This window comes from Rana temporaria, chromosome 12, assembly GCF_905171775.1.
Source record: "Rana temporaria chromosome 12, aRanTem1.1, whole genome shotgun sequence".
Classification (NCBI taxonomy): Eukaryota; Metazoa; Chordata; class Amphibia; order Anura; family Ranidae; genus Rana; species Rana temporaria.
In genome coordinates, this window is record NC_053500.1 from 52631105 (window position 1) to 52875142 (window position 244038).

General features: G+C 44.5%; 2 protein-coding genes across 2 annotated transcripts; one reads left to right on the plus strand and one right to left on the minus strand.

The window, feature by feature from the left end:
• The first annotated feature begins 28560 nt into the window (after positions 1 to 28560).
• Positions 28561 to 212334, plus strand: ERBB2 (erb-b2 receptor tyrosine kinase 2). The gene is made up of 27 exons (XM_040330030.1): positions 28561 to 28790; positions 113603 to 113754; positions 117599 to 117785; positions 123319 to 123453; positions 124790 to 124876; positions 134291 to 134406; positions 141399 to 141540; positions 141629 to 141745; positions 147006 to 147132; positions 150392 to 150465; positions 153779 to 153869; positions 156027 to 156226; positions 156319 to 156451; positions 160350 to 160440; positions 160534 to 160691; positions 181961 to 182008; positions 182624 to 182759; positions 185794 to 185916; positions 187923 to 188021; positions 188501 to 188686; positions 190577 to 190732; positions 192925 to 193000; positions 195392 to 195538; positions 199058 to 199155; positions 202131 to 202307; positions 203975 to 204239; positions 211635 to 212334. The coding sequence occupies exons 1-27, from the start codon at positions 28724 to 28726 to the stop codon at positions 212000 to 212002; spliced, it is 3756 nt and encodes a 1251-aa protein (XP_040185964.1). The 5' UTR covers positions 28561 to 28723; the 3' UTR covers positions 212003 to 212334.
• A 5731-nt stretch (positions 212335 to 218065) lies between these two features.
• On the minus strand, positions 218066 to 238342 carry MIEN1 (migration and invasion enhancer 1). Its single transcript, XM_040331431.1, has 4 exons — positions 238202 to 238342; positions 232390 to 232487; positions 232225 to 232301; positions 218066 to 218386 (listed from the first exon to the last, which is right to left on the minus strand). The coding sequence occupies exons 1-4, from the start codon at positions 238231 to 238233 to the stop codon at positions 218303 to 218305; spliced, it is 291 nt and encodes a 96-aa protein (XP_040187365.1). The 5' UTR covers positions 238234 to 238342; the 3' UTR covers positions 218066 to 218302.
• Positions 238343 to 244038: the final 5696 nt, after the last annotated feature.

A 244038-nucleotide genomic window follows, 5' to 3' on the forward strand; every position in this document is an offset into this window, starting at 1 on the left:
AGCCTGGGCAGGATTGGTGCCCTGATAGGTACATTCGGCAAGGCTCGGCTTCGCTCGCGCTCTGTGACGTTTATGCGTGAGCACGAGCGAAGCCGAGCCTAGCCGAATGTACCCGAGTGTACTGCACTCGGTATATGTCGGCGCAGGATTTCAAACTGAGCGCGGGAAGCAGCTATCGGCGTATATCGCGCACCCACTCTGTACATGGCTGCATAAACCTTTGCTGGACAGCTTGTCTTTTTAACCACTTCACGCAAATTGCAGTACCCGTACGTCAGTACTTTGACGCTAAATACCAGGGTTATGACAGCAGCTAGCTGCCATAACCCCGGTATTTCCCTTTTAACCACCTCAATACCGAGCAGGGGAGGGCTGGCAGGGGGGGCAGGGTAGAAATCTCCCCCTGGGCTGGTGACACTATGCACAGCCACCGGCCGCCACTACCAAATGCTGTTTTTGCAGAGCAGGAATATGCCTGCTGGAGCTCTGATAACACAGGTCACAGCCGCTGCTCATCTCCCGCTGTGCAGCGTGTCTGAAAAATATATATAATGTTTGGGGGTTATAAGTAATTTTCTAGCAAAAATAAATAGTTTTAACTTGTAAACACCAAGTCATAAAAATAAACCCGGTCCTTAAGTGGTTAAAAAACATTTAGAAAAGAAAAAAGAAAGCTGCGGACTTAACTGTGTGGCAAAATGAAAAAGAGACTCCCAGCTGGTAGACACGTGTATGAAGTCAGAATATATCACTTAAAAAATACAAACTTTTTACTAGGTCTATATGTGAAAGCAAGGAGGGGTTACTTAGGAGTGGCAGTTCGGTCAGTTATAGAGTAACCATCACACATAGTTGGATAGTTACACATTAGCCATTTATGACGTCTGGCTGCAAGACTTACTCTGTGTTTATGCCTAGTTGTAAACCCAACCAGTGTTTTTCCTAAAAGTTGTTATGGTCCTCTGGCGACAAAAAACGTATTGTACAAATTGAGATTGACGCATAGTATAAATCAGGGCTTAAAATTTCAAGTCCTGAGCTACTAGTCAGGCCTTAAGGGTTACTCGCCACCAGTTGCCCCACCCAACCCCTACCATGCCCTGCCCCCTAATCCCACCCCTAAACATACCCTCATAAATCAAAATTAAATGTTTTATGCAGAATTAAAGTTGTTGTTAATATTTATTTTCATAACTTATCAGTGTAGCCCCACCTGTACCCATCAGTGCAGCCCCACCTGTGCCCAATGCAGCCTCACCTGTGCCCAATGCAGCATGACCTGTGCCCAATGCAGCCCCGCCTGTGACCAATGCAGCCCCACCTGTGACCAATGCAGCCCCACCTGTGACCAATGCAGCCCCACCTGTGCACAATACAGCATGACCTGTGCACAATACAGCATGACCTGTGCCCAATGTAGCCTCACCTGTGACCAATGCAGCCTCACCTGTGACCAATGCAGCCTCACCTGTGACCAAAGCAGCATGACCTGTGCACAATACAGCATGACCTGTGCCCAACACAGCATGACCTGTGCCCAATACAGCCTCACCTGTGCTCAATGTAGCCTCACCTGTGCTCAATGTAGCCTCACCTGTGCACAATGCAGCCTCACCTGTGCACAATGCAGCCTCACCTGTGCCCAATGCAGCCTGACCTGTGACCAATGCAGCCTGACCTGTGACCAATGCTGCATCACCTGTGACCAATGCAGCATCACCTGTGCAGAGGAAGAGGCAAGCCGTCCGAATCAGCAGAGAGCGGAATTGCCCGCTGTAATAGCTTTCATTTGAATTTCCTGTGTTCCCAGGGCTCACTGTCACATAGCCCCACCTCTTGGCCCGACACCTTTGATGACGTCACATGTCCCGCATTGGACCCACGTTCTGTCTATCAAAGGCGCCGGGCCAAGAGGTGGAGCTATGTGATGTGAGCCCCGGGAACACGGGAAGTTCTAATGAAAGCTATTACAGCGGGCAATTCCGCTCTCTGCTGATACGGACAGCTCGCCTCTTCCTCTCCTCCCCTGGCTGGGAGACAGTGTCGGCAGTGCTCACCCCCCCCCCACTCTAAGGCAGCCCCACGCTCGCCAACAGCCATTTTCCACTCGCAAAATGCGAGTGTGCGAGTGGAAAATATGAGGGCTGAAATAAGGGGTCCTCTACTATTCAGCCAGTCTATGCCCTCTGTTGGAGTGGATCAAAACAAAAGTTTCTTATCTTGTGTGATTTTGAGTTTGGCAGGGTAGAGCATGGCATATGTTCTCCTTATCTTACAGACATTTTCATCTTCTAGCAAAAAGGTGCTGTGATGTGGTATTTGGAAAGAGAAGTCTGCAAAACTGCAATTTTTTTTAAATAACAGCAAAAAAAACATAAAAATGGAAAATTGTATCAAATACTTACCGTAATTTTCCTTTCCTGACGCCAAGACATGGCAGCATTACATATGATATAGCCCCGCCCCTATATCCACCCACAGGACACGTTTAACTCTCTTATAAATGTCTGACTGAGAGCAACCTCCCCATTCTCTGTATAAAGTACAAAGATCAGAGGGAGGGTTCGTATGCTGCCATGTCTTGGCGTCAGGAAAGGAAAATTACGGTAAGTATTTGATACAATTTTCTATTTTCCTGACGCCAGACATGGCAGCATTACATATGATAAATGATGAGCTTTTTAGAGGGAGGGTATAATGCTGTAAACTTAATCTTTATTCAACGAAAAGACATAGAAGCTTGGATAGACTTCCTCCCAAACTCTACTGCAGTAGGAGCTGCTAGATCCACCCTGTAGTGTTAACATATAATGTGATGACGAGCTAGCCTCTTTGCAGACTGCCTCCAGAGACAACCCTGCCTGTGCAATCCAAGAAGATGACATCACCATGGTTGAGTGATGAGCTCTAACCAGTTCTGGAGGATCCTTCCCGGCTCTACAAGCCCCGTGAATATGTTCACTATCCTGGCCGAAGCCCCTTACTCTTTAAATCTTCATGATTCTGAATGTAGAAGTAGCCCGAGATAGGCTTTGAGGACTTTTGGAATGTCCAACTTGTGCAGATCAGCATCTGATTCCGCTGGGAAGGCTGGAAGCACCCATTCACTGGAAAGATGAAATATGGATGCCACTCTTTGGAAAAATGATCCAATGGTCTCAGCACAACCCTGTCTGGGAAGAACATTTTGGAGTCGACACACTTTCCCCTGAAATTATGGCTAATAGAAAAGCCGATTTTAAGGAGATCTCCCATAAAGAACAGTCTTCTGTCAGAATACGATGATGAAGCTTGTGAACCTTGTAGATGGCATTGATTGACCCCTTCATAGAACTCTGTAAAGTTCTAATCCCCTCTGGAAAACATCCTCACTCTTGTAACCTCTGCCTTACAATTTCCAGGCTGCTAAAGTTAGTCGTGATGGTACCGATGTAGTGCATCTCCCTCAGATATGAGGAGTCACTGACAGAGTGATCGGTGTGCACACGCTGATACCCATTGCCAGAGAGACCCAAGGTCTGTGAGGCCAGTAAGGAAAACCTGTGATGACTGTCAAATCTCATCAGGAATTTCAGGATTAAAGAAATTGGAGGGAAGGTATAGGCCAGTTGCCCAACCCAAGGATTGGTAAAGGCATCTGTCCCCTCCACTAATGGATGAGGGTAGCATGAGAGGAACCAGTTCCCCTTGTAGTAGGCCGATGAGGCAAAACAGATTCAGTTGTGGGAACCCCCACTCGTGGATGAGCCTTTGGAACACTTCGGGGGGAAAGGGACTATTCGTTGGGATCCTTGAATTGTCCGGATAGACAATCCGCTTCCAAATTCTGATAGGCTGGGAGATATATTGCCCTCAAATCTGGGAGATATTGCTGGGCCAAAGTCATGATTGGTTCCACCTCTCTCAGGAGGGATTGGCTGTGCATGTCACCTTGTCGCTGTATATAGGACTGCTGCCGTGTGGTCCAGACGGAGTAGGACTGGCAGACCCTATATGTGTGGCAGTAAAGTGTTCAATCTCAATGCTGGTAGGAGTTCCAGAATATTGGAAACTAGACCCTGAGTGGGAAATTCCCACCTGCCCTGGATCCTGAGATGCTCCCAGGTGGTGCCCCACCCTGCTGTGCTGGCATCTGTGGCAACAATGATCCATGGCTGCAGCCCTAATAGACCAAGCCATTTAGCAGTTTTTTTGTTTTTTTTTAAATCACCAGAACTCTGGAGCCTCCGGCTGGAGATCCTGATTGGCTGGGCTATACAAACTCTTCCATTGCATCAGGAAGCCTTGTTGGAAAACTGAGTTTCCAGTGAACCCAGAGGATCATCGGAATATAAGAAGCCATTGTCCCGAGAGGGCTCATGCACTAGGATGCTGACATCACTGGTGCAGCCAATGCCTGTTGGAACATCTCCCTAACTTCAGGGAGTTTGAGGTGGCAAAGAACTGAGGCCGCCTGAGTATTGAATCGGGCCCCATTGGTAGAGCACATTCTGCATAGGCGCCAACTGGTTTTGGCAATGCTTGCCCCTCAACTCGAAACTGCTGGTATGACTAAAGGATCGGGACATGCTTATGGGTATATTGCAGGTATATTGCAGGTCCACTGAAATCCTCCAGTAACCTGGTTGAATGACCTGGATTTATGGTATGGAGAGACTCCATCTTGAGTCTATCCATATAAATTGATTCAGCCTCTTGAGGTAGTTTTGGAGGCTGCCGTTTGAGCAACCAATAACGGCCTTGCCATTGGTAATGATTAAGCACAAAATGAATGTGTGAAATGCGTCTATGTGACCTTGTGTCATCACTTTGAACAATAAAAGGCAAACAGGATGCCTGGATGTGCAGCCATTTATTTTCTTACATGGCCTTGCGCCACTGTGGACTGAAACCACCATTTTTCGGCAGTGGTCTAACCAGAACTGGGTCACTTTGAGCCACTTGACTCCAACTGCCTTCTGGGCAGGCCTGGCGTTAAAAGGGCTTCTGGGTATCTTGGGAAGTCGCAAGGATCTTGGCTCCCTGCAATCTTACGATGGTTGACTCTGTACCCTTCCAACGCCTTCTGAAGCCCTTGGATGGGCGAAAGCCTCCGAAATCCCAGTACCTGTTTGGCGCTCCTCTGTATGGTTGCCCCTCTGGCTCTTCATCTTAGGACAGAAGATCTGATTTTCCTCCTATAACCCTGGAGATGATATTTTCCATTTTTTTTTTGTGGTAAAACAGCGCCTTCCCATCAAAAGGCAGTTTACAGCAATTCTGCTTTGAGGATGGGCCAGCCGCCCAGGATTTTAGTCGCAGTGCTATTTTGGCTGTGACTGAGCCGAGCATGGCTCTGTATGACCATCGAATGATGTCTATAGCTGCCTCACCTGTAAAGTCCGCTGAGAGTTTTCTCTCATCAAGAGCCTTGATGACTCTTCTCTTTGGCAGCTGGTTTTAATTGCATACTCCAAGTTCTGCACCCACACTCACATAGCACTTGCTACGGATGTTAAAGCAATGCGTCAATCAAGGATATTGTGAAAAGAGGAAGAGTCTTCCATCGGAAGTGTCACATTCTTGGCCAGTCTGGTGACTGCCGCATCCACCGTAGGTGGGTTAGATAAAGGAGTTGCATGCTTCTCCGTTAGTGGATACAACTTCTGCAACCTATTGGTTGAGGAGGATTTTCTCTCTCTCTCTCTCTTTTCTCATTCCTCCTGAAACAGGCTTCTTATTTATGTCATTAGAGAAAAGGTAGCTTACCTGCTTCTTTAGATTCCTCTTATGGAACCCAATGGCTTGTTCACACTTGCAGCAGGATCTGCTATTGCACCGAAAAGCAATCTGTGCTTAGGTTACTTTTCAGAGGCATTTGATATTGTCACTTAGAGGGGACCAGTGTTTCTGCAATGCGATTTTCAAAGAGCGATTTGTACACAACGTTGCAACTCGCATGGGTGCGGCCCATTCATTTGGTTACCCTCCGTGTGCAAAAAAGCCCCTGCTCCTATTTAAGGATGACCAGTTTTACACAATTTTTTAAAAGGCACGTTCTCCCACGTGACCTATCACAGCAGAATCGCATTCCATTTGGGGTGCCCTGAAAGGATAACGGCACCTAATGCATATTGTACAGTGATTGTTACAATGTTACAATTTTAAAATCAGATTGTATGGTGTGCAATAACAGGTTTTCTCCTTCTTTGGAGGAGGTTCCGGATCCTCCCATTCCAGTGCAGCTTTACTGCCATAACGAATGGTGATATTAGCGTAAAACAAAGCCTCAACCTTCAGGATTCTATGTTGAGGAGGAGGCAATATCATCTCCCTCTGCCTGAAAGGTTGGCTGTAATACTGGGTCTGGGGAACCAGCCTGCCTAATCTGCTGGGCTGGAGTCACCCCTGAAGTGCCTGGTACCCCTCTAGTTAGAGAGGGTTAAATGGCTTGGTTTAGACCTGGTGTAGTGCCCACACTGTCCGTCCACTTCTGTCCCTGGCTGCCCGAGATGATTGGAAAATTCAGCCAGGGGGTTGGGGACTATTTTGCTGAGCAAGGTTGACACCTGCTGACTCTCAAACTCCTGGTCTCTGGCAAGCTGCCTGAAGCAGTTGCTGCAAAGTAGCTTTCCAGGCATAGGGTCGCCTCCACATGACCAACATTTGCCTTTCGGGCGCTGAGCCCTAATAGGAGAAGCTGTGTGCATTCTCTGAAGCGTACATTTGCGCCCTTAGTACTGAGGTCTGCCAGGACTGGAGGAGACACATTCCGCCCTGAAAATCCTGATGATCCAGAGGGCCTCTGAACCTCCTTGAGCGGGTGTAAGCGGCTGGGGTTGCAATAGATAAGAAGGCACGCTCGTCAGGGCTCAATGCACTCTTTTCTCCCGCGTCTTCTTACTTACCAAAAGTTGGCCCTTTACCTGATGGCGCGGTGGTCTTTATTATGTGGCGGTGAGCTCATGCTAATGGAAGTTACTGAAAGATGCAAGGGGGACTGCATGACAACAGAGAAATCAGGGAAGCGAGAGAGAAAAATATATATACATCTCTTTTTTTTTTGGGCAAATAGTGAATGAATGAATGAATGAAAGACTTATATAGCGCGGCACATGCGAACTGAATCGCCTCTGGGCGCTTGTTGTTCCTGTCTCTTGACATCAGAAGAGCAGAGTTTTGATCTGTCTTCTGAAGGCCAGGTGGTTTTCCTCCAACCGAATGCTGGCTGGTAAAGCATTCCATAGTCTAGGACCCTGGAAAGCAAACCTTCTTTCTCCTTTGGACTTGTATCTTGCTTTGGGTACCTTGACCAGATTTTGGTCGGTAGATCGCAGAATGCGATTGGAATTATAGGGTTCTATCTTGTCGCAAAGATATTGCGGAGCCTTCGCATGGATGCACTTATGCGTCAGACAGAGTGCTTTAAATGCAATTCTGTCCTTTACTGGCAACCAGTGAAGGTTTCTCAACGAAGGTGAGATTGATTCCCATGTTTTTTTCCCAGTCACAAGTCTGGCAGCCGCATTTTGAACGACTTGCAGACGAGAGATTTGGTACTTTGGGAGTCCGAGGTAAAGGGCGTTTGCATAGTCCAGTCTGGAGTTCACAATTGTTCCCACCACAACTGCTACGTCTTCTTTGGGAATAAATGGAATAAGTCTGCGTAGTAGATGCAACAGATGGTGAGATCCGCTGACTACTGACCCTATTTGTGCGTCCATTGTCATGTAGGTGTCGAAGATGACCCCGAGACTTTTGACTTTGGAGCTAGGGGTGATGATTTGGCCCAGAATGGGCGGGGGTGTCCAGGTTGGTGCCGGTTGACTCTTGCGGCTGGCGTGAAACATGAGAAGTTCTGTTTTAGAGCTACTGAATTTAAGATAACTCTTAGTCATCCAGTTTTCTATTAAAGAGAGACATTTCTCTAAACTGAGATGATGATCCTTTTTGTTGCAGATGCAAAAATACAATTGCGTATCGTCTGCATATGAGTGATAAAGTAGTTCTTGGCTACTGATGATTTTAAAGAGAGGCCGAAGATAGATGTTGAAAAGCACCGGCGACAGGGGGGAACCTTGGGGGACTCCACATGACACCGTGCGCTTCTCCGACGTGAAAGATCCCAGTTTCACTGTTTGTGATCGGTTTTCAAGAAAATAGGAAAACCATGGTAGATCACCTTCTGCGACTCTGGCTACTTCAGCCAGTCGCGTCAGTAACAGTTTATGGTCTACCGTGTCAAAGGCGGCACTTAGGTCCAGTAAAACCAGGAGACAGGATTCTCCTTCGTCTGCTGCTTCAAGAACGTCGTCCCATATTTTCAGTAATGCTGTTTCCGTCCCGTGTCCGGGACGGAAGCCTGATTGAAATGGATCGAGTAGATTATGGGTATCCAGATGCTGTTGCAGCTGTTGTACCACTACTTTCTCCATTACCTTGGAGAGAACGTTTAGTAATAATTTAAACAAAATAAATCTGGGAAAACCCCCATCCCCTAGTAATACATTGCTCCTTCCTCCTCCCCCCATATATCCCCATTACTAGGATAGATAAAAACTTACCTGTCATTGACTGTTCCTCAGACAGAGATGCTGCTTCTCTGGATTTTGAATAGCAAAGACATTCATTACCTGTCCATTTGTTCCCTGGAATTAGATCACCTGAGACTCAGTCCTCTCTCACCTCTACTCTGATACAATTAGGAGGGCAAATGCCCATCCACACAAAAGGACACCTTTAAGCTGGCTACACACCATACAATCTTCTGCAGATTTTTTCCCTCAGATCTATCAAAACCACACAACATGAGGCCAAACCCTAAAGCCTATACCTGTATGCAATCAGGCAGGCACCACATGGTCCCGGCAAATCTAAAGGAAATCAAACAACAAAAGTTGCAGTGTGTATGGGGACTTTAAAGACATGAGAGCAAGAAAAAAGTTTTATAGAAATTGACAGACCTGGAAAGAGTTCCATAGGAGAGAAGGAATCATGCAGTCCCAGCTTGCTTAAATCAGACTCCATCGCAGGCAATGCCAAAGGAGGACTGTCGTCTCTGATTAGAGAACACCTCGACTCCAGAAGACCACCAGAAGGGGTTCCCCACCTTGTTGGTGCATTTAGCGTGCCTAAGATGTGGGACCTCGCACTGGGAGAGGCTGAACCCAGCCGGAACTTCGACATAGTCGGTAGTTAAGGGCTTATCCTGAATGTAACGGTCTGTAGGTTGATCTTTGAGGACAAAAAGGAGAATGGGGAGGTTGCTCTCAGTCAGACATTTATAAGAGAGTTAAACGTGTCCTGTGGGTGAATATAGGGGCGGGGCTATATCATATGTAATGCTGCCATGTCTGGCGTCAGGAAAATAACAATAAAATAAGAAACAATACCAGTAAAAAATAAGAAAACCGTTAGTTTTTCTTAATTTTATTTATTTAAAAAACAAAACAAAAAAACAGTAAATAAAGTAATAAAAACCAGTAAAAAAAAATACTAAAACCAGTAAAAAAACAGGATTTTATTAAACAGTAAAATAATAATAAAACCAGTAAAAGAATAAAAAATTTTAATACAGTAAAATAGTAAAACCAGTAGTTTATTTATTTATTTTTGTTTCAATATTTTATTGAAATTTAAAAAATTGTAACAAGCCATGGTTTGCCCACGCAAGGGCGACATTGAACAGATAAATAAGGAAGTAACGCATGAACGCATAATGAATAACAAAACAAACTATAACCCAGGCCATAGAATTTTTTTTTTTTTTAAAACAAAAAAAGTTAAATAATAAAAACCAGTAAAAAAGTAATAAGAACCAGAAAAAAAGTAATACAAACCAGTAAAAAATATTTTTTTTAAATACCAGTAAAAAAAATACATAACCATTATTTTTTTATTTTTTTAAAAACATAACATAAACAGTAAAATAATAATACAACTAGTAAAAAAAGTAATAAAACCAGTAAAAAAAGGTAATAAAACCAGTAAAAAAATTTTTTTATTTTTTTAAAACATAAAAAATCTGTAAAATGATAATAACACATAAAGTAATAAAAAACAGTAAAAAAGTTATATAAACCAGTAATGTTTTAAAAAAAACATATAAAAACTGGAAAATAATAAAACCAGTAATAAAATAAAACCATTAAAAAAATACAGTATTTTATTTGTTTTTTATAAAAAAAATGTAGAATAATAAAACCAGTAGAAAACAAATAGCACTAGTAAAATAATAATGACCAGTAAAAAAAAAAAACAGTAAAAAAAACATTGTTTTTTATTTTTAAAAACATTAAAAGCAGTAAATAAATAATAAAACCAGTAAAAAAAAACATAAAATATAGTAAAACATATAATAAAGCCAGTAAAAAAACAATATTTTTGTTAAACAGTAAAAAATAAAACCAGTAAAATAATAATAAAACCAGTAAAAAAATTATAAAACCATTAAAAAACGTATTCTTTTCAATTTAAAAAAAGAATAAAAACAGTAAATATATAAAACCCAGTAAAACATTTATAAAACCAGTAAGTATTTTTTTTTCTTTTAAAAAAAACAGTAAAAAATAATAAATGTATATAAAACGGAAAATTTATTACCAAATACTTACCGTAATTTTCCTTTCCTGATAGACTCCATGGCAGACTACGTGTGGGTTAACCCCGCCTCCTCTCCTACTATAGGACCCCCTACCCATAAATTTGAGCTCACCTCCATGGACGGTGTTCCGTAACTAGCCGACTCTTAGTCCAATCTCATATTATAGCTCATGGGTGGGAACTCCGTCTGCCATGGAGTCTATCAGGAAAGGAAAATTACGGTAAGTATTTGGTAATAAATTTTCCGTTTTCCTGACAGACTCCATGGCAGACTACGTGTGGGAAATAACTAGTCAATCCACACGGGAGGGTATGCTGAACAAAAATATTTTAATCTCTCCGGTCAACTGACAGGATTCTTAGACCAAAATTAACAGAAGAAAGGGAAGCAGGCTCTACACAATAGTGAGACATGAAAGTGTTGATCGAAGACCACGAGGCTGCCTTGCATATCACATCAGGAGCCACATGTCGAGCCGCTGCCCATGAGGTTGCCATGCCTCTGGTGGAATGAGCCGTCACCGCCTCTGGAGGAGCCAAGCCCCTTTCCCTGTAAGCTTGCTGAATAGCTTGAACAATCCAGGCCGCTATTGTTCTTGAAGAAGCACGTTTTCCTCTATTGCTGCCGGAGTGTAATAAGAACAGATGATTGGAACATCTGAAAGATGAAGTGACTCTTAGGTATTCTCTCAGAGTTTCACCCACATCCAAAGGATGTACTTCCGTGGATTCTGGAGACTTGAAAGTAGGAAGCACTATCTCCTGGTTCTCGTGAAACACAGAGGTAACTTTTGGCTTGGACCCAAGCATGGGAATAAGGACCACCCGGTCTGGAAAGAAAGTCAGAAAGGGTTCCTGACACCCCAAAAAGCTTATCTCTGATACCCTTTTAGCCGAAGTGATGGCCACTAGGAAGGCCAGTTTAATTGACAAGTCCTTAACTGAAAGCTCTTTGTTGTTGAGAGTTGACAAAGCATCAAGGACGAGTGGAAGATCCCATTTGGGGAATCTAGGTTTCCTTTGGGGCCTGAGTCTTGAACCCCCGCGAAAGAACTGTCGTATCAGTGGGTGAGTTGCCCATGATGTTCCTGAGAATGCTGACAAAGCTGAAACTTGCACCCTGAGAGAACTAACAGATAACGGAAGGTCCAGGCCAGACTGGAGAAAACTGAGGATGTCTTGGACCCCCGGATCTCTGCATGATCTTCCTGCAGAAGTTGAGAAGTTAACGAACTTTGTCCATATTCTACTATAGACTCTGTTGGTATTAGGCTTTCTGGAACTCATGAGGGTAGAAATAACTCTCGAAGCACACCCGAGAGACTCTAGCCTCTCCCTTTCAAGAACCAGACCATCAGTCTCAGTATCGCTGGACAGGGGTGCAGGGTCGCCCCCTGAGAAAGAAGGTCCGGTCTGAGAGGGAGAGGCAACGGGTCCCTGACGCTCATCTGGATCAGGAGGGGAAACCACGGCCTGCTCGGCCAGTAGGGTGCTATTGTCACCACTTCGATCGTCTCCAATTGAAGCCTCTGAAGGAATTTCAGGATGATCGGAGGTGGAGGAAAGGCATACGCCCTGCTGAAGTTCCACTGGCTCGTTAAGGCATCTATTCCGAAGGCCTGACTGCAACGGACTCAAGTGTAATACTTGTTGAGTTTGTGGTTGCAGGGAGATGCAAACAGATCCACCTCGAGATCGATTCCCAATGACAGGATCCACTTGAAGGTCTGTGGATGCAGTGACCACTCGTTGTTGTCTAGGCTGTTGCGAGACAAAAAGTCCGCTTGAGTGTTCTGCTCTCCTGGAATAAAGACCGCTGACAGATTGAGCAGGTTCTTTTGAGCCCAGGTCAAGATGGGCTCGACCTCTTGGAGAAGAGCGGAACTCCGAGTGCCCCCTTGTCTCTTCACATACGCCACAGCCGTGGTGTTGTCCATCTTGAGTAGAACGGAACATTTGACCCTGGAATGTGGAGCCGAGCATCCCATTTCCCTTGCGCCAGTTCTTGACCACAATGGGCCCCCCAGCCCGCATTGCTGGCATCTGAAGTGACAGGCACCCATTGGATGGGGACAAGTGAGTGGCATGTCCGTAGGTTTTTGCGTTGGAGCCACCAAAGAAGACTGTTCTTCATCAATAGGGTAATCCGAATCCATTGATTCATGTCTTCCGACTTCCATTGTTGAAGGAAGCCCGCCTGGAAGGGAGGAAGCCTCCACAGTGCCCATTTGACCATAGGGGCTGTGGCCACCATTGTGCCGATTATCTTCAGACACTGCGAAGCTCTCAGGTGTGAAGAATCTAGGGCTAGGGAGATTCTTTCCCGAATGACCGGAATCTTTTCCTCTGGAAGAGAGATCGTATTCTCTATGGTGTCGAACTGAGCTCCGAGGTAAATTAGGCACTGGGTTGGTTCTAATTGGCTCTTCTCTAGGTTTAGGAGCCATCCGAATTCCAAAAGTGTGGAGATTACTTGTTCCTTGTGGACTAGAAGTAATTGCTTGTCTTGAGATAGAACTAGCAGGTCGTCTAGGTAGTGGTACAGTCGCACCCCTTTCGTTCTGATAAGGGACACTACCGCCAATAGGACTTTGGAAAAAACTCTTGGAGAGGTTGTCAGACCGAATGGAAGGCATACAAACTGTAGGTGCTCTTGACCAACCTGAAACCGAAGGAACTTGTGGAAAGTTTCCGCCACTGGAACATGGAAGTAAGCGTCCTTCAAGTCTATGGAGATTAACCAATCGCCTGGTTGGACTATCTTCTGGATGGTCGAAAGTGACTCCATTTTGAATTTTTCGTGCCTTATGAACTTGTTGAGGAACGTAAGGTCTATCACCGGGCGCCAAGAGCCGTTCTTTTTTTGAACCAGAAAAAGAGGAGAGTATACTCCCTGGAATTCCTCTTCCTTCGGAACGGGCACTACTGCTCCTTGATTTTTCAACGTATCTACGTAGGACAGTAGAACTTGTCGTTTTTCTTCCGACCTTGATAGTGTCGTGGACATTGGTCTGTGAGGAGGAATTTTAATGAAGGACCAAGTGTGGCCTGTGGAGACCGTTTTGATGGTCCAATAGTCCGAGATTGAGGCCACCCAGACGTGCCGGAACTGATGTAAGCGAGCCCCTACCCGACCCGCCTGGGCGGGCCCAATCTCAAAAAGACTTTGTTGGCTCGCGCCCACCAGATGTTTGCTTGTTGGCGGACTTCTGAAAGGAAGATTGTCCTCGATTCCAGTTCCAGTTTCTCCTGAAATTTTGGCCTGGTCTATAGGAGCGAGCTTCCCTCGAGCGCTCTGTACTGCGCCTACGTCGAGGTCGTCTTTGGTTAAATGGGCGCCTGTCCTGGGGAAGGAAACCCGACTTCCCACCTGTGGCCTTAGAAATGGCATTATCCAATTTGTTACTGAACAATGATGCCCCTTCAAAGGGAATTTTACACCATGCCTGTTTAGAGGCTGGGTCAGCAAGCAAGGGGCGCAACCACAAGGCCCGCTTGGCCGTGACTGACGACAACATAGTTCTGGCCAACAGGCGCATAAGGTCAATCGATGCCTCCCCCAAAAAGGCAACTGCCATTTTAAGCTCTTGAACTGCCGATCCTTGAGCTAGATCTTCTGATACTCACTCCTTTCAGGACTGAGTCCACATTTTCAACCCAAGCTTCCATAGCTTTGGACGTGACTGTTAGTGCTAAGGCTGGTTTACAGGCCATTCCGGCCAAGTTATAGATCCTTTTAAGATCTTGATCTATTTTGCGCTCCAGGCCATCCTTAAAGGACACTGAATCTTCTAGTGGAAGCGTGACATGTTTCGCTAGGCGCATTACTGCTGCATCCACAAGGGGAGCATTTTCCAGGTGTTTAACATCCTCAGCTTTGAAAGGATAAAGTTTTGAAGTTTTATTTGACATTGAAACTTTTTTATCCCCTTTGCTCCATTCTTCCTCAAACACATCTTTCAGTTCGGAGGGAAGTGGAAAATTGGAACGTTCTTTTCCCAATTGTTTGAACAGTTTCCTGTGTTTCTCTGGGGGAGCAGCAGTGTCTTCCAGTTTTAGGGTCTCCTTGACCGCCTTAATTAATGGGGAGACTAAAGCATAGTCAAAACCAACAGAGTAATCATCTCCCTCCGTCTCGCTATGCGAGGAATCATGGGAGGCATCATGAGGCTGGAATTGGCCGGTATCCTCCTGGGCCTCGTCAGCCAGGGAGCCAGAAAAGGTGGTGGACTGGCTCCTCGTGTGGGGGGTGTCTAAATCTTTCATGGATTGTTGCACCACACGTTTGACAAGAGACTCAAGATTTTGTTTTTCCGTCTCTTTCTCACCGACCGCTCGGGCATAACATGGATCACATAGCGACTTGCCCTCTGGGATTCTGATTTTACATCCCCAGCATGCTCTATGATCAGAGCGACTATCGCGGTGGTGGTAGCGGTGACTAGAGGAGGAATGGGAATGTCTCCTATATTTAGAGGGGGAATGTGAGCGTCCCCTGTGATGGTAAGACCCAGACGGTGTGTCCCGTCTGGACCTGGAAGCTGATTGATGATAGTCCCGTGGCCTGGCAAGGTCTCTATCTTGTGGCCGATGAACGGATTCAGCCGGACTGTAGTAAAATAAACAGTACAGACAGAGGGAGGGGAAGGAAAAAAAACAGTAAACACCTTTAGCAACCAATATTGAAAAATACAATATCATCCATCCCCCTCCCCCCTCCGCACATACCTTGTGCGGGAGGGCTGGCCACACGGCGGTGAAGGATCCATAATGAGGAGAAGAAGAGTGACGCAGTGACAGGAAAAACCGAATATCACTTTAGGCTAAGGAAGTATAAATAATAAATAAATAAATTACATTTTTTTTTTTTTTTAAATAAATAAAAAACAGATATAATGTCCCCTTTAAGGGACTTGAATGCCATAGTCCCCCCAAGACAGGGCTTACCTTGCCCAAGTGATATAGGTGCTCCGGGATGCCGCCACTATTGCCCACAGGTAATCCCACCTGTATAGGGCACTTCAGCGGTTTAAATCCCCCGCCGGAATGACGTCACGGCCGATCTCCGTGACGCGCATGCGCCGAGAAGACCGGCCCGACTGCGCCTGTGTGGCCTCTGACCCCTCCGCCGCACCGCGCATGCGCGGAAACTAAGCCTCGGTTTCACCGCGGTTTCGCGCATGCGCGGACGTACGGCGACCCGGGGACCAGGAAGAGGGAGACATCCTGGAACGCAGAAGCGTTCCAAACACACCAGGGACATAATAAGCAATGTGGGGCAAACATTTTAAGCCAGCTGCACGTCCATCCTGGTACACTGGGCCACATCCCTTCCACCATAGGGGTAACAATCAGCCCGAATCCACTCGCCCGCTCTTAGCTGGGCCCTGGGCGCACCGCAGTAAATGGTACCGACTGGACAGAAATCCTGAAGTGCACAGAATCGCATGATGAAGGTCCACGTGAGGAGGACAAAAAAGGAACACCGTCCATGGAGGTGAGCTCAAATTTATGGGTAGGGGGTCCTATAGTAGGAGAGGAGGCGGGGTTAACCCACACGTAGTCTGCCATGGAGTCTGTCAGGAAATGTGTTTTATTTGGTTTGTTTTTTACTGTTTTTTAATAAAAAAAATAAGACACATGGAATGTTGTGCAACTATAGAAAGAGGGGGAATTGGGCTTTGGGTAGGGATCTCTGAAGAACCCCCTACAAGAAATAAAGATCCATGAACAGCTATCAATAAGCAAGAGTCAGACAAACCATAATCACATGGGTGTTATCTAAGCCCAGGGAAATCTTGAGGAGCAATCCAGTGCAAAGCATGGAAGATATATGTGAGGAAAACCAGAAAATCAACCTCTCTAAGTATGGGATCGTTGAAAAGGATAGGCCCCTGGCACAACTCCAGGGCATAACCATTCTGCCTCTGATTCAAATTCATAATACACAAGGGAAGTTAGTCTACATCCTTCTCCATTCCCAGCATGAAAGAGAGAGGGAGCTTAAGACCCCTTTCATTTAATTAAAAAAAAACAGAAAAAAATTATAAAAGTATAATGCCGTGTACACACGATAATTTTTCGGGTTCTAAAAAACGACGTTTTTTAAAATGTAATTTAAAACGATCGTGTGTGGGCTTCAGAGCATTTTTCGGGTTCTGAAAAACGTAAAAAAATAAATTTACGACATGAAAAAAACGAGCATGCTAAGAAGCAAGTTATGAGACGGGAGCACTCGTTCTGGTAAAACTACCGTTCGTAATGGAGTAAGCACATTCATCACGCTGTAACAGACAGAAAAGCGTGAATCGTCTTTTACTAACACAAAATCAGCTAAAGCAGCCCAAAGGGTGGCGCCATCCGAATGGAACTTCCCCTTTATCGTGCCGTCGTACGTGTTGTACGTCACCGCGCTTTGCTAGAGCATTTTTTTTTCACAATCGTGTGTAGGCAAGGCCGTTTTAATGATCGGGTTGAAAAAAACTTTGTTTTTTCTAGAGGCTAAAAATCGTCGTTTTTTACAACCCGAAAAATGATCGTGTGTACTCGGCATAAGTGTTTTTTTAATTAAAAAATAAATAAAAAAACTGTAAAAAATAAAACCAGTAAACAGTATTTAAAAAAAAATATAACAGTAAAAAAAAATTGTTTTATTATTTATTTTTTTAAACGGTAAAATAATAAAACCAGTAAAAAAAAAAAAAAAACAGTAAAAAAAAATAAATAAAAAAACAGTAAAAAAAATGTATTTTTTCGTTTTCTTTTAAAAAACAATAAAAAAAATTATAAAAGAATACAAGTGTTTTTTTTTATTTAGAAATAAAAAAACAGCAAAAAATATATAAAACCAGTAAAAGAAACAGTATTTTAAAAAAAATAACAGTAAAGAAAAAGAAATGTTATTAATTTTTATTTTTTTAAAACAGTAAAATAATAAAACCAGTATAAAACTGTATTTTTTTTCATTCTCTTTTTAAAGTATACAAGTGTTTTTTTTTTTAAATAAAAAAAAACTCAAAAAATAATAAAACCAGTAAAAAATAAAACCAGTAAAAGAAACAGTATTTTTTTTAAAAAATAACAGTAAAACATTTTTTTTGTTATTTTTAAAAACAGTAAAATAATAAAACCAGTAAAAAACTGTATTTTTTTCATTTTCTTTTTAAAATTATAGTGTATTTTTAGTGTTTTTTTTATAAAGAAAACCTGTAAAAAAATAATAAAACCAGCATCCCCATTAAGAGCATCGGGTGGAAGTGATGTTTGACATCACTTCCGTCATCCAATGGTATGGAGTCAAGTGGGGGCTATCATTCCCTCACTCGACTCCATGTCTCAGAGGGGAAAAGATCAGATTGTCTCTGCGGCTTACCGGAGTCGTCGGCAGGCGCGGCGGGAGGGGGGGTGGACTTCTCCCGCCGCTGATAAAAGTAAGACCACTTTTATCTGAAAGTGGACCGCCCACCATTTTTAAAAATACCAGGGTTATGGTAGCTATCTGCGGCCTTAACAATGGTATTCAACGTCAAAGTGCCGACATATAACGACGACGGGCGGTCCGAAAGTGGTTGACTTGTAAGCAACAAGTGTCAGAAATAGGTCTGGTCGTGGTTAATGAAGGTTAAAACTACTTAGAAGACGGTAGAAGTAAAATCGCATATAAAACAATCAATCACATGCAGACACTCCATTGGGTGTAATAAAGTCACCGGCTGTAGGTCCTCCTGACTAGTTGTGTTCAAAAGAACACTATGAAGGGATAAAGGAGTCTAGAGGGATAAATTGCTTTACTTGATTGATTGATTAAGGCTGCATTCACACCTGAGCGTCGGTCGTTCGGTCGTTTTTTTGGGCGTTTTTTACTGGCGTTTTGTCGCGCGTATTTGCGCGTTTGCATACAGCGTCGTGCGACGTTTTTGTACTTCGGCGTTTTTTATTTTAGCCAATAGGAAAAATGATCATCTTTTCATCACTTGTTGCTATGTTGGTAGATTTTTTTAATCTTCTGCATGGGCGACAAGTTCTATTTATTAAAGCGACGAAACGCCCGTAGCAAACGCCCGTTGTCGCGCGATACGCTCAATTCGCGCGTTTCCCATTACTTTCTATGGGGAAAAAAAAACGCTCAAATACGCCCAAACCGCACGATACGCGCGACAAAAAAAGGTCCGGGACTTGTTTGAGCTTCACGCGACAGGCGTTTGGGCGTTCAGGCGTTCAGGTGTGAACAGTCACCATAGGGAATAATGTTAATTCTCCCCTCTGGCGTTTGTGAGCAGTGCGCTTCAGGCGTAAAAACGCCTAGGTGTGAATGGGGCCTAATTGTTCTGAATGTATGCACTTTACATTGATCGCGCAACGCAGTTTTCAGTAATAGTAATTTGTAACATGTTTATGTGGACATTTCGAGAGTGCAGCTGTCACTGAGAAATTATTATTTTTTTACTTTTTGCACAATTCATTTTTTTGGCTACGTTTTTAAATAACCATTAGGCCTCGTACAGACGGGCAAACATGTACGATGAAAACGGTCCGCCGGACCGTTTTCAGCGTACATGCCCGCCCGGAGATTTCTGTATGATGGCTGTACACACCATCATACAGAAATCCGCGTGTACACGATACGCGGCAACGAGGCTGCGCCGTCGCCGCGACGATGACGCGGCGACGTGCGCGGCCCTGGCAGTTCAATGCTTCCACGCATGCGTCGAAGTCATTCGACGCATGCGAGGGATGGCGGCCGCTCGGACATGTACAGACGACCGAACATGTCCGACGGACAGGATTCCAGCGGTCACGTTTTTTATCTTCCCCCACCATCCGACTCTTGTGAGCTGGCGAGGCAAGAGGAGACACACACCGCATGCAAATTGAGGTTCCACCTCCCCATTTAAAGGCCCGCAGACCCAGTGCCGGGATGGGCACCTTTTAATGTAAGTGGCCATTTGGCCCATGTTTTCTTTTATCATTTTATATTAAAAAACGGTTGCACTATGGAGTTTTTCTGTTTTTCATTTCATTTCTGAGAATATTGGGAGAAGATTTGCCTGTGTCAACTACTGGAGAACGCATTATATGTTTGCAGACATTCAGAACTGCACAAGCGTTTTTTGACTTTCTTTTTAGTTAAAGGAGTCAAAGCGCTGTGGTAAGCGCATATATTTATTCACTTTTGGGTGTCGTTTCTGCGGAATTGGTGGAAGGATTTCTAAGCACTGCAGTATATGAGAGGATTGCACGTTTTTTCTTCTGGTCCACTACAAGATTCACTCCATTGTTATCAAAGTGGCTCACTACCACTATATATATGGACATTATTATTATCACTTAAAGCGGATCTCCACTCTAAAGTGGAGTCCCGCTGATCGGAACCCTCCCCCCCTCCGGTGTCACATTTGACACCTTTCAGGGGGGAGGGGGGTGCAGATACCTGTCTACAGACAGGTGTCTGAACCCACTTCCGGCCCTACGATACGGGCAAAGGACGGGTTTTTTCCTTCCTTCCCGTCCGTCCCCCCGTTGTATGCTGGGAACACTCGGCTCCCAGCACACAGCGGGAGCCAATCAGCGGGCGCAGCGCGACTCGCGCATGCGCCGTAGGGAACCGGGCAGTGAAGCCGGAGCGCTTCACTTCCTGGTTCCCTCACCGAGGATGGAGGGGGGAGCAGCAGGGTGACGAGCGATCGGCTCGTCATCTGCTGCGATCACCGCTGGACTCCAGGACAGGTAAGTGTCCTTATATTAAAAGTCAGCAGCTGCAGTATTTGTAGCTGCTGGCTTTTAATATATTTTTCCCATGGCACATCCGCTTTAAGAATTATTTCTTGTTTTTAAGGTGTTGGGAGCACATCTCTTTCCAATTAGAGGTTTCCTTGTGAATCTTATATTTTCAATTATCGAATCAACTGTGTCTTTGCTAATTAGCTCTGATCAATTAGTTGGTGTTTATTTTTAATTGTTATCACATTTATTTGTAATTGCTACCACTTTAAAGGAATTTTTTGTGCTATTAGCGCCCCCTACCTATCACACATTTAGAAACATTTGCCCGCTCGAAAACGGTCTGGTGGGCAAGTGTACGCTGGAATTCTGTCCGCTCGGCTGTACAGACGACCGAACATGTCTGCTGAAGCTGGTCTGCGGACCAGTTTCAGCAAACATGTTCGGTCGTGTGTACGGGGCCTTAGGAGTTGATTATTTTAGTCTTCCACAGGTCCCATGGATTCTAGTTTAGCGGTTCCTACAACATAGTGCCTAGCGGCCTTGGTTAGTAACCCGTTGCCATAACATTTACTGTTATAAATAGCTGCATCCTTCTTATCTGACTACTCCAGATATCCAGAGGCTCCTTCTGACATTCTTCAGAATATTTAACCTCACACTTGTAGATAAAAGAAAGATAAAAAAATTTATTCTCAACATATTCTTTTTTTAATTCTTGGTCCAAAAAGTTTACCAATAGAACAAAATAGTACCAAATTTGACAGGCGTCATCTAATATTACACGTACTGGGGCAGATCCACAGAGAGAGTACACCGGCGTATCTACTGACACACCGGCGTACTTTCAAATTTCCCACAGCGTATCTTTGTTTTGAATCCTCAAAACAAGATACGACGGCATCTGGGTTAGATCCGACAGGCGTACGTCTTCGGATCTAAGATGCAATTCTTCGGCGTCCGCTGGGTGGCGTTCCCTTAGTTTTCCGCGTTGAGTATGCAAATTAGCTATTTCCGACGATCCACGAACGTACGAGTGGCCGTCGCTTTTTTTTACTTCGTCTCTAGACGGCTTTTTTCGGCGTATAGTTAAACCTGCTATTTGGTGGCGTACTCAATGTTAAGTATGGCCGTCGTTCCCGCGTATAATTTGAATTTATTTTTTTTGTTTGTGTAAGTCGTCCGTGAATCGGGATGGACGTAATTCACGTCCATGTTAAAAAAAAAATGACGTCCTTGCGACGTCATTTAACGCAATGCACGGCGGGAAATTTAGGGACGACGCATGCGCAGTTCGTTCGGCGAATGAAACACGCCCCCTACTCGCCGATTTGAATTACGCGCCGTTACGCCGCGAGAGATAGACTACGCCGCCGTAACTTACGGCGCAAAATCTTTATGGATTCGAACCAAAGCCGGGTAAGTTACGGCGGCGTAGCGTATCTCTGATACGCTGCACGGGTGCAGATCTCTGTGGATCTGCCCCACTATGTCTAAAGCTGGCCATACATGGGTCCAATTCCAACAGAACTTGCTTACAGAAAATTGTAACTACTGCAACAATGGCCAATTCTCGTGCGGCCATCGAATTTAAGGGATCGGTCATGTTGAATTTTTTTAAAAAATGTACAAATTTCTAATCAATGATTGGAGAATCTGGCAAGAAATATAATCGAAAAAAAGGGGGCATGGGCTTTGACCTGGAAAGAAAAAAAAATTCCCGGCAATGAAAATTCTTTTCTGTAGCAACATTAGGTGACATTGAAGGCTTGGTGGTCAAATTTCAAAATCAATCGTGGTACCAGCAGATCACAAAATGCACACAATTTCTGATTTTCAAAAGAACATTTGTTCCGAGTTTAACCCATATATGGCTTGCAAAAGACCTGGACTGGGACAAATAATAGCCCTGGACATTTTAGATTGAGCAGCCCATACCAGGCATGGACTGACAACTCATGGGGCCCCGGGGCAATAGGAGATCACAGGGCCCCGTGTCCCTGCCTACACTCAAGCCACAGCAACACAAGGATGCCTCCCTTGTGCTGCTAGCTACAGTTAGTAGGATGCCTCCCTTGTGCTGCTATCTACAGTCAGCAGGTTTTGTCCCTTGTGCTGCTATGTACAGACAGCAGGTTGTGTCCCTTGTGCCCCTATCTACAGTCAGTAGGATGCCTCCCCTGTGCTGCTATATACAGTCACTAGGATGTGTCCCTTGTGCTGCTATCTACAGTCAGTAAGATGTGTCCCTTGTGCTGCTATGTACAGTCAGTAGGATGTGTCCCTTGTGCTGCTATGTACAGTCAAATGGATGTGTCCCTTGTGCTGCTATCTACAGTCAAATGGATGTGTCCCTTGTGCTGCTATCTACAGTCAAATGGATGTGTCCCTTGTGCTGCTATCTACAGTCAGCAGGATGTGTCCCTTGTGCTGCTATCTACAGTCAGTAGGATGTGTCCTTTGTGCTGTTATCTACAGTCAGCAGGATTTATCCCTTGTGCTGTTATCTACAATCAGCAGGATGTGTCCCTTGTGTTGTTTTATAGTCAGTAGGATGCCTCCCTTGTGCTACTATCACGTCTATTAGTCGAAATCCTCAACAAATTCCCCCCCTATCGACGTCCCTATAATGAAGTACTTTTTTTCAACACAGGGTGGTGCAAGTACACCCCACAGAACTTAATGAAATGTCACCTTTTGACAGTTCAATAAAGTTTGTGCAAACAAAAGTAAATGTGCAGGGATCAGAAGTGTTCCTCCCAGGGCACACAAGGGACCGTGTGTCCAGTTCGGCCGCCCATGTAAACAAGTTTTAATGGTGGTCGCATGCGCTTTGAATTTATTGATCAACATGATCAAATCCACAAACAATCAAATAGCCATAACTTCTAGGGTTGTACAGATACCGTTTCTTATATGCGAGCACGAGTACCGATACATTCGGTCAAGTACTCGCTGATACAGAGTATCGATACTTTCAGGTTAACTACTCGCCAATACCGAGTACCAATACTTTTGGTTAAGTGCTCTCCGATACGTTCAGTCAAGTACTCTCCGAAAATGTGGAAAAAAGGGGAAAAAACTGTGCTAAACCAAAAAAATGTGTAAGAAAGCAGCCAGCACTCAAACAAACAAAGTAAATGAGAAATAGGGAACAATAGTGCAGCGCTAAATGTGTTGTGCACAATACTTATAGTGACATGATCGGAAATCAATAAATTACAACTTAATATATGTGAAAAGGTCCATTTAAAGACCATACACCACAAACAATGCGATGCTGGATCAGTGAAATTATCACACAACCTGATGTGTAAAATAATAATCCATAAAAAGAAGTGACTTTTCAATAGTTGACATATGATGTTGAATGTCTAGTTGCCTGAAGGGATCACCAAAGCATCACAATGTAGATATAAATATGATGAGGTACTCTTACCATGGGGTGTGGACTTACTGCAAAGAATCGCGTGCTATTTCCCCCACCGCTCCTGTGTGTGTATATAGAAAGGGAAGTGCACATTTTTCACTCCTCACCATGCAGCACAAATGTGCATCCTTAAAATGAATTGGCAATTTATTTATTTTTCTTTATGTTCACTTACCTGATTTAAGCCTATATCTAATTTCACTTCCTCCTCTAGTGGACGTCATTTCCGGTTTTGCATTGGCTACTGGGAGATCTTGGTCAGCTTAGCATGGCACGGCTCCCGTAACATTTAACATTGGTGTCTATGGAAATTCTTGGTCAGCTTAGCATGGCACCACTCCCATAACATTTAACATTGGCGTCTATGGAAATGCTTGGTCAGCTTAGCATGGCACTGCTCCAGTAACATTTAACATTGGCGTCTATGGAAATTCTTGGTAAGCTTGGCATGGCACCGCTCCAGTAACATTTAACATTGGTGTCTATGGAAATTCTTGGTCAGCTTAGCATGGCATGGCATGGCTCCAGTAACATTTAACATAGGCGCCTATGGAAAATCTTGGTCAGCTTGGCACTGCACATGCGCGAGGACGGCAGGTGCATGCTGGGAGGAAGGACACTGTGGCTTCAGATGCCCACACTTGAGATGGGCCCGCTGTGCAGAAACTTCACAAAGTAAGAAAACGATGCAGCACAGTTAGAAAACTGGGCATAGTTTACAGCATACCTTTGTTACATTGCAGGAGGCATGAGTATTATAGGGGTATTATTATCTTAAAAGTCATATTTTGGCCGGAACTCCGCATTGAGTACATATCTGGTTAAAATGCAAAATCTGCATAGCTGTCCCGGTCCTGATGATGATAGCAAATAATGGGCTCTGGAGGTGCTCGCAGGGCTGGAGGAGTTGTGGGTCCCCTGTGGGTACAGAGTGGAATTGAAGTCACCTTGGGGGGTGGACCGCCTCTACATCTCCTCCAGCCCTGTTAGCACTTCCAGCGGCCGTGATTTACTATCATCGGTGGGTCCGGGAACTATTACGATTTGGCATTTGACCAGATATTTACTTAATGTGAGTTAAAATATTTTTTAATAAACTGCCCACTAGATGGCGCTTCCATTTTTGATACACAATCACATAGAAGTTACGGTGGAAATCGTGTGCAAATCAGACAGGAATCGTACCACATACCTGTTCAAATTGCATGTGATTCTTTGCAGTGCGATTTGCGCTCATTATGTATTGACGCAAATCGCAGCGCAAAGTATCAGTTTAATTTTCACGATACTCGTTAAAATGCTCGTTATTGGCACCAATTTTGGTGCATCCTAAATAACTTCCCTTCCAATCAATTCTGATTTGATTTAGACCAGATTTGATCAAACTGGGATGATTGACTAGGGTGGAAATTGATTGATCCTTTTGCATTGATCGGCAGCACTGAGAAAAGTTGCTCATGAATACGATCAATTTCGATCAATAAGATTATGAGATTGCAGGAACAAAGATTGTCTCTGGACAGCCGCACTCTGAACAAATTGTAGCCTTTTATTAACCCCTTAACGCCCGCCGCACGACTATTTACGTCCGCACAATGGCACGGACAGGCAGAAGGACGTATATATACGTCCTTGCCTTTCCGCGGGTCGGGGGCGGGTGGATTCCCTCGGGAGCGATCCGGGACGACGGCGCGGCTTTTCGTTTATAGCCGCTCCGTCGCGATCGCTCCCTGGAGCTGAAGAACGGCGAGAGCTGTATGTAAACACGGCTTCCCCGTGCTTCACTGTGGCGGCTGCATCGATCGTGTCATCCCCTTTATAGGGGAGACACAATCGATGATGTCAGACCTACAGCCACACCCCCTACTGTTGTAAACACACACTAGGTGAAGCCTAACACGTTCAGTGCCCCCTGTGGTTAACTCCCAAACTGCAACTGTCATTTTCACAATAAAGAATGCAATTTAAATGCATTTTTTGCTGTGAAAATGACAATGGTCCCAAAAATGTGTCAAAATTGTCCGAAGTGTCCGCCATAATGTCGCAGTCACAAAAAAAATCGCTGATCGCCGCCATTAGTAGTAAAAAAAAAAAATTAATAAAAATGCAATAAAAATATCCCCTATTTTGTAAACGCTATAAATTTTGCGCAAACCAATCAATAAACGCCTATTGCGATTTTTTTTACCAAAAATAGGTAGAAGAATACGTATCGGCCTAAACTGAGGAAATTTTTTTTATATATGTTTTTGGGGGATATTTATTACAGCAAAAAGTAAAAAATATTGCATTTTTTTCAAAATTGACGCTCTATTTTTGTTTATAGCGCAAAAAATAAAAACCGCAGAGGTGATCAAATACCACCAAAAGAAAGCTCTATTTGTGGGGAAAAAAGGACATCAATTTTGTTTGGGAGCCTTGTCGCACGAGCGCGCAATTGTCTGTTAAAGCAACGCAGTGCCGAATTGTAAAAACGCCTTTGGGCATTTAGCAGCATATTGGTCTGGGGCTTAAGTGGTTAAAAGAAGGACAGCACTACAAGTCACAGCAAAATAAAACAAAACCTGACTGCTGAAGCGTTTCGCACTGAAACTAGTGCTTAGTCACCAGCTATGGCTAAGCACTCGTTTCAGTGCGAAACGCGTCAGCAGTCAGGTTTTATTTTATTTTGCTGTGACTTGTAGTGCTGTCCTTCTTTTAATAAAAGGCTACAATTTGTTCAGAGTGCGGCTGTCCAGAGACAATCTTTGTTCCTGCTTTGCTAAGTGCATTGCCTGCACCTGAGTTGTCTGCAACGGAGGATATTCATCTGGGTTCCCACCTGGAGCGGCTATTCCCTTTTCCCAAGATTATGAGATTGTGAAAACAGAGATTGATAACTTACAATCACACGTTATGATTTGATCTCAACTTACAATCTGAATCAACTTCTCTGTGTGTGGCATGTAGATCAAATTGGTTGCCGACTGGATTGGTTATTGCTCTTGAAAGGGAATCGATCATTTATCGAAGAACGTATTAAACTGGTGAAGCCTTACATATCAGGGAACGGGAGCGCTCACTCCCTCCAGAAACTGAGCTTCCCATCCCTTCAGGAAGTCTTCCATCACTCGTCCATAAATGGTTGCAGTAGATGCCAGTTATCACTTACCTGTGTCATCTGGAACACCAAACAAGGAATCTGTCTCCTGAAAGGAAGCCATGACTTTCAGATACGTACGGATGGCTCCAACCACTTGCTGGTGCAAAGCAATCTTCTTAGGATGTGGCAGAGATAGACAAAAGAAAAGCAACACAATGCCCTTAATAAAGTTATCCCATCTAAGTGGGACACTAACCTATACTGAGTTTGTCAGTAATACAGGGATATAGCCACTAGATGGAGCTGTGCCCTTTGTTTTGTCTTTGTCTCAATCTCCTGGGGGTGGCAACTACACCCACCCATAGAGGTCTGGCTGAGAGGGTCCCCACATGAACGCTGGGAAAATGAAAGATGATAAATTCTGCATTTGGATAGAAAATGGAGAGGATTATTTCATCAAATGATAGAATCCATACACATATGGCCTAGCAGTTTCCAGGGACAACCCCCCCCCCCCCCCCAGCCCTGTGACTGTCCCATACATTAGGTCAAATCAGACCACATGCAGATCTCGGTACACACAGTAGTACATACCCCATTCAGCCATATCCTGTGCTGTACAGTAGGACAGACTCCATGCAATCAGATATTGTACAGTAGGACAGACCCCATGCAATCAGATTGTGTACAGTAGGACAGACTCCATGCAATCAGATCGTGTACAGTAGGACAGACTCCATGCAATCAGATCGTGTACAGTAGGACAGACTCCATGCAATCAGATCCTATACAGTAAGACAGACCCCATGCAATCAGATATTGTACAGTAGGACAGACCCCATGCAATCAGATCCTGTACAGTAGGACAGACTCCATGCAATCAGATCGTGTACAGTAGGACAGACCCCATGCAATGAGATCCTGTACAGTAGGGCAGACTCCATGCAATGAGATCCTGTACAGTAGGACAGACTCCATGCAATGAGATCCTGTACAGTAGGACAGACTCCATGCAATCAGATCCTGTACAGTAGGACAGACCCCATGCAATCAGATCCTTTACAGTAGGACAGACTCCATGCAATCAGATCCTGTACAGTAGTACAGACCCCATGCAATCAGATACAGTACAGACGGACAGACTCCATGCAATCAGATCCTGTACAGCAGGACAGACTCCATGCAATCAGATCCTATACAGTAGGACAGACCCCATGCAATCAGATTCTGTACAGTAGGACAGACCCCATGCAATCAGAGCATATACAGTAGGACAGACCCCATGCAATCAGATCATGTACAGTAGGACAGACTCCATGCAATCAGATCTTGTACAGTAGGACAGACTCCATGCAATCAGATCCTGTACAGTAGGACAGACTCCATGCAATCAGATCCTGTACAGTAGGACAGACTCCATGCAATCAGATCCTGTACAGTAGGACAGACCCCATGCAATCAGATCCTGTACAGTAGGACAGACTCCATGCAATCAGATCCTGTACAGTAGGACAGACTCCATGCAATCAGATCCTACACAGTAGGACAGACCCCATGCAATCAGATCCTATACAGTAGGACAGACCCCATGCAATCAGATCCTGTACAGTAGGACAGACCCCATGCAATCAGATCCTGGACAGTAGGACATACTCCATGCAATCAGATCCTGTACAGTAGTACAGACCCCATGCTGTCAGATCCCGGTACGGTTGTACAGCCCCCTCCATGCGGTAGGACACTCCCCCGTGGCTCTCCCCGCCCTGCAGGAAGTGGTGGTGGAATGAAGTTCGGGGACTGGCGGTGGCGGTGAAGTTGGAGAAGTTGTGATCGGCGGAGATCCGGGAATAGATCGGCCAGGGTGGAGAGGAGGGGAGCGGATAGTATGCTGGAGGGGAGCCGCTGATTGGATGGAGCTGTACCCGTGGATCTGGGCACTCTGTGCCCTGCTGGTGCCCCATGTTTTGTGCAGAGAAGGTAGGTCAGTCCTGGGGGAGGATCACTTATATCATGGATCGGAGATGTGCACGTGTATCCTCTGATCTGATGGTCTATAGTGGGAGAGCTGAGATTTGTGATTGACAGCGAGCTGTATAGAAGGAAGTGTCACCTCCATGTGACAGAGGAGGTCACCCATCCCTGCCTCCTATACATACAGGTGACAACCAATCAGATTCCAGCTTCCCCTGATCAGATCAGATTTTTTTTAAAAAAAAGCTAGAATTTGTTTGGTTGCCTTCATTATTAATATCTGATCAATATGCAATTCAATCAGAACGATCAAATCAGCAATCAGTCGATTAGGCATAACTTCCCTTCTGATCGGGTTTGATTTAATTCAGATTGGATCCAATTAATCTGAGTCGATCGGCCAGGACCGAAAAGTATCAGTTGCGTTTGATCGATCAGATGCTATATAAGAGCTTTGGATGGGGGGTAAAAGAGATACGTAATCGATAGCTGCAAGATACGATTGTAAGTTATCGATTAAAATCCACCTCCCCACGTTTGTCACATTGAATGCTTTATCGTTTTATAGATCGATTTATCCCTGAAGACGGGCAGGTCAATCATTAAAGTAAATCAATCATTTATGGTAACGCGTTTGGCTGGCCAATCATGCGCTTCAAAAAATAATCTGTTTGTTTTCCAACCGATCTCATGATCGGAATAATCGATCTATAGTCAACAACACAATCAATATGCCACACATGGGGAACTGGAATTTGGGACAATAGTTGGAAGATGGAATTTGATCGTATTTTGATCAATAAGGTGAAAACAGCGGTGATTGATCATTTATGATCAAATCTTCACACTATAGAATTAAATCCTTTTCCCCAAGTTTGGATGAAATAGGTTGTTATGGATCGATTGTTATGACTGTAAAAGAAATGGATTGTTTATGGACGTGTGTAGCCAGTCACTATAATCTCATCCCAACTGTAACATGACAGTGTGATTTCACAAGGTGTCTCCCTGGTGGCCCCGCTGACACACATGGCACAGGCATGGGCCACCGTTGTCACCATCAGGAGGTCGGGGCTAAAACTGTTTTGCAGCTGATGCTGGTCCATGTAAACAGGAAGTGACTGGAAAAAGTCTGGAGGAGATCCAAAGCACTGAGGCAGAAAATATATATTGGCAGGGCCGTTCTGCCCATGGGGCCAGCCTTGCTGAACATTCCAGTGCACCAAAATTTCAGGCCACTGAAACATATCAGCCGAGAGAAAAAAAGGTGGCGATAATGGCACCGAAAAGGTCCGCCCGGGTGCCGCACATCTGCTGGACCCTGGTGAGGCTGCATTGGTTTCTTGTATCATGTCTGCAGTCTCACCATTTCCTGTATCATGTCATTTTTGGTTTCGGCACCAAAATGTCAGTTCGGTGCAACTCTGGTATGTTTAGCTTCCAGGCCGAAGCATCATTGGTTGTTCTAGTGCAGGCAGTCATCTGTGTCCTAGCAATTATTAATGCTGTGCGGCTCAAAACGCCAGTGTCCTGCCATCCAAAGATGCTGTGCACCTCAGCCACTAACTTATTAGCAAGCAATGACATTGTGTGGCCCCACCACCTGTATCCAAGCAACCAATGATGCTGGGAAACCTGATCACCTGTATCTCTTAGTTACAATGCTGTGAAGCCTGGCCACCTGCATCCTAGCAACCAGTGACGCTGTGAAGCCTGGCCACCTGCATCCTAGCAACCAGTGACGCTGTGAAGCCTGGCCGCCTGCATCCTAGCAACAAGTGAAGCCTGGCCGCCTGCATCCTAGCAACAAGTGAAGCCTGGCCGCCTGCATCCTAGCAACAAGTGAAGCCTGGCCGCCTGCATCCTAGCAACAAGTGAAGCCTGGCCGCCTGCATCCTAGCAACAAGTGAAGCCTGGCCGCCTGCATCCTAGCAACAAGTGAAGCCTGGCCGCCTGCATCCTAGCAACCAGTGATGCTGTGAAGCCTGGCCACCTGCATCCTAGCAACCAGTGATGCTGTGAAGCCTTGGGCGCCTGCATCATAGAAACCAGTGATGCTCTGAAGTCTGCATTCCAGCAATCCGGGATTCTCTGAAGCTTGGCCGCCTGCATCCTAGAAACCAGTGATGCTCTGAAGCTTGGCCGCCTGCATCCTAGAAACCAGTAATGCTCTGAAGCTTGGCCGCCTGCATCCTAGAAACCAGTGATGCTGTGAAGCTTGGCCGCCTGCATCCTAGAAACCAGTGATGCTGTGAAGCCTGGCCGCCTGCATCCTAGCAACCAGTGACGCTGTGAAGTCTGCATTCCTGCAATCCGGCATTCTCTGAAGCTTGGCCGCCTGCATCCTAGAAACCAGTGATGCTCTGAAGCTTGGCCGCCTGCATCCTAGAAACCAGTGATGCTCTGAAGCCTGGCAGCCTGCATCCTAGAAACCAGTGATGCTCTGAAGCCTGGCCGCCTGCATCCTAGAAACCAGTGATGCTCTGAAGCCTGGCCGCCTGCATCCTAGAAACCAGTGATGCTCTGAAGCCTGGCCGCCTGCATCCTAGAAACCAGTGATGCTCTAAAGCCTGGCCATGTGCATCCTAGAAACCACCAGTAATGCTCTGAAGCCTGGCCGCCTGCATCCTAGCGACCAAAGACACTGTGCAGCCCAGCTGCCATTGTCCTGAAAGCCAAGAGGGAAAGGGGTTACATTCAGACAGGTAAACCCATGTGATCATTGTTCGGAAATAATGCAATTAGATTGTAAACCTGTGTGGCCAGCTTTACACTTTTTATAACTGGTTGTGTGTGTGCGTGTGTGTGTGTGTGTGTGTGTGTATGTGTGTGTGTGTGTGATTTTATATATAATATATATATATATATATATATATATATATATATATATATATATATATATATATATATATAAAAAAAAAAACATAAAGTGGTTGTAAACCCTTACAGACCACTTTTACCTACAGGTAAGCCTAGATCAAGGCTTACATGTAGGTACTAGAAATATCTCCTAAACCTACATGGTTTAAAAGATTTTTGCAGAAAAGACGGCACATGCATGCCGTAGACAACGGCACAGGCGCACTGAGCAGCTACTGTTAGTGAAGGCGATCGTGCCGTCACTGGCGGCTCCCGTGCGCATGCGCGGAAGTGACGTCATCGTGGCTCCGGCCAGTCACAGCACCGAAGCCGCGATACCCGAAAGTCACTCTGGGAGAGATGGCGGCGACGGAGGAGGCGAACGAGGGCAGCTGCGGGGGCTTCGATCTCAGGTAAGTACTTCATAATGAGCTAGTATGCTATGCATACTAGCTCATTATGCCTTTGTCTTACAGGGTGTATTTATTTTTTATTTTTTTGAAGGAGGCTTTACTTGCTCCTTTTTAAGACCTCATTCACACAGATGTTGAGACCACAGTCCGTGAGTGGGCTGTGTGATTATGTGGCTTGAGCTGCCGAGTACTGCGGGCTGATGGTCCATTGAAGTCCATGGTGATGCAGGGGCTGCATGGACACTGCTGTTTGTCCTAATATGACAGGTGTGCGGGTATGGGTGAGCGGCCCCAAACACATGCAGTGTACATGTAGGGCCACTTACCTGTACCTTCACACCTGTCATGTTTTGATGGTCGGCTGTGCCCGTGCAATCTCCTCATCCCTATAGACTTGAATGGGCTGTCTGCACACTGCACCTGGCAGGTCAAGCTCCATAAACATTTGGCCCACTCATGGACTGAGTGCGAATGAGGCCTAATAAGCGAATTCCTGCACTCTCTCCCATCCCCCTCCCTTTTTGTATGGCAAGTTCAGCAAATGATCAAACATTGTGGCTTGTTTTCAGTTTGATGCAGCTTGCAGTAAAGCAAGTGCATCTTTAAACACTCTGGAGGCAAATTAACAAAGTTTTTAATGTGTATGGCCAATTTAGAGAGGCCTGCGCCAAAGGAATGAATGTCATGCCACAGTTTACTCGCTATTCCTCTCGCGTGCGAAAAATTCTGGTAGCTCATATGTGAGGGACTTTTTACTTCTGGTGCTGTGGCTGCAACATAATTCATTAAGAGATGGCACCATATTGGTGACAAATGTGAGGTAAATTAGACCTCTTCCATGTTGGTACACATGTAAGTTAAGGTGACCAGATTTTTAAAATGAAATCCGGGGACATTTTTTTTCTAATAATGGTGGCAATCAGCGACTCTCTGCCCGTCGCTTCCCGCTTCACAGCCTGTCAAGTCTTACACTCCGGGCCCGGGTACTACTGGGTGGAGAGCGGAGGAAGATCATTCCACCAGGTAAGGCAAGGAGATGAGCAGGCAGGTCGGCTGGCCGGGACTTGAGGCAAGGCAGAAGAACATTCAGGTGCACGTTCGGCTCCGCTCGCAACTGAAGAAATATTCCCTCCGCTCTGACTAGCACATGATCATCATAAAGGGGCACAGATAATAAATACACCCCCCCCCCCCTAAGCTAGTAGGGTGTGTAATTCAGAATTTTTTTTTTTTTCATTCTGCACTGACTGTCTTTGAAATTGCCCCAGCCTGCCTCTGTTCAAATCCAATCCGGGGACAAAACTGGGGACAGACTTGGTCCGGGGACAGTGTCCTCAATCTGGGGACTGTCCCGGAAATCGGGGATGTCTGGTCACCCTAATGTAAGTCCTTTGTCACAGATAAAGTTCTGTCTGAGGTAATTCTGTGACAGGCTCATGTGCAACTTACCTACAGTTAAATGAATCTATCACAACTTGTGCCATTTATTACAAGGATGGGAGACAGATTTCTAATGAGTGTCTACAATACTCTAAGACCCCTTTCACACTGAAGGCGTTTTTCAGACGTTTTGGCTCTAAAAATGGTACCTGTAAAGTGTCTCAAACGCCTCTCATGCCACCTCAGTGTGAAAGCCAGAGTGCTTTCACAGTGGGCGGTGCGCTTGCGAGACATTGCAAAAGTATATTCGGGGGGGTGTATACACTACCCCATGCCCATCGGAAAGCATGGGCAGTGCTTCTGAAGTACCTGAAAAACTATTTGGAAGCGCTGCTACGCAAGCGGTTTTAACGCTTTCTTTAGCCGCTAACGGGGGCTTTAAAAGCGCAGCTAAAAAGATGGTGAAGCGCCACTAAAACCACTAACTCTGTAAAAGGGGTCTTGATGAATTCCAGGGAATGTGCATTCAGCCCAATGTCCTCATGTCCTGGCGTTATGGAACTTTCCTCAGGTGTTTGGAAAGGACACAAATGTCTCTAATTTGATGACTTTGATATTCATGAGGCTTAAAGCTGGCTATACAATAGTAGAAATTCATTCAGAATTTTTAGTTTTAAGAACATTTGGTCAATTATCAATAGATCAATTGGGTCAAATTGACTTTCGTTTTACAGTGACAGATTCAAAGGAGCAGAATGGACATTTTTTTTTTAACACATTTGGGACAGTGTATGTGGTCTTCATTTGGATAATTATATTAAATCCAAAATTGAGTGTTAACCGCAAACAAAATTTGGAAGTGCTCTTGTGCAACATTTGTCAAGTGATCAAATGTACTTTGTACAAATGTTCGTACAAACATTTGTTTGAAAATCTACTAGTGTACGGCCAGCTTTCAGTTGAATTATAGTGCTTTTAATATAATTTACGTTGTCTGTAGGTAAATCTTGATGTGTTCTGGTGCGTATTTCGGTTAATGTGTTTTTAGACTGGATCCTAAATCACGAGCTTGCGTCCATGTATTCCAGTCCTGCCGTAGATTCTCCTCCTCCTCGCCTTGCTCAGCTTACAGTGTCTCCTCTGGACTTCATTAGCAGAAGTAAACACATGTCATGCTCTCCCAGCTGCACTGACACGGTGCTGTCCCTTATTTATAAACCCTTCGTACATTACGCACTCATAGGACGTCATGTTACATAGACTCGAGATAAGGCCTTGCACATGGGGCCGTTTGCACTGTGTCTCTTACGATGCTTTAGCGTGCCCGGGAGGAACAGGTGCAGCGCCCAGTCCTGCTGCAGGCACCCTATCAAAGTCTATGGCAGATTGCGGCTTTACTGTGCTGAACGCTGTACCCAAAGGTACCAGTGTTTAGGGCCCAAGAATAAAATGCCGTCATGCCCACCAAAAGCCCCCCACATCCTTTATTTTATATCATGATAATATATCAGGAATTTATCAGGAAGTCAGACTTTGCACTAAACACAAGTGTGAATCTAGGTTAGGGGTTAGTGTATTTATATAGACAGGCTAGGGGTATACAGACAGGCGGATAGGGTATAGGTGCGGTCCCTTCCTCGCCTCTTCTAGTCTGGGCTGTCCCTGTCGGTCCTTCAGACCACTCTGTTCAGGAATGGGTTGTCAGTGGTGGATCGACCGATCAGTATGCTGACTCTACATTTCTCTCTCAACTCCTCCGCCTCCCCGCTCCTTCCGTGGCCTGCACTCCCTTGGTGCAACACCTGCATAGGCGCTAGTGTAGGAAAATTCCTCCCAGCTCTATCATATGGGTGGAGCAAGGGAGGAGACTCGCTCTCAGGCCTCGTACACACGACAGAGTTTCTCGGCAGAATTCGGCGAGAAACTCGGTCAGCGCCGGATTCTGTGTACACTTTCGGCCCGATGGAGCCGCCGAGGAACTCGTCGAGAAAATAGAGAACATGTTCTCTATTTTCTCGTTGTTCTATGGGAGCTCTCGGCCCGCCGAGCTCCTCGGCGGCTTCAGGGCTGAACTGGCCGAGGAACTCGATGTGTTTGGCACGTCGAGTTCCTCGGCCGTGTGTACGAGGCCTCACACTGATCTCTGGCTTCCAGCTGTGACTGAAATATCGGATACAAACTTGTGCTGCGGCTGTGCGGGACAGCTTTGTGACAGGCAGCCCGAAACACTTACTGAGTGTGCAGTCTGAGTTTAGAGGCTTTTTTTGGAATGCAAAAAAATGGGTTCAGAAGCTGAGTTTAGAGGCATTTCAAGTGCTAAATATGGTAACTGTTTAGCCGCATTTCGTTTACAGGGGCTTTTTATTTTAGGCTATTTTGAAGGGGAAAAAAACACATTAAGCAAACGCGGCATGTAAACATGGCAAAACTGACGTTTTTTAACGTGGGTTACTATCTGTCAAGTTAAATGATTCAGTAGAGGTTGTAAAAGCGTCCCGTGTACATGAAGCCTAACAGGTCCACTTGACCTGCAGATGACCCACATCTGGCCTGCATTTGACCCCTTTCTAGGCCCTCATTTTCACTTGAGCAGTTTTAGGCACATGTTTTTAAATTCCAGGCATTTTTGTTTTGGCCAGTATAAAGCAGTATAATCTGTGGCATGTGTCTTGTGATATCAGCACTCTTGAGCCATGTCTACTTTGCCAGTTACTTCCCAGGCCCTCTGCAGTTCACCACCATTCTTTTAATGGACATCATCAGCGTCGTAAGGGTTCTTGTGGGCCCTAACCATGCAGATTAAAGTCTACATATCCAGCGTGCACACTCTTGAATCGTTCCTTATGTTCACAAGCCTGAGGTGGAGGTTGGGTGTTTGGTGTGAAAATGCGCTAAAATGCTTGTGGTGCATGTTTCAGGCACTCTCTGATGCCTTGTACACGCGATCGATTTTTCCCGGCGGTAAAAATTTTGCTGGGAAAACTGCAGGGAAAACCGAGAACCTGTTTGGTAGCTCCCCCCCCCCCCCCCCCCCACACACACGGCCGGTTTTCCTAACAGGAAAACGGCCATGAGAGCTTTGGCTGGGAAACCCGGCCATGAGTATGCTCCACAGCAGTGTTTCCCAAAAGACCGCCAGGAATCGCGGCAGGAAAAAAATATTTTTCCTGTCGGGAAAACTGCAATAGAGCATACACACACGGCCAGTTTTCCCGGCCAAAAGTTTTCCCGACGGGAAAACTGGTCGTGTGTACGAGGCATTAGAAGTCATGAGACCAAAACCTTGCGATTTTACGTAACCTTAACGTGCGCACACTAACGCACAGCAGTGGTGTGAATAGGCCTTAATACTCTGGACTGACACTTCGAATGTGGACAGATGGTCAGGCTAAGGTCAGGGACTATGCGGGTGGCATTGGGCACAGCGCCACGTTTATAAGCTGTGGTATTTTGTGGGGGTGCGTTTGGCAAGTGTTTGGTTGCAGAGTGAAGATAATAAATAGTACAATGATTCAGAAAAGATTCGGAGAGGATGCTGGCGGAAATTTAACTTTTTTTTTTTTTTTTTTGTGTAAATGTTACACTTATCATTTGACCATGAGGCCTCAAAGGTTTAGGGCCGAAACAACTAATCGATTAATCGATTATGAAATTAATCGATTACAATTTTCATAATCGATTAATCGGCCAGTAACATAATGGGGTTAAAAACTAAAATTAGCCCTTTTTATAGTACAAAAAAAAAGAAAAACGCTACTGTAAATATTACTTTCACTGTCCAACAGTAAAAAAAATGAACCCCTTACAGTAGCGATTATTTGCTCTTTTTCTACTTATTTTTGTTTTTTTAACCCCATTATGTTACTAAACATCTCAGGCCTGGGTCACACCTCTGTGTTTTTTGGTGCTTTTTTCAGAAACGCACTACAGTTCATTTACATGTTTTCCTATGGGACACGTTCACATCCAAGATTATTTAAAAAAAAAAAAAAAATATATATATATATATATATTTAAGGCTATTATCAGATTAATCAAAATAATAATCGGGCAACTAATCGATTATGAAAATAATCGTTAGTTGCAGCCCTAATTAAGTTATATATTGTGTGTGCCCAGCCTTACTACCCTGTTTCCCCAAAAATAAGACCTACCCTGAAAATAAGACCTAGCGTTATTTTCCAGGAGGGCTTCAATATAAGCCCTACCCCGAAAATAAGCCCTAATTAAAAATGCTTGTAAAATCCTATAATCCACTCTATTACAGTAATTTATAATGTACAATGTGTGTTTCTGTATTATAATTGCGGGGAAGAGAGCTCCGGCGGGTAACAGAAGTGCAGAGCGGCGCTATAACAGATGTATTTGGCACAATTATATTACAGAAACACACACATTGTACATTATATAATACTGTAATAGAGTGGATTATAGGATTTTACAAGCATTTAAACTCAGTTCACACTGGGGATTCCTGACAGGCAGGGAGGGAGAGGGGGAGAGAAGACAGCATAATTAATATAAAACCCGGGCTTATTTTCGGGGAAACACGGGTAATGCTTATTTTAACCTCTTGCTGCCCATGTAATGCATATGCATCCATGGGTGGCCAAGGTTTCTGTGAGCACACTCAACCCATCAGGCTGGTGAATGGGCCCTCATGCCGCGTACAGACGGTCGTTTTTTGTGATAAAAAAACCCAGACGTTTTGAATCGTGAAATAAAACGACGTTTTTGAAACTTCATTTTCAAAAACGACATTGCCTACACACCATCGTTTTTGAAAATGCTCTAGCAAAGCGCGGTTACGTTCAGCACGTACGACGGCACTCTTTTCCATTAAAGCTAGCTTCATAACTTGCTTCTGAGCATGCGCGGGTTTAAAAATGCCGTTTTGAAACGTCGTTTTGCCCACACACTATCATTTTCATTGACACAAAAAACGACGTTTTGAAAAACGACACAAAAAATTCGAGCATGTTCGAAAAAAATTTTTTGTCGTTTTTCAGAAGACATAAAACAACGTTTTCCCCACACACGGTCATTTTAAATGACGTTTTCAAAAACGTCGTTTTTTTTCATCACAAAAAACGACCGTCTGTACGCGGCATTAGAGGCATTTAATTGCGGTACGTGGGAAAGGATGTCCTGGTTTCTGATGTAGCTGCAGTCTGCTGAGCAATGTTTAGTACTGTGCTGTAGATACTGTTATCTGTACATCTGTATGTAGACTTTGAGCAGAATTTCAGAGATTGGCAGTGGTGCCATAAGGAAACTGAAATTGTCTGTATCAGCGTTTCTCAACCTTTTTACCTTACAGGAGCCCTTGAAATAATTTTCAAGTCTTGAGGAACTCCTAGCTAAATCCAATTCTTTGGAGGTCAGTGGTTAAAATGGCTGGTACATTGGTGGTCTGTAGGAAGAATGCCCCCCTAATATAGATTGCTAAAAAGATCGTTGATGTCTTGCCATTGACTTTGCCAAGCTGCATTGGCCCTGGAAATATGCAGACACCATCAAATGAGAAGTTAATTAGTTACAGCTCAAGGAAACCCCTGGCAACCTTTGGAGAAACCTGGTTGAAAATGGCTGGTCAATACACTGCAATATGTGTGCAAGGATGTGGAATTTCCTTCCACTGTCGGTGGTCTCAGCGGGGGGGCATCAATGGGTTCAAGCAAATATTAGATAAGCACCTGAACGACCACAACATACAGGGATATACAATGTAATACTGACATATAATCACACACATAGGTTGGACTTGGGTCTTTTTTCAACCTCACCAACTATGTGTGTGATAATAATAGGTATGTGGGCCGCCATAACCCTTTTGTAGCCAAGCGATCGTCATTCAGATATTATATGGTTAAAGTAAAAGATGGGATTGTTTAAGGGCCACATTGATGTGTATGGGCTAACTGTAGCTATTGTCCTTCAGTCAACATGGGGATTTTGTATTTTTTTGGCTTCCAGAATAATTTGATTGGCTGCTACTTTTTGTATTTTTGGGTTACTTAAAGCGGAGTTCCAGCCTTTTTATGTTTGTTTATTAAAAGTCAGTAGCTACAAAAAGTGTAGCTTCTGACTTTTAATAAACGGGCACTTACCTGCTCCACGCCAGCGCCTCCATTCACATTGTGGGCACCCAGCCGGGCACTCACTGCTCATGCGTGAGTCGCTCTGAGTGGACAGGCGATATCCTGGGACCTGTCGCGAGGGGCCGCCTAAGGCGAAAGGAGGAATTGCCCCCTAGGTGGAAGTGGGACAGGAAGTCCCCTCCCCCCCCCCGAAAAAAAATGTGGCATGTAAGGGGGTGAGGAGTGCTTAAAGCTGAAGTTCCACTCTGCTCGAAGAGGAACATTGCCTTTTGGCCCCACTACCCCTTCAGTGCCGCCATCTTTGTTAGTTTGGTGTCTTCTCAGATGTGTTTGAGGGGCTCTGCACTTGGCTGAAAATGAAAATAATGGTATTATTTTCGACTTTTTAATTTAATATCATGAATTTAAACTAATATGAATTTATTTTCAGCCGTTAGCGGCACCTTTTCGGCCGATTTAGCTGCTTTCACACTGAGCAGTTTTTTTGAAGCGCTTTTGCAAGAAAAAGCTCAAGAAAAATACATCCCTTTAAATTCGATGTGTCTTCACACTGCTCCATTGCGCTTCCGTTGTGATGGTAAAATTCCTGCTTGTCGCATTTTTGGTGCATAATTGCTCAGTTAAAAAAAAAAAAAACGCTCCTCCCCATGTGAAATGCATCGAATACACTGCAAAAATGCACTCATGGTTTTTAAGTCACATGACCTATGAAAAATGCAAAAATCTGAGCAAAGGAGAAAGGAGATTTGCGGTCCAGGGTCCCAGACTATGGAACGCTTTACCAACCAGCATTCGGTTGGAGGAGAACCACTTGGCGTTCAGGAGAAAGATCAAGACTCATCTCTTTTGATACCAAAGGAGACAGGAACATCAAGCGCCCAGAGGCGATTAAGTTCACATATAAGTTTTCATTCATTCATTCAAAATCACACGTGCCATTATTGGCACTTTTTTAAAAAAAAAAATGTAATACCCAACTACATTTAGCAATAAACTAATATCAAGGAATTACAATTTTATTTTGAAAGATGAAGAAAAATTGAATAGGTTGAAAAAAATAAAAATGCAATTTTCTCATTTAAACTATTCAACCTTTTTTTTTTTTTTTTTTTTCTTCTTTTCAAAATTTGTATTCCTCTCGATATTCGCTTTTTTTTTTTTTTTCCATACTGTAAAGCCAGGCAGGTGACGCCACCATTTTCTGCTTAAGCTTTTAGGATTAGGAGTGCGCCTCAATGAAAGTCTTCACCGATTGGCTTTTGTGGTGTTTTTATGTGTAGACACCTGCTATTATGTTGTTTTTAGTGAACAGATAATGGCTCCCAAGACTGTCATTTGAAGCGTGAAAATTGTTTTTTTTATTAGACATTCCATCACCAAGAATACAAAGTTATATTGACCTTTTTGTGATTTAGCCGTACAACAGGTGACTTAAAATAGATCGGTATAAAGTGCGTTCTATACCTTCGTAGTTTTGCACCTGCTGATCTCAGTCGGGTTTCTACACCTCAGACAGAACAATGGTTGTGTCAGACATCACATGTCCGTTTTTTATTTTTCTGCATATAGATAATAGTAAGTTTCATTTAAATTTTTTTCCTGTGCTAGGTTGACACACAAACTGCATTTTTTTATGCGTGTTTTTTTTAAATTTTTATTTATTTTTTATATATTTAATTTTTTTCTTGCGTGTGTGTGTGTGTGTGTGTGTGTTTTTTTTTCATAAATTTTTCTTCTGCTTCCATGGTAATCTATGGAACCAAAAATGCTAAATTTTTAACCTAAAGGAGCGATGTGACATCGCTGCCCTGCCTCTCCACCTCGTCCAATCAGAGAATGGTTTGCATCTTCTGAATGAAAACCAATCTCTGAATGGGGCCCATGACAAGTGACCGACCTCACAATGCAGCCGCTCAGCATGGGACCTGGAAGCAAGTGGAGATCATTGGAGTAGTGGTGTCTGCTTCAGCTTCCAGGGGCATCAGCCAGATATGATCCAATCTGGACCAATGTAAGTATGTGGAAATATCCATATCTGGAATTCATCTTTACCACTTGCTGACTGTATATATACGACAGTAAGGCAGCTCTCCTGTACATGATTCTGCACTTCAGGGTCTGGGACGCGCATGTGCACCGCCGGTGACCAGCTCCCACTGTGGTTGTACACAGCAGGAGCCAATCAGCCGGTCAAGCGGACCCGTCGATCATTCACTTGAGAAGCAGGCGGCGGTCTGCCGATCGTAAACAAGGCAGATTGCTGTTCTGTAAGAAGGGGAGGCAGTGATCCTGTGTTTCTACTAAGAAGGAACACGGATCTCTGCTTTCTCACAGTAAAAGCATCCCACATACATTAAGCACTCCCTAGGCACACATTTAACCCTTTGATCGCCCCTGACGTTCACCCCTTCCCTTGCCAGTGTCATTTTTACAGTGACCGTGCCTATTTTTAGCACTGGTCTCCAAAAAGTGTCACTTGGTGTCCAATATGTCCGCTGTAATGTTTCAGTCCTGCTATAAGTCACTAGTAAAAAAGAAATGCCATAAAACTATCCCATAGTTTGTAGATGCTAAAATTTTTGCACAAACCAATCAATATACACTTCTTATTTTTGCTTAAAAAAAAAAAAAAAAAAAAAGTAGCAGAATACATATTGGCCTAAACTGATGAAGACATTTTTATATATATATATATATATATATATATATATATATATATATATATATATATATATATATATATATATATATATATATATATTTTAATTGGGTGGGTTTTATAGCTAAAAGTAAGGAATTTTTATTTATTTATTTTTCCTACTTTTTTTTTTTTCTTTTTTTGTTTTATAGTGCAAATACCACCAAAAGAAAGCTCTATTTGTGGGGGGGAAAAGGGCATTTTATTTGGGTACAGCATCGCACGACCGCGCATTTGTCGGTAAAGTAACGCAGTGCTGTATCGCAAAAAAATGGCCTGGGGGTAATATATATATATATATATATATAATATATAATATCTATATCATATTCCTCTATAGTGTGTACGTGTCTCAGTTAAAGTGGTAGTCAACTTCTTAATTTTGCACAGTCTGGATTAAATTACATCATATCTTTCTTACTGTTCCAACTTGCACCCTTTATAGCTCACAGTCTATCGGGCGATTTCTCCTAATGAACAGGGTCCTCTGATTCCTCCTGTTATGTATTGTAACTGTACTGTCAGCCCCCATGTTGTAAAGCGCTGCGCAAACTGTTGGTGCTAAATAAATAATAATAATAATCTTCAGAGATGTCCCCGGCGCATGTGAATTTTAGCCCCTGTTTACGGCATGAGCCGCGTGCCGTCAGTCTGTTCATCCTCATGCCATGTCTACATCATTAGCAGGCAATCTCCCGAGACTGCAAACCCATTTGGTATTCTCTAATACACCCTGTTTGATATTCTACATCACAAGGGGTGTGACATCACAGCTCGGCATCAATGGAGCAAGCGGGTTCACTGCGCATGCGTGAGATGACGCAGAGGAAAGGGCGGAAGTTTGCTGCGGGGAGAAAGCGGCGAGCGGGAGCTAAGATGTATTTTAAAATGTAAAAATTATTGGCTATTTAGTTGCACATGATGCGTGAGCCAGAGTTTACTGCCACTTTAACCACTTGCCGACCACCTAACGAACATGTACGTCGGCAGAATGGCTTGGCTGGGCAAAGCAACGTACCTGTACGTTGCTTTTAAAATCCTGCCGTACGGGCGAGCTCCGTGACCGTGCCCACGAACTTTATGTCCGCTGGTGTACCACGATCGTGTCACAGAGCAGCAGAATGGGGAGATGCCTATGTAAACAAGGCATTTCCCTGTTCTGCCTAGTGACCGGACAGTGATCTACTGCTCCCTGTCATCAGTGATCACGGTCATGTCACTCATAGCCCATCTCCTCCACAGTTAGAATCACTCCCTTGGACACATTTAACCCCTTCCCTGCCAGTGTCATTTACACAGTAATCGGTGCATTTTTATAGCACTGATCGCTGTATAAATGACAATGGTCCCAAAATAGCATCAAAAGTGTCCGCCGTAAAGTCGCAGTCGCAATAAAAATTTCTGATTGCTGCCATTACTAATTAAAAAAAGAAATTTATAATAAAAATTGCATAAAATGATCCCCTATTTTGGAGATGCTATAACTTTTGTGCAAACCAATCAAATATTATTTATCAAAAATATGTAGAAGAATACATATCTTCCCAAACTGAGAATTTTTTATATTTTTTTGTAGATATTTTTTTATATAGCGAAAAAGTAAAAAATATTGACTTTTTTAAAAAAAAAATTTTTTTTTTTTTGTTTGTAGCGCAACAAAAATAAAAACCGCAGAGATGATAAAATACCACCCAAAAAAAAGCTCTATTTTGTGGGGGAAAAGGACGCCCATTTTGTTTGGGTACAGCGTCGCACGACCGCACAGTTGTCAGTTAAAGCGCTGCAGTGCCGAATCGCAAAAAGTGCTGTGGTTAGGAAGGGGATAAATTCTTCCGGGGCTGAAGTGGTTAAAGTGGAGGTCCGGCTTAATTTTTTACACTGTAGCTGCTGACTTTTAATAAGGACACTTTCCTGTCCAGGGTGTCAGCAGCCAAAGCCGAGCAATCGCTGGGGTCTCAGGTCCCCCGCCGCCATCCTCTGTGAGGGAATCAGGAAGTGAAGCGTTGCGGCTTCACTGCCCGTTTCCTACTGCGCATGCGCGAGCCGCTATGTGAATGTGCGGATGTCTCCTGTCTCTCTTTTTAAGGGTCATTTCTATCTGCTGCTTTGTTCCTCTGCTGTCAGCCGGAGTCACTGCTGACAAGTTTTCCTGAGAGAAAAAAGGTGGCAGAGGAGGAATCTCCAGCTGATTGACAGCATCAGCTCTGTTCCTGTGATGGGGGGGGGGGGGGGTGTCCCTTCCCTTCAATCGTCTCTCAGACCTCTTCAGCTCTCCACCCCTTTTTTCTGACAGCTCAGACACTTTGAAGACTGTAGATAAACAGGTACAATGTGTAGGAGGATTTGTTTAATCTGTGTAAAGATTGCATGGATTGAAATTCGGCCAGTCCTTGCTGGGCCCTGTGGTTGTATGGGCAGCGACTTGTAGTACCATCATACGTCTTGACATGCTGTTTTATTTCTCACCACACTGCAGATCACACCAGCATTGTGGAGTGAACAGGGCACATAGAAAACAATTGGTTTTTGCAGTGATTTTATTTTTTTTATTGACTTTCCAAAATCATTTAGGTATCACAATGTATAGAACAACATGGTAACGTTCATCTCTGGTGAATCTGTAGTTTGTAACCATAGGTCACACAATGCCATATGTCATTGTCCTATCATAGAGAGTATATAGAGTTTTGGATGAGGGCCTATGCAAATATGAAGAGTCAGCGGAACACGGTGGCTATTGTATTGGATCAGACGTCTTTTCAGGACAAAGCACCAGGTTCACTTTAAGGCTACATGCACATAATAAAATCTGTCTGGCATCCACAAAGTTGTTCCCCTGAAGTTGGGGAGCTGCAGGTGGGGGGGCATAGAAACAAATGGTTGTGCGCCCTTCCCTTGTTCTTGTGTAAATGCCAATGCTTCCGTGAATCATTGTTTTCCAGCGCTGACTTATTTTACTGAACAAGGAAGTGTTGCTCTTGGGAAATTGCATGTGCAGGGAAGCACCAGTAAACTTTGTATCAGACTGAACATCAACCCCCCGCAGCTCCTTAACCACTTCCATACCAGGCACTTGCGCACCTTCCCGCCCAAGCCAATTTTCAGCTTTCAGCACTGTCGCACTTTGAATGACAATTGCGCGGTTATGCTACACTGTACCTAAATGAAATTTTTATCATTTTGTTCCCACAAATAGCTTTCTTTTGGTGGTATTTGATCACCTCTGCGATTTTTATTTTTTGCGCAACAACTAAAAAAAGACCGAATTTTTTGAAAAAAAATATTTTTTTTATTTTTTTCTGTAATTTTTTTTGTAAAAAAGTATGTTTTTTCTTCTTCTTCAATTATGGGCACCGATGAGGTGACACTGATAGGCAGTGTTGGTATGCTGCACTGATGGGCACTCATAGGCGGCACTGATGGGTACTTATGGGTGGCACAGATGGGCACTGATAGGTGGACACTGGGCAAAGATGGGCACTAAGAGGTGGCACTGGACACTGAGGGGTGGCATTGCTGGGCATCATTTCAGTCAGTGCCCATGTTGCCAGTCAGTGCCCATTTGTGGGCACTGATTGGCATCCATTGTGTTCAAATTTTTTTTTTATTTTTTTCCCTATTTTTGCTCTATTGAGCACAGGGGGGCACTCCCTGGTGGTCCAGTATTGGCATCCGAGGGGGGGCTGCGCTGATAAACAACGAGAGCGAACCCCCCTTGTCAGGAGAGACGCGAGTGAGGAAGAGCCGATTAACGGCTCTTCCTGTTTACATCGTGATCAGCTGTGGTTGGACACGGCTGATCACGTGGTAAAGAGCCTCTGCCGGAGGCTCTTTACCGAGATCGGAGATCCAGGGTGTCAGACTGACACCCCGCATCACCGATCGCCACGCTGCGCGCCCCCACGGGCGCGCGCCGGCATGTAATCCTGCAGGACGTCAATACACGTCCAGTCAGGGTTTCACAACCACTCCCCGGACGTCAATTGACTATTGACCGGGCGGGAAGTGGTTAATGAATACATCTCATTAAATCCATGTGCATGAGGCCTATTGGTGGTCCCACCTTCGCCTGGCTCCTCTGCCACACTATATAAGTCTTTTGGGGGGCAAAGAACAATACATGTTACTTCTATGTATGGGGGCGGAGACATGTGCCTCAATTGGTGATTGGCCACTGAGGCACCCAGAGCAGTCGCATGGAGGTGGAGAGAGCTCCCAGCTCGGAGGAATCGCCCAATCACAGTAGCGTTGACAGTACTGTCTCACATTGTTTGTACAAGCCAGGTCTTCGGTTTCTCCATCGTTGTGTAAGCCCCTGACATTTTGTGCGGCGAGAGATTTTTTTTTTTTTTTCCTCCGTAGTTTTGGAACTTGCACAGTTGTTATGGGAGTGAGATTACATACACATTTGCAGTTGCCAGTGTGCTTGGCCTTGCCCCTTGGATTAATGTAGCTAAAAGAAGACCTATATGAAATCTTATACGTAACGCAACATAAGCCATTTTGCAGGCTGCAGCAATCTGTGTTGAACTAAGTCTTATTTATGTAATGTTTATATAAATCCCATTTGCCTGGAAAATCAAATTTATGCTTAGGCCTCACCTAAAGGGAGTATACAGTGTGTGTTCCTGACACCACTCTTCTCTGTGTGTACTAATACCCTTGATCAAGAAAGGGTCAAAAGCACTCGGTTTTACGTGCACTTGCAATGCGATTTATTTACTAAAACTGGAGAGAACAAAATCTGGTGCAGCTCTGCATGATAGCCAATCAGTTTCTAACTTCAGTTTGTTCAAATAAAGTGTGTTAACCCAGAAAACAGATCCTGTATCTTTCTTTTTTTTTTTTTAAACCACTTAAGGACCGGACCAATATGCTGCTAAATGACCCAAGGGGTTTTTACAATTCGGCACTGCGTCGCTTTAACAGACAATTGCGCGGTCGTGCGACGTGGCTCCCAAACCAAATTGGCGTCCTTTTTTCCCCACAAATAGAGCTTTATTTTGGTGGTATTTTATCACCTCTGCGGTATTTATTTTTTGCACTATAAACAAAAATAGAGCGACAATTTTGAAAAAAATGCAATATTTTTTGCTATAATAAATCTCCCCCAAAAACATATAGATTTTTTTTTTTTCCTCAGTTTAGGCTGATACGTATTCTTCTACCTATTTTTGGTTAAAAAAATCGCAATAAGCGTTTATCGATTGGTTTGCGCAAAATTTATAGCGTTTACAAAATAGGGCATAGTTTAATCATTTTTCTTTTTTTTACTACTAATGGCGGCGATCAGCGATTATTTTTTTTTTTTTCGTGACTGCGACATTATGGCGGACACTTCGGACAATTTTGACACATTTTTGGGACCATTGTCATTTTCACAGCAAAAAATGCATTTAAATTGCATTGTTTATTGTGAAAATGACAGTTGCAGTTTGGGAGTTAACCACAGATGGCGCTGTAGGAGTTAGGGTTCACTTAGTGTGTGTTTACAACTGTAGGGGGGTGTGGCTGTAGGTCTGACGTCATCGATTGTGTCTCCCTATAAAAGGGATCACTCGATCAATGCGCTGCCACAGTGAAGCACGGGGAAGCCGTGTTTACATACGGCTCTCCCCGTTCTTCAGCTCCGGGGATCGATCGCGTCGGAGCGGCTATGGCTATAAACGAATAGCCGCGCCGTCGTCCGTCATCGCTCCTGAAGCCACGGGAACCACCGCATGTACGGGGGGGGTCCCGATCGGACCCACGTCTAGGCAGGCACGTACAGGTACGTTGATGTGCCTGTCCGTGCCATTCTGCAGACGTAAATGTACATGCGGCGGTCCAGGAGTGGTTAAAGCATTATATACAGCACAGTGATTGTGCTGTGTAATTTGCCCCCCTGTATCGCCTGTAATACCTGGCTGATCCTGCCAGTTTCTACCCTCCCCCTCTATACGTTGACCACGATAATCAGGACTGCTGAGCCCTGACACCATGGTCGGAGTATGTGCCTCCGTCAGCTGCAGCCCTTCTGTCTATCTCCCCCCCCCCCCTCCCCTCTCTGACTGTCTGCTCTGTGTCCGCGCCACCCCCCTCCCATCCTGCTGCTCAAATTAGGGTTAACTTTACATTATTCTCTTTGTTTATTAATCGAATGTCTCTGGGATTGTGCATTATTCAAAATGCAGCTATATACCTTGTATGTTCAGTGCAGATCAGCGAGCACGTGACATGCCGCCACTCTCTTCTCTTGCATGACAGCTGCAGCAGGCGGGTCTGCTCTCTCCTCCTCCCCTCCTGAATGACATCAGTGGGGGATCCTCCACCCCGCCCTCTGCATCTGTCAGGCTGAGAGAAAAGAGAGGCGGCATATCACGTGATCTGCAATCGGTAAACAAGGTATATAGCTGCATTTTTAATAAAGCACAGTCACAGGGGGACATTAGATTAATCAACAGAGGATAATGTAAAGTTAAATTTTGCACTCTCCAGTTTTAGTAAATCTTCCCCATAATGTGTGTTTTCTCCAACTGGTTGTGTACACTTGGCTTTAAACTCCACTTCCAGAGCCAGCTAGCCCCACCTTCGCAGAACTGGGCTCCTATCCAACTGAGCCCTTAAAAAATTTGAAAGACCTGGTTTTTGGTGTTTTTCCTATACATCTGCAGTGTGCAAACACAGTATATGGATTAAAGTGAGGCTACAGCCCCCCCCCCCCCCCCCAAACATTTAAATACTGTAGCTGCTGACTTTTAATATAAGGACACTTGCCTGTCCAGGGATCCAGTGATGTCGGCACCCAAGCCGATGCTTCAGTCAACTTCGGGTGCAGGCGCCGGCATTGTAAGTAAGAAAACCTATCGCACATGCGTGAATCGTACTCCGTTTTGTGAATAGTCCTGCAGTCTTCTGGGACCTCTGTGTGTCCCAGAAGGCTGCAGGGTGAAGGATGAAGGGCCGAACATGCTTGTAGATCACCCTGTCGATCTGGAACGGTACCTGTCAAGATCTGCGATTTTTAGCGGCATTGCGGCGGACAGATCGCACACTTTTGACACTTTTTTTTGGGGACCATTGACATTTATACAGTGATCCGAGCTAAAAATGGCCACTGATTACTGTATAAATGTCACTGGCAGGGAAGGGGTTAAGTGTTATTAACTGTATGGGGGCTGGGCGCTGTTCCTAATCTGGGAGACTATCAGCTGAACCAGGGATGAGGTGTAGAGCATCTGTCACGGTGCAGTAGGTTCTTCTGCAAAGAAGTATGGTGTCTAAAGACAGATATTTGCACCCACTTCCGGCCACACAGCCTGTTGTGTTCTGGGAAACGCACAGCTCCCAGAACACAGCGGGAACCAGTCAGCACAGAGTAGCGTGACTCGCGCATGCGCCGTAGGGAACCGGGCAGTGAAGCCGGATCGTTTCACTTCCTTGTTGCCTCACCGAAGATGGCAGTGGGGGCAGCAGAGTGACGAGCGATCGCTTGTCCTCTGCTGCGGACGGCGCTGGACTCCAGGACAGGTAAGTGTCCTAATATTAAAAGTCAGCAGCTGCAGTATTTGTAGCGGCTGGCTTTTAATATTATTTTTTTTTTTCAGGGGACATCCACTTTAACAAGCACAGATGTTTTGAGCTTCTTGGAGTCTCCACTGGTGAGAATTCTCCATCATTTAGAGTCCTGAGTTCCTCTACCTCAGACCCCTTTCACACTGGAGTGGGTGCAGGCGCTATTGCGCTAAAAATAGCGCCTACAAACTGACCCTAAACAGCTACTGCTAGCAGGACAGTAAAAAAAGGCCTGCTAGCCGCATCTTTGGAGCGGTGTGTATACCGATCCTTCACCGTTCCCGCCAATTGAAATCAATGGGACAGCATGGCTATACCGCCGGCGATTGCGGGCGGTTTTAACCCTTTCTCGGCCGCTAGCGGGGGTAAAACCGCCTTGCTAGAGGCCGAATAGCGCTGCGAAATTAGCAAAAAAAAAACGTTGCTTTACCGCCACCGCACCTCCCGCCCCAGTGTGAAAGGGGCCATACCAACCAAGGTTATATGCCCCAGTAGTCTGCACAGCAGCAGTTTTTTTTTTTTTTTTTTTTCCTTTTGCATGGCCTGCCATTTGTGTTTTTTTTCCATTGCCAGGGAAGAGACAAGAGCAGGCTGTCAGCACTCTGAGATCCTGTGCCTGCAGAACGTCAAGTCTGAGGATCCTCTTTGCCATGCTGACAATGGACAAATGTTAGATAATGTATACCATATGAATGGTGGAGAACCAGGTTTTTATAAATTGTAGCGTCTTCTGACAATCTCCTGTGACAAAATACAGATTGATACATGGAACGCCTTCTGCAAACTATAACTTGACCCTTATGCCCTCGTACACATGAAAATCGTATGGAAAAATACCGCTTTCTAAGCGATCGTACGATAATCGGATCGTTGGTACAGCGCTTTCGAGAGCCGATCACCACAGTTTATTATCTGCGCAAAAATTATTCTCTTATGATACCAGATTGTACGATTTTCGTTCTGTACAGTTGCCGCCTGAAAATGCAATACAAATACACTACAACACATGACATCACTTCCGTTTTTTTTTTTTTTTTTTTATTCTGCCGTAAGAGAATTTTCGTAACTTTAGTAAGCTCTTCATGTTCGATATACGACTAGCATGCAAAAAAAAATAAAAAATCTGTCCGATCGTGTGTACGGGCCATTAGTATAGCTCTGTATGGAGAGAAAAGAGTGCTTGTCAGCGACTATTGTGAATATGTCTTCTGATTATTAAGCAAAACCGCACATTTGTAGGGTAAAATAACAGGAGAATTAAGTGCTCAACCAATGACTTTAAAAAGTCGAAATTTGCGTAAAGGGTAATCGGGGGGGGGGGGGGGGGGCGTGTGGGGTTGTGATCAAAACTGGAGCAGCCAGAATTCGGGAGCAGCTTTGGTTGGATTGCAATCGGCTTCCATCTTTCATTTTCAAAGCTTAGCTGAACTAAGAAGCTGATTGGTTGCCATGCACGGCTGCTCCAGATTTGGTCTGCCCCAGGTTTGATGTATTCAGTTTTTACAAATTCGACTGAAAGCGGAGGTCCGCCCAAATGTTTTATTTTTTTTTAAAAGCCAACAGCTGCTGACTTTTTAATACATGGACATTTACCTGTCCAGCCCGCCCCCGTGTCGGCATGCCGAGGCCGAGCAATCGCCGCCATCCTCGGTGAGGGAATCGGGAAGTGAAGCGTTGCGGCTTCACTGCCCGGTTCCCTACTGTGTATGCGCGAGCCGCGCGGCGTGCCCTCACTGGTCCCCGCTGTCTCCCTGACCAGTGGGTTTCCCAGAAGACGGTGGGGAGTGGCGCGAAGGGGCGTGACTCCCGCGGGAGTCTATTCCCGGAAGTGGGTGCAAATACCTGTATTATACAGGTATCTGCACCCCCCTACCCCCTGAAAGGTGCCAAATGTGACACCGTGGGGGGGGTCCGAAAAGTGGGGGTTCACTTTTTGTGTGGACCTACGCTTTAAAGCGTGTGCTGGATAATGGACTCTAAAGGGTTAACATATGAGCGTGGGGACTGGCAGCTAATGAGTACAATTTGAGGTTTATATTCTAAATACCCAATCTTTCGTGAAGGTGTGCTACCCCCCCCCCCCCACCATAGCCACAGCTTTCCCTCCACTGTTCCTGGACTCCATGACACCGTACCTGGGGATAACCACTTTAATTGTTGATGTCTAGTGACACACTCTCCTCCTGTTTTTAAATTCTATGTTGATCATCTTCACAGTTTGCGGTGCCGCTAACATCATCCCCTGCCACCTCCAATGTCCTGGAATAGCCCGCTTCAGTTTCAGTGGACCTGGTTTTGGACACAGATTTTTGACCCCTATTTCTCCTCTACAATGCACTCTGTGCAAAACACAGCTACCAGGATGCCGCTTTATGAACACTGTTTTGTGAATGGGTGACAAATGCATTTTGGGATGGGCTTCCCTACCTCTGTCATTTACTTGTATGGCTATGACCATTATTTTCTTTGCACGTAATGATTGCTGTTATACCGTAAGCTTTCTTCCCCTGCACAGGCTATTCGTCATCCTACCTTCTGGACTCCTTTCCTGCACCAACAGTACTTGTCTTACCCACTGCACTATTGGCATGCATTTACTGACCGCTCTTATACCCTCTGCACTCTTCCCCCTACACGTACGGTCTTACATGTCACACTTCTCTTCTGCACATACTGCCCGCTATCCCACCCTCTACACTTTCTCCTGCACATATTACCTGCTGTTCTACTTTCCACATTCTCTCCTGCAGATATTGCCCGCTCTCATACCCTGCGCGCTTCTCTGCTGCACACATTGCCCGCTCTCATACCCTCCGCGCTTCTCTGCTGCACATATTACCCGCTCTCATACCCTCCGCGCTTCTCTGCTGCACATATTGCCCGCTCTCATACCCTCCGCGATTCTCTGCTGCACACATTGCCTGCTCTTATACTCTCCACACTCCTCTTATGTGCATATTACCTTCTATTATATTCTCCATACTTTTTCTACCCACAAATTACCCACTGTTCGACTCCTCTTCTGCACATACTGCCCGCTGTCATTCCCTCTACACTCCTCTCCTGCACATATTGCCTACTGTCATGCCACCCACACTCCTCTCCTGCACATACTGCCCACTGTCATGCCCCCCACACTCCTCTCCTGCACATACTGCCCACTGTCGGGCCCCCCACACTCCTCCTGCACATACTGTCCACTAGCATACCCTCAACATTCCATTTCTGTACATATTGCCCACTGTCATACCCCCCCCCCCCATGTTCCTCTTCTGCACATACCGCCCACTGTCATGCCACCCACACTCCTCCTGCACATACTGCCCACTGTCATGCCACCCACACTCCTCCTGCACATACTGCCCACTTTCATGCCACCCACACTCCTCTCCTGCACATACTGCCCACTGTCGGGCCCCCCCACACTCCTCCTGCACATACTGTCCACTAGCATACCCTCAACATTCCATTTCTGTACATATTGCCCACTGTCATACCCCCTCCACATTCAATTTCTGTACATATTGCCCACTGTCATATTCCCCCCCCTCCTCTCCTGCACATGCTGCTCACGGTCATACCTCCCCACGTTCCTCTTCTGCACAAACTGTCTACTGTCATGCCCTCCACACTCCTCTCCTGCACATACTGCCCGCCATATCACCCTCCACACTCCTCTCCTGCTCACTAAGACTCTATAGCATTGTTTGTCATATCTCCAACCTTGTCTGTTCTGGAATGGGCATGCTTTGCTAGTTTATATAACCATTGAGGTCAGAGTTGTATATCTGAAGAAAGTTGTTAAATATTCATATGGCACATTAGCATTCTTCACCCTGATTTCCCGCGGTAGACTTATCTTTTGGCGCAAGCATGAGTTTGGGTTACACATTAACAAAAGTCCATAAGCAACAATAACACACTTGGATAAGTTGGAGATCGCTGTGCTAGAGAAGGGCAGGAAGTATGCAATGTGTTTCGTAACACTATTGTATGGTACGCAAGCCATTGTGTTGACATGTGAATGCTTCGGCCTTCACACTGGCTTTTTTTGTCTGGATGGTGGATCACTGCAGCAGATTCTTGCAGCTGGAATCACAAGTGGCACCAGACAGCTGCAGTCCCAGTCAGCCTGTCATTGCTTTGCACAGGCAGAGTCGCCGCAGCTGTCTTGAATCGCCTGTGATTCCAGCAGCGAGACTCTGCTGATTCTTAGGCTAGGTTCACACCACGATTTTACCATCCGATAAACGGACCGTTAAATCGGATGGAATCGTATGTGACAAAATCGTATGTAATCGTATGTCAAAATTGTCACTAAAAAATCGGATCCTGATTTTAAATAATGTCTGGGAAAAAGAAGATTTTTGAAGTTATGGATATTCAGGGGAACCCCGCCGGCAATTTAAAACAAAAATGACGTGCGGTTCCCGGTAAATATCCATAACCAGACCCTTCAGGTCTGGTATGGATATTCAGGGGAACCCCGCCGTCAATTTAAAACAAAAATGACGTGCGGTTCCCGGTAAATATCCATAACCAGACCCATTATCCGAGCACGTTGACCTGGCCGGCCGCAGAAAAGAGGGGGGGACAGAGTGCGGCCCCCCCTCTCTCCTGAACCGCACCAGGCCACATGCCCTCAACATGGGGAGGATGTCCCCATGTTGATGGGGACAAGGGTCTCATCCCCACAACCCTTGCCCGGTGGTTGTGGAGGTATGCGGGCGGGAGGTTTATCAGAATCTGGAAGACCCCTTTAACAAAGGGGACCCCCAGATCCTGACCCCCCCCCTGTGTGAAATGGTAATGGGGTACACTGTACCTCTACCATTTCACGAAGGAAGTAAAAAGTATTGTAAAAAAACACACTGACACAAAAGAATAAAGTCCTTTATTAAAAAAATAAAAAAAAAACTCCAGCGCTGAAAAATCCACTCGTTCCCGGCTTCCAGCGTTGTCCTGATCCTGCGACGGGTGCGGGTGATCTCCCGCGATGAGAAGATCCAGCGTCGGGTGATCTCCGCTCCGGCGATGTGAAGATCTATTCATCCGGCGCAGCAGCATCCCGGACCTCCTCTCACCGCTGGGCACAGCCCAGCGAATGAGCGGCTGAAGCGGTGACATTTCTTATATAGAGGAGGCAGAGCCACCCGTCACGTGACCCTGCCCCCTCTGACGTACCTCTGCTACGTCACTGGGGAAGACCATGAAGAGGAAAGGTCTTTCCTCTTCATGGTCTTCCCCAGTGACGTAGCAGAGGTACGTCAGAGGGGGCAGGGTCACGTGACGGGTGGCTCTGCCTCCTCTATATAAGAAATGTCACCGCTTCAGCCGCTCATTCGCTGGGCTGTGCCCAGCGGTGAGAGGAGGTCCGGGATGCTGCTGCGCCGGATGAATAGATCTTCACATCGCCGGAGCGGAGATCACCCGACGCTGGATCTTCTCATCGCGGGAGATCACCCGCACCCGTCGCAGGATCAGGACAACGCTGGAAGCCGGGAACGAGTGGATTTTTCAGCGCTGGAGTTTTTTTTTTTTTTTTTTTAATAAAGGACTTTATTCTTTTGTGTCAGTGTGTTTTTTTACTTCCTTCGTGAAATGGTAGAGGTACAGTGTACCCCATTACCATTTCACACAGGGGGGGGGTCAGGATCTGGGGGTCCCCTTTGTTAAAGGGGTCTTCCAGATTCTGATAAACCTCCCGCCCGCATACCTCCACAACCACCGGGCAAGGGTTGTGGGGATGAGACCCTTGTCCCCATCAACATGGGGACATCCTCCCCATGTTGAGGGCATGTGGCCTGGTGCGGTTCAGGAGAGAGGGGGGGCCGCACTCTGTCCCCCCCTCTTTTCTGCGGCCGGCCAGGTCAACGTGCTCGGATAATGGGTCTGGTTATGGATATTTACCGGGAACCGCACGTCATTTTTGTTTTAAATTGACGGCGGGGTTCCCCTGAATATCCATACCAGACCTGAAGGGTCTGGTTATGGATATTTACCGGGAACCGCACGTCATTTTTGTTTTAAATTGACGGCGGGGTTCCCCTGAATATCCATACCAGACCTAAAGGGTCTGGTTATTGAATTTGCGGGGACCTCCGTTCGGGTTCCCTCAACCCTAGTAATAAAAAATCGGGTACATTTATCGCACAGTCATCCGATTCAGTACGATTTACATTGACCACAATATAAAAAAAAAACGGACACGATTGTAATACGATTTCAAATCAGGACCAAAAATCGTGGGCAGACACGTTTTTTGATACGATTTTAAATCGTATTAAATCGTATGCGGATCAAATCGGATGCACTTGGGGACCTAAATTAATGAATGGCAGTGAATGGATCCGTTTTGCCATACAGATTTGTACGATTTTAAAGCTAAAATCGTGAGTAAAAAACGGATGACAAAATCGTGGTGTGAATGCACCCTAACCACAATGATCCACTGTCCAGACAAAAAAGTCAGTGTGAATGAGGCCTAATGTTCTTCTGAATTGCAAACTTCCTTAAGACTTGCAGGTCTCTTCTACCTTTTGTACAGATCTTTAGAATTTATAACTATTGCAGGGCAGGCCTGTCGTTTTAAAGGGCTTGAGCGTGTACTGTAATATCTTCAATGATTGGCAGCTTTTTATTTTTTTTATCTTTAAAGCATTTTCTACTCGACTAAAATTTACCCTTTGGTTGTCTTAAGTTCCTCGTTGGCATTCATTGCTGAGACAGCTTTTACATTGGGAGGCAGTGGTCAAAATGCCACTCTTACAGATCGTTAAAATGATCATTGGTATCATGCTGCTGGTTATGACCAGCAGCATTGGCCCTGGAATTATGGAGGCACCACCAAATTGGAGGCCAATCGGAGAACAGTTCCAGGAACCGTTAGAAGCTTCTAGAGCAGGGGTCTCCAAACTGTGGCCCTTTGCTTGCCTTTATCTGGCCCTTGGGGCAATATTCTATTCACTGACACAACAATGGAGTGAGTGAGAAACGTGTATGGCGCAACAAATGCGAACTTAATCACCTCAAGGCGCTTTGCATCCAGTGTTGTCCTGATCCATTAGAAGAGGTGGGTCTTTAGTTTTTTCCTAAAAGCCCGATGGTTTTCTTCCAAGCGGATGGTCGTTGGTAGAGCATTCCAAAGCCGGGGTCCTTGAACTGCAAATCTACATTCTCCCTTAGATTTGTAGCGTGATTTAGGGATTTGGAGAAGGTTTTGGTTGGTTGACCGGAGCACGCGCTTGGTGACGTAAGGTTTTATTTTCTCGCTTAAGTATTTTGGAGCGTTTCCTTGTGTACATTTGTGGGTGAGGCAGAGCAACTTGAAAGTCACCCGGTCCTGTACGGGCAGCCAGTGGAGGGACCTCAAGACCGGAGAGATAGATTCCCACGTTTTTTTACCTGTTACCAGTCTGGCTGCCGTGTTCTGGACGACTTGTAGACGTGAAATCTGGTATTTCGGTAGTCCTAAGTAGAGGGAGTTTGCGTAGTCGAGTCGTGAGTTGATGATGGTTCCAACCACTACTGCTGTGTCCTCTTCCGGGATGAAGGGGATGAGTCTACGTAGCATGCGGAGAAGATGATGAGAGCCGCTGACGACTGATCCTATTTGTGCATTCATAGTGATGTCTGAGTCAAAGACGACTCCAAGACTTTTGACTTTGTTGCTTGGCGTGATGGTTTGTCCGAGGATGGTGGGTGGTGTCCAAGTGGTCCTAGAATTAGATTTCCGATTTGCGTGAAGGATGAGTAGTTCCGTTTTGGATCCGTTGAGTTTGAGGGAGCTTTCAGTCATCCAATTATCGATCAGAGTGAGGCATTTTCCTAGTTCGTGATATTGGTATTTTTTGTTAGTGATTCGAAAGTAAAGCTGCGTGTCGTCAGCATAGGAGTGACCCAACCGGGACTAACCGGGAAGGTTTGGCCGAGATCGGGCTCCATGCGGCAAGTGGGAAGCCCCCCCTGAACCAGTAGGCCTCCAAGTTTCACGGTCTCAGTGCGATTTTTCTAGAAAAGATGCGAACCATGGTAGGGCCGAGTCTGAGACTCCGGCTACTTCTTTGAGTCGCGTGAGCAATGTGTTGTGGTCTACCGTGTCGAAGGCTGCACTGAGGTCCAGCAGCACTAGGAGACAGGATTCTCCGTCATCTGCTGCTTCGAGGGCATCATCCCATATCTTCAGAAGAGCGGTTTCTGTCCTGTGGCCTGGGCGAAAACCCGATTGTAGTGGATCTAGGAGTTTGTGGTTGTCCAGATGGGGCTGTAGTTGTTGTACTACTGCTTTCTCCATAATCTTGGAGATGGTGTTCAGGCTTGTTACCGGTCTGCGATGGTTGGGGTCGAGGTTGGGTTTCTTTAAGAGGGGGTTTAATTATGCCTTGCTTGAGGGTGATCGGGACAATCCCTTCCCTGAACAATTGGTTTATGATGTGCGTTATGGTGGGTGCCAAGATGTCGGTACATTCTTTCAAGAGTTTTGTAGGAATGATGTCATTCAGAGATGTGTTGTCTCGGAGGCTTCTGATGATGTTTTTTGTGGTGATGGTAATTGGGACCAGCGCAAAATTCGTTGATCGTGGACTATTTGTGTTAGTTGCTTCTTCTTGCTTTATCTGAATGGGGTTTGTGTGTTTTTTTTTTTTTTTCTGTTAAATTGTTGCCCGGATCTTTCCGATTTTGTCAATAAAAAAGTCGGATAGTTCATTACAGAGTTCTTGTGTCTCACTTGCAGGGGGCTCCAAGCAGGAGGGGTTCATAGTCTGGGCGACTAGTTTTGAAAAGTTCCCGTGGGTGGTTTAGGGCTTTTGAGATGGTGTTTGAGAAATGTTCTTTTTTTGCTTTAAAGATCGCTTTGTGGTAACTTTTGGTGAGTGTTTTGTAATTTGTGTGGTTTCCTTTTGATGGGTTTCTCCTCCAGGAGAATCATTCTTGTTGCTGACACCATCAAAATGCCACAATTCTTTCCATTGACACCAATGGGGCACTAGTCCTCCCACTGACACCAAAGATGTGGTATTGCTTTACTCCCACTGGACACCTGGACATTTTCTACTCTCAATGGCCCTAGTCTGGTCCCCCTAAAGTCTGAAGGACCGTAAACTGGCCCCTTTTTTTTTTGTGTTGAAAGTTTGGAGACCCCTGTTCTAAAGGAACTTAAGGATTCCATTGAACCCTGGTTAAGACTGGCTGCTATAGACATTCAAATATTTTATTATTCTCGGCAACAATTACGTAAACTTTAAAGACCAATTGAACTTTAATTTAAAATCTGCCAGGTGAATCCTAAACATAGAAGAGCAATGGTGGAAAAAAAGACCAAGTGGCTACCCCTTTTTATTTGTTTACATTGGAGGGGTTTTTCAGGCGCTTTAGCTGTAAAAATGGTGCCTGAAATAAGCCTCAGCTGCAATCCCAGTGTGAAAACCCGAGTGCTTTCACGCTGGGGTGCTGCGCTGGCAGGGCGTCAAGTCCTGCAAGCAGCTCCTTTTGCAGTGCTTTAGGAGCAGTCTATACACCGCTCCTAAAGTGCCCCTGCCCATTGAAATCAGTGGGCAGCACTGTCGAACCGCCAACAAAGCGCAGCAGCGCTTTGCGGGCACTTTTTAACCCTTTTCCGGCACTAGCGGGGGGTTTAAAGCGCCCCGAAAAGCACAGCAAAAATTTCAGTAAAGCGCTGCTAAAAATAGCGTTGTTTTACCACCAACGCCCGGGCGCTTTCAGTGTGAAAGCACTCTTAGTATGTGTGATAGAGAGACAGTTGCATAGGTTAAAAAAAGACTCAACCTATAGAAAAATAAATGAGGGCAGGGACTGTGGATGATTATGTAGAGCAGTGGTATCCAAACTGCGGCCCTTTGCTTGCATTTATCCAGCCCTTGGGGCAGCCCACTGACACCATTTCTTCCACTGACCCCAACAGTGGTGAACCAACCATTCCTCTCTGACAAAAAACAATGGGCATTTTTCCTTTCACTGACACCAATGATGGGACACAGTTCCTATCGCTGATACCATTGATGGGGCACTATTCCTCCCACAAATAGCAACAATTTAGGCATTTTTCCTCCCACTGATGCCAATGATGGAGCACTATTGCTCCCACTGATGCCAATGATGGAGCACTATTGCTCCCACTGATGCCAATGATGGAGCACTATTGCTCCCACTGATGCCAATGATGGAGCACTATTCCTCCTCTTAACTCCCACCGACACCCGGGCATTTTCTACTCACACTGGCCACTCCAGCCCCCCTGAAGTCTGAAGGACCATAAACCAGCACTTTTAGAAAGTTTGGAGACCCCTGATGTAGAGCTAAAGGTCCAACTCATGAGAATACATGACAGACAACTGGCATGAAGGACCAAAATTCTTCATTCTGAAATGATTTGTGGACATCCCAGATTTTTTGTGGTTTTATATGAGCCCTGGAAGCATTAGGATGATGGGGGGGCACCATCTGTCCTGTCGAGTAGAAGTTATCGGGCAGCTGGAATCACTTCTATTTCAAGCATGCATGAAAAAATGTAAATAAAGAGCAACCGCAAGTTTGTTTACAGCTTGTTACTGCCGCGCCATAGAACTTGCAGCACCAGTAATAAGGGTTAAACCTGAATTTCGGCAAAATGGCTAAACACACAGTTGAAATGCATACATGGGTACTGCTTTACCTGCCAGAGGATGTGCATTTGCCTTTCAAAATACATATAGGGCTCTGAAAAGCCTTCTGGGGTGTATTGCTTTTCAAAAGGCCTATGACAGGTGGGAGCGCGGCAGTATGTTGCCTCCTTTTATTGCCTGTTTTAACCCTGAAAAGCCCACATCACCATGTGCCGTACATTGCACGGGGCAGCTGTGGTGCAGGCTCATTCACTTGAATTGGTTGTGTTCAGTATGGCCTTATCACAATAGGCATACACTATACAGACATCCGATGTAAAATATACACGATAGTGCTGCCTGCAAGCTTCTGGGCTTTATATCCCTGCATCCTTTGCATGTCTAAGGCCAAATTCGCACTATGATACGTGACTTAATTTACACTGTGTGGCGCTGCCCTACATGTGACAATGTAGCCTAGGCCATTTTGAGCTTTGCACATCTTTTTAACCACATGGTTTGTTTCCCCTCTTTCGAGTCCACGTGCCGTGTTTGGGGTGAAATGAATAATAATTTTGTGCGTGCCCACAAAACGCTGTAGTGTGTATGCAGCCTAAAATGTCTAATGTACCAAATGCAAGTGCTTTGTAGGCCACTATACTTTAGGCTGCTCTCACCTCACACAATAGAGGTGCATGAACAAGCCCCAATTGACAATAGCACCCCAAATGCAGTAAGCAGATTTAAATGTGATTACCAACCACTCCCCCTTTTTTACCTTTCTCCCCCCCCCCCCTTTCCTACAACACATGTCAAACACAAGGCCCCCCAGGCCTTTTTATGTGGCCCTCACACTCAGGTTGCACTCTGTGCGTAGCACGCTCCTGAACCCTGCACTCTGTGCATGGCGCGCTCCTGAACCCTGCACTGTGTGCATAGGGCACCCCTGGAAACTGCACCGTGTGCATAGCACACCCCCCTGAAACTGTACGCTATAGCTCACCTCCCTATTCAACCGGCCCTTTTGAGGACAACCATGATGCTGATACGACCCGCAATGAAATTGAGTTTGACACCCCTGTCTATCTACTTAAAAAAACATATGAAAATGGTGGGAATGGCACCTGCTGCAGTGTTCGATACACTACACAGGTTGATCCCACACATATCTGCTCTTTGGCCCTCATGTCATTGTAAGGTTCAGTCAGAGTGTGTTTTACATTTTCAGTCAGATTTTTCTACCATGTTGTATATCGCTACTGTAATGGCTCTGCATTCCTGTGGATGTATGGCATGATCTCTTCCCATGCATAAATAATTGACAAAAAAAAAAACTGCGTGACAAATGCGACAAAGTGCACAGTTAAAAAAAACTCCAAAGCTGTATGATGTGCAAAAAAAAAACACACATATGCAAGAGCATGGCCCTTTAACACAAATAAGAGAAGGACAACAAGTTATGAAACTCGCACTTGCAGATCCCTTTACTGCAAGGTCTTTTCATTTTGTGTTTTGTTTTTGCTTTCAATATCTCCTGCAAAGTTTTCCTGCCCTGCCAGCTCTAATTTCTCCATATTTTACTAGGAGAAGGTTTAATGTACTGTTTGTTTTGCATTGTTCTTTTATTCTGAGTTGTCAAGTTTCCTTTCACCATCCACAAAACATGCAGATAGTTTAATTGGCCTCCAACCAATCTGCTAGTGGCGCGCATGGTAGTGATATTAGACTGCGATCTGCAAGACATGGACTGATAGTGTAATGCTCCCTGGAAATCGCTGTAGAAAAATGTTTCAGCATTGTATACAAGTCCTCATGCACACTGGCAGAAACTATTCCACTGTTGGAGGCCCCTGGCATTTTTTCTAATGCCTCTAAACCAGGGGTCTCCAAACTGTGGCCCAAGGGCCAGATGTGGCCCTTTGATAGCCTTTATCTGGCCCTTGGGGCACTATTCCTCCCACTGACACCAGCAAATGGGCACTATGTTTTCCACTGATACCAATGATGGGATACTATTCCTCCTACTAATACCAATAATGGGGCACTACTCCTCCTACTGACCACAACCCTGAGGCAGTATTTATTCTCACTGATGCTGGGCTCGGGACATTTTCTACCCCTGCTGGCCACAATCCGGCCCTCCCAAAGTCTGAAGGACAGTAGACTGGCCCTTTGTGTGAAAAGTTCAGAGACCCCTGCTCTAAACGTAATTCTATGTTGGCCTATGTCGCCATGCACATCGGGCAGTTAGATCAGTATTTTCAGAGCCGTGTGTAGAGGCAAAAAAAAAAACGAGCTCAGAGCGAAGCTTATGAGCATAATTTTACATGTGTAATGCACATGATCGGACATTCCGACAACAAAACCGTGGATTTTGTTTTTCTGACAGGTGTTGGCTCAAACTTGTCTTGGATACACATTGTCACACAAATGTCAGAAATTCTGAACGTCAAGAACTCGGTGACGTACAACACTACGACGAGCCGAGAAAAATGAAGTTGAATGATTCCCAGCATGCGTGTTTTTTTTTTTTTTTTTTTTTTTGTGTGCGTCGGAATTACCTACACAACATCAGAATTTCCAGCAAGATGTTTTGTTGTCGGAAAATTTGAGAACCAGCTCTCAAACATCTGTTGTCGGAAATTCTGATGGCAAATGTCCGATGAAGCCTACACACGGTCGGATTTTTCGACGACAAGCTCACATCGAACATTTGTTGTCGGAAATTCCGACCGTGTGTACATGGCATAAAGTAAGCCCAAGGTGTGTGTGCTGGAGGTGGGATCTCCATGAAGTAAACCCAAGGTGTGTGTGCTGGAGGTGGGATCTTCATGAAGTAAGCCCAAGGTGTGTGTGTGTGCTGGAGGTGGGATCTCCATGAAGTAAGCCCAAGGTGTGTGTGCTGGAGGTGGGATCTTCATGAAGTAAGCCCAAGGTGGGTGTGTGCTGGAGGTGGGATCTCTATGAAGTAAGCCCAAGGTGTGTGTGTTGCAAGAGGGATCTCGCTACTAGAGCATGCTCAGTTTAGCTAAAATGAAGATTGGAGGCAAAAGGCCTGTTGGGAAAGTGAAAGTTGGAATTTGGATAGTTCATAGGATAAGATACAAGACTATGAAAAAATCATACGTTTATATTTCTTTTTAAATAATTTTTATTTTATAAGAACTTATCACATTCTTTACATTTTTGTTGCAAATACATCAATTTAATCCATTAATTCATCTCTTGCAAGATGTTTTGTTGTCGGAAAATTTGAGAACCAGCTCTCAAACATCTGTCGGAAATTCTGATGGCAAATGTCCGATGGAGCCTACACACGGTCAGATTTTTCGACGACAAGCTCACATCGAACATTTGTTGTCGGAAATTCCGACCGTGTGTACATGGCATAAAGTAAGCCCAAGGTGTGTGTGCTGGAGGTGGGATCTCCATGAAGTAAACACAAGGTGTGTGTGCTGGAGGTGGGATCTCCATGAAGTAAACCCAAGGTGTGTGTGCTGGAGGTGGGATCTTCATAGAGTAACCCCAAGGCGTGTGTGCTGGAGGTGGGATCTTCATGAAGTAAGCCCAAGGTGTGTGTGTGTGTGTGTGTGTGCTGGAGGTGGGATCTTCATGAAGTAAGCCCAAGGTGTGTGTGTGTGTGTGTGCTGGAGGTGGGATCTTCATGAAGTAAGCCCAAGGTGTGTGTGTGTGTGCGCTGGAGGTGGGATCTTCATGAAGTAAGCCCAAGGTGTGTGTGCTGGAGGTGGGATCTCCATGAAGTAAGCCCAAGGTGTGTGTGCTGGAGGTGGGATCTCCATGAAGTAAGCCCAAGGTGGGTGTGTGCTGGAGGTGGGATCTCGCTGAAGTAAGCCCAAGGTGTGTGTGCTGGAGGTGGGATCTTCATGAAGTAAGCCCAAGGTGTGTGTGTGTGTGTGTGTGTGCGTGTGTGCTGGAGGTGGGATCTCCATGAAGTAAGCCCAAGGTGGGTGTGTGCTGGAGGTGGGATCTCGCTGACGTAAGCCCAAGGTGTGTGTGTGTGTGTGTGTGTGTGTGTGTGTTACAAGAGGGATCTCGCTACTAGAGCATGCTCAGTTTAGCTAAAATGAAGATTGGAGGCAAAGGGTCTGTTGGGAAAATGAAAGTTGTACTATATTTGGATAGTTCATAGGATAAGCTACAAGACTATGAAAAATCATACGTTTATATTTCTTTCTAAATAATTTTTATTTTATAAGAACTTATCACATTCTTTAAATTTTTGTTGCAAATACATCAATTTAATCCATTAATAATTCATCTCTTGCAGCATTTTCTTGTAAATAAAAGGAATAAAGAGCCTCATGTAGAAATTTTTAAATGGTTACACTCTATGCCATGTCCTCAGGGCAGCCGTTTGCTGAAATGAAATGTCATGGAACAGTGCCATCCATTTAAGTGTGCCAACTGGATAGTGATAGCGGAGGCAAGGGGGGCAAACGGCAGCTTTCAAACCACCAAATAACTACTGAAGTGTCAATTCAGTGGCCTTTAGAAAATCTCATTGCTGTAATATAACAGTGTTTTTGCCAGTAAGTTACTTTTGCGTTAAGCAGTATTAAATATGTGGTGTATTATTCTAGAGTTCTAGAGAGAACTTTTTTTTTTTATTTTTTTTACTACATGGTGATCCAGCCGGTAACACACTTCCTGTTTTAGGGAAGGTTTTGGACAGCAGCATTGTCATCTGAGGAGAGGATAGTGTGAAACAGATATAAATGGACTTGACTAACAAATTTAAAGTGGTTGTAAACCTTTCTGTTTTTTCACCTTAATGCATTCTATGCATTAAGGTGAAAAAACACCTTGCACTATCCGAGCCCCCATTTTTTACTTACCTGAGCCCTGAATTTCCGTGGACGCGATCCCGCATTGCTTTCCCCAGGTCTTGTCGGCTCTTCATTGGATAGATTGATAGCAGCGCAGCCATTGGCTCCTGCTGCTGTCAATCAAATCCAATGACGTGAGGAGCGTGGCAGAGTCACGCCGATTGTATGGCACGGGAGCGCGCCCGCAAGCTAACCTCCATGAGAGAGCTTCCCAGAGGGGGTTAGCTCTTGCAGTGAGGAGCCGCGAGAGGCACCGTGGGACCCCAGAAGAGGACGATCGGGGCCACTCTGTGCAAACTGAACTGCACGGTGGAGGTAAGTATGATATGTTTATTTAAAAAAACTAAGCTTTAATACCACTTTAAAGCTGAATTCATGCTAAGGCCTCATGCACACTGGATGTTTAGCTCCAGTACATGAGGCTCCTGATTAGCTGCAGCTTAATGGCACATGTGCACCATCCAGCCCTGCTGCCAGCAGGCTGTCAAACTCCGAGAGGGATAGGGCTTGGCAGTGCCCTCAGTGGTATTTCTGTTTAGTGTAGTATGCAAGCGTTACACTTTTTTTTTTTTTTTTTGTGAACGGCAAAGTAGTACATCACAACACACGTTGTCAGAAGCTTTTGCAGCAGACAGTATGCCATTCATTATTCAAAATAACATAAAAACTAGTAGAACATTAAAAACAGACATACAGGCAAAAACGTCGGGACCCAATATCCTAATGGGCATAACTTAAACTCGGAAACCAGGCAGCGAGCCGGAGGTGAAGTCTTCCCTTCCTTATAAAACATCATAACAGGAAAACAGAGTGGGGGAGATGCACTTCGAACCTCCCTTATACGAGTAAAGACGGGTGCCCGCTGAGGAGGAGCGAGAACCGGAAGTCAAGCAGGCTGGTCATCTGGACGGCAATTGGTACATTAGGTGATTTGCAGATTAGAGGGTAAACCGGCCAGGCGGGCACAAGGGGAGGGGGGCCACTATAGACCTCCAGCTTACCTCCCCGCATGCAACAGCCCTGACCGGTCTCCACAGTGGTCGAGATACCCGCCCCGAGGTGGCAAATCAAGTACCTGTCCCCGGACAAGCGTTACTTTAACTGACAATTGCGCAGTCATGCAATGCCATGCCATGAAAAAATGGTCTGAATGGGGGAGGGGGGTGGGGGGGTAAATCTTCCAGAGGTCAAGTGATTATGGAAACCAATAAATGTAAATGTAAGAAAACTGCGTTAGGCGATTTTCATATCAGCATTCAGAGATGCATGCTCATGTGAATTTTAAGGAAAGTGGGGTAGAACTAATTTTAATGAAATATCACGGACACCGGGAAGGGTGCTTTACCACTGTGTCCTCCTGTGCATTCATCATGGCTGCTGGTGTGAATCGGCCCTCTGTCCAGGGCTGTGGAGTCGGTAGATAAATTTTTCCGACTCCTCAGTTTTATGTACTTCCGACTCCGACTCCGACTCCTCTGTATTAATATGCAAATGTATTTTATACATTCCTTGAGGGAAAGAAACGCAACCTACCACAGGACTACTGGCTGGGAAGCCAACAGTCTACTGTATTGCACAGTTTAAGCAAAAGACAAACACAATGAAAACAATCAAGTGGCTGGATAGTAGCAGCAGGCATAAACATCAGGAACAGGATCCTTACCAGTTCAAAAATACAAACCACATTATTTGGTTGTTTTAGAACAAAAACAAAGCTTATCTATAATGAACCAAAAACAAAATCTGTAAAACCTAGAAATGGTTTATATTAATCTTGAAATGTAGTTCTAGGCTTAGCAAATACAAATCAATTCAATGTAGAGTTCTAAGGAAGAGAATTGCCTCTGCCAGATCCTCTTTCATAGAGGCTCTTAAGTCAGACTTTATTATTTTTAGGGCTGAAAATAATCTTTCGACACTGACTTGGGTGGGTGGCATTGCAGTAACTATTCTGGCCACATCACTAACGATCTCTGGATAAACAAGGATGGCTTCTTCAACAGTAAGTTTTGATGAGCGATCATACTTTTCAACTTCTTTTAGTGCTTTATAAAACTCCTGTTGGAATTTTTTTATTTGGACACTTACTGGTTCTCTAACATGCGTTCCCTGTAAAAGCAGAACACAACACTATGGAAAGTATAAGTATTGCAGCTCCTAATTGTGCGTTGCGTGCCATATAGTGAAGCACATGAAAAGCATGCTTCTTCACGGTCACTTAACGTGTTCGTTTTGCAGTTACGTGAGGCACTGCATGCATTGGTCTTTATTCTTACAGTAGAGAAGTCATTAATTATAACTTTTTGTTAATTGGGACATTTAAACTTGCTTTTTTTTTTTTTTTTATTCCAATCTAAATTTAGTAGGAGTCGGAGTCGGTGCATTGTTTTCCGACTCCAGGCACCCAAAATTTCCTCCGACTCCTCGACTCCGACTCCACAGCCCTGCCTCTGTCTGTAGATATTGCAGCTATTTTACATCTTATCAGTTTTTTTTTAGTAAGTTTCACAAGACGGGAAGTGAAGGAAAGTCACCAAAAAAGAAGCCGATTATGGCTCTAGCCTTTCCCTACTGTACTTAAAATGTTTCCGTCTGGGTTACTATTTTCATACAAAGGATAAGTGCACTTATCCTTTATGAGGAAGTTACCAGCTCTTTGCATAATATCTCTACTAATTGGCTTGCAGGAGATCTGTTCTAACCCTTCTCAAGTTGGGCCCAAAGTTGCATTTATTTTACACAGCCTTATTTTTATTTGTAGGCAATAACCAATGGATTATTGATCTAAACCCGTTTTTTTTTTTTTTTTTTTTTTTTTCTTGCAGCAACAATGAGCATTCAGAGCTTTGCTTTTAAATATGTCAGCAGAGTATTCCACTGACTTGGCATTGAGGGGGTGAGAAGAGACTTTACCCCTCTTCTTGTGAGCCCGCACAAGGCTGCTATTGTGCAGTGTCGCCCCTCCTTTCTCATCTTGCTGCAATGGGGGCTGCTCTTAAAGATGCAGATTCCCCTCCAACCTCAATAGACAGAGACGTTGGCACTGCTTAGCTGATCTACAAAGATGTTTGTGGAATGTGCGCAATCAAGAACTTAGAAATGTAAGAAGTTAAGATAAAGCCATCTAAATTAATGGTGGGACCCTTCTTTTTTTCTTTTTTATAACGGAACGTCTGTGCCTGTACAGATGTGCTGTCAAATATATCATTATATATGTAACCAACATTTTTTGGGTAATTGATCAAAACTGGAGGAAATATGGAAAAATGCCTGTGCAGCCTATTATATCCAGCGAGTCATCTGCTTGGCGGAGTAGAAGGTGGAGATCCCAATGAAAATTGTGCAATGGCAAGGCAGGGCTTTGTTGCACTGTAGTGGGTCAAGCAGCTCTCCAAGCTGTGTAGCCCGTGCTCTTGACTTCTTCATACAGTTATCAAATGCACTGGTAGGGGTACAGCCAGTGGCGGTGCGTCCATAGTGGGCGCAGGAGAACCGCCCCCTCTCTCCTGCACCCGTCACTCAACAATACATAGATTCATGCATTGCATGAATCTATGTATTGTCGCAGCTGCCGCCCACTATTCAGGTGGCCGGCCCCCTGTTGAGCGTCGGCCATCTGAATAACAACGGTGGGTGTGTTTTGGAAGTGTCTATCAGAGCCAGCGGCCTGTGGGCTCTAATCGGCTTCCAAATGGTTAACCAGAGGGCGCACAGGGTGTGCGTTCCCCTGTTAACACTGACACGCGTCTCAGCCAATCAGGTTCACCGAGTCTGATTACCAGTCACCTGATTGGCTGAAGCGACATCGAGGGTGGGAGAAGACATCGAGGGAGCGTGGAGGAGGATGGCTGACCCAAGAAAGGTAAGTGCCGGGTGGGGGGGGCAAACTGGTGGAATTTTACAGCACAGTGGCTACGTTTTGATGGCACAGTGGCGACAATTGATGGCACAGTGGCGACAATTGATGAGCACCACCCGCCACTGGGAACAGCAATACAATACAGAGCCTACATCAACTATTTAGAGCCAATAAGCACAGGTATTGGAAACCTATCAAGGGAAGACTAGATAAGTTGGCCCATCTTATCGAGAATCTAGGATTACAATACTGGCTCCCACTGCTGTCAATCACAGCCAGTGAGCCAATCAGGAGATGGAGGGGGCGGCGGCGGGCCACGGTTCCATATGTGAATGGACACACAGAGCCACAGGTCGGGAACGTGCCTGCTTGGGTGCCCCCGGGGGCAAGCCGATTGCTGTGGGGGCACCTGGCAGGAGGGAAGAGTCAGAAGTGCTGGCCCGAAGAGGAGGATCCGGGCTGTGCATAACCACTGCACAGAGCTGGCAAGTATAACATGTTTGTTATTTTGAAACCAAAAAAAGGGCTTTACTATCACTTTAAGCAAAACCGGCGTGGGATCGCTATGCAAGGAAATGTCCTTACGTTTCTAGATAAGTTAAAACGCTGGCTGAAAGAATGTGCGCAGTTTGGGACAGTCCTAAAAAAATATGTAGGAGAGTACCTGTGTCTGAACCACAACGGGGATCACTTTGTTGGGGAAACCGTTTGCCATGGACTGATGGGGTCCTGGACCAGTGAGTCACTATTTCGTAAGTGGTCCCCTGGTACTTGCTGCACAACGAGAACTTGTGCGCAAAAAGTGTATTTGCTCTTTTTGAGAGTTGGAGAAAGTGACTCGCAGGTCCCTCATTTGGCAAGGAAAGCGGGATCTGTCTATGCATGAAGCTCTAGTAGGAATTTGTAGGCGGTGGAGAGGGATCCACAAATCGGCCCTCTCTTAAATCTAGCTCCTCAAAGGAATGTAGCCTCCTGCGAAATCGTGCAGGTTTAGGTAGACTCCAGTGGTCCAGAGAAAGAGTTGTCGAACTAGGAAACAGCGTTTTTAGTGGACATCCAGCCACGTGGGTGTAGAAAATGTGAGGCACACAGGAGGCCTTGACATGACTCTAAAGGAGAAGGTTGAGTTGGTGAGCCCGGGTGCGAACCCTGGGTGGCCTATTATCTGTGTCATGGGAGAAGGGAAGCTACCTAAAAAGACCAACCAGAGATTTCACCTTTTTATAGAACATTTTCTTGGTTTGCTGGTCCTAACCTGGGTTACCCCAGGGGTTGCTGGTGTCACCTGTGTTTACGATCAAGCTGACTTCTGAGGCCAATCCCTATAGAAGCTGGAAATTACATTAGTAGACCAATGTAACTATGGAAAAAACGCTTTAGGCAGGTGGATTTAAAAAAAGCCACCCTTTCACCCATGCAGCCTATAACCCCCCAAGACTACTGTGCAACTTTTTTACCGTTGAGGCAGAAATCACTGTTCCAACACCCAACCTAGGTAGCCTAGATTACATTGGAGGTAACTGTCCACTGGAGATGCAGATAGAATATCTCATATACGATCCCAAGACTCCAGATGGTGTATATGTGTAGCAGTTTACTACTGTTTACCCTGACTTTTCATACATCAAGGCCAGAAAATGTTTTAGGCCCCTTTCAGAAGTACGGACGAACGGTCCGTTTATTACAAGTCCGTTTACGGACTTGTAATGGTTCCCTATGGGATTGCAGACGTTAGCGGATGATGCATCCGCTAACGTCCGCAACCTTCCGCGTCCGCAAAGATCCACTTTTGCGAACGGAAGAAAACCCTATTTTTCACACGGTCCGTATTCATCCGATTCCCCATAGGGGAGAGCGGAGGAGAGACAGGGCGGTCTCAGCACTGTGTGCGGGGACCGCCCTGTCCGCCGACAGCTCAGCGGCGATCCCCGCTGAGCCGACGGACACACACGGATCGGATCAATTACGGATCCGCTCCGTGTGAAAGAGGCCTTAGGGTTTAATCTGAGGTAGTTATTTTTGAACCCCTAATCATACTCGCATTAAAGTAGAACTATAGACAAAACTTATTTTTTTAAATTTTTTTATTTAGATAAAGCAGGGGAGTTATAATCCCTGTCTAATTTTTTTGTTCGCCATCTGTGTCCCATTTGGGGAGATTTCCCTTCACTTCCTGTCACATTGACAAAACAGGAAGTGAAAGGAAATCCCTGGAAACTAAGAGCATTCCTTGGGGACCCCCACTTCACTTTCTGGTTCCTTACTGCACATGCGCAAGTCGTGCTGCGCTATCTCACTGGCCCCTGCTATCTTCTGGGACCTGTGTGTCTCCCAGAAGACAGCAGGGGGCCGTAGGAGGGGCCGGACATGGCCTAGATACTGCGGCTATCTATGCCCGGAAGCGGGAGCAAATATTTGTATTAAACAAGTATCTGAAAAGTGGAAATTTCATTTTTGGGTGGAACTCTGCTTATAGCAATAAAGACTGGTTGTTTTAAAAGCTAAAGCACCATGTACGGTATTTTCTTCCTGTGTTAACTTGGCTGAGTGGAGGAGAGATCAAGGAGGAAGTGTATATGCCCGAATTATCGATATATCTGGACTATCGGAGTGGATCCCTTGTGTGTATCAAAGCGCACTTAGACCATACTATTGGTCACAGGTGAGGGCACATCTGGTGAAGGGAACCTCACCTTGTATGAAATTAGTGGAAAAACATTATGGTGGCAGGATTACCACCCTGATGATGAATATTATCAGCATCAGGGCTTTTTCTCAGAGAATAGGTGCAGGAACTCCTCCCTTCCTGACTCCACCCCCTACCCACCTCCGAGCACCGGTCTTTGGTTCCACCCCTTACCCACCTCCCGGTACCACCCCCCTTTACAGAAAACAGAGCCAAGTATCATTTTGTGGTGCTAAGTGTTTTGTATGGATGATAACAAGAAAGGCAGTAAAATAGATCTAGCAGCGATGGACACCCCAGCGACAATAAATCCTCCCCAGCAATAATGGCCTACCAACAGCCAGCATCAATAGACCCTTCAGCAGCCAGCAACATTAGACTCCTTCCTCAACAGTAGATCCCTCCTAGCAACGATTGACCCCCCTGCAGCAAAAGACCCACCTCCATAACAATAGATCCCCCACCCGCAACAATAGATTCTCCCCAGCAACAATAGGTTCCCCAGTAGCCAGCATCAATAGACCCTTCAGCAGCCAGCAACAAAGTCCCCTCCCTCAACACTACATCACTCCCAGCAATGACTGACCTCCCAGCAACATAAGACCTGCCCCAGCAACAATAGACCCCTCACAAGCAAAAGAAAGAACTCCCTAGCAACAATAGACTCCCTTTCTTCGCAAAAATAGATCCCCTTCAGCAACAATAGATTTCCCAGCAGCCAGCATCAATAGACCCTCCAACACACCACAGCACCCCTTACCTTTACATGCATTCAGTTCTGGAGGTGCCGGAACTGCGTCCCCCCGCGTTCCCGCTGAAAAAAAGCCCTGATCAGCATTAACTTTTTTTTTTTTTTTTATGTGGACTTTATAGCACTTTTTAATGTCGCTTATTTGCTAATGCACATTTCATTTAGTGTCCTCAGATGTTTAAATATTATGTGATCATTCGCATGGATTATAGTATTGTGTACATATTGATGATTTGAAATGGTACATAGACTGATTTGAACTATTATTTTAGAGTGTGGAGCGTGGCACCATTTGTTTGATACTGTTCTGTACACCTATAATTAGGCGTGTGCAATTACCAAATGTTTTTCAATTTGCTTGTAGTGACATAACAACTCGTGAGTACTTTATAGACTAGACTATTTCTTGCCTCCGGTTTTGTTAAATCATCTGTAAAGTCTTCTTTTTTTTTTTTTTTTACTTGGATACTTTCTCTGATTCATGAGGGTTCCTACTGGCTTTTAATTGCGCTGTGCCTAAAATGTATTTGGTATCGTTTTCTATCTGAGCTAACGTTTCTGGAAAGAGCGTGGGGGATAGGAAAAAGGATTTACCATAGTAATCAATATGTTTGCACATCTACAAGCCAGTAATGATGTACACACACGTATTTAAAGGGTAACTCTACCTTCTTGCAGATTTGATATTAAAGGACAATGCAGTTTAATAACATTTATTATACCTCTGGTCTTTTATGCCTTTACAGTACTTTGAAAGTATCTATTTTTTTTTTTTTTTTTTTATACTTGGTTGTTTGCAGAATGTTTACCTGGTCACATACCACATTGGAGCTGTGAACAAACTGGGTTAAAAAAGTTATATTTAAGTATGTATTCGAACTCCAAAAAGTACCTTCTATTGCTCTCAGCCTCCTCCCCAAATTCCTTTTTTTTTTTTTGCTGCTGTGACCGACTTACTTTTAGAGCAGTGGTTCTCAACCTGGGGGTTGGGACCCCCTCGGGGGTCGAATAATGATTTGCCAGGGGTCACCAAATCCTGAGCTGTTCTTGAAGCCCACACCACTCTCCCAGTCTTATTGCGGCCGCCCAGCAAGGATGTCCCTGAAACCCACGGCCACCAGCTCAGCAGCCGCCCATTCCGTTCACGGCATGGCTGGGGGTGCAGAGACTAGAGGTCAGCTGACTGGTGAGGAATGTGAAGTGGGAGGGGCTGGAGGAGACACTATCTCCTGATTTCGGCATAGGTGTCACTGCTACGAGACACCACAAAGTCGGAGACAGTGAGTGCCCTTTAGAGATGCATGTACCATAAAGGGGTTCAATACTGTACGAGTGGAAGGGACTCGGGGAGCAATAAATGTCCGTAGGTTAGGGCCGCAAATTACTTGCCTTGTGTGCTGACAACCCACGCTACGAAAATAATTTTACTGTTAGGGGTCCCCACAACTTAGGACATTTTATCAAGGGGTCACGGCACTAGAAAGGTTGAGAACCACTGTTTTAGAGGGTGGCTGTGTTCATTCTCCATGGTCTTACTATGTAGTAACATAGCCACCCTCTCTAATTTGCTCACAAGTTGGACTATGGTATGGACTCAATGTCCTCAAAGTCCATTTCATCACGGACCACATCAGCAACCAACCCCCCCCCCCCCCCCTTACATCAGATGTCAAGAGCCCCCCCTCATCAGAAGTCAAAAGTCCCCCACCCTTCATTTCCCCTCCTAGATCATCTCTGTACCTCCTGCTGCATGCCACTCTCCCAACACAAATCCCCTCCCCCAATCTCCTTGTGGTGCCCCCGAACCTCACTGTGCCCAGGTCAGCTGTCCCTTCTGGCCACCCCTTGTCCTGGCCCGAGTGCAGGGCCTAGAAGAGGTCCAGAGGAGGTCTGGGGTCTCCTGAATGCTGATACCAGGGGAGGCGGAGGCGACGGTGTGCTGCAGAAGTGGTGCAAGGACCACATGAAATGGCCTAGAGGGAAGGATTGGGGGCCCGTGGGCCCTGTGTTTTCACACATGTGGACTATGGGATATTTATTCTTCATAGAGCAGTGTACATGACTGCAACAAATAAGCACTGCTTGTTCCAGATAAACAGAAGTGAAGGAGAAAAGAAGAAGTATGGAAACTCAAGTGGGACATTCCAAGGAGGCAGAAAACCAAGGTTGAGACACTTTATAAAGTCATTCTACCTAATAACATATGAATGGTGGTACATGGACATAGATGCCATGTGTATGAGAGAGGCTTCTCTTCAGTCTCGCATAATCTAGGGTCATTTTTTAAATATAGTGCTATGTGTGATCTCTGCCCTAAACGGTCTTTTCAACTGATCCTGGTAGAACTTTGCAAGTGCTGAATGGGTGCAGGATTCCTTTCTCACACCACCTTTGACCCCTGTCTCATGAGGTCATGGATCATTCCATGGGAACAGTGAGAAGCTGTGCTGTCTCAAAATATAGAACCCATCAAAGCATTGTTTACAAGTGTCCCTCTCTCTGCAGGACAGTCTGCCAAAAACTTGCTGTCAGAGAAGACCAGGGGCTACAAACAGCCGCAACGTAGTTGTCATTGGTGCACTTCATCATGACAGGTAAAGGGCCCCAACGTTCCCCCCCCCCCCTTCTCAATAAAAGCGTCCTCCCAATTTTTCGGGCAATGTTGGCGACTACAGTGGCCCGGATTCAGAAAGAATTGCGCTCTATTTGCGGAGGCGCAGGGCAATGATTTTGCCCTGCGCCCCCGCAAATATTTTGCGCTGCCCTCGTTTCACGGAGCAGTAGCTCCGTAAATTGCGAGGGCGCGCCGGCAAAATTGCCCGGCGTAAGCGCGCGCAATGTAAATGATCCCGCCGGGGGCGGGAATCATTTAAATTAGGCACGCTCCCGCGCCGAGCGTAGAGCGCATGCTCCGTCGGGAAATGTTCCCGACGTGCATTGCGGCAAATGACGTCGCAAGGACGTCATTTGCTTCAAAGTGAACGTGAATGGTGTCCAGCGCCATTCACGATTCACTTACGCAAACAACGTAAAATTCGAACGTCGCGACGCAGGAACGCCGGGTATAGTCTAGCATTGGCTGCCCCTGCTATTAGAAGGGGCAGCCTTACGCTAAACACGCCGTAAGGAAACAACGTAACTTGCGTACGCAGGGGGCGCGCAACATTGTGAATCGGCGTAAGTATGCAATTTGCATACTATACGCTGACCACAATGGGAACGCCCCCTAGCGGTCATCGCAAGAATGCAGCCTAAAATCTGCGTGTCTTAAGAGCCTTATGCCATGCAGATTTTAGGCTGCAGTTGGCGTAACGAGTTCTCTGAATCAGGAGAACTCGTTACGCCGGCGCAAGTCAGCAATTGCGCTGCGTAACTATGGTTACGCAGGTGCAATTGCTTACTGAATCTGGGCCAGTATGTCCAAGTAGTATGTTGCAAATAACTTGCACTCAATCACCTCCTTTATTGTAGAGTCTGTGTGTACCTGACCTAAGACCCCTTTCACACGGGCTTTCTAATCGGTTATGCCTGTCGGTTGTTCAGGCAGACCCAATCGGAATCTCCATTCGGGTCTTTGGTTGGGCGGTTGTAAACAGGCTTGTCTCCATTTTCTTTCTATGTTTCTGGACCTAAACATGATGGATCAGGGGAAGCCTGATGTAAACGGACACACGTCTTCTAGTTATATCTACAACCAGTTATATGCTATTGACTTTATAACCAAGTAAAAGAGGATTGCCCCCTTCAAAATCTTCTGCCTCTTCATACCTCACTGAGTACTAAAAATCTTTAAAAGCCAACAAGTCTTACCACTAATACTTTTTGCAAGTTAATAGAGTAGTTCATCCCCTTGGTGCAACAAGCTCCTCATAGCACATTGTGTATCGTACACACTGTTACGCTGATGTGCACTATGGTGCCATTCATTCTTAGTCCTCATGCACACTGGTTTGTCGTATACTCTGGGAGAAAATCGGTGTTAAAAATTCGCCTAAGCTGCGTTTTTTTTTTTCTCCCTTCAAAACAGTTAAGTGGAGTTTAGCCATGTTTAGTGTTTGGGTGTTTTATCTAGTAAGCAGGGAATGTGGCGGAAGGTGTCTGCAGGGCAAATCAACAGGGAAAATTAGTTGGGAGGTGTCAGTAGGGAGGGTAGCAGGAGATGCCAGTAGGGAGAATCGGCTGGGAGCATGGTAGTAGGTGCCAGTAGGGAGAGTGGCGGGACTTGGCAGTGGGGAGAGTGGCGGGATTTGGCAGTGGGGAGAGTGGCGGGATTTGGCAGTGGGGAGAGTGGCGGGATTTGGCAGTGGGGAGAGTGGCGGGACTTGGCAGTGGGGAGAGTGGCGGGACTTGGCAGTGGGGAGAGTGGCGGGACTTGGCAGTGGGGAGAGTGGCGGGACTTGGCAGTGGGGAGAGTGGCGGGACTTGGCAGTGGGGAGAATCGGCAGGGAAAGTGGCGGGAGGTGGTAGAGATCAGCAAAATATTTTAAAGTCACTAAAACACATTAAGGCCCCATGTACACTTGTGTGACTTGTCATGCGGCTTTGGACCCCAAAGTCGCAACTGTTTCCCTATGAGTGTTTATCTGTTCAATTTCAAAGTAGTTCCTGCACAACTTTGGTCTGACTATCGACAGACCTCAATGTAAACCCTCAAAAGCTGCATGAAAGTCTCGTCTGCATGATACATGATTGCGATATAATGGCGTGCACCCCACCCCCAAATGCATACAGCCGGTCACCTGGTAAAGAGCCATTTTAATTGCCTCTTTACCCTAATCGGGGCTGGGCTTTGAGCGAGGGACTACCTCGTCCCCGATCTCCTCACTGCGTGCCTCCTGGGGTACGCAGGAGCGGCATGCACATGGATCTCCAAAGTGACCAGCTGTGATTGGACACAGCCGCTCACGTGGTAAAGAGCCAATGAAATTGGCTCTTTACCCTGATCGGGGATGGGCTGTGTTCTGAGGGACACCTGTCATGGTCTTACCTCTCTCCTGTCTCCTTCGTTTGACATGTGCTGGCGGCCATCTTGGTTTCTAGGTCTCTTGTAGCCTCCCACCCTGCGGCTCCTCCTTCCCCCTGGGAGGAGCTGGATGCCTGGCTCTTATATATAGGAGGTCTGTGGCTTCAGTTCCTTGCTTGGTCCTCCTGTGTTCACATGCTTCTAAGACTGCTGCTGCTTCTGGTTCTGATCCTGGCTTCTGGCTTCGTCTGACTTCCCTGCTGGTTCCTGATCCTGGCTTCGCAAGACTCTGCTTCGGTTTCACCATCCGTTTGGACTTTTGCTTTACAGCTTGATTTTCAATAAAGCCTTCTTATTTTCACTTATCTCTTGTTGTACGTCTGGTTCATGGTTCCGTAACAACACCCCTGGGGACTCTGAGTACGTCATATGATGCCTGCCCAGAGGAAGAGAGTGTTTCTGCCGGCGTCATTTGTATATACACTGGTAGGGAAGTGGTTAACAGGCACTTGGTTGGAAAATAAACAAACCAAACGCATCTTTCTGCTCTGCACATGTCTAGTGACTTTGTAGAGCAGTGTTTCTCAACTCCAGCCCTCAAAGGCCCCCTAACAGGTCATATTTTCAGGCTTTCCATTATTTTGCACAGGTGATTTGATCAGTTTCCCTGCCTTAGTAATTACCACAGCCGTTTCATCTGAGGGAAATCCTGAAAACATGACCTGTTGGGGTGCCTTGAGGACTGGAGTTGAGAAACACGGTTGTAGAGCACAAACAAAATGATCATATTGATCAAAGCCAATGTTGCACTCATCCAAAGTCGCAGGGTAAAGTCGCAATGGAAGTCGCACAAGTGTGAATGGAGCCTAAAACGAGTTGCATGTGTTAAATGCGTATACAATTTTCCAGTGCACTGGTGAGCGGTGTTTTTGTTTCTGTGTGCATGCTGCCTGTGCTGCCTTGTGTTGATTCCCCATTATACAAGATATAATTCCACGCCAGCAAATGCCAAACACTTTATTAGTATTGCCTCCCTGTCCAGCTACTTTCTGTTATGCAACACAGCAATAGGAAGGGTGGAAATTCCTTGTAAATAAAACAAGATATTGCAACTTCCGGACCCGATACTTCAGAGGGTATGATCCATCTCATAGGCTTATTATCATCAATAATTCGACTATCTGACATCTTCATTTCATTTATTTTAGACTTCAAAGATGGTATTTTTCAATTCTGAATCACAGTTGTTTGTCAGGGTCAGACCACAGTATTATGTCTGAGACGTCTGGTAATGGTTGAAAGTGCTGTGATTGAAAGTACATTAGAATTACTCATATTGCTGACATTTACCTTTTTATAATGAGTATTATTGCTTATTACTAAGGGATTTTCTTCCGGATATCCTGACTTTCTTTAAACCAGTGTAATATGCTATATATGTGATTGTAATTATTATTCTGATACCGCCCACCCACATGGATGCTGCAGCTTAGTGGTTCAATGCTGCAGGACTAATCAGTCCCACTAATCAATAGGTCCTAGTGTGCATTGACATTGTATGTTCTTTGTTTTTGGTTTGCATTACAAGATTTCAACATCTGATCATTGAAAGTGAAAAGGTGCATCCCCCCGCGCCCAGGCATAATAGTGTGATACTTATCACTGCATGGATGTGGATCAGAGAAAGTAACTACATGTATCCCATTGTGTGTGTGTGTGTGTATCGGTACCACTACTTTTATGTTCGTTCTGTTTTCAGGTAGCATGCTCTTCTTTTTTTTAATTATATATATATATATATATATATATGACATCACTTCTGGTTTACAGAAGACTTAAAGGAGTTGTAAAGGAAAATATTTTTTCACCTTAATGCGATCTATGCATTAAGGTGAAAAAACATCTAATGTTGCCCCGAGCCCCGTTATACTTACCTGACCTCTCGAAAGTCCCGCGCGGTTCCGGTATTCTCTTCGCCGCTCAGCCTGGCCGCTGATTGGCTAGCGCGGATGGATTGAGAGCAGCGCAGCCATTGGCTGGCGCTGATGTCAATCACATCCAGTGACGCGCCGAGGGGCAGGGCCGAGTGATACAGCGAGCGCATATGGCCGCTCGCTGTATCACGGGAGCGCGCCCGCAATTAGAGACCACCATTGGTTTGGATTGGTTATCAATTTAGTGTTACGGTTGTGCTAGAATTACTGCTCTCTCTCGGTGATATGTAACGTGTATGGCAATCAACGTTTTAACGTGTAGGTGCCCCCTCAGACGTGTGCACTTACATTTGTATGTTTGTGTATGGGGGGGCCTCCAAATATTTTAGGGTTGGGGGAGATTTTATGTGCTTGGGTGTAACTTTTTTTTTTGCATAAGACTGGGCTCCACTGAATGCATTGCAGTGCAGTTCACATTGCAATACATCCCTACGTTTTAGTTTTTTTTTGCCTATCTCTTTTACAATCAAAGGATGTTGGCAGGCGAGTGTCAGCAGTTCCACCCACAAAGCAAATTTCTGCTGGTTTCTCAGGAAGCCTCCAAAATTCACTCCGTGTATGGCCAGCCAGTATTACTCCCTGTCAGAGACTAGTTAGCAAGGAGTATGTCTAAACACATTCCAGTTACTTTCCGGAGACTTGCCATGTACACAACCTCAGGCAGCATTCTGACCGGTTAATCAACCTTTCACTGGCTGAGTGACACTGGCTTCTTCTGATAAATACCAGCGCTTTACACATGTGTGACAGTGCAGGTTTCCAAACAAGCAAATCAACATACCTTTTGTATGCTTTGTAGTTTACCTCAGATCCTACAATCCTATTTCTTTGGGCCCCTCGCACACAGGGTCTTCTAAGTGCAGTGCAAGGACATGCGTCCGTGGCCTTTTTGTCCCAAACGCCGGTCAGCGTTCAGTCCCGTTTAGCCGCAGTCTGCCATAGATTTTGACAGGCTGTCTTCAACGGCGCTGGATGTCGCATCTCATTTGTCCCTCTCTGGCGCTTTAAAATGGCAGGAGGGCCCCACCGCTCCTAAACTTCTTGCATGCAAGGTGCCCAAGATATCCCATACTGCTACATGCTAGGTAAACGTGCAAAAACTTTACTTAGCGATGGACATTCAGGAGGTGTGTTCCAAGGCCTCATTTTCACGGGTTGTACTATAGCGTGCACCCGTGCAAGGCCGCGTTTTTACCTGTTTGTGCATCACCATGCAGCAGTGTTGCCAACTGTCCGTATTTTTACGGACAGTTCGTAAAAACTGGCACTTTTCCCCCCCGTTCGTAAATGTCTGTGGTTGCGGGAATGTGCCAGTAAAAATAGCTGAGATCGGTTTGGCTTGAAACTGCGCACGGAGATTGGAGGCAGGGGGTGATGGTGGCTGCGGTGGCACCGCAGAGGGGGATGGAGGCTGGGGGTGTTGGTGGCACCGCAGAGGGGGATGGTGGCACCGCAGCGGGTGGGGGATGGAGACAGCGGGATGGTGGCACCACAGAGGGTGGGAGGTGGAGACAGGGGTTGTTGGTGGCACCGCAGAGGGGGATGGAGGAAGGGGGCAGAGGGGGGGTGGAGGCAGGGGGATAATTTGCTTGTATTACTGTATTTATTGGCGTAGAACACTCACTTTTTTACCCTGGAAATAGAGGGTAAACTGTGCCTGCGTGTTATACGCAGGGGGCTGTGGAATTTTTTTTTTCCTGAAACTTCCCTCTTAAAGTTAGGGTGCGTGTTATACGCCTGTGCGTGTTATACGCCGATAAATACGGTATATTGAAAATAACAAAAATATGTTTTTTTTTTACCTCATCTACCTTAACCACTTGCTTACTGGGCACATATACCCCCTTCCTGCCCAGGCGAAATTTCAGCTTTCAGCACTGCGTCGCTTTAAATTAAAATTGCCCGGTCATGCGACGTGCCTCCCAAACAAAATTGACGTCCTTTTTTTCCCCACAAATAGAGCTTTCTTTTGGTGGTATTTGATCACCTCTACGGTTTTTATTTTTTGCGCTATAAACCAAAAAAAGCGTCAATTTTGAAAAAAAAAAACACTACTTTTTGCTATAATAAATATCCCATTTTTAAAAAAAAAACAACAATTTTTTTCCTCAGTTTAGGCCGATACGTATTCTACATATTTTTGGTAAAAATCGCAATAAGCGTATAGTGATTGGTTTGCGCAAAAGTTATAGTGGTTACAAAATAGGGGATAGAATTCTAACATTTTTTTTTATTATTTTATATATATATATATTTTTTTACTAGTAATATAGCGATCTGCGAATTATGTCAGGACTGCGATATTGCGGCGGACACATCGGACACTTTTGACACATTTTTGGGACCATTCACATTAATACAGCGAACAGTGCTATAAAAATGCATTGATTACTGTATAAATGTGACTGGCAGGGAAGGGGTTAACACTAGGGGGCGAGGAAGGGGTTAAATGTGTATCCTGGGAGTGGTTCTTACTGTGGGGAGAGGGGACTGACTGGGGGAGGTGACCGATCTATGTCCCTATGTACAAGGGACACAGCATCTGTCTCCTCTCCCTGACAGGACGTGGAGCTCTGTGTTTACACACACAGATCCACGTCCCTGCTCTGTTATTGCCGATCGCGGGTACCTGGCGGACATCGCGGCGGCCAGGCACGCGCATCGGCATCTCGGGGACGCGCGCCCCCCAGTGGCCGGAGGACGCGAAGACGTCAAGACGTCGTACTGGATTTACAGAGCCACCTTGAGGCCGTCATTTTACTACGGCCCGGGACTCAAGTAGCCTAGCGTACTTGTTTGTAGCCTAAATACTGAAATTTGCACCTAAAAGATTTAATTTAGTAACTTTTGTGAAATGCCAGTAAAAACGTGGCTGCGCCAGTAAATCTCAATCTGGTAGATTGGCGACACTGCCATGCATGAAGTCACATTGATGTCCATTGGGAACACACAAACACTGCCACTACTCCCAATATGACATCTGTGTGGGGACCCGCACCCACACAGATTTTCCTAGTAACTAGCTTTCCAAAAAATCCTCAGACGCCTGCAAAAATGAGAAAAAAACACCTATTCAAGCGCTCCAAAAATGTCTTACTTCTCCCTAACACACATAGGGGGTTATTTACTAAAGGCAAATCCACTTTGCACTAAAAGTGCAAGTACAAGTGAAAGTGCAGTCGCTGTAGCTCTGAGGGGAAGCTCTGCTGATATTATCATCCAATCATGTGCAAGCTTAAAATGCCATATCTTTATTTTCCTTGCATGCCCCCCTCAGATCTACAGCGACTGCACTTCCAATTGCACTTGTAGTGCAAAGTGGATTTGCCTTTAGTAAATCAACCCCATAGTATGCTTTATAGCGCACCGCAACACACAGATGAGAGGGGTCTGTACGGCGTTGCAAACATTTTTTTACTGCTGCAAGGCAGTAGCTCTGCACAGGATCACGTATATAAATGTGATCCTGCACTTCCACTTGCAGGGGGCGTGCGCATGCCACTGGCGGGCTGCATCTGCTGTGATAATAGCAGAAGCTGATCTGCGGGTGCCGGGCACTCAAAGTCTGCTGGCACCCACCGATCGCCAGGCAGAGACTAAAAACAGAGCTCTGCTTATGTAAACAAGGCAAGGGGGAGGGGTGGATGGACTTTGTGTTCCTAAAAATAAAACCCATCTTTCTCTAGTAAAAGCAACACCTACAATACACAACAAACACTTTCTAGGCATACATTTAACCCTTTGAGTGCTTTAGATCCTTCCCAGTCAGTGTCATTGTTGGTTGCATATTTTTAGCACTGATCACTGTATTGGTGTCACTGGTTCCCGCAAAGTGTCAGTTAGGTGTCCGATTGTCCACCACAATATTGCAAGTCGCTGATCGCCGCCATTACTAGTATAAAAAATTTAAGAAAAATTCCATTAATCGCATAGTTTGTAAAACCAAACAATATGTGTTTATTGGGGTTTTTTGTTAACAAAAACGTAGCGGAATACTGTACAAATTGGCCTAACTTTATGAAGACTTTTTTTTTTTTTTATGTTGTATAGCAGAAAGTACAATTTTTTTTTTTTTTTTTATAGTGCAAAAAATAAAAACAGATGTGATCAAATGCCACCAAAAGAAAGCTCTATTTGTGGGAAAAAATTGACATCAATTTTACTAGAGTACAGCGTTGCGCAATTGTCAGCCACTTGCCACTCACCCACTGTCGAATGACGGAGGAACGGTACGGTTCTCGTCTGGGAGGACGTCATATGATGGTGCCCCGAATGACCGCTCTTGCGTGGTGCAGTCATGGCCTCACCTTGTTCCCTGGACACGGCGCGACCCCGCTCTCTGTAAAGAGCCAATGAGGCGGCTCTTTAATCATGTGATCGCCTGTGTCCAATCACAGCCAGTCACATGTAAATGCGGAAATGCCGGTGATCAGCTCTCCTCGCCTCACACTGACAGAGTGTGTGGCAAGGAGTGCCGATCAGCGGTATCTCCTCGCAGGGGAGACCAGGACAGGTAATGCAGGGCACTGATATTGCAGTAAAGCCCCAGCAGTGCCCATTAGTGATGGCGGTCAATGCAGCCTTCAGTACCCACCAGTGCCGCCTCATCAGTGAAAAATTACATACGGTATTTACTGACAAACTAAAGTGTCCGGCGGCTGCGATTGCTTCTAAGAGAGACAGAACGGAGGTTTGTCAATGTAAACAGACAGATCTCCATTCTGTCAGGGCAGAGGATACAGATCTGTTGTTCCTACTGCTTATGAACAGCCATACGCCTCCTCCTCCAGGCAGTCCCATCCACCCACAGTTAGAAACACTCTAGGACACACATTTTAACCCCTTGATCGCCCCCTAGTATCAACTCCTTATTTGCCAATGACATTTATACAATAATCAGTGGCTATTTTTAGCTCTGATCGCTGTATAAATGTCACTCGTCCCAAAAAGTGTCAAACGTGTCTGCCGCAATGTCGCAGTCCTGCTTAAAATCACAGATCACTGCCATTACTAGTAAAAAAATAAAAAGTTACATAAATCTATTTCCTATTTTGTAGACGCTATAACTTTTGCACAAACAATATACACTTGGGGCCAGATTCTCAAAAGAGATACGCCGTCGTATCTCTGAGTCTGGCCGGTCGTATCTATGCGCCTGATTCTTAGAATCAGTTGCGCATAGATTTCTATTAGATCCGACCGGCGTAAGTCTCTTACGCCGTTGGATCGTAACTGCATATTTACGCTGGCCGCTAGGGGCGTGTACGCTGATTTACGCGTCAAAATATGTAAATCAGCTAGATACGCAAATTCATGAACGTACGCCCGGCCGACGCAGTACAGATACGCCGTTTACGTTAGGCTTTTCCCGGCGTAAAGTTACCCCTGCTATATGGTGGCGTAAGTGCGGCGTACCTATGTTAAGTATGGCCGTCGTTCCTGCGACAAAATTTGAAAATTTTACATCGTTTGCGTAACTCGTCCGTGAATGGGGCTGGACGTAATTTATGTTCACGTCAAAACCAATACGTCCTTACGGCGTATTAGGAGCAATGCACACTGGGAGATTTCCACGGACGGCGCATGCGCCGTTCGTGAAAAACGTCAATCACGTCGGGTCACAGAACATTTACATAAAACACGCCCCCCTGTTCCAAATTTGAATTAGGCTGGCTTACGCCGGCCTATTTACGCTACGCCGCCGCAACTTACGGAGCCAGTGCTTTGAGAATACAGCACTTGCCCGTCTAAGTTGCGGAGGCGTAACGTAAATAGGTTACGTTTCGCCCGCACAAAGTTACGCCAAACTACGAGAATCTGGCCCTTATTGCGTTTTTTTTCACTAAAAATATGTAGAATACATATCGGCCTAAACTGATTAAGACTTTTTGTTTTTTAAAAGTTGGGATATTTATTATAGCAGAAAGTAAAAAATATTAGATTTTTTTTTTCAAAATTGTCGCTTTTTTTTTGTTTTATAGCGCAAAAAATAAAAACGGCAGAGGTGATCAAATACCACCAAAATAAATCTCTTTGTGGGGTAAAAAAAGGACATACATTTTGTTTGGGTACAGCGTTGCACGACGCAATTGTCAGTGCGGAATCGCAGAAAGAATGGCCTGGTCATTAAGGGGGAAAATCCTTCTGGGGCTAAAGTGATTAAAGTAACGCAGTGGCGTATAGCAAAAATTGGCTCGGTCAATCTGCCAGAGGTCAAGTGTGGGCTGCCATAATGTAACGTACACCAACGCATGCAAACGCGTGCAGCATAGGGTGACCAATCCCTAAAAGCTGTTTGGAGCACCACACACAGGCAAGGGTTGTACTTATGAATCCAAGCAGATTCATCGGAGAGTCCCACTTGGGCCTCGTGTACACTAGGTGTTAAGCCTTGTGCGTGGAATCCTGGCATTTCTTGCGCCTGGTTCGCACAGGTGCAGCGTCAATCCTCACCACAGCAGTCTGTCAAAATCTATGACAGGATGAAATATGCGGCAGCTGGATGCTATACCAAGTGATACTCCATGTTTAGGCCTATTGGGTTCAGGTACGTATGCCTGCAACGCAGGTATAATGAGCGCATACAGTCCTAAGCAAAAGTGCCACTTGGTACTGGGGCCAACCGCTGTATAGTTAAGTCTGTCAGAGATTTATTTATACTAGCAGCAGGGCTGGACGCTGCACTGAAAACGCTGGGATTGCATGTAGTGTGCATGTAGTCTAATACACCAAACAGTTTGCAGATTTATTAAACTACCACATAGCAATAATAATGGACCCCTCTGGGTCCTGGTGAACTCATGTCTGGAAGTAGAATAGTCCAGGAGAAGTGTCTGAGTGAGGGCCTAGCAATACAGACAGGCCTGGCTGCTCTTTTCATCCAAACTGCGTAGGCCTGAGCCCAGAAAGATGTTGCTAGGATACCCCTCCACAGACATGCAGGAAATGTCTGCTCCGAGCAGCTGCATTAAGCCCCCCTCTCCTTGTCCTCAATGCCTGGAGGAACTTTACTCCTAGAAAGGGTATGGGAAGACTGTGGATCCCAGTGGGAGGCAGAACGACCGGTCACAAGTCCTTTTCGAATCCCATGCCATTGTTTCCCACCCCTAAACATTGTATAGTCTGACCTAGTCCCCGTATTTATTCCTTTACACGATCCATTTATTAATGCGTTTTTTGTAAATAACGCACTTGGTGGCCATATACTTCACAGGCTTTATTCAGTTTGTTACCGCAGTGCTTGGGTAATGTGCTTTTTATATGTGCATTGTGATTTGTTCTTAACCACTTCAGCTCCGAACCCCCCCCCCCCCCCCCCCCCCCAGCCCTCATGACCAGGCCACTTTTTGCAATACGGCACTGCGTCATGCAACCCTGTACGCTAATATTTGTCTTTTTTTTTTTTACCCACAAATAGAGCTTTCTTTTGGTGGTTTTTATTCCAATATATTTTTATTAATTTCTACATTTTTCACAAAACACCGAAAGAGAAAAAAAAAAATCCCCACACAAAGGCAAATACAATCAGCCTAAATGCCTATTGATAACTGAGATGTCCATTATAATTCTAATTACTAAAGCAGCTAATTTTGGAAAATACTACATCTCCACAAAAACCCTTCTATATTCAGGGGGAAAAAAACTTTTGATGGTCTTTAATCACCACTGCGTTTTTTTTTGTTTTTTTTTGCGTGATAAACAAAATAAGACCGACAATTTTGGAAAAGAAAAACTATATATTACATAGAGTTGATTTTTACTAAGGCTGCATTCACACGCTGCACTCAATCGCGGCGTTTTGTCCCGCGAATTGTGGCGACAAATTGCAGCGTTTTTGTACTGCGATTTGCGGCGACAAAACGCCGCGATTTTAACCCCCATTACCCCCAGGTCCACATCTCCTATGCCGAATGCCGAAGCGGCCTGAAAAAAAGGGTCCGGGACTTGTTTTGAGCTTCAGGCGTTCGGCGTGGAGATGTGAACCATCTCCATATAGATCAATGGTATTTCTCCCCTCCAGCGTATCGAGCGTCGGGCGTAAATTCGCCTAGGTGTGAATGGAGCCTAAAGGTAAATCCACTTTGCACTACAAGTGCACTTGTAAGTGCAATTGCTTTAGATCTGAGGGGAAGATCTGCTGATTTTATCATCCAATCATGTACAAGCAAAAATGCTGCTGTTTGGTTTTTGTTTTTGTTTTTCCTTGCACGTCCCCCTCAGATCTACAGGAAGTGCACTTGTAGTGCAAAGTGGATTTGCCTATATTAAAAAAAAAAAAAAAAAGTATTTAAACCCCTTGAAATTTTTCACATTTTGTCATGTTACACCCCAAAAACATAAATGTATTTTATTGGGATTTTATTTGATCGACCAACACAAAGTTTGTGAAGTAGAAGGAAAATGATAAATGGTATGAAAATCGGATAGAAAAGTTATATCGCCACAGGTTCCTCTTTATGGTGTGTTAATAACTTCCTGATATACAGATAATCGGGCTCCGCAACACCAAACTTTAAACTTCCACTATATGGCTATAAGCTCCAGCAGTCGTAGAAATCTAAGAGATAAAAATGCCCTCCGTAGTCTAGTAGATTAAAGTAAAGTAACAATTTATCGTAGACAAATGGGTGCTTACATCGACCAAATATTAATAGTGCATTGAAATTAAAATTGCGGCACCTTCTCGCGTCACGTCCGGTTCATGACCATCTCTGGCCACGCCCTACGCGTTGCGTCACAACAGGTGACTTCCTCAGTGCTACCAAATTGGCTGTTAAATGATGGTATTCATGGCGGGGTGTAGAGGGTGGCGGGCTCCCTCCTGGATGGGGTTGAGGTTGGCCGTCTCTCTCATTCAGTCAGACCGGGCAGACAGGAGGCGGTGAGGCCGGTATCGGTGACAGACGGAGGAGGGAGCGGAGATATCCACCTCACTGCGGATATCCACCTTGACTAAATGAGAGAGACGCCAACCTCATCCCCATCCAGGAAGGTGCCCGTTAACCCTTTACACCCTGCCATGGACAAATCCCCGAACGGCGGCCGGCATCCAGGGCGACGTGGATTTAGAGGAAAGTGGCCAGTCGGCCTCACGTCCTCGCTTCGCTCGCTCGGCCTCCTGGCTCTTTTTTTTAACATCCTCCAATCCACGGGGATGTTAAAGAATGAGCCTGGATGCCGGGCGAGGTTCGGAGATTTCTGTCGGGAAGTTTGCGCCTGCGCAGTCAGTGAAGGAACTTCCCCCATAGTGGAACATTGAGGACAAGTCACCGGCAATGCAATAGTGATGCAAAAATGCGAAGGAAACTTGGACAGCCGCACTCCAAAAATGTTCTTTTAATTAAAATCGATCACAAAATAAACATGCCACAGCATAAAAATTGGAACAAAAGCCAACGTTTGGTACCAGCTATGACTAAGCACTGAAGCTACAGTGCGAAACATTAGCTTTTTTTCCAATTTTTTTGCAGTGGCATGTTTATTTTGTGATCGATTTTAATTAAAAGAACATTTTTGGAGTGCGGCTGTCCAAGTTTCCTTTGTATCTTGGCGCAAACAGTATGCAAAAATGCGGTCTCTCGGCTGGTGGGCCTTAATGCCAAGCGGCCGCATATTTGCATACCAGAATGTAAGTACAGCTATGCGCGCGGCTAACGGAAAGTTCCCGATTGCTACTTGCAATCGGGAGCTTTCCAATCATGTGACCACTCTGACAGCCAATCACGGTGTTCATATGATCATGAACCCTGCCCTGTATCCCAGCATTCGAAAGCCGCCCTTAAAGGGCGGGGAGACGCCGGCGACAAGGGGTAAAAGAATACAGCCCTAAACCCAAGTACCACCCGCTACAGTGTCCAGCCGCAACATATTTCAACCGGTCATAGATTATGGAAATGCACCTGTGCCTCCAGGGCCCATAACCATTTTAATAACAAATGCTGCTCTGATCGTCCTCACATCACTAGGCAAACACGATCTCAGGCTACTATGAGTATTGTAGGCGTTTTTACCAACTTAAAAACTGCAGAGAGTCTATTGTCAATCAGACAGAAGTCACGAATGATAGAAGTATATTGTCCCTATTACAAAGGAAGCAGAAGCTACGTATGCCAATATGGCTGCCATCTTCTACCCTTTATCTTTACAACAGTACATAAAAACAAGAGTTTAACACCTTTACAACAGCAATAAGTATATATGTTGCGCCAGGGCAAATATACACCACTGTCTTTGTTTTGGGGCTTGTCACGCATAGCTCAATGTCTCTAAAGACGGCCAGGAGACGTTTGGACCGGCTTCTGCCAAAATCAACAATGTGCAACCAACCGCAGGGCTGCATGACCCCTTAAAAGCACTGGCTCCCCCTGGTGTAAAAAAAAAAAAGTTAGCGACTTTGCCTATTCAGGTCCTCTATGTAGAGGCCTTCTATGACGTGGCTTGTGCTTTGGATCTAGGGGCCAACTAAAAAAGTTAGGAGCTCGACCTGGCACCCACTCTCTCCCACTCTGTGGCATTGGCTCTGCTTGAACACTGAGCTGGTTTTTTCTTTTCACCCCTGAGCTCATCTGTTTAATAACCTGGATTTCCCTCCAGGGCAGGACTTCAAAGCTTTTAAATGGTGGTTGGATAAAGGGCTATACAGGCTTGGGCAGTTCATTACACACAGGGGACCTTAGGCTCCGTCATCCTACACAGCCCCTGTGAGATGTGATGACCTCCTTAGATTCTCTTTGGATTAATCTACTACTGCAGTTGCTACTGTGTTTTTTTTATGTTTATTTGATGTATTGTTTTTCCTTTTTTTTCAATAACCTTCACTGGTTATATGTTAAAGCGGGAGTTCACCCAATTATGTTTTTTTTTTATCTTTTCCCCTTAGATGGATGCTCGTTTTGTCTAGGGGAATCGGCTAGTTGTTTTAAAATATGAGCCGCACTTACCGTTTTCGAGATGCATCTTCTCCGTCGCTTCCGGGTATGGGTCTTCGGGAGCGGGCGTTCCTTCTTGATTGACAGTCTTCCGAGAGGCTTCCGACGGTCGCATCCATCGCGTCACTAGTAGCCGAAAGAAGCCGAACGTCGGTGCGGCTCTATACTGCGCCTGCGCACCGACGTTCGGCTTCTTTCGGAAAATCGTGACGCAATGGATGCCCCCGTCGGAAGCCTCTCGGAAGACTGTCAATCAAAATAGGAACGCCCAGTCCCGCAGCCCATACCCGGAAACGGCGGAGAAGATGCATCTCATAAACGGTAAGTACAGCTCATATTTTAAAACAACTAGCCGATTCCCCTAGACAAAACAAGCAGGAATCTAAGGGGAAAAAGTGTTCTGTGCGGGTGAACCCCCGCTTTAATAAATATATGTGTATTTTTATTATTGGTGCCTATAAAGTCCATTTTTCTGTTCACTTTTGCTGTCCCAAATCCTGGAAACAACCTACGGTGTCCCTGGCACAGGCTAGGCAAAAAGTCACCTGGATTATGCTAAATGAGAATATTGTTGGCATCTTGCAGGATACAGTTGAACAATTTTGAACAGACCTGGGAGCCATGGGCCACATGTATGCATATCTCTCTCTGGTACATTAACTTGGCACATCTCTTTGGTTTTAGGGAATATTCTATCCCCCTTGACCCTGGCTCAGACCACTCTTCTCTGTGCTTTCTTTTTTATTATTATTATTTACCTTTTTTCTCATTGTCCTTCTGTTGTATGTTTGGTTACCCACCAATTTTTTTTGTAAAAAAAAAAAAACACATTACAAGTTTAATTTAAGGGGGCACAAAATGCAATAAATGTACCCAATTTTTGGGTAAAATATAAAAGCAGAAGTTGAACAGAGTAGATAACCAACATGTCGGAACCCAATATTTTCTATAGGTCATCAGCGTTATTAAGGAGGCCTGGTGCTAGAACTATTGCTTTCATTTCGGTGTGCATGGTCATATATAATGTGTATCGCAAATTAAGTTTTCCAGGTGTAGGCACCCTGCCGCCTGCGTTTGTACATGTGTATGGGGTGGGGTTGCGTATCGTTTGGGGGGGGGGGATTTTATGTGCTTGGGTGTAACGTTACATTTTTTTTTTTCCATCGCATAGGAGACTTTGTCCCCTATGTGATAAGTTTGTTTTTCGGTGACAGGTTCTCTTTGAGACATCCAGACCCTTGATGTCTCTACTGTGCTTCACTGAATGTAATGCAATGCACATCGCACTACATTATGTTTTAGCCCGGCCTTGAAGGCCAGGGAAACTGTCCCGAAAGTGGCGTTGTAAGTCACTTCCAGGTCAACAACTAGAAGGGGAGGAGTGTGGACATGTGTCTGCTCACTTACCTCTACCCAGCTGCACCCACTATGCTGGTCCCAACGCCGCAGATGGGCATGCGCAGGAGGTGGGGAGCATTCGGGCTGCAGCCCAGGCGCAAGGATGAAACTTCTTGTTGCCATGGCAACCTGGCACCTGGGGTTTGTCAAGCCTGGCTCTGACTAAGCCCAGAATGGATGAAATGCGTTAGTCGTGTAATTTAGGATGAGGATAAGCTGAAGCCTGTTTTGAAGTCGGACAAATTCCGTGCACGCGCCTGTCTTTGCTTGTCACCTAAATTAAAAATGTTACTAATAAAACAAATCACTGGGGTAACCCTGTCTTGGCAGTTTCTAAACATCAGAATCACATTTTCTAGACCTCCTCTTCCAGTATTAATTGTACTCCATCTGGATATTTCATTAGTGATGGGCAAAGTGTGGTAACCCATAGCAATGCAAAGATGTTAGTAAAGACAATGGAGTGGTTCGTTTTTATTGATCTCTATGGGACTCTGCGTTTTTGAAGTCCCTGTGTCACCCTTATAGTACGATGCCACTCTTGATTTAGCAGCGGCATAGTAAAACATTTAGCAACACAATGATGCAACCATGACCTTTTGTCGCTGCAGATTGGGGGTGGGGACGCTGCTTGTTTACTACTGTTGGGCAGCACTGTATGTGTGTGGCAACAGTCCTGGCACCAGTTCCTGCACACATACACTTGTTTTCATACAAAGGGGAGCAAATGTCACCTCCTATGGAGTCAGGGAGTGGCCGCACCCTCCAAACCGGTTCCGCCTGTCTGTAAAATGACGGATTAATATTCAAGCGCACAATTAATAAGTATGAGCTCACTCATTTCCTGGAGTTCCAGAATGCTGCTTTGCAAACTTAAAAAAAAAAAAAACATGTCCATGTACGTTTTTGTTTTTCAGTGACAGTGGCGTTTTTGTAAATGTGAGAATTTTCTGTTCGGTGCATGTCTCATTGTATACAAGTGTGCAAATCCTTCTTTCTTCCTTTTTTTTTTTTTTTTACCACTCTTTTTTACAGTCAAGGACACATAAATAAATAAAATGATTGGATGCAAGCGGGAGGGCAAGGTCTGCCTAATCTCTTGATATCAAGAGATTTAACCACTTGTTGGCGGTCATTGAATTACAGTCAGGTAACTGCCATCAAGAGGTTAAACCTCTCAGTAGTATAGATACTTTGTTGCCAGTGTATTATTGCGTCAAGAAGCCCCCCCCCCTAAAAAAGAAAAACAAAAAAACTATATATATATATATATATATATATATATTGTGTGTTTGTGTATGTATAATACATTTAGTTTAAGCAGAGACCCTAGATGGTAAAATGGCGGTAATTGCAATTTTGTATGTCACACAGTATTTGCGCAACGATTTTTTTAATTTTTTTCCAAATGCAATTTTTTGGGGGGAAGAAATATACAATGAATTTTAATGCAACAAAAACACAACCTATAACCCAATTTTTTTTTTTTTTTTTTAAATAAAAAAGATGATGTTATGCCGAGTAAATGAATACCTAAATTGCGAGCATGGCGGAACAGGGGTGCTTTATGAAAAAAATAAGATTTTCATTTTTTATTTAAAAAATAATATATTTTTACACTGTCCCCCCCTTTTTTTTTTTACTTTTATTGCTATCAGAAGAAATGTAAACATCCCTTGTGATAATAAAGCATGACAGGCCCTCTTTATGGAGACATCTGGGGTCTATAAGACCCCAGATCTCTCCTCTACCCATGAGCCCGGGTTCACACTGATGCAAATTTTACAGCGGGTTTGATGCATTTAGGAACACAGATTCGCAGGTCATGTAAAAAGCATAGTATGTTCACATCTATGTGTCGGACTTGTCCACCTCAAAATGCAAGGCAAATTGGAACCTCACACAGGACAAAAAAATTGATCAAATTCGCAGTACATCTCCATAACAGTAGTGTGAACCTAGGCTGAAAGCATCAGATTAAAAAAAAAAAAAAAAATTTGATCTGATCCTTTCCAGGATTGTTGTGTTTTTTTTTTTTTTTTTTTACATCCGCCCTAAACCAGAAGTTATATCATGACCTCACTACCGTCCCCCTAGATCATAGAGGTTAGGAGAGATTAGAGGTTGACCGATATGGGTTTTTCTATGGCCGATATTTAGAAATCGGGGCGGCCGATGGACGATTCTTGCGGCCGATTTTTTTTTTTTTTTTTTTTAGGCCGTTTTTTTTTTTTTTTGCCAGGTGGCACTGGTTGGTACTGATTGGCAGGTGGCACTAATTGGCACGTGGCACTGAATGGCAATAGTTAGCACTGGCAAATGGCACTGACAGATGGCAATAGTTGGCACTGGCAGATGGCAATAGTTGGCACTGGCAGATGGCACTGGAAGGCACTAGTTGGCACTGGCAGATTGGAACTAGCAGGCACTGGTTGGCATTAGCAGATGGCACTGGCAGGTTTCACAGCTGATAATGTAGCTGTGTGAAACTGCTCTCTGCAGCACCATGTGAAACTGTATGGAGAGATGAGCTCAGATTCAGCGTGATTTCGGAGGTGGGCGGGCCCCAGCAGCTATCCAGCCAATGATCGGGCCGTTAAAGAAAGGGGTGGGACCACATACATGTAGCGGTCCACCCAGACCTCATCCCATTGGCTGGTGTTGGATAGCTGGGTCCTGCCCACCCCGACATCAGACCTCGCTAATTACAGCTCCCTCCTTAATGTTTAACACGCGCGGCACTGCTCTGCAGACAGTGTGGAGAAGGGAGGAGGAACCCCACATTCCTCCTCCCTTCTCCACACTCTGCTGACACAGATGCAAATGTGTTAAATATCGGACTCATTTGGATAATTATCGGCCGATGCCGATTTCTCCAAAATGGCCTAATATCGTCTGATATATCGGGCGACCTCTAGGAGAGATGATCTGGTCTCTCTTCACCTCCTGTGGCCAGCCACACAAACTGCCGGATTGTTTCCTGGGCTCCCTGGTGAGAACTGTAAGTCCGAGAAACACCGGCGGGAGTGACCTAATCAGCCGTTTGGATTGCTTTTATCAGAGAATCGGCTGCTGAAAAAAAATAGAGGCTATTGCTGACAGCTGCAGCCATAACCCCGGTAAACTACTTCATACCCATCACGTATAGCTATACCGTATTTTGGTCTTGAAGTGGTCAAAGGCTAGTGGCACGATGCAGGAGATGGTCGGAGCCTGCGGGCGCGATGCAGGAGATGGTCGGAGCCTGCGGGCGCGATGCAGGAGATGGTCGGAGCCTGCGGGCGCGATGCAGGAGATGGTCGGAGCCTGCGGGCGCGATGCAGGAGATGGTCGGAGCCTGCGGGCGCGATGCAGGAGATGGTGGGAGCCTGCGGACGCGATGCAGGAGATGGTGGGAGCCTGCGGACGCGATGCAGGAGATGGTGGGAGCCTGCGGACGCGATGCAGGAGATGGTGGGAGCCTGCGGACGCGATGCAGGAGATGGTGGGAGCCTGCGGACGCGATGCAGGAGATGGTGGGAGCCTGCGGACGCGATGCAGGAGATGGTGGGAGCCTGCGGACGCGATGCAGGAGATGGTGGGAGCCTGCGGACGCGATGCAGGAGATGGTGGGAGCCTGCGGACGCGATGCAGGAGATGGTGGGAGCCTGCGGGAGACAGAATCGGAGATCGGGTGTACCTTTATGGAGCTGCTTTTATTTATTTTCAGGCGCTGTGATCATTTAAATTGATGTGTTTTTTGTCCAAATGAAAAATAAGCTTTAATTTCCTTCTGATTTACTCAAACCTTTTTGGAGTGCCTCTTTATTCCTTGGGAGCGGATTGCGTCTGTGTTGAAACTGATTTTAAATAAGGAAAGTGAGGCTGATTAGAGAGGCATTCAGTGATTATAAATATAGATGACCTCGGTCACGGCAGCTTTAGATGGGCAGGAAGGTGAACAGCCTTTGTCAGTCTGGGTTGTATTTAACTACAAGTACCAGCATGCATGCTATTCAGCAAATTGGCATAATATTTTATAAAGAAAAACAAATCCAATGTGGCATTATTCCTTTAACCACTTCCAGACCTTAGGTGTTTTTGAGATTTGGTGTTTGCAAGACTAAAACAGTTTTTTCTGCTAGAAAATTACTTAAAACCCCCAAACATTATATATATATATATATTTTTTTCTAACACCCTAGAGAATAAAATAGTGGTCATTGCAATACTTTTTGTCACACCGTATTTGCGCAGCGGTCTTACAAGCGCACTTTTTTTGGAAAAAATTCACTTTTTTGAATTTAAAAATAAGACAACAATAAATTTGGCCCAATTTTTTTATATATTGTGAAAGATAATGTTACGCCGAGTAAAATTATACCCAACATGTCACGCTTAAAAATTGCGCCCGCTCGTGGCATGGCGTCAAACTTTTACCCTTAATCTCGATAGGCGATGTTTAAAAAATTCTAAAGGTTGCATTTTTTGAGCTACAGAGTAGCTTTATCGCGGCGATACCTCACTTGTGTGATTTGAACACCGTTTTCATATGCGGGCGCTACTCGCTTATGCGTTCGCTTCTGCGCGCGAGCTCGTCGGGACGGGGCGCTTTAAAAAAAAAATGTTTTTTGTTTTCTTATTTCTTTTTATTTATTTTATTACTTTTTACACTGAAAAAAATAAATAAAATTGATCACTTTTATTCCTATTACAAGGAATGTAAACATCCCTTGTAATAGAAAAAAGCATGACAGGTCCTCTTAAATATGAGATCTGGGGTCAAAAAGACCTCAGATCTGATATTTGGGCTTAAATGCAAAAAAAAAAAATGTTTCTTTAAGAGGCTGGGCGGGACTGACGTTTTGACGTCGCTTCCGCCCAGCAGAGCTATGGGGACGGGCGAAGGAGATTTTTCCTTCAGTCTCGTCCCCGCTCAGCTGCCGAACAGTCCCGATCGCCTCCGCCGCTACCGACGGCTCCGGTAAGCGGCGGAGGGAGGGGGGGGGGGACCACGCACACTAAAGATTGATACCTCGGTTGTGGCAGCAGCTGCTGCCGTTACCGAGATATCAATCTTTAAAAATTGGACGTACATCGTTGTGCGCAGGTCTGGAAGTGGTTAAAGAAACTTATAAATGCCTTGTATTATTTGACAAATACTAAAAAAAATGATAAAAAAATGTTTTTGTTCAAATTTTATTGAATTTGCCTTAGTCTTGTATTATTATTATTATTATTATTATTATTATTATTATTATTATTGTTAATAATAAATATTATGATCTTTGACACAGGCCATATTTAACCCCTTAGCGCTAAGCGTTCTCATATATGCGGCCTCGGCTTTAGGGGGTTATACCGGGGCGATGCTTGCAGCTACAGGCGTCATCCCGATACCGTTTTTTTAGAGCAGGCGGTCGGCTCTCCAGGGATAACAACCGATGCAGCTAAAAGCCGCTCAGCTTTTATACTGGTGGAGCGAGAGGGGACCTCCCCCCTACCCTTCTGGCGCGCTTACTGGGCCTCCCGTCCCACCGGAAAACCCGGTCCACGATCCGGCAGTTCCACCGGCTAGAGACAGACTGGACGGAAGCGGCTTTGATCCAGTCTCCTGCATGTAAACACGGAAGCGACGTCACTTCCGGTTTACAGGGCTGCCAATGTTTATTTTTTTTTAAATAAAATACAGTATTCAGACTCGCCGTTTTGGGCGATCTGAATACTTTAAAGTCTTTTAGACCTCTGATCTCTCTATAAAGAGTACCTGTCACCTCCTATTACTATCACAAGGGATGTTTACATTCCTTGTGACAGCAATAAAAGTGATCCAAAATTTTTTATTAATTTTTTTTTAAACGCAATGTAAAAAAAAAATAGTTTCTCGTGCAGCAAAGAAAACGCACACGTAAGTCACGCCCGCATATGAAACCTGTGTTCAAATCACACATGTGAGGTATCGCTGCGATCGTCGGTGAGAGCAAGAATTCTACCTCTAGACCCCCTAACTCTAACTTGGTAACCGTTAATTTTTTTTTTCAAAGTGCCGTCTATGGAGATTTTTAGGTTCTGTAGTTTGTCGCCATTCCACAAGTGTGTGTGTGTGTGCAATTTCAAAGCGTGACATGTTTGGTATCTATTTACTCAGTGTAACATCATCTTTCACATTATAAAAACAAATAATCAAATACCACCAAAAGAAAGCTCTATTTGTGGTAAAAAAAAGATGCAAATTTTGTTTGGGTACATCGTCGCACGGGCGCGCAATTGTCAGTTAAAGCGTCGCAGTGCCGTATCGCAAAAAGTGCTCTGGTCAGGAAGGAGGTAATATCTTCCGGGGCTGAACGGGTAACCATGAATTAAATAGCATTTTTGGTTTGTGGTGCTCAGATGCAGTGTAGTTCCCAATTCTCCTTTTTAAGAGGGCGTGATGGGGGGGTGTGTCCTATGCCTACATGCTTTTGCTAATGGGTGTCCCTCAGTCCCATATCCGAAAAGTTGGGAGGTATGCAAGCGTTTGGCCCAAGGTTCAGGTGTGGCCCCCATTGACTTGAATGAATGAATTTGACAAGTGCTGCTCGTCAACACCATACGCTGCATTAAATTTGCTGTGTTTCAAAACATTGCGCCTGTGACGTGTAACCAACCTCCGGCTGTATTTTTTACTTTAGTTGGGCGTTCAGGGGTGGTAAAACTGCGGCTTGAACTCCTGTTTTTACTGCTAAAGTGTGATATCCATTAAATTCTACTGATTCTGCAGGGAATTTTTTCACGGATCCCCTGCTGGTCATCAGACTGTGTGAAAGGGGCCTATCAGATCCAGAATAGTAAGCTCTCTACACTGTGTTTAGCAATGACCCATACTAGTCTAGAGATTGTGGTAAGGTGATATAGGGTGAAAGATTCTTGTTCTGCACCTTTTATGCGTTTGTTGACTCAAAAGTGGAAAAAGCAGTTTGGTTAAAGATTGAAAGAACCCCAGGCTTGATGAATAGCAGGCGTGAACTGAAACAATCACTGCGGAGTACTGATCATTCCACAATCGGACGGATTTAAAGGAGAGTGTGAAAAGTAGACGCCAACTATGAGAGTCCCTCTCCCCCTGCTCCCTTTTTTTTTTTTTCTGATTCATGAAATTCTATAAACAATTTTACTCGAACTATACAATTTTGGCATATTGCACTAAACTCCCTATACAACCTCTAAACACTAGTGTAAATAATATGCATTTACAAAGGAATCCCTTCATTCACATCTCATAAAGTTAGAGGCTATGGAGTTGTTGATCCTAAAGGGGTTGTAAAGGTAAATGTTTTTTCACCTTAATGCATCCTATTAATTAAAAAAAAAAAAAATTGTCACTTTCATTCCTATTACAATGAAAAGGTTCCTGTACTACAGGGCTCGACAAATCCTGGGCGCCAGGTCGCCATGGCGACTAGAAATAGTGTCCTGGCGACTTGGCTTGGAAGGTGAGCTGGTGCCATCTGGTGGTGAGCCGTTGGTATTACAAGTTATTACCACCAGATGTGAGCTGGCGCCATCTGGTGGTGGCCGTTGGTATTACAAGTTAAGCATTACAAGTTAAACAGCAATGCTAATGTCATTTTTCACTATTTTCACTGCCATCTTCTTCCCTCTAATTAGAACCCCCAAACATTATATATATTTTTTATCCTAACACCCTAGAGAATAAAATGGCGATCGTTGCAATACATTCTGTCACACCGTATTTGCGCAGCGGTCTTACAAGCGTACTTTTTTGGGAAAAAATTACACTTTTTTAAATTAGTAAGACAACAGTTAAGTTATCCCCATTTTTTTTAATATTATGAAAGATAATGTTACGCCGAGTAAATTCATACCCAACATGTCACGCTTCAAAATTGCGTCCGCTCGTGGAATGCCGACAAACTTTTACCCTTTAAAATCTTCATAGGCGACGTTTAAAAAAAATCTACAGGTTGCATGTTTTGAGTTACAAAGGAGGTCTAGGGCTAGAATTATTGCTCTCGCTCTACCAATCACGGCGATACCTCACATGTGTGGTTTGAACACCGTTTACATATGCGGGCGCTGCTCACGTATGTGTTCGCTTCTGCGCGCAACCTCGTCGGGACGGGCGCGTTTTCTGGCTCCCAACTTTTTTAGCTGGCTCCTAGATTCCAAGCAAATTTGTCAACCCCTGCTGTACTACTTCAAGGTGACTTCTATCCGACTTGTGCCCATAGACTTTAATGGATCCTCATCTATATTGATGTAAATTGGACCCGATATTACAGAAAGATTACACAGGCATTCCCTGAAAGTCGCATCAAATTGCTAGCAAACCGCCAGGAAATAGCCTTGCAAAGTTGTGCGACTTTCAGGTCGTGGTAGTGTGAACCAAGCCCATCCAAAGCAACTAGTGTTTTCTTTTCACAGCAATGAAGTGGCGTTTTCAAGGCTAGTTGTCATGTTAAATGCTTTAAAAAAAAAAAATGTAATGGTAAATACAATAGGGAGTCTGGATTTCTCCACACCCTGCTACACAGTGCTGGAGGTGGTGGGAGGGAGTGGGAAAAGCCTTTACAAATGTTTGCAGATAGAGCAATGTAATGTCAATCTAAAGTGCTTTTTGGCAGAGCTAGGCATAGATACTCACTGATAGGGCTATCAATGGTGCCAACCTATAAGTATCTTCAAGGGTGGCAACACTGCAGTGATTGCACTGCAGAGCAAAGCATGTTGTCACCCTATAAAGGCGGTGCCTATCCAGTGTTTCTACTGGCAGGATCAACAGGTATTTACATGATATTACCCAGTCTTGCTGGTATGGTCGGCCTCCACCAATTTGGTTTTATAGCTTTACAATAATTCTTCTTTAACAGTCGATCATGTCATGCAATCTAATTGTAAAGATTCAAATTGGTTAGTTTGCCAACTTTTCCGTATTATTATTTTTATTTTTTTCATTTTTTACAATCTTGTTTATTTGCAATAGCCACAAGGGTTCACTATTTTTGCAGTACTTTTAGGCTACTATTACTACTACTGATCTTTCTATAATTGGCAACAAAATCGCTACAAAATGGTCATAGCCATACAAGTGAATGACACAAGTGAAGAAATGTGCCCCATAATGCATTTGGCCCCTTATTTACAATTGTATAGCATTGGCATGGGAACCTAATCTCTTCACGCAGAGTAGGAATAGAGATTAAAAGCATGTATGTGAAGGTCCTCATTCATCCAGGTCATGGTATGGATAGTAGTAGTCACATTCAGCTGGACTTGTTCTGGTGGTTCTTTCTCTGGGCAACACAGTGGATAAGTGGTTAGGACTTCTCAACCATGGCGCTACCTGCCTGGAGTTTGCATGTTCTCCCTGTGCTGCCTGCATCTCCCTGTTTCCTCCGGGTACTCTGGTTTCCTCCCACATTCCAAAGACATGCTGGTAGGTCAATTTTGGATCCTGTCTAAATTGGCCTTTGTATGTATGAATGCGAGTTGGGGACCTTTAGATTGTAAGCTCCTGGAACGCAATATACTTTATATTAGGGGTGCAATGGATCGAAAAACTCACGGTTCGGATCGTTCCTCGGATCAGAGTCACGGATCGGATCATTTTTCTGATCAGCAACCCCCCCCCACTGTAATATCTACATCCCCCCCCCCCCACTGTAATATCCACATCTCCCACACTGTATATAGCCCCACTGTATACCTAGGCCGCCGCCGGGTGTACCAAGATGGCCGCCGCTCCGGAGCTAGGCCGAAGCCGCAGACTTTCCTATGGCCAAGGCAGCGGAGCTTAATCTGTGGATTGTGTGGTGTGCTGATCCGAACACGTTGACCCGTTCGGATCACGGATCAATGACGATCTATTGCACCACTACTGTATATGTAAAGCGCTGCATAAGTTGATGGCGCTATGGAAGTACCTATAATAAATTGTCCGCAAGAAATTAAGCAGGTTTTTCCCGGGTTAGTTGAGGCTGTTGACCCGCGCCACAGACTGTGAAGGTGGTAGGGAGGGTACTGAAACTAGAGGAGTGTGCTAGTGGAATTGGGGACAAAGGTGTAGAAAGTAGACACCAAAATGTAATCGGGTATTAGTAACACCAATCTACGGAGTTCAGGAACAGTGGAGGTAATACTGAGTATACGGGAAATTAAATGTCTCTAGGATAAGGCCAATATGTGCTGGAGGTGGATCTCTTTGGGGAAAAAAAGATTTGTATGTGCTAGAGACAGAATGGCTCATAGTCTTATTGGGGAAAGACCAATATGTGTGTGTGTGTGTGTGTGTGCTGGAGGTGGGATCTGACTGGGGAAAGACCAGTGTGTGTGTGCGCTGGGGGTGGGATCTCACTGGGGAAAGACCAGTGTGTGTGTGTGCGCTGGAGGTGGGATCTCACTGGGGAAAGGCCAGTGTGTGTGTGTGTGTGCGCGCTGGAGGTGGGATCTCACTGGGGAAAGGCCAATGTGTGTGTGTGTGTGTGTGTGTGCGCGCTGGAGGTGGGATCTCACTGGGGAAAGACCAATGTGTGTGTGTGTGTGTGCGCTGGAGGTGGGATCTCACTGGGGAAAGACCAATGTGTGTGTGCGCTGGAGGTGGGATCTCACTGGGGAAAGACCAATATGTGTGTGCGCGCGCTGAAGGTGGGATCTCACTGAGGAAAGACCAATATGTGTGTGTGCGCGCGCGCTGGAGGTGGGATCTCACTGGGGAAAGACGTGTGTGTGTGTGTGTGTGTGTGTGTGTGTTGGAGGTGGGATCTCACTGGGGAAAGACCTATATATGTGTGTGTGTTGGAGGTGGGATCTCACAGGCCAGTCAAGTTCCTCCACCCCAAACTCCCTCATCCATGTCTTTATGGACCTTGCTGTGTGCACTGGTCCAAATCATTTGGTGGAGGAGGGATTATGGTGTGGGGTTGTTTTTCAGGGGTTGGACTTGACCCCTTGGTTCCAGTGAAGGGAACTCTTATGGCGTCCGCATACCAAGACATTTTGGACAATTTCATGCTTCCAACTTTATGGAAACACAAAGGCCCCTTCCTGTTCCAACATGACTGCACCAGTGCAAAAAGCAAGGTCCATAAAGACATGGATGAGCAAGTTTGGGGTGGAGGAACTTGCCTGGTCTGCAGAGTCCTGACCTCAACTCAATAAAACACCTTTAGGTTGAATTAGAGCAGAGACTGCGAGCCAGGCCTTCTTGTCCGCATCAGTGCGTGACCTCACCAATGCACTTCTGGAAGAATGGTGAAACATTCCCATAGACACTCCTAAACCTTGTGGACGGCCTTCCCAGAAGAGTGGAAGCTGGTATAGCTGCAAAGGGTGGGCCAACTCAATAATGTGCGTGTAAAGGCAGGTGTCCCAATACTTTTGACAATCTAGTGTATGTCTATTGCCTCCATCTCTAAACTGTTCTTTTCAAAAAGTAAAAAAAAAAAAAAAAAAGAAATTTGCCTACAATAATTTTTTTTTTTTTTTTTTTTTACTTTAGCATATTCCTTCCTGTTTACCAAAAGCACCATGTTCCATTCTTTTAAACAGGGAAACCGCTGAAAAAAATATATGAAGAATGCAAGCTTTATTTACATTCTTTTTTTTTTTCAACCAGTTTTTCCTAGTATTGTGCAGTGACCGGTAAAAAAAGAACTAAAAAGAAGTCGTTGTAAATGGAAGGAAGACTGATGCATGAGCATGCTGTAAATATTTGCCAATAGTATAAAGCCAACAAGTTCATCTTGCAAACCCGACAATCACTCTAATTGTATCTGTTACAAGGTCTGCCTGTGACGGTTGTTGGTTATCCAGGTCATGCAATAGGTAATATATTGTCACTCACCTGGGCATGTTGTTACAGAACAAATCCAGCTGAATGTGACTAACACCCTATAGGCTTTCTCCTAATTCTATGTACAGTGCCATCTAGTGGCTGACCCGGGCCAGAGGACATCTGTACATGTTTGCCAGTGTAAATGAACCATTGTATTCCCCAGTATATACTTTGTGTGTGTGTGTGTGTGTGTATATATGTGTAGCACTATACTTCATACCTGTGTCAATATGTGCAAGAGTTCTTATTGCAGATTAGAATCAAACGCATGTTTATATGACTTGCACCCTTACACTTGTTGACTTTCTTTTCCATATTTTGGTGATTTGTAGATTAGTCACTAGCAAACACTCCATTTTTGTAGTCACTCTGCCTCACTTCTTAATAGCTGCTGAGATAATGGAAGGGCATTGTTTTCAATGAGTCAGCTGACTCGTAGGGAATGATTTACTAAAGGCATACAGGTATAGCTATTCACTTTGCAAGGGAATGTTCCGCAAAGCTTAGTGAATGTGATGAAAAGCGAATAGAATTCTAGAATGCATCACTGGAGGGATCACCAGGAGGAGAAAGGAGATCCTGATTCCTCCATATAGATCCTTACATCACTGGGGGGATCACCAGGAGGGGGAAGGAGATTCCGATTCCTCCATATAGATTCTTACATCACTGGAGGGATCACCAGGAGGAGAAAGGAGATCCTGATTCCTCCATATAGATCCTTACATCACTGGGGGGATCACCAGGAGGAGGAAGGAGATTCCGATTCCTCCATATAGATTCTTACATCACTGGAGGGATCACCAGGAGGGGAAGGAGATCCCGATTCCTCCATATAGATTCTTACATCACTGGAGGGATCACCAGGAGGGGAAGGAGATCCCGATTCCTCCATATAGATTCTTACATCACTGGAGGGATCACCAGGAGGGGGAAGGAGATTCCAATTCCTCCATATAGATTATTGCATCACTGGAGGGATCACCAGGAGGAGGAAGGAGATCCCGATTCCTCCATATAGATCCTTACATCACTGGAGGGATCGCCAGGAGGAGTAAGGAGATCCTGATTCCTCCATATAGATCCTTACATCACTGGAGGGATCACCAGGAGGAGGAAGGTCCCGATTCCTCCATATAGATCCTTACATCACTGGAGGGATCACCAGGAGGAGGAAGGAGAGCCTGAATCCTCCATATAGATCCTTACATCACTGGGGGGATCACCAGGAGGAGGAAGGAGATCCTGATTCCTCCATATAGATCCTTACATCACTGGAGGGATCACCTGGAGGAGGAAATAGGTCCTGCTTCCTTGATATAGATCTTTATATCACTAGAGGGGTCACCAGCAGGAGGAATAAGGTCCTGATTCCTCTATATCAGGGGTCTCCAAACATTCTAAACAAAGGGCCGGTTTATTGTCCTTTAGACTCTTGGAGGGCCGGACTTTGGCCAGTGGGAGTGAAAATTTTCCTGGCATCAGTGGGAGTAAACATCTGGTATTAAGGGGAGGAATAGTGCCCCATTGCTGTTATCATAGGGAGGAAAAGTGCCCCATTAGTGGTGTCAGTGGGAGAAATGGTGCTCCATTGTCGGTGTCAGATGCAGAATAGTGTCTCGTATCATTGGGAGGGATAAAGCTCCAAGGGCCGGATAAAGGCAAGCGAAGGGCCGCATCTGGCCCTCGGGCCGCAGTTTGGAGACCACTGCTCTATATAGAGTAAAACCTTGGTTTGAGAGTGTTTTGCAAGACGAGCAACATTTTTAAATACATTTTGACTTGATATACAAGCGATTGCCTTGATACACAAGTAGCGTCATGTCACAACTGAGTATAAAAGAGAAGAGAGGCGCCTCTAAGTGTAGCAATATGGTTACGTTTAATGAAGGTACAATATTTAGCAACTCACATGGTTGATGATTAACCACTTAAGCCCTGGACCATTTTGCAGCTAAAGGACCAGGCCCCTTTTTGCAATTCGGCACTGCGTTTTAACTGACAATTGCACGATCATGCGACGTGGCTCCCAAACAAAATTGGCGTCCTTTTTTTCCCACAAATAGAGCTTTCTTTTGGTGGTAATTGATCACCTCTGCGGTTTTTATTTTTTGCGCTATAAACAAAAAAAGTGCAATATTTTTAACTTTTTGGTATAATAAATATCCCCCCAAAAATATGTAAAAAAACATTATTTTTCCTCAGTTTAGTCCGATACGTATTCTTCTACATATTTTTGGTAAAATTGCAATAAGCGTTTGGTTTGCGCAAAAGTTATAGCGTCCACAAAATAGGGGATAGTTTCATGGCATTTTTATTAATAATTTATTTTTTTACTAGTAATGGCGCGATCAGCGAAATATATATATTTTTTTTACTGCGACATTATGGCGGACACATCGGACACTTTTGACACATTTTTGGGACCATTGTCCTTTTTACAGCGATCAGTGCTATAAAAATGCACTGATTACTGTAAAAAATTACACTGGTAGTGAAGGGGTTAACCACTAGGTGGCGCTGTAGGGGTTAAGTGTGCCCTAGTGTGTGATTCTTACAGTAGGAGGGCGTGGCCTGGCATGACACATCACTGATCGTTGTTCCCTATGATAGGGAACAGACGATCAGTGACACTGCCACTAGGAATAACAGGGAAAGGTTTGTTTACACTTACCTCTCCCTGTTCTTCAGCTCTGTGACCCCTGCCGCGATTGGGTGCGCGGGTCCGGTCACGGAGCTCAGGACCAGATCGCAAGCGCGCAAACCAACTTTGCCGTGCCATTCTGCCGACATATATCGGCGTGAGGCGGTCCTTAAGGTGGTAAGAGGCACATCTAAGTATGCAGGGATTCGGGGTAAAGCTGTCCACACAGACCATCCTCCTCACTGCCATTGAAGTCGTCCCTTCCACGCTGCGCTCCATGAGCGGTTCAAGCCTCGCTTTCAGATCGCTCTACTGCAGGGTAGTCTTCCCGGTCATGATTGCAGACTGACAGCGGTGAGAGCCAGCGGTGTGTAGGACCGTCTATGTAGACAGTTTTACCCCGGATGCCTGCATACTGAGATGTGCCTCTTTTAATCATCAACCATGTAAGTTGCTAATTGTAACTTCATTAAATGTAACCATATCGCTACACTTGGAAGCGCCTCTCTTCTCTTTTATACTCTGTAGCTCCTGCTGGATTTTGATTCTAATCCCCTTGTGGAGGCTTCCATTTGTGGATGGACATTTTATGGTTACATAACATTGCTATAATCTCTTTATATGGAATATAAACTGAAGGATTTATGAATAAATGTTTGTGGAACGAATCATCTGAGTTTCTATAAACAAGTGCTTTGGATTTAAGTGCATGTTTCTGGAACGAATTATGCTTGCAATCCAAGGTTATACTGTAGATAGTTACATCACTAGAGGGGTCACCAGCAGGAGGAAGGAGGTTCTGATTCCTCTATATAGATCTTTATATCACTAGAGGGGTCACCAGCAGGAGGAAGGAGGAGGTCCTGATTCCTCTATATAGATCTTTATATCACTAGAGGGATCACCAGGAGGAGGAAGGAGGTCCTGATTCCTCCATATAGATCCTTGCATCACTGGAGGGATCACCAGGAGGGGGAAGGAGATCCCGATTCCTCCATATAGATCCTTACATCACTGAAGGGATCGCCAGGAGGAGGAAGGAGATCTGATTCCTCCATATAGATCCTTACATCACTAGAGGGGTCACCAGCAGGAGGAAGGAGGTTCTGATTCCTCTATATAGATCCTTACATCACTAGAGGGATCACTAGCAGGAGAAGGAGGTCCTGATTCCTCTATATAGATCTTTATATCACTAGAGGGATCACAAACAGGAGGAAGGAGGTTCTGATTCCTCTATATTGCAGGTGTCAAACACAAGACCCGCGGGACGAATCTGGCCCTCCAGGCCATTTCATGTGGCCCTCGCACCTCAAGCCCTCCTTTTGGTCCTTATCCAGACCCTTACTTTCTGCTTTTAAGCAATGCATCCAGCTTCTTCCCAGCAGCAGCATACGGTAAGGGGGGTGCACTGTGATGTAAGGGAGAGTGGGGGACTCTACTTCTGATGGTGGGGGGGTGGCTCTTGACATCTAATGTAAGGGAAGGGGATGCGCTGGACATCTAATCTTACAGATACAACCGGCCCTTTTGAGGGAAATCATAAGGCTGATGTGGCCCTCAATGAAACAAGTTTGACACCCCTGCTCTATATAGATCTTTATATCACTATAGGGGTCACCAGCAGGAGGAAGGAGATCCCGATTCCTCTTTACAGTATAGATTTTTAGTGAGACCACATTCAGAATACTGTGTCCAGTTCTGTAGATCTCGCTTACAAAAAGATATTAATACAGAACGAGTCCAGAGTTGGATAACTAGCATGGGGAAGGTCAGAGGGATAAAACGTATTAGGAGAGACTTCCGAAACTTAAAGCGGAGGTTCACCCTAAAAAACATCTATGTACCATTACATGCAGCATACTTGCGTCAGCTACAGTATGCTGGTATTTTATTTATTTTTTTTATCGCTGTACATACCGTTATATAGTTCATTTTTCTTTTTTTCCTCCCACGGGGAATAGGCGTTCCTATGAAGAGGCGTAGATGATTGATGTGCGGAAAAGGCGCGTCATGCGTTCCGAAAATAGCCGATCTGGGACACGGCGCTATACGGCGCCTGCGCACAGACTAGGAGCCGTGCAGGGCTGACTGCGCAGGCACCGTATATAGCTGAGTCCCAGATCGGCTATTTTCGGAGCGCATGACGCGCCTTTTCTGCACGTCAATCATCTACGCCTCTTCATAGGAACGCCTATTCCCACGCGGGAGGAAGAAAAGAAAATTAACTATATACCGGTATGTACAGCGATAAAAAATAAATACCAGCATGCTGTAGCTGACGCAAGTATGCTGCATGTAATGGTCTAGATGTTTTAGGGTGAACCTCCGCTTTAATATGTACAGTTTGAAGCCGTGATATCCAAACTATATAGCCCTTTGCTAGCTTTTTTTCCAGCCTTTGGGGCAGTATTCTTCCCGCTGATATGAGCTATTATTCCTTCTACTGACACAGTGGGGCTTCATTCATTCCACTGTTCTAAAAGATGGAACATTATTCCTTCCACTGACACAATGATAATGCACTATTCTTCCCAATGATGGGGCTCTATTCTTCCCATTGACGCCCATGATGGGGCTCTATTCTTCCCATTGACGCCCATGATGGGGCTCTCTTCTTCTCAATGACGCCCATGATGGGGCTCTCTTCTTCCCAATGACGCCCATGATGGGGCACTCTTCTTCCCAATGACGCCCATGATGGGGCTCTCTTGTTCCCAATGACGCCCATGATGGGGCACAATTCTTCCCATTGACGCCCATGATGGGGCTCTATTCTTCCCATTGACGCCCATGATGGGGCTCTATTCTTCCCATTGACACCCATGATGGGGCTCTATTCTTCCCATTGACGCCCATGATGGGGCTCTATTCTTCCCATTGACACCCATGATGGGTTTCTATTCTTCCCATTGACGCCCATGATGGGTTTCTATTCTTCCCATTGACGCCCATGATGGGGCTCTATTCTTCCCATTGACGCCCATGATGGGGCTCTATTCTTCCCATTGACGCCCATGATGGGGCTCTATTCTTCTTATTGACGCCCATGATGGGGCTCTATTCTTCCCATTGCCACCCATGATGGGGCTCTATTCTTCCCATTGCCACCCATGATGGGGCTCTATTCTTCCCATTGCCACCCATGATAGGGCACAATTCTTCCCATTGACGCCCATGATGGGGCTCTATTCTTCCCAATGACGCCCATGATGGGGCTCTATTCTTCCCATTGACGCCCATGATGGGGCTCTATTCTTCCCATTGACGCCCATGATGGGGCTCTATTCTTCCCATTGACACCAATGTTGAGGCACAATTCTTCCCATTGACACCAATAATGGGCCCTCTTTCTACTGACCACAGGCAATGTATAATTTTTTTACTGACCGACCTGAGGCATGATTTACTTCTGCTGATGCTGCAGCAATATCTACTCCCACTGGCCACAGTCTGGCCTCCCTAAAGTCTGAAGGAAAGTAAACTGGCCCTTTTTGTTTAGAACATTTTGGAGACCCCTGGTTTGGAGGAAAGAAGGGAAAGGGGAGATCTAAAGCAAAACCTTTCAATGCATTAAAGATGTGAATAAGGTTCAGGAGGGCAGTATTGTCAATATGAAGCCAAGATCAAGAACACTGGTACATGACCTACAACCAGTAGGTGGAAAGTCTAAAACTAGTAGAGTAGTTGATGCTTGGAATAGATTTAAAGCAGTGTAGTGAGTCAGTCAACAGTAACTGGATTTAAACATGCTTGGGACAAGCTAGGATCTATACTCGGGCAAAAAAACACAAAAGGCAAATAATAAAAAAAATAATAATAATAAAAAAACTTTTTTTTTTTTGTGTTTTTTTTTTTTATGCCTATTTTTTTAAGTTTATTTTTTATTAATTGAGATATATATATATATATATATAATATATATATATATATATATATATATATATATATATATATATATATTTTGCCGTCGCTCTTCTATGAACACAACATCACTTGAAAAGCCTATTTGCATTTAGTAAATCAACCCCAATGATATGTCATTTTGAGTTCCTTGTTGGTTATAACTTTATTACGCTGTTGTCATTAAACCTTCTGTTTCCCATCTGGTTCATGTCGGTTGTTGATGCAGCTTCATAAAAATCTGTTTGCAATCATTTTCTATTCTGGCACAGATAGAGGCCCTGCAGGTTTCAGGGTCCCAGATCCCTGGAGAAACATAACACTGGTGACTTGGCAGCAATACAGGAAGCCAAGGGGAAGTTGTTGGGGACTCGGCGTTAAACAAATGTTGCATAGGTCACTGAAGATATTTCCGGGAGAAAGCCACGGTTTCCTGACAGCGTGCTGGACACGAGCTCTCCTGTTTTGGAAGCGGCGAGATTTATTTAACCCCTTCCTAAAATTCCGAATAGGGCGCTATTTTTATCTTTCTTAACTTAAAGGGTCACTAAAGGAAAAAAATTTTTTAGCTGAAATGACTGTTTACAGGACATAGAGACATAATAGTTAATTGATTCCTTTTAAAAATGATTAAAAATAGATAAAAAAAACAATCATATAATGTGCCTGCAGTGTAGTTTCGTTTTTGCTGTTGTTTGCTGGTTCTCTGATGTACAGAGAGCCACTAGAGGGCAGTCAGCCAATAGAGAGCAGTGATACTTTGTCTAAAACTCCTCAGCACCAATCCAGTTTCGTTTTACACACACCTCCTTGATTAGTGACCACCGTGAGAAATCTCCCAGCACTGTGGTTATCAGGAAACAGGCAACCAGGAAGTGTCCAGAACAGAGAGGATTTACAGCAACATGAAAGCAAAAACGAACAATGAGGACATGAAACCAGGACTGCAGTAAGGTAAAGGAAGCCATTTAGCTAAAAAAAAAAATTCCTTTAGTGACCCTTTAATAGCATGCTTCACTTTTTTTAAGCAAAAAAACAAGTCAGGTTTTTTAGAAATGGATCAGTTCTTTACATTGCAAGGATTATAACAAGCTAAATTGTGCAGTTCTTGTGGCTGCTTTTTTCTAGAAATTCCACTCCATTCCGAAACCTTTTCTCCTCCTCCATCTTTTTTTTCTTTCTGGCAAGTGGAGGCTCTTCAGTCCTAGATTTGTATTCAGATCAGAAGTCAGATGATTAGGCAGTGGCTAATTTTTTATATATATATATAGTATGTTTATGTATGTATATATATATATATATATATATATATATATATATATATATATATATATATATGTGTGTGTGTGTGTGTGTGTGTGTGTGTGTGTGTGTGTGTGTGTGTGTGTGTGTGTGTGTGTGTGTGTGTGTATGTATGTGTACATAATTCAGAGCACCCCCACGGTCGTCATGGGTACAAGAAACTGGATTTTATTTTTATTTTTTTGCCTGATTAAAAAACAAACCGCTAAGGTGTCTACAGATTGAACTAGAAATGCAATTTAAGTTCACTACAATTAGCAAGAACCAGTCTTGCCGATGGTGGATTTTACTGGCACCCAGTAGATGCCAAATACAAGTTATAATAAATAGGGTTGTCCCGATACCGATACCAGTATCGGGACCGATACCGAGTATTTGCGGGAGTACTCGTACTCCCGCAAATACCCCCGATACTGAAATAGAATACTTGTCCCCCCCCCCCCCCCCCCCCCCCGCCGCCTCAAACCCGTCGCCGCAAAGCCGCCGCCGCCGTTAATCAGCGTGCGGGGAACATTACAGCTTTCGTTTGAATAGCTGTATCCCCGCCAGGTATAGACACTCCCCCTTGCGTGGGATTGGACGGATGATCTGTCCAATCCCGAGCAAGGGGGAGTGTCTATACGCGGCGGGGATACAGCTATTCAAACGAAAGCTGTAATGTTCCCACTCTGATTAACGGCAGCACGTGCGGCATCATCAAGGTATGTGGGACATGGCTGCATTATGTGGGGGACATGGCTGGAATATGTGGGGGACATGGCTGGAATATGTGGGGGACATGGCTGGAATATGTGGGGGACATGGCTGGAATATGTGGGGGACATGGCTGGAATATGTGGGGGACATGGCTGCATTATGTGTGGGACATGGCTGCATTATGTGTGGGACATGGCTGCATTATGTGGGGGACATGGCTGGAATATGTGGGGGACATGGCTGGAATATGTGGGGGACATGGCTGCATTATGTGGGGGACATGGCTGGAATATGTGGGGGACATGGCTGGAATATGTGGGGGACATGGCTGGAATATGTGGGGGACATGGCTGCATATGGGGGGGACATGGCTGCATTTGGGGACACATTTAAAAAAAGTATCGGTACTTGTACTCAGTCCTAAAAAAGTGGTATCGGGACAACCCTAATAATAAACATTATTTACAATCTTTTTAAAAGTAACGCCATTGGGTAGATACATAATTCTAAAAATCAAGATGAATTGTCCTATGATACAGAAGTCCCACTTGGGACCAATATACAGACACCTCTTTCTAATAAATGTATACTCAAAAACGTGGAAGTAGAGGTGTGTGTATTCTCATCTATTGGTCGACATGTTTCGCTGATTGCGTAGCTTTCTCATGACCAACTTTGAGTATCCTATTCTGCTAAATGCAACAAAAATCCATTTCACTTATGCATACAAAGATATTATTTTTTTAGTGTATCAGCCATTTATGATGTAATATGGCATGGCGGAAAGACGCCCATGTCACGTAACGTCTGGTGGGAGGACGCGGGGAGCAGCTCCTCAATATATGTAAAAAAATGTGATAACATTGGTGAACCTTGGTGAAAATCTTGTTTATATGTGATGCTTTACTGTTACTCCCTACTTATCATACGTCTTTCACCATTCTCTGTGCTTGAAGGTTTTGCCCAACTTCTGACCTAACTGCTGAGTATAATGTTTCCATTCTCTTCATAGGTTGGTGGGAATTAAATATCCCTATTAAAAGTTTGGATGTGTTAAAGACGGCTTTGATTTTGTTGTGAAGTGCTAATGCTTGTAGTGACACTCTAAGCAAAAAAGGAAAGTATATATAGTCCCACTGGTACTCAGGAATGGGGTGCTGGCAAGAAATATCCCCATCTGCTCAACCCTATCCAGTCTTTGTGGTTAACCTGTATAAGTTGGCTTCAGCCTTGCGCCACTCCACACGCAATGTCTTCTGATATGTTTCGTCTCACCCAATGGGGCTTGGTCATGTTGTGTCATATTTTAGAGATATTGAAGTAACGTTGCAGTTTCTCTACTGGTTGGGATGGCACCTAACCAAATATTGTGCAAGTCTTTTACTCCAGACAGTGTTAACTTACCCGTCCTCTTTTTTTTGTTTTGCAGTCTGCACTGGAACAGATATGAAACTGCTTCGCCCTTTCAGCCATGAGAATCATTATGAGACTCTACGTACTCTCTATAAGAATTGCCAGGTGATTCAGGGAAACCTAGAAATTACCTATCTGGAAGAAAGTGATGATGTTTCCTTTCTAAAGGTGAGCATTGATATCTGCACTATCAGTTTAACATAGTGTGTGTGTGTGTGTGTGTGTGTGTGTGTGTGTGTGTGTGTGTCTGTGTATGTGTGTGTAATATATATATATATATATATATATATATATATATATATATAAGACCCTAGAGACTAAAATGATGGTTGTTTAAATATTTAATGTCACACTATATTTGGGCAGCGGTCTTTCAAACGCAATAAAAAAAAAATACACTTCAATGAATTGATAAAATACTAAACAGTAAAGTTGGCCACATTTTATTTTGTTGTATAATGTGAAAGAATGTCACACTGAGTAAATGGATGCTTAACAACATGTCATGTTTTAAAATGGCGCACACTCGTGGAATGGCGACGAACTACGGTAAAAATCACCATAGGTGGCGCTTGAAAAAATGTCAGCGGTTACAGAGGAGGTCTTGCACTAGAATTTATATTTGCGGGCACGACTTGCGTATGCGGTTTCTTTTGCAAGCGTGCACGGAGGGATAGGGCGCTTTAAACATTTTTAGTTTTTTTTCTTAATTTTTTTTTTTTTATACTGTCCCTTTTTAAAAATAAAATAAAATTCTGATCACTTTTATTGCTGTCACAAGGAATGTAAACATCCCTTGTGACAGTAATAAGCAGTGACAGGTATTCTTTATGGAGGGATCTGGGGTTTAAAAAACCCCAAGCCCCTCGTTTGCACTTCATGTATTCAAAACGCCAAGATCTGCTTCTTTTTTTAATACTGGCATTTATTTAAAAAAAAAAACGGAAGTGACATTGTGACGCCACTTCAGGGTTTCTGCATTGGATACCCGGTCAAAGCCAAAGAGGTTAAAGGGGTTGTAAAAGTTCATCATCCTTGTTTTCTATTATAACAAACATGTCATACTTACCTGCTCTGTGCAAGGGTTTTGCACAGAGTGACCCCGATTCTCCTTTTCTGGGGTCCCCCGGCAGCACTCCTGTCTTCTCCTCTAAGAGTGCCCCCATAGAGAGCCACTTTCCATGGGGGGCGTTCCTGGGACCTGCTGCTGCATCCATTGACACAGAGAGCAGGAAACCCGCCCCTGGATCCCGTGTCACTGGATTGGCTAATGGCTCCTGCTACTATTAATCTATCCAATGAGGACCCGAGACAGCAGCTGAAGCTGCTGTGCCCGTTCCTGGAACAATCAGGTTAAGGTAAGAAAAAGGGGGGCTGAAGCACAGAATGTTTACAACCCCCTTTTACCAGTAGGGAGAACAGAATAAACAGGCAGCAGATTGAATCAAACAGGAGGGACTTGGCTCCTCCTGTCCTAGAGATGGGACTGCATTTCCACAGGTACAAGCAACACTTTTAACCCTGCTACTATAGGCAAGGGTGCTAAACTGATTTCTAGTGCCCACCTAACCACCTGTCCCCTGGACCCTATTCCCTCTCAAATACTGCGGTTGCCTTCTGGCTCTATCCTTCTCTCTAACTCTTCAATCTCTCCCTCTACTCTCCTTGGACTCCACCAATCTTAATAACCTACGCCCCATCTCCTTGCTCCCCTTTTCCTCCAAACTCCTTGAACGCCTGGTCTACAATCAACTGAGTCACCATCTCATTAAGAGTAACCTTGATCCCCCTTCAGTCTGAATTTTGCCCTCAACACTCCACAGGAACTGCTCTCGTAAAACTCAGACTTACGGGGCCGGATTCAGATACCTGTGAGTATCTCTCCGGCCGGCGTAACGTATCCTAGATACGTTACGCCGCTGTAACTTTGGGCGCAAGTTCCGTATTCAGAAAGAACTTGCGCCCTAAGTTACGGCGGCGTAACGTATGTGGGCCGGCGTAAGCCCGCCTAATTCAAATGGGGATGTGGGGGGCGTGTTTTATTTAAATTTTGCTTGACCCCGCGTATGCGCCGTTCGTGAAAACATCCCAGTGCGCATGCTCTAAAATCCGCCGCATAACGTCATTGCTTTCGACGTGAGCGTAAATTATGTCCACCCAAATTCGTGAACCACTTACGCAAATGACGTAAAAATTCAAAACTCGGCGCGGGAACGACGGCCATACTTAACATTAGCTACGCCTCATATAGCAGGGGTAACTATACGCCGGAAAAAGCCAAACGCAAACGACGTAAAAAAAAGCGCTAAGCGGTCGTTCGTTTCTGAATCGGCGTAAATACTCATTTGCATATTCCTCGCGTAAAAATACGGAAGCGCCACCTAGCGGCCAGCCTGAAATTGCAGCCTAAGATGCGACAGTGTAAGACACTTACACCGGTCGGATCTTAGGGATTTCTATGTGTAACTGATTCTCTGAATCAGTCGCATAGATACGACCGGCCGGACTCAGAGATACGACGGCGTATCGGGAGATACGCCGTCGTATCTCTTTCTGAATCCGGCCCACTAACCGCAAAAGCCAATGGACACTAATCTGTATTCCTACTTCTGGACCTTTCCGCTGTCTGATATGGTTGACCACCCCCTCCTGAAAAAGTATAATAAAAACGACACTCTTTGATCTCCGTGACTGTGCTTTTTGTTGGCTCTCATCCCATCTATTCCACTGCACCTCCAGTGTCGCATACAAATCGACTTCCTCCTCTTCTCTTCCTTTCTCTGTCGGTGTCCCCCATGGTCATCTTCTTGGAACTCTCCTTTTCTCAATCTACACCTCCACCCTGGGTCAGTGGCTAGCCTCCCATGGCTTTCAATATCATTTCTACGCTGATGACACCCAAATCTATCTCTCTACCCCATAGCTCACAACATCCGTCTCTTCACACATCACTAATTTACTGACCAACATATCAGTCCGGTTGTCACACCACTTCCTCAAACTCAACCTGTCCAAAACCAAGCTCATAATATTTCCTCCCCCAAGGACCCCTTTCCTTGACTTCTCTGTCAAGATCAATGGCACAACCATCAACCCATCCCCGCATGCCAGGGTGGCTAGATGTAATCCTGGACTGTGGACTCTCCTTTTAAGCACCACATCCACTTTCAAAAGTTTGCCGCCTCAACTTTCTAAACCTCTTCAAAATGCATCCCTTCCTTACCAATCATACCATAAAACTCCTAATCCACTCCCTGGTTTTCTGTTGCCTCGACTACTGCAGCTCCCTCCTCCAATGGCTTACCTTTACATAAGCTATCCCCCCCTTCAGTCCATCATGAATGTTGCTGCCAGAATTATTTACAAACCGCTCCGTGTCTACTCCTCTCTGCCAATCCCTCCTCTGGCTGCCACTCACCCAATGAATTCAATTCAAAATACTAACAATAACTTGCAAAGCCATTCACAACTTATTCTCCTACCATTCTCGCCTCAAGGACTTCTCCCGAGCCTCTCCCATCCTATGAAATTTCCTTGAAGTAAAAAACCGCTGCGCAAAAACTGTGTGACATAAAAAAATTGCAACAGCCGCCATTTTATTCTCTAGGGCAGTAGTCATCAACCCTGTCCTGCAGGGCCCACTAACAGGCCAGGTTTTATGTATTACCTTGGGGAAATGCAGACTAGAATACTGCAATCACTGAGGAGCAAATGATATCAGCTGTGATGTATTTCAGTTATCTTGCAAACCTGGCCTGTTAGTGGGTCCTGCAGGACAGGGTTGATGACCACTGCTCTAGGGTCTCTACTAAAAAATAAATATAAGTTTTGGGAGTTTACGTAATTTTCTAGCAAAAAATACATTTTTTTTTTTTTTTATACTTGCAAACAAATGTCAGAGAGGCTGGGTCCTTAAGTGGTTAGTTTGGTACTGTTCAGAACCTAATATACCAGTCTCCTAGATATAGGAATCATGCAGGCCAGATGACATATATTTTCTTTTTCATTTCAGGACATCATGGAAGTGCAGGGCTATGTTTTAATCGCACACAACCTGCTGAGCTATGTGCCCTTGGAGAACTTGCGCATTATACGAGGCACACAGATGTTCCAGGAACGCTATGCCCTAGCTGTACTGTTTAACTCCCAACCTGTGGGATCAGCTGGACTCCGAGAACTGCGCTTAAAGAACCTCACAGGTGGGGTTCATCTGTATTTGTAGTTCACACAAAATGTCCCATTATATACTGCATAGCAATGACAATTCATGTCATTGATAGTCGTTTGAGTGTGGAGAACTGTAACGCTTAAAACAAAACTCCAGGATTTTTTTTTTTTTGCTCCACCATACAGTGTGGCTGTGCCCGCACTGCATGGGTTAACCGCTCATTTTGTCTAGGGGTGAACACAGAGCTTGTACTTGCCTGATCCTTCACTCCCAAGGAAAAACTGTGCTTCTCTACGGCCAGTGTTGCACTGTTTCTGCCGTCTTCATGTCCAGAGAGGGACTATGGGCATGATGTCGACCCGAACAATCCACAGCACAAGACCACTAGTGTGTGTGTGTGTGTGTGTGTGAGGGGGGGGGGGGGTTGGCCCAGGAGCAGCTGGGAGGATCGGTGGATTAGGCGAGTATATGTCAGATTCAAAACTGACCACACACTGATATTCTGACCAAACAATTTAAAAGCCACATGTTGACAATCAAAGCCAAAGTTCAACGCTAACTCTGATACAGGTTGAGATCTTTTAAAAGCACGATAATCATTTGCCTCTTGGCCCCTGGATCTAGCTCTGCAAGCACTGGTAGCAATTCTCAGGGGGTTTGCGAAGGTTCTCACTTCTTTATTTCGTGGTGTAGCTCAGGGGTCTCCAAACTGCGGCCCAAGGGCCAGATGTGGCCCTTTGCTACCCTTTATCCGGCCCTTGGGCCACTATTCCTCCCTATGATATGAGGCACTATTCCTCCCACTGACACAAACAATGGAGTACTATTTCTTCCACTGATATCAATGATGGGATACTATTCCTCCTACTAATAGGGGCACTACTCCCCCCTCCTCCTATTGACCACCAACCCTAAGGCCATATTTATTCTAACTGATGCTGGGCCCAGAACTTTTTATACCCTGGCTGGCCACAATCTGGCCCTTCTAAAGTCTGAAAGATGGTAAACTGGCCCTTTGTTTGAAAAGTTTGGAGACCCCCTGGTCTAGCTAGTAGTAGATCGTCAACTGGACTTGTCCTAAAGTGTTAGACGTTTGGCTTAAAGCGGGGGTTCACCCTGTTAAAAAAAAAAAAAAAAATGTTTTTTTTTATTATACCATTACATTCGGCATCGTAGCGCGAGCTACGGTATGCCGGTCTTACATTTTTTATCCCCGTACTCACTGTGCTATGGCTCATTGAAGATTCCGGGGAATGGGCGTTCCTATGGTGAGAGAAGGTGATTGACGGCCGGCCCTGGCACGTCACGCTTCTCCAGAAATAGCCGAAATAGGCTTGGCTCTTCACGGCGCCTGCTCATAGCCTGTGCGCATGCGCCGTGAAGAGCCGAGACCTACTCCAGCTGTCTTCGGGGAGCGTGACGTGCCAGAGCCGGCCGTCAATCATCCTCCCTCTCCATAGGCACGCCCATTCCCCGCGGGAGTCGGATTCTTCAATGATCGATAGCACAGTGAGTACGGGGATTAAAAATTTAAGACCGGCATATCGTAGCTCGCGATACGATGCCGAATGTAATGGTATCATGATGTGAAGGAGGGTGAACCACCGCTTTAACTACAGTGGGGAAACATTTTATTTGATCCCCTGCAGATTTTGTAAGTTTGCCTACTTACAAAGAAATGAAGGATCTATTATTGGTGTATTTTAAATGATAGAGACAGAATCCAGAGACAAATGATGGAGACTTGTGCATGTCTACAATATTGTCCCTAATGTCTTTCAACAGCTCTTTGGTCTTGCCTACGATGATGATGTTGTGTGGACAGGTGTCTTTTATACACGTAACGAGTTGTCCTTAGGAGAACCTTTTTAAATGAATAGAACTAATATGTGTACCACATGAGCACATGCTATAGCCAGTCTGTGGGAGCCAGAATATTGTTGGTTGGTAGGGGATCAAATACTTATTTTACTCATTGACCTGCAACTCAACTTATAACGTTTGTATCGTGTGTTTTTCTGGATTTTTGGTTGGTCTTCTGTGTCTATCATTTAGAATACACCTATATTAAAAATTATAGACCCTTAATTTCTTTGTAAGTGTGCCCACTTACAAAGTCTGCAGGGGATCGAATAATTATTTTCTTCAGGCCAGGAACATACGCCAGCATTTATATCCCCAGTCACCTTGATCCAATCACCATGGAATGTGTCAATCCAGATGTTGATTGTTCATGATGGAAGGTGTGAAAGTTTGTTAAACCATCCTATTGTAATCGATAATCCAGTCCTATCACATCTCTCATTCCACACACACTCAAGTCAATCATCCCTCCCAACATGTTCTTGCATCTATCTACCTTGACGCATTCCATGGTTAAAGAATTAAAGTGAATGATGTGGATATAATGACGTGGATTTTCCTGACCCTCCTTGAACTGAAGAAGCTACAGTACTTGCATAAGAAACAAATGTCTTTAACATTACAAAAGTCCGGATGAATGTGATACTCAGTGGGACAGCCTCTCCAGTTGTCAGAAAAAAATTATATATATATATATATATATATATATATATATATATATATATATATATATATATATATGTGTATATATGAAATATGTAGCGCTAGTATAAACACTTTTAAGGAATAAATAAGTGAAAAACCATGGATAAAGGAAATTAAACCACAGTGACGTGAAAATAAGTGTCCATTAATTGATAATTGAAGCACCAAAAAACATAAGTCCATCAGTAAAAAGCATATGACCACATCAACCGTCATGGAGGGGACATTCTGCACGACTAGACAGGAGTAGATGGAATACTCTTACCAGATACTGTGGATCTGCTTGTCAGCGACAACAGATCATAAGCGCATGGAAGGACTCCACTCGAATCTGCTCAGCTGAAAGAGGGCCCGATGGTAGACTCCACACAGGATATCCAGATGGATGGCTGTAGTCATGGACTGGAACCTCACCGTGGATAAATACGCTCAGGCTCAGAATCGAAGACTCAGATGGAAGGTCTGCTTACTCTAAAGCGACAATCGGTGGTGTAAAATAAAAAATTCCGCGCCAAATATAAATAAGTGCTAGATTAGACTAAATAAGCTGCTCCTCAAAGAACAATACTGAATTGTGATAATGAAAATGGAAGGTAGAGGGCGCTCAACCACACAATAGTGATTGTGAAATGTGGGATACCACACAGCAACGTGCAACAATTAATAAATAATAAAAACTAATAAAATACGTTTCCAAAAGCCTATGTGAACAGTGATTGCTGAAACAATATAAATCAATATACAGCAGAAATGTCCCACACAGATGTGCATGAATACGCAGATTCCTCTGCAGTGTAAGCAAAAAACACTGAGGTTCACTGTGTTAAACACCAATAAAATATAAAAATAAAAATAGAGTCCCAATAGCATGCATAGAAAGCCAAACGAATCTTGACAATTACTGTGATCTTCCTAGTGGAGAAAAGTAGAAAATGCCACCACCATACTTTTCAAATTTCACTTGTTTCCACCCAAGGTGCTTTGTATATAAAGTGCTCTTACCAGAGCCTGTTGACCACTTTACTTAAAAAGATGGTCATACGGGCTAGTGCAGGATTGTGCCTACACACACATGGATATGGACTATTGAATCTCGTTTCCAGGCGTTCCAGATAAGGATGATATGCAAAAAAAAAAAACGGTAGAAGCTGATAGCGTAATAACGTTTTAATAATAAAAACAACTAAAAACAACGGAAAGCCAAATGGCCTCTTACTTTAAAAGTGCCTACCCGGCACTGGGACTGCAGGCCTGTCACCGCCAATCTGCGGTTCAAAACTTGGTTTATCAGGATCGGATACCACCGCCGTAGTTCCACCATAAACTCCTTCCTGTCAGCTTCACCAGAGCGGGGGGGGGGGGGGCGTCTCGTGACCAGGACTGCCTCCAACGTCCGTTTCGATTACTCGTCTTCAGGGAAACGAGATTCAATAGTCCATATCCATGTGTGTGTGTAGGCACAATCCTGCACTAGCCCGTATGGTGAATTGATGGGATTATTAATTTACACAAGAACAGTAAGGATGTTTGTGCTTTCTGTCCCGCGCACAGGAACTGACAGGGGCACTGTATTTCTGGTAGGATCACCTGGTATTTTTGTACTTGCTGAAAATGTTCCTAGCCTACAAAAATAAAAACAAATGCAGCACCACATCCTAAGGACTGGTCAATTTCTTGTTTTTAGGTTTAGATAGGCTTTAAAGTGGTTGTTAACCCACTTCTATTAAATGCTCCCATCCTCTATAATAATTGTCTCTGTGTTCTGTAAAAAATGAGCCTGATTGTACCTGTATGAGCTCTCCTCCGGGTGCTCAGCTGATTCTGCTCCTCCCTTCTGCCTCCGGCTCACAGCTGCAGTGGGCGGGGCCGAGTCCTCCCGCTGACGTCAGCCGGGGAGGAAGGAGAGAGAGAGAGAGAGCGCTGGGCCGCCAACAATCGGATAAGCAGCGGGAGGAAGCCCACCATATAAATTAGTTCCACAGGACGACGACCGTGTTATTTCCCCAAAATTTTTACTTTACTGTATTGCAAAATGTTATTAAAATTCATAAATGGCATAAGTAAACCTCCACCTCTCACCATGAAAGATAAATGACAAATTTGTCATCAACGTTCCTTTGCCTCCCATTCCTTTGTGTTGAGGTGGACCAATGTTTGGAGCTGAGCATTATTAAAGGAGAACGTTGATTCCTGATTTTTCTTTATTTCTCTTTCCTTATACTGATGGTGGAACAAGTTTGTTCGATTCTTTTATTTTTTTATATATATATATATATATATATATATATATATATACATATATATATATATATATATACATATATACATACTAGATGTGCACATTACTTATTTGAATTATTCTTTGTTGTTACGTTGCTACGTTTTTGTATTTGGAACATCTTATGTATTGTATCACCTGTACTACTCTTCCTTGTTATGTCTGTTACTTGTGTACAGCACCATGGAGTTCTAAGGTGCAATGTAAATTACCGTATTTATCGGGGTATTGTGCGCTCCGGCGTATAGCGCGCACCCCTAATGTGGACCCGCAATTCCTGTAAAAAGAACATTTTAGTACTTACAGTTTTGGTGTCTTTCGCGGCGGCCTCGTCGGGTCCGGCGTCCGTCTGCGGCTTCGGTGGTGTCCTCCCGTCTTCTCCCGCGCTGTCTCCCCGTCGAATCTCCGCTTCCCGCGGTCAGTTTGAACGCCTCCGCCGACGTATACCGAGTGCAGTACACTCGGCTACATTCGGCCAGGCTCGGCTTCGCTCGTGCTCACGCTCTGTGACGTTTATGCGTGAGCATGAGCGAAGCCGAGCCTGGCCGAATGTAGCCGAGTGTACTGCACTCGGTATACCTCGGCGCGGGTATCGGCGTATATCGCGCACCCACGATTTCCCCTTATTTTAAGGGGAAAAAAGTGCGCGGTATACGCCGGTAAATACATTTTTTTTTCTTTTTAATTCTGATCTTGTTTCTTGCTTGTATCTTCACAGAGATCCTAAATGGTGGCATTATCATGGAGAATAACACACAGCTGTGCTTTCAAGCAACCATCCAATGGCAAGATATTCTGAGCCAAAGCAATAACTTAAGAAACGAAAAGATTCTACAGCCTGGCATCCGAACATGTGAGCAAGTTGGGCTTAGAAAAGTGTTGAGCTTTATGAATAGATCATGTGATACTGAACACATTCAGGGTTATTGGGGTTAAATGTGCAGTTTGTTACCCAGGACAGCCAATAGAATTCATCTTTGAAGGGACTCTGCCAGTGGGAAGGAGACAAACTGTAGTAGTTTGGAAGATAGTGTGTATAGAAAAGAATCCCCCCCCCCCTTTTAAAATTTATCTTGTTTCTTTGCGGCCTGAAATGAACACAGGCAGGTTTTTTTTTTTTTTTTTTTTTTATCCAGCTGTCATTATTGGTGCCACTTTTAACCAAAAGTAAAAGCTGTAACACCAACATGTCAAAATAAGAAAAAATCAAAAACCAAATCAAGGAGTTGGAAAAAGGATCACCCCCATTATGTCAGTATTTTGTTGGACACTTTTTAATTACAGCCTTTAGTCTGTTGGGATATGTCTCTACTAACTTTACACATCTAGACTTGGCAATATTGGCCCACTCTTCTTTGCAGAACTGCTCAAGTTTCATACTGCCTCCTCAGTGTCTACAAACCAGCTCTACACTGCCTCTGAAAAGCTATCCACAACAGGCCGCTTTTCAGTGAGGTAGTAAAGCTTTCTACTCATGTGAATGACCCCTTAGGCCCCGTACTCCCGACCAAACATGTCTGCTGAAACTGGTCCGCGGACCAGTTTCAGCAGACATGTTTGGCCGTGTGTAGGCCCGAGCGGACCATTTTCGGGCGGATCGGACAGGTTTCCAGCGGACAACTGTTTCCTGGACTTGCTTTAAAACAGTCCGCTGGAAACCTGTCCGCCCGGACATGTACGGTCGTCTGTACAGACCTACCGTACATGTCCGGCCGCCCGCCATCCCTCGCATGCGTCGAATGACTTCGACGCATGCGTGGAAGCATTTAAAAGGCAGGCCCGCCCACGTCGCCGCGTCATTGTCGCGGCGACACCGCGGACACGCCCCGCGTATTGTTTACGCGCGGACTTCTGTTCGATTGTGTACAGCCATCGAACAGAAGTCCCCGGGCAGACATGTCCGATGAAAACGGTCCGCGGACCGGTTTCATCGGACATGTCTGCTCGTGAGTACAAGGCCTTAGTGTTAAACATGTTACTGTATCCCAGTTGCTCTTCCATTGTAAGTAACAAAGGTAAAAGTGATACTTGGTTGTGTTTCACTATTTTAGCAGCTTTCCATTTTAAAACTATACTGTTTTTCTGTTGGAGTTGTGTGGCCTCTCAAATGGCCACATCAGCTTTTTAATTTAGGGTTATACATACTGAATGTGATTGATGAAGAATGTTGTCGCTGTTTATTCTGGTAGGTCCATCATGCTCCAGTAAATGTGGACTGTTACCATCAGGAAGCGATGGATCATGCTGGGGAGAGGGAGAAGCATACTGTCAGACCTGTAAGTAGCCGTGATATCTTAATAGCACCTTTCATATAAGTTCCTGGAAACCTGCCAATGGAGCGATTTGTAGGCTGACCTCCTTAAATGACGGTCATGTTGGTCCAATGAGTTCAGTACTGTCAATGACTAATAAATATGTGGATAATATGAAAAAAGCTGCACTACAAAAAAAAACTAATACTAAGCTGCAACACAATGTGAGATACACACAAATACAAATGGAAATACAATTTATAGTTGCGCTCTATATAAACAAATTGCCGTAAATTTATTTGTTTTGAGCGCAACTATAATTTTAATAAATATGTGGATCAGAAGTGCTGACTTTGCTTGTTGCATACTTACTCTGGGTCAGTGTTTCTGAAAGTATTAGACAGCCAAACATGTGACATCTTTAAATGTTCAGTTTTGACTGGTCCCCTTTTGACTTCTTACCCCAGGGGTTGACAAATTTGCTTGGAATCTAGGAGCCAGCTAAAAAAGTTAGGAGCCACTTCTCTGTAACTCAAAAAATGCAACCTGTAGATTTTTTTAAACGTCGCCTATGGAGATTTTAAAGGGTAAAAGTTTGTCGGGAATTCCACGAGCAGACGCAATTTTGAAGTGTGACATGTTGGGTATGAATTTACTCGGTGTAACATTATCTTTCATAATATTAAAAAAAATAGGGATAACTTTACTGTTGTCTTATTTTTTAATTAAAAAAACGTGTAATTTTTTCCCAAAAAAGTGCGCTTGTAAGACCGCTGCGCAAATACGGCGTGACAAAGTATTGCAACGATCGCCAATTTTATTCTCTAGGGCGTTAGGATAAAAAATATATATAATGTTTGGGGGTTCTAATTAGAGGGAAGAAGATGGCAGTGAAAATAGTGAAAAATAGTGAAAAATGACATTAGAATGGCTGTTTAACTTGTAATACCAACGGCCACCACCAGATGGTGCCAGCTCACACATCTGGTGGTAATAACTTGTAATACCAACAGCTCACCACCAGATGGCGCCAGCTCACAAAAAAAAAAAGCCAAGCCAAGTCGCCAGGACACCATTTCTAGTCGCCATGGCAACCTGGCGCCCGTGATTTGTCGAGCCCTGTCTTACCCACAGTTGCCATCCTGCCCTGACATCCTGCGCATGCACACATAGGCTTCATGGTCTAAAACAGTGGTCTCTAAACTATGGCCCTGGGACCGTTTGTGGCCCTTTGCTTGCCTTTATCCGGCCTTTGGTGTACCGTTTCTTTTCACTGACACTATTCATGGGGCATCATTCCTCCCCTTTGACACAAATAATGGGGCACTATTCCTCTCAGTGATACCAAGAATGGGATATTGGTTGCTCCCACTGACACTGGGGCATTTTCTACTCCACACAGGTTACAGTCTGCCCCCCCCCCCCACCCCCCAAAGCCAGTACAGTAAACTCACCCATTGTTTAGAGACTCTGGTCCAAAAGATCTGGCGTAGCCTAGCTATATGTCTGTGGTTGTACATAATTGCATGAACCCCTGTGCATGTGTAGAAACCAGCAGGCCTTTGCCAGTCCATGGGACCTGGCAGAGCCGAGCAGCGAGCCTGCTTAAGCGTGGGTTGTTCTCACAATTTAGCACATTTGCAAACATGATGCTAGGCCAGGTCCCAAAGAAATGGCAGAGTCTTGTGATGTGTCTGTACAAGCATGAGATGTTCATTCTATGCAGCATTCTGTAAAAAAAAGCTCAAAATGCCTGCGCAAAATGTTACCACCAATAACCTAATTTTAGTGTCTTGATAAATGGGAGAAAATGCAAAACGAAATTTTGAACATTGTAACTACAGTAGCACTATTTACTTTTAAAACTACCACTGGGCAGATTGGGGGAAAAAATACATTTCTTTAAAATGTATAATAAAGTACCGTACATACTCAAGTATAAGCCGAGGCACCTAATTTTACCACAAAAAATCAAAAAACGTATTGACTCGAGTATAAGCCTAGGGCGGGAAATGTAGCAGCTACAGTAAGTGGAAAAGAGGATCAACACCACCCATTTTCAGCCTTACTGTGCCCACACCACCCCCAGTTATAAACCCACTGAGGGAACACATTTAATCCCTTGATCGCCCCTGATTTTAACCTCTTCACTGCCATTGGTATCATTAGTATAATAACTGTGCATATTTTTAGTACTGATCACTGTAATATATGATCGCTGCAGCCTCACTGTGCCCACCTCTCATTAGTGCCCATCTGCAGCCTCATGTAGGGCCGAAACAACTAATCGATTAATCGACAACTAATCGATTATGAAATTAATCGATTACAATTTTCATAATTGAATAATCGGCCAGTAACATAATGGGGTTAAAAAAAAAAAAATTTGCCCTTTATAGTACAAAAAAGCAAATCGCTACTGTAAATATCACTTTCACTGTCCCACAGTAAAAAAAATGAACCCCTTACAGTAGCGATTATTTGCTCTTTTTGTACTTATTTTAGTTTTTTTAACCCCCATTATGTTACTAAACATCTCAGGCCGGGGTCACACCTTTCTTTTTGCAGAAACGCACTACAGTTCATTTACATGTTTTCCTATGGGACACGTTCACATCCATGATTTTTTTTCAGCTGCTGCGTATTTGGAAATGGCAAGGACTTTTTAACGCAAAATGGTGCTAATTTGTTTTTATTGGTTCAATATACTTCAATGGAGAAGCTGCAAAAAAAATGTAATGTGTTTTTGCGGCAATTTGTGTTTTGTAATCTGCCCAACAACAAATTGGCCCAAATTTTTTTTTAAATGCACATTTTTTTTTTTAAGGCCATTATCCGATTAATCGAAACAATCGGCCAACTAATCGATTTATGAAAATAATCGTTAGTTGCAGCCCTAGCCTCATGTAGATTTTGATCTCCCGCTGTGTCATGCAACTGCAGTCGGCTGTGTTCTGTCAAAAGTTGTAACTTATCAAATTGTCCAACCAGGTGTACTGCACAATCGTGAGCACGTCCACGAGAACGTCTTTCTGCTGCATATCGTCAACCCATCAAATACACCAACTCCACTAGCCGGCGCGTCTCAATTTAACGCACGATAATCCCCTATCGCACACCAAGAAAGACGTTCTTGTGGATGTGCTCACGCATGCGCAGTACACCCGGTTGGACTACAGTTAAGACGGCATGACACAGCGGGAGACTCAAGTATAAGCCGAGGGGGGCTTTTTCGGCATTAAAAATGTGCTTAAAAAGTCGACTTATACTCAAGTATATACGGTAAATGGTTATTGGAGGACAATGCCACCAGAAGAGAACCTGCTTGTCCCACAGTATGTGATTTATAATTCATTTTAAAATTGGTATGCCCATAGCATAAAGTGGTGGCAAACTTTATTGATGGGGGTGAGAATTCCAGATTATGGCACCCACCTACCTTCTTCTGTGTATAAAGCAACAAAGGAAGTGCTACAACCCCAAAATGCCATAAGAATAGACGGGATGAGATGAAGACATCTGTGCCCAGACTCGCGTAGTACTGAACGTCCAGGATCCAAAGGAGAGAGTAAAAATATGGCACCAGAACATCTTGACATTTAAAATTGATATCTTCCGTGATAAATCCCCCAAAAAATGGTTCTAGTGGCACAAATTTGTATACTCTGAAGAGTACAAGGCCTTGTTGAATTAATCTATCCAAAATTGAGATGTACTGATGGGCCTCCTGGAGCTGAAGGGATGGCGGTTTGACTGGCCCCCTTCTTGTCCCTGCCCTTCTGTTCTACTCATTTCTCTTCCTTCCTTCTTGTTCACCTCTCCTCTATCCCCAACCAACCCCCCCCCCCCCCTTTTTTTTTGCCTCTTTTTAGTACTGACCGTGTTCATGGTACAAAAACCACATGGGGTACAGAGACTCTATTGCTGGGTTTCCCAGGACATTCTTCTTGTACTCTGCATGCCATTAATGACAGCAGTTGTATTCCGAGTGATTTTTCTGATTCTGTGTTATCTGTTGACGCGCATAACAAATGGTTTCTGTACTTGCCGTGAGACGTCAAGAATAAAAAAAAAAAAAATTGAGGGCCCGGATTCAAGAAGCAATTGCGCCTGTGTAACCAATTGCGCAATTGCTTACTTGCCCCGGCGTTACGAATGCTCCTGATTCAGGAACATCGTAACGCCGACTGCAGCCTAAAATCTGCGTGGCATAAGGCTCTTATGCCACGCATATCTTAGGCTGCATTCTTGCGATGGCCGCTAGGGGGCGCTCCCATTGTTCTCAGTGTATAGTATGCAAATTGCATACTAACACCGTTTCACAATGTTGCTCGAGCCCTGCGTACGCAATTTACGTCGTTTCCGTATGGCGTGTTTAGCGTAAGGCTGCCCCTTCTAATAGCAGGGGCAGCCAATGCTAAAGTATACCCGTCGTTCCCACGTCGCGACGTTCGAATTTTACGTAATTTGCGTAAGTGATTCGTGAATGGCGCTGGACGCCATTCACGTTCACTTTGAAGCAAATGACGTCCTTGCAACGTCATTTGCCGCAATGCACGTCGGGAAAGTTTCCCGACGGAGAATGCGCTCTACGCTCGGCGCGGGAGCGCGCCTAATTTAAATGATTCCCGCCCCCTACGGGATCATTTACATTAGGCGCCCTTACGCAGGGCAAGTTTACACAGCGCACACGCAATTTACGGAGCTACTGCTCCGTGAATCGCGGGTAGCGCAGGAAATTTGAGGGGGCGCAGGGCAAAAACGCTGCCCTGCGCCTCCGTAACGAAGGGGCAAATCTACCCGAATCCGGGCCGAGATCTTTATTTAACCACTTCAGCCCCGGAAGGTTTTACCCCCATTTAATGACCAGGCAATTTTTTGCGAAACAGCGCTGCGTCGCTTTAACTGACAATTGCGTGGTAATGCGACGTTGTACCCGAATAAAAATTGATGTCCTTTTTATTTTTCCCACAAATAGAGCTTTCTTTAGGTGGTATTTTGTCACCTCTGTGGTTTTATTTTTTGCGCTATAAACAAAAAAAACGATTTTGAAAAAAATATATACCGTATTTATCGGCGTAGAACACGCACCCTAACTTTAAGAAGGAAGTTTTAGGGGAAAAAACGTTCCACAGCCCCCTGCACAGTACATGGGCCCCCAGTCTCCTGGGTCAGCATTGCCAGCATACTCTAAAGTTGAGAAAACATCACTGTTGGCCTCTTCTGATACACTGCTCCTCCTGTGTCACAGTCGTAAATCAAAGCTTCTAAAAACCTCAATTAACACCGCTCTTTCGTGAACCCGCTCTGCTGATTCATTGACGGTCACATGACCACTCTAATCCTCCAATCAAAAGCTACACTCGAGGAGGCAGAGCGGGAAGAGGAGAGCGGCGTTATTGAGGTATTTTGAGGCTTCCATTTACATGGAGGGTGGCACTGGAGGAGCAGTGTATGAGAAAGGACTGGCAGTAACGTTTTCTTAACTTTAAGGTATGTTGGCAGCGATGTCTCAGGGCCAGGAGAGTCGGGCCGCCCCCGTTGGTAATAAAAAAAATATTGACGTATAACACGCATTCAAAGTTTACCCACTATTTTCAGGGTGAAAACGTGTGTGGTTGTGTTATATGCCAATAAATACATTTTTAACTTTCTGCTATAAAACATATCCAATAAAAAAACAAACAAAAGTTAGATTTCTTCATCAATTTAGGCCGATGTGTAATCTGCTACGTATTTTTTGGTAAAGAAAAAATCCAATAAGCGTGTATTGATTGGTTTGCGCAAAAGTTATAGCGTCTACAAGAGAGGGACTATTGTTTTTCTTTTTGTAATTCCAGTGATCAGCAATTTTTAGCAGGACTGCGATTTTTATTGAAAAACCTAGCTGACACTATTTTGGGAACCAGTGACATTATTGCAGTGATCAGTACTACAAATATGCACTGTTCTTATTCTAATGGCAGGGAAGAGGTTAACAGGGGCAATCAAGGGGTTAAATGTGTTCCCTCAGTGTGTTTCTAACTGTGGGGGGAGGGTGGGCTCAGTGCATGGACACTCTCTGATACGTGTCCCTGATTAGCAGGAACACAAGATCAGTGTCCATGCCTGACAGCACGGCGGTCTGCGTGTTTACATCGGCAGATCGTTGTTCTGTCTCTGCGTGGAGCGATCGCGACATTGCGTCTGCCGGGCCCGCTGATTAGCTCCCCCTGTGGCTATTCGGCAGTGGCGCGTGCCCCACAGCTACTATACAGGTATGTCAGGGCTTGACAAACCCCGGGCACCAGGTCGCAATTGCGACTAGAATTAGCGACCTGGGGCGGTACAGCTGGGGTACCCTGTCTCCGTGCACACCAGCGATCGCGTCGGGGCTGCGCCGACCGGTAATTGAGGCCGAGGCTTTACGGCCTTCTGCGATCCCTTTGCGTCTTTCTGGAATCTGGCACCCTCTTGTGGTGGTCGTTGGTATAACGAGACAACCAGCAATGCTAATGGAGCTTCCCTGCCTGTTTTTCATTGCCGCCCATCTCCTTCCCTGAGAAACCCCAAATAAATATATATATATATAATTTTTTTATTTTTTTATTCTAACACCCTACAGAATAAAATGGCGATCGTTGCAATACTTTCTGTCCCACCGTATTTGCGCAGCGGTCTTGTATGCGCACTTTTTTGGGAAAAAATACACTTTTTTAAAATTAAAAAAAATAAAGACAACAGTAAAGTTAGCCCAATTTTTTTAAATTTATATTCAGTATCAATTTACTCGGCGTAACGTTATCTTTCACAACATGTCACGCTTCAAAATTGTGTCCGCTCGTGAAATGGCGACAAACTTTTAAACTTTAAAATCTCCATAGGCGACGTTTAAAAAATTCTACAGGTTGCATGTTTTGAGTTACAGAGGAGGTCTAGGGCTAGAATTATTGCTCTCGCTCTACCAATTCGCGGCGATACCTCACATGTGTGGTTTGAACACCATTTTCATATACGGGCGCTACTCATGTATGCGTTCGCTTCTGCACGCGAGCTTGACGGGACGCGTTCCTGGCTCCTAACTTTTTTAGCTGGCTCCTAGATTCCAAGCAAATTTGTCAAGCCCTGAGGTACATTATTTTGCGTAAAAGAGCTGCCTTGCCGCAGTATATTTACGGGAAGTTGTTAATCCATCAAACCATAAATCAATTCCTAAAAATTTAAGCGTTTCAGCCTCCTGCGTAGGCATTGGTGTTTTATGGTATATAAATGATATATCGGTACACAATAGAGCTGAAATTTAGAGAATAATAAAAACTGAACTTGGCCTTTAACTGGCTAAACCGTTTTTCATATAATGCCCAATTGCTGCTTGCTAAGGCTAGGTTCACACCACGATTTTTACATCCGATAATCGGACCGTTAAATCGGATGGAATCGTATATGACAAAATCGTATGTAATCGTATGTCAAAATTTTCACTAAAAAATCGGATCCTGATTTTAAATGTCTGGGAAAAAGAAGATTTTTGAAGTTATGGATATTCAGGGGAACCCCGCCGTCAATTTAAAACAAAAATGACGTGCGGTTCCCCCTAAATATCCATAACCAGACCCATTATCCGAGCACGTTGACCTGGCCGGCCGCAGAAAAGAGGGGGGGACAGAGTGCGGCCCCCCCCTCTCCTGAACCGCACCAAGCCACATGCCCTCAACATTGGGAGGGTGCTTTGGGGTGCCCCCCAAAGCACCTTGTCCCCATGTTGACGGGGACAAGGGTCTCATCCCCACAACCCTTGCCTGGTGGTTGTGGGGGTATGCGGGCAGGAGGTTTATCAGAATCTGGAAGACCCCTTTAACAAAGGGGACCCCCAGATCCTGACCCCCCCCCCCTGTGTGAAATGGTAATGGGGTACACTGTACCTCTACCATTTCACGAAGGAAGTGTAAAGTATTGTAAAAAAACACACTGACACCTTAGAATAAAGTCCTTTAGTAAAAAAAAAAAAAGAAAACACTCGTTCCCGGCTTCCAGCGTTGTCCTGATCCTGCGAGGGCTGATCTCCCGCGATGAGAAGATCCTGCGACGGCCGGGTGTTCTCCGATCCAGCGCTGAGAAGATCCATCCGGAGCGCAGCATCCCCGACCTCCTCAGCCCATAGTCTTCCCTCTTCTTGGGCTTCCCCAGTGACGTAGCAGAGGGTACGTCAGAGGGGGCGGGGTCACGTGACGGGTGGCCCTGCCTCCTCTATATAAGTAATGTCACAGCTCCAGCGCGTCATTCCGCTGGGCTGTGTCCGGCGATGAGGAGGTCGGGGATGCTGCGCTCCGGATGGATCTTCTCAGCGCTGGATCGGAGAACACCCGGCCGTCGCAGGATCTTCTCATCGCGGGAGATCAGCCCTCGCAGGATCAGGACAACGCTGGAAGCCGGGAACGAGTGTTTTTTTAATAAAGGACTTTATTCTAAGGTGTCAGTGTGTTTTTTTTAAATACTTTACACTTCCTTCGTGAAATGGTAGAGGTACAGTGTACCCCATTACCATTTCACACAGGGGGGGGGGTCAGGATCTGGGGGTCCCCTTTGTTAAAGGGGTCTTCCAGATTCTGATAAACCTCCCGCCCGCATACCCCCACAACCACCGGGCAAGGGTTGTGGGGATGAGACCCTTGTCCCCATCAACATGGGGACAAGGTGCTTTGGGGGGCACCCCAAAGCACCCTCCCAATGTTGAGGGCATGTGGCCTGGTGCGGTTCAGGAGAGGGGGGGGCCGCACTCTGTCCCCCCCTCTTTTCTGCGGCCGGCCAGGTCAACGTGCTCGGATAATGGGTCTGGTTATGGATATTTAGGGGGAACCGCACAACATTTTTGTTTTAAATTGACGGCGTGGTTCCCCTGAATATCCATACCAGACCTAAAGGGTCTGGTTATTGAATTTGCGGGGACCTCCGTTCGGGTTCGCTCAACCCTAGTAATAAAAAATCGGGTACGATTTATCACACAGTCATCCGATTTAGTACGATTTAGATTGACCACAATATAAAAAAAAACGGACACGATTTTAATACGATTTCAAATCAGGACCAAAAATATTGTAATTCTGAAAGTGGTAACTTGTCAACAATGATATAATAACCAGCCTGACATGACCTAGAGCAGGGGTAGGCAACCTCGGCCCTTCATCTGTTTTGAAACTACAAGTCCCATGAGACATTGCAAGACCCTGACAATCACAGGCATGACTCCTAGAGGCAGAGGCATGATGGGATTTATAGTTTCACCACAGCTGGAGTGCAGCGTTTGCCTACCCCTGACCTAAAGTATTTGCAATGAGCTTTTTTTTTTTTTTATATTATTATTTAGTTTGCGTGCGTTTTTGTTATTTGGAGATGATTTGTTTGTATGTATGTAACACAATCCTGGCCTTAATGTTTGACCTGTATATTGCTGTTTGTCAGTGACCAGCACGATCTGTCAGAGCGGCTGTCTGAGGTGTAAAGGGAAGGATTCCACTCATTGCTGTCATGAGCAGTGTGCAGCTGGCTGTACTGGACCCAGGAACTCCGACTGTCTGGTAAGATTACATATGTTCTCCTTCCACTATGTTTTCTCCTTTTAGTTTAAAGTACATTGAACCTTATTCATGAAACTGTGAAGCCACTTATGACAGGGCCTCTCAATATCATGAGATAATATCACTCAATATCATGAGGTAATATCACTCAATATCATGAGGTAATATCACTCAATATCATGAGGTAATATCACTCAATATCATGAGGTAATATCACTCAATATCATGAGGTAATATCACTCAATATCATGAGGTAATATCACTCAATATCATGAGGTAATATCACTCAATATCATGAGGTAATATCACTCAATATCATGAGGTAATATCACTCAATATCATGAGGTAATATCACTCAATATCATGAGGTAATATCACTCAATATCACTCAATATCATGAGGTAATATCACTCAATATCATGAGGTAATACCACTCAATATCATGAGGTAATATCACTCAATATCATGAGGTAATATCACTCAATATCATGAGGTAATATCACTCAATATCATGAGATAATATCACTCAATATCATGAGATAATATCACTCAATATCATGAGATAATATCACTCAATATAATGAGATAATATCACTCAATATCATGAGATAATATCACTCTAGAGGTCACTTTAGCATGCCGTTTCAGCTTGAAGAATTGGATTCATTATCTTTTTGTTTTCATTTTTCTCAGTTCTTTCTAAGGGTAACCGTTCAAAGATTAAAAATATGCAAGTATCCCCCCCATATGATTATTGCATATCTGCCTAGGGAAAAAGTGGACCATTAAAAATAACTTAATTTTTCCTTCTCCTTTTTATTGCCTGTGTATGAGGTCATCAGGTCTTTAACCATTTCAGCCCCGGAAGATTTGGCTGCTCGATGACCAGGCCATTTTTTGCGATACGGCACTGCGCCGCTTTAACTGACAATTGCGCGGTCGTGCCATGTTGTACCCGAACAAAATTGGCGTCTTTTTTTTTTTTTTTTTTACCACAAATAGAGCTTTCTTTTGGTGGTATTTGACCACCTCTGCGGTTTTTATTTTTCGCGCTATAAACAAAAGAAGAGCGACAATTTTGAAAAAAAACAATATCTTTTACTTTTTGCTATAATAAATATCCCAGTTAAAAAAAAAAAAAATTCCTCAGTTTAGGCTGATACGTATTCTTCTACATATTTTTGGTAAAAAAAATCACAAGTAGCGTTTTATCGATTGGTTTGCGCAAATGTTATAGCGTCTACAAAATAGGGGCTAAAATTATGGCATTTGTATTATTCATTTTTTTTTTTTACTAGTAATATCGGCGATCTGCAATTTTTATCAGGACTGCGACATTCTGGCGGACACTTTTGACACATTTTTGGGACCATTGACAATTTTACAGCGATCAGTGCTATAAAAATGCACTGATTAATGTAAAAATGTCACTAGCAGGGAAGAAGTTGACACTAGGGGCTGATCAAGGGGTTATCTGTGTTCCCTCTCTGTGTTCTAACTGAAGAGGGGATGGGACTTACTGGGGGAAATTACAGATCGCTGTTTGTACTTTTTATGAACAGACGATCAGTCATTTCTCCCCTGAAAGAACCATGATCTGTGTGTTTACACACACAGATCCCAGTTCTCGCTATGTCATGAGCGATCGCGGGTGCCCGGTGGTCACCGCGCCCGCCGGGCACTCGCATCTGCTCTGGGGGGCGAGCAGCGGGCGCGCACGCGCGCCCCTAGTGGCCACAGGGCGAAGCGACGTCGGCAAGTGGTTAATTCAATTTAAAAAGTTTTTTTTTTTTTGCAGAGGCGATTCAGTTCGCATGTGTTGCGCTTTACAAGTTTTTCACTCGCTCAACTGTCCATTTCGGTTTCAGTTTTGGGCCAAGTCCATCCTTAACCACTTCCCGACCGCCGCATGTACATATACGTCGGCAGAATGGCACGGACAGGCACATCAACGTACCTGTACGTGCCTGCCTAGACGTGGGTCGGGGTTCCCTCGGGGAGCGATCCGGGACGACGGCGCGGCTATTTGTTTATAGCCGCTCCGTCGCGATCGCTCCCCGGAGCTGAAGAACGGGGAGAGCCGTATGTAAACACGGCTTCCCCGTGCTTCACTGTGGCGGCGCATCGATCGAGTGATCCCTTATATAGGGAGACTCGATCGATGACTTAATTCCTACAGCCACACCCCCCTACAGTTGTAAACACACACAAAGTGAACCCTAACTCCTACAGCGCCCCCTGTGGTTAACTCCCAAACTGAAACTGTCATTTTCACAATAAACAATGCAATTTAAATGCATTTTTTGCTGTGAAAATGACAATGGTCCCAAAAATGTGTCAAAATTGTCCGAAGTGTCCGCCATAATGTCGCAGTCACGAAAAAAATCGCTGATCGCTGCCATTAGTAGTAAAAAAAAAAAAAAAATAATAAAAATGCAATAAAACTATCCCCTATTTTGTAAACGCTATAAATTTTGCGCAAACCAACCGATAAACGCTTATTGCGTTTTTTTTTTTTTTACCAAAAATAGGTAGAAGAATACGTATCGGCCTAAACTGAGGAAAAAAAATAAATGTATATATGTTTTTGGGGGATATTTATTATAGCAAAAAGTAAAAAATATTGCATTTTTTTTCAAAATTGTCGCTCTATTTTTGTTTATAGCGCAAAAAATAAAAACTGCAGAGGTGATCAAATACCACCACAAGAAAGCTCTATTTGTGGGGGGAAAAGGACGCCAATTTTGTTTGGGAGCCACGTCGCACGACCGCGCAATTGTCTGTTAAAGCGACGCAGTGCCGAATCGCAAAACCTGGCCTGGGCATTTAGCTGCCTAAAGGTCCGGGGCTTAAGTGGTTAATTTCCGACATGCTGTCATGGTTTCAGTTCATTATTTTATAATTTTTTAATATCATTACTGTAATTTTTAACAATTATGTAGAAATATGAGTTTAGTAAAAATAAATGGTAGTTCCGGTTTAGGGGAATATGTGACCCCATTTTTCCCGTGTCCCATAATGTCACCACTGCCAATCATCGTCACCTTGAGGTGCAAGGGGGTGGTAAATGTCGTCTATTTTTTAATTCTCAACCTTCAGAAAGTCAATATGTACATAGTATTTTAGGTGGGGTCTGATGGTAGATTGAAGCTCTAGGGGAGTGTGCCAAAGCTTGCCTGCTACTAGGCTTGATCATTAGATACGTAAACCATTATTAGGCAAGAGAGCTTGCCTACAAAAATGATCCATTATTCAGACCATCCAGAAAGAATTCAGTGCTTCACTTTTTCCACATTTTATGTTGAAAATGGATTCAAAATCTATATTTTCCTCAAAATTCTACAAACAATCCGCCATAACGACAACGTGAAAGAAGTTTGTTTAAAATTTTAGCAAATTTTATTAAAAAGGAAAAAATGAAAAAAATCGCATGTACATAAGTATTCGCAGCCTTTGCCATGACACTCAGAATTGATCTCAGGTGCATCCTGTTTCCACTGACCGTCCTTGAGATGTTTCTACAACTTGATTGGAGTCCACCTGTGGTAAATTCAGTTGATTGGACGTGATTTGAAAAGGCACATACCTGTCTATACAAGGTCCCACATTTAAAGCGTTACTAAGGGCTCTTTCACACGGAGCGGACCGTTTCTGGGTCCGCTCCGTGTGTCTCCGTCGGCTCAGCGGGGATCCCCGCTCAGCTGTCGGCGGATAGGGCGGTCCCTGCACACAGTGCAAGGACCGCCCTGTCTCAGCTCCGCTCTGCCCTATGGGGAACCGGATGCAGACGGACCGTCTGTCCGTCTGCATCAGTTTGGTTCCCGCCGGACGGAAGAAAAATAGGGTTTTCTTCCGTCCGAAAACCGGATCCCGACGGACGCGGACGTTAGCGGATGCTCCATCCGCTAACGGACGCGATCCCATAGGGATGTATTACAAGTCCGTTAACGGACTTGAAATAACGGACAGGCGGAGCGGACGTCTGAAAGGGACCTAAAGCGTTACTAAAGGATTTCTTTTTTTTTAAATAACAAACATGTTATACTTGCCTCCACTGTGCAGTTCGTTTTCACAGAGTGCCCCCGATCCATGTCTTTTAGGGTCCCTCTGCGGCTGTCTCTGGTCCTCCCCGCAATTGGTCACCACAGTCATGCGAGAGCTCGCATGGTGGTCACTAATTTTGGGCGTGCCATAGCCGCTCACTGTATCACTCGGCCCCGCCACTCGGCGCGCTGCGTCACTGGATGCGATTGAGAGCAGCGACAGCCAATGACTGCGCTGCTCTCAATCCATCCGCTCTAGCCAATCAGCGGCCAGGCTGAGCGGCGAAGAGGATCTCGGGACCGCGCGTGGGACTTTCGAGGGGTCGGGTAAGTATAAGGGGGGCTCGGGGAGGGCCGGCAGTATCAGATGTTTTTTCACCTTAAAGTGGAGGTTCACCCGGAAATACCATTTTTTACCCTTAGATGGATGCTCATTTTGTCAAGGGGAATCGGCTAGTTGTTTTAAAATCGAAGCTGTACTTACCGTTGTAGAGAGCGATCTTCTTCGCCGCTTCCGGGTATGGGCTGCGGGACTGGGCGTTCCTATTTTGATTGACAGGCTTCCGACGGTCGTATCCATCGCGTCACGACTTTCTGAAAGTAGCCGAACGTCGGTGCGCAGGGGCCGTATAGAGCCGCACCGACGTTCGGCTTCTTTCGGCTACTCATGACGCGATAGATGCGACCGTCCGAAGCCTGTCGGAAGACTGTCAATCAAGAAGGAACGCCCAGTCCCGAAGACCAATACCCGGAAGCGGCGGAGAAGATCGCTCTCTACAACGGTAAGTACTGCTCGGATTTTAAAACAACTAGCCGATTCCCCTAGACAAAATGAGCATCCATCTACGGGTAAAAAAAAAAATTATGGGTGAACTCCCGCTTTAATGCATAGATTGTATTAAGGTGAAAAAGCATTTTCCTTTACAACTCCTCAGAGTTGTCAGAGCACAAACCAAGCCATGTAGTCCAAGGAATTGTCTGCAGACCTCAGAGACAGGATTGTATGGAGGCACAAATCTGGGGAAGGGTACAGAATTTTTTTTTCTGCAGTATTGAAGGTCCCAATGAACACAGTGGCCTCCATCGCCTGTAAATGGAAGAGGTTTGGAACCACCAGGACTCTTCCAGGAGCGGGCTGCCGGTCCAAACTGAGTGACTGGGGAAGAAGGGCCTTGGGGGGGGGGTGACCAAGAACCCGATGGTCACTCTGACGGAGCTCCAGCGTTTATCTGTTGGGAGAGGAGATCCTTACAGAAGATCAACCATCTCTGCAGCACTCCACCAATCAGGCCTGTATAGTAGAGTGGCCAGACGGAAGCCACTCCTCGGTAAAATGCACATGACTGCCCTCCTGGCACCTGAAGGACTCTGACCCAGATCAACAAAATTCTCTGGTCTGATAAAACGAAGATTAAACTCTTTGGCCTGAATGGCAAGCATCATGTCTGGAGGAAACCAGGCACCGCTCAACACCTGGCCAATACCATCCCTATAGTGAAGCATGATGGTGGCAGCATCATGCTGTGGGGATGTTTATCAGTGGCAGGAATTGGGAGACTAATCAGGATCGAGGGAAAGATAAATGCAGCAAAGTACAGAGACATCCTTGATGAAAACCTCCTCCAGAGCACTCTAGACCTCAGACTGAGGTGAAGGTTCATCTTCCAACAGGACAACGACCCTAAACACACAGCCAAGATAGCAAAGGAGTGGCTACGGGAAAACTCTGTGAATGTCTTTGAGTGGCCCAGCCAGACTTGAACCCGATTGAAGATCTCTGGAGAGATCCGATAATGACTTTGCACTGATGCTCCCCATCCAACCTGATGGAGCTTGAGAGGTCCTGCAAAGAAGAATGGGAGAAACTGCCCAAAAATAGGTGTGCCAAGCTTGTAGCGTCATACTCAAAAAGACTTGAGGCTGTAATTGGTGCCAAAGGTGCTTCACCAAAGTATTGAGCAAAGGCTGTGAATACTTCTGTACATGTGATTACATGTACATGACGACTACTTCTGTACATGGGATTTTTCTTTTCCTTTTTTTTTTGATTCTAATAAATTTGCAAAGATTTCAAACAAACTTCTTTCACATTGTCATTATGGGGATATTGTTTCTAGATTTTTGAGGAAATAATGAAATTAATCCATTTTGGAATAAGGCTGTAACAGAACAAAGGGCCAGATTCAGGTAGAATCGCGGCGGTGTAACGTATCGTAGATACGTTACACCGCCGCAATTTTTCATCGCAAGTGCCTGATTCACCAAGCACTTGCGTGAAAAATGACACCGGCGGCCTCCGGCGTAAGCCCGCGTAATTTAAAGGGGCGTGTGCAATTTAAATTAGGCGCGCTCCCGCGCCGGACCTACTGCGCATGCTCCATTTCGAAACTCCTGCCGTTCTTTGCGCGAACTGACGCCATTTTTTCGATCGGCGACGTGCGTAGCGTACTTCCGTATTCCTGGACGTCTTACGCAAACGACGTGAAATTTTAAAATTCGACGCGGGAACGACGGCCATACTTTATACAGCACATACATGTGCTTTGTAAAGTTAAGGCACCAAAAACGACGACTAACTTTGCGACGGGAAACTAGACTAGCGGCGACGTAGCGAACGCGAAAAATCCTTTGTGGATCGCCGTAACTCCTAATTTGCATACCCGACGCTGGTTTACGACGCAAACTCCCCCCAGCGGCGGCCGCGGTACTGCACCCCAAGATCCGACAGTGTAAAACAATTACACCTGTCGGATCTTCGGGATATCTATGCGTAACTGATTCTATGAATCCGTCGCATAGATACTCTGAGAGATACGACTCTGAGAGATTCCGCTGTGAATCTGGCCCAAAATGTGGAAAAAGTGAAGCACTGTGAATACTTTCCGAATGCACTGTATCCCTTCTCCCCAGCGTGTAAAATACAAAAACCTTTGCTTACTTTCTCTACAGGCTTGCCGCCATTTTAATAACAATGGCACGTGTGAGCTGCTGTGTCCACTTATAATCTCGTACAACCCAGAGAACTTTGAATCTGTTCCGAACAAAGATGGAAGATACACATATGGAGCAAGCTGCGTCGTACAATGTCCATGTAAGATGCGCCCCTCTTTTGTTATTCTAGATGTTATAAAAAGCATTGTGACTCGTTTTACATGCTTTGTTCTTTTTTTTAAATGTAGATAACTACCTGGCCACGGAAGTCGGATCCTGCACTCTTCTCTGCCCACAGAATAATCAAGAAGTGATAGTCGGAGGCATACAGAAGTGTGAAAAGTGCACCAACCAGTGCAGTAAATGTAATTAGAATCTAAGAATTATTTACATTGTCTGTTCACAATTGCCTAATTAGACTTTTATGCTATATTAACTTTTAGAGCCGGTTCACACTGGGGCGACTTGGGATCCGACTTGAAGTCGCCACAAGTCGTCCCAAGTCGCGCTGTTGAGAAAAACAATGCAAGTGAATGGGAGCGGTTTTAATACACACGACTTGAGTCGCTCCGACTTCAAAAGAAGTTCCTGTACTACTTCAATCCGACTTGTAGGCGATTTGTACCCATTGATTTCAATGCAAGTCGCCTCCAAGTCTGATCACTGTCTTAACTGAAGCGACTTTCCAGGAAGATAACATACATTTCTCAGGCAAACCTCTCCCTCCCCCTTCCTCCCCCTCCCTCCCCTAGAGCTGATTGTTGTTTAATTGGCCACTGGAAAGTCTCCTGTCCTGAAAACGACTTCAAGTCGTGTTGTAAATCCCCCCAGATCGCCCTGTGGTTCATGCTCAAGTCGTGTCGGAGTCGCCCCTGAAAGTCGCGCTGGAAGTCGTGTCGCCCTAGTGTGAACCGACTCTTAGTGTTAACCACTTCAGCCCCGGAGGATTTGGCTGCCAAATGACCATTGCGCAGTCGTGCGACGTGGCTCCCAAACAAAATTGACGTCCTCCCCCCCCACAAATAGCTTTATTTTGATGGTATTTGATCACCTGTTTTTTTTTTGCGCTATAAACAAAAATAGAGCGACAATTTTGAAAAAAAATTCTATACTTTTTACTTTTTGCTATAATAAATATCCCCAAAAAAATATATTAAAAAAAAGTTTTTCCTCAGTTTAGGCCGATACGTATTCTTCTACATATTTTTGGTAAAAACAAATCACAATAATCTTTTGGTTTGCGCAAATGTTGTAGCATCTAAAAAAGCATCTAAAAAATAGGGGATAGAATTATGGCTTTTTTTTTTTACTAGTAATGGCGGTGATCTGCCTTTTTTTTTTTTTTTTTTTTTTAATCATGACTGCGACTTTTTGTCGGACACTTTTGACACATTTTTGGGACCATTGTCATTTTTACAGCGATGAGTGCTATAAAAATGCACTGATTACCTTGAAAATTATACTGGCAGTGAAGGGGTTAACCTCTAGGTGGCGCTGAAGGGGTAAAGTGTGCCCTAGGGAGTCCTTCTGACTGTAGGGGGTGGGGGGCTGTGTGTGTGGAAGCTGTGGTCACTGTCCTGTCACTAGGAAGACTGGGGAAATGCTTGTTTACATCAGTATTTCCCCCTTCTTCCTCACTGTGACACGATTGTGGGTATGCGGGACCCGCGGTCGGAGTCACAGAGCTTGCGGCGGGTGCGCACGCTAACAATGCCGCTTAAAGGGGGCGTATATATACGTCCTTTTGCCTGCCTGTGCCATGCTGCAGACGTAAATCTGCGTGCGGCAAGCGCTTAAACTACAGTTTGCGCCAGAACCACCCCCCATTTCCAAGCCATAAATATATACAGTGCCTTGAAAAAGTATTCATACCTCTTGAAATGTTCCATATTCTGTCGCAACCAAAATACGTAAATGTATTTTATTGGGATTTTATGTGATGGACCAACACAACGTGGAAAGAAAATGATAAATGGTTTTCCAAATTTTTTACAAATCAATATCTAAAAAGTGTGGTGTGCATTTGTATTCAGCCCCCTTTTACTCCATTACCCCCAACGAAAATCTAGTGAAACCAATTGCCTTCAGAAGTCACGTAATTGGTAAATAGAGTCCACCTGTGTGTAATTTAATCTCAGTATAAATACAGCTGTTCTGTGGAGCGCTCAGAGGTTTGTTAGAGAACCTTGGTGAACCACAGTGGCTAAGTGGTTAGCACTTCCACCTAGCAACAGTAGAGACGTTGGTTCAAATCCCAACCAGGGCACTACCTGCCTGGAGTTGCATGTTCTACCTGTGTTTGTTTCCTCCGAGGTACTCCGGTTTCCTCCCACACTTCAAAGATATGCTGGTAGGTTATTTGGCTCCTGTCTAATTTGGCCTTAGTGGGCCATATTCTCATAGAAGTTACGATGGAGTATCTCAGGATACTCCATCGTATCTCCCTTTTTTGGCCCGTGTATCTATGCGACTGATTCTTAGAATCATTTTCGCATAGATACACTTAAGATCCGCCATCTGTAAGTCACTTACACTGGCGGATCTTAAATGTAATGACGCCGGCCGCCGCTAGATGGCATTTACGTGAAGGACTCATTTGCGTATGCAAATGATCCTTCTACGCCGATTCCCGAACGAGTTTGCGTCGCGTAACCGTCGCTAACGTCGTTTGCGTAAGCGGAAACTTACTCCTGCTATATGAGGAGTAAGTTTCCGCAAGTCCCACGTAGGCCATGTTACGGATGGCGTCGGGTCCGCGTCGTGTTTTTTCGTCGGGTACGTCGTTTTACTAAGTCTTTCTTGAATACGACTTTACGTCAATGACGCACACGTCGGCGTCATTGACGTTTTCCGCCGAGAACTGGAGCATGCGCACTGGGCTTTTTGAAGCCCGGCGCATACGCAGTTCATTAGAATCGGGGGCGCGCTTAATTTGAATACAAGCCGCCCCCTTGGAGATCCGCCAGGCTACGCCGGGGCATTTACACTCCGCCGTCCCAACTTACGGAGCAAGTGTTTGGGGAATACAACACTTGCTCCTGTAAGTTGGGACAGCGGAGTGTAAGTGCCTTAAGCGCAGCCCGCGGATTTTTAGAGAGAATATGGGCCAGTATGTGTATCTATGAATGTGAGTTAGAGACCCTAGACTGTAAGCTCCTTGAGGGCAGGGACTGATGTGGATGTGTATTAAATATGTAAAGCACTTCGTAAATTGTCACCACTATACAAGTACAAAAATAAAATAAAACTAAAAACCTAGCAGATGTAAAACAGAGTGCTCCACCTAGTGGCTAAATGTACAGCTGTGGTCATAAGTTTTGAGAATGAAACAAATATGAATTTTCACAAAGTTTGGTGTTTTTTAGATGTTTTTATCAGATGTTATTATGGTATACTAAAGTATAATTACAAGCATTTCACAAGTGTCAAAGGCTTTTATTGACAATTACAATAAGTTTATGCAAAGAGTCAATATTTGCAGTGTTGACCCTTCTTTTTCAAGACCTCTGCAATTCCCCCTGGCATGCTGTCCCCAACGTCTGGGCCACATCCTGACTGATGTCAGCTCATTGTTGTATATAATCAATGCTTGGAGTTTTGTCAGAATTTGTGGGGGGTGGGTTTTGCTCACCCGCCTCTTGAGGATTGACCACAAGTTCTCAATGGGATTAAGGTCTGGGGAGTTTCCAGGCCATGGACCCAAAAATTTTGATGTTTTGTTCCCCAAGCCATTTAGTTATCACATTTGCCTTATGGCAAGGTGCTCCATCATGCTGGAAAAGGCATTGTTTCTTCTCAGGACAAGGTTTTTTCAGATACTCCAAACAATTGGAAAAAGGATTTATCAGAGAAAATGACTTTACCCCAGTCCTCAGCAGTCCAATCGCTGTACCTTTTGCAGAATATCAGTCTGTGCCTGATGTTTTTCTGGAGAGAAGTTGCTTCTTTGCTGCCCTCATTGACACCAGACCATCCTCCAAAAGTCTTCTCACTGTACACAGAAGCACTCATACCTGCATTTGGCCATTCCTGAGCAAGCTCTGCACTGGTGGTGCATCAATCCCACAGCTAAATCAACTGTAGGAAAACGGTCCTGGCGCTTGCTGGACTTTGGGCGCCCTGACGCCTTCTTCACAAATGCAGTGGAAATGTTTTTTTTTTGGGGGGGGGGGATTAAAGCAGAGTTCCGACATTTTTTTTTTTGCTTTTAAAGTCAGCAGCTACAAATACTGCAACTGCTGACGTTTAAAATAAGGACACTTACCTGTCCAGGGCGCCAGCGATGTCCTCACCCGAAGCCGACCCATCCATCGGCTCTCGGGTGCAGGTGCCGGCATCTTCAGTAAGGGAATCAGGAAGTGAAGCACTGTGCTTTACAGCCTGGTTCCCTACTGCGCATGCATGAGTCACGCTACAAATCCTGACTGGTCCGTGCTGTCTTCTGGGACCTGTGTGTCTCCCAGAAGACAGCGCGGGGGACGGAAGAGGCGCCGGACATGGGGTAGATCACCGCGGATTCTACAGCGATCTATTGCCGGAAGTGGGAGTAATTACCTGGATAAGACAGGTATCTCCCCCTCCCTCCAAATGTGACACTGGAGAGGGGGTGTGGAACCGGATAAGGGTGGAACTCCGCTTTCCCCGACATGTTTCCTCATAAGAGACTTAGTCACGGGACTAAGTCTTTTATGACGAAACATGTCGGGGCGTGGCTGTGCGGCAACGATCTGAAGTGAACGTGTGTCAAGGCCGATCAAGGAAGCAAAGATCCAGGAAGGAACAGCGGGGAGGTGGTGAGCGATCAGTTGACACCTTGGATCTGCTGTGACCAACATACTCAGTTTTCAGTTTATCTCTGAATGAGTGTTTGCTGTGAAGTGTTTTGCGGTGAGAGCTTTGGCCGGGAATCCCGGCCGTGTGTATGCTCCACCCCAGTGTTTACCATAGGGAAACTGCCAGGAAAAAGACTTCCGGGAATCCTGGCAGGAAAATAAAGAACATGTTCTCTTTTTTTTTTTCGCCGCGATTCGCGGCAGTTTCCCTGCCGGGAAAAAACGGTCGTGTGTCGAGGCATGACAGTGCATTTTTTTTTTTTAGCACCGATTGCTGTATAAGTGTCACTGGTCGCCATGGGTCAAAAGTGTCAGAATGTCCGCCGCAATATCGGAGTCCCGCTATAAGTTGCTGATCGCCGCCTACAATTTGTAGACGCTATAATATTTGTGAAAACCAATCGCTATACACTTATTGGTATTTTTTTAACCAAAAATATGTAGCAAAATACATATTGGCCTTTATGAAGAAATGTGATTTATTTAATTATTTTTTTTTTTTTGGATAGGTTTTATAGCGCAAAGAAGAATAAAAAACGCAGAGCTGATGTGGGGGAAAAAGGACATCAATTTTTTTTTGGGTACATTGTCGCAGGACTGCGAAAATGTCAGTTAAAGTAACACAGTGCCGTATCGCAAAAAAATTGCCTGGTCATGAAGGGGGGTAAATCTTCTGGAGGAAGTCTTTGTACACTGAGTATCATTTTCACTGAGCTAAAAGTTTGGTTTAGGTGGACTAACCTTTTAAGAGATTAATGTATACATCTGTAACACTCTCTCTGTCTCTGTTCAGTTTGTTATGGTTTGGGAATGGACTTTCTGAAGACCACACGGGCTGTCAATTCTACCAACATCCAGCATTTCCAAGGATGCACCAAAATCTTTGGCAACTTGGCATTCCTTCCTGAATCCTTCAGAGCGTGAGTCTTTTTATTTTAAGATCTTGGAAAATGAATGCAATTCTTTTAGACTATGGCTTCATTGACATGCATGATGAGCGCACACTGCGAATTCCAGTGGCAAGAATCTGCAGGTTCTTGTGGCTGGAATGACCGCTAAGAGCTGCAACCAGCTACATTCCTCTGCCCCTAAATGCAGGTAATCACTGGCTGAGAGAAACTGAACAAGCTGCCATCAGCCTGTCTTCTCATTCTGACACTTAGATGCCATCCCACCAGTGAGTCAAGAAAGGCCCCGCTTGGGTGCAAATTTGGTGGTAGAGGCTCATTTTTTTTACAGATTGGTGCAACTCCTAACGAGTATTCAGCTCTGAGTGGTCCAGTGTAATCAAGCACACAATTTTTATAATGAAGGTAGTGCACAGCAGCAGTATTTCCAACACACACGTGACTAATGTCCAGAAATACTGTGGAATAAAACCATCAACCCCCTCTTTTGTGCTTAATTTTTTTGACACTAGTTTAGCTGCCCATAAATGGATCAAAATTTGTCTGGTTCAGCAAGGACAAAAGGAGCTGTTGGAAATATTTTATTGATCAGTCAGCTGCAGCCAATCGTCTGCAGCTCTGATCAGTGTATTCTGACAGAGGATGAGTACCCGCTGTCAGAATACAGTGGGGAGGATTCCTCCATCCACCACTCTTCTGTGAATCAAGGCATCTTCTTCTTTTTTTTTTTTTATCAGCCTGCAGGCTGATTAAAAAAAGGACCCATCTTTGCACAGCCTTAAAGTGGTTGCAGAAGGTTTTTTCAGATAAAATGTGTGTGTAGCAGCCCCCCTAAAACTTGCCTGAGCCCCATCTCGATCCAGCAATGTGCACAAGTGCCTTGGCCATCCGGGACTTTCCCTCCTGATTGGCTGAGACGACAGTGGGAGCAATTGGCTCCCACTGCTATCAATCAAAGTCAGTGAGTCAATGAGAATAGAGAGGCGTGGCCAAGCCGCGGCTCCTTGTCTGAATGGACACAGAGCAGCGGCTAGAGTGCCCCATAGCAAGCTGCTTGCTGTGTGGGGCACTAAGCAGGAGGGAGGGACCAGGAGCGCAAGGGACCTGACCAGAGGAGGATGCGGGCTGCTCTGTGCAAAACCAACTGCACAGAGCAGGTAAGTAAAACACGTTTTATTATGTTAAAAAAAACCACAAGACTTTAACATCACGTTAACCACTTTGCACTCACGCTATAGCAGAAAGATGGCTACAGCACATGCTTCCTTTGCCAGAAGGGCGTCCATGTATGACCTTTCATTCCTGTGCCACCTGCGCAACCCCAGGGGGCATGCGGGCAGCACGCTTTGTGATCACTGAGTCCTTGGGACTCGGCTGATCACAGAGCAGGGTATAGGGCCAATCATTAAGGACCTTTACTTCTGCGATTGGCTGTCATTGGCTGACAGCTAATCACGTGGTAAACAAAAGCTGGTTTCTGGCTTATTTCTTTCTTCACGCTGTCGGCATGAAGAAAATAAGCAAACCGATAACTGGCTTTTGTTAGAGGGACATTGGTCTCCTTAGTGATCAACAGTGCTGCAAATCAGTGCCCGCCAGTGCCATCTATCAGTGCTGCAAATTAGTGGCACCTCATCAGTGCCTCCTGATTAGTGCCGCCTATCAGTGAAGTAGAAAAATGAACTGTTTGCAAAATTATTATTATTTTACAATTTATTTTTTATTTTTTTGCTAAACAAAAAAAAAACCCAGTAGTGATTAAATACCACCAAAATAAATCTCTATTTGTGTGCATTTTTTTTAATAGAAATTTCAATTGGGTACAGTGTTGCATGACCGCACAATTGTCATTCGAAGTGCGACAGCGCTGAAAGCTGAAAATTGGCCTGGTCAGTAAGGGGGTATAAGTGCCCAGTAAGCAAATAGTTAAGCTAGCCATACATTATGAAAATAAATGTATAAATTAAAAATGTTTAGGTTTTAAAGGGAAATTGTACAAGGAAATTGTATAATGTATGGCAAGCCTTAGTATATTTTGCTTACATAATTAGTCAGGCATCCAATTAAAGTACCTATAGTTATACAAAAATGTAAACAAATAGCCAAAAGAAGACACTTTAACGCAAGCCTTCACCCAAAAATTCAAGTTGCTTTTCTTTCCTCCCCCCACACCTGTTCAGAAGTTTCAAGATATTTATTTAAATTTTCTTTCGGGGATGGGAGTGACTACTTTTTTTTTTTTTTTTGGTACCCATTTCCTACTACCTTATTGTTTACTTGGGTAAGGATAATGTTGCCTCGGCTCTTGTAGCTGCTGACTTGTAATGGGTTAAGTTCATCCTTAAAGTGCTATTAAAGGTTCGACTTTTTTTAAAGAAAAATAACAATGTTTATGTTTAACAAGGTCGTATCTGCCTGCTCTGTGAAGTGGTTTTGCACAGAGCAGCCCCGATCCTCCTTTTCTGGGGTCCCCTGCCGCCACTCCTGGCTCCTTCCCCTTGACCAATGCCCCCAATAGCAAGCCGGTTTCTATGGGGGTACTGGTGCGTGCTCGCTCCCGAGCCCTGCTTCATGCGTCCATAAGACGCACAGAGCCGTGATTCGACCCTGCCCCCACACTCTCGCCTCATTGGTTCACTGGCTGTGATTGACAGTAGTGGGAGCCAATGGTCTTCTCCAATGAGGAGAGGGAGTCCCGGGTCGGCCAAGGCTCTCATACACATCGCTGGATCGAGTATTTGGGGGGGGGGGGCTGTGGGGGGAGCAGCACACAGTTTATTACCTTCTTCATGCCTACAATGCATGTAGGTAAAAAACCTCAGCCTTTACAACTACTTTAAGGTGCCTTAACATAACAAAAGTGTTAGCCTTTATTAGCTGCCCGTTCCAAATTACCTATGCTATGTATGACTTTCTGAAAGTTGGAGCAAAGTCCATCACCCCCTTCATCCATCCTCCCTTCATTCTAATCCCATGTGGCGAAGACCTGCAGGCTCCGGCACCAAGCATTGCTTTATGGAATGCATCCATGGCTATGCCCCCAATACCAGGAGATTGACATTAAATAGTGTGACCAATGCAATGGTTAAGACGGGATGAGAATTTATAGTGCCTCCTATCTTCAAAGTGGATTGGTTTAAAAACATATTTTTTATTTATTTAAGTATAAAGTAGGTCCATTAATGATTGTAAGGCATTTCAGTGGCCTGATATAGAGCTAATGTTCCTGTCATACTGTATATTGCCTCATTCTTTTTAAACAATTTTCCAGGGATCCAGCACAGAACGTAACACCACTCTCGTTGGTGGATTTGGAAGTATTCAAGACTCTTGAAGAAATTACAGGTACCTAATATGGATACATAGAATGCATTCCGATAAAAAACCTTGTGCCATTACAATCACGTTAAGGTTGAACCGATTCTCTTCCAATTTCATTAAGTGGCCCTGTGTCTTCTTAAGCTCCCTTAAGATATTTGTATAACCCTATTCTATCTCCTCTCAAGAATCTCTTCTCCAGGGAGAATACGTTTAATGTTTGTAGTCGTTCCTCGTAACTGAGGTTCTCCAGATGATTCACGTATCGTTTACTTCCTGGAATCCATCTGCCCTTAGGTCAAGCATGCAGGCAGGGTGTTCTTAGCTAAGATAGACCCTCGTCCAGATGAAAGACAATGGAAATGCCAACGAAGACTCCTGGGATGTATGGCATCATTTTGGCCTAGGCCAGAAACCAGGAAGCAACTGAAGAAATGTAAAAAACAAAACTTAAAACAAATAAATATAATATAGCTTTCAATCTACAGTATGTACTAATGCTAGCAGCATAAGGATTAAAAATAGGTAATGTTGATTGAGACTACTTTAAAGGGGTTGTAAAGGTAAATGTTTTTTTCACCTTAATGCATCCTATATCCTAAAAAACATCCAACGGTACCGCCCCGCATCCCCCCCCCGAACCCCCATTTTACTTTCCTCACCCCTCGAAAGTCCCGCGCACGTCCCCGTGATCCTCTTCGGTTTCCAGCCTGGCCGTTGATTGGCTAGGCTGGACAGATTGATAGCAGCGCAGCCATTGGCTGGCGCTGCTGTAAATCACAACCCATGGGGGGGCGAGTGATACAGTAGGCGGCTATGCCCGCCGCTGTATCACGGGAGCTCGCCCGCAAAAGCTTTCCACCATTAGAGCTCGCTCGCATGAAGGTGGAAAGCTCTTGCGAGGAGGAGCCGAGACAGCCGCCGAGGGACCCCAGAAGACAGGGTTCGGGGACACTGTGCAAAATGAGCTGCATAGTGGTGGTAAGTATAACATGTTTGTTATTTTACAATAAAAAAATGTAACTTTAGTGTTCCTTTAAGGCCTTATGTACACTGGATGTTTTTTACAGCTGCCGTTTTTGGCTTCAGGCATTTTTTTTTTCTACAGCCAGTAACCCCCCCAGCATGTTATCCTATGTGCCCATGTCCACGTGGGCTGTTATCATCATCTTCTGGCTGCAAAAATCACTCAATAAAAAGCGGAAATTCTACTGGCATTTTCATAACGTCCAGTGTGCATGAAGCTTAATGTGTATACTGGTAAAATAAAAATATAAAAAACATATTTTTGTTAGAAGTTTTTTGTCTACAGATAAAAAAAATTATAATTTTTGCAAGACTATATCCCCAAAAAGCCTTGTTTTTCCCCAAAAATATGAATATATTACTTTATCTTAAAGGGGTTGTAAAGGTTTGTTTTTTTATTTTCTAAATAGGATCCTTTAACCACTTGATACCCGTGCTGTAGACGAAAGACGTCCACAGCGCTGCTCTCAACTGCCAGGTGGACGTCCCTGGACGTCTTTTTATTGGCATTCCCCGCGCACGCTGCTGGGGGCGCGCAGCAGGGAAAAACTGTGTCCGGTCTGGCGGCCGCGATGTCTGCCAGGTACCCGCGATTGGCAGTGATAGAGCAGGAACGTGGAGCTCTGTGTGTAAACACAGAGCTCCACGTCCTGTCAGGGAGAGAGGAGACCGATGCTGTGGCCCTTGTACATAGGGACACAGATCGGTCACCTCCCCCAGTCAGTCCCCTCCCCCCACAGTAAGAATCACTCCCAGGGAATACATTTAACCCTTTCCTCGCCCCCTAGTGTTAACCCCTTTTTCTGCCAGTCACATTTATACAGTAATTGGTGCATTACTATAGCACTGTTCGCTGTGTAAATGTGAATGGTTCCAAAATAGTGTCAAAAGTGTCCGATATGTCCGCCGCAATATCGCAGGCCTGACAAAAATCACAGATCGCCGCCATTACTAGTAAAAAATAAGAAAAAAAATCATAAATCAATCCCCTATAATGCGCAAACCAATCAATGAACGCTTATTGCGATATATTTTTTTAAACAAAAATATGTAGGAGAATACGTATCGGCCTAAACTGAGTAAAGAAATTGTTTTTTTTTTTTTTTTTTATTGGGATATTATTATAACAAAAAGTAAAAAATATTGTGTTTTTTCAAAATTTTCTGTCTTTTTTTGTCTAATAGCGCAAAAAATAACCGCAGAGGTGATCAAATACCACCAAAAGAAATCTCTATTTGTGGGGAAAAAAATTATAAAAATATAATTTGGGTACAGTGTTGTATGACCGCGCAATTGTCATTCAAAATGCGTCAGCGCTGAAAGCTGAAAATTGGTCTGGGCAGGAAGGGGGTTTAAGTGCCCAGTAATGAAGTGGTTAAGCTAGTGCATTGTTGGTTCACTTCCTTTTCCTTCACTTTCCCTTCTAAATGTTTTTTTCTTTGTCTGAATTTCTCTCCTCCTTAGTAAGCTTGCCCCCATCATCTGAGCCGTTCTGGCTGGGTGTTAGTCAGCATGCTCGTCCCCTCCCTTGGGACTACATCCCTGCGGGGAGACACTGTGGACACCCGCCGGTGTCCCGCAATCGTGTCACGGAGCTGCAGAACAGGGGGGATGCCTGTGTAAACAAGGCATTTCCCTGTTTTGCCTTGTGACAGAACACTGATCTTCTGCTCACTGTCATTGGGAGCAGCGATCAGTGTCGTGTCACAGGTAGCACAGCCCCCACACAGTTAGAATCATTCCCTAGGATACACTTAACCCCTTTCACGCCTCTAGTGGTTAACGCCTTCCTTGCCAGTGTCGTTTACACAGTAACCAGTGCATTTTTATACCACTGATCGCTGTATAAATTACAATGGTCCCAAAATGGTGTCAAAGGTGTCCGTTGTGTCCGCCATAATGTCGCTGTCACGATAAAAATCGCTGATCGCCACCATTACTAGTAAAGATTTTTTTTTTTATGAAAATGCCACAAAACTATACCCTATTTTGTAGATGATATAACTTTTTTTGCGCAAACCAATGAATAGACGCTTATTGATTTACATATTTTGGGTAAAAAAAATAAAATAAAAAATACATAGTGGCCTAAACTGAAGAAAACATTTTTTTAATTTTTATATATATATATATATATATGTATATATATATTTTGGGGATATTTATTATAGCAAAAAGTAGGCATTTCCTGTCTAGGTGACAGTTGCACCCCCCTATTTCTTCTCACAGGGACAGAAAATTTGGGAAAATCTACACACCTGTGTTTCAGTTTATAATAATTCTGTATGTATGGTTGTCTTTCTCTATGTTGTAGGATATATATACATTGACTCATGGCCTGAAGAACTGGCTAATCTCAGTGTATTTGAGAATTTGCGTGTAATCCGTGGGCGGCTCCTACATAAGTAAGTACGCAATACTGTAATTATAGAAAGAATAGTGAGGTAATACATCAATGTTGCATACACCCTTAATTATTAAAAGTAATGTATTTGTTATTATCTTTTCCTATACTTACTATTAAGGGGAATCTTACCCAAGCAAAATATTGAGGATACGATTTCTGACTTTTCGTTTTGCAAATGCTGGCAGTCATGCTTACCCTTGTACTTCAGTACTGTGAGCCACTGAACAAGTATTCAAATAATGACTTATCTGCATACCATGTTTCCCCAAAAATAAGACCTACCCCGAAAATAAGACCTAGCATTATTTTCCCGGAGGGCTGCAATATTAGCCCTACCCTGAAAATTAGCCCTAGTTTAAAATGCTTGTGAAATCCTATAATCCACTCTTACAGTATTATCTAATGTACAATGTGTGTGTTTCTGTAATATAAATGCGGAGAAGAGAGCTCTAGCGGGTCACAGAAGCGCAGAGCGGTGCTATAACAAATGTATTTGGCACAATTATATTACAGAAACACATACTAGTTATATACTAGTTAGTACTGTAATAGAGTGGATTATAGGATTTTACAAGCATTTTAACTCACACTGGGGATTCCTGTCAGGCAGGGAGAGAGAGGGGCAGAGAAGACAGCAGATTACATGGTAAGACCTACCCCGAAAATAAGCCCTTCTGTGTCTTTTGTTGCCAGAATTAATATAAGACTGGCTTATTTTCGGGGGAAACACAGTGGTATTGAAGTGAGAGGGTCCACATAATAGCCATGCAACGATAGTCCATGTCAAAAAGGTTTATTTTAGGATGGAGTTTAAAACCTTTTGGAGGATCTGTCAGGTTAGGGAGGAAGTGTAGTAAACCTCCCTAAAAGTCCACCACCCCCACAGGGTTTTTTTCACCAGCTTTTTGTCTCATCTAGGCTAGGCACATAAATTAGAAATCACTGTTTTGTCATGTATTTTGGGGTTGTGTCCAGTATGTGCAAAAAGAGATCACACAAATACTTAAAGTGTACATTTTTTTAAAAGATAATGACAGATAAAAATAAAGAAAATATGACAAGAATACCCAACTAAAGATGCTGTTTCGCCACGGAGTCCCCCCATAAAGGCATGGCCATGCAATCAGACCAAATGCTTGCATGATGCCACTCTGGAGAGGAGACTACACCTACAAGTTCTAGCTAGGGTATATAGGTCTTGTGTGTAGGACATGGTCAAGCCCACCCTCAGAGCAAAATGACCTTCTAAGGAAAATGACAAATTCCTGAAGGAGAGGGGTCTGGCTTCTCCATATAGGTAGTTCACATTCCTGTAAGAGGAGTCATCCAAGGTAACTAGAATAACCAGGATATGGGAGGCTTTATTGGATATTTGTGAGGCCAACCTTAACAAGGAATATGAAATGGGGAAATTGCATATCAATCATTCACTTGCCCACTAAACAATCATAATAAACTTTTCCCAGTGTGTGAAACACCCTGATATTGAGACATCAAAAATATGAGTTGGAAGACAGAAGGTAGAAACGCTGTACACTGAAACTCAGCCACTATTTAGAAAGAGAAAGATATGGCTTCAGCTTGAATACATCCTGGCTATACCATATAGAGGAGTTCAGGCTGAAACCGTATCCACATCGTTCTATGTAGTGGCTGGGTTTTAGTGTGTGGCGCTTCTACCTTCTGTCTCCCGATCTGTTTCAGCTAGCCTGGGTGAGCTTGTTTGAATGTTGGCACCACATCTGGGCTTTGGACTGCAACGGGGGCATTTTGCTGTGCTTTGAGTGGCGTTCCCCGGTTTTTATATATGGGTCACCAAAAAAATGGAGATGCCAAACGTTTCTCTGCACACTCATTTGTGGGTTTTAACGTCTGCCTTCGCACCCACCTTGGCATGTCGGTGATGAATGGCAGCTGAATGTTATTAATTTGAGAGAATGTTCAATAAGCTGCATGAAATAAGTACAAATTTTGGGGTAATTGACTACATGCTGTGTACATTGAGAGATCTATGCATTCAAGGAGAGAGGCACAAACGGGTCTTCCTTATGCTTCTCTCCTTGGATGCAGACAGCACATCTGTTACATCTAGATTACTTTCTGTATCAAAAAATGTGGTACTGATTAATGCAATATCTGTTGTATTTCTTCGTAGTGGGGCGTATTCGATGGTTGTCCGCAATCTTTCCATGTCATCTCTTGGCTTGCGGTCCTTAACGGAGATCAGCAGTGGATTGGTGCTGCTAGAGGCCAACCCCAATCTTTGCTATCTGGACACTGTCCCGTGGACAAAAATATTTAGGAATTCTAGACAAGCTATATTGAAGACCACGAATAAACCACAGAATGAGTGTGGTAAGTCGACGCTGAATAAAGTAGTACTTTTCTTTTAGACATCGTGGTCTTTTAGTGGTTTTGGCAACCCAAGTATTTTCTTTATCTCATAGAAAAAGAGGGACATGTGTGCTTCCAGCTGTGTGGTAATGCTGAGTGCTGGGGATTTGGACCGTCTCAGTGTGTCAACTGTAGTGGCTTGCTTCGTGGGAATGACTGTGTGGAATCCTGCAATGTGGAAGAGGGGTGAGTGTTTTGTACTGTGCTAAAGCTATATGCTGGGAGTACAATTTTCACAAAGTGGCATGGTTCTTATCAAGGGGAAGGTACAATGGTGACACCATAATTTAAAGGGGAAGAAAATGTTGTCCTCAAAAATCTTTCTTCTATCATGAACCCCAATATTAGTACAGTGTTCTGTTTAAAATAATACAAAAAAAATGTTCTATCTTATTTGCCTTGAACCTGCACCTGTCACGTGACCACAAAGCTTCAATCTCTCTTCAAGTCGCTGGGTGTGTTTAAAGCGGAGAACCGGGAAAAAAATAAAATAAAAGCCAGCAGCTACACATACTGCAGCTTCTGGCTTTTAATAAATGGACACTTACCTGTCCTGCTGTCCCTCGATGTCGGCACCGCAGCTGATGTTTCCATTAGCTGCCGGGTGCTGCCGCCGCCATTGCAGGTAAGGGAACCCAGCAGTGTAGCCTTTCGGCTTCACGCCGGGAACCCTACTGCGCATGCGCGAGGCCTGCTCCTCTCTCCTATTAGCCCGGAGGCCAAGGGAGGAGGAGGGAGCCCCGCGGTGACGTCACGGCCGCAGCCGGACTCCCGGAAGTGGGAAAAGATACCTGTCAAAGGCAGGTATCCTGTTCCAAAGAAGGGTGCCAATTGTGGCACCGGAGGGGAGAGGAATCCGATGAGCGGAAGTTCCACTTTAGGGTGGAGCTCCGCTTTTAAATGTGACCTAATGACCTCACACATGGGTGCGGAGCTGGACTGGACAAGGGCCTGGTGGGACTGAGGCAGGATAGAGGAGGAGCTAAGTGTGGCAGAGGTGGGGCTTAGGCAGGCTGAGCTGGAAAGACTATACACAGATACCGACAACAGTTTCGGGAAGTGCATGTGATCAGCTACATTAACCAACAACCTTGTTTCTGTGCAGCTCAGGGGATTGCTGATTGTCAAGAAATCAAACTGTGACTCTCCAGCTTTTGCCAAACTACAGGTCCTATGAGGCATTGTAAGGCTGACAATTACAAGCATGGTTCTCAAAGGCAGGGGCATGATGGGACTTGTAGTTCGGCAACAGCTAGAGGGCCACAGTATCTAGATGAAACTGTTGTTTCTAATATGGACAATCAGCAATTAATTTTTATTTATTACACATACTGAACAAGGGCATATTTTGATTCTTGGCTGGAATTTCACTTTAAGATGTTCTTGCAGAATTTACTTTAAGGCTGGGTTCACATACAGCTGGGAAAATACTTTTTTGATCCCATGCAGATTTTGTAAGTTTGCCCGGTTAGAAAAAAATAAAGGGTCTATAATTTTTATCATAGGTGTATTGATAGAGACAGAATATCCATCAGAAATCCAGGAAAAACACATGATACAAATGTAATAAATTTGAGATGCAGTCTAGTGAGTAAAATAAGTATTTGATCCTCAAGCAAAACATGACTTGGTACTTGGTGGAGAAACCCTTGTTGGCAAGCACAGAGGTAAGTTTCTTGTAGTTTGTGACCAGTTGACACATCTTAGGAGGGATTTTGGTCCACTCTTTTTTTTTTTTTTTTTTTTTCCTGATCTTCTCTAAATCCTTAAAGTTTCTTGGCTGTTGCTTCGCTCGGCTCTCTCCCATAAATTTTCTATAGGATTAAGGTCTGGAGACTGGCTAGGCCACTCTGTGATTATAATGTGCTTCTTCTTGAGTCACTCCTTTTGTAGCCTTGGAGGTATGTTTTGGGTCATTGTCTTGCTGGAAGATCCATTTATAACCCATCTGCAGTGTTCTGGCTGAGGGAAGAAGGTTCTCCTCCAAGATTTCACAATACATGGCCCCATCCATTGGCCCCTCAATGTGGCAAAGTTGGTCTGTACCTTTAGCAGAGAAATGGCCCCAAATCATAATGTTTCCACCTCCGTGCTTGACTGTAGGGATGGTGTTCTTGGGGTCACAATCAGCATTTTTCTTCCTCCAAACGTCTGAGCTCAACCTCTAAAGCGGTTGTAAACCACTTTTCTTTTTTTTTATCCCCGGGCCTTCAATGTAAAGGCATAATGTGCATTACCCAGCTTCACTTGTCTTCCTTCCGGTTCTGCTGACTCCGGCTGTGTGACTGGCTGAAAGCCGCGATGACGTCACTCCGACGCATGAACAGGGGAACCATCATTCACAGCACAGGATTCTGAAGGAACGGCATGGGTGGCCATTGCTTCAGAGCGCATGCGCCTTATTATAAGCCTGATTATAGGCTTCACTATAGGTACAAATAATACATTGGACTTTACTTCCTCTTTCACCACTAGTGTACCAGCCTGTAATACATACCTCTTTTATTACCAGACCAATTTACAGTTTTCAGTGCTGTGATAGCTTGACTGACAATTACTCGTAATGCAACCCTGTACCCATATTCATTTTATACCATTTTCTGAGACACATGGGGGGTTATTTACGAAATCTGGTGCAGCTCTGCATATAAACTAATTGGCTTTCAGGTTTCATTGTCAAAGCTTAATTGAACAAGCTGAAGTCAGAAGCTGATTGGCTACCATGCACAGCTGCAGCAGATTTTGAGTGCTCCAGTTTTAGCAAATCTCCCCTATAGAGCTATCTTTTGGTGGTATTTAAGGTGGAGGTCCACCCTAAAAAAAAAAAAAAAAAAAATACATCAAAATCCTAGAAAAAAATATATGTTTTACTTACCAGAAACGGCGGTTGCTATGCGGATCTTCCTAATCTGCCTCTTCCCATACCTAAGCAGGTATTTTTCCTCGCCCTCCTTGCGTTGTCTTCTGGGCAATGGGGCGCGCTGCCTTCTGGGAACTGTGTGTATCCCAGAAAGCAGCCGCCCATTCACAAAGCGCTGCGAGACTCGCGCATGCGCAGTAGGAAATGGGCAGTGAAGCCGCAAGGCTCCAATGCCTGTTTCCCTCAGTGAGGATGGCGGCGCCGGGAGCTGCCAGGATCGAGGGATGGGCGACATCGCGGGTGCCTAGACAGGTAAGTGTCCTTTATAAAAAGTCAGCAGCTACAGTGTTTGTAGCTGCTGACTTTTAAAAAAAAAAATCACGGGTGGAACCCCGCTTTAAGAACAGCTGAGTTTTTTTTTTTTTTTTTTTTTTACATTTACTTAGCATATAAAGGAAAAAAGACGAACATTTCAGAAAAAAAAACTTGTCTCCTTTTTACTTTTGTTAAAATAAACATTTCAGGGCCATACAAGTTCAACCTCCAGCCCACCTCTTTATAAGCGATAGACACCCCAGTTTGATCTTCTTTTTTTATTTATTTTTTATTAAGGGGGTAAAAATGAAGCTTTGTAATGTTGGACCAATACATTATTGTGCGGGTCATACACAGAGGTAGGAGAAGGTGAAGGGGTTAAGGATCAGGCCCCATACAATGACAGGATGGAGATGAAGGAGTTAATGTGCAAATGCGCACGATAAGGGAAGTGAAGGGATCATGTACAGTACACATACAGAGACATGTTGATCAGATGTGGAGCAGGAAAAAGGGTTACAAAAAATGATCTTGGTAAAAATGAATAAAGGAACAGCTCCTCTCGCAGGCCCATTCATTTCCCATTCATAGATTTCTTTCCTTGTTGTGAAGGGATCTACCATGTAAACATTTACATTGTGACCACTATGATTAGCTATCACAATGATCACAAGGTACTAAGCCGATTGGAGCGGCTCAGTACACTTTGTATAGAGCCGCCTAGTGATGGCTCAGTGCGTAAATATTTATAGGTAGAAAGACCACCTGCGTTTTTCCACAGTACATTTTTATAAATGTACTTTGGTGGTAAAAAGCCTAGAACTTAAAAACAAAAAGCTTCTTTGCAGTATTGAATCTGCTACATAGTTGCTAGTATTGTATAATGTGTAATAATCATTTTTTTTTTAGGGAGCCGCGGGAAGTTGTTGATAAAGGCCAGTGTATAATGTGTCACCCAGAGTGCTTGCTGCAGAATGGATCCCAGACGTGCCTTGGTCCGGTCAGTGTTCTGCATTTTGTATTCTGTGTATATTTAGGATTTTCCATATTGTATTGTTGATGGTGTTCTTACCCAGTCACGTTTTTCTAATAGAGTGCAGAGCAGTGTGTGGCCTGTGCCCACTACAGAGATGGCACAACATGTGTGAACCATTGCCCGAGTGGAAAGAAGATGGACTCCTTTGTGCCTGTTTGGAAATACGCAGACAAAGATGGAGACTGTCAGCTGTGCCCTGTTAACTGCTCCCATTCGTAAGTGCCCTGGATTGTCCCTGCTTTATATACATGAAGAGAGAGAGGGTGTTTTTTTCCCTTTTTATAACTTTATTGATAAAATAAATGCTTTTCTCTTTCCAAAAATGGATAGCAACATGGTTGAAGCTTAAACAAAAAGTTTAATCTGAAATGGTTAATAATTACTTTTTGGCAACTCAGTTTCTTACTAGTTTCTAATACAGCTGGTAAAATAAGTATTGAATGCGCGACCATTTTTATTTTTTTAGGTAAATATTTTTTTAAAGGTGCTATTAACATGAGATTTTTGGTAACAACCCATGCAATCCATACATACAAAGACACCAAAACAAATAAGTTCAGAAATTAAGTTATGTGTTATAAAATGGAATGACACACAGGAAAAAGTATTGACCACATTAAAAAGGGGAGGTGCAAAGAGTCATGGAAAGTCAAGACACTAGCTGAGATCTGTCAATAGCAATCCTGCCCCTTGTCAGTGCAAATTTAATATCGGCTGGTTCAGTCTCAACTGATGGCCTATAAAAAGGTGTCTCATTACTAAGGTGTCACACAAACATCTCATGATGGGTAAAAGCAAAAAAGCTCTCAAAGACCTTCCCAACCTTATTGTTGCAAAACATACTGAAGGCGTTGGTTACAGGATTTCAAATTTTCTGAATGTTCCAGTGAGCACTGTTGGGGCCATAATCTGGAAGTGGAAAGAACATAATTTCACCATAAATCGGCCACGACCAGGTGCTCCTCGCAAGATTTCTGACAGAGGAGTGAAAATAAGAGAGTTGTCAGAGTTGTTCAAGAGCCAAGGACCACTTGTTGAGAGCTTCCGAAAGACCTGGAATTAGCCGGTACAATTGTTTGAGAAAATAATCAGTAATGCAGTCAACTGCCATAGCCTGAATGCACGCTCACCACACAAGACTCCTTGCTGAAGAAAAAGCATGTTGAAGCTCGTTTAAAGTTTGCTGAACAATGTTTAGACAAGCCAGGTCAGATGAGACCAAAACTCTTTGGATGCCATAATACACACCATGCTTGGAGATCAAATGGCACATCACCCCAAAAACACCCCCATAACAATAGTGAAGTTTGGAGGTGGGAATATCATGGTGTGCGGCTGTTTTTCAGCATACGGTACTGGAAAACTTCATATCATTGACGGAAGGATGAATGGAAAACCTGTGCCAAGACATTCTTGATAAAAATCTCCCCCCATTTACCAAAATGATGAAGATGAAACGAGGGAGGACATTTCAGCGAGAAAATTATGCCAAACACAAAGCCAAGGAAACTCTCACTTGGTTTCAAAGAAAGGAATATAAAGCCACTAGAATGGCCCAGCCAATCCCCTGACTTGAATCCAATAGAAAATCTATGGAAAGAACTAAAGATCAGAGAGCCAATAGAACCTTCAAGATTTGAAGACTGTGTGGAAGAATGGGCCAAAATTTCACCTGAACAATGCATGTGACTAGTTTCTCCATACAGCAAGAGTTTTACACAACTTGATTTCTGACCTACCGTATTTATCGGCGTATAACGCCACACTTTTTTCCCCTTAACCACTTCCCCACCGTGCCATAGACAAAAGACGTCTACAGCAGGGGGCTGGCGCCATCTGGTGGTGAGCCGTTGGTATTACACGTTATTACCACCAGATGTGAGCTGGCGCCATCTGGTGGTGGCCGTTGGTATTACAAGTTAAGCATTACAAGTTAAACAGCAATTCTAAGGTCATTTTTCACTATTTTCACTGCCATCTTCTTCCCTCTAATTAGAACCCCCAAACATTATATATATTTTTTATCCTAACACCCTAGAGAATAAAATGGTGATCGTTGCAATACTTTCTGTCACGCCGTATTTGCGCAGCGGTCTTACAAGCGCACTTTTTTGGGAAAAAATTACACTTTTTTTTATTAAAAAATAAGACAACAGTAAAGTTATCCCCATTTTTTTTTTAATATTATGAAAGATAATGTTACGCCGAGTAAATTGATACCCAACATGTCACGCTTCAAAATTGCGTTCGCTCGTGGAATGCCGACAAACTTTTACCCTTTAAAATCTCCATAGGCAACGTTTAAAAAAATCTACAGGTTGCATGTTTTGAGTTACAGAGGAGGTCTAGGGCTAGAATTATTGCTCTCGCTCTACCAATTGCAGCGATACCTCACATGTGTGGTTTGAACACCGTTTACATATGCGGGCGCTGCTCACGTATGTGTTCGCTTCTGCGCGCAAGCTCGTCGGGACGGGGTGCGTTCTCTGGCTCCTAACTTTTTTAGCTGGCTCCTAGATTCCAAACAAATTTGTCAACCCCTGGTCTACAGCGCAGTGGAGTTATTCTGGGAGGATGTCCCTGGGAAGTATTGAAGTATACAGGAGAATTTCTTGCAAGCAAAAATAGGAGACAGAGTTTAATCACTTCATAGTTCCTAAGTTGCTGGGATATTTTGGGCTGCCAGTGTGAAAGTAGTACCAGTGCGGGAGAAGCGGGGAGGACACCACCAAGGCCGCAGAAGGCCGCCGGACCAGACAAGGCGGCCAATGGATGCCGGGCAAGACACAGACGAGGGGCATTCAAACTGTAAGTATTTCTTTTTTTTCCTTAGAATTCCCTTCTAGGTTTGGGGTGCGCGATATACGCCGGTGTGCGCTTTACCCCGCTAAATACGGTAATTTGTTTTGGTTTCTCTGTATGGGTTGTTACCGACCTGTGGTGAAAAATTTATGTCAATGGCACCTTTTTAGAAATAGATTTACCTAGAAAAATAATGCCGTGTTTAATACTTAGTTTTGCCGCTGTATCTGTCAGGGAGTCTGGTAGACAGATGGCTTCACAGCAACTTGCTATAGCCATTGGGAAGGGTTCTCTGCAGCATTGGAGGGATACATTCTTCATAACGGTGACTGCAGCATAAAAGATCGCTCCTTTTGTTTTAATAACAGATATGAGACTTTATGGATGTAGGGAGCATGGTAAAGCCTGGATCTCCACGCTACATGGCAAAGCCTGGATCTCCAGTTGGCAAACTACTGGAACCCCTAAAATACTGTATAACCATTCTCCAATGAGCATCTTCACTTTTTTAAATGGTTATAATAAGGATTACTTTCAGGGATTACTTGATTTTTCCATTAGTTACTTGTATTCTTTCCCTTTAACTACATGCCTACCGGGCCAATTCTTAACACTTCTCTCCTACATGTAAAAATCATAATTTTTTCGCTAGAAAATTACTCAGAACTCCCAAACATATGTGTGTTTTTTTTTTACAGCAGAGACCCTAGGGAATACAATGGTGGTTGTTGCGACTTTTTATCTCGCTCAGTATTTGCTCTGCAAATTTTCAAAATCAATTTAAAAAAAAAAAAAAGTTTCATTTATTTAAAAAAAAAAAAAAACGTAAACTTAGCCCAGTTTTTGTGCATAATGTGAAAGATAATGTCACGCCAAGTAAATGGATACCTTGCATGTCTTGCTTTAAAATTGTGCACACGTGTGGAATGGCGACAAACTTCGGTACTTAGCCACTAGAGGTCAAATGACGGCTACAGCGTGGGTCTGAAAATCCAGGAGTATGTCAATGGACGTCCTCCCCTTTGCACGCGCAACGCGCACCCCCTGCAGGGCGCACGCGCTGTGATCGGAGTCACTGAGACTCGTGGATCACAGATCCATGAGGGGGCCGGTCCCGGCCCCTTACCACGTGATCAGCTGTCAGCCAATGACAGCTGATCACACGATGTAAACAAAGGATCGGTAATCGTTTTGTTTTTTTTCATCACGCTGACAGCGTGAGGAGAAAAAAAGCAGATCACCGGCTTGTTTACAAGGGACATCAGTCCCGAAGAGGAAGGAAGCACATCGGGCTCATCAGTGCCCATAAAAACCGCCTGCCATTGCCGCCTGCAGTGCCACCTATCAATGCCCCTATCAATGCTCACGATGCCAATCAGTGCCACCTAGTAATGCTGACTATCAATGTAACAGATTATTGCCACTCATCAGTGCCCATCACTGCCAGTGCCACCTTATCAGTGCCCATCAGTACAGCCTCATCAGCGTACATCAATGAAGGAGAAAAATTACCCGTTTGCAAAATTTTATGGGCCAGATTCACAAATGAGATACGACGGTGTATCTCAGATACACCATCGTATCTCGGATTTTTTCTAGTCCTATCTATGCACCTGATTCATAGAATCAGTTACGCATAGATAGGGCTGAGATCCGACAGTGTCACACTGTGTTACACTGTCGGATCTTTTTTTTGATTTAAAAATGGCGCCGGGGGCGTTCCCGCTGATTTACACTGAATAATATGTAAATCAGCGAGATACGCGAAATTCACGACCGTACGCGGACCCGACGCGGTGTTCTTACGTCGTTTCCGTAGCGCGGTACCCGTCGTATACTTACCCATGCTAAAAGCAGGGGTAAGTATTGTTAAGTATGGCCGTCGTTCCCGCGTCGATTTTGAAATTCCCTACGTCGTTTGCGTACGCCGATTCACGAACACGCGCGTCGCAAGTCCCGCTCACGTCGCAACCACTGACGTCCTATTGACGTCAGTGGGAGCAATGCACGCCGGGAAATTCCCCGGACGACGCATGCGTATTTAAATCGGCGCGGGAGCGCGCCTGATTTAAATATGACACTCCCCTAGCCGCGGAATTTGAATTCCGCTGGGGGAGTTAGGATCCGCCGTCGCAAGTTTGGAGGTAAGTGTTTTGTGAATTTGACACTTTCCTCACAAACTTGCGAGGGCGGATCTTAAAACACATAGGTTACACGGATCTAAAGATCCGCTAACCTTTGTGAATCTGGCCCATTAACTAAATATAAAAAAATATAATACATTTTTTATTTATTTTTTAACAAAAAAGAAAAACGGCAGAGGTGATCAAATACCACTAAAAGAAAGCTCTATTTGTGGGTACAAAAATAAAAAAAATTGTCATTCAAAGTGCGACAGCACTGAAAGCTGAAACCTGGTCTGGGCAGGATGGGGGTTTAAGTGCCCAGTAAGCAAGTGGTTAAAGGGGTTGTAAACCCTCAAGGTTTTTTTTACCTTAATGCATAGAATGCATAAAAACCTTCTGTAGTGCAGCTTGCCCCCCTTCCAGTGACAGGGATGAGCACAGCAGCTCCAGCCTCTGTCTTGGGGTCCTTATTGGATAGATTAAGAGCCTTTGGCTCATGCTGCTGTCAATCAAATCCAGTGACGCGGGGGCCAGGGGGCGGGGCTGAGTCCTGCTGTCTGTGTCAATGGATGCAGCAGCAGGATACGGGAGCGTTCCCACACGAGAGGGAAAGTGTCTCTGTAGGGGCACTCGAGAAGAGGAGGAGCCAGGAGCGCCACTGAGGGACCCCAGAAGAGGAGGATTGGGGCCGCTCTGTGCAAAACCCTTGCACAGAGTAGGTAAGTTTAACCTCTTCCATACCGGGCAGTTATACACACTTCCATACCAGGCCTATTCTGGCACTTCTCTCCTACATGTACAAATCATAATTTTTTTGCTAGAAAATTACGCAGAACCCCCAAACATTATATATGTTTTTTTAGCAGACACCCTAGGGAATAAAACGACGGTCATTGAAACCTTTTATCTTGCACGGTATTTGCGCAATAATTTTTCAAACGCCTTTTTTTGGGAAAAAAATTGTTTCATGAATTAAAAAAATTTAAAAACAGTAAAGTTAGCCCAATTTTTCTGTAAAATATGAAATATGATGTTACACCGAGTAAATAGATACCTAACATGTCACGCTTTAAAATTGCGCACACTCATGGAATGGCGCCAAACTTCGGTACTTAAAAATCTCCATAGGCAACGATTTGAAATTTTTTACAGGTTACCAGTTTAGATTTACAGAGGAGATCTAGTGCTAGAATTGTTGCTGGCACTCTAACGCACGCGGCGATACCTCACATATGTGGTTTATACAGCGTTTACATATGTCGGCGGGACTTGCGTGTGCGTTCGCTTCTGCGCGCAAGCTACCGGGGACAGGGGCGTTAAAAAAATAAATTTTTATTTCTTTTTTTTTTTTTATATATTTATTTCTTTTTTTACACTTTTTTTTTAAATTTTTTATTTTTTTTTATCACTTTTATTCCTATTACAAGGAATGTAAACATCCCTTGTAATAGGAATGTGTGTGACAGGTACTCTTTATGGAGAGATGCAGGGTCAATAAGACCCCACATCTCTCCTCCAGGCTGGAAAGCATGAAATCGGTGAAAAAAAATTCACCGATCTCATGCTTGTGGTTGCTTAGCAGCCGCAATCGCTGCTTTGTTTACTTACGGGACCCGGGCGTGACGTCATCACATCGCGCCCGGGTCCTCCGACGGTCATAGAGATGACTGGTGACCATCTGGTCACCAGTCATCTCTATGCTTCCTGCGAGCGCCGGACGATTCGTTCTCCGGGCCCCCGATGGCACGGGAGAGCCCGGAGAAGCACCGGATGGCGGCGGGAGGGGGGGGATGTCCCCTCCCGCCGCCTGTAAGAACGATCTAGCGGCGGAACCGCCGCTATGATCGTTCTTACGTTGTGCAGAATCGCCGGCAGTTTAGAAGGATATCTGAATGATGCCTCTTAGCTGCAGGCATCATTCAGATATCCACCCGGAAAGCCCAGGACGTCATATGACGTCCACTCTGAACGGCAGAAGTTCTTTGTGGACGTCATTTTACTATGGGCTGGTAGGGAAGTGGTTAACATGTTTTTTTTTTTTTTTTTTAAATGTACCTTTGCAACTACTTTAAGAATCCCCATAGGCGACGCTTTAATTCTTTTTACAGGTTACCTGTTTAGAGTTAGTGGTGTTTCTTCAAATGCAGAGGCCAGGCGTGATGTAACATCGCGCCCCGCCTCTGGACAATCACAGACTTTTGGGGGACCATCTGGTCCGCAGGAAATCTCTATGGACATCATCCAGCGCCGTTCGATTCCTTCTCTGGCTCGCCGGTTGCACATGTCCCCTCCCGCCGCCTATAAGACCAATCAAGCGGCTGAACATCCACTATGATCATTCTAACGGTAAAGGGAATCGCCAGCTGTAAAAGAAGATATCTGAATGATAACTGCACAGGGCATCATTCAGATATCACCGCTCAGTCTGCGACTTCATATGATGTTGGGCGCGTAGGAAGTGGTTAATGGAAGACGTACGGTCGTCTTATGTCCAGCCTGGGTCAATTATGACGACAGTCACTTAAAATATTTGTATAATAATTTTTATTAGAGAAAGGAAAAATCAGAGTACCAAATACAGCCAAGGTACCTAAGTACCGCACAGTAGCACATAATCACAAAATGTCAATACATACTCTGAATATAGGCAATTTTTATATCCTATATCAAAAGAAAGCAGAGAAAAACATCACTATCTATGATTTACCCGCTACTAGCTAATACTAAAGACAAAAAGGGAAAAAAAAGAAGGGGAGAAAATAAAAATAAAATAAATAAATAAATAAGGGGGGCCGAAGACACCGTAATGAACGGATCTTCTAAGGTCTCTACGTACCAAAAGGAGTGAGCAGGAAATGGTCAAAGCCAAAACAGCAATCTCATCCCATATCGAGTTGTAAGTATTGATCAGAATACCTGAACGCCACCCAAGGTGACCACGTCTGATTGAATTTTTCCGACGATTCCCTGGCAATTTCTACCGTTTCCTCCAATTGGTGGATGTTCTCTATGGAGCTAAACCATTCCGGAATGGAAGGAATATCCTTCGATTTCCAGTGCCTGGGAATCAAAACTTTCGCTGCATTCAGCAGATGTCTAGTCAATGATTTTTTATAATGTTGCATGGAGCAGTCCGACAGTCACTTAAAATGGCAGACGTGGTCAGGAGTAAAGGATTCTTTTGACGGAAGTCTGAACTGGAAAAATACAAAAAGATCTTGAATAAAGTCATTGTATACAGCTACAATATAAATGGGATGACCACTGTGACAGTTTTCTGCCCTCTTTACTTGTAGTAGCTGGGAGAATGCATCTACACAGGACCCAATAGGGTTGGAGGAGTATGTCCACTCTTGCTACCATGACATTGATAAAGTCTAATGCCGCGTACACACACGACCATTTTTAATGTTCTTGAAAAAAACAAAGTTTTTTTTTCAACGTGATTCCTCTCAAGCCTGCCTTGCATACACACGATCGTGAAAAAAAAAATGCTCGAGCAAAGCGCGGTGACGTACAACACATACGACGGCACTATAAAGTTTCCATTCGGATGGCGCCACCCTTGGGGCTGCTTTTGCTGATTTTGTGTTAGTAAAAGTTTGGTGAGAGACGCTTCATGCTTTTCAGTCTGTTACAGCGTGATGAATGTGCTATCTCCATTACGAACGCTAGTTTTACCAGAACGAGTGCTCCCGTCTCATAACTTGCTTCTGAGCGAGTGCGTTATTTTCACGTCGTTAAAGCCCACACACGTGTTCTAAATTTTTAATGCCCATTTTTCACGTCAAGAAAAATGCTCTGGAGCCCACACCTGATCGTTTTTTAATGACCATTAAAAAAAAAAAAAAAATGGTCGTGTGTACGCGGCATAAGGCCTCATGTACATTGCTGCTGGTAAACGGACCATTAGAAGAAGTTGGACATTTTATTCAGCTGTCCCTGAACTCTCCTCTGTTGTTTTATCCGGTCGTTTAGAGGCAATTGAGTTTAGTAGCATTTTTTTAAAAGCAAAAAAATGCCTTCAGAACGAAATTTATTGGCATTTGAAACGCCAAATGCTTGTAACCGCGTGCAAACGCGGGTAAGCGCGGGTAACTCGCATTTAGCCGCATTTCTTTTTATAGGTGTTTTTTAATAGATACAATTTTGACCATTTACAATGCAAAACACGCTTCTAAACGCGGCATGTAAATGCAGCACAACAGACGTTTTTAACCGTCGGTTACTAGCTGTCAAGTTCCATCTTTCAGGAGAGGTTTCACCAGAGTATCCACGAATCAACTTGTATATATCCTAGTCTTCTTTCTGCGATCTGTAATCCTTAAACTTGTGGCAATCAAGAAGAAAACATTGTAAAAAAGGATTTGCTCTTTATTTTAACAGCTTAAAAAACAGGTACGATATCCAAATAGGATTGATGCAACCCCTTCCTGTACAGGCATTAATTAGCATCCAATAAACCATAGAAAGGCTTGGAAAGCTCAGGTGTGTAAGAGTGCGTTCCACCTAAAGCCCAATACACTGCACCATGCATCCTAACTTGACGCGTTTCGTCATCAAAGCTGACGTCATCAGAAGCTGGGAATCGCTGTGTGTAAATCTCCCTATTTACTGAATCATCTGCAACAATAAACTCAAACGAGGAATGCACAGAACAAAAAACAATCTCCCTGTGCATCCATTTCCTATAAAATAACGCAGCCCTAATACTAACAATAAAATTCAAATAAATTAATTACCCATTTTTCAATGCGTACTCACCCAAACTTGTGGCAATATAGGGATATGTATACTAAAATACTAATAAAATGCTAATGCTACTAGAAGCTGGCACAAAAATGCTAATATCAGCATTTTTCATTCCGTTTTTTTTTTCCCTAGCTTTTTTTTTTTCTGCTCATGAAAAACGTTAGTGTGCATGGAGCCTTGATCCCCTTTTACACTGAAGCGCAGCTAAAACAGCGCTAAAGCGCCAGTCGTTTTTGCGGTGCTTTAGCAGTGTTTTGGCAACGCTTTTCTGGCGTTAACGGGGCAGATTATTTAAAGAAAGGAAAGAGGTTCAGTTTTACAGCGCTTTTCAAATCGTTTTTAAGGCGCTTTGTAAGCGCTGCCCATTCATTTCAATGGGCAGGGGCCTTTTGGCAAAGATATTTTGAGAGCACTCAACGCACCCCAAAGATGCTGCTTGCAGGAATTTTTCTAACATCCAGCAAGCGCACCACCCCATTGTGAAAGCACCCATTGCAATGAATGGGAGGCAGTTTTCAGACACTTTTTAGAAGCTATTTCTAGCGCTAAAACGTCTGGAAACTGCCTCAGTATGAAAGGGGTCTTAGGTTGCGCACACACACTATGCAGATATATTTACCAGGGTTACTGGGTGAAAGGAAATCAAAAGGGGTGGGCTATTGTGGAAAAACAGGGATGAGACTGGGTCTGCCAAAGTCTCTGTACTCAGCCAGGTATAAGACCACTTTCATACTGAGGCACTTTTCAGGCGCTTTCACGCCTAAAAAGCTCACAAAAACCTACAGTATTTCCATTCAAATCAATGAATGCTTTCACACTGGGGCAGTGTGCTGGCAGGGCGGTGACAAAACTCCCCTCTCCATTAAAATTAATGGAAAGCTCTTCAAAAGTGCCTGAAAAGCTCTTCAAAGGCGCCTCAGTGTGGAGGAGGCCTAAGAGTCCATGGACAAACAAAAACTGCAAGATGGGTTTGGCATTGAGAGTTATGGGGATGGCATTAACCTATGTGTAAACCTTCACATTGTAAAACAACCCATTCTGTTTAATATTAATGTAGATAGATAGATGGATAGATAGATAGATGTGATGTAGAGCAAGAGAAATATATATAGCAGGCTGAGTACTCTGTGGTTTCATGCTTGGTGTGGTCAGTTTTTAATGGGAAAGCAAAGGGACTAGCAGGAACAGGGATTTCACATACAGGAAGCCATACAAATAGAACAGGATGCTATTTCATGCAAGTACAGGCGGTCCCCTACTTCCAAACATCCGACTTACAAACGGAGGGAGAGAATAGGAAGTGAGAGGAAATCTACCCCTAGGAAGGGAAATTCTCTTCTGTAAGAGTTAATATGGGAAAAAGATGTCTCCACTGAAGCTTTATCGCCAATCCTTGTTTTCCTAATAACCCAAAATGTTCAAAATCCAATTGTTATTGGGACAGAAAGTGAGGTGAAACCTTCAGAACAGATACACAGACAGCAAAACAAACATTCCAGGGGTCATAACCCTTCCCCGTGTTATCCAAAAAGCTTAAAAATAGATTTTTTTGGCTGGAGCTATACTTAAAAAATGTACCTGTTCCAACTCGCAAACAGATTCTACTTAAGAACAAACCTACAGTCCCTATCTTGTTTATGACCCGGGGACCACCTGTATATGGTATAGTAGGCACACATCAGGAATATGAAATGTTGGGTTTACATACGCTTTTCTTCCTTTTTTTTTTTTATAGACTTTATTGGATTTTAGAACAAAACAAGCTAATAAACTGTTCTGTAAAGTAAGTGAGCAGAGATTACATATATTGAAACACTTTGAACAGATAAAGATGAACTCCATGCATAGAAATATAATGTAAAAAAAAAAAGATGTTACCAGAGGGAAAGTTTGGCAAGTTTTAGAAGTTGAAACGGTTCCTTTATAATTCCCGGAGGCCACCATGCTGGGCATTGGGAAAGATAGTTGTAAAAGGGAGGGGTGGGAGAGAGTGACTACTGGCTAGCTGCCGGGTCTCTAAGAATCAATGAATTCAGAGAGTTGGGAGAGGTGTCGGGGAGAGAGAATGTGGGTAGAGCAGGGCTAAAAATTTCAAGTCTTGAGCTACTAGCCAGGCCTTAAGAGTTACTGGCCACCAGTTACCCCACCCTACCCCTACCCTGTCCCGCCCCTAAACTCGAATTAAATTACAACGTAATTATAACTCCCAGCATTGGTGTCAGTGGATGCTATAATACCTCCCAGCATTGGTGCCACTAATAATAATCTCAAAAACAGGTATCGGAGGCTGTGGTAATAACCCCCAGCATTGTTGTCAGTGGATGCATTAAAAAACCCCCGCACTGGTGCCAGACGCCATAATAACCCCCAACACAGGGATCAGAGGACGCATAAATAACCCCCAACACTAGTATCAGAGGACGCATTAGTAACTCTCAGCATTGAAGTCAGTGGACGCATTAATAACTGCTAGCACAGGTGTCCGTATTAACTGGTTGCCGACCAGCTGCCGTCGTTTCACGTCGGCAGGTCGGCTCCCCTGCGCGAGAGTACGTAATATAACGTCGGCTCTCGCGCAGGCCACTAGGTGCGCGTGCGCGATCGCCGCCGGGCACACGCGATCGCTCGTCCCTGACAGGACCGGGAGCTGTGTGTTTACACACACAGCTCCCGGTCCTCTCAGGGAGAGAAATGCTGATCTTCTGTTCATACAATGTATGAACAGACGATCAGTCATTTCCCCTAGTGAGGCCACCCACCCCTACAGTTAGAACACACCCAGGGAACATACTTAACCCCTTCCCCGCCCCCTAGTGTTAACCCCTTCACTGCCAGTGGCATTTTTTATAGTAATCCAATGCATTTTTAGAGCACTGATCCCTATAAAAATGCCAATGGTCCCAAAAATGTGTCAAGTGTCCACCATAATGTCGCAGTACCGATCAAAATCGCTGATCGCCGCCATTACTAGTAAAAAAAAATATTAATAAAAATACCCCCTATTTTGTAAACGCTATAACTTTTGTGCAAACCAATCAAACGCTTATTGCGATTTTTTTTTTTTTTTTTTTTACGAAAAATATGTAGAAGAATACGTATCAGCCTAAACTGAGGAAAAAAAATGTTTATGTATTTTTGGGGGATATTTATTATAGCAAAAAGTAAAAAATATTCATTTTTTTCAAAATTGTCGCTCTATTTTTGTTTATAGCCCAAAAACTAAAAACCGCAGAGGTGATCAAATACCACCAAAAGAAAGCTCTATTTGTGGGGAAAAAAATTTTGTTTGGGAGCCACGTCGCACGACTGCGCAATTGTCAGTTAAAGCGACGCAGTGCCGGATCGCAAAAAGTGCTCTGGTCGGAGTTCCACTCAAAAGTAGAACTTCCGCTCATCTGATTCCTCCCCCCTCCGGTGCCACAATTGGCACCTTTCGTGGGGAAGGGGGGGACAGGATACCTGTCTTTCACAGGTATCCTTTCCCACTTCCGGGAGCCTCAGCCACGGGTATTGACGTCATGGCTGCGGCTCCCTCCTCCTCCCCCTGTCGCCGGGCCAGTAGAAGAGATGAGCAGAGCCTCGAGCATGCGTTGTAGGGTTCCTGGCGTGAAGCCAAAAGGCTACACTGCCGGGTTCCCTTACACACAATGGCGTTGGCAGCACCTGACAGCTGATGGAGACATTGCTGGACTCCAGGACAGGTAAGTGTCCTATTATTAAAAGCCAGCAGCTGCAGTATGTGTAGCTGCTGGTTTAAATTATTTTATTTTGGAAAGAACACTGCTTTTTTGTCCCCCTCTCCTCCTACGTTGGTGGCATTGAAATGTAACCCCTCTCATGACCCCCAATGTGGGGGGAGGGGTTAACTTTCTCTGACATTACCACAAATGCAGAAGGGGGGTGGTGGGTTAAAATTTCACTGCCATAGAGACCAATGCAAGGTGGGGTGGGGGGGGTTAACTTTCACTACCACTAACCAAACCCCCCCCCCCCCACACACACACATCCCCCACCTGCATTGGTGGACATAGCTATGCTAACCCCTTCCTCAATTTCAGCCTGTTCAAGTGCCATTGCCCTAACAAGTGCAGATAGGTGGACGGGTGGGCAGTTCAGGCAGATGGGCGGGCGAGTGGGCGGGTCAGCACGCTGATGATTCAGGCAGTTGGGTGGGATCTCAGAAGATTACTGCATCCCCATCCCACCCACACAACAAGCAGCCAGAGCCTGAAACTGCCAATCACAAATATGGAGCAAAATCCTCCCTCCAACAGCCATCGGAGCCTGCACTGTGTGGTGCTCGGAATGATAGGAGTGACGGCAGCGTCACTCCTATCATTCAGGCAGCTGGAGAGCACTGGGCACTCGGTGTCGCTCATCTGCTCTCAGTGCCCCCTCTCCACTCGCCCCAAGCAAATTTTCATTTGCTAAATGCGAGCAGGCGAGTGAAATTTGAGGGCTGGGGTTGGGGATAGAAGGGTACCCCTATATAAATTGAATAATATCTAGTGGAGATTAATGGTACTAATGGAGATGTGGATGGTATATATGTCTGGAGAGGAGGTGGGGGGCACTCCTCCCAGTCCGCTAGTTGGGGGAGCGGGGCACTCCTCCCAGTCCGCTAGTTGGGGCACTCCTCCCAATCCGCTAGTTGGGGGGAGGGCACTCCTTCCAATCCGCTAGTTGGGGGGGCACTCCTCCCAGTCCGCTAGTTGGGGGGGCCACACCTCCCAGTCCGCTAGTTGGGGGTGGGGGGGTAGTTCACATCCATAACTGCATATACTGCACATGACTTCACTGTGTACACTATTCTGTTTTATATGTCACACTGTTTTTATTAATACTGTGCTGTACATTTACTAAAACTGGAGAGTGAAAACCTGGTGCAGCGTTGATTAGAAATCACCTTTGTTTTTGTTTTTTTGTTTTGTCAAAGTTTAATTGAACAAGCTGAGATTAGCAGCTGATTGGCTACCATGCAGAGCTGCACCCGATTTTGCACTCTCCAGTTTTAGTAAATCGACCCCAAAGTGTCCTGTAAAGGCCTGTACACATATTCTGAAAATCGGACCAAAAATACCGCTTTTGAAGCGATCGTACACAGCTTTCGAGAGACTACAGTTCATTCGATTTTTATTAGGATCGGACAAGTATGACCATTTTCTCGTACGATACCAAATTGTAGGATTTTCATTTAATCCGTACAGTTGCTGTAAATACACTACATCACTTCCAATTGTTTACTCTGTCGTCCGAGAATTTACGTAACTCTTTGTTTCTGATGTGTGACTAGCATGCAAAGAAAAACGGATGATCTGTCTTCCGATTTTCGGATCGTGTGTACGGGGCGTAAGGCTGGACAGAAATCTAAGCATTGTACATTTGCAGTAAAAGTATTGTGGCAATGTTTATTTTCTGATTGGAACGCGTGTACTGTACATACTTCCAATTTTAGGAAACCTATAAAATTGTTAAAATGGCATAACAGAGCACACAGAGGTGGTATGTAGATGGCTACCACATAAAATTGGGTGTGTAAAGGTAAATAAAGAGGGAAAGGAAAAAGTGGGGTGGAGGAAGAGTGAAGGGGTGAGAAAAAATTGATGGACAGAGGGGAAAGGAGGGATTCCCTCCTCCCTACTCTTAGGTCCAAGAAACCATTATGTTTTTACACTCACCGGTCACTTTATTAGGTAAATCTTGCTAGTACAGGTTTGGACCCCCTTTTGCCTTAAGAACTGCCTTAATTGCTCATGGAATAGATTCAACAAGGTGTTGGAAACATTCCTCAGAGATTTTGGTCCATAGTGACATGATAGCATCACATAGTTGCTGCAGATTTGTCGTCTGCACATCCATCATGCCAATCTCCACCACATCCCAAAGGTGCTCTATTGGATGAGATCTGGTGACTGTGGAGGACATTGGAGTATAGTGACCTCATTGTCACGTTCAAGAAACTAGTGGTGAGATGATTTGAGCTTTGTGACATGGTGCATTATCCTGCTGGAAGGAGCCATCAGAAGATGGGTACACTAGTCATAAAGGGATGGGCATGGTCAGCAACAATATTCAGGTGGTGTTTAAATGATGCTCAATTGGTACTAAAGGGGCCCATAGTGTGCTAAGAAAATATCACCCACACCATTACACCACCACCAGCAGCCTGAACCGTTGATATAAGGCAGGGTGGATCCATGCTTTCATGTTTACGCCAAACTCTGACCCTACCATCTGAATGTCGCCGCTGAAATCGAGACTCGTCAGACCAGGCAACGTTTTTCCAATCTTCTATTGTCTAATCTGGTGAGCCTGTGCAAATTGTAGCCTCAGTTTCTTGTTCTTAGCTGACAGGAGTGGCACCTGGTGTGGTCTGCTGCTGCTGTAGCTCATCCGCTTCAAGGTTCGATGTGTTGTGAGCTCAGAGATGGTATTCTGCATACCTTGGTTGTAACAAGTGTTTATTTAAGTTACTGTTGCCTTTCTATCATCTAGAACCAGTCAGCTCATTCTCCTCTGACATCAACAAGGTATTTTCGTCCACACAACTGCCGCTCGCTGGATATTTTCTCTTTTACAGACCATTCTCTGTAAACCCTAGAGATGGCTGTGCGTGAAAATCCCAGTACATCAGCAGTTTTTTTAAATACTCAGACCAGCCCGTCTGGCACCAACATCCATGCCACATTCAAAGTCACTTAAATCCTCTTTCTTCCCCATTCTGATGCTCGGTTTGAACTTCAGCAAGTCACCTTCACCACGTCTAGATGTCTAAAGGCATTGAGTTGCTGCCATCTGATTGGCTGGTTAGCAATTTGTGTTGCCAAGCAATTGAACAGGTGTACCTAATAAAGTCGTCAGTGAGTGTAAATTCAGAATAGAAAAATTAGTTCCAGTAGAACCATTTTTATTTTTGTTTTGTACTTTATATACTCCACAAAGTTTCATACTATACACTTTGCTAGACAGCATGCTTCAATCTGTGCAGTGTGGTGTACATTCTGTATAATTTGTTGCACAATCTATGGTCCACATACCACACTTCTATGGTCCACATACCACACTTCTATGGTCCACATACCACACCTCTATGTCCACATACCACACTTCTATGGTCCACATACCACACCTCTATGGTCCACACACCACACCTCTATGGTCCACACACCATACCTCTATGGTCCACACACCACACCTCTATGGTCCACACACCACACCTCTATGGTCCACACACCACACCTCTATGGTCCACACACCACACCTCTATGGTCCACATACCACACCTCTATGGTCCACATACCACACCTCTATGGTCCACATACCGCACCTCTATGGTCCACATACTACACTTCTACTGTATGTATTCTGCAACTGCTGCTTGTTCGTCTTCAGACTCCCCAGACGGCAATATGGGAGCTGTTGTTCACTCGCTCATAAACGTTGCAAGCTCATGGGTTGTCTTATTCACTCTGGATTCACTACCTAATGAGTGATTGATCATGAAGTGTACAGGACAGGCGATGAGACACTTCAGACTTCACAGCTTATGTTTGTTCCAGGTGGTTGGTTCACAAGGTAGGAGGATGACAATCCTTTACAGAACAAATCAACTATGGCAGCCCTCATTTTCCTTCATACAGTTTTCCACATTTTGTTAAGCTACAGCCTTTTTCCAAAATGGATTAAATTGGGTGGGATGCCAGTATGTCTAACCTCCTATAACCTATCCAACTTGGGTGAATCCGTTCCCAGACGTGCTCCACATAAGGTCGATAGGGGCTTGCCTAAATCTCCTGGGGAAAATAATTCCTCTAAAGGCTCAGCCTGGAGGAGAGGCAACTGAAGAAACTGTGCACTGGCGGCATGTTGTAGTTGCAGGTACCAGACATACATCCAGGCAAGCAGGTGTAGTGAGAGAAAGCTGCAGGTATGATAGCAGTACGCCCAAAGGCATAACATCTGCTAAGGCTATAATTCCATTCCATGCCGTGCCCAGACCTGTGCCAGGGATGGTACGGAACTGCGGCAGACTAGGATTCCCCCATAAGGGCTGGTGACCACTGGTTGGAATACAAGAAACATTGCCAAGCAGCCAACCACACCTTCCATGTGGCACGTGTAGGCCCAGGAACCTCTGTATACGCCTTCGGCCCTCTATATGTAAAGTTATGCAGATCAGCCAATGAGCCCAGACAAGCTGCCTCTAGACATTGCCACCTTGGTTTTAGAATGCATGAACCACCACTGGACTGAAACCAGCATTGCTGCCCAAAAAATAAACTTGAAAGTTAGGGAGAGCTAGTCCTCCAAGGTGGGTGGGAAGCCAAAGAGTGGATCTCGATAATCTAGGGACTGCTCCATTCCAAAATAAGGAACCCACACATTTTGTCAAAGTCTTTGAAAAAGGAATCCGGGACCCATATTGGACCATTTCTGAAGATATAATTATATTTGGGCAACATCATCATTTTGATGAGATTGATATGCCCTAATAGGTTCAGGGGGAGACTGGCCAAAAAGGAACTTTGTGACTTCAGAGTTGATAACTGGGGAAGATGATTTTTTTTTTCCAAAGTAATTAGAGGCCTGCTTGGTTACCAGAACCCAGAGGGAGCGGAACTTGTCCACCCACCGCAGGGAAGAGGGGCCTGCCGTTTGTAGTTGCATCTCTATCTATAGGAAATAGAATCGATGTGGACCAGTTTATTTTAATCCCTGAAAAGGCGCCAAAAGTCAAAGATCTGCAGGGTGGCCAAAAGCATCCAGCATCATTGAGATATAATAATGCATCGTCCACATAGAGGGACAATTTCCCCACCTGCAGACCCAGGAGATCCGGAGCACTCCTGATCAAAATAGCCTAGGGCTCCAGAGCCAGGGCAAACAGCCTGGGAGTAAGTGGGTAATCACTTGCACGTGCTCCGATAGAGACAAAAAGTCAGAGAGGCAGTTATTAGTACAAACTTGTGCCCTAGGAGCCCTGTAGAGCAGTTGAAGCCCATGAAGGAATTTGTCAAATGCCTTTTCGGCGTCAAGCGAGGCAATAACTAGTGCCTGAGTTGCTATGTGGGATAGACCAGTTTAAGTAGAGACATCTTGTATTGATATCTGTTCCCTTGCCCAGCATGAAACCAGTCTAATCCACATCAACCAGATCCTCAATCACCTGGGCGAGACGGCCCGGCTAGAACTTTAGCAAAGATTTTGCATCCACATTCAGCAAGGATATAGGCCGAAATAATGCACAGTCCCGAGGATCCTTGCTGGGCTTGGGAACTAAGACAATTATGGCTTGGTTCATAGAATTTAGGTAGCAATTGGGCTACTCTGGTGGTAGAGAGATCTTGCAATGTTTGTTGCCATGCCTGATAATGGGTTTTGGTTTGGAAACTAATGCTGTTTCTAACCTAGTTGCCTTTTCCTCCAGCTCATCCAGTGAGTGGGACGTCTCTCTCTGGAGATGTGCAATACGGGAGATCTATTTCCCCCGGCCCATGATTTAAAGGAGTCCCATACCAAAAGAGGAGAGGCTGAACCAATATTAGACACCCAATAGTTGCAAATAGAGGCAGTTAGCGTTTGCCGTAATTGTTCATCCATTGCCCAAAACCTGCAAAAGTGCCACAACTGGGACTCTGGGGTGGACAAAGCAAGAGAAAGACATAAGGGGGCATGGTCTGACACTTCCCTTGGACACTTTCTGAACATGGCGCAATGCAGAGGAGGTGGCAAAGATCAGGTCAATCCTTGACAAGGTCTTGTATGTGGCTGAATGACAAGTAAACTCTTTTTGGGTCAGATGCATGTGTCTCCAGATGTCAGTTAGGGAAATTGGCCCATTGCCGAAGATTTACAGAATCCATGAGCCGAAGTATATAACCTGTCCAGTGTTGCGCAAGGGATCATATTAAAGTCACCCAGCAAGAAAACCACATCAGTGTCTAATTGTACCAGAACCTTCATGGTGGTATGAAGGATCTGAGTGAAGGCTGAGGGTGGGATGTATCACACCATATTTTTATTATAGATACATGCATGTAAGATTACATATCTGCCTTCCGGGTCTGTTTTGACCTCAGGATCCTGAAACTGAGGATTTTTACTAACCAGAGTACGGACCCCATTAACATATGTTGAGTATGTAGTGTGATAATGCAGGCCCACCCATGATTTTTTTTTAAACTGATCGTTTTGGATCCCTGGAGATGTGTCTCGTGCAGGATCCAAATATGTGGATTATGTTTCTGAAGGAAGCAAAACACCAAGGAATGCGTAACAGCCGAATTTAGGCCCCTAACATTCCAGGAGATCACCGTAAATTGAGACATAAGGGAGGTAGAAAAATAAATCGACTCTGAACAGGTTCATGGGTGCAGCTGCCCAACAACCATAATAGTAAGATCAGAGAGAGAGAGAACCACGATATACCTTGTTTGACTATATATATCAAGCATTGATACCATTATTTTCTCATGGCATGAATAGAAAACCAGAATGGAGCACCTTCAAACCCAAGTGGGTGTAGTCACTTGGGTGTGTTGCAGGTAATAAACGGGCACAACGGGTGCATAAAGTTGTAAACTTACAGTGATGCTCAGGTGCTGTACTTGATTTGAGTTCACCACAACAGGGAAAGCATCTGAAAACAAATAAGCTGCATCTAATAACAGCTAAGGGCTAGAGATTTGTTAGCCAAGGCACTAACTGCTCTCAGCGGTTTGGAGGCAATGACTTCAGCCATTTGGACGCTTCATAGAGAGAGGTGAACAACCGGGTTTCCCCATCTTGAATCCGCAGGCGATCTGGGAAGAGAATGCTGTAGCAAATGCCACAGGTGCGCATGGCTTCCTTGACTTGATCAAACTATCTTCTCAATTTCTGTGTCTCCACTGAATAATAAGGGAAGATGGGAAGTTTGGTGTTCTGATGTGTTGCACTCTGGCTGCCTGAAGAACTTCAGCTCTATCTCTGAAGTTGAGAAATTTTAGGATGAAAGTACGTGGTGGTGCCCCAGGGGGTCCAGGCTTGGGTAGAATATGGTGGGCCCTCTCCACTGCATAAAAGGGAGAGAACTGGGCCACCGGTAGTAAGGTGTGCAGCAGATTCTCCACAAATAAGCTGATTAGGGCCTTAAACATCTTTCTTCTGCGAGGCCCACAATACGGAGGTTATTTCTCCGGTTGTGGTTTTCAGCATTCTCATTCTTATACTCTGAAGTTTGTAAAGAATGGATATTAGTAGCGTGTTCAACCATAGTGTCTTCAGCATGGCCTAGGCGCTGTTTGGCTAACGAGAGCCGGCACCTCATCTTGTCCATGTCCTGGCGGAGGAGTCCCACATCTAGTTGAACAGCTTCTTTGAAGTCAGGGTGGGTAGTTATGCCTGGCTGATCAGCCAGTTACGCTTGGCTGATCGGAGGAGGTCTGCTCTCCCAGCTCTGTCTGGGACGCTATGTTGGTAAATAAGTGCGCTCTGGTCTCCACGTGGGCGCAAGAGGCTTGAACGGCTTTCTCCAACAGGAGAGGGAAACAAAGCTTCTTACACGGACCAGTTGCTGCCCCAGATGATCCACGGCGCAAGAGTGTGCCAGCAGCTGCCGTGCAGGAAGGATTGAGTGAGGATGAAGGAGATGTGCCTGGTAGAATCAGCGGAGCTCCAGCACAGACATCCACTCAGGTCGCTGTCTTGGTCGCTAGCCTGCCACTGCCAGGTTTTTATTGCTTTCTATCCCTCATTGGAGACATTGCACTTTCTTCTTTTGGAAAGATTCTTATAAACTCACTTTTCTTCCATTTGTGATACAGGTGTGATAAACAAGATGAGAAAGGATGCCCTATCATTGTGAACAATAGGTGAGTGGTGTGATTGTGGTGTTAGAAATATTTGTATGTGTTTTTTTGTTTTTTTTCTCTTTTTTCTTCTTCGATAGATCTTATTGCACAGGCACTTTAGAGATTTTCAAATTCTAGTATCTAGATCTTAAACACACATATATATGAACATATGTATGGGTGTACACATATAGGGTTGGGCATTTATATGCACACAGTTTTTTCTAACTAGTTGGCCGTATTCATTTTTCTCAGGTAAAATTTTTATGCACTCTAGAGAACACTGAATCCCCCCCCCCCTTTTTTTTCCCCGACAGATCTCACTGCACAGGCACTTTAGAGATTTTTTAACTCTAATATTTAGATCTTAAACACAAATATGTATGCATATATGTTTATGTCCACATATATGGGGGTATATATATTTTAAGGAGAGTATATTGAGACTGCATAGATTTGGGTAGGGTAATGTATGTTTTTGAAGGTTCAATGTATTTGTATGAAAGACGAAATGTATTTGTAATTTAATTTGTAATGAAAACCAATAAAGAAAATTTATAAAAAAAAAAGAAATGTATGTGGTAGGCTACAGAGGTCGGCTGTTTTTTCACTTACCCATTTGTCTTCCCTCCGCAGTCATATTTACATGATCGTGGCGGTGGTGGGCAGCATATTCCTCGTCGTGACTGTTGCAGTTGGCCTTGTACTGTTTGTCAAACGCAGGAAGCACCTGAAAAAGAAGCACACCATGCGACGCTTTGTGGATAACGAGGTAAAGGGTGTTATGGGGATCAACAATGTTTTTCTTTTTTGTTTTGGTATATCCTATTCTTATCACTTTTGGCCTTTCACAAGTATCTCCATACAAGGAAGGCCTGAGCTGAGCTTTTACACAAGGCTTGGTGCTCTTTCACACTATATGTGCATGAAAACTGATGGGAAAACTGTGCATATTTCACTTGCAGAGACACCAGTTTACCACAGTTTCACATCAGTGTACCTCATTTTTCATGCACGTGAACATCAGTTTTCATGCGTGTCTGTTATGCACAGACTGAAATCACATCCTGTGTCATCACTGCTGTCCACCATCCCTGTCCGCCATTCTGTCCCCACCATCCCTTCCTCCTGATCACATACCACCGTTTTGTTCTGCCCTTCACGTACCGCCAATGGGTTAGCCGCATCTGTGTCCCCCCTCACAGCATACCTCTGTTCCCCGCTAGAGACCTTCCAGAAACGTACCTGAGTGACAGCATCCCAGCCAGAATCCACAGGGGAAGAAGGTGGGCTGTAAGCTCACAGAGCGCCGCTTTGCATTCCTTCCCACTTCCAGTCGCATGACAGGCATACAGAGTGGTGCTGACCGTTTTGCCTGTGATCCACTGCGAAACTGTAAGGGAAACTGCAGACATGCTGCATTATACTGCACAGCTCTGCAACGTACATCGCACCTCCATTTTGGTGTAAACAAAACACATGGGAAACAATGGAAAAACGCAGGTCCCTGCAAATGGTGTGAACGATCCCTTACAGTCCCCACTCAGTACAGACCCCCCTCCACTAACTACAGAACCCCTCCAATATAGACCCTTCCGCTGTAGTATAGACCCTCCATCAGTACAGGCAGACCTCCCCCTCCAGTACAGACACCCCCACCCAAGTGCAGACCCCCCCCATCAGTACAGACACCCCCAGCAGTGCCGACCCCCCTCAGTACAGACACCCCCTACTGCAGACCCCCCTCAGTAGTACAGACCCCCCCCCCCCCAGCAGTATAGACACCCCCCTTACATACCTCAGAACAGCGCTGACAGATACACTGTGTGTCCCTCGAGCGCAGGCTCCTCCTCCTCTTGATGTAAACCGAGAGTACGAGGCTGCTTCGGTTTGCGCTGCTGAGGTACACAGCTGTAAAGGACACAGCTAATCAGGGCAGCGGGCCGTCCGTCGGACCATTCTCATCGGTTTTGTCCGACCGTGTGTACGGGGCCTTAGAGGTGCTTCTACCCACGGGTGTCACCCCTCTGGTGGGTTTTAACTGTAAGGGCTTGTTTACACCATCTGCAGAGAAAACCACAGGTCTCTGCGTGACCCACAAGAAACAATGGTTTCCTATGTGTCTAGTTCACACCAAAACGGAGGTGGGATGTCCGTTGCGGAGTTGTGCGGGATTATGCAGCATGTCTGTAGTTTCCCTCACAGCTCCGGACTGGATCGCAGGCAAAATAGGCCCCAGCGCTCTGCATGCCTCCTATGTGAAAGGAAGTGGAAAGGAATGCAGAGTGGCGCTCTGTGAGCCTACAGCCCACCTTTCCCCCCCCATGCTAAGACTAATCTGTCCTAACCCTGTAAAGCAAAAATCAATATACTTACCTTTTCTGTAGCCGATCTCACGCTGACATGTCAGTGGCGGCTTCTCTGTTTTGGAGTGTGTAACAGAGTCGGCCGACAATGGAAGCAAGTCTATGGGTGACGTCACTTCCCTGGCATTTCCCAGCCGTTGTCGGCTGTCTCTTCTACGCCGCGTCCACCGCCGGTGACCTGAACGGCTCTATAGCAGTTTTTTCTTCACAGGGCTGGATAGATTAGTCTTAGAATGTAGCCGCCGGTAGATTTAGCGTTAGTTTTTGGCTGAACTTCCACTTTAAAGAGAAAATGTTCTGTATTTGTTGTAGCCATTGTAGTGCAAATTTAAATGATGTTTACATTTTTACAGGGTTGTACTCCTATTTTTCTTATTATATTAAATATGGAGATTTGTGGTTCCATCTCATGCAGATTCATATTTGGCCTGGTGGAGGCACTAGCCCCAACCAGGGCAATCGGGACCCTGCTGTTCTATGCTAGGAAGGTGATTTCTATTATGATGGAAGTCAGCTACAGCCCCTACCTTAGACTATTGGAAATCTCGTATTGACTCTCTAATTCCCTTGTACAAAGTAAAGTACAAATCTTCGAGGATGTCCTAAGAAATTCCACATCTTTTGGGATGTATGGATTGATTCTGATCTACAATTGTAGGATATCCTAAGTTTGATAGCACCTGACAGGTCACCCCTCCCTGTTTTTGCTTTGATTCTTGAAGTTAGAATGCTTTACAATGGGGACTTTGGTTCCATTGTTATGTTATGTGCTGTGTCTCACATGGTGTACCACTACTTAATGTATCTCTAACAAATAGCTGGGAGGGACGCAACTATTATTTAGGCTTTTACTCCTTAGATACGCCATCTTACGAGCGGTAAATAGGTTGTTGCCTGTTTTCACTTTAATATGCATTGCAAGTGCTGGGTCCAGGGTATGCCCAGAAGACGATGTTTTGTAACTTGCTGAAACCAAAACAAAAAAGCTTCAAGAAAAAAAAAATAAGGGATATTTGTATATTAACCACTAAAGGGAGCTCATCAACTCAAATATAATAGTGTTCTATGAGTGCGTTCACAATTAGAGGCAAAAGTGGAGGCTGTTCATGCATGGATGGACCCCCCTGTGAATAGTGACCGTAAAATAAATTTCTGATGATGAGTAACTGTAGTTTAAAAATGTATTTTCTTTTTATGGAGTACTTCTTGGTGGGAAATATCTGGGGCATAGAGCACTTTTGATGCTCATGCATGCTTATTTTACATTGCAAAGATAATTCACCAAATTTTTATAACAAAGGCTTCGATAGGTTTGGAAAAAAGGTGCACATACCCATTTTTCCACAAAATAATGCAAAATAACTAAAGTTTCTGCTTCTTATATATGTGAGAGCATTGATATTATTTATAAGCAGTAACACTTAAATGTATTGTATACAGTTGGTGGAACCGTTAACCCCAAGTGGAGCCTTGCCGAACCAAGCACAGATGAGGATTCTGAAGGAGACCGAGTTGAAGAAGATGAAAATCCTGGGGTCTGGTGCTTTTGGCACTGTGTATAAGGTGAGAATTATTCATGCAATAAGGTTTTCCAGTATGGTGCTAACACCATTCCACTCTACAGAATGGTTAGGACAGTTGGGGGCAGATCAACGATATACAATCCTTCAATTATGTAAAGAGGTATTCTGAAGAACACTGTTCATCAATAAATCACTGTTCATCAATGTACTGAATCATGACCCATGTATATTCCTGTAAAACTCTTGCTTGGAAGAACCGCCAGTAGGCCAAGCCCTGGTTCACACTGCCGTGACTTGTCATGTGCCCAATTAACAGCAATGGAACAATTTTAATCGGTGCAACTCAAGTCACTCTGACTTGGAAAAAGGTTCCTGCACTACTTTGGGGCGACTTCAACATGATTTGCGTTGACTTCTGTTACTCGATAAAGTAGCCCCGAATTTGAAGCCACCCTGGTGTGAACCAGCACTGAATTCACAAAGCAGGAAAAAAGTATTCCTTTTTTTTTTTTTTTTTTAAACTGCAGTTATTTTAAATGGAGTCAAAGGACAATTGCAGTCAAATGTCCAAAATGAAGGTCCCTAGCCTTCTAGTTAAAGTTTTGTGAATTGAGCTTCAGGCTCAAGAATGAACAAAGTAGAGCTTTTTTTTGTGACTGCATTTAGCAGCCCCCCTGGTTTAGAAGGTAAGGCATGATTGACCCACACTCAAAATGCTTTGCTAACTTCTAGAGAACAGAGAATTGTACCTCTGCTGTACCCTGAAAATGCTACTGTTCGTCTTCAATCCCTCCTTAAAACTAGCAGTGTGTTTTCTAACCTGTGGATGTGTCTGGGCACTCCTGAGCCTCATAGCCATATATCGAAAGTGTGAAATGTACTGCTTTTGGTGATACTAGTGCTCTACTTACTGTTCACTTTCCTGGAGAGGAAGACATACTTGAGGACCTGCAGTGCAAGACTCTCCCTGATCGCTTAGGATTCTCCTTGAAAAAAGAAAGCCAACTGGCTGCTTACAGTGTATAAAATACAATCTCGTATAGATAAAAATAGTCTGCCGGCAAACTCAAAATTCAATCACCCATACTTCGGGTCACATGGGGCGCGATGGCTTCAGCTCGGCCCGACATGTTTCGTCACACGTGTGTCTTCCTGGAGCACCTGGGGAAACATGATTGAATTTTCGAGTTTGCCGGCAGACTATTTTTATCTACAAGAGATTGTATTTTATACACTGTAAGTAGCCAATTGACTTTCTTTTTTCAATAAATGTTATATAAACGGTATCACACTATTGGAGTTTTCCTTTGTATGATCTATCTCTGGTCGTATTGATCCCGCTGTGGATTTGTTCCATCATCGGAGTGTCCTAGAGGTTTTCCGGTTCCATATACCCTGCAGTGGTTGTTCTGCCTCTCTGTTTGACCATCCTAGCGATAGGTGGTTCCTACCATCTGGTAAGCGTCCCTGCTCACTTGGTGTGGAGTGTTATAAGAGGCCCTGCATGACTACTTGGTGGTGGAATAACTGTTTTACAATCTTTTGGACTTTTATGTATTTCAATTATAAGGATTTATTCTTTGCACAACTTTGAATTCATTTATGCAAGCTAACATTTATTTGCTATTTGGATGTTATGTATGCACTGTATATAATTTGACTAGCACAAATATTTTTTTGCTTTACATGTGTTTACCTTGTCTATATCACTTGGATTAATCGCTGCAGTCTTTTAAGCACAATTTATTCACAATATTTTTTAGCGCGGTATAAACCACACTCTTTGATATATTGGTCAAATAATTTTTTTTTTTATTCAGATTAGGGATGAGTGTGCATCTCCCCTTTTTGCACCTCATTGGTTATACATTTCCCCCTTTTCTTGTATACTTGATACATTGAATACAGTTAACAAGGATTCTGGAATCCATATATGTATAACGTATGAGACAAGGGATCTATGTTGTCTAGACAAAGATTATACGATAAATTATTAAATGCAAGTCAAGGTTAATAACTTTTTCATGGTGTTTCTTTTTATTTTAGGGTATCTGGATCCCTGATGGAGAGGACATAAAAATTCAGGTCGCTATCAAAGTGTTGCGTGAAAACACTTCTCCTAAAGCCAATAAAGAAATCCTGGATGTAAGTAGACAGAGATGCACAGTATGTATATGAGATTGTGGTTATATATTGCATTAAGAAAAACCAATGCAATAAATACCTATATATTAAATATTTGATTTAGGCCATTGTGGTTCCTGTTTTCTTATTTCCACAACTAGACTTGTATCTTTCTGCCTACTAGTGTGGAGTCTGTTAGGATAGAAATATGAAATCTATCATTCCAGGCTTGTCTTTGAATGGTGTAAACAAAGAGACTGTCATCCTCCTTTTTGCGCTATTAACCTGGGAAAATATTCAGATAATTTTTTTTTCCACCATTGGGTCAGTGACTTAGTGGGTAGTAAGCAAGGCTGAGGTTGACAGCACCTAAGCTTGCCCCTTCAAAAGTAGGTTAGCAATGGCATCTCCCAAATTACTTTTTTTTTTTGATAGGCTCCAGTTCTTGTGGCTCCACTAACCGTGATTTGGGCATTGTTCCTTTGCTTCTTCTGTTACAGGAGGCTTATGTCATGGCGGGGGTAGCAAGTCCTTATGTGTGTCGTCTGCTGGGTATCTGTCTAACATCCACAGTGCAGCTGGTTACCCAGCTCATGCCGTATGGTTGCTTACTGGAACATGTACGAGAGAATAAGGATCGCATTGCTTCCAAAGATCTACTGAACTGGTGTGTGCAGATAGCAAAGGTATGGTGCAAAGAAAACATTGATATCGATCTTTTTTTAACCTCAATCATTGTAGTATTGTCTGAACACTAGAGCCAGGGTCAGACCTACCATTTGTGAAGATACACAAGGGCCTTCTGGGACTTGGATGTTTATACTAGATATGGTTTGGGCTTTTGCTGGGACCCAGTCCCGTTTGTTGCATACTCCTGAACACTGCTTAATTCTAGAGCAGGTGAAAAATCAGAGACTTATTTGTAAAACCCACAGGGCAAGTTTAGACGCGTCGGTATGCATCAGTTGACTTGACAATAACATATAAGTACTAATTTGCAGTACAGTAAAACCTTGGTTTGAGAGCATTTTGCAAGACAAGCAAAATATTTTAATACATTTTGCCTTGATATACAAGCGATGTCTTGCTATAAGAGTAGCGTCATGTAACAACTGAGTATAAAAAAGGAGAGAGGAGCCTCTAAGTTTATTAATATGGTTACATTTAATGAAGGTTCAACATTAAGCAACTTAATGCTTCACTTAGAGGTGCCTCTCTTCTCTTTTTATACCCTGTAAAAAAAAAATATTTGATATACAAGTGCTTTGTATTACAAGCATGTTTCTGGAATGAATTATGCTCGCAAACCAAGGTTTTATTGTACTCCATTTTTTTTATATATTTAAGAGCATAGAAGGCTTTTATTTGTTCCAGTGTTTAAGGAAACACATTTTTTTTATTGTATGTATTTTATATGTGCAAAAAATGTAAACTATGTAATGAATGCATTGTTTCAGTACTGTAATTTTATTCAACAGTTACAGTATTAAACGGATGCACACTGCTACCTTCACACTGCAGTGCCATCTACAACATTATTATTCAATAAATCCTCTATTTGGCACGTAATCACTAGCTCATAACTGTCATAGTGATCAGATGACTGTAAACCACTTTGGTTGGTTCTCAGTCCTTAGTGGGTACCTGAGCCTGGCAGTGATAGCTGGGTTTTGGAGCAAACAACCGCACAAAGTGTCTGATGGCTCTCCAAGGGACAACAATGAATGTTTCCCCAGCACAGGGAATTGTGCTGGACATGGTGAATATAGACGTTGTGTGTGGGAAGGGAACCAAATTTTATATTGCAGGTACCGCCATGTTTACCAAGGACAGCTGGGTAACACATTGGCACAGTAGGTAAGGCTGATGTCCAGCCAGGAGAAAAAGATTAACTTTATAGAGGTGCTTCCTTATCTGCTGCAAAAACACATTTTTTTTTGTTTTTCCCCCTCCAGCATGCCCCCTATTATTATGCATTTTCCATGTTCTCCCTGTGGTGAAATGGCATTCGATCTCCTCTATGTAGTTTGCTGAAGAGAGCAGTTACGTGCTGACATCACTGCTTCCTTCTGTGGCTGGGTACGATCTCTGCAGCACTCAATCAAAAAAACAATCAGTCATTCATTGGCTGAACATCCGTGTATTCCTGTTGAATATTGGGAAATGTAGTCCCTGTAAGCAGGTGGGATGTGATGTGTGGCACCTGCAGAGGTCCATTCCCAGGCACAGTGCAATTTACAGAAAGTGATGACATCACAATGAGGAAATCAAATATTTATTTAAAAAGGCAATAATTTAAATGTTTCAGCATTTTTCTGTGCATGGGGAAGGGACTCTAGGAGTGGAAAGTGATCAGTAACCCAGAGTCTAGGTTTAGGATCTTTGGGTTTCTATAATCTAATCTAAGCAATAAGCTCCTCTGGTTGGTTTGTTTTCATCCCTGTCCAGAACTTTGATATAGTCTTACCTACTATAGTACCCAGAGTTATAATTTAATGCCCATTTAGTATCTAATGTATGTACCGGCGACAGCTATGTGACCCCTACAGCTCACTGTGGCATTGTTTGTGTGATAGGGCATGACATATCTAGAGGAGGTACGGTTGGTGCACAGAGATCTGGCAGCCAGAAATGTATTGGTGAAGAACCCAACACATGTGAAGATAACAGACTTTGGCTTGGCACGGTTGCTGGATGTGGATGAAACTGAATATCATGCAGATGGAGGGAAGGTAAGAAATCATTGTTCACACCAGTTAACTCTTTACTACCAATAAAAAAACATGCTAGTAATAAAGATGCCCTTAAATATTAAAATGTATAAATAAACTGTTAAAAGAAATAAGTCAAATATTTGTTGTCCAAGGTTTGTCGGCTGCCCTGTTTTATTGTAACCACTACCCCAAGTCAAAGCTTAGTTGTAGGAGAGGCCACGTGGCATCACATATTGCCTATTAGCTGTGCCACCTACAGAGGGGTAGTTGAAAAAGGTGGATTGGCAGATGGACTTTATGGGCACAACACGATTACCTAAAAAATTCTTAAGCTTTATTAAAAAGATATACAATACAATTTAAGAGAAACTAACAGTGAATAGTATGGCAAAACTCTTCATGACAAAAAACATAGAATCACAATAAACACACCACCTAACAATCCATATATAAATAGATATACTGAATTGAATGACACAAGGTCACCTCCTACAGTATAGTGGTAGATAGTAGTATAGCAGTGGTTAATAAAGGCGGTGTGTTGTATGTTGCTTAAATTTCAACTCGACATGTTGCGCGAATTTGATCGCTTCCTCAGGAGTTTTGATGTGATTTATTGAGTAGATAAAAATGTATTAAAACACATACGAAGGACGCGGTCAGTATCGAAACCAAGGTAACATGGATTACTCCTCAGACTGATTTTGAGGCCAAAGGGACAGAGTAAGAAACACAGTGCAGGGACAGGTACTCGGAACCCCAATATTTGGGGGACCAGTATAATAACCAAATTCCTAACAATGGCAATCCCTGGTCAACTATCCCAATGTCCAAAATTGTCCAGTAAAGCAGTATGCCACAAACAGATCTTATGATGAACAATCGCTTTTATACCGCCGTTGTGGGTGACACCCCTCTGATCTGCAGAGATGCCTGTTTTAATACATTTGTATCTACTCAATAAATCGCATCAAAACTCCTGAGGAAGCATTTCAATTTGCGCAACATGTCGAGTTAAGATTGGAGCAACATACGACACACCGCCTTTATCAACCACTGCTATATTACTATCTACCACTATACTGTAGGAGGTGACCTTGTGTCATTCAATTCAGTATATCTATTTATATATGGGTTGTTAGGTGGTGTGTTTATTTTGATTCAATGTTTTTTGTTATAAATAGTTTTGCCATACTATTCACTGTTAACTTCTCTTAAATTGTATTGTATATCTTTTTAATAAAGCTTAAGATTTTTTACGTAATCGTGTTGTGCCCATAAAGTCCATCTGCCAATCCACCGTTGTCAATTATTACATTTTCGAGACGTGGCACCTTTTACAATCCATCATATCCCTAGTACCACTGGGATGATATGACCCCCCATTTATTCATACAGAGGGGTAGTGTTTGTGAGAGCAGCTTGTATTGATGAGGGAACAGCACAAGCATTGGCAGCTGACCCAACACTGCATTTAATGTTCCAGGGGTAGTCTTAAAGCAGAATAAATGCATGTAAGGTACATATCTGTGTATGCTTTTTATACCCTGAGGTCACCTTCGATTGATTGAGTTAGCGGTTATAAACGCTTGCATATACCCAATGAAGTGACTGGCCTCAGATGATACACAGAGATATAACATATCCTCCTTCAAGTTGTAGCTGTTTATCTGCAGTCTTCTCTACATCTGTTCAAAGTGCTTAATTTTTAACCACTTACCTACCGCCTTATTGTAATATGATGACGGCAGGAACCCTTCGTCCCTCCAAGCCGCCGTCATATGAGGTTCTCGGCATTGAGGAGAGTGCGTAGTGGCACACGCACTTGCCACATCACTGGGGACCCGATGCGCATTCCCGGTGGCCGTGATGTCAGCCGGGCACCCGCGATTGCTCATCACAGAGCAGGGATGTGTGTGTGTGTGTGTGTGTGTGTGTGTAAACTGTGCATACTAGCACATTATGACGTACACTGCCTGGGACCCAATTTTTATTTACATTTTTTTGATGCGGTTTACTCCCGCTTTGAGTGCACTTCCACTTAAAGTGCCGGCTATTGTGTTTCAAGCATCTGATCCCTTCTAGGCCTGCAAACTCCATTATCTTAAAGAGACTCCTGTGACAAGAGGCTGCAGTCATGTAAGAAGGCTGATGGTCGTACTACACCAGCTGTTCAGTCCAATCCTAAATTCACGTCTTGTATTTTCTAGGTTCCCATTAAATGGATGGCTTTGGAATCTATTCTGCACCGGAAGTTCACACACCAGAGTGACGTATGGAGCTATGGTGAGGACCCAAGATGACAAAGGAAATAAAAATTCTGTTTTTTCACAAACCCCATCAAATCAACAACTGCTATGGAACCTGACAGATGGATCTTAGAATGTGATTGGTTGCTGTAGCAAAATATGGACAGTTCTTAGTTCAGATGTTTTAATAAATGAGGTCAATGTCAGGAGATACAAACTGGCTGGCTTATTCGATAAAGTGCAATAACCTATAATAGGCAGTTGAGTTTTAGTGTGCTGAACTATTTGACTCTATACCAGGGGTCTCCAAACATTCTAAACAAAGGGCCAGTTTACTGTCCTTCAGACTTTAGGGGTGCCGGACTGTGGCCATTGGGAGTAGAAAAAGTTCCAAGGTCGGTGGGGAAAAAAACATGCCCTATCGGTGCCATTGCGAGGAATTGTGCCTCATCAGTGCAGTCATTAGCCCCATTGTTTCTGTCATTGGGAGAAATTGTGCCCCATCGTTGGTGTTATTGGCAGGAATTGTGCCCCTTCATTGGTGTCAGTGGGGGGAATTATGTGCCATTGTTGGTTTCAATAGATGAAATGGTGCCCCAAGGGCAGGTTAAAGCCCCCTGGGTCGTAGTTTGCAAACAACTGCTCTAGACTAACCTTATAACGTAACCCCTCCGTGATTTTAGAGAGAAAACTATTTGGGTAGAAAAACCTTTAAACCTTGTTCAGTAGATCCCAAAGGCTTTAGTAGTCCTATGGTATGTTTTGTTTTTTTTTGTTTTTTTTTGTTTTTTCTCATCGGCATGCCAAAAGTCATCAGATCTCATTCGAGAACAAAAATGTTCCCAAGCTGCTCCATTTCAGTAGAAAATGTCCTTCCTAAACTATAGGTGTCAGTCACGATGATGTAATGGTGAGGGACCAACATGGCTCCCACTAACGCTTATTTAATTTTCATATTAGCAGGCATCCCCGCTTATACAGTACATACAGCAACATCATGTCAATGATATCTGTATGTGTTAGTGTATTAAGAACTTTGTTTCTGTATATAGTTAGATACTTTCTGCTTGATAGTGTTAAAAACAGACTCTGCAGTTTCTAATGATGCTAAAGTTCCACAGGACCACTGGGAGTCTGGGACCATGTGATCTAGCCTTTAGGTCAGATGAGGACGCTGAAGAGCAGACATTCTATCATAAACAGGGGTCAGTATCTACTTAAAGAGAGTCAGTCCAATAGTTACAGAAGCATACTTGAGGCTGCATAGAGACGCAGGTGTCGCAGAAGCTTCCATGGTGCAATGGAGTCACAGGATGCTCCAAGATCACTGTGTAAGAGAGGGGGCTGCGGACTCGCAGGAATCTGAGAGTTGGAAAGCTCTGGAATCAATGGGTGACACAGGAAAGCAGGGGACACTGGGGCTACCAGAGTCACATGAGTCACTGGAAGCACAGTAGTGCTGGGGTCACTATAGACACAGGCGTCACTTGAGCACAGTGGTCCTTGGAGACACGGGAGTCACTCAAGCACAGGGGTCCTTGGAGACACGGGAGTCACTCAAGCACAGTGGTCCTTGGAGACACGGGAGTCACTCAAGCACAGTGGTCCTTGGAGACACGGGAGTCACTCAAGCACAGTGGTCCTTGGAGACACGGGAGTCACTCAAGCACAGGGGTCCTTGGAGACACGGGAGTCACTCAAGCACAGGGGTCATTGGAGACACGGGAGTCACTCAAGCACAGGGGTCATTGGAGACACGGGAGTAACTGTAGACGCTGGAATCGCCAAGGACACATGAGTAAAGAATTATAAAGTTCTGGGGTCACGTGAGAGAAAAGCCATTGGAGTCACTGGAGATGTTTAGGTCACAGAGGTCGCAGGAGACACAGAGGTTACTGGAATGCACCAGGGTCACAGAGTCTGTGGAGGCACAGGAGTGCAGGCAACACTGGCATGCACAGGGGTGAGACACTGTAAGCACCGGTACTCAAGAGGCTTGGACAGCAGCTGAAGGCACAAGGGGGTCTGGCTACAGGCGTGGTGCTGAGAATTGCGTCATCTAACCCTTTAGGAAGTGCCTGGGATCTATCTGGCTGGGGCACCAGTGTGGCTCAGAAGCCAGCAGTCACATGCTGCACATATCTGGTGCTGGACAAGGTTAGCACACGTTCTATGTTCATACAAAGCAAGAAATACTTTTTCATTCAAAATAATAATGTGATTTAGTAATGCTGACCTCAGCCTTATAGATTAATGTATAATCTACTTTAAACGATCCAAAGTTGATGTCCTTCCAAACATGGAAAAGGTTATATATTGAAGTTGAAATACTGATTGGTGTACCGGTATTTATATGGGCTACTACTATTTGTGCATATATTTTATGCCCTGTCTGTGTTCACAAAAACTCTTGTTGCTTTAATTTTAGGGGTGACTGTATGGGAACTCATGACCTTTGGTGCAAAACCATATGATGGTATTCCAGCGCGGGAGATTCCAGACCTCCTGGAGAAGGGAGAAAGGCTCCCGCAGCCTCCTGTTTGTACCATCGATGTGTATATGATCATGGTAAAATGTAAGTAGTGACAGTTTATAAACCATCGTCTTAACTGCAGCATCCTTTTTGTTTTCCATTTTCATCTTGGGGTCACATGTGTAATATGTGCTGATTGTACTCATTCTAAGTTCAACTCTGACCCACATATCCAATAGTCACTTTCCAGTACTTCCATGTATGGGGGGGCATATGACTCTCTCCCCTCCTTTTTTTCATTTAGAGCTGGGACTTATGTGCAAGCTGCTTGCTGTGGGGGCACCCAACAGGTGGGGGGGCCACGATCTCAGAAGAGGGACCTGAAAAGAGAAGGATCTGGGCTTTTTGTCATTTTTAATTTTAAAAGACTTTACAATCGCTTTAAGGGTTGTCCTCAATCTCCTTTCTGTCTCTAAGGTGAAACATCATAGTTATGTTTAGACCCCTGATATTTCACCAAAGCCTCCCAACAGGGATCCTAAAAAATTGTAAAAAAAAAATGAAATTATGAAAAAATGAATAAAATAACAAAAGAAAAATACTGATACCAGTGGCGGAACTACCAGGGTTTCTTTTTACAGTTTCTTGCACCTGGGCACTGAAGGTTCTAGTTGCACCCCTGTACTGTCATTTGGGATGGGGGAGAGACCATAGTGCTGTGTAAACTCTGACCAGATCATCTTGGAGCTTATACAGATTTCTTATTTTTTTCCATTTGTACTTCACTACAGCAGCGGCAATAGCTGAACAGAAGGTGAGTATAAGCAGCAGGGTACAACAAGCAATTAGGGAAGCCTCTTGCTGTTCCCTGTGTTTGCACAGCATAGGCTTACTTTAAAGTGGTTGTATACCCGCATACTAGCTCATTATGAAATACTTACCTTGGAACGAGGTGTGGAGAACTTACCTGGTCCACGCCGAGCGAGATGTCATCTTGCCTCGGCGTGTCTTCCGGGTATCGCCGCTCCAGCGCTGTGATTGGCTGGAGCGGCAATGTCGTCACTCCCGCGCATGCGTGCGGGAGACTTCATTCCGGCAAGGTCCGGCGGCTGCTGGGCCTTTTGCTGAGGATCCCCGCTGCGCATGCGCCGCTGCAATCAGCGGCGCATTGCGAGGGGGATAACTCCTAAACCGTACAGGTTTAGGAGATATTCCTTATACCTACAGGTAAGCCTTATTATAGGCTTACCTGTAGGTAAAAGTGGTAGTAAAGCGTTTACTACCACTTTAAATACATATTGTTACACATTGTTGGCAAAAGTCCTGTCCCTAATGATAGTAGCTTGTTTTGCTACTGAAAAATCAGGCATCTGAAAGGTGCTGGGACTTTAATATAAGTTTATACAAAGTGGTGGGAGAGCAAAAACATTTGAAGAGCCCACTGACTCCGGTTAGGCTGCTCATGACAGACAAGGCTACCATCCAGCGTGTATCCCAGCAGGTTATCAGAAAAAAACATGTATACATGGAAGGAGTGCCAGACCAAAAGATAAAGAGTCCAATTTATTGGTATTATGCTAAAAGACAGCCAATGTGTTTCTGGGGTCAAAGGAACTCCCCATTCTATAGGGCTTTAGTTAAAAAAATGAGAACCTTGAATGGACTCAAGGCTTTCCTGTGTGAATCTTTCAGTCCATTTAAGGTTCTTATTTTTAATTGAAGCCCTGATAAAAGGGAAATTTTTTGACAGCCGAAACACGTTGGGATGCCTTTTAGCACAATACTAATAAATTAAATTGACCTCTCATCTTTTAAGCTTCATTTCCATGGACATTTTTACAGCCACTTTTCTGAGCGTTTTTTGCAGCTTAAAAACGGCTCTCCATGTTAGCCTATGGTTTCATGCCCACCATGACGATTTTGAGCTGTAAATGGCTGAGCCGTTTTTGAGCTGCCAAAAAAAACCCAGGACCAGTGCGTTCTGAAGCTCCAGCGTTAGAGCGGTAAAGAAGTCAGACGCCTGCAAACGTGATTTAACGAGGCTTAACGCTGTGTTAAGCCTCGTCCTGCGTTTCTTTCTCTATTCAAAATCAGTGGTTCCCTATGGGAGCCCATTGATTTGAATAGAGGTCGCACCAAAAGTCGGATCAGGATGATCCGACCTGCGGGGCGACTGGTGTGCAGAGAATCTTGAAGGGGGACCCCGCGCAAATTAAAAAAAAAAATTGCGTGAGGTCCCCCCCCAGGATGATACCAGACCCTTCGGTCTGGTATGGATTTTAAGGGGACTCCTACGCCGAAAAAAACGGTCAGGAATGGGGGTGGGGACGAGCGAGAGCCCCCCCTCCTGAGCCGTGCCAGGTCGCATGCCCACAACATGGGGACAAGGGTCTCTTCCCGACAACCCTGGCTCTCCCTGGTTCCTCTCCCGCTCTCCGGTGCCTTCTTCGGGGCTGGCCGCTGCTATCTTCTTGCAGCTCTTTTACTAGCAGCTGCCAGCCCGCTCCACTCTTCTCGTCGCCTTCCGCCTTCTTCTTCCGATGTTGCCACAACGCTCCCTCCCGCTGTAATGCCGGGTGTGTGGTGCGCGATGATTTATATAGGCCTCTTATGACGTCACAGTCCCAGCATGCTCCGGGAGCTGACGTCACCACCCGGAGTAGAAGGCGACGAGGAAGAGCAGGCTGGCAGCTGCAAGAAGATGGCAGCGGCCAGCCCAGAAGAAGGCACCGGAGAGCAGGAGAAGAACCGGGGAGAGCGGAGAAGACCCCCAAAGGCAGAAGAAGACCCCCAGAGAGCAGAGAAGACCCCCGGAGCTGGCTAATAAATTTTAAAAACCTGTGTTGTGTTTTTATTTTGACACTTTTCCTCCCGGTGAATGGGTAGGGGTACGATGTACCCCATACTCATTCACGTAGGGTGGGGGGCCAGGATCTGGGGGCCCCCTTATTAAAGGGGGCTCCCAGATTCCGATAAGCACCCCCCCCCATGTTGAGGGCATGCGGCCTGGCACGGCTCAGGAGGGGGCGCCCGCTCGTCCCCACCCCCATTCCTGACCGGCCGGGCGGCATGCTCAGATAAGGGTCTGGTATGGATTTTGATCCGACTTCTGGTGCAACCTCTATTCAAATCAATGGGCTCCCATAGGGAACCATTGATTTTGAATAGAAACAGCAAAACACGGCTGAAACTAGCGCGGCAAAACGTGCATTGAATTCAATGCAAAATGCGGGAAAAATCGTGTTAAAAACGCGTCTGTACTAGCTTTACAGCCCGTTTTTTAAAACGTCCATGGAAATGAAGCCTTAGTCTGGCGCTTCCATGTATGCACATTTTTTTTCTGTTTTTATACTATAAGCAGTAAGTAAGAAGCACAGAGGAGCACATTTTGCCATTTCACCGTAGTATTCTTGACAGAATGAGACATCTGAAAGCCATAAGACATTAAGTGAACTTTATCCTATTGGAGAAAAATCTTTTTTTTTTTCTAGGGCAGCAAAGGCCTTTTACAATTCTATTTTTGTGTTTTATATGTATACTTGTCTTGCCCACCTGTCCTGGGACACACCTCTATTTAATGGATTGTAGTGCCATTCATGTACATTGTACTGTTCTTTCCAGGCTGGATGATCGACTCTGAGTGCCGGCCCAAGTTCCGTGAGCTGGTCACCGAGTTTTCCCGCATGGCTCGTGATCCACAGCGCTTTGTGGTCATTCAGGTAAAAACAAAACTGCAAAGAGTTGAAAATGTATGCTAATATTATTTGGCCTACAATATACTTGATGACCATACAGGGAATGTTGGAAGTAATCTTTTCATATATTAAATATTATAGTTATAATTGTAGAAGATAATTACATCATTCACCAGGCTGCAGTCTGAGCAAGCTTAAAGCGTTCTTTTTTTCTTTTTTTTTCCAGTTAGGCCTTTAGCTTGCATGTGAACATCATGTCATAGTTCATATATTATTCACAACTTGGAACCATTCTGATTGGTTCCTGATCATTAGTGGGGATTGACGGTGACAGCCGCTTTTGATAATTAGCAGATGCCCAAAGTGTCAGCTGGTAGATGGTAAAAGACGGATGTCTATTAATCCCCCAATATGGGACATTGTGCCAAGGAATGTTAATATCCAGATTATGGCCCGGAAGGGATTAGGATAGTGGTTTGCAAATGTTTTATTTATTCAAATGGAGACCCAAAAAATGTATATTATATATTTATATTTAATATTCTTACTAATAAAATCTTACTGCACTATGGAGCTTTGCACCACCCTCTCACCTTTGTGTTTCTACAGGGTCTGCTGTTCTGTCTTGTTAGGTAGCTCCTAGTACTTTAATTATGGTAAATGAGTAAAATCCTAATTGGATGAGGTTTTAATCCAAAAAAGCAAGGCAAAAGGCAGGCCGCTTCTGCTGAGCACATGGTGCTCTGGCAATCCTTTATTATACAGTGGATATAAAAAGTCTACACACCCCTAATAAAATGTCAGGTTTCTGTGATGTAAAATAAGAGACAAATAAATAATTTCCAAGCTTTTTCCACCTTAAAGGGGTTGTAAAGGTACATTTTTTTCCCCTAAATAGCTTCCTTTACCTTAGTGCAGTCCTCCTTCACTTACCTCATCCTTCAATTTTGCTTTAAAATGTCCTTATTTCTTCTGAGAAATCCTCACTTCCTGTTCTTCTGTCTGTTACTCCACATAGTAATGCAAGGCTTTCTCCCCGGTGTGGAGAAAGTCTCTTGAGGGGGGAGGGGGCGAGCAGGCAAGTCAGGACACTCTCTACTTTGCAGATAGAGAAAGGGGCTGTGTGTTAGTGTGAATCCTGACACTCCTGCTCGCCCCCTCAAGAGGCTTTCCCCACACCAGGGAGAAAGCCTTGCATTACTGTGTGGAGTTACAGACAGAAGAACAGGAAGTGAGGATTTCTCCGAAGAAATAAGGACATTTAAAAGCAAAATGGAAGGATGAGGTAAGTGAAGGAGGACTGCACTAAGGTAAAGGAAGCTATTTAGGGATTATTTTTTTACCTTTACAACCCCTTTAAGACCCCATTCACACCTGAGCGTTTTGTAGCTTGAGGCCTGAAGCTACAAAACGCTGAAGGGGAAAAAAATCTTTTATTCTCTATGGAGATGGTTCACATCTCCACTCCAAAACGCCTGAAGCTCAAACAAGTTCTAGGATTTTTTTTTTTTTTTACAGATTTGGGCGCTTTTCTACTTTTTACATTGGTGACCTTTTGACCTGTACAAAATCGCAGCAAAAACGCTGTAAAATTGTGCGACTTTCTGCCTGAAAACGCTATGCTCAGGTGTGAATGGGGCCTTAATGTGACCTATAAATTTTACAACTCAGTTGAACAACAAACCAAATTCTTTTAGGTAGAGGGAAGTAAAAAAAAAAAAATAATATGGATGCATAAGTGTGCACACCTTAACCTAATACTTTTGTTGAAGCACCTTTTGATTATATTAAAGCACTCAGTCTTTTTGGGTATGAGTCTATGAGCATGGCACATTTTTGGTAATATTTGCCCACTCTTCTTTGCAAAAACACTTCAAATCTGTCAGATTGGGCGGGCATCTCCTGTGCACAGCCCTCTTCAGATCACCCCACAGATTTCCAATCGGATTCAGTTCTGGGCCTTGGCTGGGCCATTCCAAAACTTGAATCTTCTTCTGGTGAAGCCATTCCTGATTTGGATGTTTTGGTTCGTTGTCATGCTGAAAGATGAAGTTCCTCCTCATGTTCCGCTTTCTAGCAGAAGCCTGAAGGTTTTGTGCCAATATTGACTGGTATTTGAAACTGTTCATAATTCCCTCTACCCCAAAGCATGATCAAGCACCACCATGCTTCACAGTGGGTATTGGTGTTCATTTTTTTGTAAAACAAAGATTATGTAAAAAATAGTAACAAATTACAGACTTAAAGCAAAACTAAATGTGCAAAACATAATGTGAACAGGCAGGCTTTTTATTGCAGAGAAAACATGTAGTGTCTCTTCTGAAATAAAGTACACTTGTCTACCCGTTTTGGAATCCACCGCGGAATGTACACTGAGATGCATGTGTACGTTAGTGATGTCATCTTTTGTGGACCAATCGAAACGGCTAAAGACTGGCACCCTCTGTAGCATTTTTATTTTTTCTTCTTGCGCACGTTAAAATCTGATTTATTTATTTTTGGCTATAAAAATTAAAAACCCAGAACACATAATATGAATTTTAGTGCAAACAAACAAAATATTACAGCCCCTTTACTGGTAAAATCTAAAAGATGGGGTTGTGTCAAGTAAGTAGATCCCAAACATGTCAAAATTCCGTATGTCTGTGCAATTTGCAAAAACCTATGGTACCAAAATTCTGCATAGGTGAACTTTTTAAAGCCTTTATAACAGGGAATTTTGACCCTAGAATTCTTGCTCTCACTCCGCCGTTCGTGACAATACCTCACGTGGTGCACAATGGGATGCTGATGGGCATTTTTTTTTTTTATCCTCTATAGTTAATTTTTTTAATACTTTTATTTTATTTTTATTATTATTTTTTTAACTGTATGTTTTTTTACAAGGAAAATACCAAGCCCCCTATATGACAGTATTAGGCAGGTGATGGGTCCTGTTTATGGACCTGGCTGAACATCTTGAGATTATCCCATGACACCAGATCCTTTATCTCTTTTAGGATGACGAACTCTTGGCTCAGGCCAGCCCCTTGACTACACAATTCTACAGTGAACTATTAAGGGAGGTTGGCATGGAAGAGTTGGTGGATGCTGATGAGTACCTTGTTCCTCACCATGGATTCTTTGGGTCTGAAGATCCCACGCTGGAACATCGCAGTAGAATATCGTCTCACCAGGTATGACCAACATTCCGTTTTGTTATGCTAGAGAAAGAATCGCCTTTTGGAGCTTTTTAGGCCAATTTTTTTTTTTTATATACTTTTATGTATAGTGAATGAGCTGCCTAAATTTAAAGCGATTGTTTAGATTACGAGAAAAGTTATTTTCATTCACCTATATGCGGTTTTGGTGATTTATAGCACTATTCTCTTCCATGGGAAAGCCAGGGCCATATGAAGTCTGAGCGTTACATAAAATTAATGGCCCATTCGGGCTTTTGCACTTTTTAACATTATTTTAGCACTGCACAATCTTTTGTTTTAGTTCTTGTTGCTGATTATCAGCATGTGCTGGCTGGCTTTTGGTTTATATTTGTTTTGGGTTACGAGGTGACATTTTTAAAAAAAAATGTTTTCACAAATAAGTGTAAGAAGTCAGTGATGCTGCAGCTGTGCTAAAATCAGAAAGCCCCCCCCCCCCCCAAATCAACTTAACCACTTGAAGACCAGGTCTTCTTCTGACACTTTTTGTCTACAAACAAAAAAAATCTGATTTTGAAAATGACATTTTTAAGCAGAGGTCCTAGAGAATAAAATGGTGGATTTTGGAATTTCTTAAGCGCACTGTAGTTGCACAAGAATACACTTTAACTACTTTGACCAGCAATATGGTCCGGGGGTTTAGTGGTTAATAAATCTTAATGTGCACAAACACAATACCCAATTTTTTGGTAACATCGAAAAGATGGAATTATGCCAAGTAAGTAAATACCTAACCTGTCACGCCTTAAAATTGTGCGCAGGGACTGTTCTAAACACGGGAAACATGTGCTACTTTACAGGCATACTAGACACCCAAACCCCCCCATGAAATTTAAAGGAATATTTCACTTTTATTGTTTCACTATAAGCATTATTAAAATCACTGCTCCCGAAAAAACTGCCGTTTTTTAAAACTTTTTTTTGCATTGGTCCAGGTCCCCAAACACTTTTTATGACAATAACTTGCCTATTCACTTTTAAAATTGGCACTTTTGATTTTTCATGTTCGTGTCCCATAGACTTTAACGGTGTTTGCGTGTTCGAATGAATTTTTTGCCTGTTCGCATGTTCTGCTGCGAACCGAACCGGGGGGGGGGGGGGGGGGTTGGGTGTTCGGCTCATCCCTAATTTGTGTGTGTGTGTATGTGTATGTATATATATATGTATGTGTGTGTGTGTGTGTGTGTATATATATATATATATATATATATATATATATATATATATATATATATATATATATATATTATGTGTATATGTATACATTAAAATATTTTTTTCTCCCATGCCGTAAGGCTGTGCTTGTACTTACCCGATTCTTGGATGGCACTGTGCTCCCCACGCCCAGCAGTAGACTGTTTCTGTCATCCTCATGTCCAAAGCTGGTCTATGGGCATGATGACCTCAGCAAAGGTCCATTCACAAGACCGCTAGGGGGGTGGGGTGAGGACGGTCTTGCGCTTGGAGGATCGGCGGATTAGGTAAGTATATTTCCGCCGTTAACCCATGCCATGTGGGCATAGCCCCACTACATGGGGAAAAAACATTTTTTTGCCCGCAGTTCTTCTTTAAGTGTGTGTATATAGAATCCAGAAACCACTTCTGCAAACACTGACAACCATTGTCATATTTTCTTATTTCAGAGCGCAAATGAGAACCATCGGCCGTTGTTGGATGGCACAGCTCCCGTGGTCCTTCTAGCTCGCACTTTGTCACACGAATCGGCTGCCAGTGGCTCTGATGATCTTAGTGACAGGGACGATGTGTTTGATTCACTTCCCAGAGATCACAGCCTTAGACACAGGTACTGCGAGGATTCATTAGAACTTCGAGGAACTGACGTGATCGATGGAAGGATGGTGGACATCAATGGTTATGCATCTCCAGCATCTCCTGCATATCCTTCAGGTACAGAATACCACTGAGGGGTCTACTGGTGGTCTTTCCAGAATACCATGTACATTTGCAGGCATGTGCAACCGAAAGATCTGTGTTGATATGGTGCTGGCATACTGGGACACAGCAATGAATCCAGCCCTGTCTCAATGACTGAATGCTTTTACATGTATTGGGCAAAAGCCAGTTTAACTTGCTTATGCCCGGGTAACATGGCTGCACAGAGGGTGGGCTCACTGGGTGCTTCCAACACAGAGACCGAGCTGTCACTGTAGCTCCCGGTCTCTAGTAATCACAGTGGTCATGTGATCAGGCAGACCTTTCCACACCCCAGGTAAAGAGAAGGTTGGGTGGGAAGAGGTTAAATTGTTGCTCCAGATAAACATTTTATAAGTTGTAGACAGAGTAGGGAAATGTTAGCACCCCTGTCAGGCTTTTATTGCTGTTGAGAATTCCTACCACTTCCTGTTCCAGTACAAATATTGTGCAGGAACAAAAAGTGAGGGGATATCTTCCATTGGGAAACCTGACATTTTACCTTTCCTTTCTTGAGAATGTATGGAGCACAGAGCTGGGCGATTTTGGCCCCAAAAAAAATCTGCGATTTAAAAAAGAAAAAACTCGATTCACGATTTGCCGTTCCTAAGGAGTTTTTGGGCGAGGCCGCGGCTTCGGCCTAGTCCGCCGTGATCCTGGGAAAAGGCGGCGGCCTAGCCTAAAAAATCCTGCCCGCAGCTCACCGCAATCCTGGGAAAAGCCCGCGGACTAGGCCGAAGCCTTGCCTAGTCCGCGGTGTCCGGCCTCGCCTAGTCCGCGGTGTCCGGCCTCGCCTAGTCCGCGGTGTCCGGCCTCGCGGCCTTTTCCCAAGACCGCTGTGAGCTGCGGGCAGGATTTTTTTAGGCGAGGCAGCGGCTTCGGCCTAGTCATCTGAGTGCCGGTCCTATGGGAAAAAAAAAACGATTTGGTCAAACTCTGAATCTATTTGACCTCCCAACTCGATTCAAATCGATTTTTTTTCCCCAGCCCTAAAGGAGAACAGCAATAAGACTGCAATAAAAATTGAGGTTCTAGTCTTTCCCAACTATGTCCAAAACATAGAAAGGGAAAATACAGGTTGGGGGTATTCTGTAATATTTTAAATCCTGACTGTGCCCCCACTGGAGAATATTTATCTTTTCCTTTTTTGCTTCCTGTGCCTCCATAGAGGAGATTTCTCTATATGTCATCTGGACAATATAAGGTAAATTTACCTTATTGGAACCATCAATAAAATGCTTGCAGAGGTTTTAAACCTTCCCCACTCTTCCTGTTCTGTGTTAGGCTGGGTTCACACTGATGCGATGTGGGAACCCCAGCGATTCCTGTGTTTTTCCCGCACCACATCAGAATCGCAGGCAGTTCACCGCTGTGGGTGTCTATAAAGTTAATGACACAACCAAATCGGTTCGCAGAATGCACTGCGAACTGCCTGCAATTCTGTTGTGGTGCGGGAAAAACACAGAAATCGCTATGGTTCCAGCACCGCATCAGTGTAAACCCAGCCTAAGACAGAACAGGAAGAGTGGGGAAGGTTTAAATTGGATTGCATGGGTATGAACACCCATGTGATACGATTCCAGTGCAGCCAAAAAAAAGGGTCCTGCACATTTTTTGTGCAGGTCCAGTGCAATTTGAGCCATACAATATGGCTATAATCGCACCGCACTGAATTTGCATGTCATTTGTACAGGAATCTGGTGCAGCTCTGCTTAGAAACCAATCGGGGTTCCAGTTTTTTTTTTTTTTTTTTTTGTCAAAGCTTAATTGAAAATTTAAACAAGCTGAAGTTACAAGCTGATTGGTTTCTTTGCAGAGCTGCACCAGATTTCACTCTCTCCAGTTTTAGTAAATCAACCCCAATGTCTCAGGAGGGAGATTTCTACTTCCACCTCACTTGTGCGAATGAGGGAATTCACACAAGCTGGCAACCCATCTATGGTCAGTTTACACCTATCAAATAGAAAGGAATGAAGAAGGCTTCTTCCAAATGGACACAGCAGTAATTGAGTCTTTAAACTTTTTCCCCCATGCAATCCGATATACGAGGGGGCGATATTGAGCCTTACCCAGAAAAAATGAAGCTAGGAAGCTGTCCCTGCCACACTATTCTACATATCCCTCAGGAAGTCGCTGCACTTGTGACATCTGTCCTGCAGCTTCTTGGGTCCCTGCAAATAAAATTCTTCTGAATGCTGGTATAACCTCTGATTTGCACCATTAGTTGACTCTGGTACACTCCCAAATCCTTGTCCCTTTTAGGTGTTTTTTGAGATTGGGGAACAGGTATTAGTCAGAAGGCGCCAGGTCGGGTGAATGTGGCATCACTTTGAAAGCCTAAGGAGGTCAGTTTTGCAATTGTTAGTTTCACCTGCAGGTTGTGTGACGAGGTGTTGTCATGCGACAGGATGACGCCTTTGGAGAGCTTTCCTCAATGTTTTTCCTTGATATTTTGCCTCAACTTCATCAATCAAGCACAGTAATATGTTGCATTGATGGTTGAACCCTTTTGGATGTTGTCCACCAGCAGAATTCCCTTCTTATCCAAAAATACTATTGCCATTTTGTTCTGCCCTGACTTTTGTACAATGGAACTTCTTTGGTCTGGGGGAACCACTGTGCCTCCATTCCTTGGACCAGGGACTACGGCCTTCCAGCTGTTGCAGAGCTACACGTCCCATTAAGCATGGTAAAACTCTGACATTCAGAGACATGACTAGGCATGATGGGAATTGTAGTTCCTGAACAACTGGAGGGGCATAGTTTGGAGACCCCTGCCTTGACTGTGCCTTTGTCTCAGGATCATAACAGTAGATCCATGTCTCATCACCGGTTACCAGTTTGTCCAGGAAATCTGACTCCTTTCTTGCAAAATGCTCCAAAACTGGCACCGCTGTCTCCACGCGTTTCCTCTTTTTTATTTGTCAAAAGTTTTGGGATCCACTTTGCTGCAAGCTCTCTCATTTCCAAATCATTGTGGATAATGGCACCAACTCTCTCACGTGATATTCACAGATATGTAACAATACTTTTGGCAGATATTCGGAGGTCCTCCATGATCATGTCATGGATGGCTTTCACATTTGCAGGCACAGAAACAGAAACAGACCTTTCATTGGGGAAGTTTTGGCCAGTTGTAAAATTGACAACCCAACATTTAACTGTTGCCTATGAAGGGCCACCCAAAGTTTGTGGCATTTCATCATGGATCTGCTTCGCGCCTTTCCCTTGGAGAAACAGGCCCTATACTTTTCTACATTTTTCTGGAGGTGCCGCCATGTTTATTTGGACCTGAAAAAGAAATAAAAGTTAAACTCCTAGGTAGTTGATTTTTGCACCATTGTATATAGATAAATTGGCCAGTACACCCTGCAATTTACAGCTTGTTATCTCAATTTTTTTCTGGGTAGGGCTCAATACTTGTAACGTCACCCCAGCCAGTCTGCAGCAGTACGCTGGTATAAATGATCTGCTGATGTTACAGGCATCATGGAACTTGGTTGGCAACAAATTTGTCTAGACGAAGGAGCAGATGTACTCTTCTTTTTTTTTTTTTTTATTCCAAAAATAATTTGATGACTGATGGAAGTAACATATGTCTTTGAGTCACGTACAGAGGCGTTGGCACTTAGATTTGTTTGGCTGAAAGGTAGTATGAACTGCATAAAATTAAGTTGGAGCCAAAGCATTCTGAAGAGTCATCCAGAAAATAAGTGGGTCTCTGAACTGCACTGATTGATCGCTGTGGGTTCAGATGGGCATTTAATGGATTTGGTTCTTGCTGGCAGAGTGGTGGAAGGTCAACCCTTAATTGCTTTTCCCACAAACATTTGCCTCAATTTTTGGATTTAGGGCTCATGCACAATGCATCTCAAAGAAGTTGCTCCTACAAGATTTTTAGCTCTCTTTTTATTCTGCCTGGGAACTCCCCTCCATGTTAACCAATGTGTCCATGCACATAATGGCTTTTTCAGATGTTTACGGGCAGAAAAATAGGAGCTTTCTATTTTTCTGTAGAATTGGCTTGCTCCTGAAAACTGCTTTCAGGGTGGCTCCTGTTCCTTGCATGGAGCCACCTGTGCATGCATAGTAATAGCTGCAGTCTACCTGCTGATGTTCTGTGTGAGCAACTTCCCCTTTGCACGCAGCCCACAAGGGAACATTCGTTCAGCTCTGCCGCCATTTTTAGAATCTTTTTTTATTTATTTTTTCATTCTCTTATTTAATGAGGTAGAGTGTGATGATGTCACTGTCCTTCCTCTTCACCTCATCCAATCAGAGGACACCTTTTATGTATTGATGAAAATGCAAGGCATTCTATGAATGGCAGGGCCAAGCGAGTGACTCCTTGTAATCTGTGGGCAGAGGGGAAGCAGGACCTGGAAGATCACTGCTTGTTCCAGTTCCTTAGGTATAAGATATGCATACTTGCATACTGCCAACCTGAACCTAGGTAAGTCTACCATCCAAAAACATTCTGGCTTTAAAGTGGTTGTAAACCTTGCATACAGTGCCTTGCGAAAGTATTCGGCCCCCTTGAACTTTGCGACCTTTTGCCACATTTCAGGCTTCAAACACAAAGAGATAAAACTGTAATTTTTTTTTTGAAGAATCAACAAGTGGGACACAATCATGAAGTGGAACGAAATTTATTGGATATTTCAAACTTTAAAAAAAAATGAAAAATTGGGCGTGCAAAATTATTCAGCCCCCTTAAGTTAATACTTTGTAGTGCCACATTTTGCTGCGATTACAGCTGGAAGTCGCTTGGGGTATGTCTCTATCAGTTTTGCACATCGAGAGACTGAAATTTTTGCCCATTCCTCCTTGCAGAACCGCTCGAGCTCAGTGAGGTTGGATGGAGAGCGTTTGTGAACAGCAGTTTTCAGTTCTTTCCACAGATTCTCGATTGGATTCAGGTCTGGACTTTGCCATTCTAACACCTGGATATGTTTATTTGTGAACCATTCCATTGTAGATTTTGCTTTATGTTTTGGATCATTGTCTTGTTGGAAGACAAATCTCCGTCCCAGTCTCAGGTCTTTTGCAGACTCCATCAGGTTTTCTTCCAGAATGGTCCTGTATTTGGCTCCAACCATCTTCCCATCAATTTTAACCATCTTCCCTGTCCCTGCTGAAGAAAAGCAGGCCCAAACCATGATGCTGCCACCACCATGTGTGACAGTGGGGATGGTGTGTTCAGGGTGATGAGCTGTGTTGCTTTTACGCCAAACATAACGTTTTGCATTGTTGCCAAAAAGTTTGATTTTGGTTTCATCTGACCAGAGCACCTTCTTCCACATGTTTGGTGTGTCTCCCAGGTGGCTTGTGGCAAACTTTAAACGACACTTTTTATGGATATCTTTAAGAAATGGCTTTCTTCTTGCCACTCTTCCATAAAGGCCAGATTTGTGCAGTATACGACTGATTGTTGTCCTATGGACAGAGTCTCCCACCTCAGCTGTAGATCTCTGCAGTTCATCCAGAGTGATCATGGGCCTCTTGGCTGCATCTCTGATCAGTCTTCTCCTTGTATGAGCTGAAAGTTTAGAGGGACGGCCAGGTCTTCGTAGATTTGCAGTGGTCTGATACTCCTTCCATTTCCATATTATCGCTTGCACAGTGCTCCTTGGAATGTTTAAAGCTTGGGAAATCTTTTTGTATCCAAATCCGGCTTTAAACTTCTCCACAACAGTATCTTAGACCTGCCTGGTGTGTTCATTGTTCTTCATGATGCTCTCTGCGCTTTAAACGGACTTCTGAGACTATGACAGTGCAGGTGCATTTATACGGAGACTTGATTACACACAGGGGGATTCTATTTATCATCATTAGAACTTCTGGAGAGAGTTTGCTGCACTGAAAGTAAAGGGGCTGAATAATTTTGCACGCCCAATTTTTCAGTTTTTTATTTGTTAAAGTTTGAAATATCCAATAAATTTCGTTCCACTTCATGATTGTGTCCCACTTGTTGTTAATTCTTCAAAAAAAATTACAGTTTTATATCTTTGTTTGAAGCCTGAAATGTGGCAAAAGGTTGCAAAGTTCAAGGGGGCCAAATACTTTCGCAAGGCACTGTATACCCAGTAAAGTGACTGGCCTCAGGTGATACACAGAGATGATATAAACCCTTCTATATCGATTGTACCTGTTTATCTGCAGCTGTCTTTCCCCAGCCACATCCATTCAAAGTGCAGAATTCACACAAGAACTCTTAGCTCTAAAAAGCAGGGGGTGAAGATTGGAAGTTACATTAGTAAGGAGAGCTCTGAGAGATGATTGGAGGGAAGGGACACACCCCTTCACACAGTTCACAAGAGCAAAGCCGAGGCCGTCAATCAGCTGAAGGTCTCTCCCCAGTCACCATTTTTCTATTGGTGCCAGGAAAACTTGTCATAAGTGATTCAGACTGATAGCAGAGGAACGACGGAACTTACACTTAGCTCTCTGGATTGAGACAAGTACACATTATAGAGCTTTAAAGGCGAACCCTTTTGAGTGCCCAAAACACAACGCAAAACCAACTTATTTCTTTCAAAGTGCCAACACAGAATTAGGCCTGCCAGCGTCTTTGTACAGAGGATGGGACTGATCATTTCTCTGAATGAGCCCTAAGGGACCAACAACTTACAATTCTGACAGATTCGCTCAGAATGCAGGGATCAGGAAGGCATTGTGCTCAGAGTGCACTCACCTACCTGACACGTGCACTCACCTACCACACACACACAGTAGAATGTAGATCAGGGGGGGGGGGACATACTCCTCCTTACCTTTCCATGGCCTCATCGTCCAGCTCTCCCCAGGCAGTATTGTAGGAGTCCCAACCATCCAGACGCTCCTCAATATCCCCACCATTGGGAGGTCAGCTAGCAGCCACTGCACCTCTCCCCATGGCCATGGATGATCTGCTCTGAGCACTGCCCCTCCCCCTGTTTCACAGGCTGCACCAGAGGGACAGACTGAACCAAAGTTGTCCTGGAGAAGGGTGAGCTGGAATAGGGTGCCTGCAGAGAGGAATGCCTTACCGTAGGGGTTCGGGGGGAGGTATTAAGCTGCAGAACAGAGTCGGGGTGGTAAAGGAAGGATGTTACACCCCCCTAAACGGCACACATGGGACAAGATGACTGGCTGCCCCCCCCCCCCCCTGATGTCACTGGCACTGATGCAAGGAAGGGAGCCGGCTCCTCCATGCAAATGACTGCCTGGCTGGGGGGATTCCCCTGATGTGCCAACAGAGAGGGCTTGGCATGCCAACTATGGCATGCGTGGCACCATAGGTTTACTGTTATAGAGGGATATGCTTTGTTCATATTTCATGTCTGAGGTTTACAACCACTGTTATTTTAGTTCTCTGTTTTTGTGTTGCAGAGTATGTAAACCAAAGAGAACCCATCAGAAGTCGCTCATCGGTAAAGACACCAAGAACGTCCGTTTCCACCCTAGAAAGACAGAAGGGACAAGTGTGCAGGAATGGCTTGATCAGGGAGCCAATGAGCCCAGCCTCCATTGCTGCGGTGGAGAATCCAGACTATCTCCCCCCACCAGGACTACATGCACCAAACTTTTTCCCACAAGCTTTTGACAATCTTTACTACTGGAACCATGAACTCAACTCCTCAGGAGGTGAGCAGGACCCTAACCCAGGACCTAATGGATTTACTACGCCAACGGCAGAAAATCCAGAGTACTTGGGCCTGGATGGGACGATTATGAGGCCTCGGGACGTGACCGCATAGGCGGGAATCAGCTGTTTTTGAAGACCTCACGAACTTCTGTTTTCAAAAATTTCCATTTTGATCAATGCAGTTATGGCGTCCTAAGCAACCAACTAGAAGAGGTTTTCACCAGCAATCTCTCAGCCTGAGATAAGAAAGCTCAGACCTATATTCTATGCACAGGCAACTTTTGTGCGGCAGAATTTTACTTGTATAGTAGAGAGCTGTGTATATATGTTATTGTTTTATATGGCATTGACTACATATAGTTCCTGATGGGGAACGGAAGTAGGCCTTTATGGTAGCAATGCTTGTTTTATATTATTCAGATAATGACGCTTTATAAGAGAATGTGAAAGAACACTACAGAAAGGGAAAATCACTTTTTACCCAAGAACAAATATATACATATGGACATATATATGTTTATCAGGACTGTTTTGCAGGTAAGTGGGCATCACTTACCTCTATAGTTAAAGCAGAACTCCAGGCAATCTGTCAAATGCTCAATTGAAATACATGTTTAGTTTAATCTCCCAAAGAATTTGTAAATTTGCATAGCCAGTCTGCTTCTCCACATACCTATGCTACAATACACAGTCAGACAACAGATGCACTACATTGTCAAAAGTATTGGGAGGCCTGTCTTTACATGAACTTTAATGGCATCCCAGTCTTATTCCGTAGGGATCAATATTGAGTTGGCCCATCCTGTGCAGCTATAAAAGCTTAAACTCTTCTGGAAAGGCTGTCCACAAAGTTTAGCAGGGTGTCTATGGGAATGTTTGACCATTCTTCCAGAAATGCATTTTTGAGGTCAGGCACTGATGTTGGATGAGAAGGCCTGGCTCACAGTCACCCCTCTAATTCATCCCAAAGGTGTTCTATGGGGTTGAGGTCAAGACCAGTCAAGTTCCTCCACCCCAAACTCACTTATCGATGTCTTTATGGACCTTGCGTTGTGCTCTGGTGCGCAGTCATGTTGGAACAGGAAGGGGCCGTCCCTAAACTGTTCTCACAAAATTGGGAGAATTAGATTGTCTTGGTATGCTGACCCTTTAAGAGCTCCCTTCACTGGAACTAATGGGCCAAGCCCAACCCCTGAAAAACAACCTCACATCATAATGATTTGGACCAGTGCACAAAGCAAGGTCCATAAAGTCACAGATGGGCAAGTTCGGGGAGGAACTTTGGTGGCCTGCACACCTCTACCCGATGGAACACCTTTGGGATGAATTAGAGTGGAGACTGTAAACCAGGCCTTCTCATCCACATCAGTGCCTGACCTCACAAATTCACTTCTGGAAGAATGGTGAAACATTCCCATAGACACTGCTAAAACTTAGGAACAGCCTTCCCAGAAGAGTTGAAGCTGTTATAGCTGCAAAGGGTGGGCCAACGCAATATTGAACCCTACAGATTAAGATGCCATTAAAGTTCATGTAAAGGCAGGCGTCCCAATATTTTTGGTAATATAGTGCATCTCTTATGCAACCTTTCCATCTTCAGCCTGGTCATTGCACAGAAGTGATGATGTTGATTTTTTTTGTCCAAAGAACCAGGAAGCATTCCAGGATTTGCTGTCTTACCAGGGGGTGTAAAGCACAACGCTGGCCAAACAGATTAGCACATACTTTGGCAAGTAAAAGAGTAAACGTATTTGAATTGTGTACTTAGGGGTTTGCCTTGTGTAAGGCTAGTGTAGTGGTATCAGTGCACTTGTGACGGCACTTTTTTTTTTTGCACTAACAAATTTGCACCAAGCAGTACTGGACTTAGAAGAAGGGAGTAGACTTTCAAAAGACTTCTGAAAAATTGACGGTTGGGTTTGACACTAACCCAAAAGCTTGTTGGAAAGCGACTTAAGCTGTCGCTGTCTGGTGTTTAGAAGGATATTCGGCTGCCTCCTGAATGCCCGTTTCTTTTGTTCTGTTTTTTGCGAAGCTGCCATTTATAATGCAGTGCTGCCCCGAGCCTAGTGGAGCAGTGCAGCCCCGAGCCTAGTGGAGCAGTGCTGCCCCGAGCCTAGTGGAGCAGTGCAGCCCCGAGCCTAGTGGAGCAGTGCAGCCCCGAGCCTAGTGGAGCAGTGCTGCCCCCTTGACTTAAATGGTGCCGATCAACCTGGCATTAATTTTGCTGCAGCATGTGATCAGCCTTCTCCAGTATTTTACACTTTAGTTAGGGAGGGGCAAAGGAAGTGGACGGTGAAACCGCAGCTCAGCTACCTGTTTTTTTACTGACTGCTTAGCACAGAAAAGAAAAAGTATCACATACTGTACTCTGCAGTATTTACTGTTTCACTATGAAGTGGAACTAAATCCTCCTCTCCTTTACAGCCAAGGAAGCTGCCATCTTGGCCTCTGTTTGATTTTGTAGTTGCCATGGTGCTGCACATGTGCTCGGTTATGACAACAACCATTTGATGGCTTGACAGTTCAGTTGAGAGCACAAGCAACTGGGACAGTTATCATTTCCGGCATTAATTGAATTGTTTTGGGAAGCCAGTAAAGCTGGGCTGTGTGTTTAGTTCCATTTTTTTTTGGGGGGGGGGGGGGGGATTTAACCCATTATATCTAAGATAAAAAAAAAAAGTTTTGGTTGTACACACTTTCATAAGGAAATAATGGAAGAGGTGATAAAAATGTGCAAGTTTGTTCCAGGGCACTGATTCAGAGGGTATTGGTTTCAGAGGTGGCCAGGCAACTGGTATTTTTAGGAGGACAGTAAGAGCAGCCGCCATATTTTATATCAATACAGGTTTCCTATAGTTACACTTGCAGTTGATGGTTGTAAAAGAAAAAGCGGTTGAGATATTTTTTTACCGCCCTTTAAGCCACGAAAGCTTTGCATCCTGGCATAGCAAACGCCACGCCACACTACATGCATCTGGTTTGTATTTGCAGCACCCATTGCTCCCCATGTATATAAGAAATCCATAGGTTTTTATCGTAGTGCCTGGACTTCCACTTTAAGTCTCAACATATTCATATTTTTTCAGTGTAAGCATTGTAGAACAAATAGGTGCCAGGCTGCCCACACATTATCCAATTTTCATTTAGATTTACCAAAAGCGTATAAATAGGTCAAACCTAAATGATTTTTAATTTGTATGCAATCAGGTAGGACTTTCTAGAATGTAGCTGAAAGCAACTCCTAAAGGGAATGGATTAAGAAAATTGTATGATGTATGGCCAGCTTTCATTGGCTGAACAAAATGGCTGTATCAGCTTACTTAAAGTGTATGTGAACTCTTAATCTGTTTTTCTATTATGTTTGTCACTGTCTCACTGTATATAGCTTTAAGCAAATGTTTATTTTTTATTTTTGCAAAGATCCCTTCCCGATGATTGCGCCCATAACAGGACTTACAGTTTAAGGCTGACCACACTAAACCACTGCCTCGCAATTGGCTGCAGCATTGTCCGCCTACCATTGCTAGCTACTCCAGTTGGCCATTAAGCCCCCATACACACTAGTCGCATGTTGGGAAACAACGACCAACGTTGTCGGATGTGTGTACTGGAAAACCAGCAGCCAATGGCGGAGAGCTCTGATTGGAGTGTTCTGGCAGAGGGGCTGCCCCCCTGTCAGAACACGACAGCTCAGCGGGGTAGATCAATGGACTAACCTTGCATGGTTAGTAAAGCGACTCCCGACTGGAGCTGTCAGGTTTTTTTTTTTCCCTGTACTGTGTACCCAGCAATAGACAAGTCTATCTGACGGACCTCCTGGGCCGCCTAAAGGCCAACTGAAAGATTGCAGATAGCAAAAGGCAATTTCCATTGGTGCAGGTTTTTCATGGCTCCGTGCACATCTGGCGATTTGGGCATTGCAGAAGCGTCACGATTCTGCCTGCGATTCCACATCGACTGCAATAGTGGCAAAATGCTCCAGTCGTGTTTGGGTGGCATTCATTTAAAACATCCGCTATGCCACAATTGTCATGTGGCAAACGGCATCCCCCCAAAATAAGCTCCTGCTCCTTTTTGGGGTGACAAGCTTGGCACAATTGCTTCGTTTTGAGGTGCCATTGAAAATGAATGGAACCCAAAACACGCCTGGTGCATTTTGCAACGATGGGAAAGGTTCCCTAAATTAATCATTTTAAAGTATCTGAAAAGTAATAAATACCCGCAGAAACCATTGGATTCTTCCTTTTTATTTTGTAATGTAAATAGTATAAAAATGGACTCTGCCAAGCATCTCAAGCCTAACAACCTCAGTAATATCAGAATCTGTTTTAAAGTTGCAACTTGTTTGAAATAATTTTGTTTTTACAGTTTTTCTCCTTTCATGTTTTCTCCATCACCCCACGTTAATGATTCCACCGTATTTGTTTTTACATGCATCTATGTTCATATTTTAAAACACAAAAGCAACAAGTCTTGTTTTTTGGCGTTCCATTTTATTTTGCATCATTCATAGCAAAAACTGGAAAAAAATATTTTAATAAATGTTATATGTACAGTACAAAGATCTCATTATTCCATTCATAGATTTACAGATTATACAGCGATATTTTTTCTTATCATGACCGCGACATTATGGCAGACACTTTTGACGCTATTTTGGGACCATTGTCATTGATACAGCGATCAGTGCTATAAAAATGCACTGATAACTGTAAAAATTACCGGCAGTGAAGAGGTTAATCAGTAGGGGTCGCTGAAGAGGTTAAGTCTGTCCTAGGGATGTGTTTTAACTGTGGGGGCGGGGCTACGTGTGACACAACACTGATCACCGCTCCCGATTACAGGGAGCTGTGATCAGTGTCACTAGGAAGAATGGGGACATGCTTGTTTACATCAGCATTTCCCCATTTTTTCTCTCCGTGAGACGATTGTGGATATCCCCGCGGACATAGAGTCCGTGGGAGCCGTGCTCGGACTTCTGGCGGGCGCGTGCCTACAATGCTGCATCTTAAAGGGGACGTACCTGTACGCCCAGCTGAGCCATTGTGTCGACTTATATCGGCATGTGGTTAATCGCTTCCATACCGCAGTACGTCATATGAAGTCCTGGGGCTTTCACTGGGGATATTTGAATCATAGCTACAGACATCTTTTTCAGCCACGATTCCCTACACTGTAAAAACAATCCGTGGCTGGTCCGCCTCTTGATCGTTCTTACAGGCGGCGGGAGGGGTCATCTCCCCCACCCTTTGGTGCTTCTACCGGCTCGCCTGGAATCTGTTGACAAATGGTTCCCAGTCATCTCTATGACTCTGAGGCCCGGGCGCAACGTTATGACGTCACAGCCAGGCCACTGTAAATACTGCAGTGTACTCGGCTGAAAAGAGGACCTGTCATTCGCTATTCTTATTTCAAGGGATTTTTACATTCCTTGTAATGGGAATAAAAGTTATCAAAAATTTCTTTTTTTTTTTTTTTTTAAAGGGAAAGTGAAAAAACAAAAACCGTGTGCTCGGACGCAGAAGCAAACGCATAGGTAGGTCCCGTCCGCATATGTAAACGACGTTCAAACAACCCATGTAAGGTATCGCAGTTAACGTTGGAGCAAGAGCAATAATTCTAGCCCTAGACCTCCTCTGTAACGCTAAATGGGTAACATGTAAAAATGTTAAAGCGTCACCTACAGAGATTAAGTGCCGAAGTTTGCCGCCATTCCACGGGTGTGCGCAATTTTTAAAGCGCAACACGTTGGGTATCTATTTACTCAGCGTAACCTCATCTGTCACATTTTACAAAACAAATTGGGCTAACTTTTTGTTTTATTCATGAAAGTGTTTTTTTCCCCCCCTAAAATTGCATTTGAAAAATTGCTGAGCAAATACCGTGCAACGCAGAAAGTTACGACAGCGGTTCTCAACCCTGTCTTCAACTACCCCCAACAGGCCACGTTTTCGGAATTTCTCTTAGATAATATAGCTGGCCAAAATACCAATCCATTGACTCTGACTTAAAGGACCAGTGCAAGATAAAGGAAATCCTGTAAATATGTCCTGTTGGAAGTACTTAAGGACAAGGTTGAGAACCACTGCCCTGGCGTGTCTGCAAAAAAGAAAAAATATATATAATGTTTGGGGTCTCCTACATGATTTTCACATGTAGGAGAGGAGTGCTGAAAATTTGCATGGTATGGAAGTGGTTAAAGTGGAACCCTCCTATCCTTGGCAGCCAAGGAAGCTGCCATCTTGGCCTCCGTTTGATCTATAGTTGCCATGGATGCATATGTGATCAGTTATGACACCAACCATTTGATGGCTTGACAGTTCTGTTGAAAGCACAAAAAATTCTAGGCATCAAGAGGAAAGGCTAAGTAACGTGATGTCATAGCCAGACCCAGGGGAAAGAGTTGATGTTACAAGATGACGCAGGGTGCTCTACTGTTAGTGATTTCTTCCACAGGTTCTCCTCTGCTTGCTTTCCGAATTGCTTCCATCAACTACAGAAGAAAACATTAGAAATGAAAATGTCAGAATGTACAATGTAGTTAATATATAGAGAACCTCTTACAAAAAGATTACATTGTATATGAAAACCATATACCAAGACATAACAAAACTATGTGAACCCCTTGGGAATTAATGGCACTACTGCACTAATTTGCCAGAAAATGTCATTGGACCCTCATAGAAGTCACAAGTAGTGGCTCGCTCCCTCCTCACCGGACAGAGGCGCAACAGTGAGAGCCAGTGGCGGCCCATCCATGCGTCCAGCCCGCTAATCTACATTAGAAAAAAGTAAAAATTGCGCCAGCCTGATGATATAACATTCAAGTTCTTTTCAAACCACAGAAAATTAATCAATGGTAAAAGTCCATGCGATGCGACACTGAATAACTGGAACAGACAACACCCGGTGCACTGATAAGGTGATCCACCACCACACAGACTGAGGCTTACCAGAAATAAACCAATCAAGAGCGTTTAATATTGGTCTCAGCAGATATCCAGAGTATAACCCCAAGCCAGGATAAGATGTGCAGCTTAGATCATAACGATCATATATCCAGACTTGACGCAGACAAATCCTCTTAGGCTTTTCCGGAAACTCATCACCATGTCATATAAGAAGAAAACTTCAAATAGTGTATTACGTCGAAACGACAAATTTATTAAAAGGTAAAAACCTACTTACAGCGTTGAAGCTAAAACAGGCGTGTAAAAACAGATGCCGGCCGGCATAAACAGGAGCCCTTCCTCCTCGTGAGAACGCGGTGACGTCACTGCAAGCCGTTGACCGAGACGTGTTTCGTCATAAAATGACGTTTTCAATGGGACATCCCCATTGAAAACGTCATTTTATGACGAAACGCGTCTGCAGAGAGCTTGGACTAGCGTAACAAAGGCTACCATCCGTAACACACTACACCACCAGGGACTCAGATCCTGCAGTGCCAGACGTGTCCCCCTGCTTAAGCCAGTACATTTCTGAGGTTTGTTAAAGAGCATTTGGATGATCCAGAAGAGGCTTGGGAGAATGTCATATGGTCAGATGAAACCAAAGTAGAACTGTTTGGTAGAAACACAACTTGTCGTGTTTGGAGGAAAGAGAATGCAGAGTTGCAACCAAAGAACACCATACCAACTGTGAAGCATGGGGGGGGGGGCAACATCATGCTTTGGGGCTGTTTCTCTGCAAAGGGAACAGATCCGTGTACATGCAAGAATGAATGAGGCCATGTATCGTGAGATTTTGAGTGCAAACCTCTGCCCATCAGCAAGGGCATTGAAGATGAAACGTGGCTGGGTCTTTCAGCATGACAATGATCCCAAACACATCGCCCGGGCAATGAAGGAGTGGCTTCATAAGAAGCATTTCAAGGTCCTGGTGTGGCCTAGCCAGTCTCCAGATCTCAATCCCATAGAAAACCTTTGTAGTTGAAAGTCCATGTTGCCCAGCGACAGCCCCAAAACATCACTGCTCTAGAGGAGATCTGCATGGAGGAATGGGCCAACATACCAGCAACCGTGTGAAGACTTACAGAAAACGTTTGACCTCTGTCATTGCCAACAAAGGATATATGAGATGAACTTTTCATATTGACCAAATACTTATTTTCCACCATAATTTGCAAATAAATTATTTCTAAATCAGACAATGTGGTTGGATCTGTTTCCACATGTTGTCTCTCATAGTTGAGGTATACCTATGATGACAATTACAGGCCTCCCTCATCTTAAGTGGGAGAACTTGTACAATTGGTGGGGACTAAATACTTTTTTGCCCCACTGTATTTAATTCATGACATTGGGGTGGATTTACTAAAACTGGAGAATGCAACCTGGTGCCACTCTGCATAGAAACCAATCAGCTTCCAAGTTTTTTTTTTTTGTCAAAGTTTAACCAGCCGCCATCGTTATACAGCAGCACATTGGCGCCGCTGTGCAAACCACTGTAGGTGTTCGTCGGCCGCTTTAAGGAGCTGTGGAAGGGAAACACCCACAGCACGAAGCCCAATGGCATGGCTGGCAGCCGCGATGTCCCTCGACCACCCGCGTACACTCCACAGCGAGCCAGAATAGAAATCTGTCAATGTAGACAGGCAGAGCTCTGTTCTGACAGGGAAGGAGAGAAATAGTCTGTTCCTAGTGATCAGGAACAGCGATCTCTCTACTCCCAGTCAGTCCCCTCCCCTCACAGTTAAGCCTCTTACATACGATCAAATTTTCCGATGGGAATTGTGCGATGACAGGCTGTTGTTGGAAAATCAAATCATTTGTACGCTCCATCGGACAATTATTGTCAGATTTTCCGGACAAATGTTGGATAGCATGCTTTAAAATTGTCCACCAACAATTGTGTGATGTCGGATTTTCCGATCGTGTGTACACAAGTCTGTCGGACAAAACTCCAAAGTACAAACACGCATGCTCAAAAGTAATGCTCACCATAACACAACATTAGCAGAAGGTGCCCAAAGGGTGGCATTAAAGAGCTGAAAAAAAAAAAAAAAAAAAACATGCAGTTGTGTGCCGTTTGTATGACAAGTTCCTGGCCAACGCCCTTCAGACAAAAAGTCCTACGCTTTGTCTGCAGAAAATCCGATCGTGTGTATGAGGCTTTAGAAACACTTCCTATGGAACACGTTTAACACCTTGATCGCCCCTAGTGCTTAACCCCTTCCCTGCCAGTGACATATGAGCCCGGTTCACACTTATGCGATGCCAGACATTGCATGTAATTCGCAGCACACTGCTGTTCACATTACAGGCAATGTCTGTGCGGTGCGATTACAGATAGTATGGCTGACATCGCGCCACAGTCGGTCCAAACACGCACAGGACCCTTTTTTCTGTTCGGACCAGAATCAGATTGCATGCGATCCGATTCATGTCCGAACTGTCAAAAATGTCCAATCTGTCCACCGCAATGTCGCAGTCCCATTAAAAAAATTCAATAAAAATCTTGCCCCTATTTTGTAGACGCTATAACTTTTGCGCAAACCAATCAATATACGCCAATTGTGTGCGTTTTTTTTTTTTGCCAAAGATAAGTAGAAGAACACACATTGGCCTAAACTGATTTATTTTTATTTTGGGGGGTATTTATTGTACCAAAAAGTTAAAAATATCGTTTTTTTTCTATAGTGCAAAAAATAAAAACCGCAGAGGTGATCAAATACCACCCATCAACATAGAGACATGGTGCTTTGGGGGAGGGGGGGGCAGCGCCCCCCCAATGTTGAGGGCATGTGGCCTGGTATGGTTCAGTGTCCCTCCCCGGTTTTCACTTCAGTTTTACTTGGTGACAAATTATGCTTGCTGACAAAACTGCAGTTAGGTCAGGGGCGTACCTAGAGCATTTGGCACCCGGGGAGGATCAAAGATCTGGCACCCCCCACCTTAAAATATAAAAACACTCCACTGTGCCCCCTGCATACCTCTACATCCTTCAATATCTCTTTGTCACTACTTTGTACCCCCTCTCCACAACTGTACCTCTGGACCCCTTTACATTACACAGCCCTCTGCTTCTCTGGACCCCTTTACATTACACATGACCCCCTGCATGTTACACAGACCCATCCCCCTTCAGTGCAGACCCTTTCCTCCCCATTCAGTACCTTAGATCAGCGCGGCGGTGGCACATGCACAGAAGGTCCCCTCCCCCTCTGTGCATATAAACAGAGGAGGGGGGTGCAGCTTCACTCGGCTATGCCTGTGTGACGTCAGGTTTTCTATCGAGAAGTGCCGAACACCCGTGACCGCTCAGACAGCCCGCGGCCGAGAGAGGAGGGGGATGGTGCAGCGGTGTCACCCCTCTCCCCCCTTTGTATCGCCACTGTAGCTGCCTCTCCCTGCTGCTCTTATCTGCCGCTGCCAAACCCACCCCGCGGCGCTTTTACCGCTTCAGTCACGGAGTGGGGGGCACCAGCCTGACACCCCCCAGTGTGCGACACCTGGGGTGGCCCGCTCCCCACTTGGTACGCCACTGGTGGGAGGAGTTATGCTGGGCGCTGTCAACCTTTGCTGTTTTCCAGTGTCCAATCACCTGGAGGTGGAGCATAATTCATTGGTCCAATAATTTCTTCTCGTGTCCTGCTTCCCACCCCCCCTAAAGGCAAATGACAGCCGAGCAAGAGCTCTCTTGTCTGGGTGGGTGGACTTCCTCCCAAGAAGAGGCTGCGCTGCGGTGTGATTCATCGGACAAGGCCAATCACAATAGTAAACAATGAATTTCATTCAGAAAAAGTGGTTGCTAGTACAAGTGAAATTCATTGTTATAAGAAATCATAGGGTGTGTAAAAAATCCTGATTACTTCCCCAGAATAGTGCAGTGCTACCGACTATGGCAACAACGTTTTGCTCTGGTAACAGTATTTAACCGCTAGGACCGGGCCTATTTTTCAGACTCTGGGTTTACAAGTTAAAATCTTTTTTTTTTTTTTTTTGCTAGAAAATGACTTAGAAACCAAAACATATTTTTTTCAGACAATCTAGAAAATAAAATGTCGTTGCAATACTTTGTCACACAGTTTTTGCGCACTTTAACCTCTTCCATACAGGGCTTTTATACACACCTCCATACCGGGCCTATTCTGGCACTTCTCTCTTACATGTACAAATCATAATTTTTTTGCTAGAAAATTACGCAGAACCCCCAAACATTATATATGTTTTTTTAGCAGACACCCTAGGGAATAAAACGATGGTCATTGAAACTTTTTATCGTGCACGGTATTTGCGCAATAATTTTTCAAACGCCTTTTTTTGGGAAAAAATTTTTTTCATGAATTAAAAAAACAACAAAACAGTAAAGTTAGCCCAATTTTTTTGTAAAATATGAAAGATGATGTTACACCGAGTAAATAGATACCCAACATGTCACGCTTTAAAATTGCGCACACTCATGGAATGGCGCCAAACTTCGGTACTTAAAAATCTCCATAGGCAACGCTTTGAAATTTTTTACAGGTTACCAGTTTAGATTTACAGAGGAGATCTAGTGCTAGAATTGTTGCTGGCACTCTAACGCACGCGACGATACCTTACATATGTAGTTTAACCACTTCCAGAACTGCGCACGACCATGTACGTCCTATTTTTAAAGATTGATATCTCGGTAACGGCAGCAGCTGCTGCCACAACCGAGGTATCGATCTTTAGTGTGCGCGGTCCGGTACACCATAACGGCGGTCTCCGAGGCGGATTCGCCGCTATCGGTGGCGGGAGAGGGCCCCCCCTCCCGCCGCTCTCCCGCACCCTCCGCCGCTTACCGGAGCCGTCGGTAGCGGCGGAGGCGATTGGGACTGTTCGGCTGGTGACTGGGGACGAGACTGAAGGAAAAATCTCCTTCGCCCGTCCCCATAGCTCTGCTGGGCGGAAGTGACGTCAAAACGTCAGTCCCGCCCAGCCTCTTAAAGAAACATTTTTTTTTTTGTCATTTGAAAAAATGACAGTTTCATTTTTTTTTTTCTTGCATTTTAGTCTATATATGAGATCTGAGGTCTTTTTGACCCCAGATCTCATATTTAAGAGGACCTGTCATGCTTTTTTTCTATTATAAGGGATGTTTACATTCCTTATAATAGGAATAAAAGTGATTACATTTTTTTTTTATTTTTTTTTTTTCAGTGTAAAAAGTAATAAAATAAATAAAAATAAATAAGAAAACCCCCAAAAAAATGTTTTAAAGCGCCCCGTCCCGACGAGCTCGCGCGCAGAAGCGAACGCATACGCGAGTAGCGCCCGCATATGAAAACGGTGTTCAAATCACACAAGTGAGGTATCCCCGCGATCATTAGAGCGAGAGCAATAATTCTAGCCCTGGAGCTACTCTGTAGCTCAAAAAATGCAACCTGTAGAATTTTTTAAACGTCGCCTATCAAGATTTTTAAGGGTAAAAGTTTGACGCCATGCCACGAGCGGGCGCAATTTTTAAGCGTGACATGTTGGGTATCATTTTACTCGGCGTAACATTATCTTTCACAATATGTAAAAAAAATGTATTGTTGTCTTATTTTTTAATTAAAAAAATGTGTTTTTTTTCCAAAAAAAGTGCGCTTGTAAGACCGCTGCGCAAATACGGTGTGACAAAAAGTATTGCAATGACCACTATTTTATTCTCTAGGGTGTTAGAAAAAAAAATATATAATGTTTGGGGGTTTTAAGTAATTTTCTAGCAGAAAAAAATGTTTTAGTCTTACAAACACCAAATCTGAAAAACACCTAAGGTCTGGAAGTGGTTAAACGGCATTTACATATGTCGGCGGGACTTACGTGTGCATTTTTTACACTTTTTTTTTTTTTATTATCACTTTTATTCCTATTACAAGGAATGTAAACATCCCTTGTAATAGGAATGTGTGTGACAGGTCCTCTTTATGGAGAGATGCGGGGTCAATAAGACCCCACATCTCTCCTCCAGGCTGGAAAGCATGAAATCGGTGAAAAAAAATTCACCGATCTCATGCTTACTGTTGCTTAGCAGCCGCAATTGCGGCTTTGTTTACTTACGGGGACCCGGGCGTGACGTCATCACATCGCGCCCGGGTCCTCCGACGGTCATAGAGATGACTGGTGACCATCTGGTCACCAGTCATCTCTATGCTTCCTGACAGCGCCGGACGATTCATTCTCCGGGGCCCCGATGGCACGGGAGAGCCCGGAGAAGCACCGGATGGCGGCGGGAGGGGGGGGGGGATGTCCCCTCCCACCGCCTGTAAGAACGATCTAGCAGCGGAACCGCCGCTATGATCATTCTTACATTGTGCAGAATCGCTGGCACAAGAGAACGATATCTGAATGATGCCTCTAGCTGCAGGCATCATTCAGATATCCACCCGCAAAGCCCAGGACGTCATATGACGTCCACCCGGATCGTTAGAGGTCTGTTGTGGACGTCATTTTACAATGGGCTGGTATGGATGTGGTTAAAGAACAAAACAAAATACACTTTTTTTAATAAAAAATAATAATATATAAAAGACAGTAAAAAGTTAGCCCAATTATTTTTCTAGATTGTGAAAGATAATGTTACCCCAAGTAAATTGATACCCAACATGTCATGCTTCAAAATTGAGGAATGGCAACAAAAATTTCCATAGGTTACAGAGGAGGACTGGGGCTAGAACAATCGCGGTGATACCTCACATGTGTGGTTTTAAACATAGTTTTCATATGCGGGAGCAACTTGCATGTGCGTTCGCTTCCGCGGGATGGTGCGCTTACATTTTTTTTTTTTCACACTGTCCCGTTAAAAAATAAATAAAAAATTGGGTCACTTTTATTCCTATTACAAGGAATGTAAACATCCTTTGTAATAGAAAAAAAAAGCAAGACAGGAACTCTTAAATGTGAGATCTGGGGTCAAAAATACCTCATATTTACACAAAAATGCAATTGCAAATAAAGAAAAAAAAAAAATCCCCTTTAAGAGCATTGGGCAGAAGTGATGTCGCTTCCGCCCTACAATCCTATTGAGCCGAGTGGGGGGGGCCATCTTTCCCTCACTTGGCATCCAGGAATTGAGGGGAGAGGAACCGATCGGCTCCGGTAAGCGACCGGAGCGCGGCAGGAGGGGGGTGGGCCCTCTCCCGCACACTGATAAAAGTGATCTCACGGTACATCCGCCGCTCAGACCACTTTTTTCTGAAAGAGGACAGTCTGCCGTTTTTAAAAATACCGGGGCTAGCTGCTGCCATACCAACGGTATTTAACGGCAAAGTACTGATGTAAAACGACGGCAGCTGGTCCTTAACCACTGCCCGCCCGGCGGGTTTTTACGGCCACAATGTGGCTCTTAATTGCCGGGAGGCCGTCTATATACGGCCTCCAGCCACTGGGGGGCGCGCGCACGCCTGACGCGTCACTGAGATGCCAATGCGCGTGCGTGGTGGCCGCGATGTCCACCAGGTACCCGCGATCGGCAGTGACAGAGCCGGGACGTGGAGCTCTGTGTGTAAACACAGAGCTCCACGTCCTGTCAGGGAGAGGAGACTGATGCTGTGTCCCTTGTACATAAGGACACAGCATCGGTCACCTCCCACAGTCAGTCCCCTCCCCCCACAGTAAGAATCACTCCCAGGATACACATTTAACCCCTTCCTTGCCAGTCACATTTATACAGTAACCAGTGTATTTTTATAGCACTGTTCGCTGTATTAATGTGAATGGTCCCAAAAATGTGTCAAGTGTCCGATGTGTCCACCATAATATCGCAGTCCTGACAAAATTCGCAGATCGCCGTATTACTAGTAAAAAAATAAATAAAAAAAAAATCAGAATTCTATCCCCTATTTTGTAGCCACTATAACTTTTATGCAGACCAATCACTATACGCTTATTGCATTTTTCCTTTTTTTTTACCAAAAATATGTAAAATACATATCGGCCTAAACTTTTTTTTAAATGGGATATTTATTATAGCAAAAAGTCGCTCTATTTTTGTTTATACCGCAAGAAATAAAAACCGCAGAGGTGATCAAATACCACCAAAAGAAAGCTCTATTTGTGGGGAAAAAAAAAAAAAAAACGTCAATTTTGTTTGGGAGGCACGTTGCACGACTGCGCAATTTTAATTTAAAGCGACAAAGTGCATAAATGTTGCCTGGGCAGGAAGGGGGTATATGTGCCCAGTAAGCAAGTGGTTAAAGGGTCACTAAAGGAATTTTTTTTTTTTAGCTGAAATGATTGTTTACAGGGCATAGAGACATAATAGTTAACCGATTCCTTTTAAAAATGATTAAAAAATAGATAAAAACAATCATATAATGTGCCTGCAGTGTAGTTTTGTTTTTGTTGTTGTTTCCTGGTTCTCTGATGTACAGAGAGCCACTAGAGGGCAGTCAGCCAATAGAGAGCAGTGATACTTTGTCTAAAACTCCTCAGCACCAATCCAGTTTCGTTTTACACACAATAATCACATTAGTGACCACCGTGAGAAATCTCCCAGCACTGTGGTTATCAGGAAACAGGCAACCAGGAAGTGTCCAGAACAGAGAGGATTTACAGCAACATTAAAAGCAAAAACGAACAATGAGGACATGAAACCAGGACTGCAGTAAGGTAAAGGAAGCCATTTAGCTAAAAAAAAAAATTCCTTTAGTGACCCTTTAAGTAGTTAATAAAATAAATAATAATACAAAAAAACTATTTTCATTATTTTGTTTTACATACTGTCACCATTCAGTGTCCCTGATCACTGCCACACAAGTTATATGAGGATGCAGTGGTGACAGAGTGTGTATATGTATATATATATATATATATATATATATATATATATATATATATATATATATAAAATCTCACACACACTTTTTTTTTTTACATTTCTTTTCCAAAAAATTGTGACAAAAAAAAAAAAACTTAAAGCAACTAGCCATCCCTCTTACTAAATACCTCGGACTGTCTACTTTCCAAAAAAAAAGGGTCATTTGGGGGGTATTTGGACTGTTCTGGCATTTTTAGGGTTCTTTATGGACCTTGCTTTGTGCTCTGGTTCAAATCATTTGGTGGATGGGGGATTATGGTGTGGGGTTGTTTTTCAGGGGTTGGGCTTGGTCCCTTATTTCCAATGAAGGGAACTCTTAAGGCGTCGGCATACCAAGACATTTTGGACAATTTAATGCTCCCAACTTTGTAGGAACAGTTTGGGGACGGCCCCTTCCTGTTCCAACATGACTGCCCACCAGTACACAAAGCATGGTCCATAAAGACATGGATGAGCGAGTTTGGGGGTGGAGGAACATGACTGGCCTCCAACATCAGTGCCTGACCTCACCAATGTGTTTCTGGAAGAATGATCAAACATTCCCATAGACACACTCCTAAACCTTGTGGACGGCCTTTCCAGAAGAGTTGAAGCTGTTATAGCTGCAAAGGGTGGGCCAACTCAATATTGAACCCTACGGAGTAAAACTGGGATGCCATTAAAGTTCATGAGTGTCCCAATACTTTTGGTAGTGTGTGTGTGTGTGTGTGTATGTATGTATATATACAGTGCCTTGCGAAAGTATTCGGCCCCCTTGAACTTTGCGACCTTTTGCCACATTTCAGGCTTCAAACATAAAGATATAAAACTAATTTTTTTTGAAGAATCAACAACAAGTGAAGTGGAACGAAATTTATTGGATATTTCAAACTTTTTTTAACAAATAAAAAAAACTGAAAAATTGGGCGTGCAAAATTATTCAGCCCCCTTAAGTTAATACTTTGTAGCGCCACCTTTTGCTGCGATTACAGCTGGAAGTCGCTTGGGGTATGTCTCTATCAGTTTTGCACATCGAGAGACTGAAATTTCTGTCCATTCCTCCTTGCAAAACCGCTCGAGCTCAGTGAGTTTGGATGGAGAGCGTTTGTGAACAGCAGTTTTCAGTTCTTTCCACAGATTCTCGATTGGATTCAGGTCTGGACTTTGACTTGGCCATTCTAACACCTGGATATGTTTATTTGTGAACCATTCCATTGTAGATTTTGCTTTATGTTTTGGATGATTGTCTTGTTGGAAGACAAATCTCCGTCCCAGTCTCAGGTCTTTTGCAGACTCCATCAGGTTTTCTTCCAGAATGGTCCTGTATGTGGCTCCATCCATCTTCCCATCAATTTTAACCATCTTCCCTGTCCCTGCTGAAGAAAAGCAGGCCCAAACCATGATGCTGCCACCACCATGTTTGACAGTGGGGATGGTGTGTTCAGGGTGATGAGCTGTGTTGCTTTTACGCCAAACATAACGTTTTGCATTGTTGCCAAAAAGTTTGATTTTGGTTTCATCTGACCAGAGCACCTTCTTCCACATGTTTGGTGCGTCTCCAAGGTGGCTTGTGGCAAACTTTAAATGACACTTTTTATGGATATCTTTAAGAAATGGCTTTCTTCTTGCCACTCTTCCATAAAGGCCAGATTTGTGCAGTATACGACTGATTGTTGTCCTATGGACAGAGTCTCCCACCTCAGCTGTAGATCTCTGCAGTTCATCCAGAGTGATCATGGGCCTCTTGGCTGCATCTCTGATCAGTCTTCTCCTTGTATGAGCTGAAAGTTTAGAGGGACGGCCAGGTCTTCGTAGATTTGCAGTGGTCTGATACTCCTTCCATTTCAATATTATCGCTTGCACAGTGCTCCTTGGGATGTTTAAAGCTTGGGAAATCTTTTTGTATCCAAATCCGGCTTTAAACTTCTCCACAACAGTATCTCGGACCTGCCTGGTGTGTTCCTTGTTCTTCATGATGCTCTCTGTGCTTTAAACGGACCTCTGAGAGTATCACAGTGCAGGTGCATTTATACGGAGACTTGATTACACACAGGTGGATTCTATTTATCATCATTAGTCATTTAGGTCAACATTGGATCATTCAGAGATCCTCACTGAACTTCTGGAGGGAGTTTGCTGCACTGAAAGTAAAGGGGCTGAATAATTTTGCACGCCCAATTTTTCATTTTTTTATATTTTTTTGAAATATCCAATAAATTTCGTTCCACTTCACGAGTGTGTCCCACTTGTTGTTGATTCTTCCAAAAAAATTACAGTTTTATATCTTTATGTTTGAAGCCTGACATGTGAAATTATTCAGACCCCCTTAAATTTTCCACTCTTTGTTATATTGAAGCAATTTGCTAAATTCATTTAAGTTCATTTTTTTTCCTCATTATGTACACACAGCACCCCATATTGACAGAAAAACACAGAATTGTTGACATTTTTGCAGATTTATTAAAAAAGAAAAACTGAAATATCACACGGTCCTAAGTATTCAGACCCTTTGCTCAGTATTTAGTAGAAGCCCCTTTGATCTAATACAGCCATGAGTCTTTTTGGGAAAGATGCAACAAGTTTTTCACACCTGGATTTGGGGATCCTCTGCCATAAAGCCCCGACTGGTGGAGGGCTGCAGTGATGGTTGACTTTCTACAACTTTCTCCCAACTGCATCTCTGGAGCTCAGCCACAGTGATCTTTGGGTTCTTCTTTACCTCTATCACCAAGGCTTTTCTCCCCCGATAGCTCAGTTTGGCCAGACGGCCAGCTCTCGGAAGGGTTCTGGTCGTCCCAAACGTCTTCCATTGAAGGATTATGGAGGCCACTGTGCTCTTAGGAACCTTAACCACTTAAGACCCGGACCTTTATGCAGGTAAAGGACCTGGCCAATTTTTGCGATTAGGCACTGCGTCGCTTTAACGGACAATTGCGCAGTCGTGTGACGTGGCTCCCAAACAAAATTGGCGTCTTTTTTTTCCCACAAATGAGCTGGCATTTCTAAAAAAATTCTAACACTACATCCAGCACCGTGCTGCATATAAAATTACACTGACCTTTATTTTTTCTTTTGCCGTAGATATCGTTTACCCGTGGAATTCACCGCGGCTTCCGGGTAGGGAATCCCGTGGGAGTGGGCGTTCCTATTGTCATGCCAATTGATTGACATGCTAAACGACGGCGCACACAGCGCGTCACGACTTTCCGAAGGAAGCTCGGGTCGGCTCTATTCGGCGCCTGCGCACCGGCGCCGAATAGAGCCAAGCTTTCTTCGGGAAGTCGTGACGCGCTGTGTGCGCCGTCGTTTAGCATGTCAATCAATTGGCATGACAATAGGAACGCCCACTCCCACGGGATTCCCTACCCGGAAGCCGCGGTGAATTCCATGGGTAAACGATATCTACGGCAAAAGAAAAAATAAGGTCAGTGTCATTTTATATGCAGCACGGTGCTGGATGTAGTGTTAGAAATTTTTTATAGGGTGAACCTCCACTTTAAATGATTTCAGCAAAAGGCTGCAATATAACAAAGAGTGAAAAATTTAGGGGGTCTGAATACTTTCCGTACCCACTGTGTATACACACACACATAATATACCGTATATACTCGAGTATAAGCCAAGTTTTTCAGCACATTATTTTTGTACTCGAGTCTGTGTCCATCTTCGACTTTGTGCGCCTGATCCCGGCCAGCTGTAGGTCCTCCTGGACCCCAAACTTGGCACACATGTAGCCCTCGTCATTTATAAGTGTGCAAAGTTTGTTGTCCGGGGGGGCACTGATTTTTCAGAGCTGGGCACCCCTTCCATAGACTCCCATGTTAAACGTCAGTCTAGTCACACAGCGCCAGAGATCAGGTAGGGAGATTGGGCACAGCGAGGCATGCAGATGGACACAGTGAGGCATGCAGATGGACACCCTAGGCTTATACTCGAGTCAATACGTTTTCCCAGTTTTTTTTGTGGTAAAACTAGGTTCTCTCTCTCCCCCTGTTTGTGGATTCTATAACTTCCCTACAAACTAAATAATATACACTGATTTGGGTTATTTTTACCAAAGCAATGTAGCATTATACTGTACATCTTGGCCTAAATATAATAAAGATTAGAACAAAAATTTGGGGTTTATATGGCAAAAAAATAAAAACCGCAGAGGCGATTAAATACCACCAAAAGAAAGCTCCATTTGTGTGAAAAAAAAATTGACAAATTTGGGTACAGTGTAGTATGACCGCGCAATTGTCATTCAAAGTGTGACAGCGTTTAAAGCTGAAATTGGCTGGGCAGGAAGGGGGTGCAAGTGTCCGGTATTGAAGTGGTTAAGAAAGGGATTTTACAGTCAAAAATGGTTAAAGCTGAACTCCAGGAAAAATGTATTAACTGAATACCAAACGATTTCTTGTTGACAATGGTAGCTTGGCTGAAAAGCTAACCTGGGCCAATCACAGCTGTCCTGTACACAGACAGCAGTAAATATGGGAAAAAGGATGCAGCTTTCACTCCACACCACAATAAATACTTATTCATATCTCGGAATCAATTATTTTTCCTTTTTAAAATAAAGTAACAGACCAGAAAACTTACATCTTTTTCATAAGGGAAACCACCAAGTGCCAGCTTGGAGAAGACACGTTGTCCGTTTATTTCAATTTCAAAGGCTCCTGGAAAATAAAACCCGATCAGATTAATAGGGATCACAGGAGCACCAATACAACATAAGGGGCTACAATTTGCAGGTGTAGTACCCACCTGTTCCACCAGGGCGAGACTCAATGGACACATCAGGGAACACCTCCCGAACCGCACTAGCCAGCTCCTCATAATGGGATTTAAACCCACAAGGCTCACTAGAAAGAAGACGTTAATAACATCACAGATTAGAATAAAGGTCATACACATTGGGGTTCAATTATAAATGTTTTCACACAACTTTCACCGATTTGAACTGCCTAAAATGGGAAAAAAGAAGAGAAAGATAGAGACCCTTTTGTGTTGGCAGATGTTCTAATGGCTGTTGATGAGACCATCGGATACCTAATTACATAGCTGGAGCACTTAGATCATTAGATATCTGCACAGTGACATTTTAGAGCAGAATTACAAGTAAAGGCTGCAGCCTAAGGGCTCATGCACACTGGGCCTTTTTTAACGCGGCTGCTAGGGGCACCTGTCATTTTTATTTTCTGCCTCCAATTGCCCCTGCATGTCAGCCTATGTGTCCATGTGTTACGAGGCAGCAAAACAAACACCGCCAGCGCATCCAGAGTAAGGATGAGCTCTGGCGTGTTCGCATAGTACATGTGCAGAGCCCGCCAGGAAGTCTGCACGGCGCTGCGCTAATCACAGCCAGGGAGACATTTCCAGATCTCTGCAGTCGAGCATCGGGACAATGTCTCCCTGGCTGTGATTAGCGCAGCGCCGCGCCGTGCAGGCTTCCTGGTGGGCTCTGCATGTGTACCATGCGAACACGCCAGAGCTCATCCTTAATCCAGAGCAGCAATGTTTTGGCAGAAAAAATGCATGTCGTGTGTAAACGCATGTTATCACTAGGCACATCAAGTGTTTAAGGGTTAATTCTATTTCAATGACAAGAATAAATTATTATTTTGGCCAATCAAATAATTAAGTGCTTGATGCTCGTGTGACGGAACCGTCCAGCACCGCGATTAGGCGCTTCCTTCTGCCAAACAGTGCCTCCTGCCCTCCAAACCGTTCCGAGCAGACAGAGTCAATACCAGCCCGTTTACCCCAAACATCGAACACAGGCAAGGACCAAAGGAATGACTGTTTATTGAAACTCAGACACATACTTTATACCCCACAGGAGGGCATTCCCCCAACAATTCAAACTGTAAACAGGAATATAATTGACAGTGAACAATCATCTTAAACAGTAAGTTAAAGCGGAGGTCCACACAAAAATTGAACCTCCGCTGTCCGGATTCCTCCCCCCCTCCGGTGTCACATTTGGCACCTTTCAGGTGGGAGAGGGGAGCAGGTATTTGTACCCACTTCTGGGCATAGATCCCTGCATTATCTGCGGGAATCTACGCCAGATTCGGCTGCCCCTGCTGTCTTCTGGGAGAGACACAGGTCCCAGAAGACAGCAGGGACCTGTGGCATGCGCAGTAGGGAACCAGGAAGTGAAGCCGCAAGGCAAACACCGGGCGCCAGGTCGTATTTGCAACTAGAATTCGCAACCTGGCACCTAGGGCAGCACAGCTGGGGTATCCTGTCTCCGTGCGCATTCCCCCCTCCGATGCGCAATCACGTTAGGCCGCGCCGGGCCTGTAATTGAGGACGCGGCTTTGCGGCCTTCTGCAGTCCTTTTCTCCCTTCTGGAATCTGGCGCCCCCTTGAGGTGGTCGTTGGTATGACAAGACAACCAGCAATGCTAATGGAGCGTCCATTGCCTTTTTCACTGCCCGCCTATCTCCTTCCCTTTACTTAGAACCCCCAAACATACATACACACAATAAATAAAATTATATATATATATATATATATATATATATATATATATATATATATATATATATATATATATATATATATATATATATATATATATATATATATATATTTTTTTATTCTAACACACTAGAAAATAAAATGGCAGTCGTTGCAATACTTTGTCACACCGTATTTGCGCAGCGGTCCGACAAGCGCACTTTTTTGGGAAAAAATACACTTTTAATAAAAAAATAAATAAGACAACAGTAAAGTTAGCCCAATTTGCTTTATATTGTTTAAGATAATGTTACACCGAGTAAATTGATACCCAACATGTCACGCTTCAAAATTGCGTCCGCTCGTGGAATGGTGACAAACTTTTACCCTTTAAAATCTCCATAGGCGACATTTAAAAAATTCTACAGGTTGCATGTTTTGAGTTACAGAGGAGGACTAGGGCTAGAATTATTGCTCTCGCTCTACCAATAGCAGCGATATCTCACATGTGTGGTTTGAACACCACTTTCATATGCGGGCGATGCTCGCGTATGCGTTCACTTCTGCCCGCGAGCTCGGCGGGACGGGGCGCGTTCCTGGCTCCTAACTTTTTTAGCTGGCTCCTAGATTCCAAGTAAATTTGTCAAGCCCTGCCTTATTCCCTTACCGAAGATGGCGGTGGCAGCATCCGAGAGCCGAGGCAGAGATCGGGTGAGGAAATCGCGGGCGCGCTGGACAGGTAAGTGTCCTTATTTTAAAAGTCAGTAGCTGCAGTATTTGCAGCACTTATGTTTTCTCATCAAATGCCACTTCAGCTGTGCTTTTTAAAAGGCCCGTACAAACGATCGGATTTTACGACAATAATTGTCTGATGGACGTGTTGAGTCGGATAATCCGGCTGTGTTGGCGGAATCAACGACAACAAATGTTGGCTGTTCATGCTCATAAAAATTGTCAGACAATAAATCGGTTACGTCGGATTATCCGATCGTGTGTACACAAATCCATCGGACTAAAATCCGAAGTACAAACACGCATGCTCCGAACCAACGCTAAACATTAAAACAACATTAGCAGAAGTGGCCCAAAGGGTGGTGCTAAAGAGCAGAAAAACATATTTAAGTTTTGTTGGCTGAAAATGTTGGGCCGTGTGTATGCAGAACAAGTTCACGGCCAACGCCCTTCGGACCAAAATCCATGGTTTGGTCCGACAGATATCGGATTGCGTGTAAGAGGCTTAAGTCTATATCTAAAAGTCCATTTAAAACAATATACTGTTAATATTTTCATCACACACACGTTTATGGATTAGGCTCCAAAGTAATGAGTGCTGCAGCAACATCCAGCCAGAAACTGTTCCAACCATAGATCGATGTTCGTATGTAGTGGTCGACCGATATATCGGCCGTTTGAGAAATCGGCATCGGCCGATTTTTATCCAAATTAGGCCGATATTTAACATGGCCGCTAGTGGTGCCATGAATCACCGTTGATCCGTTATCCGAAGGGGTCACCCCCTTCGGATCGTGACACTGTGATCCGCGGATTGCCGCCGCGGTCACAGCATCAGGAAAGGCCGCGGCTTCGGCATAGCTCCGGAGGCGCGGCCATCTTGGTACACCCAGCTGGGCGGCCCTCCTCTCTGTTTACACCCACAGAGGAGGGGCCCGTGCTTGTAGGACACACACACCGCTCTCTGGTGTCTGTACTGAGGGAGGGGGGGTGTCTGTACTACGGGGGGCAGGGGTTTCTATACTGGAGGGAGAGGGGGTCTGTACTGAGAGGGGGGGGTGACACAATTTTTTTGCGCCAGTGCCAATTAGTGCCACCTTCCATCCAGTGCCGCCTGCCAGTGCCAACTAAAGCCATCAGTGCCACCTGCCAATGCCAACCAGTGCCATCTGCCAGTGCTAACTACTTCCATCCAGTGCCACCTGCCAGTGCCAATTAGTGCCACCTGCCAGTCAGTGCCAACCAGTGTCACTTGCCAGTGTCACCTGTTAGTGCCATCTGCCAATCAGTGCCACCTGCCAGTGCCAATAAGTGCCACCTGCCAATCAGTGCCATCTGCTAGTACCATCTTTCAGTGCCATCCAGTGCAACCTGCCAGTGCCAATAAGTGCCACCTGCTAATCAGTGCCTTCTGCTAGTGCCATCTTCCAGTGACAATTAGTGCCACAAGCCAGTGCCATCTGCCAAAATAAATAAAAATCGGCCTAAAATATCAGCCACCGGCCACCCGATTTCTAAATATCAGCATCGGCCAGAGAAAAACCCATATCGGTTGACCTCTATTCGTATGCCAGCACACCACACACCACAAATCCCATCCAGAAAGCTATTTTTATTGAAGAATGAACTTTCTGTGATGTGGTCATTCTTCAAGCCTAGCCTTCCAGACAACATTTGTGGTCCGTGGTGTGCTGGCAAATATGAATGTTCACTTAAAACTTTATGGTCCACAGGGTGACAAAGCTACTATGCAACTTCACTACAGAACAAACAAACAGTGTTGTCAACCTGTTGAAGGAAGAAGAAAAAAAAACGACTGGCAGGATCAAAAGGAGCAGAAGGGAGAAGAAGAAGCAAGAAGGGAGAAAAGAAGAGGAAAGGGGCGGGAGGGGAGAGGGCAAATGTTGGATGGCAGGCTTTAAAATTTCCAGCCAACAACGCTCTGTTGTCGCATTTCCGTCACAAGTGTGTGTACAGACAAAACTCCAAAGTACAAACACGCATGCTCGGAAGCAATGCTCACCAAACACAACATTAGCAGAAGGTGGCCAAAGGGTGGCACTAAAGAGCTGAAAAAACACGTAGTTTCATGTTTGTTGGCCAACAATTGTGTGCCGTTTGTATGCAAGACGAGTTCCTGGCCAACACCCTTCGGACAAAAGTCCTACGCTTTGTCTGGTAAAAATCTGATTGTGTGTATGAGGATCAACTGTGTGTGTGGGGGGGTGAGTGTAGTGACTGGAGGAGAGAGATTGCTGTTCCTGATCACTAGGAACAGCAGATGTGTCTCTCCTCCCCTGACAGAACGGGGATCGGTCTGTTTACATTGACAGATCTCCATTCTGTCTCTCTCAGGAGCGATCGCTGGTGGCCGTGGAACAAATGCGCCCCCTAGTGTGGTCTTAAAGCAGCCGACGTACAATGATTCATCCAGGAGAGCCAATCTGCCACGGTACAACTGTGGCGGCTGATCCATAAGTGGTTAAAGCACCTGGACATAATAAGCAAATATGGGGATTTGGTCACACCATAAGGCCAAACAACACCAAAATTAACATACCTGCTGCCCACTCACACCTGAGACCTTGTAAAACTAACCAGTCACACTGGGGAGAGAGAGAATCGCTAATGGGGCCCAATTTGGACATTTTCACTTAGGGGTGTACTCACTTTTGTGAGATACTGTAGGTGATCACCGACACCAATGATCTTTTGGGTTATCTGTAAGGGAGGATTGTTCCTAGTGGTCACTAGTGATGGGCTAAGGCAGCAATGGCAAACCTTGGCACCCCAGATGTTTTGGAACTACATTTCCCATGATGCTCATGCACTCTGCAGTGTAGTTGAGCATCATGGGAAATGTAGTTCCACTGGGCTAAGGTGCGTTTTTGATCCTAGTCCCAACCCAGCTGAGTAATCCTGCCAGGAAGCCGACACTGCACCAATCGTAGCAGGAAATGTCTCACTACCTGTGATTGGCAGTGTCGGCTTCCTGGCAGGATTGAAGTCTGTGATGGGAATAGTGCCATAACAGGGATAGATACAATTCTGCATCTAATGCAATGTAAACAAAGCCCAACATCACAGGGGCATTTATTTTATCAGTTCAGACACATTAGCTGGGCATAGGACTTCCACCCCTGATAGGGAGCATTAGACTGCAGCCTCCATCAGGGTGAATGGAGTGATGTGATTGGATACATGGGGATGTGTACAATCAGCAGCTCTCAGCTCAGTAAGAGATCCTCATCGTTATATGGCTGATGAGAGGGAACTCAGTGTCACCTGTCTACACCACAACACACAGCAGCATGATTATTAGTTCCTGGCTGATCCTTCCTACACCAAGCCTGCCACAGGAAGATCAGCCTCATCTTACCAATACTCCACTACAAGGTTCACCGTCATCATCACCAGGATACTGCACTGCTTCTAACAGCTGTCACACACCAAACCACCTTCTTCCTCCTTTATTTCCGCCCTCGCTGTGCCACACTTCCGCCCTCGCTGTGCCACACTTCCGCCCTCACTTTACACCACACTTCCGTCCTGAAAAATGAGCTAGCACCCTCTACTGACGGTTTTATATATTGCACACCTGTATAAAGTCCAAGGAAATCTTTCTCAACCAGAGGAGCTCCCTTCACTTTCTGATAAGCACAAATAAAGTGCATAATGGGGACACAGACAGCAATAAAAACTCCACAGAAGGTTAAACCCTTCCCCCATTCTATCTAACATTTGATAAAAAAAAAGGTTTGCCCAGAGAAAATTTGACATTGACATTGAGGGTAAAATATCTCTGAATTAACTACAGCGTTAGTTTGTGTTTCTGATGCGCTTTGGATGCGTTCGGATGTTTTTTTTTTTGTATTTGTAGAGAAAGAGCATTGAGCGCTTAAAACGCATCTGCAGCAGACTTCCATTGACTTAAAGGGGTTGTAAACCCTCCTGTTTTTTCAACTTAATGCATCCTATAAATGCTACTTAAAGCGGTGGTTCACCCTAATGAAACATTTTTTTTTTTATAGCATTACATTAGGCATAGTAGCGCGAGCTACAGTATGCCTGTATTGATTTTTTTATCCCCGTACTCACTGTGCAATCCTCTATAGAAGATTCCGACTCCCCGCAGGGAATGGGCGTTCCTATCCAGAGGGAAGATGATTGACGGCCAGCTATGGCACGTCACACTTCTCCGGAAATAGCCGAAATAGGACTTGGCTCTTCACCGCGCCTGCACATAGTCTGTGCGCAGGCGCCGTGAAGAGCCAAGTCCTATTTCGGCTATCTTCGGGGAGCGTGACATGCCATAGCCGGCCGTCAATCATCTTCCCTCTGGATAGGAACGCCCATTCCCCGCGGGGAGTCGGAATCTTCACTATAGGATTATACAGTGAGTACGGGGCAAAAAAATAAAATAAAGGCATACTGTAGCTCGCGCTACTATGCTTAATTTAATGCTAGAATGTTGTTAATGAGGGTAAACCACCGCTTTAAGGACCGAGACTCTTCTTCAGATATGTTGTGTAACTGGATGGTAAACAGTCCTGCTTCCAACGACAATTCTACATTGCCTCTCTAGCCAGAGTTGGTATAGTGAATCTCTCACCAGCCTGGCTGCCAGAGTGTCACTCGAACTTCGGCCCCTTGCAGACGTACGGACGAACGGTCCGTTTATTACAAGTCCGTTTGCGAACTTGTAATGGTTCCCTATGGGATTGCAGACGTTAGCGGATGCTACGTCCGCAACCATCCGTGTCCGCAAAGATCCGCTTAACAATCCGACTCTGATCCATGGAATTCCCCCCCCCCCTGCTTAACAACTTTGATCCCCCCCCCCCCCGCTCAACAACTTTGATCCGGTATGCTCATTTGTCCCTCATTCTGAAGTTGAAAAGTTGGGAGGTATGCCATAGGGGAGAGCGGAGGAGAGACAGGGCGGTCTCTGCACTGTGTGCGGGGACCGCCCTGTTCGCTGACAGCTCAGCGGGGATCCCCGCTAAGCCGACGGACACACACAGATTGGATCAATTACGACTAAATTAACAACTGACAACTGATCCCAGGTTGTCCTCCGATGAATAGACAGGCCCCTCTTGGAACACCAGCCTCGTGCTTGGTATCCTTCGGACAGACTCCTCACCGTTCAGCCTGGACAGCTCAGGACAGACAGCTCAGGACCACCTTCAGATTAGGGACCCAGTCAATCACTGGGTCCACACAGCAGATAAATTGCTCCGGGCCAAAGTGGTCCCGGAACCAGGAACACTGCGACACACGCACACCCCGGCCAGGAGAGCCATTTGCGGGGGTGTCGTGGAATGGCTACCCCAATGGTGGTAGGGTGACCACATTTCCAAACTACCATTCAGGGACACCCCCCTCCCAAAAATCAGCCTGTGCTGTAACGAATCACAGCACAGTGATTGGACTCAAGAGGCGGGATTTATGATTTCTCCAATCACAAGTAGGGGGCGGGGACTGTGCTCCTCCAGGCATTCCTGGCCAGGACAAGTACTGTCAGTGAGTAAAGCAGTGATGTGGTGGCCTTTTTTGGGGGCATTAGTTTGGCTTGGGGGGGGGGTGGCTGTGTCATTTTAATTCCGGGACACTGTATTGTCCTGGAATGACGGTGCCCGGGACAGACCTTCAAAATGCGGGACTGCCCCGGGCAATCCGGGACAGGTGGTCACCCTAAATGGTGGGCGCCACACGAGGAAGAACCCCGAGAGAATGGCGTCTGCCCCTAAATACCCCTCTCCAGCATGCACAGAGAGGCAATTTCCTCCCTGATTGGCTGCTGGGGAGGGAGAAACATCCAACACACCTGACTCCACTGCTGCCACCTATCGTCCCGGGGCGGAACTCACAATCAGCATAGTCAAAGCTAGAGCAGAGGCCCCAAATTTAAACAATTAGACTAGTTCAGAGCCAACTATTTCTCTGAACTTTCCCCTAAATGTCCAATAGCACCGGCTCTGAACATAGCCAGGCGCTACATATAAATCACAGGTCAGGAGGCTGGACCCCAAAGAAAATCCTGCGAACGTGAGGAGGGGATGCAAAGCAGTATCAACCTAGGGTTGCCACCTTTTCTTCAAGCCAAACCCAAACACTTTAGCGGCCTGGGAAACCTTTGGGTGCCCCAAGGAGAGTAGTAATGCAGTGGGCATAGCTTTCCGCAGCAAGCATTAGGTGTAGCCAAATTACTCCTGCTGACATCATCACCCTGCCCCCCCAGTGATGTCAATCCTGCCCCCAGGCAGCCGCCAATGCCAACATATTTATGTGACTACCTTGGTTACTTGGGGAGCCATAAAGCCATAAATAATGTGTCCGGGTTTCAATCCGCCTGAAACCCGGACACATCATTCAAAACCCAGACTGAATCCCGGGTGAATCCCTGACAGGTGGCAACCCTATATCAACCACTTCCCACTAGCCTGGGCAGCCACACTAGCCTGGCTATAATGAACATGGTAGGCAACCTGCCTACATACTGATTCTGCTACCTTGCTGCCTGGCTTTGCTAACCTTGGCTTTCTCCTTAAAGCGGATGTCCGCTGAAAAAAAAATATATATTAGCACACTTACCTGTCCTGGAGTCCAGCGCCGTCCGCAGCAGAGGACGAGCGATCGCTCGTCACTCTGCTGCCCCCCCCCCCCCGCCATCCTCGGTGAGGGAACCAGGAAGTGAAGCGCTCCAGCTTCACTGCCCGGTTCCCTACGGCGCATGCGCGAGTCGCGCTACGCCTGCCGATTGGCTCCCGCTGTGTACTGGGAGCCGAGTGTTCCCAGAACACAACAGGGGGGGGGGACGGGAGGTGACGTCATGCCCGCAGTCTGCCCGAGACTGTGTGGCCAGAAGTGGGTGCAAATACCTGTCTTTAGACAGGTATCTGCACCCCCCTCCCCCCTGATAGGTGTCAAATGTGACACAGGAGGGGGAGAGGGTTCCGATCAGCGGGAGTTCCACTTAAGGGTGGAGCTCCGCTTTAAGACTTTGTCCTCTGTTCTGGTGCCCAGCTGTTTCTGGGTCCTCTGTCCAGAGATCTACAGCTTCCAGCTCTACTCAGCTGGCTTCAGAACAGATCCTGCCTGGCCTGCGACCTAGTCACTTGTGCAAAACCGTGCCCTTTCACTTTCTGTCCCCACCATTAGGAGTGTTGGGCAGGAGGGGCAAGAGGAGCCACTTCAGCTAACCAGTCACCGCCAGGAACATAAATAAAAGTCTTGCCTGCTTGTAGAAAGCTTCCAAATTGTAAACACTGTTACATTCCTGTCTTGGTGTGGCAGCAAGTGATACAAACATGTATTAGGTAGACTCCTGCGCTGTATTGGATATGGGTGAGGAGGAATGGGCCAGAAGGGTGGCAGTGGGGTGGGTGGGCGTGAATACTGCAGCAAACAACAGGGGTGTTGTCCTCTCAAGACAAAAAATATTGATGTGTAAAATGTGAAAGTGTCTGCGCTGTAAGGAACCTGGAATGGGGAAGGGACAAGGGAAGGGGTGAGTGGACGGAGATCCGTGGACCAGTGGGATAATGGGTGTATAGACACAGTGGAAGTGACCCACAATGGAAAATAAAATAGGTGTGGTCTGGCCTAAAATATGTGGCAGAAAACACATAAAAAAGTCTTCAGAATATCAATGATAAGTGAACACTTCAAACAAGCAAACTCTTGAGGTGAATGGTGAAAATGAACATAAATAAAATAAACAAGACTTGAAAAAAGGTGAAGTCTTATAGACAATATTGGAGTGCAGTCCAAAAAACAAACAAAATGAAAAGTGACTAGTAGGTGAATAAGTGATTGAGTATAGGAAATGCCAAACTCAAGTGAGTCAAGGTTTGTGATCAGGTAGGTCCACACATCGTGCACCCTTCACCAATAGTGAATCAAATGGCTTACCTCTCTACTCACATACAGACCCAGATCAGTCACTATACCAGCTGGCTGTTAAATGGATATCTGCTTGTCTCAATCGTGGTGCATACATGTAAAGACAGCGATATAGATGTTGTTGCTTTGTCTTTTTACAAGCAACAAGGAGACAAAGTACCCACAGTAAGGGGTGGCGGATTGTCCACTTACACAACTTACAGTGATGTATAAGGGGCGTGTGCCTATCTCCACGAGTGCCGAACTCGTATCCCAATCTTCTTACTGCTGCCAATTTGTCCTTAGCATCAAATGGAGCCGTCCGCTCATAATGAGATAAGTAGGCAGAGATGAAAGGAGAGAGGGGGGCACATCACGTAAACCAGGCAAATAAATTTATTAAAACAAAAAGTAGTGGATAAAAGACTCACATGGGGCAGTCTAAAGGCGGTCCCGTAGCCACGAACACCGCGCTCGTCCACCGTCCGTCAGGTACTGCTCCTGGTGTGTACTCTGTGTTCCCGACGCGTATTCGTCACATCACGTGACTTTATCAGGGGAGTGAAGTCACGTGATGTGACGAATACGCGTCGGGAACACAGAGTACACACCAGGAGCAGTACCTGACGGACGGTGGACGAGCGCGGTGTTCGTGGCTACGGGACCGCCTTTAGACTGCCCCATGTGAGTCTTTTATCCACTACTTTTTGTTTTAATAAATTTATTTCCCAGAGTGACAACTGGGAGGTAAGCCGCCTAATTCACCTAATGGTGCGGGTTGCACGGTCTATGGATTGAATTGGGTTGCACACCTTCACTTATTGGACTTTGGTATCACACCTGTGTTTCAATTGTTCACCCAAGTCACTTCTGCACTTTGAACTGTGAGTCCCCCTTTTCTGGTTGCACTGATCTGGGTCTGCACTCACTGCAATTTTTTGTTTCATATTTATTTGTGGTATTAACCTGTCCCAATGACAATCACTCTGTCTGCTGGTACTTACATTATTCTCCTGCAAACTGGAAAATCTCTGCACCTCTGTCCTGTAAATACATTAAATCAAATACAGGCAATGGTTACTGAAACAATCATTTGTGATCTTTATAACATTGTTTCATGTCCCGGGTAGAGCTGAGAGGTCAAAACCAAAAACATTAAAAATCATAATGAATATACTATGATACCATTCATTTCATTGGAGTGTTAGGGCCACAAAATTTATTAAATAACAAGATAATAACAAGACCATCATTTAGACACCATTTTTTCAGAACATACATGAACTCTGTTTTAGACCCGTACTAGCCACCAAATCTGCTTGATTTTCG

Coding starts and splice junctions, on each gene's coding strand:
- ERBB2 (XM_040330030.1), top strand. CDS start 28,724: ATGGAGCTGTACCCGTGGATCTGGGCACTCTGTGCCCTGCTGGTGCCC. Junction 141,746..147,005: donor CACCAACCAGTGCAGTAAAT/GTAATTAGAATC, acceptor GTCTCTGTTCAG/TTTGTTATGGTTTGGGAATG. Junction 199,156..202,130: donor AGCGCTTTGTGGTCATTCAG/GTAAAAACAAAA, acceptor TATCTCTTTTAG/GATGACGAACTCTTGGCTCA.
- MIEN1 (XM_040331431.1), bottom strand. CDS start 238,233: ATGATGACGGTGAACCTTGTAGTGGAGTATTG. Junction 232,302..232,389: donor GTCTCGCCCTGGTGGAACAG/GTGGGTACTACA, acceptor TTTATTTTCCAG/GAGCCTTTGAAATTGAAATA. Junction 218,387..232,224: donor GTTTCCCTTATGAAAAAGAT/GTAAGTTTTCTG, acceptor TTTCTTCTGTAG/TTGATGGAAGCAATTCGGAA.